The sequence below is a fragment of the Molothrus aeneus genome, unplaced genomic scaffold (genome assembly GCF_037042795.1).
Source record: "Molothrus aeneus isolate 106 unplaced genomic scaffold, BPBGC_Maene_1.0 scaffold_19a, whole genome shotgun sequence".
Taxonomy (NCBI): Eukaryota; Metazoa; Chordata; class Aves; order Passeriformes; family Icteridae; genus Molothrus; species Molothrus aeneus.
Window position 1 is genome coordinate 1,725,794 of NW_027098863.1, and position 274,206 is coordinate 1,999,999.

At 52.2% G+C, this 274,206-nt stretch overlaps 8 protein-coding genes and 2 pseudogenes across 8 annotated transcripts; 3 read left to right on the forward strand and 7 right to left on the reverse strand.

Annotated features, from left to right (window-relative positions):
* Positions 1 to 5,318: 5,318 nt before the first annotated feature.
* LOC136569716 (zinc finger protein 345-like) lies at positions 5,319 to 188,535 on the forward strand. Its single transcript, XM_066570075.1, has 5 exons — positions 5,319 to 5,847; positions 7,207 to 7,400; positions 12,607 to 12,978; positions 24,508 to 24,865; positions 187,982 to 188,535. Exons 1-5 carry the CDS (start codon positions 5,319 to 5,321, stop codon positions 188,533 to 188,535), a joined length of 2,007 nt encoding a protein of 668 aa, XP_066426172.1.
* Positions 18,875 to 19,900, reverse strand: LOC136569688 (zinc finger protein 3-like; annotated as a pseudogene).
* Positions 35,659 to 36,659, reverse strand: LOC136569739 (olfactory receptor 14J1-like). Its single transcript, XM_066570110.1, has one exon. It carries the CDS (start codon positions 36,586 to 36,588, stop codon positions 35,659 to 35,661), a length of 930 nt encoding a protein of 309 aa, XP_066426207.1. The 5' UTR covers positions 36,589 to 36,659.
* LOC136569725 (olfactory receptor 14J1-like) lies at positions 72,947 to 73,969 on the forward strand. Its single transcript, XM_066570095.1, has one exon. It carries the CDS (start codon positions 72,995 to 72,997, stop codon positions 73,967 to 73,969), a length of 975 nt encoding a protein of 324 aa, XP_066426192.1. The 5' UTR covers positions 72,947 to 72,994.
* Positions 95,447 to 96,388, reverse strand: LOC136569727 (olfactory receptor 14J1-like). The gene is given in 1 exon segment (XM_066570098.1): positions 95,447 to 96,388. A coding segment is annotated over 1 exon segment (942 nt).
* LOC136569689 (olfactory receptor 14A16-like) lies at positions 139,395 to 140,327 on the forward strand. Its single transcript, XM_066570053.1, has one exon. The coding sequence runs from the start codon at positions 139,395 to 139,397 to the stop codon at positions 140,325 to 140,327; it is 933 nt and encodes a 310-aa protein (XP_066426150.1).
* On the reverse strand, positions 155,266 to 182,998 carry LOC136569690 (zinc finger protein 252-like). Its single transcript, XM_066570054.1, has 3 exons — positions 182,697 to 182,998; positions 182,146 to 182,615; positions 155,266 to 156,170 (listed from the first exon to the last, which is right to left on the reverse strand). The coding sequence occupies exons 1-3, from the start codon at positions 182,996 to 182,998 to the stop codon at positions 155,266 to 155,268; spliced, it is 1,677 nt and encodes a 558-aa protein (XP_066426151.1).
* LOC136569731 (olfactory receptor 14C36-like) lies at positions 174,632 to 175,564 on the reverse strand. Its single transcript, XM_066570102.1, has one exon. It carries the CDS (start codon positions 175,562 to 175,564, stop codon positions 174,632 to 174,634), a length of 933 nt encoding a protein of 310 aa, XP_066426199.1.
* A 14,236-nt stretch (positions 188,536 to 202,771) lies between the features above and the next one.
* Positions 202,772 to 203,949, reverse strand: LOC136569719 (olfactory receptor 14A16-like). The gene is made up of 2 exons (XM_066570078.1): positions 203,817 to 203,949; positions 202,772 to 203,724 (listed from the first exon to the last, which is right to left on the reverse strand). The coding sequence occupies exons 1-2, from the start codon at positions 203,932 to 203,934 to the stop codon at positions 202,772 to 202,774; spliced, it is 1,071 nt and encodes a 356-aa protein (XP_066426175.1). The 5' UTR covers positions 203,935 to 203,949.
* A 47,339-nt stretch (positions 203,950 to 251,288) lies between these two features.
* On the reverse strand, positions 251,289 to 252,221 carry LOC136569717 (olfactory receptor 14J1-like; annotated as a pseudogene).
* Between the last annotated feature and the right edge of the window lie 21,985 nt (positions 252,222 to 274,206).

Consider the following 274,206-nt stretch of genomic DNA (forward strand, 5'->3'; position numbering starts at 1 on the left):
CTTCCCTTCCCTTCCCGCACCGGCTGGGAGGGGATCCCTGCCCTGCCAGAGCCCACAGCTCCTCCTGCTGTGACCACAACTCCACCAAAAGGGAAAAACGGGACTTGGCCCCTGGGAAACGTCTGTTCTTGCCTTCTTGTCTGTGCTCTCCTGAGATAGTCTAGGAAAGAACTGTTATTCCTTTTCCCATAGTTTTGCCTGGGAGCCCTGTCATTTCAAAGGGATAATAATTTGGAGGGAATGGCTCATCTTTCCATTGCAGGAAGATTCCCACCTTCCTTGGCAGACATCTGTCTTTTCAAGCAGCACAGAGACACCAGAAAATACCGACTTTCTATTCCTTGCTCCTATTGGATCTCACAATGGCAAAATGCCCCCTGAGGCAGCAGCAGCAGCAGCCCTGCAGTTGACAGCCTGAAGAGGCTGCTGGGGCAGACCAGGAGTGAGGGATGCTTTTCTGTTGGAAGGCACAGATCCCTGACGCTGTGTCCCAGCCCAGGCAACACTCACCAAGGGAGATGTCCCCGAAGTCGAGCTCAGGGAGGTCGAAGTGTAAACTCGGTGCAGTGACGCTGCCCCTGGAGGCCGAGGACAGAGCAGGAAAGGGCTCGGTTAAAGGGATTGCAAAGGTCCGGCTGTCGTGGCTCGGGGGCACAAAACCTGGGCTCAGGGCACCCTGGGTTTCCAACCAACACAGCACCGTGTGCTCAGCACAGGGCCCTGTGCACAGGGGGCAGCTCAAGCCAAGTGGCAGCAGCCAACAGCCCCTGATGGGCTCTGGGCACAGGGCAGGCAGGAGAAGCCCCTGGCTTGCTGGGGGTCCCATGAAGGACCCTGAACACACACCCAGACAGGGCTCCATGCCTCAGTTTCCCCATCAAGGTGTCCCCACAAACTTCTGTAAGCAGCCCTGCCAGCCACAGGTGCCCTGCTTTGCTCCTTCTTAGCTGCAACTGCTGTTCCCATGGAGAAGCTTTCCCAGGAGAGTTTGACCCACCCAATCATTACAGACACAGTTCTGAGACACAAATCCAGGGCATTCCCAAACATCCTCTGGAAAGAGCAGCAACAGTTCTACCCAGGGGACAGATGAATCCTAGAGGAAAGGACCAGCTTGTCAGCAGTGCCCCAGCTGGCACAGCCAAGAGCAAGAGCTTCAACAAGCAAACAAGGCTGTCCTGAATCTAGCACAGCACCTCACCTGGCCTTGAACTCAGCAGACACACTCCAAAAGTCACCAACATCCACTGGAATCAGCACTTGAAGCTGCACAACACTCACCAGTTGATTTCATGGCTGATGCCAATCAGTGCCCACTCTGCCTTTTGGTTCCAAATCAAGGAGCAGTGACCTGGGCCTTGTGTTGTATTCACAGGACTGCCCTGGCTCTGCTCTGCACATCTCAACAAGAGACACCTGCCCTTGCTCCAGGAGAAAGCTGCTTATGCACAAACACCCCATGACCACTTTGGGGGAGGGACAGAGGAGAATCAGTTCTTTGATGGTGAAAGGTTCCCTCTTGATTTCCAAAAGAAAAAAGCAGCACTTTTCCTCCAAAAACAAAGCCAGCATCATTGTTTCTCCACTATGGGCACACCTACTCACCACTTTTCTCTTGCTAAGGAATAACTTCCTTGTTCTTCTTTATCCATCTCCCTTATCTTATTGCTATCATCCAGTGCAGATTGCTTTCATTCCTTCACTGCCTTGAGCCAGTGCCTGCCAAGAGCAGCAGCCCAGCTCCAAAGCTGCAGAGCAGCCAGCATCAGCTCTCCTGCTCACACTGCATTATCCTCCCAGCACATGGCTCAGGCTGGCAGGGACAAGGCCTCACGCTGCTGTGGTGCTGAGGACTGAGCTCTGCCTCCCCTATGACCACCCCTTCTCCCTTTGGCTGGGCCAGGATTGTCTCTTGCCATGTGTTCCAGATTGCAATGCAAGATCTTTTCCATTACCATCTGTATGGCAGACTACCTTTGTCAAGTGGGCAGTTTGCTTTATCTCTCTCTCTGAGTGACCACAATCACTCCTTCCGGGGGAGGGGACATCTGCTGATAACAGGCTATTGAATGTCACTGCACGACTGATAAGAACTATAACATCCCATTGGGAGATGCTCCGCCCAGAGGGAGGAGCCAAGCATTGCTACCCAGATAGAATCCAGAGGTTTTTGAGACACCAGCACGGCTTTCTCCACTTGATTCCCCAGAGAAACAGCAGCTGCCTCTTCTTCCTCCACTGGATCTTCAGAGGAAGAATACATCCTTCTCTACAGGTGCCCCTTGCTCCAACAGAACCACCCCTGACACTGCAGGAGGGCTGCAGCCACATTTCCAATTGGACTGCCACCAACACCCCACAGGGTGTCAGGTTGGGTTCTGACTCTGTCAGTGTTGTTCTAGTGTACTGCATTGTTGATTTTATCCTTTTTTTTTCTTTTCCCTATTAAGGGGCTGTTATTTCCTGCTCCCGTATTTTTGCCTGAGAGCCCCCTTAATTTAAAATTTATAGCAATTCGGAGGGGTGGGGAGGGTTTACATTCTCCATTTCAGGAGAGGCTCCTGCCTTCCTTAGCAGACTCCTGTCTTTCCAAACCAAGATATGCACAAGGACAGATCCTCACCTCTCGGTGCTCAGCTGGTACCGAGCTGCCTGGTTACCAACATTGCGCACCAGCGTAGTCTTCTGGGTTCTGTACCTGACCGGACACTTGGAGAAGTCCAGCTGGGCAGGGAAGTCCAGGGTAGCTCGGGCACCAATGGCCCGAATTGGCACAACTATCCTTTCATTTTCAGTGACACAGACCAGCTCGTGGGAATAATCCTGCAGGAAAAGAAACTGGCTCAGCACAGGACATTTAGTGCCATCCCCATGGCAGAAGAAAAACCATTTCCTAGAACCCTTCAAGGGCATCAATTTACCTTTTCCACCCTAAAATGAACACCAACTTCTACTAATGTGTCACATTTTAAAGGCACCAGTGCACTTTGCAAAACCTATCTCAGTGGCATTAAGACCTTTTGTCACTTGGGTCATCCAGAGAAATGCCCTAGGCCACCACAATTTTTACTCTAAATTTCAATGATGTTAAATAATTCCTAAGTCCCTTCTAAGGAACATGGAGCTGTCACAGACATCTTTTATGAAAACTCCTTTCCTTGGGATTTTTCCTCCTGAGAAGCTGAGAGACCTCAGGAACTAAATGTAAACAATGGTTATCTGCTGCTGTGGAATGCAAAAGGTGGATCTGTGATTGGCCCATGCTGGATGTTTGTAACTAATGGCCAATCACAGCCCAACTGGCTCAGACAGAGAGTCCAGGCCAGAAGCCTTTGTTATCACTCCTTCCTATTCTATTCTTAGCTAGCCTTCTGATGAAATCCCTTCTTCTATTCTTTTAGTATAGTTTTAATATAATATATATCATAAAATAATAAATCAAGCCTTCTGAAACATGGAGTCAGACCCTTGTCTCTTCCCTCATCCTAAGACCCCTGGGAACACGGTCACATGGAGCTGGGGAACACAGGACATTCCTCTTTAGGTTTCTATATTCCCACTGTCTGAGAATGTGGGATCTCAGCACATCGTTCCCGATGTCCAGAGATGCCAGGAGAACCCTTGGGGGTCTCGGAAATCCTGGAATGTTGCCAGAAGTGTCTGGTGGCTTGATTTTGATCCATCCACAGAAATAACAAGAGTTTGAGGACAAGAGAATCACTTTAGAGTAAAAGGTGTAAAAGAGACACATTTAGAGGGTGAAATATAGACTTTAAGGTTTTTGGTACAGGGGGGTTATGGAGACAAGATGGAGGGATCAGGGCATGTCTCGTCCTTCTTCTTTCTTCTTCTTGTCCTCCATCTCCTGTGGTGATGTTGGCACTTGGGGATTGGTTTATGGTGAAGGTGCACTTGCTAACATGGGTGAAAAGCATTGGGAAATAAAGGTAAATATTATGTACGTAGATATTAGTATAAAAGGACATGACTGCCCCGTGGGTGGTCAGAGAGTGCCTGTGACTGCTTGCAGATCAGACCTCTGTTGGGCAGACAGAAAATTTTGTAGATAAGAAACAATAAACAATCTGAAGATCGAAAAGCTGAAGAGTCCAGACTCGTCCTTTGAAACGCGTGCCACCCAAGAACCACACTACCTGTGTCGGGGCAGAGACAGACAGCCGAACCCGACATTTGGCGTCCCTGGGTGGGCACCCAGTGGACACCCAGTGGACACCCGGTGGGCACCCGGCGGACGACCCGGGGAGCTACTCGGCAGCAACCGGCGATCCAGCAGCATCCGGCAGCACTTGCTGAGCCACGGTGAGCTCTGGTGTGTACCTCTTGCACAGGACAGCCTTGAAGAACCGAGTGGGCAGCTCCCGAGCTGGACTCATTCCCAGGAGAGCACTGATAACTCCTTGGGAAAACAGCCAGAAAGCAGCCAGGAGAATCTGCAGACGCGGCAGCCACAGAGAACATCGCACTCCACTTCCACCGAAGAAAGTTCGGAGCAGGACAGCCCGGATCGGAATCGGAAAGGCGCCTCCGAATCCATCTCCTGTGACCTGCAGGCCAGAGACCAGGAGCCTTCGGACTGCTCTGACGACAGGAATTCGGTGAGAAGGTCAAGAATTAAGAACATGGGGGGTACACTTTCCCAGGAACAAATAGAGATTCTGTCCGACCTACAGGGTGTGGCAGACACACACACAAGGGGGATCCCAAAGAAAAAGCTTAGAGAATTACTGCTGTGGGTGCGGTGTAATTACCCGTACTCAGAAACAAGGTTGTTATTTGAAGTAGGCTTTTGGCAAGAAGTTAACAGACACCTATATTTTCTAGCCACCAATGATGATAAGACAGCCTTGAAATTGCTGTCTTCAGCAAGAATTATGTTAGAGGCGACCTCGACTCAGTTGAGAGGGTCAGCCAGGCAACAACTTGTTGCGGGTCCCAAAGGGGCGGAGGGACCAGAGCAAGGCTCAAAGCAGAGATTGGCTCTGATCTCAATTGGCCCGGGGGAAAAGGTGCCCGAGAAAAAGGGACCAGGAGAAATGTCATTGCCTTCAGTCCCACCATCCCGAAAACCCAAGGGAACCCTAAAGCGCCCTGAGACTCCAGAGAGTGCAGGGGTTTCAGACTCTGACTCAGACACAGATGATACCATTCCGCTCCCTGATGAAATAAAGTTTTCTCCTAGTGATATCGAGGAGGCAGGTCACTCTCTAAGAGCGTACCATCCCGATTCGCAGGAATCAGAGGGAGAGGAGGTGGAAAAAGTGGCGGAGTCGGGGAGGGGGGATGCGCTCTCTCGCGGCATGCGCGGCAGCGCGGAAGCGGCGGCGGCCGGCGGGGGGGGCGTGGAGGCGATGGGAGACACGGGTTCTGGTGCGGCTTTTGCGAGCGCAACGCCGAAAGCAGCGGCGGCCCCGTTTAGCGCGGTGCCAAAAGCGCGCGGGTCGAGCAAGGCTCAAAGGACAGCCGGGGAGGGCTCTCAAACCAGCGCAGCAGCGTCAGACACGGGCAGCAAGGGCGGAGCAGCTGCAGAGCTCCAGCGAGCTGCCATGGAGGGACTCAGGAAACGCGTGGTGGTGACGTCAGACCCGGAAATCTGGACCCGGAGATCGGCTCGAATCGCAGCGAGAAAGGGGGCACCCGCAGAGGGGGGGCTGCGCGCTTCGGCGGGGGGTGTGGATACAGCGTCAGAGGAGGAGGAGAGAGGGACAGGAACAGACAATAGGGAGGAGACTTCGGAGGTGGAGCGGGACGGAGACAGTGACGTCAGTACAGGGGAGGCAGGGGGCGTCCCCGAAGGCATGCATGCGCGGGAAGTGCCGGCGGAGCGAGGTCGGGGGTGGGTCCGATCCTCTGTGACGTCTGGGGCGAAGAGGAGGGGCCACGCTCGGGGTTCGACATCCCGGGGCTCCACCCCCTCTCCGAGACCGATGCCTTTAGTCTCAAACCCTATGGTTCAAACCCCTTCCACTCAAAAGAAACGTTTAAGTATTCAACCCTCAATGCCAGCTCAGTTAACAGCCATGCAAACTCGGTCTCAAACACGGTTGCAAGCGTCGCAGTCTGCCGAGCAGGAAGCGATGGAGTTCGTGTTGTCATCAAGGTTCTCCAGGCAGGCGACAGCGCCACCTCGTGGAGGGACGACCACATTGCAGGACGTGTCGGAACTGCTCGACAGCGCCACCACATCACCTGCTGGCCAAACTGCGACAATGCAGCAATTTTTTCCAACAATTTATAAAAAGAAAGCTACATTAAAGAAAACAAGAACAACAACAACAACACAGCAAAAGGATAATATTCCATCAACTTCAGGATCATATGAAGTTGAAGACAGCTCAGATGAAGCACAGCCTCAAGAAGAAGAAATGATACACATTACAGCAAGAGAGGGAATTCCAGCATGGATGCTTTCAGCAGCGGAAGCAGCAAGGAATCTTCTGCAGTCTTTTGATGCAGCAAAAAGAACACGTTCAAGAGAGCCTCAAGTTTCTTTTCCAGATTTAGGAGCAAGACTGAAGACCTCAAGTCGAAGCACATGGAGTGAAAGATCACCAAGAACCTCCACGATTCCATTGTGCAGGCAATGGCCAATGGAGTTTCCAGAGGAGGAAGAAGAACAGCCAATAGAACCAATAGACTGGAGGGAAATTAGAAATGAATTATCAAAAGAAAAGGGTTTGATCAAAGGATCAGGAGACATAATAATGCCAGTGACATATGATGCACAAGGCCAAAATCCAAGGTGGGAAAGGTTGGGTCACGAAGTGATCAAAGACTTATCAAAGGCCATTCAGAACAATGGTCTGAATTCGCAGTTCTTCAAACAGCTCCTGAAGGGGACATTCAATGCGTATGATTTCACGCCATTCGACATTCGATGTCTTGTGTCGATGATTCTCACTGACACACAAAGTCTTATCTGGGACAGAAGATGGAGAAGATATCTCACAGAGTTGAGAGCCAGCTATCAAGGTGGGCCAAACACAAACCTCACAGAAGCACAGTTAGCAGGAGATCCTCCAGATGACAATCCAGTGGAGCAAGCAGCATGGCTTCCACGACGGGTGTTGAATGACATCAAAGAAGCAGCACGCAAAGCAATCTTGCAGATTGCTCCGGCGGGAGTTCCGGATGTCCCATTCTCATGCGTCAGGCAAGGTCCCACAGAACCATTCTCATCTTTCATAGATCGACTCTCGCAAGCTGTGGATCGACAGGTGACGATTGACGAGGCGAAGCAACCTCTCATGGAAAGTCTAGCTTTCGGCAATGCCAACCCGGATTGTCAATGGGTCATCAGCGCAATGCCAGGACGGCCATCCTTGGCAGAGATGGTGGAGGCATGCAGCAGAGTGGGAACACCTCAGCACGTCGCGTCGATCGTGAGGGATGAGCTGAGAGGAGAATGGGGAGAACAGATAAGAAGAAACCCGGAGAGGCAGTCAGAAGATCAGGACAAGGTTGAAAAGATGCTGGAAAAGGTACTCCAACAACAGAGTGAAAACATAAATAAAGTTCTTGCAACTATCCAGAAGAAGAGCAATCCATCAGGAGGACAATGCTACAAATGTGGGGTGTTTGGACACTTGAAAAAGAATTGTCCACATGCACACACACAAGTGCAGACACAAAAACCTGCAAAGCCACTTTGTGCGCGGTGTGGAAGAGGAAGACACTCTGTGAAAGAATGTTTTTCCCAGACAGACGTGGAAGGGTAATCCTTTACCACTTCCGGGAAACGGGAGAAGGAGCGCGCCCACAAACCGTCAGCGCGTGTCGACACAAGTGATGGCGGTGACACAACAACCAACAGGACAGTCATCGGGGAACGTCAAGCAGACGCCCTCAGCAAACTCCTCAGCCGATTCTCAAGCGACCCAGAACTCCTTCCACCAGGGGCACAGTGCACACTGGCAACTTCCAAATTAATTTGCTTTCTGGATGAAAGTCATGCGGAGGTTCCAACAGGAATCCGCGGAGATTCATACAAAAAACAAGATTTCTTAATAATAGGACAGGACAGGAGCAGTCAATCCACGAGGACTGCAAAGTCTTCAGCTGTGGCAAACAGATGTCACAAAATATCCATCATTTGGGAGACTCAAAAATGTTCATGTGTCAGTAGATACATTCTCAGGGGCAGTCTTTGCTTCAGCACATGCAGGGGAAACAGCAGAACATGCTTGTCGACATTTTTTGCAAGCATTTGCATCATTAGGTGTGCCTCAAGAAATAAAAACAGATAATGGTCCAACATATACAGGCAGGGTGCTTGACAGATTCCTGAAGAAATGGGGTGTCAGACACACATTTGGCATTCCACATTCACCCACAGGTCAGGCAATCATTGAAAGAACACATCACACCCTGAAATCCCTTTTGGACAGGCAGAAAAGGGGGGAGCCAGAGGCGACACCACACATGAAGTTAAACAAAGCATTGTATGTGTTGAATTTTCTTAACAGCTCGTCTTCTGAACCCAATCCACCAATCGTGAGGCATTTTTCAAACAGTTCTCAGGCAAAACTAAGGGAGAATCCTTTGGTTTTGATCAGAAACCCAGAGACAGGACAAATAGAGGGTCCTTTCAAACTAATCACTTGGGGCAAGGGTTTCGCTTGTGTTTCCACAGGGCGAGGGCTGAAGTGGGTGTCAGCGCGGCACGTGAAGCCATTTCGGACAAGAGAGCAGGAGAGCACAGATCCCAGAGGCAGAGAAACGAGCACGCAGACGGAGGAAGAAACTCAAGTTGTGCGCAATGACTCAGAAGAGGGACAAAAAGAATAAAAACTTTGGGGGTTTTTCCTTTGTGGCTTTGAGTGGAAGCATGACAATGATTTTTTATAAGGGTGAAGTCATGAGCTTCATGATGCTCATGCTTTCATCTGTTGCCTTAGGCAATGGAACAAATCTACCCATCAGTCAACCAAAACAAAATGTTTGGGAAACGTTAGCCCAGGCAGCAAATTTAGAAAGTATCTGCCTGACACATTCGAAACCAGGGAAACCATTCACAGCATGCATGGTTGGGTTGCCAGTGGGCGAATGGCCAATTCCAGGGCATTCTCCAATGGAGATTTCGCAGGTCATCAAAGATCCTGTGAATGAATGGTGTGCTTGGACACATCTTTTACCTGTGGCTTCTACCGAACCGCAGGAATTGGAAATTTTTGGGTCCACAACAATGGAACTATGCATGAAATTCGAAATTTCGAATGTGTCAAGGACAAACAAAAGCGTTGATGTTACACCAAATCACAAATATTATAGAAACGCATCAGCTTGGTGCAATCACACTGTGACGACAGCCAAAGGATCAATCCAGGTCCCAGTGCAATTGCCACGTGGGTTGTTTTTAATTTGTGGGGACAGAATTTGGCACGGCATTCCTGCAAATGCCAAGGGAGGTCCATGCAGCATTGGGAGGATTTCAGTGTTGTCACCAGATTTGAAAGTATTGAGAGAGCAAAAACATAAAGAAAAAAGGTCCTTGCAACATTACAGTGCAGACTGTGATGATGAAGTGTACACCTGGGACAAGGCAAGGAGAATTGCGGCAGCAATTTTCTCACCTCAGACAGTGTCGGGGGTGGCCTTGACTCAACTGGACCACATGGGTTGTTGGTTGAGCAAGCATGCTCAATCAGTCTCTCTCGCTTTGAGTGATATGTTAAAAAACATAAGCAGTGTGAGAGAGGCAACTCTGCCAAATAGGGCAGCAATCAATTATCTATTGCTTGCTCATGGACATGGATGTGAAGAGTTTGAGGGAATGTGCTGCATGAATCTCTCGGATCATTCGAGATCAATTCATGAAAGTATTCAAAATATAAAAGACAGTATAAAGAAACTAGGCAAAATCACTGGGTCATGGATTGATGGTGTGGCGGGATTTTTTGATCTTTCTCCCTTATGGAGAGGGTTTTTAAAAATGGGATTTTATATTTTAATAATTCTCTTAGTCCTCATGCTCATCGTCCCATGCATCTTTTTGTGTGTGCGACGTGTCATGAGTCAAGTTGCCAAAGAAGTCTTCTTGGTGCAAACAGAAGGGGGAGATGTGGGATCTCAGCACATCACTCCCGATGTCCAGAGATGCCAGGAGAACCCTTGGGGGTCTCGGAAATCCTGGAATGTTGCCAAGAGTGTTTGGTGGCTTGGTTTTGATCCATCCACAGAAGTGACAAGAATTTGAGGACATGAGAATCACTTTAGAGTGAAGGGGGTAAAAGGGACACATTTAGAGGGTGAAATATAAACTTTAAAGTTTTTGGTACAGGGGGGTTATGGAGACAAGATGGAGGGATCAGGGTGTGTCTCGTCCTTCTTCTTTCTTCTTCTTGTCTTCCATCTCCTGTGGTGATGTTGGCACTTGGGGATTGGTTTATGGTGAAGGTGCACTTGCTAACACAGGTGAAAAGTATTGGAAAATAAAGGTAAATATTATGTACGTAGATTTTAGTATAAAAAGACATGACCGCCCCGTGGGTGGTCAGAGTGTCCTTGGCTGCTTTGCAGATCAGACCTCTGTTGGGCAGACAGAAAATTTTGTAGATAAGAAACAATAAACAATCTGAAGATCGAAAAGCTGAAGAGTCTAGACTCGTCCTTTGAAACGCGTGCCACCCAAGAACCACTCTACCTGTGTCGGGGCAGAGACAGACAGCCGGACCCGACAAATTCCCAAATAACTCCTGAATTCCCAGGCTTGGGTTCTTTGCCAAATGTGAGAATCATTATTCTCTTTATCTCTGTCACCTTTGTGACAGCTACTAAACGCTTCCCCTTCCTTTTAATAATATCTGTATTGGGCCGAATTTGCACTTTTCTTTAATTGGAACCTGCCAGCAGCTGAGCTGGAGCTGTGCAGGAACCAATGAAACTTGGAATTGCCACAGAATTGCTTCAATTGTCAGCCGGTGCTGCGGCGGCCGTGGGGCAGAGGGGTGGGAAAGGGGGGTCCGGGGTGGGAGTGGAGGAAATGCCGGGGCCGGGGGCTGAGCACAGGGCTGAGCACGCAGAGATGGTTTCGTTCTTGCTGAGCTCACACTGAACCAAGGCCTGTCCTGCCCCTCGTTCAGCCACGCTGGGGTGGGGCTGAGGGTGTGGGCGAGGTTGGGAGGGGACACAGCCAGGACAGGAGATCCCAGCTGACCCCAGGGATACCCCAGACCATAGGACATCATGATCAGTGTATGAAGTGTGGGGAACAAGGAGGAAGGGGGGACATTTAGAGTGAGGGTTTTTGTCTTTCCAGGCAACACTTAGGCAGGATGGGGCCCTGTTTCACCAGTGGGCAGGGCCAGCACCAAAGATACAGACACCAACTTAACTTAAGGAACAGTGTAATTTAGATTAGTATTAGATTGGCAAAGCAAATAATCATTAGTCAATAATTCCAAAAGAGAAGATGTTGAAATGAGTATCACACAACTGTCCATTTCTGTCTGCAAGCTCTGGAGATTCTATCTCTGCCTTCAATCAGAGTTGCATTCCATAACAAGTCCTGGTACCAAATCCTGCTTTCCAAGGCTGGAACAGTGTCTCAGGTTTAGCTGGGTGTGTATTCAATTACCCTCTGTTAAAGGTGGGGCAATTATCATCTGTTAATTGAGCAGTTTACTTTATCTCTTCCACAAGGAATCCTCCCTCCAGGGAGATAACTTCTGTTAATGGGCCATTGAGTGTCACTGATAAAAATTCCATCATCCTATTGTGAGAAGCTCCGCCCAGAGGGAGGAGCCAAGCATTCCTACCTGGATATAATCTGAGGATGTGAACAAGAGTCTGCCTTCTCCCACAGGATTCCCAGAAGAGCAGCTGTCAGCTCCACGGGGTCCCATTGGAAGACCAGGCCGATCGGCACCAAAACTGGACCTTCAGAGGAAAACTCCACCCTTCTACAGGATCACTGCTCCAACAGAACCACACCTGTCACTGCAGGAGCACTGCAGCCACCATTTAACAGGAGTGCTAACAACACGCTGACCCACAGGGTGTCAGGCCATATTCTGACTCTGTAAGTAATTTTTTAGTACTACTGCATTTGTATTTTTAATTTTTCCACTGAAGAACTGTTATTCCTATTCCCATAGATTTTGCTTGACAGCCTCTTATTTTGAAAATTATAATTCCAAGTGAAGGGATTAACATTTTCCAATTTAAGGGAGTCTCCTGCCTTCCTTAGCAGACACCTGTCTTTTCAAACTGACACAATGCCCCAGGACAGCCAGGCAGGTGAAGAGGAAATCAGTGCCCCTTTCCCCCTCTCTTCTGCTCCATCTCCCAGCCCAGCACAGCCCCCGGCTGCAGGACAACCCTGCTGCCAACCCCGTCCTGCCAGGGATGCTCTGGGGGGATCTCCTTCCCCTTCCCTCTGGCACGGAGGCAAATCCCATCCTCTCCTTGTTGTTCCTCCCCCAGAGAAGGAGCTGAGGATGGAAACCAGGGAGGACAAATCCCCACAGCAGAACCTCATGGAAGAGGCCATTTTTAGTGACTCCAGGGCACAGGAATCCAATGGGGAGGACAAGTCCCAGAGATTCTACAGGCTTCAGCCACAGCTCAGAGTCGGTGGTCCATGGGCAGCTTCACGATGGGGAGAAGCCCCACAAGTGCTTGGAGTGTGGGAAGAGCTTCAGGCAGAGCAGCACCCTGATCTGCCACCAGATGATCCACACTGGGGAATGGCCCTACGAGTGTGGGGAGTGTGGGAAGGGCTTCAGCTGCAGCTCTGCCCTCATCATCCACCAACGCATCCACACTGGGGAGAGGCCCTACGAGTGTCCCCAGTGTGGGAAGAGGTTTCGGACCAGCTCCCATCTCCTCCTGCATGAGCGGATTCACACGGATGAGAGGCCCTTCCGCTGCCCCAACTGTGGGAAGGGCTTCAAGTACAACTCCCACCTCATCAGGCACCGGCGCATCCACACTGGGGAAAGGCCCTACGAGTGCCCACCTGTGGGAAGAGCTTCACCCAGAGCTCTAACTTGACCAGACACCAATGGAATCACCAGTAAGGGAAGCCTTGCAAATGCCCCAAGTGCAGGAAGAGCTTCGTGCACCACTCCAGTTTCATCCCCTATGGGAGGACCCACGTTGGTCAGAGCCCTGGTGACCCACATTCCTGGTGATCCATGTTGGAAAGACACTGGGCTGGTTGTTCCTTTCTTTTGGCCTTAATTTTCTTTGGATTAATCTTCATCCCTCAAAAACAGAGAAAATTGGGGTAAAAATCAATAAATTCATCAAAGGCATCTAAAGCCTCACTTTTTACTTGTGTTTCAGAGGAATCTGGGATTCAGGGAAATAATTGGGAGAATTTGGGGGTATTTGATTTAGTTGTCTCCCTTTCTGGGCACTCAAAGAGACAATAGGGTCAAAAGGGTTTGATCTGTCATCTCAATGCCACTGAAACTACTCACTCCCACCCCAAAATTCCTCGATTCCACAGCCCCTTGGGGTGAAATGGGGTTGGAAGGAGATTGGGCAAAGTGGAATGCAAATCAGGGGGGTGAGATGTGCATTGAGTGGGGCAGGATGGTAGGGATGGGTTTTGAGAGGTGTGGAATGGGGGAAGTACAGCTTGGAAGGGGGTCTTGATGTTCAGGAGGGGTGGGAAGGGTTGGGATTGGGACTAGGGAAGTGGGCTGGGGTCGGGAATAAGACAGCTGAAGTTTGGGGATAATGAAGGGAAGGGAAGGCCGTTATTGACTGAGTTTTTGGATATTTGGTGTTCATGAAGAGATGCTGGGGTATCTCACATTTCTGAGGGGGTTTTGGGGCACTTCCCAGCTCTTGGGGGTTTCCTGAGAGCAGCTCCATGGAGCCCTATTGCCAGGGGTGGTTGCCATGGGCACGAGCTCAGGGATGTAGCCAGAGTCCATTGCCTCGGTGCTGGAGTGCAGAGAAATGATGAACGGCCCCAGACAACTCCAGTGTGTGTTTGGAGACCTGTGAGATGACTGGGGAGAGGCCAACAGCAATGCCCTGGAGAGATGCACCTTAGACTCCGGGCATTCCCCACAGCTCAGGGTCAGGAAAGAAGCTTCCCCCATGGTGCCTCGCAGCACTATGTTAATTTCTCCCAGTTCTGTTCTCCCTATTGGCCCTTTGGCTTTTCTACCTCTTTTACCCTTATATGTTCATGTTCTAGAGGGTTCTCCCTTCCCTGTCTTCCCATTGGTTTATGTCTCCACCTATCCTTTCTTGCACTCCCTATTGGTCCCTTCCCTGTGTACCACCCCTGAGCCCTCAGACTACTGGATCCTTGATGCTCTCCTACACCCCCTCTTTTCCTGAGTTATACCCTAGACCCTCCTTTGTCTTTGATTTTTGCCCCTGGACCTCTTCATCATTGCCTGAAATAAAACACATTAAAACTCTATGCCTGGACCCTCCTGTGTATTCACTGCTGAGCTGCTGAGCTGCTCTGTGTGTGTGTGTCTGTGTGTCTGTGTGTCTGTGTGTCTGTGTGTGTCTTTGTGTGTCTGTGTGTGTGTGTCTGTGTGTCTGTGTGTGTGTGTCTGTGTGTGTCTGTGTCTGTGTGTGTGTGTGTGTGTATGTGTGTGTGTGTCTGTGTCTGTGTGTCTGTGTCTGTGTGTCTGTCTGTGTGTCTGTGTCTGTGTGTCTGTGTCTGTGTGTGTCTGTGTGTGTGTCTGTGTGTGTGTGTCTGTGTGTGTGTGCATGTCTGTGTGTGTGTGTGTCTGTGTGTCTGTGCGTGTGTCAGTGTGTGTCTGTGTCTGTGTGTGTGTGTGTGTCTGTGTGTGTGTGTGTGTCTGTGTCTGTGTGTCTGTGTCTGTGTGTCTGTCTGTGTGTCTGTGTCTGTGTGTCTGTGTCTGTGTGTGTCTGTGTGTCTGTGTGTGTGTCTGTGTGTGTGTGTCTGTGTGTGTGTGCATGTCTGTGTGTGTGTGTGTCTGTGTGTCTGTGCGTGTGTCAGTGTGTGTCTGTGTCTGTGTGTGTGTGTGTGTCTGTGTCTGTGTGTGCTGGTGCTCCTGTGGCTCCTGCCTGTTGGTGCAAGATGCTCTCAGGGAAGGTTGCATTCACCACCACCGCAGACCACAACAAGCGGAGCCCAAACAGGGACCTTTGTCTGGTACCCCTGGAGAGCATCTCCAGCATGGCTGCAATCTAAGTCGCCTTTGGGTCAGCCATTACCCTAAGGCAACCTCTGAGTTTTATCTGGGCACACTGAGGGGAGAGACCTGCAACCCTCCCAGAGTCACGGACTGGAGGATCGCTCTCCTTGACAGACCCACCACAAGATCCTTTGTTGAGGCACTGCTGGATGAGTATGTTTCAGTCAGTGTCCCCCTTTTCTTTTGTTTTCTCACTTTAAATCCTGTGGGTGGGAAGACTGCAGAATAGGCACAAAACTCATTGTTCCACAACGGGAGATTTATATCCAAGTTACATTAGCCCTTGTTGCTTGGGGAATCATTTTTCAAAGGAGAATTTGAAAGCTTTTGTTCATTTTCTTTTCAAATATTTTATGTTACAAGGAAATCAGTTTCACCACTTGAGATTTGGGGTATGGTTGGGATCAAGTTATTTGTTTTAAAAATGCAGGGAAATTTTAAAGTGGGGAAGTTTTATTATCTTTTTCATTCCATTTATGTTAAAAAGCTTTATCTTCTTTTTTTGCTATTTATGATTCAGTTAAAAAAATCAGGGGAAAATTCAGGAAAAGTTTTGGGTCCCCAGTTCAAAACCCCTTCCACTTCATCCTCTCCCCATGCCCCCAAACCCTCTTCCCCACCTGAGGAGCAATCAGCAGGCAGATGTCACTATCCAGCACAGGGTTGCTGCTGTCTCCCTGATGCCTCCCAATCTCCTCTCTCCCCTCACCAGGATGGCACTGGCCGTGCTGCTCTGGACCTTCCCCTCAACCTTCCTCCTGTGCCTGCATACCCTCTTTCATCTCCCCCAGTGGCCATTACCCCACAAAATGGCGCCGGCAACATGGCCAGCCCTGCCATTTTGTCCCCTCCTGATCCAAGTTTTCCCACCCTCGCACCCCAAAATGGCCACTTTCCTGTTCCTGCTCCTCCATTGTTGGGCTCCTCCCCTGCAACACATTCCCCTCCACCCATTGTGTCGATGATTGTGCCTGTGTTGGGATCCCAACCACCCTTCCCGACGCAGGCTCTGCCTTTCCCCTTGTGGTCTCCACCTTCTCCACCCCGGGCTCCACCCCTGGGGCCATGACACTTGTGGCTCCCACATCCCCGGAGCCGGAAGTGGCCATGATGGTGACCGGAAGGCAGCCATCTTGGCTGCCAGCAGCCCATGGCACGGGGCCGCACCGGTTACCCAGGAGCACGGCTCCTCTACCAGCAGGCCCTCCTCCTAAGCAGAAGACAGTGATTCCCCAGACCCTAACACCGAGCCTGAGGATCACTGGGCAGGGGAATGGGAACAAGCTGCTAGGGAAGGTGATTGGGAGATGGCAGGGAGATTGCAGACCCTGGAGGCCCCTGTCCAATCCAAAAGAGGGAGGAACCCAAAGCAGGAATCCGTGCCTGATAAGAAGCGCTGCAAGGCATGAAAGGACTGAGAGAGGGGGTCCCTGTCCTACAAGAATAACGAGCCTTGCCAAAAGCCACGATGACAAGCACAAGCAGCGTGGAAAAGAAGAACAAAAGATGCGGCGTACAGATACAAACCAATAACCTGAAAAAGGAAACAGCTCTGTACTGCCTGAACAATACAACTTCCTATCGATCTTGCATTCCATAAAAAAGATGTTTAATTAGTTCCTACCCGTTCAATTATTTCAGTTGTATCCTAATCTTATGTACTATTTCCTCTTTGAGTTATTACTTTCGTACTATTATGACTTATAGCTATTGTTATGTAAGTAATGTTCCCTTATTTTGTTAGGTGCTTGCAGAAATCCATAGGGGAAGACTTTTAACGAAACAAATAGGGGGAGTTGTGAGAGCCTGTGAGCCTACTGGGGAGAGGGCAAGAGCAATGCCCTGGAGAAATGCACCTTAAGCTCCGGGCATTCCTCACAGCTCAGGGTGAGGAAAGAAACTTCCCCCATGGTGCTCTGAAGCACTATGGTAATTTGTCCCAGTTCTGTCCTCCCCATTGGCCCATTGGCCTTTCCTACCCCTATTACCTTCATATGTTCATGTTCTAGAGAGTTCTCCCTTCCCTGTCTTCCCATCAGTCTATGTCTCCACCTTTCCACTCTGGCATTCCCTATTGGTCCCTTTCCCTGTATACCACCCCTAAACCCTTAGATCCCTGATGCTCTCCTCTACCCCCTCTTTTCCTGTATTTCTACCCTAAACCCTCCCTTGCTGTTCTCTTTAACCCCTAGACCCCTGCAGTGTTAGACCCTAATAAACAGTCTTGGTTTGGAAAGACATGAGTTTGCTAAGGAAGGTAGAAGCCTCCGCTGAAATGGAGAATGTAAACCCTCCCCACCCCTCCAAATTGCTATAAATTTTAAATTAAGGGGCTCTCAGGCACAAAAATCTGGGAGCAGGAAATAACAGCTCTTTAATAGGGAAGAAAAATAAAGGATAAAATAAACAGTGCAGTACACTAGAACAACACTGACAGAGTCAGAACCCAACCTGACACCCTGTGGGTCAGGGTGTTGGTGGCAGTCCAATTGGAAATGTGGCTGAAGCCCTCCTGCAGTGTCAGGTGTGGTTCTGTTGGAGGAAGGGGGGCCTGTAGAGAGGGATGTATTCTTCCTCTGAAGATCCAGTGGAAGAAGAGGCAGCTGCTGTTTCTCTGGGGAATCCAGTGGAGAAAGCCGTGCTGGTGTCTCAAAGCTTCTGGATTCTATCTGGGTAGCAATGCTTGGCTCCTCCCTCTGGGCGGAGCATCTCCCAATGGGATGTTATAGTTCTTATCAGTCGTGCAGTGACATTCAATAGTCTGATATCAGCAGATGTCCCCTCCCCAGGGAGGTGTGAATGTGGTCACTCAAAGAGACGGATAAGGCAAACTGCCCACTTGACAAAAGATAATCTGCCATAAAGATGGTAATGGAATACATCTTGCATTGCAATCTTCAACACATAGAATTGGCTGAGCTGGGAGGGACCCATCAGGATCCTCCAGTCCAACTGCTGGCCCTGCACAGGACACCCCAAGAATACCAGCCTGAGCCTGGCAGCGCTGGCCAAACGCTGCTGCAGCTCAGAGAGCCCTGGAGCTGGGACCCTTCCCTGGGGAGCCTGGCCAGGGCCCCAGCAGCCTCGGGGAAGAAACCTTTTCCTGACATCCAACCTGAGCCTGCCCTGACTCAGCTGCAGCCGTTCCCTCCACTCCTGTCCCTGGGCACCAGAGGGAAGAGGTTCCCACAGCCCCAGCCAGGAACCCGCTCCCAAGGCTGCTGCCATGGCCACCAGGGCTGGCACCAGCTGGGATGCTCGGTTTCCACGGGCCGGGCTTCAGGAATGGGATTCCCCAATTTCCTGCTCCCGCTAAAACCGCGCTGCCCTTGCTGCCCTCCCACCTCCCATGGAAAGCACAAAAGGCAAAGATCCCAGGCTGGGATAAGAACAATTTATTGGGAACAGCAACAAGATAAGGAACAAACAGAACAAAAACAATATTGAAAACAGAAGGGATAAATAAAACTGTTTACAGGGAAAACTAAAACACAACTCACTGGGTCTGCCTGGCCAAAATTTCCCATGACTGGAAAGGACACCCTTCTCCTCAGGGAGATAGAGAGAGAGAAAGAGACAGTCCCTTTCCTGCCCCTGGCAATGTTCTGAGGTGGGAGTGAATGTAATGACAGGGCCATGGCCAGACCCTCATGTTCCTCCATCCCACATCATATCACTGGGAGGGGCAGGAAAAGGGACAGGTGTCTTCCTCACATGGATCACAGGGAACATGGATCACCGGGGCTCTTCCCAATGTGTGACCTCCAACGGAGGATGAATTTGGAGCAGTGAATGCAGCTCCTCCTGAAACTGGGGGATTTGCAGGGCTTCTCTTACCGGTGACTCTGTTTGTCTCTGGTCAAGTTACAGCTGAAAGTGAAGCTCTTCCCACACTGGGGACACTCGTAGGGCCTCTCCCCAGTGTGGATGCGCCGCTGGTGCCTGATGAGGTGGTATTTCCGCTTGAAGCCCTTCCCACAATCAGGGCAAAGGAAGGGCCTCTCCTCCGAGTGAATTTGCTGGTGCTTGAGGAGAGTGGAGCTGGTCAGAAACCTCTTCTGACACTGGGGACACTCGAAGGGCCTCTCCCCAGTGTGGATGCGTTGGTGGATGATGAGGGCAGAGCTGCAGCTGAAGCCCTTCCCACACTCCCCACACTCGTAGGGCCATTCCCCAGTGTGGATCATCTGGTGGCGGATCAGGTGGTACCTCTTGCTGAAGCTCTTCCCACACTCCAAGCACTTGTGGGGCTTCTCCCCATTGTGAAGCTGCCCATGGGCCACCAGCTCTGAGCTCTGGCTGAAGCTCTGCCCACCTTCCTGGCTCAGGGTGGGTCTTTCCTCCTCACAGCACCCTGGGCTGGGTTTTGAGCCCCTCCTCCAGTGGGATCTCTGGGGCTTTTCCTCCCCGTTGGAATTCTGCAGTGTGGAGCCACTCAAAACTGCCTCTTCCAGGAGGATTTGCTGTGGGGATTTGTCCTCCCTGGTCTCCATCCTCAGCTTCTTCCCTGGGGGAGGAAGGACAAGGAGAGGATGGGATTTGCCTCCGTGCCAGAGGGAAGGGGAAGGAGATCCCCCCAGTGCATCCCCGGCAGGACGGGGTTGGCAGCAGGGTTGTCCTGCAGCCAGGGGCTGTGCTGGGCTGGGAGATGGAGCAGGAGAGAGGGGGAAAGGGGTTCTGACTTCCTCCTCACCTGCCTGCGTGTCCCAGGGCTCCTTCCTGTTTCTCACAGCCTCCTCGTCCATCCAATCGAGATTTGGGAATGGGAAATCCTGTTTCGGGGACCAAACAAAGGTTTCGCACATTGTCTTTTGAACTCTTTTGAAGGCAAACCTGGGGGAGAGTCTAAATCAGAATTACAATTTAATAAGAAAATGAAGATCAAGGCAATGCTACAGAAACACTGCCTTAAACTGACAGAGTCAAGATATAACCTGACACCCTGTTGCTGGTCAGGGTGGTGGCTGCAGTCCCATTAAATTGTTGCTGCAGTCCTGTTGAGTGATGAACGTGATTCTGTCGAAGCAGTGATCCTGTCGAAGCGTCTGGTCTTCCTCTGGAGGTCCAGTGGTGGTTCTGGAGCTCTTGTCCTCTGAGAATCCAGTAGGCAAGCTGCTCCTGGTGCTGCAAGGCTCAGCTTATATCCAGGTAGGAATGCTTGGATCCTCCCCGTGGGCGGAGCATCCCACAATGGGATGATGGAATTTTATCAGTCCTGCAGTGACACTCAATGGCCCATTTACAGCAGATATCTCCCCTGGAGAGTGTTATCAGGGCTGAGTCATGGAAGAGATCAAGAACACTGCCCCACCTGTTTATAGCAGTTGATGAAGATGGGGATCGAAAACATGCATTGGGTTCCATCTTACATTGCAGCCTGAAACAGTGGGGTAATCCCTGCTCAGGGGGTGAACACCACCCCCCTTACCCAAACTGGCTCAGGTGTAAAACCCCCACCCCGGGAAGGCCACACACACAGGGGACAATGTCACACTTGCCCTGCCCAGGGGAGGTCTCTGTCCCTGTCACTCCCTTGCTGTGCCCCCTTTTCTCTTTCACAGGTCAGGGTCTTTGCCAAATCTAAGAATAATTTTTTTCTTTGTTCCTGTAACCTTTGTGACATCTACACAGACCTTTCCCTTCCTTTTCATAATCTTTTCATAAAACAGGTATCACAATGTATTGGGCTGAATTTCCACTTTTCTTTTATCAGAATGTGCCAGCAGCTGAGCTAGGGCTGTGCAGGACGAATGGATTTTGGAATTGCCACAGAATTGCTTCTACTGTCAGTTTATTAAATTTTGGGATTTGTTTGTGTTTTCACCACAAGTGACTTGTGGGAAGAGTAAATTCAAGGAATTTTCTGTAGGATTAAGATTGACTTTTGTAAAGAAACAACTTTACTTTATCCCGTGCCCAGTGGATGCTCAAGGGGTCTCTGAGCCTCTCACACTGGGGGATATTTGGGAGTTTGGGAGGGGTTTGTGGGGGGGGGGGGGGTTGTCCCTGTCTCTGTCCCTGTCACCCCAGGCCATTCCCCAGGGGTGTCCCTGTCCCTGTCACCCCAGGCCATTCCACAGCGGTGTCCCTGTCCCTGTCACCCCAGGCCATTCCCCAGGGGTCTCCATCATTCTCACCCAGGGAATGCCTGGGGGGTCTCCCTCGCTCTCACCCCTGTGCCAGGGGATGCTCGGGGCTCTCTGTCCCCTCCACCTGGGGGATGCTCGGGGGGTCTCCATCTCTCTGGCCTCAGGCAATGCCTGTGCAGGGCTGGGCACCAGGGGCTCTGTGTCCCTCTCACCGCTGAGGCTGCTCGGGGCTGGGGGGGCTCTGCCACCTTCTCACCCCTGGGGAGGCCGGGGGGGTCTCTGTCCCTCTCACCCCTGCTGGGACCCCACCCAAACATCATCGGGGCCACAGGGACAGAGACACCCCCAAAGCCCCAGAAGGGCTGAACCTGGGATTTGGTTTGGGGCTGCGGATTTAGGAAGGGGCTGGAATTGGGGCTGGGCTTGGAGTTGGGTCTGAGATTTGGATTAGAGCTGGGAGTGGGGTTAAGGCTAGAGATGGGATTGGCTTTAGGGCTGGGGTTGGGATTGGGTCTGGGGCTAGATGAGTTTGGGATTGGGATGGGATTAAATACAGAACTGTGAATGTGGAGTGAGATTGAGACCAGGATCAGGGTCAGGTTTGGGACTGAGCTCACCCAGAGCAGGACAGGGGGGGATGTCACTGTGTGAAGGTTTGGGGAAAATACTGATTTGGGGAAAAACAAGGTGTGAATGCCTTGGGTTGGGGATTCCTCCCACACAAGTCCATCTCTAGAAGTCACCTGATGTCCATAAAAACCTCCAAAAATCAAGAGTGAATTAAAAAAAGCCACCACGATTGTCCCATTTCCAGTCTCATCCCTCTGGTGTTCTCGTGGTCTCCTGTGTCCGGGCTGTTGGGGATCCCATGGGTCCTGGGGATCCCCCCTCTCCAGTGTCCTTCTTAGGTATTCAGGCAGATTTTGGAGTCTCAAGGTCCCCCTCTCCAGCCTCCCCTCAATCCAGCCACTTGGGGTTCCCCCTTCTTTCCACTGCCCTGTCCTGGTTTAGGGCAAATTTGGTTGAAAACCCCCAAAAGGGGTTTCCTCTAGAATGCAGATTCAGCAGCCCCACCCTCAGCCAGTTCGGGAAAATATTTCCTTGGAGAAAAGTGGAAAAAAAACTTTATTTACCAGGCAAGGCATTCACCAGTACAAAAATTGAACAATATTAAGCAATAAAACCTCCTGCTGCTTCAAAATAGATGACAAACTCCACAAGTCCCTCCTTAGGCTGTAGCTCAGTGCACTCAGTCTCTTATCAGTCTTTTATCAGTCTCTTATCAGTCCCTCCAGCGCTGGAAATGCCATGGCCCGAGGGGCGATTGCGGCTCCTCTGCCCCCGAAAAAGCTCCTCTTAGGGAGCCCGGAGATATCCGGGGCTCGAGTCCAGGATCTGCCGGCTCCGAACACTCTCCAAAAAAATCCTCCCGGAGACCCCTGGCTGGAGTTATTTGGGAATTTAGCTACTTGAGCTGGGCTTCTTGTGGGACTTTCAGCAGCCTTGTGTTCCTCACCTTGGAGTAAATGAACTTTATCAGTCACTCTGATATCATTTGCTCCCTCTCCTCCAGTGATTTTAACAAACTTTTCAAGGAAGGACAACAAAATATTTTCTTTACGCTCCAGACCCACAGCAGCCATTTTCCTCATAATTTCTCCCATAAGTTCCACAGGAGGAAGGAGGGACTGTGTACAAGTTTCTGAGAGTTCTTCCAGAAAGAGCCACAACCTCCTAAGTGGAGGGAACCATGCTGTTGTCAAAGGCACTTGGGGTCAGACAAGAGTGCCCTGAACTCACTGTGCAAAAATAATGTCACAGTCTGGATAAGAAAATTTTCAGAGAGATGCCTCCACCTCAATTGAGGTGCTAGCAAGACCAAATACAAGGTGGATTTTATTAAACAGTAAATGTGAGGTAGAGAGAGAGATGGAAAGAAAGAGAAAAGGGGGCACAGCAAGGGAGTGACAGGGACAGAGACCTCCCCTGGGGCAGGGCAAGTGTGACATTGTCCCCTGTGTGTGTGGCCTTCCCGGGGAGGGGGTTTTTTCACCTGAGCCAGTTTGGGTAAGGGGGGTGGTGTTCACCCCCTGAGCAGGGATTACCCCACTGTTTCAGGCTGCAATGTAAGATGGAACCCAATGCATGTTTTCGATCCCCATCTTCATCAACTGCTATAAACAGGTGGGGCAGTGTTCTTGATCTCTTCCATGACTCAGCCCTGATAACACTCTCCAGGGGAGATATCTGCTGTGAATGGGCCATTGAGTGTCACTGCAGGACTGATAAAATTCCATCATCCCATTGTGGGATGCTCCGCCCACGGGGAGGATCCAAGCATTCCTACCTGGATATAAGCTGAGCCTTGCAACACCAGGAGCAGCTTGCCTACTGGATTCCCAGAGGACAAGAGCTCCAGAACCACCACTGGACCTCCAGAGGAAGACCAGACGCTTCTACAGGATCACTGCTTCGACAGAATCACGTTCATCACTCAACAGGACTGCAGCCACCATTTAATGGGACTGCTGCCACCACCCTGACCAGCAACAGGGTGTCAGGTTATATCCTGACTCTGTCAGTTTAAGGCAGTGTTTCTGTAGCATTGCCTTGATCTTCATTTTCTTATTAAATTGTAATTCTGATTTAGACTCTCCCCCAGGTTTGCCTTCAAAAGAGTTCAAAAGACAATGTGCGAAACCTTTGTTTGGTCCCCGAAACAGGATTTCCCATTCCCAAATAGTGATTGGATGGACGAGGAGGCTGTGAGAAACAGGAAGGAGCCCTGGGACACGCAGGCAGGTGAGGAGGAAGTCAGAGCCCCTTTCCCCCTCTCTCCTGCTCCATCTCCCAGCCCAGCACAGCCCCTGGCTGCAGGACAACCCTGCTGCCAACCCCGTCCTGCCGGGGATGCACTGGGGGGATCTCCTTCCCCTTCCCTCTGGCACGGAGGCAAATCCCATCCTCTCCTTGTCCTTCCTCCCCCAGGGAAGAAGCTGAGGATGGAGACCAGGGAGGACAAATCCCCACAGCAAATCCTCCTGGAAGAGGCAGTTTTGAGTGGCTCCACACTGCAGAATTCCAACGTGGAGGAAAAGCCCCAGAGATCCCACTGGAGGAGGGGCTCAAAACCCAGCCCATGGTGCTGTGAGGAGGAAAGACCCACCCTGAGCCAGGAAGGTGGGCAGAGCTTCAGCCAGAGCTCAGAGCTGGTGGCCCATGGGCAGCTTCACAATGGGGAGAAGCCCCACAAGTGCTTGGAGTGTGGGAAGAGCTTCAGCAAGAGGTACCACCTGATCCGCCACCAGATGATCCACACTGGGGAATGGCCCTACGAGTGTGGGGAGTGTGGGAAGGGCTTCAGCTGCAGCTCTGCCCTCATCATCCACCAACGCATCCACACTGGGGAGAGGCCCTTCGAGTGTCCCCAGTGTCAGAAGAGGTTTCATAGAAGCTCCCATCTCCTCCAACTCCAGCGGATTCACACCCAGGAGAGGCCCTTCCTTTGCCCTGACTGTGGGAAGGGCTTCAAGCACAACTGCAATCTCGTCACCCACCGGCGCATCCACACTGGGGAGAGGCCCTACAAATGTCCCCAGTGTGGGAAGAGCTTCACCACAAGTTCTCATATGAAAAGACACCGACAGAGGCACCAGTAAGGGAAGCCCTGCAAATGTCTCGATTGCAGGAACAGCTTCATGCACCACTCCAGCTTCATCCCCCATGGGAGAACCCACATTGGGAAGAGCCTTGGTGATCCATGTTATCTGTGATCCATGCTAGGAAGACACCTGCACCTTTTCCTGCCCCTGCCAATGACCTGATGTGGGATGGAAGAACGTGAGGGTCTGGCCATGGCTGTGTCATTACATTCACTCCCACCTCAGGGCATTGCCAGGGGCAGGAAAGGGACTCTCTCTCCCTGAGGAGAAGGGTGTCCTTTCCAGACAGGATGAAATACGTGGCCAGGCAGACAGTTGTTAATGTTGTATTTTTCCCTGTAAATAGTTTTTCTTATCCTTTCTGTTGACAACATTGTTTTTATTCCTGTTTGTTCCTTATCTCGTTGCTGTTCCAAATCAATTGTTCTTATCCTAGCCCGGGATCTTTGCCTTTTGTGCTTTCCATGGGAGGCGGGAGGGCAGCGAGGGCAGCGTGGTTTTAGCGGGAGCAGGAAATTGGGGAATCCCATTCCTGAAGCCTGGCCCGTGGAAACCGAGCATCCCAGCTGGTGCCAGCCCTGGTGGCCATGGCAGCAGCCTTGGGAGCGGGTCTCTGGCTGGGGCTGTGAGAACCTCTTCCCTCTGGTGCCCAGGGACAGGAGTGGAGGGAGCGGCTGCAGCTGAGTCGGGGCAGGCTCAGGTTGGATGTCAGGAAAAGGTTTCTTCCCCGAGGCTGCTGGGGCCCTGGCCAGGCTCCCCAGGGAAGGGTCCCAGCTCCAGGGCTCTCTGAGCTGCAGCAGCGTTTGGCCAGCGCTGCCAGGCCCAGGCTGGCATTGTTGGGGTGTCCTGTGCAGGGCCAGCAGTTGGACTGGAGGATCCTGATGGGTCCCTCCCAGCTCAGCCAATTCTGTGCTTCTGGGATCCCATCAGCCTGGGGATGGGGCTGCCAATGGTTGCCATGGCAATGGGCTCTGGCTGCAGGCCTGAGCTGGTGTCCATGGCAGACACCCCTGGCATGGGGTCTCCATGGAGCTGCCAAGGGAGCTCTGTGACATGAGGGAGTGGGTTGTGACATCACTGGGTGGCTGTGTAACATCATAGAGCAGCCTGTGACATCAGAGAACAAACTGTGACATTGCAGCGTGACTCTTTGACATCAGAGTCTTCTGTGATATCACAGAGCAGCTGTGTAACATCACAGGTGAATGTGTGACATCATAGGAGGCAATGTGGCATCACAGGAGACTGTGTGACATCACAGAGATGGCTGTGTGACATCACAGGGGCTGTGTGAGGTCACTGGGGAGGTCACTCTGCCCCGGCCCCCTCACAGTTCCCCCCAGAGCACTCCAACCCTGCCCGTGCACAGCGGGTCCCCTGTCCCCCCGGGTCCCCCCGCCCCCGGCGCCGCAGCCTCCCCCAGAGGATGTTCCACGAGATCGACCCCAGAGCCTGACATGGGGACGGGGGGCCGGGGCCCTGGGGGTGGCACAGGGGGACAGGGACCCCCCAGCAGTGTCCCCATGTCCCCCAGTATAGTAGAGGAAATGTATTTAAATATCTGTATAGAGGCCTTCCCCGGAGGTCTCGGTTGCCTTTGATAAGCTGCAGCTGCGATGTCCTTAATTAGGCTGCAGCTGTGACTAATGAAGATAACAGATAAAAGGGGGTGGGTTAACCAGTCAGGGAGAGCCTGGGAGGAGCCCTGACCTAAGAGAGAACAGCATGCCGAAGAAAGAGTCTGTGCAGTGAAGTTCTGCAGCCATGAGAATACACCAAAGAAGTATGGACTTTGGAAGTCAGATAATATCATTATGAGACTCTAGAGAAATAGAACAACAACACCCCAGGGCCAGAGCCTGGGCCAGGGCTCCTTCACCCTGGTACCAACGAGGCCTTGAGAGCGCTGAATAAATCCCCAGCAAGGGATCAGCAATAACCAGATTGAATATTATGGGACAGCAGCACAAAGTTCCTTGGCAAGAGTCACTCTGCTCCTGACTGAACACTTCAGGCACACCAACGAAACAAAGCAACAACAAAACCAATCCAAATCCAGGCAATCAACCCAGAAATGAACCAAGAGCTGTCCCTGTGTGTCTGTGTGATACAAGGACAGTGAGGGGAAGGATAAAAGGAATATGGCCTAAAAGCTTAACAGGTCTCAAACTTAACAGGACTTAACTGTAACTGATAGCTTAAATGTCACAATTTAGGAAAAAAGAGCAGTTAACAGTATTTAACTTAACTTATAACCTATGACTTTGCACTTTAACCGAGGAATAACATTTAACTGTATTTAACTCTGCTTATAACTTATGTTAAATAACTTAGAAAAAGAACAACTCTTAGAAGCATTTAACTTAGCTTAGACCTCGTGACTTAGCGTTAGTTACTGCTATCTGGATATCTGACCGACTCAGCTATCCAAGGCACTCAAACCCCTCAGAGAGCAGCATTTCTGCCACATTTCCCCAGCACGGGCACTCCTGTGTGCACACAGACACAAAGAGTCAGCACAAGGCACCTGGGAGAAATTCCCCTGAGGGCAGGAAATGCTCCCTGTGCATCCTTTGGCATCTCCCCAGTGGGTGAAGGGTTGAGCCTGGAGGAGTGGGGGGATCGGCCCAGGCTCCGTCGTTGTTGGGGATCCCCGAGTGCAGCAAACGGGAGAGTTCCCGGCTGGGAGAGGCCCCACTCAGAGGGAGTCGCTGGCCCAGGAGAGCTCCAAGGGCTCCTTTTGGAGCGCTGTTTGCAGGGCCCCAAGAGAGGGGCTTCAGTCCCAGCAATGGTTCATCCTGGCCACACTTGGCACCAACAGCTTTCTTTGGCAGTGTGAGAACAGGGATGTTGTGCCACTGAGGGAACAAAAGCAGTTCCCAGGGCTGCTGCTACAGAAAGCAGGAGCTGGTTGAGCAGCAGCAGTGCCTGGAGCAGACAGTGTTTGTGATGAGCTGCAGAGGAGCTGAGCCCAGGGGCTGTTGGGCAAGGCCAAGCCCCAAGGAGCATTTCTCAGCTGGCAGGGCGGCCTGGGAAGGGGAGGGGGGAATGCAGCAACACAGGGCCCATGGAACCAAGGGAGCATTGTGACACTGTGGGGCCCTGTGAGACCATGGGACCATTGTGACACTGTGGGGCCTTGTGAGACCAAGGGACCATTGTGACACTGTGGGGCCCTGTGACACCAAGGGACCATTGTGACACTGTAGGGCCCTGTGAGACCAAGGGCCCATGGTGACACTGTGGGGCCTCATGGAATCATGGAGAGCACTGTGACATTGCTGGGCCTCATGGAACCAAGGGGACCGTACTGATGCTGTGAGGCTCCATGGAATGCAGGGATCATTGTGACACTGAGAGGCCCCATCAAACCAAGAGTCCATTGTGACACCGTGGGGACTCATGGAACTGTAATGCCATTGTGACACTTTGGGGTGTCATGAGACTAAGGGGCCATTATGACACTGTGAAACCCCATGGAGCCAAAGGTCCATTGTGACATTGCAAGACCTCATAGAACCTAATGGAGAGACCATTTGGACACTTCACAGCCTCATGGAACCAAGGTCCATTGTGACACTGAGGGGATTCATAGAATCATGGAGACTCATAGAATCATTGGGACACTGTGGGGCCCTATGGAATAAGTAAAGCATTGTGACACTGTCAGGCCTCATGGAACCAGTGAGACCATTGTGACCCTGGGGGTCCCCACAGATCCAAGAGGACCATTGTGATACTGTGGGGCCTTGTGAAACCAAGAGGCCTTAGTGACACTGCAGGGCTGAAAGGAACCAAAGGTCCAGGGTGACATTGCAGGGCCTCCAGTCATCAATGGTCCATTGTGACACTGTGGAGCCAAAGGAGACCATTGTGACACTGCAAACCCCCAGGGTCCAAAGGTCCATTGTGACATTGCAGGGCTTGTGGAACAGAGGAGTCACATGACATTCTGTGGCCTGGGGAGCCATGGAGACCATTGTGACACTGCAAGGCCTCGTGGAATCACTGGGACCATTGTGACACTGCAGGGCCGTGTGGCATCGTTGGCACCATTGTGACACTCTGGGACCCCACTGAACCAAGGGTCCATTGTGACACTGCTGGACCCCATGGAATCAAAGCACCATTGGGACACTGTGGGGCCCCATGGAACCAAGGGGACCATGGTGATAGTGCAGGACCTCACAAAACCAAGGGAACACAGAAAAGGTCTGGTTGGTTTGGCCTCCCATGGACTACCTAATTGGTCCAGCTGGTCTTGGCATGTTGAGGCTCTCTTCTCTTCTGCTGCTGGAACACTGGGTCTCCGTGCTTTTCTTGCCATGGGAAAGAAATCTCCTTCTCCTCCAGGCACCCATGGCCACAATTAGGATTTCACCTCCAAATTTCCTTATTTCCACAGATTTTTCCCATAGGAATATGGCCAGGACAAGTCTGGCTGGCAATGGTTTCATAAGGGTCACCTCTCATTGGTCCCTGAAACACTGGGGAAGGCTCTGTGCTTTCCTTCCTATGGGAAAGAACTGTGCTGCTTCTGCATGTGCCCATGGCCGAAATTGGGTTTCCAACTCCAAAATTCCTTAAATGCAAGGACTGCTCCCAGACAAAATCTGCCATTCCTGACAAGTCTGGATGGCCTTGGCCCTACTGAGGCTCTCACGTGCCTTTCAAACACTGGGGCTCTGTGCTGTGGAAAAGAATTATCTTTCTCACCCAGGTGCCCATGGGCAGAATTGGGATTTCACCTTCAACATTCCATATTGTGACAGACTGGAGGAGATTTTTTGCTCAAAACATTTTGTTTTGGGAGAGGAAGGGGCAGGTCCAGCCCTGCCCTGCCCTGGAAGCCCAATCCCCCCAGAGCCTCTATCCCAGCCCAGCAGTGGCTGCCAGTCCCTGGCACAGCACAGGCAATGCTCCACAGCCACCTCTGCATCCCCCAGCCCAGCTCCTGAGGGACCAAATGAGCCCAAGCCCCACCTGGGGGAAGGGCCCAGGGAGACCAAGGGGTATTGAAGGCTGACCACAAGGCAAGCACACAGCTTGACCCTGGATCCTCTTGGAATTTCCATCTGAACAGTGCTGGAATCCAGGAGTTGGTAGCTGTGTGTGTGATCCTCTGTATCTATTTTGTCTTTTTCTCATTCTGTGTCTTCATCTTCTAATTCCCTCTTCTTGCAAATTTTGATTCAATTTAAATAGAACAGTCTTAGAATTGGCAAAGCTGAATAGGCCAAGTAAATGCTTTTAAAAGTGGGTTTTTTTGAATTAATGTCATATTAAACGTTTTTCCAAAGTTTCTCTAATGTTTTGAAGCTCCCAGTAAAGACTGTTTGGTTGTTTTGGGCACCCGAGAAACTCTTGTTGTTATTTCTCCAGCACATAAAACTCAGAGAACACAAACAACTGTAATTCCTTTTAAATGTCTCCTTGAGAGAATTGTTTGTGGGATGGGGGTCAGGAATTGTCTGTCCTGCTTGGCCCAGCCCAGGCAGGGCTTTCCCAGCCACATTCCACACTCCATTGCCCAGCTGGAGCCGCTGGTGCCTCTGAGTTGTGCTGCCCCAGCCCCAGGGACGCTCTCCTTGTCTGCCCATTCCCCCACGGTCTCTGGGCAGGGATGGCCTCAGTGGGGGCTGCTGACATCCTCAGCAACTTGGAGGCTGCTGCTGAATTTCCCTGCTCCGGAGGCTTGTTCAGCCTTCAGCTCTTCAGTGCAGGAATTCAGTGTCCCAGGGCTCATTAACATTCAGAACACCTTAACAAGCCAAGCCTCTGGGAATCATTTGAATTTAATTTTCAAATCCTTTGTGGTTAATTAGACAGATCTCAGTAGTATATCCAAAGTGAATGCAATATATTTAAAAAGACATGAGAAAAAGATTTTTCAGGTCCTGTTTAGTTTTTTTCCCCTGTTCATTAAATGATGTGTGCAATCTCCAATGGACACTGAATCCAAGTACCTCCTCATGCAGTTTGAATGGATATGAAAATCAAGTCTCTTCATGGCTGACAATCAATCAGACTCTGTCCCTACCCCCACCCCACCATTTCCCCCATCCAAGCCCAGGCACTCAGAGCAGCCTTGTGCAAATCTGAGCTGCCTCCAGCCCAGGCTGCACCTGCAGCTTTCAGCTCCTTGGCTCCAACTCCCACCTACTTTCCTTGCAGAAGGAGCTGCCCGAGACACAGAGGGATGTTCATTTCTTGTCAGCCAGCAAAGCCAAGGGAAGGCACAGCTCCATCAAATGCAAAATTCATTCTTTTCCCTGTCCATGCCCTGCCCCTGATCACCACAGCCTGTCCTGTTTCCTTCATCCCTGCATTGCCAGGGACTCTCTGGGACAAGGGAACTTTCTCTGGGTATGGAGAGAGGTCCAAGTGCCACCACTGGAGTAGGAACCACAACTCATCAGGTTTGTGTCCTTTGGGGATCAGGAACTGGTGAGACTCAGAGGCACAGAAAGTTTCTCTTCATGGCCAACAGACCACAGTTAAACAGGGCACAATTTAATAACACTCACGCTCTTCCCTGAGCTATGTGCAATGTCCCAGCAGTGCCTGATGAGTCCACCATCCAGAAGGGATTTCCATACTAGAATTAATTTTAGACAAGCATGGTTCTGTGACAGATATAAACACAATTAAGTTCTTGTATCAGGATGCTCATCCTGGAGTGGGGGCAAAACAGCTCCAACAATTCCTGATTTGCAAAGCTGTCAGTGGTGGATGGAGAAGGGAGGTCAGGCTGCTCTTGGTGCTGAGGAAATGCTGAAAGCAGCCTGACTCATTTCATCTCCTCCTGTCCTGGCTGATCTCCCCTCTTTCCCCTTCCACCCATTGGCTTTTGTCTCCCACCAGGCCCCCGGTGAAGAGCCTGGCTCTGTGTTCTCCATCCCCTCCTCGCTGGCACTGCCAGACTGGGATGAGGAGCCCCTCAGCCTTCCCTGCTCTGGGCTGGACAAGCCCAGCTCCCTCAGCCTCTGCTCACAGCCCAGGGGCTCCAGCCTCACCTTGGAGGCCCTTCCCAGACCCTGCTCCAGCTGCCAGACATCTTTCCTGCCCTGGGCAACCCAACCCAGGCCACAGTGACCTGGAGAATCCCCGTCCTTGATGTCCTGGTCACACAGCCCTGGCCCCTTGTCCCCATGTCAGGCTCTGGGGTGGATCCTGTGGAACATCCTTTGCTGGAGGCTGTGGCTCCAGGTGGGCCGGGGGGATCCCGGGGGACAGGGACCCCACTGGGCATGAACAGCATTGGACTTGTTGGGAGAAACTGTGAGAGGGAGCTGGGGCAGAGTGACCAACCCAGTGACCTGACACAGCCCTGCTAGGATGTCACACAGCCCCTCTGGGATGTCACAGCCTGCTCTGGGATGTCACAGCCAACTCTGTGATGTCATAGTCTGCTCTGTGATGTCAGATATCTGCCCTGTGATGTCACAGATGGCTCTGTCATGTCACAGAGGCAGTCTGTGATGTCATAGCTGATCAATGACCTCACATGCCCCACTCTATGATGTCATAGCCCACTCTGTGACCTCATGTTACCAGATGATCAATTGCCTACACCAGGTGAGCTCACACTTGGAGCTTGTTCTCTACATCCTCAGGCCTGTGGAAACCACACAAGGCCCATTGTGTGAGAATGGGAACTGGAAGTTCAGCAGCCTCAGGGTCCTGCCAGCTCAGCCAGGCCCACTGGAACATTGGGGTCCACGACCACCAGGGACCACCAGAGAGACCCCCAGGACAGAGGAACACATGGGTAAAGGGGAGGGGAAATATGTTAATGATTTTAGGGAAATGATTATCATATGTATGTTTAGTCCATGACAATCAATGAATGTGTGTGCAAAATACAGAAAATAAACAGAAACTTTCCTGTACTCAGCATGCACGGCTTTGGGAGGAGCTCTCCCCCATGCATCCAGCTGAATAAAGAATGCTGCTTCTTAATGCTACACTGGGGTTAAGGAGTTTTCATTTTACCGAATTTTTGGTAGCACTCCCACTGCCAAGGAAAGCTCTGTCTGCTGCTGTTCACAAACAGAGAAGGGCTGGGGGCAGATGTGGGGCTCGGAGGCTGCCTGGGGCACAGTGACCATGAAATAATCAAGTTTTCAGTGTTCTGCGAAAGAAGGAGGGACAGCAACAGAACTTCTGCACTGGAATTAGGAAGGGCAGACTTTGGCCTGTTTAGGATGCTTATTTGGGGAGAATCAAATCAGGTACTGATTTATTTTAAGGGAAACACTCCTTAAAAACAAAGGGATCCAGGAAGGACACACATTTCAAGAAGGTAATTTAAGGGGAAAGGAGCAGCCTGTCCCAGTGTAGGAAAAGATGAGCTGGTGAGGAAAATGACTGGCCTGGCTGCCCATGGAGATTTTGTGGGAACTTGGGCGATAAAAGGACTGACAACTCAGGAAGCATTTAAGGATTTCGATGGGTTATTCAGAAAGGAAAGTTGAGAGGTGAAAGCTCAATTAGAACTTAACCTGGTGCCTTCTGTAAGAAAAAGGTTTTTATAAAAAAAAATATAGCAAAAGGAGGGAGAAGAAGAACCTCTAGTATTTATTGGATGCAGTAGAGAATAGAGTAACTAAAGATAAGGAAAAGGCTGAGCTATTTAACACCTTGCTTGTCTCAAGTATATTTTTTCAGTATTAGGACAGGTTTTCCTCAGGACAAGTGTTCTCCTGAGCTGGTAGATGGGCACAGGGAGCAGAACAGCCCCCTGGAATCCAGGAGGAAGCAGCTGCTGACCTGCTGAGCCACTCAGATACTCACAGGTGTCTCTGAGATCAGATGGGATCCATCCTAAGGGGATGAGGGAGCTGTGGATGAGCTCCCCAAGCTGCTCTCCATCATTTACCATCAGTCCTGGCTCAGCAGGGAGGGCCCAGAGCACTGGAGGTGCCAGGGTGAGCCCATCCCCAGGAAGGGCTGGAAGGAGGCGCTGGGGAACTCCAGGCCTATCAGCCTGACCTGGGTGCCCGGCAAGGTTATGGAACAGATCACCTTGAGTGCCATCACAGGGCACCCACAGGATGGCCCAGGGATCAGAGCCAGCCAGCGTGGATTTCAATATCTGCATTGATGATCTATATGAGGGGATTGAGTCCATCATCAGCAAATTTGCAGATGACACCAAGCTAGGTGTGAGTGTGGATCTGCTGGAGGGTAGGAGGGCTCTGCACAGGGCCCTGGACAGGCTGGATCCAGGGCCCAAATCCAACAAGGTGAGGTTTAACAAGTCCCAGTGCCAGGCCCTGCACTTTGGCCACCACAACCCCTGCAGCACTACAAGCTGGGGACAGAGTGGCTGGAGAGCAGCCAGGCAGAACAGGACCTGCAGGGACTGATGGACAGCAGGCTGGACATGAGGCAGCAGTGTGCCCAGGTGGCCAAGAAGGCCAATGGCTCCTGGCCTGGATCAGGAATGGTGTGGCCAGCAGGAGCAGGGCAGGGATCCTTGCCCTGTGCTCGGGGGCACTGGGTGGGTAGCACCTCGAGTGTTGTGTCCAGTTCTGGGCCCCCTGGGATAGGCAAGAGGAAGAAATTTGTAGCAGGAGGAGTAAAGAAAGCAAAGGTGAATGAAAGGAAATGCTGAGGGAAGTTTGGGGGTGGCTGCCAGGCAGCCCTGGCTCTGAGCAGCAGCGTCTGCAGTGGCACAGGAAACTCCCAGCTGATGGGAACAAACTTTCTGGCTGACTGCAGAGGCCAGGACAAAGCTGAGTGGTTTCCCTGCTGTCCCGCAGCCCTTGCTGGCCCCAGGGGCTGATGGCATTTGTGCTCCCTCAGGTTCATGTCCCCGCAGCAACAGCATGGGGGTGCTCCCCCTGCTGTGGGCAATGCAAACAGGGGCTGCTGAGCCAGTGCTGCCGTGTCTGTGCCTGCAAGGATGGGGCACCTGTGTGAGCTGGGGGAGAGGCCAGGGCTGCAGAGGGGGGATGTTGTTGGCAGCTGCATGAGGACGCTCTGGGACGCTGCCCTGGGCTGTGCAGCGCACTGGGCAGGGATCAGCCCCTGCTCTGCTGCTCCTTCCCGTCTGCCCCAGGGCCCTTGCAGAGCCCCAGCCATGCTGTTTGCCCCCAGCCTGCCCACAGCCAGCCTGGGGCTGCTCACGGGGGTTTCTGTGCTGAGCATTGGCCTGGCCGTGTTCTTGAGAGAGCCTGGGCAAGGAGCCTGGAGCCCCCAGGGCCTGGCCTGAGGCGTCAGCGCTGCCCCAGCAGTGCCCATGGCCTGTCCCTGCTGCAGCCCCGGCACTGCCACCCCCAGGGCTGTGCCCGGCCCCGAGAGCACTCAGGCCCTGCAGCAACACCAGGGCCACCAGGGCAGTGGGGCAGGGCCACGGCAGCAGCACTGGCAACACCAAGTGCTGCTGCTGCTGCTGCTGGGCACAGCTGCTGGGCCAGCACTGATCTGCCCCAGCTCTGCACACAGACATTGCTGCTGCAGCTCCAGAGAAGGCAACAAAAGGACATCTCTGCAGAAAACTCTGCTGGGACATCCTTTAGTTCCTTTACAACCATCAAGAGTGCATAGCCCCTCATTGACACAGTCTGTGGCCACAGGGAAGGTGAAGAGAAACAAAATGAAAAATGGTACAATAAATGAGATTTATTTGTGGAAAAGATTAAAAACCTAAAATAAAAAGAGAAAGAACTTCCAAAATTAAACCAACATGTACAATCTAAGATGACTTTTATTACAAGTGATTTGCAGAAATTGGCCAGGAGTTTATTATTTCTGAAAGCATCCAGAAATCAGTCTCCTCACAGCAGCCTTGAGCTCCTGGTTCCTCAGGCTGTAGATGAGGGGGTTCAGGGCTGGAGGCACCACCGAGTACAGAACTGACAGTGACAGATCCAAGGATGGGGAGGACAGGGACGGGGGCTTCAGGTAGGCAAATGTGCCAGTGCGGAGGAACAGGGAGAGCACGGCCAGGTGAGGGAGGCCGGTGGAAAAGGCTTTGTGCCGTCCCTGCTCAGAGGGGATCCTCAGCATAGCCCTGAAAATTTGCACATAAGAGAAAACAATTAACACAAGACAACCAAATACCAAAGACACACTAACAGCAAGAAGTCCCAGTTCCCTGAGGTAGGATTTGGAGCAGGACAGTTTGAGGATCTGTGGGATTTCACAGAAGAACTGGCCCAGGGCATTGCCATGGCACAGGGGCAGGGAAAATGTATTGGCCGTGTGCGTGAGAGCATTGAGAAAGGCACTGGCCCAGGCAGCTGCTGCCATGTGGGCACAAGCTCTGCTGCCCAGGAGGGTCCCGTAGTGCAGGGGTTTGCAGATGGACACGTAGCGGTCGTAGCACATGATGGTCAGCAGATAAAACTCTGTGGAAATGAAGAAGAGAAAGAAAAAGAGCTGTGCAGCACATCCAGTGTAGGAGATGTTGCTGGTGTCCCAGAGGGAATTGTGCATGGCTTTGGGGACAGTGGTGCAGATGGAGCCCAGGTCGCTGAGGGCCAGGTTGAGCAGGAAGAAGAACATGGGCGTGTGCAGGTGGTGGCCGCAGGCTACGGCGCTGATGATGAGGCCGTTGCCCAGGAGGGCAGCCAGGGAGATGCCCAGCAAGAGGCAGAAGTGCAGGAGCTGCAGCTGCCGCGTGTCTGCCAATGCCAGCAGGAGGAAGTGCCTGATGCAGCTGCTGTTGGACATTTGCTGGGGCTGCACATGGGCACCTGTTCATGGAGAAAGGACAGTGACAAGTCAGGAGAGGCTGCTTGGAGCCAAACCTGGGCCATTCCCTGTAGACAATGCCTACAGCTGGGACACACTTACCCTTCTACCTGCTGTGGGAAAACCTTTGGCTGCAATCAGAGCACAGTCACACTCCTGGGTCACCCTGGGATAAACCAGACCCTGCCCAGAGCAGAGGGATCCCTGAATGTCTCACCCTCTCTCAAGGTCTCTGGGCAAGGTCTCAGCACCCCCTTGTGCCAAGGACACTCACGGCTCCCTGGGCAAACCCAGCAGCATTTCCTCAGCTGTGGCAGCTCTGCCCTTCCCCGTGGGACATTCAGGGAACTCCCAGAGGCTCTGGCACAGATTGCACCCAGGAGGGCAGCTCCGAGCCTGGCAGGGCACAGCAAGGAGATTCCTGGCTGTGCCCATGATGGGATCTCAGGGAGGGGGCTCAGCTCATTCCCCTTTCCCATGGACTGCTTTGCCCACAGCCCCACAGGTGCCAGGGGAGCTTGGACACCCCATTCCCATGGACAGCCCTGCCTGGCAGGAATGCCAAGGGCAGTGCCTGACTCAGCTGCTGCAGATGCCAGAGCCTCCCTGAGAGCAGCAGATAACAGTGCCAATGTCAGGGCAGTGCAGAACCCAGAGCAGATGTTGTGGTGCTGTGCCTGAGAGGGCAGGGCAGAGACAGCCGGGCACTCAGGACAGTGTTCCCGTGCCCAGCTGTGCCCGGCACCTCCCACACACCAACAGTGCCCTCCTGCCCCAGCCCTGCTCTCTCCAGCCCCCTCTGCTTCCCTGAGCATCTCCCTGGGCCTGGACATTCCCTGCTGAGAGGAGCCTTGTCCCTGCCAGCGCTCACAGAGCCCATCCCAGCCTGCGTGCCCTGGCTGGGGCCCTACAGAAACCTGCCTGTGTGCAGGGCCCTGGCTGGGGCAGGCTCTGTATGCAGCTGGGCAAGGGCAGCTCAGGAGAGCCCTGCTGGGCCCTGCAAAGGTGATGCTGCTGCTGTGCAGGGCTGAGGAGTGGCTGAGGGCCCTTTGGGAGGCTCCCAGCAGAGAGACTGATCAACTTAATTTACAGTTCTGCAGTCCCTGTAAAAGATCAAACATTCCTTTGATGATCCTGTGTGTCCCTTTCAACTCAGAATGTCCTGGGATTCTTGGATTATAATTCCTGTTCTGCTTCTCTCATCCCCTTGTTTTTTATAATCAAAAGAGAAAAAAAATTCCCTCGCAACAGTGTTAGAACAGTAAAGTAAAAACCAGACATAAATTGGAAGCTTCCAGGTGTCCCAGTGGGGATGGGGCACACCTGGGACCTGATTTCAAAAATTTATTAAGGTTGATTAATTAGGATATTTAACAGGAACATCCAATAGGAGATTCACTTACCCCAGTTACACGCCCCTGGCTCAATCCATTGGATTAGGTCCAAGGGCTTCTTTGCCTTCACTTTTTGTTATGACTGCTCACATTCTGGTCAAAAATAAAATGTTCTTCTTGTAGGTCCTCTTCCTGATAATAAGACTATACAGGATACTATATGTATTGTATACTATATGTATTTCAGGAATGCATTTAGACAATCAGCTTATTTTTCTAAAATCAAAGAAAAAGGTTAGGGAAAATAATAAAGTTAATAAAGGATTATAGTTATTGATGTATATAATAGTAATAGAGTTCATTAAGAGTTTAATAGACCTAAAAAAGGAATATAGATTTATAACTATGTAATAGTAATTTGTAGAGCTACAAATATATGAAAATTGTATAAAATAAAAAAAATCTTTTTGCCCAATGTTCCCATCCTTCTCCAAGCAGGAAATTGAAAACACTCTCAGGAAAGCTCCTGATCTTTACAGCAATCCCAGGCTTACCTTCTTTGGGAAGTGCCCTGCGGAGCTGTGCCCAGGCTGGTCTGGAGCTGGGAGCAGCCCTGCCCCACCCAGCCCCTCTCAGCAGCAGCCCCTGCCCTGCTCAGGGCGGCTCCTTCCCCCCAGAGATTCTCCCCAGCGCTGGGAGCAGCTGCCAGGGCTGGCTGAGAGCTGTCCCTGGCAGGCAGCAGAGTCCCTGCCCCAGCACAGTGCCCTGGGCTGCAGGACCCTGCTCTGCAGGACAGCCCTGGGCACCCCTGGCTGCTCTGCACAAGAGACAAGCAGAGAATGTACTCACAGGCTCTGCAGGCATTGGCATGTTCCAGCTGCAGGAGATGGCTCCAGGAGCTGCAGCTGCACTGTCCTGCAGCCAGAGGTTCCTGTGCCAAGGGCTGGCAGTGATTGTGCCCCAGGCACTTCTCAGCCCCTTCCCAGCCCTGACTGATTGAAGCTCTCTGTGCCTCTGTGCTGTGCCCGGGCTGGCTGCAGGCAGTGCCCCAGCCCTGCTGGGCTGGCAGAAGAGCTGCTCATCAAGAGAAATGTGCTTTTGAAGCTCTTCTTGGTGACCAGGAGCTGCCTCTGGGCCAGGAGCCCAGCCCAGCTCAGCAGCACAGACACAGCACAAGGACTTTAATCAGCCTCTGGGGCTTTGTGCTCAGGCCCTGAACATCAGTCCCTGAGAGGGAGCTGAAGAAACCTCTCCAGAACTCCAAGGCAGAATCCAACTCCAAACTTTCTTGGACTTTTAATGGGTCCCAGAGAGGGAAACGACAGAGCAAGTGTCCCCAGGCCCCAGTCAGAGCAGAGAACTGCAGGCAGTGATGACAGATGGGGACACAGAGAAGCCAAGTCTTGGTGCCCTGGGGCAGAGCAGGGTCTGTGCCACCAAGGGCTGGGAGGAGACACCTTGTCCTGAGGCCCTGGGGCCTCCTGGCACAGCCCCAGCCAGGCTGGGCACTGTCAGCCCCTTGTGCTGCCCTCAGCATCCCCCCCTAGCCCACATCCCAGTGGCCTCAAGGATCTGCTGCAAGGAGTCCCTGGGGAGCCTTGCTCAGCAATGGCCCTGGGGGCTCCTTCATGCTCCCTGCAGGGACTGCAGCTTTTTCAAAGGACTTTGGGTTTGGCTTTAGCCTTGGAGTCTCTGAGAGGTTTGTGCAATCATGGCCTCCAATTATCTGCTGCAATTAGTCCCTGGAGAGGCTTTGTCAGTAACAACACTCAGTGGGGCTCATTAATACTTCAGGGTACTTCAGTTATTTGAAGGTACTTGGTGTTTCCCTTTTGATACAGACTCTGTGAGAGGTTTGTGCAATCATGGCCCCAATTATCTGCTTTAACGAGTCCCTGGAGAGCTTTGTACTGACACTCAGTGGGGCTCATTAATACTTTGAGATACTCAAGGTTTTTGAGGTAGTTTGGATTTTCCTTTCTACACTGAGTCTCTGAGAGGATTTCATGCCATCCTGGCCTCCAATTCTCTCCTCCAAGGAGTCCATGAGGAGCCCCTTTAGGGATGGACCTCAGTGGGACCCATTCATGCCTTGAGACACTTTGAGTTTTTCCTCTGCCTTTGACTCCTGCAAAGGTTTGTGCAATCCCCTCTCAGGCCCTGAGGTTCCAGACTCAGCTCCAAATGCACCACGGGGCTCATTAGGATCAAGCAAGTCCTGACAAACCATGGCTCTGCATTGATTTCCCTCTGCTCTCGTGCAGTTCATCAGGATGATTTCCTTTAACAGTTATGGAGAAATATTTCAAAGAGCTTCTAAGAACTATGTATTCCTATTTGAAAGGGTGTCTTTATTGCTGTTCTTATTACACAGGATGTGATTGCAGCATTCTGTGATTGATATTGATCCAGGGACTCTCCTAAGGAGGTCTGGCCTGGTCAGAGAAGCTTTGCCTTGAGGTCTGACCCAGTGTGGACAACCTTGCTCCACATTCCTCAACCCCATCCTGTCTCTCCTCACTCACCTGGGACCTGCTGTGCTCAGAGAACTGGATTCACAAAGCCAAAGAGCGGCTTTGCTTCTTTTAGTTTTTCAAGCAATCTAAAACTCTTTGAGTTTCCCCATTGCAAACCGACACCCTCCTCAAGTGTGTGCCAAGCCCAAGGTGCCACCGAGACCACTCCAGACCTGCCCTGGGCCAGCTGTGAGGGTGGATCATCATCCCAGCCTGCACTGGGCCATTGCAAGGGACTGTTGCCATGGACACTGCACTCACCCCACTGCTGGCTTTGGCTGCCATGGGAACCCCCATCAGTTCAGGTTTCCTTGGAAACCAGCCCAAGGAGCCATTTCTGCAGCCAGGTTCCATGGCCCCTTGCCTGCAGAGCTGTTGCTGCCCTGGGCTGCCATGGCAACCCTGAGGACAAAGCGGTGCCAGGGCTGTTCCAGGTACAATTGCAGTGACACTCGTTGGTGCCACCAGGTGCCATGGCAACGGCCACGGGGACCCGTTCCTTAGATTGGTGCCAAGGCAACCAATGCCCGGAGCCGGACCTTGCTCACGGCTGGTGTCAGTGCCCAGGGCCAGAGGGGATCCCTTGCTGGGGGCTGTGCCATGGCCACCTGCCCTGTGCCGCGCTGGCCGCTCGGGCACCAGGAACCAGCAGCCAAGGGCACTGCCAGGGCCAAAGGCCAGGTCAGCCAGACAGAAAGGGGCAGTGCTGGGCACTGTTTCCATGGCAACCGGCACTGGGGGGGACTCCTGGGTCACCTGGCCTGGCAGCTGCCATGGAAAGCCCTGGCAGGCACTGAGGGCACAGCCCCTGGCCCTGAGACACTGCTGGGCCGGGTGCTGAGCACAGGGCTGAGCACGCAGAGATGGTTTTGTTCTTGCTGAGCTGCAGCACAGCCAAGGCCTGTCCTGCCCCTCGTCCAGCCACGCTGGGGAGGGGCTGGGGCTGCGGGGGAGCTTGGCAGGGGACACAGCCCAACTGACCCCGGGCATAGCCCAGACCAGAGCACATCATGCTCAGGGTATGAAGGGGGGGAACAAGGAGGAAGGGGGAATTTTGGAGGGAGGGTTTCTGCCTTGCCAGGTAACACTTAGGCAAGAGGGGGCCCTGTTTCTCCAGTGGGCAGGGTCACTACCAAAGACACAGACACCAACTGAAGGAATTGTGTCATTTATATCATGCACAGCTGCAAAGAATTACAAAAGGATAAGCTCAGCAAAGCACATCATCATTAGCAAAGAATTACAAAAGAAGCTCAGCAATCCATCAGAACTCATCATTACATTTTGATGACTAACCCCTTGGTGAAACACTAGAGGTGTTTGTGGCAGACAAAGATTCTGGCTGACTATCAAGGTACAACTTACAGACACCTGTAGTACTTTAGTGACACCATTCTTCATCCATTTTTCTCAATCTCATTGGAGTTAGGAACAAGAATTCTGTTGTCCATGGAGCTGGCACCATGGTAATTCCAGAATAATGCCCCCAGGCCCTTTGCTGTTCAGCTTTACCATGCTGTCTGTGGCTAACAAGGCCTGGGGGGACCCTTTCCCCTCTGGCTGGAAGGGGCCGGGTCCCAGTCCCTGAGGGGCACCCGGGCTCCTGGATGCAATTCCTGTGCAAGTCCCTCAGTGTCACAGCAGCCTTCACATGGAGCCCCGTGGATCAGAGCATTTCCCAAAGGGGCCCTTGGGGCAAACAGGGAGATTTGGTCTGGCAGGATGTGGAAAACAATATCCTGTCAGATCTACTTGTTCTCACACAGAACACTTGGCTGCAGGGACACATTCCCATTGTTCCTGCCCAGGTTTCAGGACTCAGAGTTGTCTTTCCCAGGAGCTGCTCCTTCAGCTGCCTCGGGAGGGCCTTTTGGCCTCCGGACCCACACTCTGGCTCCATTATTAGGGCTGCTGGATCCAAACCCTTTATCTCCACAAACGGTGGTGATTGCAGGTGGATCTCCTTTCTTCACAATCCTTCTTAAAATTGCAAGATTGATAATTGTGCTACCCTGTCATGGGTTTGGATAATCCCATCTTGTTCACCGTTGTTTAACACAATTCCTTTAATTTCTCCTTGATATCTGCAACAATAATTCCTCCTCTCATGACATGACCACTTTGCATGGCCAAGCTCGAGTGAGCAGTTATCAAACCAAAGTGTCCTGGAGGAATCTGAATTCCTGTTTCAGTATTGATAGATCTCATTTGCTTTGAATTTATCCAAACTAATTCCAATGCATGAAGGCCCAGCCCTGCAGCCTCTGGGCTGGCCCTGCCAGGGGCCATCACAGCCAGAACAATTTTCCAGGCAGTTCAAGTCTCACTGCCCATGGTTGGATCTGCAAACTGGGGGCAGCCATGCACAGCCAGGGGGTTTCCATTTCCCCAGTGGGCCATTGTTAAGGGCATGGGGCATATCTGGGAGATGGGTTCTCCATGGGCAAAGGTTCCCATCTCCTCATTTTTTCAACTGCTCTTTTAACAACCCCTTCACCCTTTCAACCAATCCTGCAGCTTGTGCATAGTCTGGCACATGAAAATCCCTGCAGGCTTAATCACTGAATTTTTCACAGGAACAGACAAAGCACTCTGCATCACAGTATCAGCAAACCCTGTAAAATAGCCAATTTCCTCCCTTCCTCCGTTTTTCACTGTATACAATCTCACAAAGTTGACCACTGACATTAGGGTCCTGGCCAATCCTGTTCTGTAGGGTATTTAGTGTTACATCCCTGAGCAGCCAAAGCTACCAAATTAGTATTGTCAGCACTACTTCACATTATTATAATTTTATATGTAGATATACATTTGATATAGATAGACAGACCTAGACATACATATAGAAATATATAACAAATATATATGAAGGTCTTATTGTATTATAAATACATATTTAGTTATTTATAATATTGATATTTCCCTTGCACTAATGCATCTGAGCTCAAGATTAAAACCTTCTTCTCTTGCTCCTTGTGCGGGCATTCCAACAATAATTGTTCCTTCTGAAGGTGCTGTTTCCAATGTACTCTTAACAAATTCATCTTTGTCTGCCCAAACCCACAAGTTCTTTTCCTTTTCCATGTGCAATTTTTGGATGCATTTGAAGCCATCCAGGGGTTCAGCCTCTTTTTCCCGACTGCCCCACTGCTCCCACGGGGCTCCAACCTCAGCCCACTCCAGAGCCAGGGAACTGCAGGGAAGGGCTTCCCATCTGGGAATTTCTGATGGCACTGATTCCTCACATTGACACTGAACAAGAGACATTTTGTTGGGATCTGGCCAGACTGGGCCAGTTTTGTTTTGCCAGTGGGCAGGGTCAGCACCAAGGACACAGACACCAACTGAAGGAATCAGTGTCATTTCTTGCAGCTCAAAGCAGCAAAGAATCTCAACAGGAGCAGCTCAGCAATGCACCCAACCATCCCCACCAAAGATTGCCTGCAGTGATTGAGAAAGATCCAGCCCCAGTTACCCTCAGCCTTTACCATCGCCCAGATCCACACAGCAGCTGGGGAAGCTGTCACAGCCAAGGGCTGCAGAGCCACTCCTGGGCACTGGCAATTCCTGCAGGTGCCTCCAGCCACAGGTGAGGCTCCAACCCCGCTGGGAGAGGGCCCAGCTCTGACAGTGCTGAATGTACAAACTGACAGCACTTCTAGTGTGGCAACATCTGGTTTCATCCTCTCTTGGCTCCCTCCCAAAGGCTGGCCAGGGCCCCAGGAGGAACCAAGGGAGGTGACTTTGACCATTCAGCCCCAAACAAGGCCAGATGTCAGATTTCATGGCCTTGTCCAGCTTCTAAATACACAAAGGCCAACGCATGTTTCACTAATGAGTGGCTACATCTATCACAGTGCTAATGACCATGCATATTTCATTAGGGAGCAGATACAAAGATAACCTTTGCTTGGAAGGTTCATCCAGAGGCCACCTTTGGCTCAGGGCCTGCTGTTCAGGCCTCACTCAGGGCTGGTGTCCAGGCCTTGGCACTTCAGGGACGTGGTTTAGTGCTGGGCTTGGCACTGCTGGGTGAGCAGCTGCACTGGGTGAGCTCAGAGGGCTTTTCCAACAGAAAGGATTCTGTGATTCCATGATTCTATCCACTGCATTCAGCTGGGGCTATTTTAGCAGCATTACTTTACTCCAAAAGTCTCCTCTTGCCCAGCTCCTGTGGCCTGAGGCTTCAGCTCCTTCAGCTCCTGGTGCTGCGCTGCTCATGCTGAACGATACGACTCGGAGAGAAGAACACAGTCCATGCAATTCCTTCTGGGACACGGAGAGGGGAGGCTGTGCAAACAGGAGCATTGTTTGCTGTGGCCTCCTCTCTGCCCTTCACGCCTTTCAGCACTTTGAACCAGCCCAGAGCTTTCTCCAAGAGTGCAATGGAGCAGCTGTTCCTGCTCCTGGCTCTGGCTCTCTCCAGTCTCTGCCCTTGCCTGCTTCTGTCCCTCGTGCTGTGCCCTCTGTTCCCCCAGGGCTGGCTGGCTGCTGCCCAGGACTGTGGCACTGGCACAGATCCAGTGCTCCAGAGCCTCCTTTCTGTGCCCTTGGAGCTGCCTGGGCACAGCAGCCTTTTCCATCTGCAAGCTCCCCATGGACAGGGAGTGCCCAGCTCCGTTCCTTGCACAGCCTCCAGGAGCCCAGGGCTGCCATCTCAAGTCCCTGCTGGCACTGGGGGCTCCCAGGTGCCTCAGACTGCTGTGACACCGCTGCACACGGGAGGGAACAGGGGCAGGGGCTGTGCTGAAAGTCAGCTCCATCTGCTGCTGCTGCTGCTGCTGCTGCTGCTGCTGCTGTGGGGTCATTTGTGCAGCCCTGGCCCAGAGTCAGGGATCAGATCCTGCCAGTCTCTTCCAGCCCTGGCTGCTCAGAGTTTGGGCCTTGGAGCCTCAGGTGGCCAAAGGCAGCTGCTCCTGGTCCCTCTGTGTGCCCGTGTTCAGCAGTGCTGCTCCATCAGTCTGTGCCCAGCAACGGGGAAAAGCCTCAGCCCTGCAGGGCCAGGAGCTGCCGGGCTCTGCCTGAGCAGCTCAGCCAGCAGGAAGGGAGCTGCTCCACATGGGAACCAGGAGCAAAGGACATTCCTTTTATAGGACATGTTTTCTATTTAAAGGAAAAAAAAGGAAAAAGGAAAAAATAGGTAAATTGTAAAAGATAAGAATAAAATACAAGTGCTAGAGAAAAAATATAACATAATGTGAGTGAAAAAAACAAAACATAAATGCAAAGTTACATACTTTGCATTAAGAGGTAAATGACCTTTTGAAAAAGAGAACTCAATTATTTACATTGTAAATCTGCTGATGGCATGGATCCATCTTACTGGCCTCAGCAGCCTTTTAAAAGGTTTTGGGCTTTGTTTCCAACATTGCTATTTTAAATTGTGCTCGCAGCAAGAGGAAATTGCTTTGTGCCCTTCCAGCTCCAAGCAGGACTGGGAATAGAAACTCTGTCAAACCCCAAATCCTTTAGAAGATGCCCTTCCTTCTCAGCCTGGAAATGAGCTGCACAGATCATTTGAAACTGTCAGGGATTTCTTAAAGACACAAAGTCCCACTGACAGCTTTTTGCTCTGGTTTGGCAGTGCAGAAGGGCAATTCTCCATCCATCACCTCCAGACTGCACTGCCTCAGGAGCACGGCCCACTCGCCAGCTTTGGCCCATTCCTGGCACTTCTAGAAGAGGAAGAAAGTGCAACTGCACAATTCCAGCCAATCAAGAAGGAAGAATGGGAAAGACAAACATCCTGTACAGATCCAGGCGTTCAGCTGGGACTGTGGAGAGTTTGGGTCCTTGCCAATTGGATGTGTGTCCCCAGCTGCAATCTCTGGGCCTGCAGCAGAGTCTCACTCACTGCCAAAGCAGAAAGCTCAGGCGCTGTGCTCGCAACAGGCTCGTCTGATGCAGAGCTGTCAGAGCAATGTGAGGGCAGAGCCAGCCCAGCTGGGCCCAGGGCTGAGCCCAGCAGAGCCCTGGCAGAGCCCAGAGCACACTCAGCAGCCACAGAGCCCGGCTGCAAGGAGAGAAAGCAGAAAGTGCCCGTCAGCTGAGGGCTCCTGTGCCCTTGTGCCAAGGCCTGCGGTGCCCAGGCCGTGCTGGCTGTGCCCAGAGCTGTGCCCAGAGCTGCCCATCCCTGCTGCCTTTGGCAGCAGAGCAGGAGGGCAGGACATGTGCCCAGCCTGCAGCCAGCCACGGCACATCCAGCCCTCAGCAGCTGCCCAGAGCAGGATGCTCCTGTGCTCGCTGCCATCTCCCAAAAGCTCTGATCCCACCCTGCCAAGCACACAGGGACCCACCTCACACCAGCCACGGCTGCAAGAAAAGCTGCTCCCAAACCATGTCCTCAGCCTTCTCCAAGGGCAGGGCCCATCCACACCACAGCTGCTCCCAAGCACTTCCCCATCCACACTGGACCACCTAGAACGCTTCCTCTGGAAAAACAAACAACACATTTTTGAAAAGAGATTAGATGCAAAAAGGGAAAGCAAGAAAAACGGTAAAAACTCTTATCTCTGTCAGGGCCTTGAGGAAGGCCCAACTCCTACATGGTAGGGAAAAACCCAGCCATGGCTGAGGGAGGCCCACACTTTCTCTCTTCCCCCCTGCCCTGCCCCCAAAATCACGGTGATCCCAAAGCAAACAAGGGCAGCTGAGCAGCCCAAGCCCTTCCTTGCCTGCACAGCAAAGCAGCCCCTGCACAGGTTATTGAGTCCCACCTCTGCTCCCACCATGATACTTTGTTTGTGTCGGGCTGGCTGCCCCAGCCCCAGCCCCAGCCCGGGGCACGGTGGGTGCTGGGGGCTGTTGGCAGGGCCAGGAGCCCACTCCCATTTCGTACCCACCCCAGCACATCCCCACAGTCCTGCCAAAAAGCAGCTGGGCAGCGACTGAAGGAAGAGTTGCATCTGCCCCAGCAAAGGGGGAACCTTTGCTTCCCAGCCAGGCTGGGCCATGCCCAAATCTGGCAGCATTTCCCCGGGTGGGGACTCATCTGCAAATTCCCTGTGGAATTTGGCTTTGAAGATAGTGCCAGAATCAAAGTCCATCACCTTCAGCCTCCAGTGGCCAGGCTGAGGAAGAGCTTGTCATCCTTGATGTCATCCTGGCTGTCTCCAGCAGCAGCAGCAGAAGCAGCAGCAGCAGCAGCAGCAGCAGCAGCAGCATCCCCACCCGGGACAGTTTCTCCAGGGTCTCCTGCTCCTCCCCTGGGGGGAGACCAGGCTCTCAGGGCTCTGCCCAGGGCCCCAGCTGTCAGGGAACCAGGACAAGCAAAACCAGCTTGGATGGCGGCCACCAGTGCTGGGCAGAGCAGCTCAGCTCCAGCACAAGGGCTGCATGTGCCCATCCGATGACCCCGGTGCAGTGACACAGGCAGCAAAAAAAGGTCTGGGTTCCTCTGCTTCTCATTGCCAAGGCATGTGTGGAGCTGGAACTTACCAGGGCCCTGGATACTCCAGGGACCTGGAGAACCATTCCCAGCAACTGGGAAAATCCTAGGTGCTCCAACCACACATAGATGAGGTCTCCAAATTTGCTCCGAGAGTGGGTCCAGCTTTTAGAGGCCAAAATGAGCAAGTCCAAGTGACTTGATGATATTTTTAGCCCAGAAAGCCCTGCAGCTGATGGCACACTTCACATTCAGCAGGGGACACAGCTAGGCCAAAGCCCAGACCTCTGCTGGGAGCCTTTCCCCTCAAACACCCTTCAAACAAACCTCCATGCAAGTCAGTTGGGAAAGTTTCTTCAAAGGAGACCTTGCTGGCACACAACTACACAGGGTTATGGGAAAGATACTAAAGCAGCTGCTCTGGAGTCAAAGAGGCAGCACTAAGAGTCCCTGTCATCTATTTGTAGCTAAATCCCACTTTGGGCGAGTTGAAGGAGTTTGGAATGAGCTAGAGAGCGGACCTCTGAATTTTTTAGATGATGCCATTGCTTTTTCTTCTCTTCTACATAGACAGGAAGGGTGAGTTTGGCTCCCATCTCCACTTCATGGCTCACAGGGCCGCAAGACTTGTAGTTCCAAGAGCTTTGAAGGATTTCTTGGCCAAGAAGACACGGCCAACAAGGATATTTATGTTTTGGAGCCAATCCTTCAATATTTCCTCTTAGGGACTCATGCTCTCGGGGTCTCTAGCTGGTCAGAGTGAGCCCGAGATAAGTTAGAAAGTCTCTTTTCCCAGCCCGGTGGTCGAAGAAGGAGTAAGAGCTCTTCATTTCTCGGTCTCAAGGTTGTTTGTTGTATCTTATCTATAAAATTCTTTCTCCTGTCTTGCCGAGGTCTGCTCAGCAAGACAGTCTAAGGCACTCTGCCTCCCCCGGGGCAGTGTTATCTTTTTATACTAAAAACAACTACCTGTACAATATTTACAATTACTTTCCCATACCTATCATCTACGTTAGACAGTGAGCTTCTACTCGTAACCAATCGAAAAGTGCCAACATCACAGCAGAAGATGGAGGCCAAGAAGAAGAAGGAGAAAGGCTGGACATGCCCAGATTCCTCCATCTTGCCCCCTGAAGCCCCATTCTAAAAAGCCCCAAAATCTATTTTTCCACTCTGTGATAAATCCCCTTTCATTTTGTGGCTTGTCATTCTTCATACAAGATTGGGAATTGTTTTTTCCAAGGGCTAAATCAAAGGCACAGGGGTCTTGGGCTCTGTGCCAAGGTCTCTGAGCCCTCTGACAGGGTCTCGAGTCCTGCAGGGCAGCCCGAGGAATTTCCTGGCTTCCCACATCATGCTACAGTGGAAGCTTCCTTAGCCAATCATGCCATGACACAACAAACCTACAGCACTGCATCCTAAACTTCTTGTTTACTGTTGTAACTGCTTTGATTTTTTCTAGATCTTGAACTCTAAAACTCTAAGCATTCCTCCACTTCAACTTTCCTCCCCGTGTCTCTGCTAGAAACTAGAAATCCGCATTCTGGCTTCTAGCACCTGAGTTCGGAAGCCCTTTCCAAGGTCTCAGATCAAATGCTGTGTTTAATTCTAAGCTTTGCTGACAAGACCAAAGGTCTGACATTTCCCTGCATTTGGCTTTCCAACAACACTGATGCTGTTAGTTGCAGAGTGCCCGGGATGTGTCTTGCAAGTCAACTCTGGCAGGAAGAAGGCGGCTGCCAGGGGGCTGCTTGTGGCCTCTGACAGCCCCATTGCTCAGGGCTTGCCAGCGCCCCAGCCCCTCAGGCCCTGCCCCAGCCCGGCCAAGCTGCCTGGCAGCAGCGCCGCAGCCCCACAGCAGATCCAGAGCAGCCCCATCCAGAGGCACCTGGGAGCCCTCAGCAAGGCAGGCAGCAGCAGACGGGCAGGAGGGCATGGATGGCGCTTCCTGCCTGGCACAGGGCTTGTGGCCATCTCCAGGCACCGCTCTGGCAGGGATCCCCGCAGCTCCGGCCCCTGCCCAGCCGCTCTGTGGGCAGCACAAAGGCTTCAGCAGAACCACCACAGGCCAAGGGGCTTCTGGCCATTTTCCCTGCAGCACTGCATGCATGGGCAGCTTGCTGAGCCCAAGCACCCGTTTCCCCCTCTTCCCCTATGCCCTGCAGACCCTGGGTAGCAAAAGAAAGCTCCTGGGAGTCTGTGTATTATAACACACTCTGTATTCATATGCTAAAGAAAAAACAAAAAGAAGAAAACAAGCTTAAAGAAATGGAAAATTCCTGCTGGCTCGGGTGGCCTCAGCAGACAGAGCCTCTGGGATCAGCTCTCTGCAGAGCTCCAGCAGCGCAGCCAGCCGAGCCGTGACAGACGAGGCCGTGTCCTCCATGCCCTGCGGAGCTGATCTTGCACCCTCTGGAAGACGGAATATCGCTCACTTTGTAGTGCCTGGAGGACATACAATGTTTCAAGCGCCACATCTGACACGGCACTGCTGGTGTCCTCTGTCAGGTGTTCAAGGGCTGAAAGAGAGAGGGACAGAGCCATGGTCAGTTCCCGGATCTGAGGGGACCCAGGGAGAGCTTCCTGCAAGGGCCATCCAAGCTGGCTCTTGCCATGGCCAGGAGGGAGCAGGGAGCAAGGGGATCAGCCCGAAGCTGCTGGCCAGCAATGGCCCACGTGGCCCTGAAACCTCAGTGTGCTCTACCCCCAGGAGCAGAGCCCTCTGCAGCCGGGACAGGGCTTTCAGCTCCCCCCCTGGCAGCCCCTGCTGCCAGCCCGCTGGCCTCACTCACCAGTGCAGATCAGCTGCAGCTCTTGCTGCTGCCCCCTCAGGTGCCGCCTGGCCATGCCTGTGAACACAGAGCCTGTCACGGCGCCAGCGGCACAGCTCCCTGCTGGCGGCGCTGCCGGTGCTGTGGCCACACGGGCTGCTGGCCCGGCAGGGATCAGCCCCGGCCTTGGGGCACGCTGCCGCCCCAGGGCACGGCTGCCAGAGGGCGGCAGCAGCAATGCCCAGCCCAGGCGGGGCTCCACAGCGCCGGGCCCGGCTGGTGATGCCAGCGCAGCAGGCGGGGCCGTGGCCGAGCTGCAGCGAGCCGGGGAGGGAGCGCGGGCTCGTGGCTCACCCATGAACCTGATGGCCGCCTCTGCAGGGGCTCCTGTGGGCTCTGCAGGTAGTGCAGGGCCTGGCGCAGGTGCTCGGCTGCTCGGCTCCTGTCCTCTGCCAGCTGCAGAGAGCGGCAGGAGGGAAGGGTTGGCGCGGGCTCAGCCCCTGGGCCGGGCGCTGCCTGGGCCCAGGCCCGGCCTCACCTGGCCGCAGAGGCCTGAGGCGCGGCCAGCAGCCGCTGGCCAAGGGCTCCCGAGGGCATGGGGCAGAGGGCCAGCTGCTGCCCGGGGAGCCGCGGTGCTGGCCCGCAACCGCTGCCGGGCCGGGGCTCCATGGGCACCCGGCTTGGGCCCACGGGAGCCTGGAGAAGAGCCCCCACGGCCTCTGGCTGCAGCAGCGGGCAGGGGCACAGCTGCCCGGCCCCGCACACTGAGCACCGCCCTCAGGGGCCTTCTCCAGGCTGAGCCTGGGCGTTCTCGGCTTCTCTTACCAAGCACTCGCCAAACCTCCATGTCTGATCCACCTGGAGCATTTGTTCGAGATTCCTCCTCTTCAGGAATCTGGCTGCAGAATGCAGCATTTCCCGGGAGGCCTGGAGAGCAGCAGAGACGCAGTCTTGGCCCCACAGGCCAGGGCACAGGAGCATCCCAGTGCCACAGCCTGGAGGAGGCTGCAGCCCGCAAGGTGCCAGGGCAGGAGGCAGCCCAGTCCCCTGCCAGGGGGACAGCAGGCGGCCACAGGTCCTCACCTCAGCAACAATCTGATTCTCATCATGGCAGTGGAAGTAGAGTGGGACCAGGCTCTGGCGCACGTGGCACTTCAGGGCCTTTCTTCCATCTTCTCTTAATAAGTCCAGCATCTCTTGAAAGACACACATGGAGCTCAGCTGCACCCGGATATCATCCTGTAGGAGAGGAAGGGCAAAAGACCTCAGCATTAGCTGCTTCAGGCCCCCCAGGGCACAGGCCTGCATCTGCACAGGGCACCAAGTGTCCGGGCAGCAGCCGGTGGCCGTGGCTGTGGGCACAGAGCCTTACGTGGTCAAAGAGTGGCAGGAGCGCCTCAGCCAGCTGCAGGGCAATGGGGGTGGCTATTGGGGCACCCCCAATATCCAGGAGCAAATATCGGAGTAGAAGAATGGTCATCCTGATCATGTGGCTATCATTTTCCTGCAGGAGCTCCACAAGACTTTCGCTTAGGCTCCCCATTTTTTCAGCCTGTGCAGAACACAAGTTTGTGAAAGGCCAGTCTGCTGCCGCAGGGCCCAGAGGCCAAAGGCCTGTCCCAAAGCACTGGGGCAGCTGAAGCGGGAGTCAGGAGAGCTGGGAGCAGCTGCCCCAGGGCCCCAAGCCCAGGAAAGGCCAAGCGACTGCCTTGCCCGGCCCCACGCTGCCTGCACGGCTTCAGCCACTGCCCCCTTCTCACCATCAAGGGATTCTTGCCCAGCACTACCAGGCCTCTGAGTGCCAAGTAACGCCTGGCCCTGTGCTCGCTCTGCAGGTTCTGTGCCATGATCTGCAGAACACTGTCACTGCATTCCCTCAAGTCCAGGCACTCGAGGACCTGAAAGGCACAGGGCAGTGACAGGGAGCCGGCCGGCAGGAGCCCGGAACCCCACAGGGCTGGGCCCAGGCAGCAGCACAGGGCACGGGCACCGTTCTGGCAGCTGTGCCTACGAGAGGGCAGAGAGCTGGGAGGCAGCGCTGGCCTTGAGGCTCACCTCCACAAGGAATGCCAGGGCAGGGAAATCCCAGGATGGCATCTCTTGGCCCAGCATGGCGAGCAGGTAGAATGCAATCCCGGAACAAAAGTGTAGGGCTGAATGGGAAATTTCTCTAAAAAGAGGAAAACGGAAACAAGACCCTGAGCCAGTGGGGCAAATCTCTCCCAGGAGTGACTCACAGAGTTCTCATCTTTCCCCACCACCCTTCCAGCAAGGGGACCTGGGCCACTTGGGAGTTGCTTTCTCATGGGCACCCTCCTCTCCCAGCCTTTTCCAGTCTGCTTGGCTGTCCCGCAGTGACAAGGCCCTCTGGCCCATGACCACGGAAACTTTGCAGGGCACCCCGGGCACAGAGCACAAATGTCAGAGGCCGTGGGGAGAAGGGGCTCTCACCTGGCCAGCAGAGCCACCGCAAAGTGGTGGGTGTCAAGAGAGAGCAGCGTGTCCCAGCCACACCTGCGTTCCATTGCTACCACCACATCCTCACAGCAGAGAAGGCAGAGCAGGGACTTCAGGGTGCGCACTGCAAACCTGTGTGCACAGCAAAGGCCAGGTCACACTGGCAGCACTGGCTCCTTGGCAGGCCACGTGGCAGGGACAGGAGGAGTGGGATGGAGCACCTGTTTGGGCTGGTGGCAAGGCCGTGCTCTTGCTGGCATCCCTTCCAGAAGGCATCGACCTCCTCTGGCATCTCTTCTGTGCTGGAGAACACTTGGAAGAGCAGATGCACAAATAGGCGGGGGAAATACACCTTCAATATCCGTGGCAGACAGGGCACCTGCAGGATCTTCCACATCACCACGGTTGCCTGCAAGGGACAAAGGCCCCCCCCGAGACAGCGCTCAGTGCCCAGGCGTCCGTGTGGCAGGGCCCGAGCGTGGCAGGGAGAGGCCCGCAGACACCTTGGCAGGGGGAGCACGGGGCCTGCTGGGCCTGAAGCTGCCCCTGGGCCAGGTTTCAGGCCAGCGCCTGAGGCAGGCAGATGCAGTGGGGGAAGGAGGATGGAGAGCTGCTGGAGAGGCGGCCTTGGGGCCAGCAAAGGCCACTTGCAGAAACTCACAGCCAGGTTAAAGACACCCGTTTGGTCCCCATCGGAGGTGCACGTGCTGTGCTCTGGCCAGCTCCCCAGCACATCCAGGAGGATCAGCTGTGCCAGCTCGGCAGTCCTGGCTGAGCCCATGATGGTCTTCCACATGGCCATGGCAGCTCTGCGGGGTCAGAGCTCTGTCTCAGGGGGGTCTCAGCCACAGCACCGTGGGGAGCTGAGCTGGCTGCCAGCTCTGCCTCTGCCCACTGGCCCTGGCCAGCAGCAGCCAGGCAGCCCAGGCCTGTGGGGACAGAGCCCTGAGGGGCAGGGAGGGAGCATGGCAGCAGGCTCAGGGGCTGACGTGCCAGGGCTGGGAAAGGCAGCAGCCAGAGGCCCCTGGAAGTCTCTGTTGCTCAGACACCTGCGGCAGGCTGTACAGGCTGATGGGCTGGGGAGGCCTGAGCCCTCTGGGCAGGTGGGCCCCATACCTGTCACAGGACGGGGCCACACGCAGCAGCGTCAGGACTGCGTCATCTGGCTGTGCTTCCGTCAGATCCAGCAGGGCCTCATCCAGCCTGGGTTCAGCACAATCATTGGCCACGAGCCACTGGTGGATGAACCTCACCATGGCAGGCACCTGGAGAAGGCACAGGGAGACTTGGAAAGCTGCCAGGGGGAGCAATGTTCCCAGCTTGCCCAGAGAAGTGATTCCCTTCCCCGCGCACTGCCATGTGGCCTCAAAGGCTCACAGCAACCAGCATGTGTGGCTTGGGAGGCCAAGAAATTCCTGGGAGGATCAAACCCTGCCCACAGGCTGCTTATTTGGTTTGGATAGTAAAACCCTTCCTCTACAAGCATACACAGGAGGGCAGCGCTGGGCTTGGTTTTGAAGATGGGCGAGTATGGTCTGAGCCCAGTGCCCATGGCCATGGTCTCTTCCTCCTGCATTCTCCTCATGAATTTGCAGATGAACTGTAGGAGAAGGGCAGGAAGCCGGGGATGTTGCATGGAGTGCTGCACACACGGTGCTGGGCTGAGCAGGGACAGCAGGCCCAGCCCAGGTGGGGGTGGCTGCAGGTACCTGTGCTGTGCTGCGGAAGCGGCCACGGGTGGGCTCCTGCTCTTGTGTGCACTCCAGGGCTGCATGTGGCAAAGAGCGAGTGCAGCCAGAGCTGAGGGGCTGCGGGAGAGGCCGGGAAACACAGGCCAGCCCTGCGCTGCCCAGGCAGGGAGAGCCCCGGGATGGCCCAGGGGATGGAGCGCGGCCACTGCAGGGTGTCTGCCCAGGCCCTCTTCCGTCCTGTCCATGGGCATTTCCCCAGGGGATAGGATGGCATGGCATGGCATGGCATGGCATGGCATGGCATGGCATGGCATGGCATGGGGTCAAGCTGGCTGCAGACGCCAACCCTGTGGCCCAGCTCTGCCACTCACCCTCCTGCGGTGGCTGGAACAGCACCACCTCCTCGGTCTCCTGTGCTGGGGCAGCTGCAGGGCCTTCTTCCTCCTCTTCCACCCAGGCCAGCTTGGGCACTCTCGGGGGTCTCTGCTCCATATCTCTGACTGGATTTGTGGCTATTTTCAGGTGAGATGCCTTGCAAAAGCTCCAAGTCACCAAGTGCTGCCTGGAAGGCACCTCCAAGACAGAAGCCTCAGGAAGGCTGCAGGACGGCAAGTCCTGCGCTCGGTCTCAAGGGCTCCTGCCACAAGGACAGGAGACTCCTGTCAAGGATTGGGGTCTGGCCTCGAAGGCTCCGGCAGAAGTGAAGCCTCAGGGAAACCACGGGTCAGCAAGTCCTGTGGTCTGGCCTCGAGGTCACCTGCAGGAATAACGCCTGGGAAAGGCTCCGTGTCGGACAGGAACAAAGGCGCTGTGTGGGGGCTCCTCATGGCACCGCTCTGTCCCGTTCTGCCCCGTTGCCTGTTCCCAGCAGCCGGGCAAGCTTCTATTTCCCACGTGTCACAAAGGGCCCTTGGACACCGGGTTCCGTTTTATGCCACAGTGACCGTGCTGCACCGTGTCACAAAGGGCCCCTGCACACACTGCCCCCTGCCCTGGGGCTTCCCCCAGCCCAGCCAAAGTGGCCCAGGCTGGAAGGAATGCCTGGCCCCAGGTGTCTAAGGCAGCCCCACAGGATCTTTAGGAAGGGCTCAGAGCATCAGCAAACGCTGCCCTGCTCTGCGGGCTCAGGGCAGCAGAAGGAGCCCCAGGGCTGCCGACGCAGCCGCGCTGGGAAGGGCACGGGGCCTTCCAGGGAAGCTGGCGAGGCCTCCTTGGGACACCTCCCGGCCGGTGGCCATCCTAAACCCACGGGTGTGACACAGACAAGGAATGTGTGGGCCAGGGCACGAATGCTGCTCTGAGCCCTGGGGCCCGGGCAGCGCTGACAGCAGCAGCTGTGGCAGAGTCCCTGCCCAAGCAGAGCTGCCACCCCCGAGCCCTGGCAGCGCTGGTGCCCGTCTCCTGCCCCAGAGACCTGTGCCTCCGGGGGCTTCTGTGCCACAGGGAGCCAAAGTCCACGTGCATTGGGGGCTGATGGCAGCAGCACCTGCAGCAACTGCTGGCAACACTTGGCCTCTGTCAGAAGCTCTTACTCCATGCTGGAATTATTTTCTCATTGAAGTCATTTCCTACACCACAAAAACATCTTTGCCATGAAGACACAGAAGAATCTGGCATTAAGGAATCCTCACTTCAGGAGGATTAAGGAATCCTTACTTCTCACCGCTCAGCTCAAGTAGTTCCAAAATTTGCAAACTTCCCAAATTTATTGGGATGGCCTGAGAATCTGACTGGTCTACAATTTTGTGTCCCATCCTGAAGCAGCAACTCATTTGCCTTATCATCCATTGAATGTCACTTTACAAAACATAACACTACACAGAACCAAAAAGAAGCCCATTCTTTGATTTGCAAATGGATTTTGATGAAGGGATGATAATATCCTAATTTTCTTAAGGAATAAAAACTCTCAAGGAATGAAAGACCACTCAGTGTTACAAGAGTAAGCCAAACAAATGAGTAGATGGCAAAAGGGCTGATCCTCCCGCAGTACAGATATCTAAGTGGCCAATAAAGTACAGCTCTCCCCTCTTGTTCCCTGCAGGGGAAACAGGACCATGAATAGAAATAGTCACAGATATTCTTTCTGCCCTCCATAACCAAAGCTGTGCCAAAGCATAGATGCTGCCTTCAAACTGACTCAAATTCCAGCCCAGACCTCTCACTTTCCAGACAACTCCTTCCCCAACACCCCACCAACACCAACTACCCAAATTCCAACACAGAAGCCCTCAACACCCCAGCAGGAGCCCCAGCTGTGCCCGTCCCTCTGCAGAGCTTTCCCAGCCTCCAGCAGACGCCCTGGTTCCCTGCACGTGCCGTGGGATGGCACTCAGGAGGATCTGCTCCAAGGCCTTCCCCAGTGGCAGCTCAGGCTGCCAGGCCTGTGGTTCCTGGATCACCCTTCCCAGCGAGCCTTCCTGGGCACGGCTGTTCCATGGGCACCTCTGCGCTCAGCTCGGACTGCTCCACTCAGCCAGGGCTGCTGGGAAAGGATCCAGAGCAGCCTGGCCAGCTCTTTCTCCAGCTCCCTCTTCACTCTTGGGGGAGGTAGAACATCCCACAGGAAAGCAACTGGTGCCACAAGGAGTGGGCAGCATCAGGCAGCTCTGGGGAGACGCCTCAGCACTGCTGTATCCTGAGGGAACACTGCTGGCCATGCCCTGTGTGTATCTGCAAAAGCTTCCAATCAGCTGCCTCAGCTTCCAGGGCCTCTCGTGGCCAGCATCCTGACGTGGATGCAGGGCTGCTGCCAGGCACTGCTGGGACCCAGCGGGAGAGGAGCGGCTGTCTCGTGTCCATGGAGCAGCCCTGACACAGCCAGGGCTATCCCGAAAGCAGACAAACGCTCACGGGTCAGCAGAGAGGAGCAAGGAGCACTGGGCTCCTCTCAGGGGATCTCAGCTGGGCTCACTCCACCACACGCCCCCATTTTGAGGCTGCTGATGCCCAGCTGCCAGAAATGCCCACCTTGTTCTCTCTAAGATGCACAGGGAGAGCCAATGAGCAGGACACCTTGGGAGGCCTTTTCTGAGTGCAGGGACACACCAAGATCCGCCAAGGCTCTCCTCGCTGCCTGGCACACACAGCCCAGCTCTGTGCTGGCCCTGGGCCACAGCAGCTCCCACCAAGCAGGAGGCAAAGGCATTTTGCCATGAGTTGAAATACAGCAGTCAGGAAAGATGTGAAAAGTGTGTGTGCAAAGGCCTTTTAATTGACAGCTCTCACAGAGAGCTTTGGGGCTCATGGCTGGACAGAGATGCTCCTGCTCACCCTCTGTCCAAAGGGAGGGAACACACCCTGCTGCAGGTGCTTGGGTTGGTTTCCACAGGTCCAGGTGGATGCCAAACCTGCTCTTCACAGCCTTCTCCCTTGCCCTGCCCCTCTGCCAAGTGCAACGGGCCTCAAGGACTGAAAGGAGCACAGAGAGACAAAGGGGGACACTCACACCTGCCTCAACTGGGAGCTCCCTGGGAAGCACTTTCCTTGAGAAGCAAGCCCCTTTCCTCCAAAGGTGTTTCTCCAAATGTGTGGCTTTCCTGGGGAACACCAACACACCCTTAAGAAAAGCTGGCAAGGCTGAATGACTCCAGGTCCTTTCAGGACGGGCGCTCCAGCTCCAGCTCGTATTCCCCCAAGTGTGTGTCCAGGTGCAGGTTCAGAGGTGCAGCCCCAGGCCCTCTACAAACACAAGCTGCCCGCTGCATCTTCCCCTGCCTCAGCTCCTGCCTGTGCTCACAGCACCAAAACCAGGCTGTTCCCAGCCAGAGCCCAGAGCCCTGTCCCCACAGGATGCTCTTGCCAGCACCTTCCAGGACTCTCTGCTGTGCACACAGCGCTTTTCATGCCCGCTCCCAACAGGCTTTGGAACACAGAGCACAACCTGGCTGGCTCTGCCACCAGCACAGCCCAAACACAGGCGGAGGAAGAAGCAGCAGGGGTTGATTTGCGGCCATGCCCAAGAGAAACTGGAAGGGTGCCCTCCCTCTGCTCTCCCATGGTTGGCTTTCTGACTGGCTCTGAGCCTGGGGCTGCCATTCCTCACTTGTGGGGACCAGAACCACAGCCAGGATCCCGGCACTGCCTGACAGCGCTCCGGGCACCAGCACGGCCGTGTGTCCGAGTCTCGGGCACCGTGCTGCTGCTTCATTTGCCCTTAGGCACACCCAGAGCTCCCTGCTAAGCCCGGATGGTCTCTGGTTCTGCCCTCTTCCTCATCCTGTGCAGGGATGGAGCACTGCTGTGCTTTCAGGAAGCTATTCTTGAAAACTTCCAGCATTCCAAGCTCATTTGCCCTCCGTGGATGCTTGCCATAGAATCCCTCTCAGCTGGGTTCAGAGCATCCTCAGGTTGGCTCTTCCAAAGTCCAGGGGCTCCAGGGTGCTCAGCAAGATCTGGAACTGCACAGTGTTTTGGAACTGGATCTTCAGCACAGGAACCTTTCCATCCTGATCTGCCCTCGTTCCTCTGTGTCTGTGCACAAAACACGGAGTGGGAGAGAACGGCAGGAGGGGCCTGTGTGTCCCAGGGCCCCTGATTTGCATCGCTCCAGCTCCACAGAGATACAGGTAAGGTGAGGAAGCCAAACTGTTTATTAATGGAAGGCAAAGCAAAGGGATGAGCTGGGAGGGAAGAAAGGGGATGGGCAGGGTCTGAGGGCTGGAGGGAGGGAGCTGTCAACAGGGAGGGAGAAGGCAGGAGTCATGGGAGCTTCCCACAGGCTCAGTTGTGCCAGTCATCAGCTGTGCCTGGAACTCCAGCTGATCCCCTCTGGTCTCCAGGTGGTCTCACCTTCCAAGGGATCTGAAGGTCTTAAAGAGTCACTGGTTCTTCTGAGCCAGCAGATGAAAGTTCTGCAGCTCTTCCCTCAAACATCACCTGAACAAATGTGCTTATGCAGGAGGGGCTGTTGTCTTCACTCAGGGCTCGAAGGGCTGGAAGAGAGAGGAACAGAGCCACGGTCAGAACCTGGATGTGCAGGAATCCAAGGAGACCTTCCTGCCAGGGCCATCCCACCCAGCTCTTGCCATGGCCGCAAAGAGGAGAGGCCAAGGGAATCAGCTGCAAAGTGCTGGCCATGAATCCCCCTGCCTCCATCCCTGAAATCTCTGTGTGCTCTACCCACACCACCCCTGGTCCACACAAGGAGCAAAGCCCACCGCAGCCGGGGCAGGGATTGCAGCTCCCTGCCCAGGCATTGCAGCTCCCCCAGCCAGCCCCCGCTGACAGCCCACTGCCCTCATCACCCTCACGGAGGGCCTGGAGCTCTTCCTTCTGCCCCATCAGAAGCACCCAGACAATCCCTGGGAACACAGGCTAACCAAACTAAGGCTGCTGCGGCTATTATCCAGCTTAATGAGGTGAGGAATTCATGGATTTTTAACTTCCTCTGGAAGGCAGGCGCATGGATTCAGAGCTATCACACACTAAGTGTATGTTTTTGGGGGTTACTTTAATAATGGTTCTTACTGTGAGGAAATGACACGGGGGCAAATTTTTTCCCAGCCCTTCACCCAGCTCTTTGGGTCTGCCCCACCAGTTTTCAAAGGGTTCAGATCCACTCTAAATGCTAATGATATCATACAGTGGCTGGTGTTGCTGATAGGCCTGTTACATTTAGCATTCAGAGATAAGGGAAGATTAACCTGGATAACCACACTGACACCTACCCCAGAGACAAGGGATGCTGCTGCCCCAGAGCCTGACCCTGCCCTACAGCCCACCTCAGAAATGAACCACCCAGGTTGGATGAGGGTTCTAATGAAAGAGATGGGCCAGATGATGAAGGAGTACATTTCCACAGCTGGTGAAAAGCCATCCCCCTGCCTCAAAGAGGGAGAGTCTGATGGTGCAGCAGTGGACCCCACAGATGTTACAACTCTCCAGGTTCCAGCTGAACTGCAAAGGCAGCCACAGCCAGCAGCAGTCGCCCTGGTGGAAACAAGGAGATCTAAGATGAAATCAGAGCACCCAGATGAGGATATGAAAGGAGGGCCTTCACAACGCCCAGGAGAGGCAACAGTTGAGGTCATCACCGAGTCCCTGACGAACGAAAGTCTCCGTAATCTGCACAAAGACATTGTACGACAGGGACGTGAGGCTTACACAACCTGGCTGCTTTGGGTCTGGGACCTTATGGGTACAGGTGTCCAGCTGGATGGTGGTGAGGCAAGGAGTTTGGGACCCTTGACCCAAGACTCAGGTAGGAATCTGATTTTTGTAAGGGAGTCAAGGTCCCTTTCCCTCTGGGAGCAGCTTTTACTGAATGTCAGAGAGAGGTTTGTCCACAGGGAGAGAATGCAGGACCAGCACCATAGAATGCACTGGAAGATTCTTGAGGAAGGGATCCAACAGCTGAGAGAAGTGGCAGTATTGGAGGTACTCTTTGGAAGGGATGGACAGCATGATAATGACCCCAACAAGGTCAGGTGCACAGGGCAAATGTTGTGGAGTCTGGCAAATCTGGGGCCAGCTCAATACACCACCTTCATTGCAATGATTAATGCCAATAACAAACGAGAGACAGTGGGTTCTGTTGCCAACAAGCTTAGAAATTATGAGAGTGTGATCAATGGCCCAATGCAGGCTCATGTCTCTGCTGTGGTCCAAGAACTCAGAGAGGAGATGAGGGAGATGAGGGAGGAGGTGAGGAAGAACAGTTCCCACATTGCACCAGTGTGAGTCACAGGCCCCAGAGTCAGAGCCCAACGTTCCCCAGCTAGAGAGAGGGTACAGCCCACGGGCTGACCTGTGGTTCTTTCTGTGTGACCATGGTGCAGACATGGGAAGGTGGGATGGAAAACCCACTTCTGTCCTGGCAGCATGGATGCATCAGCTCAAGGAGGGAAACACTAATCGAGGGAACTCAGTAAAGTGAAGGTAGCCCCAACGTTCCATGACTGAGCTGCTGGGTATGATCCGTCAGATCCCCTGGAAGTTACCTCGACCATGTATGCCCAGGGTTAGAGGGGCCCTGCCTCTAGCCAGGGAGAGGCACGGAAAAACCAGATTTTCTGGACGGTGTGGATCCGATGGCCTGGGGCATCAGAGCCACAAAAGTACGATGCCTTAGTTGATACTGGTGCGCAGTGTATCCTGATACCATCGGGACATGTGAGGGCAGAACCTGTTTCCATTGCTGGGGTGACGGGGGGATCACAGCAATTGACCCTGTTGGGAGCCCAGGTGAGCCTGACTGGGAAGGAGTGGCAGAAACATCCTATTGTGACTGGCCCAGAGGCCCCGTGTATTCTGGGCATAGATTTCCTCCAGAATGGCTGTTACAAAGGCCCAAAGGGACTCAGATGGGCTTTTGGCAAAGCTGCTGTAGAGGCTGAGAACATCAAGCAGTTAAACACTTTGCCTGGACTATCAGAAAACCCATCTGCAGTAGGACTGCTGATGGGAGAAGAGCAACGAGTGCCAATTGCCACCTCGACAGTGCACCGCCGGCAATATTGAACAAATTGAGATGCTGTGATCCTCATCCACAAAATGATCCGTGAGCTGGAGAGCCAAGGGGTGGTCAGCAAAACCCACTCACCCTTCAACAGCCCCATCTGGCCTGTGCACAAGTCTGACAGAGAATGGAGATTGACTGTGGACTATCGTGGCTTGAATGAAGCGACTCCACTGCTGAGCGCTGCTGGGCTGGACATGCTGGAACTCCAGTACGAGCTGGAGTCCAAGGCAGCAAAGTGGTACCCACTATAGATATTACCAATGCATTTTTCTACATTCCTTTGGCAGCAGAATGCAAGCCTCAGTTTGTTTTCACCTGGTGGGACGTGCAGTACATCTAGAACTGACTGCCCCAGAGGTGGAAGCACAGCCCCACCATCTGCCATGGACTGATCCAGACTGCACTGGAAAAGGGTGAGGCTCCAAAACATCTGCAATATATTGATGACATCATTGTGTGGGGGAAGACAGCAGCAGAAGTGTTCGAGAAAGGGGAAAAAATCATCCAGAATCTCATAAAAGCTGGCTTCGCTATCAAGAAGAGCAAAGTCAAGAGATCTGCCCAAGAGATCCAGTTCCTTGGAGTGAAGTGGCAAGATGGACGGTGTCAGATTCCCCCAATGTCATCAACAAGATCACAGCAATGTCTCTACCAACCAGCAAGAAGGAAACACAAGCTTTCCTGGGTGCCATAGGTTTTTGGAGGATGCACATTCCTGAGTACAGCCAGATCGTGAGCCCTCTCTACCTGGTCACCCGCAAGAAGAACACTTTCCACTGGGGCCCTGAGCAGCAACAAGCCTTTGCCCAGATCAAGCAGGAGATCGCTCATGCAGTTGCCCTTGGCCTAGTCAGGACAGGACCAGATGTGAAGAACGTGCTCTATTCTGCAGCCAGGAACCATGGCTTGTCCTGGAGCCTTTGGCAGAAGGTGCCTGGGGAGACTCGAGGCTGACCACTGGGATTTTGGAGTCGAAGCTACAGAGGGTTTGAAGCCAACTACACTCCCACAGAGAAGGAAATCTTGGCTGCCTATGAAGGAGTCTAGGCTGCCTCAGAGGTGATTGGTACAGAAGCACAGCTCCTCCTGGCACCCCGACTACAGGTGCTGTGGTGGATGTTTAAAGGAAAGGTTCCCACCACCCACCATGCCACCGGTGCCACATGGAGCAAATGGATTGCTCTTATCACACAGCGCGCCTGTATAGGTAAACTGAACGCTCTGGGATTTTGGAGGTAATTACAAATTGGCCCAAAGATGAACATTTTGGTGTCACAGATGAAGAACAAGAACCAGTGACATGGGCTGAAGAGGCTCCTCCATATAACCAACTGCCCCCAGAGGAAACACGCTACGCTCTTTTCACTGACGGTTCCTGTCGCATCTTAGGGAAGAACCAGAAGTGGAAAGCAGCCATATGGAGCCCCATATGACAGGTCGCAGAGGCCACTGAAGGAGAAGGTGGATCGAGTCAACTTGCAGAACTCAAAGCTCTTCAGCTGGCCCTGAACATCTCAGAAAGAGAGAAGTGGCCAAAGATCTACCTTTATACTGACTCATGGATGGTAGCCAATGCTCTGTGGGGATGGCTGGAGAGGTGGAAAGAGGCCAACTGGCAGCGTAGAGGAAAACCAATTTGGGCTGCTGATGAGTGGAAAGACATTGCTACCAGGGTAGAGAAGCTGCCTGTGAAAGTCCGCCATGTGGATGCTTATGTTCCCAGGAGTAGAGCCAATGAGGAGCACCAAAACAGTGAGCAGGTAGACCAGGCTGCAAAGATAGAGGTGTCAAAGATAGACTTAGATTGGCAACATAAGTTCCGAGCTCGATGGGCCCATGATGCCTCAGGTCATCAGGGTTGAGATGCCACCTATAAGTGGGCACGAGCCCCAGGGGTGGATTTACCATGGACAGAATTTCTCAGGTTATCCATGACTGTGAGATGTGTGCTGCCATCAAGCAGGCCAAGCGAGTGAAGCCCCTATGGTATGGTGGGCAGCGGTCCAAGTACAAGTATGGGGAGGCCTGGCAGATTGACTCCATCTCACTGCCCCAGACACGCCAGGGCAAGCGCTGCGTGCTGACCATGGTGGAAGCCACGACAGGATGTTTGGAGACCTACCCTGTGTCTCACACCACTGCCCAGAACACATCCTGGGCCTGGAAATGCAAATCCTGTGGAGACATGGAACCCTGGAGAGAACTGAATCACACAATGGGACCCATTTCAAGAACGGCCTTATCAACACCTGGGCCAGAGAACATGGCATTGAATGGATCTATTGTATCCCCTATCATGCACCAGCTGCTGGGAAAGTTGAATGGTTCAATGGATTACTTAAGACTACCCTGAAGGCACTTGGCAAGGGAACTTTTAGAAATTGGGAAATGACCTTAGCAAAAGCCATCTGGATGGGCAACACCAGAGGGTCCATCAGTTGAGCTGGTCCTGCCCAGTCTGAACCCCTGCACACAGTGGATGGAGAAAAGTCCCTGTTGTACACATGAAAGGTATTTTAGGAAGACTTTTTAGGTTACTCCCACCTTGGGCAAAGACAAACCCATCTGTGGGATTGTTTTTGTTCAAGGACCTGGTTACACTTGGTGGGTAATGCAGAAAGATGGGGAAAGCCATTGTGTACCACAGGGAAACCCAGTCATAAGTGAGAGCTGTGTGTAAGGTTTCATTGTGATGCAGATGGAAATAGAATAAGGCATGGATAATGTCCTAGACTGCAAGGTAATGTGTGTGTTCCATTCCCATCTGTTAGAGGTGGGCCAGTTATCATCTGTTAATTGGGCAGTTTTTCTTTATCTCTTCCACAAACCAATCCTCCCTCTGGGCAGACATCTGCTGTTAATGGGCCATTGAGTGTCACTGCATGACTGATAAAATTACATCTTCCCATTGTGAGATGCTCTCCCCAGAGGGAGGAGCCAAGCGTTCCTGCCTGGATACAATCTGAGATTTTGGGACACCAGAACAGTCTTTCCACTGGATTCCCAGAGGAGCACCTGCCCCTTCCACTGGATTCCCAGAGGAAGACCAGGCCCATCTACACCACCACTGGATCTTCAGAGGAAGACTGCAACCTTCTACAGCATCGCTGCTCCAAAAGAACCACATCTGTCTGCAGGAAGACTGCAGGAGGACTGCAGCCACTATTTTCATTGCACTGCTAGCAACACCCTGACCCACAGTGTGTCAGGTCATATTCTGATTCTATCAGTGTTGTTTTGTATTACTGCATTGTTTATTTTATTTTGATTTCTTTGCTAATAAAGAACTGTTATTCCTGCTCCCATATCTGTGCCTGAGAACCCCCTTAATTTCAAAACTTTAACAATTTGGAGGGAGGGGTTTTACATTTTCCATTTCAGAGGCAGCTCCTACCTTCATTAGCAGACACTTGTCTTTTCAAACCTAGACAAGGCAAAGGTTTCAAAGCCTCACTTATAAAGCAAATAAAGTTTGAAGGAACAAATAAAATAGGAATTGGGGATGTTCTATTAGATCCAGAAGCAGTGTGAAATTTCTTAGGACAGGATTTACAGGTGCAGTTTGACATTGGGGTGCTCCCAGTGAAAGGGAAAATGGTAGTTAAGCTTCTCCAATAAGGGAAGAAAATGAGGAGAAAATTCATGACATGATGTGAGCAAAACCAAAAAACTGAGGGAAATTAAACATGAAACCTATAGTAATAAAAGTAGTTAATGAAAACCATCCAGTTTGGGTATGACAATACCCACTTTCCCTGGAGGGGAGACAAGGACTACGGCCGCTGATCCAGGACCTACTTGAGGACAGGACCTTAGAACCATAAATTTCCCCCCATAATACACCCATATTACCAGCAAAGAAGTCAGATGGGACTTACAGGCTTGTTCAAGATGTGAGAGAAGTGAACAAAAGAACTGTGAAGCCATATCCGGTAATGCCAAATCCCTATACGCTCCTAAGTAACATCCCAGTGGTTTAGCCTGATAGACCTAAACGATGCTTCTTGGGCATACCTACTGGCAGAGGAAAGTGGGATATATTTGCTTTTGAATGGGAGGACCTTGATTCTGGGAGGAAGCAACAGCTTCAATGGACTGGGTTACCCCAAGGGTTTTCCGAATCCCCAAACCTCTTCGGTCAACGCCTAGGAGAAGTACTACAGCTCTTCTCCATTAAACCTGAGATGTAGCTCATCCAATATGTAAATGATTTGCTTTTCTCAGGACAGGAAGAAAAAGAAGTTTGGGAATCCACCATAGTGTTGTTAAGTTTTCTGAGGGACCAAGGACTTTGGGTATCAAAAGGGATTCTCCAATTTGTAGACAGGGAAGTAAAATACCAAGGACATGTGATTTGTCAAGGGAGCTGCCGGCTGAAACCTGAGAGAATTGCGGGGATAGTCTCACTCCCGTGGCCAAAAACTAAGAGAGAAGTCAGAAGGTTTTTAGGCCTGTTGTGATATTGTAGGCTATGGATTGAAGGATACAGGCAGGCCATCCAGTTCTTGTATGAAAAGTTAGCAGAAGAAGAGATTAGGTGGGAAAAAGACAATGAACAAAAGTTTGAAGCTTTAAAGCAAAAATTAGTCAGTGCACTGGCACAGAGTCTTCCTGCCTTAGACAAACCCTTCTATCTGTTTGTGGATATAGAAAAAGGGGTAGCACATGGAGTGTTAGCCCAGGACTGGGGAGGATCCAGGAAACCAGTGGCCTATTTATCAAAACTGCTAGACCCTGTCAGCCAGGGGTGGCCAACCTGCATTCAGGCTGTGGCAGCGACTGCCCTACTCATAGCAGAAAGCAAGAAATTAACCTTTGGGGGAAAATTGAAGATATATATCCCAAACTCAGTAAGCAGTATCCTGAGCCAAAAGGCTGAGAAATGGCTCACTGATTCCCAAGTGCTAAAGTATGAAGCCATCTTAATAGATAATGGTTTAGAGCTGATCGTGAGTAACCAACTCAACCCTGCCCAGTTCTTGTATGGAGAACCAAGTCAGGAACAATACATAATTGCCTAGAGGTTATAAACTATCAAACTAAAGGAAGAGAGGACCTAACAGATCAACCACTCCAAGGTGGAAAATGCTTGTACATCAATGGATCTTCACGGGTAATAAAGGGGCACAGGGTATCGGGGTACGCTAAAGTGCATGAAGGGTTGGTGGCCATAGAAAAGGGAAAGTTACTTTCCAATTGGTCAGCCCAAAATATGAGTTGTGTGCCCTAAAACAAGCTCTGGAAATATTAGCACAGAAAAGGGGAACAAAATATACAGACTAAAAATATGCTTTTGGAACAGTGCATATCTTTGGAAAAATTTGGGAAGAGAGGGGACTATTAAATTCAAAGGGAAAGTGACCGATTCATGAAAAATTTTTCTTAGAAGAGTTAGAAACCTTACAATTACCAGAGGAAGTAGTGGTGGTATATGTTGAAGGACATCAAAAAGGGGCACAAGGGAACAATTTAGACAATTTAGAAGCTAAAAATGCAACTGAATCAGGGACAGAAAAACTAATAATAGTATTAACTCCCATGAGAGAAATGCAAAAAGTCCCTGGATTCAGTGGGACAGAAGAGGAAGAACTCCTTAAAACAGGAGCCAAGAAAGATAATGAAGGGAAGTGGAGATTAGCAGATGGGAGGCAAATGTTGAATAAAACAGTAGGCAAGAAAATGCTAGAAGGCATACATGGGACAACACATTGGGGTAGACAAGTGCTCAGTTCTTCATTGGGGTAGACAAGTGATCAATTTCTAAGGGATTGGGGATGCACAGGAATTTTCAGAATAGCTAAGCAGGTAACTGAACAGGGTGTGATATGTCAACAAGTGAATAAGAAAATGATGAGGAAAACACCCAGGGGAGGGCGAGAACTGGCCTTAGGGCCCTTCCAAAACATCCAAGTAGAATTTACTGAGCTTCCCCAGGTACAACAGTGGAAGTTTTGCCAGTGATAGTAGATCACTTGACTCATTGGGTAGAGGTGGTACCCACTGTGAAAGCCAATGCCAGTGTTGTGAGTAAAACACTTCTAGAATCAATCATTCCCCAATATGGGATGGCAAACAGGATTGATTCAGACTGGGGAACTCACTTCACATTAAAGATATTGCAGAAAGTTGTTCAGGCCCTGGGAGTAAAATTGGAATTAGACACTCCATGGCATCCAAAGAGTTCTGGTCATGTAGAGAGAATGAATCAAACTCTTAAAAGAGCTCTAGTGAAGGTAATGATTGAAACCCAAATGTCATGGATAAAATGTCTCCCTTTGGCCTTATTAAGAATTAGAACCCAACCCCAGTCAGATCTGGGGGTCCCACCCTATGAAATGATGTTTGGGTTTCCCTTCCTGACCTCACCCCAGAAGGTTGCCACCCATGAGGAAGGGGAAGCCAATGCCAAGAAATAAGTGATGTCTATAGCACAAACCTTAGAAGGGCTAAGACATAAAGAGGCAATTCCTCAAACTACCACCCTGGATTTCAGAATCCATAATATTAATCCTGGCAATTGGGTGATGATTAAGCCATGGAGAGATCAGCCTCTAACTCCCCAGTGGGAAGGTTCCTTTCAGGCACTGCTCACCACCGAATCGGCCGTGCGAGCAGCAGAGCAGGGATGGACTCATGGCAACAGAGTCAAAGGCCCAGGAGAAGAACCCAAAGAGTGGACTATAACATCCAGGCTGGGTGAAACAAGATTGACTCTCAAGCAGAGACTGAGAGAAAACCAGAAAAACACCAAGATGCCCAAAAAGCAGAGTCAAGCTTCCACCAGCCAGCTCAAGAACTGTCTTCCTGTTTTCATGGGTGAGAATTACCAGCAGCTGTTGAGGGGAAGTACACAAGGGACTGTAAAAGGCAGTGGGACAGCTTCTTTAAGAAACTAAGATGAAGGAAGGAGGGCAAGGCCGGGTTGGCCCCTTTGTTTGCTACCAAGAAGGCTCCATAGCCCTACTGTGGGCAACAACCCCATAGGCATGGTAAGGTAGGGACAAAAGGCCATTCCAGACCTCTCTCATTCCTCATTTGTCTTTTAATTCAACAGGGACTGGAGGGCAGGACCGAGTTGGCCTCTGTGCTCACCCCTAAGATGCACCAACTACGGGCAGCAGCCCCATAGGCACGGTCGATGGGAGTCAAAGCCACACTGGACCTCTGGGATGCCCTTTTGTCCATTCCAAATGAGTGTGTCTAAGGAAAACCTGAGATTTTTTCTCCTGTTCCCACTGTCCTTGCCCACATCAACAGATGCTGGTATGACTCATTCAAGAGAGAGAGAAAGTTTTGACTTAATTGTTTGAGCAAAATGACTTCTAGAAAAAGAAAAGGGGGGCTTGTTATAGATGAGTAATCCTATGGTTGACTCTCACAACTAAGGGATGAATATTAAATATATGTTAAGAGAAGTTTTGTAGATGTACAGTTATCCTTCCCCTCCCCCTTGCATTGCTATCACAGGATGGCCTCAGTAGTTGGGGCATTTGGGAGGGTTGGCTTGTTCCTATGGCAGCACCTGACCTCCAATCAAGGTGTGAGACAGTGATCTCCAGCACTGGACAATGAAGAAGGAAACGAGTGACAAGACTTTGGGAGGGGCTGGAGGTGTAAAAGACAGAGCATCCATTTTGTAGATGAGCACACAGTGACTGAATTCGTTGCTCCTGGCACTGTATCCTTTTCTTGATTCAGTCTTCTGCTGTATTTTGATAAGGCCTTAATAAGGCATTTAAATTTTTGAAAGTGAAAATCTTTTCTCACACGGGGTTGGGGAATGTGGGGCAAGTTGTCCTCACTGAGTCAGACCTCAAGGTACAACTTCACTGACCTGGCCAGACCTCCTTAGGAGAGACTCTGGATAAATATCAATCACAGAATGCTGCCATCACCTTTTGTATAATAGGAAGAACAATAAAAGACACCCTTTGAGATAGGAATACATATTAATTAGAAGCTCTTTGAAATATTTTTCTATAACAGTAAAAGGAAATCTTCCTAATGAACTGCTCCAGACCAGAGGAAATCAAGGCAGAGCCATGGTTTGTCAGGACTTGCTTGATCCTAATGAGCCCTGTGGTGCATTTGGAGCTGAGTCTGGAACCTCAGGGCCTGAGAGGAGATTGCAAAATAACTTTCCAGGAGTCAAAGTCAAAAGAAAACCCAAAAGTGTCTCAAAGCATGACTGGGCCCCACTGAGGTCCATCTCCAACACAGGCTCCTAATGGACTCCTTGGAGGAGAGAATTGGAGGCCAGAATTGGACAAAACACCTCTCAGAGATTCAGAGTGGAAAGGAACATCCAAAGTACCTTAAAAACCTTGAGTATCTCAAGGCATTAATGAGCCCCACTGAGTGTCAGTACAAAGCTCTCCAGGGACTCATTAAGCAAATGATTGGGGCCATGATTGCACAAACCTCTCACAGAGTCTGGATCAAAATGGAAACACCAAGTACCATAAAATAATTGAGTACCTTGAATCATTAATGACCCCACTGAGTCTCCTTACTGACAAAGCCTCCTCAGGGACTAATTACAGCAGATAATTGGAGGCTGTGACTGCACAATCTTTCTCATGGCATCTGTATCAAAGGGAAACACCAAGTAGCTTAAAAAACTGAAGTACCCTGAAGTATTAATGAGCCCCACTGAGTGTTGTTACTGACAAAGCCTCTCCAGGGACTAATTACAGCAGATAATTGGAGGTCATGATTGCACAAACCTCTCAGAGACTCCAAGGCTAAAGCCAAACCCAAAGTCCTTTGAAAAAGCTGCAGTCCCTGCAGGGAGCATGAAGGAGCCCCCAGGGCCATTGCTGGGCAAGGGTCCCCAGGGACTCCTTGCAGCAGATCCTTGAGGCCACGGGGATGTGGGCTAGGGGGGGATGCTGAGGGCAGCACAAGGGGCTGACAGTGCCCAGCCTGGCTGGGGCTGTGCCAGGAGGCCCCAGGGCCTCAGGGCAAGGTGTCTCCTCCCAGCCCTTGGTGGCACAGACCCTGCTGTGGCCCAGGGCACCAAGACTTGGCTTCTCTTTGTCCCCACCTGTCATCACTGCCTGCAGTTCTCTGCTCTGCTCTGGGGCCTGGGGACACTTGCTCAGTCGTGTCCCTCTCTGGGACCCATTAAAAGTCCAAGAAAGTTTGGAGTTGGATTCTGCCTTGGAGTTCTGGAGAGGTTTCTTCTGCTCCCTCTCAGGGACTGATGTTCAGGGCTGAGCACAAAGCCCCAGAGGCTGATTAAAGTCCTTGTGCTGTGTCTGTGCTGCTGAGCTGGGCTGGGCTCCTGGCCCAGAGGCAGCTCCTGGTCACCAAGAAGAGCTTCAAAAGCACATTTCTCTTGATGAACAGCTCTTCTGCCAGCCCAGCAGGGCTGGGCACTGCCTGCAGCCAGCCCGGGCACAGCACAGAGGCACAGAGAGCTTCAATCAGTCAGGGCTGGGAAGGGGCTGAGAAGTGCCTGGGGCACAATCACTGCCAGCCCTTGGCACAGGAACCTCTGGCTGCAGGACAGTGCAGCTGCAGCTCCTGGAGCCATCTCCTGCAGCTGGAACATGCCAATGCCTGCAGAGCCTGTGAGTACATTCTCTGCTTGTCTCTTGTGCAGAGCAGCCAGGGGTGCCCAGGGCTGTCCTGCAGAGCAGGGTCCTGCAGCCCAGGGCGCTGTGCTGGGGCAGGGACTCTGCTGCCTGCCACGGACAGCTCTCAGCCAGCCCTGGCAGCTGCTCCCAGCACTGGGGGACAAGATCTGGGTGGCAGGAGACAGCTGGTGAGGCTTGGGAGTGTTCTCCTTGTGTGGGGAGGATGCTGCATTGTTCAGGACTGCTCCCAGCATGGCATTTACCTGCAGAACATTTCCAAGTAAGTTATACAGGGACCACAGCGATGCAGGGACTGGATGAAAGGGGAAATCATGGTTTTTAAATCTATTTTTCAGGGTTGTCTTGATAGGAAATTGCACATAGATATTTATCTCTCAGTTCCGGTTTAAAAAAAACAATCCTCTCAGATGTTTATAAACCAGGCAGTTACAGAAATCAGCACAGAACCCCTTAGAGGCAGCATCAGTGCTGCTTTTCCAGCCTCCTCAGGGTTGCTCTTGTTAGCGTTCCAAAACACATAATCACATAAGCGATTATATGTGGTGCTTTTTATTCAAGAGCTCTGGGAATCGGGGTACTTTCCACCCAAATCTGATTCTGACCATACATTCGAGGTGAAGGTGTTTTATACACTATCATTACTTAACTTTCATGTTAATTATTAAACTTATATTCATCTATTGTATACACAGATTTCAGCTAAACATAGCTCCCTTTAAATTTCCAACATAGTTTCCCATAATTCTTCCTTTGGTTATATAATAAATATATTTAATTACTAAAAATCATCACATCTAACAATTATATCTTTTATCATACTGCTTACGCAGGTGCAGTGATCTGAGAAAACACAAAGCCCAATATTTTCAAAGACTATTTTTAACATTTTCCAGGGCTCCACTATCACTCTGACGTTGCCCTCAGAGCCTGCAGAGCCAGAGCTGCCCCTGGGCAGTGCCTGAGCTGGGAGGGCTCTGCAGGGCAGAGCTGAGCCCCCAGGGCTGGGCTGGGCTCTGGCAGCACTGGCAGGGCCCAGCCCTGGGCACAGGGAAGCAGCTGCTGGCAGGGACAGCTCCAGGCAGCAGAGCCCTGGGCAGGCAGTGGGGGGAAAGTGCCCCCAGGCTGTGCTGGGATATTTCAAGTCCTCTCCAAACCCAACTATTCCATGATTACTTTTCTTACAGATCCCCATGCCAAGGCACATCAAATGTCCAACAGCAGCTGCATCAGGCACTTCCTCCTGCTGGCATTGGCAGACACGCGGCAGCTGCAGCTCCTGCACTTCTGCCTCTTGCTGGGCATCTCCCTGGCTGCCCTCCTGGGCAACGGCCTCATCATCAGCGCCGTAGCCTGCGGCCACCACCTGCACACGCCCATGTTCTTCTTCCTGCTCAACCTGGCCCTCGCTGACCTGGGCTCCATCTGCACCACTGTCCCCAAAGCCATGCACAATTCCCTCTGGGACACCAGCAACATCTCCTACACTGGATGTGCTGCACAGCTCTTTTTCTTTGTGTTCTTCATCTCAGCAGAATATTTCCTCCTGACCATCATGTGCTACGACCGCTACGTGTCCATCTGCAAACCCCTGCACTACGGGACCCTCCTGGGCAGCAGAGCTTGTGCCCACATGGCAGCAGCTGCCTGGGCCAGTGCCTTTCTCAATGCTCTCGTGCACACGGTAAATACATTTTCCCTGCCCCTGTGCCATGGCAATGCCCTGGGCCAGTTCTTCTGTGAAATCCCACAGATCCTCAAGCTGTCATGTTCCAAATCCCACCTCAGGGAACTGGGACTTCTTGCTGTTAGTGTGTCGTTGGTATTTGTTTGTTTTGTGTTCATTGTTTTCTCCTCTGTGCAGGTCTTCAGGGCTGTGCTGAGGATCCCCTCTGAGCAGGGACGGCACAAAGCCTTTTCCACCTGCCTCCCTCACCTGGCTGTGGTCTCCCTGTTTGTCAGCACTGTCATGTTTGCCTACCTGAAGCCTCCCTCCATCTCCTCCCCATCTCTGGATCTGGCCCTGTCAGTTCTGTACTCAGTTGTGCCTCCAGCCCTGAACCCCCTCATCTACAGCCTGAGGAACCAGGAGCTCAAGGCTGCAATGTGGCGACAGATGACTGGATGCTTTCAGGATCATTAAACTGTTGGCAAATTTCTGCAAATCACTTGCAATAAAAGTCATATTTGATACTTCTTCTTGGTTTCATTTTGAGGTTCTTTGTCTTTTTTATTTTAGGTTTTTAATCTTGTCCACAAATAAATGTCATTCCTTGTGCCATTTCTCATTTTGTTTCTCTCCACCTTCCCTGTGCCCACAGACTGTCTATGAGGGGCTGCGCTCTCGGTGGCTTTAAAGGAACTAAAGGATGTCCCAGCAGAGTTTTCTGAAGAGATGCCCTTTTGTTGCCTTCTCTGGAGCTGCAGCAGCAATGTCTGTGTGCAGAGCTGGGGCAGATCAGTGCTGGCCCAGCAGCTGTGCCCAGCAGCAGCAGCAGCAGCACTTGGTGTTGCCAGTGCTGCTGCCGTGGCCCTGCCCCGCTGCCCTGGTAGCCCTGGTGTTTCTGCAGGGCCTGAGTGCTCTCGGGGCCGGGCACAGCCCTGGGGGTGGCAGTGCCAGGGCTGCAGCAGGGACAGGCCATGGGCACTGCTGGGGCAGTGCTGACGCCTCAGGCCAGGCCCTGGGGGCTCCAGGCTCCTTGCCCAGGCTCTCTCAAGAACACGGCCAGGCCAATGCTCAGCACAGAAACCCCCATGAGCAGCCCCAGGCTGGCCGTGCGCAGGCTGGGGGCAAACAGCATGGCTGGGGCTCTGCAAGGGCCCTGGGGCAGACGGGAAGGAGCAGCAGAGCAGGGGCTGATCCATGCCCAGTGCGCTGCACAGCCCAGGGCAGCGTCCCAGAGCGTCCTCATGCAGCTGCCAACAACATCCCCCCTCTGCAGCTCTGGCCTCTCCCCCTGCTCACACAGGTGCCCCATCCTTGCAGGCGCAGACACGGCAGCACTGCCTCAGCAGCCCCTGTTTGCATTGCACACAGCAGGGGCAGCACCCCCATGCTGTTGCTGTGGGGACATGAACCTGAGGGAGCACAAATGCCATCAGCCCCTGGGGCCAGCAAGGGCTGCGGGACAGCAGGGAAACCACTCAGCTTTGTCCTGGCCTCTGCAGTCAGCCAGAAAGTTTGTTCCCATCAGCTGGGAGTTTCCTGTGCCACTGCAGACGCTGTTGCTCAGAGCCAGGGCTGCCTGGCAGCCACCCCCAAACTGCCCTGAGCATTTCCTTTGCTTCACCTTTGCTTTCTTTACCCTTCCTGGTACAAATTTCTCCCTAATGCCCGCCCCAAAGGGTCTAGAATGGGACACAGCGTTTGAGGCGCTGCCAAACCAGTGCCGAACAGAGGGGAAGAATCACTGCCCTGTTCCTGGTGCCAACTTGGTGTCACCATGGTTCCATGAGGCCCCAGCGTGTCCCAATGGTCTCCATGATTCCATGAGGCCTCCCAGTGTCACAATGTCCCTTTGGTTCCATGGGACCCCTTGGTGTCACAACGTCCATTGGATCCTTTGGTCCTGCAGTGTCACAATGGCACCGTGGTCCCCCAAGGCCCTGCAGTGTCACAATGGATCCTTGCTTCCATGAGATCTGGCAGTGCAGCAATGCTCTCCTTGGTTCCACAGTGTCCCAATGACCTCTTGGTCCCAAGGGCCACCACGGTGTCAAACATGTTTCCTTCATTCCAGGAGTCCCTGAGGAGCAGCACTGGCCCCTTGGTTCCATGGGGCCCTGCAGTGTCACAATGGTCCCATCGTGACACCAGGTCCTGCTCTGTCACAATGCTCTGCATGGTTCCACAGGGCCCTGCAGGGTCACAGTGGCCTCTGTGGTTCCAGGAGGCCGCAGAGTGCCACAATGAATTCCTTGGTGCTGCAGTGTCACAATGGAGCCCTGGTGACACAAGATCCTGCAGTGTCACCAGGGACCCTTGGTTCCACAAGGGTCACAATTGTTCCCTCAGTTCCCAGAGTCCTTGCAATGGAACCATGGCCCCTTGATTCCATTGTCCCCAGGCTCTCCCAAGGCTCTCCTTGGTTCTGCAGTGGCACAATGGATCCTTGGTTCCACAAGGTCCTGCAGTGTCACAATCATCAGAGAATCAACCAGGCTGGAAATGAACTTGGAGAGCATCAAGTCCAACCTGGCACCCAACACCACCTTGTCACCCAGACCATGGCACTGAGTGCCACATGCAGTCTTTCCTTAAACACCACCACAGCTGATGACTCACCCACCTCCCTGGGCAGCCCATTCCAATGCCCAATCACCCTTTGTGTGGATAATATTTCCTAATGTCCAGCCTAAACTTTACCTGGTGCAGCAAAAGGCTGTGTCCTCTTGTCCTGTCACTGTTCCCTGGGAGAAGAGCCTGACCCCCACCTGGCTGCACCCTTCTGTCAGGGAGTTGTAGAGAGTGATGAGGTCTCCCCTGTGCCTCCTCTTCTCCAGGATAAACAACCCCAGCTCCCTCAGACACTGCTCCTCATAAGACTTTCTTCCAGTCCTCTGACCAGCCTTGTTGCCCATCTCTGGACACGCTCCAGCTCCTCTATGTCCTTCCTAAATTGGGGGCCCAGAACTGGACACAGCACTCTAGGTGCTGCCCAACCAGTTCCCAGCACAGGGGAAGAATCACTGCCCTGCTCCTGCTGGCCACAGCATTCCTGATCCTTAGGAGTGCCAGGGGCTGGATGAGAGAAATGGTGGGGAGGGGATGGGGAAAAATTCTGATTGATTGTCAGCCATGAAGGGTCTTGATTATCATATCTGTTCAAACTGTTTTAAAAGCTGCTGGGGATCAATATCAATTGGACATTGCAGAGATCAATCTATAAACAGGAAAATAAAAATAAAAAGAACAAAACTGTACTCTTTGCATTGTTTTATACTATTGTATATTCACTTTGAGTACACTTCTGTCATCTGTCTAATTAACCACATTAAGAACTGAAAACGTGAAATATTCCCCAGGGCCTTTTCTTGTTCAGGTATTCTGAACAAATGTTTATGAGCTCTTCTCACTGAATTCCTAAACTGAAGAGCTCAAGAAAGAAGAAGTCTCCAGGGCACTAAAATCCATCAGCAGCCTGCAAGTGGTTGAGGATCCGTCCCCATCAGAGCAGCAGTGAACAGAAATGGGCACAGCTTTGTGGCTGCTGTCCCAGCTTTGGCATGGGCCCTGGGCCTGGAGCAGGAGCAGCTCTTGAGGGTCCCAAGGCCGGGGCTCTGGTGCTGCCCTGGGCAGATGGGATGGTAGCAGGGGCTGCAGAGCTCTCAGCACCTCAGGACGAGGGGAGCAGGGCAGCCAGGAAGCCTCCTTTGGCCTTGGCCAAGCACCTTCCCCCATGGCTGGGGCTGAGTCCTGTGGCAGCTGCAGCTGCTGCTGTGCCCTTGGCAGGGGCTGAGGCCGTGGGGCCAGTGCCCAGAGCAGCCTGGCCTGAGCAGAGCTGTGGGGCCAGAGCCGGCTGGGCTGGGCTGGGCTCAGAGAGGCCCTTGGTGCTGCCCAGAGCTCAGGGCAGCTGGCAGAGCTTGCAGGGAGCTGGGCTGGGCTCTGAGAGCCTGGCCCAGAAACCATCAGTGTCCATCTCAGCCTGGCTGAGCGTGCAGGGGCAGGACTCAGGCCAGGCCTTGTGGGGCAGGGCCAGCGCCTGTGCAAGGCATTGCAAACAGGCAAGTGGCCCAGAGAGGAGGCTGCTCTGGGCCCTTGGTGGAATGGACAGAGCAGGGAGGGGGACCAGGACATTTGTCAGCGCCAGCCTCTGTGCCCATGCGTTGGCAGCCCTGGCTGCTGAGCCCAGCTTTGGCGTGGGCTGAGTTTGGCTGTGGCCCAGCTCCATCCTCCTGCAGGGCTCAGTGCCTGTTCCCGGCCATGGCCAGCCCTGGCTACCTCTCTGCTGGCCCAGAGGCACGCAGAGCCCGGGGCAGGGCTGTCTGTGCAGCCCCACAGGTGCCAGGGGCTCTGCAGGAGCTGGCAGAGGCTGCCCAGCAGGGAGGCCATGGGGCACAGAGCCCCAAGGCTGCTGTGGGCACCACGGCACAGGGGCCGTTCCCAGCCGCAATGCTCCTGGCCTGGGCTGGGCCTGCACAGGGGCTGGGCCACCATGGCTGGGCCAGCACAGGGCCACAAAGGGGCCACGCAGCCGCTGCCGGGGCTGACAGCAAGGCCAGGCACACACAAGCAATTGCTGAGCATGGCCTGTGCTGGCCAGGCCTGACTGTGCCAAAGGCAGAGCTCAGCTGCCCTTGGGGGCTGCAGCAACACTCCAGAGCCCAAAGAGCCTCCATGGCTGGGCTGGAGACCAAGGCTGCAGGAGGGAAATGCAGGGCTGCTGCGGGATGGGGAGGCCATTGAATTCCAGCACACACCTCAGCTCTCTGATGATCCCGGCACCATGCTGGGCCCTGTTTCTGATTGGAGCAGAGCAGATCTTGATGGCACAGGAGCCCTGCAGGGCTGTCAGGGACCTGCAGCTTGCAAGGTGCTCTGCTCTCCCTCAGGTGCTCTGGGAGAGATCCAATCCCAGCTGGGCACCTCAGAGCACAAGTGGCACTGCGTCTTCATGGGCACAGAACTGACGTTTGCCTGGAAAGGGGCAGAGGTTTTATTACCTGTTAGTTTCATAATACTCAGGCAAATCTTTATTATCTGGGTCCCTTGATTCCTTTTAAGAAATGGCAAAGTTTTCCCACCAGGAATGGGAATTTCCTGGAAGTTTGCTGATGGTAGGAGAAGAAATATTGATCTGCCCCCCTACTCCTGTCACCAATGATCAGTCTATTATTTCCTCTCCCTCTTCCGTCAGGTGTTTCCATCTCTCCTGTTGAAATGGCCATGTCTGACTACATCTCTTCACTAGACCAGCTGGATCCACGTCCTTCCTTCTGCTCTCCGATTTCCCCCTCCGGATGCCCCCTGGTCATTCAAGTGCCTCTCAACTGACTGGTTTCATGCTTTGAACTTCAGCTAGTGGCCAAGTCTTTCAAGTTCAAATAAATATGAATTAAATATCTCATTATGGTTATATCTATCACTAAATTACCTTTTATATGTCTCTGTCTAAAACTGTTCAGAAATCCCTTGGGGATGGGGGACATGTCAGATGCTGCTGGGACATCCCAGAGAGCTGAGGGAAGAGCTGTGATGGTTATTAAACTGTTCAAATGTTCAACTTGTGTTTGTTGGCAAGAAACCTTTCTGTGCCTCTGAGTGTCACCAGGCCCTGAGCCCAAAGGACACAAACCTGATGAGTTGTGGTTCCCACTGCAGGGGCTGCACTTGGACCTTGGCTCTGCACAGGAGAGCTCTTCATCCCCTTTCTCTCTTTTCCTCCCTCTGGGCATGGAGGGAGCTCCTGACTTCAGCCTGTGACTCGTGTGTGCAAAGAGCAAATCTGGGCAGAATTGGGGCAGGGAGGGTTTGGGGGGACCTTGGGATCTGTGCTGGGCACAGAAGGTGTTTTCCATTGCTCTGAGACTGTCTGCTGTGCAAAGAGGATTTAATATGCAGCAGACGAATGACTTTTGCATTTGATGGAGCTGTGCCTTCCCCTGGCTTTGTTGGCTGACAAGAAATGAACATCCCTCTGTGTCTCGGGCAGCTCCTTCTGCAAGGAAAGCAGGTGGGAGTTGGAGCCAAGGAGCTGAAAGCTGCAGGTGCAGCCTGGGCTGGAGGGAGCTCAGATTTGCACAAGGCTGCTCTGAGTGCCAGGGCTTGGATGGGGGAAATGGTGGGGTGGGGGTAGGGACAGAGTCTGATTGATTGTCAGCCATGAAGGGTCTTGATTTTCATATCCATTCAAACTGCATGAGAAGGTTCTTGGACTCAGTGTCAATTGGAGATTGTACATATCAATGAATTAACAGGAAAGCAAAACTAAACAGGACTTAAAAAATCTTTTCTCACTGTCTTTTTGAATATCAGGTATTTAGTTTGAATACACTACTGAGATCTACTTAACCACAAAGGATTTGAAAATTAAAATCAAATTATTCCCAGAGGCTTGGCTTGTTAAGGTGTTCTGAACGGTAATGAGCCCTAGGACACTGAATTCCTGCACTGAAGAGCTGAAGGCTGAACAAGCCTCTGGAGCAGGGAAATTCAGCAGCAGCCTCCAAGTTGCTGAGGATGTCAGCAGCCCCCACTGAGGCCATCCCTGCCCAGAGACCGTGGGGGAATGGGCAGACAAGGAGAGCGTCCCTGGGGCTGGGGCAGCACAACTCAGAGGCACCAGCGGCTCCAGCTGGGCAATGGAGTGTGGAATGTGGCTGGGAAAGCCCTGCCTGGGCTGGGACAAGCAGGACACACAAGCCCTGACTCCATCTCCCAAACATCTCTCTCAACAAGACATTTAAATGGAATTACAATTGTTTGTGCCCTCTGAGTTAGGTGCACTGGAGAAATACCAGTACAAGAGATTCTAGAAGCTCAAAACAACCAAACAGCCTTCCCTGGGAAGTTCAGAAAATTGGAGAAACTTTGGCAAAAGGTTTATTATGACATTGTAGTGGTTTTGGTTTGTTAATTTCAGATTTTTCTATTCTTGACATTTCTTAATTAATGGATTGATGAGTATGGGGTCTTTTAGTGTCAGTTTAATTATTTATCTATTTATTTTATTGTGAGATTGTATTATGAGAATAGTAAAGTAGGCCTAAAATTTTAAAAGGGTATATAGAAAATTTTATTTAAAATAAATTTATAGAGAAAAAAGGTCGTAAGAATTAAAATAAATTATTTAGAACCCTTTTTTTTCTTTACAACTTTTTCTTTTTACTGACAATGTAAAGAAAGTAAACTTAAAATTTCTACTTAGTTTACTATTTATAGAATTGTCTTTATTTAGTTTACTTAGGTAGAGAAGTTTTTCTTCTTAAGGTTGTGGAGATTTTTTTACAAGAGGAAAAATTTTTTTTTTTTGGCTCATATTTTTGTCATGGATAACACCTGTCTGGGGAACTTTGTTCTTGTGAAGTTGTTTTTATTCTTACAACCTTTTTCAGAGCTTGTTGATGGGCCATGTTGACTTAGGAGGTATTGTTTTAAAGATGAGTTATTTAAAGGTATAAGTTTTTATTATTTACTTTAAAATTATTTTTACTCTGGGAATAGAGATCTTCTCTTGGAGATACTGGATTACTTTTTTTCCCCCTGTTTAAGCATTTTATGAAATTAAAGTTATTTTAACATTTGCTTATTTTAGTATGGAGGTTTTTCTTTGATAACAATTTGAATTTTTAAAAATATTTTTTGTGTTATAAAGAAAAAGGGTTTTTTCTTTATAGTTTATAAGAGGATTTTAGTTTCAGGAGTAACATATTTTTTATTGTTTTTTTTTTATTTAGGATTTAATTTCTTCTTTACTTACTTTGATGGTTTTATATTGGTTTTTTATAGGCTTGTATTTTTTTTTCTTTTACTCATGGGAGGATTGAAGTATTGAAAGGGTTAACACCTCACCTGCTGGCATCGTGTGGTGGAAGTTGTGGTTGGGTTGTGTAAAATTGGTTTTATGGCTGGTTTTAGGTTTTTTTGTGTTTAAGTTGTAGGGTTATTTTGTATGGTTGTAGGTTGTAGGGGTTTTGTTTTGAGTTGTGTTGCGGGGCAGGGACTTGATGTTAAGATTTTAATGGCTGTGTCTGGCTTTGATCTGGTTGGGGTTTTGTAGCCTCTTTTGTTTTCCTGTTTGGGAGTTGATGGGGTTTGGTTTGGTCAGAATGGGGCTGATGGGGGTGGGGGGGGCATGGCCCGGGGAGCGGGGAAGCGTCTCAGCCCATGGCAGGGTTGGTTTGGTTTGGTTTGGTTTGGTTTGGTTTGGTTTGGTTTGGTTTGGTTCAGATGGGGGCCAGGGCCAGGGCCCGCTGCTTCTTTGTTGACTTGGAAAGAAAGAGGAGGTTGCTGGGTTTTTTCGTCTTTAACATTTGTGTTTCACAGAGGCGTGCTCGCTACCTTAGTGGTTTAACAGATTGTCAGTGACACAAAGAGTTTGTATTACATTTTAAAATTCTTCTCATATCAAACTATGACAAACATTCAACCAGCAAAAACACTTTTCAAAACATTGACTTGGCCCATTCAACTTCACAAACTCTAAGCCTGTTCAATTTAATGTTAATCAAAATTTACAGGAGCACAGAAATAGAAGAAGACACAGAAAGAGAGAAAGACAAGAAAGATTTAGAAAAGCACACACACAGCTACCAACTCCTGGATTCCAGCATTGTTCAGATGGAAATTCCAAGAGGATCCAGGGTCAAGATGTGTGCTTGCCTTGTGGTCAGCCTTCAATACCCCTTGGTCTTCCTGGGCCCTTCCCCCAGGTGGGGCTTGGGCTCATTTGGTCCCTCAGGAGCTGGGCTGGGGCTGCAGAGGTGGCTGTGGAGCATTGCCTGTGCTGTGCCAGGGACTGGCAGCCACTGCTGGGCTGGGATAGAGGCTCTGGGGGGATTGGGGTTCCAGGGCAGGGCAAGGCTGGACCTGCCCCTTCCTCCCCCGCACACAAAATGTTTTGAGCCAACAATCTCCTCCAGTCTGTCACAACAGGGAATGTTGGAGGTGAAATCCCAAATTTGGCCATGGGTGCCTGGATGAGAAGGACAGTTCCTTTCCATAGGAAGGAAAGCACAGAGCCCCAGTGTTTGGAAGGCAGGTGAGAGCCTCTCTAGGCCAAGGTCTGGCAGACTTGTCAGGAATGGCAGATTTTGTCTGGGAGCAGTCTTTGCATATAGGGAATTTGGAGGTGACTCTTTGTGTCTGTGTGCACACAGGATTGCCTGTGCTGGGGAAATGTGGCAGAAATGCTGCTCTCTGAGGGGTTTGAGTGCCTTGCATAGCTGAGTCAGTCAGGCCTGTAAGTAAGGTTATATCATAAGGAATAAGTTAAATGCTGTTAAGAGTTTTTTTTGTTAGTAAAGTTTAATATGTTATAAGCTAAGTTGAATATTGTTTAATATTATTCTACCATTAAATCATTAAGTCATAGGTTGTAAGTTAGGTTAAATACTGTTTGTGGGAATCCATAAAATTAGAGGGTTCTAGGAAAGCTGCAAAAGGCAGGCCTCAGATACAGCAGAATTGTGAACAGTGCTAAAGCAACAGTCATGACATTAGTCAGCAGAAAAATTATTTAAATTGTAGAAAAGGCAAGGGCAAATAGAACAATAGCCTCTGTATTAATGCTTGTCTGAATAGCTCTATAAGTTGCAGAAAGTTTATCTAGCAAGCTATTAGGAAGGTTAAAGCTTAATAATGGTGCTCTGTGCGTTGTCTCTTACAAACAGGTATTGTATTCTAAATAAGCAAGCATTGTTTTAACCAAAGGCATGTGTGCTTATGGTGATTGGATAGAACTACTGTCAATATGCTTTTGCATTGTGTGATTGGTCAAGAAGCTTATAAACTATGTTGTAACATTAAGTTTTCTGGCCTGCTGCCTGGATTGTGAGCTGCTAGCATCTTGCCATTATCATAATCATGTAATGAGACTGATGCTGAAAAAATAAACAGCTCGAGACAATTTTCATATAGCAGCCCCGTCTCGTTCGTGTCTGTAAATAAACCCCTGGCTAGCATCAAAGTTAAGTGCTGTTCTTTTGCTAAATTGTCAAGTTGAAGGTATCAGTTAAGGTTAAAGTGTAAGTTAAGTCCTGTTAAGTTTGAGCTCTGTTCAGCTTTTGGGCCATATTCCTTTTATCCTTGCCCTCACTGTCCTTTTGTCACACACACGCACAGGGACAGTTCTCGGTTTCTCGTTTGGTTGCCAGGATTTTGTTTGGTTTTGTTGTTGCTTTGTTTCCTTGGTGTGCCTGAAGTGTCCAGTCAGGAGCAGAGTGACTCTTGCCAAGGAACTTTGTGCTGCTGTCCCTTAATATTCAATCGGGTTTTTGCTGATCCCTTGCTGGGGATTTTTTCAGCGCTCTCAAGGCCTTGGTACCAGGGTGAAGGAGCCCTGGCCCAGGCTCTGGCCCTGGGGGACACGGGGACGCTGCCGGGGGGTCCCTGTCCCCCTGTGCCACCCCCAGGGCCCCGGCCCCCTGTCCCCGTGTCAGGCTCTGGGGTCGATCTCGTGGAACATCCTCTGGGGGAGGCTGCAGCGCCGGGGGCGTGGGGACCCGGGGGGACAGGGGACCCCGCTGTGCACGAGCAGGGTTGGACTGCTCTGGGGGTAGCTGTGAGGGGGGCCGGGGCAGAGTGACCTCCCCAGTGACCTCGCACAGCCCCTGGGATGTCACACAGCCATCTCTGTGATGTCACACAGCCCCTGTGATGTCACACAGCCACCTGTGATGTCACAGAGCCAGCTCTGGGATGTCACCCTGGAATGTCATGCAGCTGCACTGTGATGTCACAGAAGACTCTGTGATGTGAGAAAGTCACCCTGTGATTCCATAATCTGTACTGTGATGTCACAGGCTGCTCTATGATGTTACACAGCCACCCAGTGATGTCACAACCCTCTCTCTGATGTCACAGAGACACCCTCTATGAACACAGGATCTCCTCTATGACCTCACACCCTACTCTACAATGTCACAGACAGATGTGTGATGTCACAACCCCCTCAGTGGTATCACAAAACCCTCTCTGTGATGTCATATTGCCACTTTGTAAGGTCACAGTACACACTTTGACCTCACAGCCAGCTCTATGATGTCATACAGCCATGCCATGATGTCATAGCCTGCTCTGTGATGTCACACAATCCCCTCTATGATGCCATAGCTGCTAAATGACCACACACAACAAACTCTGTGATGTCATAGCCCAATCTGTGACCTCACACAGCCCACTCTGTGCTGTCACACAGCCCCTTGCTGACATCACAGCTGCTCTGCGCCTCCATGACACAGCCACAGAGGAGCTGCTGTGACACAGCCCCCTCTGGGACATGCCACAGCCCCTGGCAGTGCTGAGCTCCTGTGAGCTCTGTCTGTGCCCTGCTGGTGTCCCTGAGGGGCCCTGGCAGTGCCCCAGCCCTGCTGGGCTGTGCACAGGAGCTGCTCCTGGCCAGAGCTGTCTCTCTGCAGCTCTGCTGCCCTTGCCAGGAGCCGCCTCTGGGCCAGGAGCCCAGCCCAGCTCAGCAGCACAGACATAGGAATGCAAAGGGCCAAGGTCTGAGCCCCAGCCCCTGGCCAGGCAGATCCTGTCCCTCCCTCATTGCTCAGGGCTCTTCCCGGGAGGGCACTGGTATGTGGGGATGGGCAATGCCAAGGGTAGGAGCATGGGGCGGCCCCTGCCAGGCTGGTGAGCAGGGACAAGGAGGCAATGAGGCCCCAGGCCTGCAAGGGTCACTTGTCCCCTGATGGCCTCAGGCCCAGGGCCAGCAGCCATGGCCAAAGCGCTTCCCAAGTTGGCTCTGTCAGGGCTGTCCTGCAGCTGCTGCCCATCCCTGTGTCCTGTGCAGCCCAGTCTGTCCTACGGTGTCCCTGCCCTGCACCTCTGTCCCTGCAGGCTGTGGGCATCCCCCGGCTGCCCCACCTGGCTGGGCCCTTGAGGGTAACTGAATTCCTGAGGGTTTTGTGACATCACTGAGGGAGTTGTGACATCACAGAGCTGGCTGTGACATCACAGAGTAGGATGTGAGGCCATAGAGCAGACTCTGCCACCATAGAGTGTGGATCTGTGGCATCAGAGAGTGGGTTGTGACATAACAAGGTGGCTGTGTAACATCCTAGGGCTGGCTGTGACATCACAGAATAGAATGTGAAAACATAGGGTGACTTTGTGACATCACAGAGGCTTCTGTGACATCACAGAGCAGCTGTATCACATCATAGGGTGACATCTCAGAGATGGCTGTGTGACATCACAGGGGCAGTGTGGCATCACAGGGGCTGTGTGACATCACAGGGGCTGTGTGAGGTCACTGGGGAGGTCACTCTGCCCCGGCCCCCCTCACAGTTCCCCTCAGAGCAGTCCAACCCTGCTCGTGCACAGCGGGGTCCCCTGTCCCCCTGGGTCCCCCCGCCCCCGGCGCCGCAGCCTCCCCCAGAGGATGTTCCACGAGATCGACCCCAGAGCCTGACACGGGGACGGGGGGCCGGGGCCCTGGGGGTGGCACAGGGGGACAGGGACCCCCCAGCAGCATCCCCGTGTCCCCCAGGGCCAGAGCCTGGGCCAGGGCTCCTTCACCCTGGTACCAACGAGGCCTTGAGAGCGCTGAAAAAATCTCCAGCACGGGATCAGCAAAAACCAGATTTAATATTAAGCAACAGCAGCACAAAGTTCCTTGGCAAGAGTCACTCTGCTCCTGACTGGACACTTCAGGCATACCAAGGAAACAAAGCAACAACAAAACCAAACAAAATGCAGGCAGTCAAACCAGAAATTAACCAAGAACTGTCTTTGTGTGTGTGTGTATGACACAAGGACAGTGAGGGGAAGGATAAAAGGAATACAGCCCAAAGGTTTAACAGAGCTCAAACTTAACCGGACTTTACCGTAACTGATAGCTTAAATGTCACAATTTAGGCAAAAAGAGCAGCTAACAGTATTTAACCTAACTTATAACCTCTGACTTTGCAATTTAACAGAGGAATAACACTTAACAGTATTTAACTTAGCCTAATAACTTACATTAAAATAAGAACTTAGCAAAAGAAAAACTCTCAGGAGCATTTAACTTAGGTCATACCTCATGACTGAACATTTCGTACAGTCCTGACTGACTCAGCTATGCAAGGCACTCAAACCCCTCAGAGAGCCGCATTTCTGCCACATTTCCCCAGCACAGGCACTCCTGTGTGCACACAGACACAAAGAGTCAGCACAAGGCACCTGGGAGAAATTCCCCTGAGGGCAGGAAATGCTTCCTGAGGATGCTTTGGCATCTCCCCAGCAGGTGAAGGGTTGGGCCTGGAGGAGTGGGGGGATCGGCCCAGGCTCCGTCGTTGTTAGGGATCCCCGAGTGCAGCAAACGGGAGAGTTCCCGGCTGGGAGAGGCCCCACTCAGAGGGAGTCGCTGGCCCAGGAGAGCTCCAAGGGCTCCTTTTGGAGCGCTGTTTGTAGGGCCCCAAGAGAGGGGCTTCAGTCCCAGCAATGGTTCATCCTGGCCACACTTGGCATCCACAGCTTTCTTTGGCAGGGTGAGAAAAGGGATGCTGTGCCACTGAGGGAACAAAACCAGTTCCCAGGGCTGCGCCTACAGAAAGCAGGAGCTGGTTGGGCAGCAGCAGTGCCTGGAGCAGACAGTGTTTGTGATGAGCTGCAGAGGAACTGAGCCCAGGGGCTGTTGGCCAAGGCCAAGCCCCAAGGAGCATTTCTCAGCTGGCAGGGCGGCCTGAGAAGGGGAGGGGGGAATGCAGCAGCACAGGGCCCATGGAACCAAGGGACTATTGTGACACTGTAGGGCCCTGTGAGACCAAGGGACATTGTGACACTGTGAGGCCTCCTGAAACCAAGAGGCCTTTGTGACACTGCAGGGCTGTATGGAACCAAAGGTCCATTGTGACATTGCAGGGCTCATGGAATTGAGGAGTCATGTGACACTGTGGGGCCTGGGGAACTACTGAGACCATTGTGACACTGCAAGGCCCCATGGAATTGTTGGGACCATTGTGACACTGCAGGGCCTTCTGGAACCTAGGGGCCATTGTGACACTGTGGGACCCCATAGAAACAAGTCACCATTAGGGCACTGTGGGGCCTCATGGATCCAAGGCATCATTGTGACACTATGGGATCCCACAAAACCAATGGAACACAGAACAGGTTTGGCATGTTTGGCCCCCCAGGGGCCACCTGACTGGTCCAGCTGACCTTGGCATGTTGAAGGTCTCATCTGCTGCTGAAGCACTGGGGCTCTGTGCTTTCCTTCCCAATAGAAAAGACCTGTCCTTCTGCTCCAGGCACCCATGGCCAGAATTGGGAATTCCACCTCCAAATTTCCTTATATCCAGTGATTGTTCTCATAGGAGTATTGCCAGGACAAGTCTGGCTGGCAGTTGTTTCACAAGGGTCACCTCCTATCTGGTCCTTAAACCCTGGGGAAGGCTGTATGCTTTCCTTCCTATATAAAAGAACTGTCTTGCTTTTCCAGGCATCCATGGCCAAGACTGGGTTCCACCTTCCCTAAATCCAACAACTGCTCCCAGACAAAATCTGCCATTACTGACAAGTCTGCCAGACCTTGGCCTAGTGAGGCTCTCACCGGCCTTCCAAACACTGGGACTCTCTGCTTTCCTTCCTATAGGAAAGAACTGTTCTCCTCCAGGCACCCATAAGTAGAATTTGGATGGCACCTCCAACATTCCCTATTGTGACAGACTGGCGGAGATTGTCGGCTCAAAACATTTTGTGTGTGGGGGAGGAAGGGTCAGGTCCAGCCTTGCCCTGCCCTGGAACCCCAGCCTTGCCCAGCCCGGGAACCCCAATCCCCCCAGAGCCTCTATCCCAGCCCAGCAGTGGCTGCCAGTCCCTGGAACAGCACAGGCAATGCTCCACAGCCACCTCTGCAGGCCCCAGCCCAGCTCCTGAGGGACCAAATGAGCCCAAGCCCCACCTGGGGGAAGGGCCCAGGGAGACCAAGGGGTATTGAAGGCTGACCACAAGGCAAGCACACATCTTGACCCTGGATCCTCTTGGAATTTCCATCTGAACAATGCTGGAATCCAGGAGTTGGTAGCTGTGTGTGTGCTTCTCTGTATCTTTTATGTCTTTCTCTCTCTATGTGTCTTCTTCTATTTCTGTGCTCCTGTAAATTTTGATTAACATGAAATTTAACAGGCTTAGAGTTTGTGAAGTTGAATGGGCCAAGTCAATGCTTTAAAAAGTGTTTTTGTTGGTTGAATGTTTGTCATAATTTGATATGAAAAGAATTTTAAAACGTAATATGAAACTTTTTGTGTCACTGACAATCTGTTAAACCACTGAGATACTGAACACGCCTCTGTGAAACACAAATGTTAAAGACGAAAAAACCCAGCAACCTCCTCTTTCTTTCCCAGTCAACAAAGAAGCAGCGGGCCCAGGCCCTGGTCCCCATCTCAACCAAACCAAACCAAACCAAACCAAACCAAACCAAACCAAACCAAACCAAACCAACCCTGCCATGGGCTGAGCCCCTTCTCTCCTCCCCAGGCCACCCCCATCGGCCCCATTCTGACCAAACCAAACCCCAACAACTCCCAAACAGGAAAACAAAAGAGGCTACAAAACCCCAGCCAGAACAAACCCAGCCACAGCTATTAAAAATCTCACCATTAACTCCCCTCCCCCCAACACAACTCAAACCAAAACCCCTACAACCTACAACCATACAAAATAACCCTACAACTAAAACACAAAAAAACCTAAAACCAACCAGAAAACCAATCTTAATACAACCCAACCAAAACTTCCACCACACGATGCCAGCAGGTCAGGTGTTAACTCTTTCAATACTTCAATCCTCCCATGAGTAAAAGAAAAAAAAAATACAAGCCTATAAAAAACCAATATAAAACCATCAAAGTAAGTAAAGAAGAAATTAAATCCTAAATAAAAAAAAAACAATAAAAAATATGTTACTCCTGAAACTAAAATCCTCTTATAAATTATAAAGAAAAAACCCTTTTTCTTTATAACACAAAAAAATATTTTTAAAAATTCAAATTTTTATCAAAGAAAAACCTCCATACTAAAATAAGCAAATGTTAAAATAACTTTAATTTCATAAAATGCTTAAACACGGGGAAAAAAAGTAATCCAGTATCTCCAAGAGATCTCTATTCCCAGAGTAAAAATAATTTTAAAAGTAAATAATAAAAACTTATACCTTTAAATAACTCATCTTTAAAACAATACCTCATAAGTCAACATGGCCCATCAACAAGCTCTGAAAAAGTTTGTAGGAATAAAAACAACTTCACAAGAACAAAGTTCCCCAGACTGGTGTTATCCATGACAAATATATGAGCCAAAAAAAAAAATTTTCCTCTTGTAAAAAAATCTTCACAACCTTAACAAGAAAAACTTCTCTCCCTAAGTAAACTAAATAAAGACAATTCTATAAATAGTAAACTAACTGGAAATTTTAAGTTTACTTTCTTTACATTGTCAGTAAAAAGAAAAAGTTGTAAAGAAAAAAAAGGGTTCTAAATAATTTATTTTAATTCTTACGACCTTTTTTCTCTATATTTTAAATAAAATTTTCTATATACCCTTTTAAAATTTTAGGCCTACTTTACTATTCTCATAATACAATCTCACAATAAAATAAATAGATAAATAATTAAACTGACACTAAAACCCCCCATACTCATCAATCCATTAATTAAGAAATGTCAAGAATAGAAAAATCTGAAATTAACAAACCAAAACCACTACAATGTCATAATAAACCTTTTGCCAAAGTTTCTCCAATTTTCTGAACTTCCCAGGGAAGGCTGTTTGGTTGTTTTGAGCTCCTAGAATCTCTTGTATTGGTATTTCTCCAGTGCACCTAACTCAGAGGGCACAAACAATTGTAATTCCATTTAAATGTCTTGTTGAGAGAGATGTTTGGGAGATGGAGTCAGGGCTTGTGTGTCCTGCTTGTCCCAGCCCAGGCAGGGCTTTCCCAGCCACATTCCACACTCCATTGCCCAGCTGGAGCCGCTGGTGCCTCTGAGTTGTGCTGCCCCAGCCCCAGGGACGCTCTCCTTGTCTGCCCATTCCCCCACGGTCTCTGGGCAGGGATGGCCTCAGTGGGGGCTGCTGACATCCTCAGCAACTTGGAGGCTGCTGCTGAATTTCACTGCTCCAGAGGCTTGTTCAGCCTTCAGCTCTTCAGTGCAGGAATTCAGTGTCCCAGGGCTCATTAACATTCAGAACACCTTAACAAGCCAAGCCTCTGGGAATCATTTGATTTTAATTTTCAAATCCTTTGTGGTTAAGTAGATCTCAGTAGTGTATTCAAACTAAATACCTGATATTCAAAAACACAGTGAGAAAAGATTTTTTAAGTCCTGTTTAGTTTTGCTTTCCTGTTAATTCATTGATATGTGCAATCTCCAATTGACACTGAATCCAAGTACCTCCTCATGAATTTTAAATAGATATGCAAATCAAGACCCTTCATGGCTGACAATCAATCAGACTCTGTCCCTACCCCCACCCCACCGTTTCCCCCATCCAAGCCCAGGCACTCAGAGCAGCCTTGTGCAAATCTGAGCTCCCTCCAGCCCAGGCTGCACCTGCAGCTTTCAGCTCCTTGGCTCCAACTCCCACCTGCTTTCCTTAGAGAAGGAGCTGCTCGAGACACAGAGGGATGTTCAGTTCTTATCAGCCAGCAAAGCCAAGGGAAGGCACAGCTCCATCAAATGCAAAAGTCTTTTTTCTCCCTGGCTCTGCCCCAGATCCCCACAGCCTGTCCTGTTTCCTTCATCCCTGCATTTCCAGGGACTCTCTGGGACAAGGGTGCTCTGCTCTGGCTATGGAGAGAGGTCCAAGTGCCACCACTGGAGTGGGAACCACAACTCATCAGGTTTGTGTCCTTTGGGGATCAGCAACTGCTGAGACTCAGAGGAACACAAAGTTTCTCTTCATGGCCAACAGAGCACAGTTGAACAGGACACAATTCAGTAACACTCATGCTCTTCCCTGAGCTATGTGCAATGTCCCAGCAGTGCCTGTTGAGTCCACCATCCACAAGTGATTTCCATCCTAAAAGTAATTTTAGACAAAATGTGCTCCTGTTACAGATATAAACACAATTAAGTTCTTGTATCAGAATGCTCATCCTGGAGTGGGGGCAAAACAGCTCCAACAATTCCTGATTTGCAAAGCTGTCAGTGGTGGATGGAGAAGGGAGGTCAGGCTGCTCTTGGTGCTGAGGAAATGCTGAAAGCAGCCTGACTCATTTCATCTCCTCCTGTCCTGGCTGATCTCCCCTCTTTCCCCTTCCACCCATTGGCTTTTGTCTCCCACCAGGCCCCCGGTGAAGAGCCTGGCTCTGTGTTCTCCATCCCCTCCTCGCTGGCACTGCCAGGCTGGGATGAGGAGCCCCTCAGCCTTCCCTGCTCTGGGCTGGACAAGCCCAGCTCCCTCAGCCTCTGCTCACAGCCCAAGGGCTCCAGCCCCACCTTGGAGGCCCTTCCCAGGCCCTGCTGCAGCTGCCAGACATCTTTCCTGCCCTGGGCAACCCAACCCAGGCCACAGTGACCTGGAGAATCCCCGTCCTTGATGTCCTGGTCACACAGCCCTGGCCCCTTGTCCCCATGTCAGGCTCTGGGGTGGATCCTGTGGAACATCCTTTGCTGGAGGCTGTGGCTCCAGGTGGGCCGGGGGGATCCCGGGGGACAGGGACCCCGCTGGGCATGGACAGCATTGGACTTGTTGGGAGAAACTGTGAGGGGGAGCTGGGGCAGAGTGACCAACCCAGTGACCTGACACAGCCCTGCTGGGATGTCACAGAGCCCCTCTGGGATGTCACAGCCTGCTCTGTGAGCTCACAGCTCCTTCTCTAATGTCACACAGCCGGTCTCTGATGTCACAGCCAACTCAGTGATGTCAGTCTGCTCTGTGATGTCCTAGTCTGCTCTGGGATGTTAGACCTCTGCCTATTGATGTCACAGAGGCAGTCTATGATGTCATAGCTGATCAATGACCTCACATGACCCACTCTGTGATGTCATAGCCCACTCTGTGACCTCATGTTACCAGATGATCAATTGTCTCCACCAGCTGAGCTCACACCTGGAGCTTGTTCTCCACATCCCCAGGCCTATGGAAACCACACAAGGCCCATTGTGTGAGAAGGGGAACTGGAAGTTCAGCAGCCTCAGTGTCCTGCCAGCTCAGCCAGACCCACTCGAACATTGGGGTTTTCAAGTTTTCAATATTCTGGGTAAGAAAGAGAGGCAGTAACAAAACTTGTACACAGGAATTAGGAAGGGCAGACTTTGGCCTGTTCAGGATGCAGATTTGGGGAGTACCAAATCAGGTACTGATTCTTTTAAGGGAAACAGCCCTTAAAAACAAATGGGGTCCAGGAAGGATGAACACATTTCAAGAAAGTAAACTTAAGGGGGAAGGAGCAGCCTGTCCCAGTGTGGCAAAAGATGAGCTGGTGAGGAAAAGGACTGGCCTGGCTGCCAATGGAGCTTCTGTGGGAAAAGGGGAAAAAGGGCCAGCAACTCAGGAAGCATTTAAGGATGTTGTTAGGTTATGCAGAAAAAAAAGTTGAGAGGTGAAAGCTCAATTAGAACTTAACCTGGCGGTTTCTGTATAAAGAATAAAAAAAGTTTTTAAAAAAAATTTATAGCAAAAGGAGGGAGAAGGAGAACCTCTATTCTTTTTTATTGATTGCAGTTCAGAATAGAGAAACTGAAGATAAGTAAAAGACTAAGCTACTTAATATCTTGTCAATTTTCAATATTAGGACAGGCTGTCCTCAGGAAGTGTTCTCTTGAGCTGGTAGATGGGCACAGGGAGCAGAACAGCCCCCTGGAATCCAGGAGGAAGCAGTTGGTGACCTGCTGAGCCACTCAGATGCTCACAGGTGTATGGGAGCAGATGGGATCCATCCTAGGGGGATGAGGGAGCTGTGGATGAGCTCCAAATGGAACCAGGGAGTGCTCCGTGACACTCTGGGCCCTTGTGGAACCACAGAGGCCATTGTGACACTGCAGGGCCTCGTGTAACCCAGGGGTTTCACCATTCTGACACTGCAAAACCAAGGAGACCATTGGGAGACTGCAGGGCCCAGTGGAACCAAGGGGCTGTTCTGACACTGCAGGGCCTCATGGCACCAAGGGGACATTGTGACACTGCAGGATCCTGTGTAAACAAGGGGCCACTCTGGCACGATGGGGCCTCAAGGAATCTGGAAGAACGTTGTGACACTGTGTGGCCTCGTGGAAACAAGGAGTTCATTGTGACACTGAGGGGACTTGTGGAACCACAGAGACCATGGTGACAGTGTGGGACCTCATGTGACCATGGGGCCATTGTGACACCCTGGGGCCCCATGGAACCAAGGGGACCATTGTCACATTTTGAGGCCCCATGGAACCAAGGAGACCAGTGTGACAGTGTAGGGCCTGGTGTAACCAAGAGGCCATTGTGACACTGAGGGGCCCCATGGAACCAAGGACATCGTCGCAAATGTCACCAAGCTGGGTGTGAGTGTTGATCTGCTGGAGGGTCGGAGGGCTCTGCACAGTGACTTGGACAAGCTGGATCCAGGGGATGAATCCAACAAGGTGAGGTTTAACAAATCCAAGGGCCAGGCCCTGATATTTGGCCCCAGTGCTACAGGCTGGGGACAGAGTTCCAGGACAGCAGCCAGGCAGAAAGGGACCTGCAGGGACTGATGGACAGCAGGCTGGACATGAGGCAGCAGTGTGCCCAGGTGGGCAAGAAGGCCAATGGCTCCTGGCCTGGATCAGGAATGGTGTGGCCAGCAGGAGCACAGCTGCTGTGCCAGCACTGATCTGCCCTCAGCTCTGCACACAGACGTTGCTGCTGCAGCTCCAGAGAAGGGAACACAAGGGCATCTCTGGAAAAAACTCTGCTGGGAGATTCTTTAGTTCCTTTAAAGCCACATGTAGTGCAGCCCCTCATTGACACAATCTGTGGCTACAGGGAAGATGGAGAGAAACAAAATGAGAAATGGCAAACCCAATGGCTTTTCTTTGTAGACAATATTAAAAAACTGAAACATGGGGAAAAAAAGAACAAACCCACAAACAAACCCAAAAGAATTGTCAAAGGTGATTTATATTACATGGCCTGTCCCTGCTGCAGCCCCGGCACTGCCACCCCCAGGGCTGTGCCCGGCCCCGAGAGCACTCAGGCCCTGCAGCAACACCAGGGCCACCAGGGCAGCGGGGCAGGGCCACGGCAGCAGCACCGGCAACACCAAGTGCTGCTGCTGCTGCTGCTGGGCACAGCTGCTGGGCCAGCACTGATCTGCCCCAGCTCTGCACACAGACATTGCTGCTGCAGCTCCAGAGAAGGCAACAAAAGGCCATCTCTGCAGAAAACTCTGCTGGGAGATCCTTTAGCTCATTTAAAGCCACCAAGAGCACAGCCCCTCATTGACACAGTCTGTGGCCACCAGGAAGGTGGAGAGAAACAAAAGGGGAAATGGCAGAAACAATAACATTTCTCTGTGGACCATATAGTCAGGCTTGACAGCTAGCTTACAAGCAAAGCTGAGTTAATAGATGAAATAACAATTGATGATTTTACAGTGTATCCATAGCAAGAAAGAAGAAAAGGATTAGCATGGGAATAGATTAGAAAAGATACATGTACATTTTTGTTAGGTAGACTAGATGCATATGTAGATGTGTATGCATAGCTTATTAACTTTCTGTAAAACTTTTGCCAATTATATTGATACTAATAGCTTTGTTCTAATTAATATAAGTTATTTTGATGTAATCAATGACTTAAAATGATGTTTTCTTAAAAGTATATAAACTAGAGAACATGAAATATAAAAACATTTTCTTCTTTGACCCTAATCACGTGTGTGTAGGTCACATCCAATCTAACAGTATCAGACAAGATTAATAAAGTAAAACAAAGAAAAAGAACGTCCAAAATGAAACCAACAAGAAGTATCAAAAACAACTTTTATTACAAGTGATTTGCAGAAATTGGTCAGCAGTTTAATGTTTCCAAAAACCATCCAGTCATCAGTCTCCACACTGCAGCCTTGAGCTCCTGGTTCCTCAGGCTGTAGATGAGGGGGTTCAGGGCTGGAGGCACCACCGAGTACAGAACTGACAGGGCCAGATCCAGGGATGGAGAGGAGATGGAGGGGGGCTTCAGGTCAGAAAATATGCCAGTGCTGAGGAACAGGGAGACCACAGCCAGGTGAGGGAGGCAGGTGGAAAAGGCTTTGTGCCGTCCCTACTCAGAGGGGATCCTCAGCACAGCCCTGAAGATCTGCACATAGGAGAAAACAATGAACACAAAACAGCCACATGTTAAAGAGATGGAAAAGACAAGTAGCCCAAATTTCCTGATGTAGGATTTGGAGCAGGAGAGCTTGAGGATCTGAGGGATTTCACAGAAGAACTGGCCCAGGGCATTGCCATGGCACAGGGGCAGGGAAAATGTATTGGCTGTGTGCATGAGAGCATTGAGAAAGGCACTGGCCCAGGCAGCTGCTGCCATGTGGGCACAAGCTCTGCTGCCCAGGAGGGTCCCGTAGTGCAGGGGTTTGCAGATGGACACGTAGCGGTCGTAGCACATGATGGTCAGGAGGGAAAGCTCTGCTGACAGGAAGAACACAAAGAAAAAGACTTGAGCAGCACATCCAGTGTAGGAGATGTTGCTGGTGTCCCAGAGGGAATTGTGCATGGCTTTGGGGACAGTGGTGCAGATGGAGCCCAGGTCAGCGAGGGCCAGGTTGAGCAGGAAGAAGAACATGGGCGTGTGCAGGTGGTGGCCGCAGGCTACGGCGCTGATGATGAGGCCGTTGCCCAGGAGGGCAGCCAGGGAGATGCCCAGCAAGAGGCAGAAGTGCAGGAGCTGCAGCTGCCGCGTGTCTGCCAATGCCAGCAGGAGGAAGTGCCTGATGGAGCTGCTGTTGGACATTTGCTGTGCTTTGGCATGGGGATCTGTAAGAAAAGTAATCATGGAATAGTTGGGTTTGGAGAGGACTTGAAATCTCCCAGCACAGGCTGGGGGCACTTTCCCCCCACTGCCTGCCCAGGGCTCTGCTGCCTGGAGCTGTCCCTGCCAGCAGCTGCTTCCCTGTGCCCAGGGCTGGGCCCTGCCAGTGCTGCCAGAGCCCAGCCCAGCCCTGGGGGCTCAGCTCTGCCCTGCAGAGCCCTCCCAGCTCAGGCACTGCCCAGGGGCAGCTCTGGCTCTGCAGGCTCTGATAGAAACATGATAAAAACCTTGAGGTATTGGAAAAGCGACACTGATGCTGCCCCTAAGGGCTGATTTCTTTCACTGACTGGTTTTGTAAGATCTGAGAAAAAAAATTTCTCTACCTGAACTGAGGGATGAATATCTGTTTGCAATTTCCCATCCATGCAACCTAGAGCAGTAGATTCATAAAGCAGGATTTTCCCTTTTATTCAGGTCCTCCCTTGCTGTGCTCCCTGTATAATCTACTTGGAAATGTTCTGCAGTTCAATGCCATGCTGGGAGCAGTCCTGAACAATGCTGCATCCTCCCCACACAAGGAGAACACTCCCAAGCCTCACCAGCTGTCTCCTGCCACCCAGATCTTGTCCCCCAGTGCGGGGAGCAGCTGCCAGGGCTGGCTGAGAGCTGTCCCTGGCAGGCAGCAGAGTCCCTGCCCCAGCACAGAGCCCTGGGCTGCAGGACCCTGCTCTGCAGGACAGCCCTGGGCACCCCTGGCTGCTCTGCACAAGAGACAATCAGAGAATGTACTCACAGGCTCTGCAGGCATTGGCATGTTCCAGCTGCAGGAGATGGCTCCAGGAGCTGCAGCTGCACTGTCCTGCAGCCAGAGGTTCCTGTGCCAAGGGCTGGCAGTGATTGTGCCCCAGGCACTTCTCAGCCCCTTCCCAGCCCTGACTGATTGAAGCTCTCTGTGCCCCGGGGCTGTGCCCGGACTGGCTGCAGGCAGTGCCCCAGCCCTGCTGGGCTGGCAGAAGAGCTGTTCATCAAGAGAAATGTGCTTTTGAAGCTCTTCTTGGTGAGCAGGAGCTGCCTCTGGGCCAGGAGCCCAGCCCAGCTCAGCAGCGCAGACACAGCACAAGGACTTTAATCAGCCTCTGGGGCTTTGTGCTCAGGCCCTGAACATCATTCCCTGAGAGGGAGCTGAAGAAACCTCTCCAGAACTCCAAGGCAGAATCCAACTCCAAAGTTTCTTGGACTTTTAATGGGTCCCAGAGAGGGACACGACTGAGCAAGTGTCCCCAGGCCCCAGGCAGAGCAGAGAACTGCAGGCAGTGATGACAGGTGGGGACAAAGAGAAGCCAAGTCTTGGTGCCCTGGGCCACAGCAGGGTCTGTGCCACCAAGGGCTGGGAGGAGACACCTTGTCCTGAGGCCCTGGGGCCTCCTGGCACAGCCCCAGCCAGGCTGGGCACTGTCAGCCCCTTGTCCTGCCCTCAGCATCCCCCCCTAGCCCACATCCCAGTGGCCTCAAGGATCTGCTGCAAGGAGTCCCTGGGGAGCCTTGCTCAGCAATGGCCCTGGAGGCTCCTTCATGCTCCCTGCAGGGACTGCAGGTTTTTCAAAGGACTTTGGGCTTGGCTTTTGCCTTGGAGTCTCTGAGAGGTTTGTGCAATCATGGCCTCCAATTATCTGCTGTAATTAGTCCCTGGAGAGGCTTTGTCAGTAACAACACTCAGTGGGGCTCATTAATGCTTCAGGGTACTTCAGTTATTTCAAGCTACTTGGTGCTTGCATTTTGTCCACAGACTCTGTGAGAAAGATTGTGCAGTTGCAGCATCCAATTATCTGCTTTAATTAGTCTCTTGAGAGCCTTAATCAGTAATGATAATCATTGAGGTAATTAATGCTTCAAGATACTTCAGTTATTTTAAGGTATTTTGTTTTTTCCTTTTGATACAGACTCTGTGAGAGGTTTGTGCAGTCATGGTCCTAATTATCTGCTTTAACAAGTCCCTGGAGAGCTTTGTACTGACACTCAGTGGGGCTCATTAATACTTTGAGATACTCAAGGTTTTTAAGGTACTCCGGATGTTCCTTTTCACTCTGAGTCTTTGAGAGGTTTTTGTGCCATCCTGGCTTCCAATTCTCTCCTCCAAGGAGTCCATGAGGAGCCTGTGTTGACCTCAGTGGGACCCATTCATGCTTTGAGACACTTTGGGGTTTTTCCTCTGACTTTGACTCCTGGAAAGGTTTGTGCAATCTCCTCTCAGGCCCTGAGGTTCCAGGGCTCAGCTTCAAATGCACCACGGGGCTCCTTAGGACCAAGATAGTCCTGAAAAACCATGGCTCTGCCTTGATTTCCCTCTGCTCTGGGGCAGTTCTTTAGGAAGATTTCCTGCTGCAGGTATGGAAAAATATTTCCCCATTGCAAACAGACATCCTCCTCAAGTGTGTGCCAAGCCCAAGCTGCCACCAAGAGCGCTCCAGACCTGCCTGGGCCAGCTGTGAGGGTGGATCATCATCCCAACCTGCACTGAGCCATTGCAAGGGACTGTTGCCATGGACACTGCACTCACCCCACTGCTGGCTTTGGGTGCCATGGCAACCCCCATCAGTTCAGGTTTCCTTGGAAACCAGCCCAAGGAGCCATTTCTGCAGCCAGGTTCCATGGCCCCTTGCCTGCAGAGCTGTTGCTGCCCTGGGCTGCCATGGCAACCCTGAGGACAAAGCGGTGCCGGGGCTGTTCCAGGTACAATTGCAGTGACACTCGTTGGTGACACCAGGTGCCATGGCAACGGCCACAGGGACCCGTTCCTTAGATTGGTGCCAAGGCAACCAATGCCCGGAGCCAGACCATGCTCAGGGCTGGTGTCAGTGCCCAGGGCCAGAGGGGATCCCTTGCTGGGGGCTGTGCCATGGCCACCTGCCCTGTGCCGCGCTGGCCGCTCAGGCACCAGGAACCAGCAGCCAAGGGCACTGCCAGGGCCAAAGGCCAGGTCAGCCAGACAGAAAGGGGCAGCGCTGGGCACTGTTTCCATGGCAACCGGCACTGGGGGGACACCTGGGTCACCTGGCCTGGCAGTTGCCATGGAAAGCCCTGGCAGGCACTGAGGGCACAGCCCCTGGCACTGAGACACTGCTGGGCCGGGTGCTGAGCACAGGGCTGAGCACGCAGAGATGGTTTTGTTCTTGCTGAGCTGCAGCACAGCCAAGGCCTGTCCTGCCCCTCGTCCAGCCACGCTGGGGAGGGGCTGGGGCTGCGGGGGAGCTTGGCAGGGGACACAGCCCAACTGACCCCGGGCATAGCCCAGACCAGAGCACATCATGCTCAGGGTATGAAGGGGGGGAACAAGGAGGAAGGGGCAATTTTGGAGGGAGGGTTTCTGCCTTGCCAGGTAACAATTAGGCAAGAGGGGGCCCTGTTTCTCCAGTGGGCAGGGTCACTACCAAAGACACAGACACCAACTGAAGGAATTGTGTCATTTATATCATGCACAGCTGCAAAGAATTACAAAAGGATAAGCTCAGCAAAGCACATCATCATTAGCAAAGAATTACAAAAGAAGCTCAGCAATCCATCAGAACTCATCATTACATTTTGATGACTAACCCCTTGGTGAAACACTAGAGGTGTTTGTGGCAGACAAAGATTCTGGCTGACTATCAAGGTACAACTTACAGACACCAGTAGTACTTTAGTGACACCGTTCTTCATCCATTTTTCTCAATCTCATTCAACTTAGGAACAAGAATTCTGTTGTCCATGGAGCTGGCACCATGGTAATTCCAGAATAATGCCCCCAGGCCCTTTGCTGTTCAGCTTTACCATGCTGTCTGTGGCCAACAAGGCCTGGGGGGGCCCTTTCCCCTCTGGCTGGAAGGGGCCGGGTCCCAGTCCCTGAGGGGCACCCGGGCTCCTGGATGCAATTCCTGTGCAAGTCCCTCAGTGTCACAGCAGCCTTCACATGGAGCCCCGTGGATCAGAGCATTTCCCAAAGGGGCCCTTGGGGCAAACAGGGAGATTTGGTCTGGCAGGATGTGGAAAACAATATCCTGTCAGATCTACTTGTTCTCACACAGAACGCTTGGCTGCAGGGACACATTCCCATTGTTCCTGCCCAGGTTTCAGGACTCAGAGTTGTCTTTCCCAGGAGCTGCTCCTTCAGCTGCCTCGGGAGGGCCTTTTGGCCTCTGGACCCACACTCTGGCTCCATTATTAGGGCTGCTGGATCCAAACCCTTTATCTCCACAAACGGTGGTGATTGCAGGTGGATCTCTTTTTTTCACAATCCTTCTTAAAATTGCAATATTGATAACTGTGCTACCCTGTCATGGGGTTGACTAATCCAATCCTGGTCACTATTGTTTAACACAATTCCTTTAATTTCTCCTGGATATCTGCAACAATAATTCCTCCTCTCATGACATGACCACTTTGCAAGGCCAAGCTCGAGTGAGCAGTTATCAAACCAAGGTGTCCTGGAGGAATCTGAATTCCTGTTTCAGTATTGATGGCTCTCATTTGCTTTGAATTTCTCCTAATTAATTCCAATGCATGAAGGCCCAGCCCTGCAGCCTGTGGGCTGGCCCTGCCAGGGGCCATCACAGCCAGAACAATTTCCCAGGCCGCCCAAGTCTCACTGCCCATGGTTGGATTTGCAAACTGGGGGCAGCCGTGCACAGCCAGGGGGTTTCCATTTCCCCAGTGGGCCATTGTTAAGGGCATGGAGCACATCTGGGAGATGGGTTCTCCATGGGCAAAGGTTCCCATCTCCTCATTTTTTCAACTGCTTTTTAAACAACCCCTTCACCCTTTCAACCAATCCTGCAGCTTGTGCATAGTCTGGTACATTAAAAACCCTGCAGGCTTAATCACTGAATTTTTCACAGGAACAGACAAAGCACTCTGCATCACAGTATCAGCACACCCTGTAAAAACAGCCAATTTCCTCGCTTCCTCCATTTTTCACTGTATACAATCTCACAAAGTTGACCAGTGATATTGGGGTCCTGGCCAATCCTGTTCTGTAGGGTATTTAGTGTTACATCCCTGAGCAGCCAAAGCTACCGAATTAGTATTGTCAGCACTACTTCACATTATTATAACTTTATATGTAAATAGTTATATAGAAATATTGATATAGATATAGATTTGGATAGATATAGACATATATATATAAAAATCCATAAATAGATATTAAGATCCAATTATCCTACAAATATGTATATAGTTATTTATTATATTGGTATTTCCCTTGCACGAATGCATCTGAGCTCAGGATTAAATCCTTCTCTTGCTCCGTGTGGGAGCATTCCAACAATAATTGTTCCTTCTGAAGGTGCTGTTTCCAATGGACTCTTAACAAATTCATCTTTGTCTGCCCAAACCCACAAGTTCTTTTCCTTTTCCATGTGCAATTTTTGGATGCATTTGAAGCCATCCAGGGGTTCAGCCTCTTTTACCCGACTGCCTCACTGCTCCCACGGGGCTCCAAACTCAGCCCACTCCAGAGCCAGGGAACTCCAGGGAAGGGCTTCCCATCTGGGAATTTCTGATGGCACTGATTCCTCACATTGACACTGAACAAGTGACATTTTTTTGGGATCTGACCAGACTGTGCCAGTTTTGTTTTGCCAGTGGGCAGGGTCAGCACCAAAGACACAGACACCAACTGAAGGAATCAGTGTCATTTCCTGCAGCTCAAAGCAGCAAAGAATCACAACAGGAGCAGCTCAGCAATGAACCCAACCATCCCCACCAAAGATTGCAGCAGTGATTGAGAAAGATCCACCCCAGTTACCCTCAGCCTTTACCATCACCCAGATCCACACAGCAGCTGGGGAAGCTGTCACAGCCAAGGGCTGCAGAGCCACTCCTGGGCACTGGCAATTCCTGCAGGAGCCTCCAGCCACAGGTGAGGCTCCAACCCCGCTGGGAGAGGGCCCAGCTCTGACAGTGCTGAATGGACAAACTGACAGAACTTCTAGTGTGGCAACATCTGGTTTCATCCTCTCTTGGGTTCCTCCCAAAGGCTGGCCAGGGCCCCAGGAGGAACCAAGGGAGGTGACTTTGACCATTCAGCCCCAAACAAGGCCAGATGTCAGATTTCATGGCCTTGTCTGGCTTCTAAATACACAAAGGTCAATACATGTTTCACTAATGAGTGGCTACATCTATCACAGTGCTAATGACCATGCATATTTCATTAGGGAGCAGATACAAAGATAACCTTTGGCTGGAAGGTTCATCCAGAGGCCACCTTTGGCTCAGGGCCTGCTGTTCAGGCCTCACTCAGGGCTGGTGTCCAGGCCTTGGCACTCCAGGGACGTGGTTTAGTGCTGGGCTTGGCACTGCTGGGTGAGCGGCTGCACTGGGTGAGCTCAGAGGGCTTTTCCAACAGAAAGGATTCTGTGATTCCATTATTCTATCCACTGCATTCAGCTGGGGCTATTTTAGCAGCATTACTTTGCTCAGAAAGTCTCCTCTTGCCCAGCTCCTGTGGCCTGAGGCTTCAGCTCCTTCAGCTGCTGGTGCTGAGCTGCTCATGCTGAACGAGACGACTCGGAGAGAAGAACACAGTCCATCCAACTCCTTCTGGGACACGGAGAGGGGAGGCTGTGCAAACAGGAGCATTGTTTGCTGTGGCCTCCTCTCTGCCCTTCACGCCTTTCAGTGCTTTGAACCAGCCCAGAGCTTTCTCCAAGAGCGCAATGGAGCAGCTGTTCCTGCTCCTGGCTCTGGCTCTCTCCAGTCTCTGCCCTTGCCTGCTTCTGTCCCTCATGTTTATCTACATATAAAATTATAATAATGTGAAATAGTACTGACATTACTAATTTGGTATCTTTGGCTGCTCAGGGATGTAACACTAAATACCCTACAGAACAGGACTGGCCAGGACCCTAATGTCAGTGGTCAACTTTGTGAGATTGTATACAATGAAAAAAGGAGGAAAGGAGGAAATTGGCTGTTTCTGTTGAACAAGCATGGTTTGATTAAATGCGGTAGTTATCATCTTTTGCACCATATTCTGCAAGCATATACAAAAAGAAGGCAAAACTAATACTAACAACAAAGCTACAATCGCTACTACAATGCTAACCTTTACAATAGAACGTAACCATGATCCTAAGTTTAAAGATTTGAGCCATCCATCAATACCAAGGCCTGATTCTACCTGTAAATTCCCAGTTAACCTTCGTAACTCAGAGAGCTGTGAGTGTACAGACTGTGCATGATCAGAAAGATTCATGCAACACATGCCCTCAAATTCATCACAGCCATGGGCTTGTGTAAGTAAGAGAAAATCAATTGCAGCTCTATTTTGAAGTGTCGCATGGCGAATAGAATCTACATCAAGCAAAAGACTAGAAATCGCTAAAGAAGTTGCATTTGTTTGTTTAGCAAGCCAACACCCTAGCCTATTTAAAATAGCATGAGCACGTGCTGCTGATACCCCTGGAGCTAAGAAAGATGCTGCGATTATGGTCGCTGGGGACCAAAACTTTACATCGTCCCGGCAGTCTGCTGCAAATGCATGAGCCATTCGTTTGCCTCTACGATGGCGGCGGCTCATGTTTAGTATCATGGACATGTTAGGTGTAAGTAGAGACAGCCGTCCAAGTGTACATGGTCCCCCGTGCAGCATTGATGGGATACCGGCCCAAGCACGGTCTCCACATATCAGGAAATATCCTGCTGGCAATTGAATAGGGTCATTGGATGAGACTGACACTCTCTTGGTTGTATAATTGCACCAGGCCGATGCATTTCGGTAGACAGCCATGCTAGAAGTTACAACATTAGAATGGTTCTTGACTGACAGCAGGCTTCTATGGTTAAAATGAGTACATGCATCTGCCATCACTGACTCTAACAACTCTGACTCTTGGGGTTCCTGTGGTGCTATAGGAAAGTGGGAAATCCACTGATCCCAATTATCCACACTCGTCCTGGCATTGCTGACCTTACAAGTTGGTACATGTGAAGGGCACGGCCAGGGATCTGCTGGTAATCCAACCAAACAGGTTGTGAAAGGATTGCCAGGAGACGATACTGACAGGCAAATAGTCTCCTGTTTAGTTAGGTTTGCCAGGGTGACCCATATGTTAGTCTTGGGCTGAGGTGGAGCCCATGCCTGATGGTCTACACTGTCCACAAAAGAAGCAAAAATTAATAAAGCAATAACATAAAGTTTCCATCAAACACAGCTGCTCGGGTCCATTTAGCAGGTACCCACAGAGATCCTGTAGGGGTAGAAACACAAAGATATCCGTGGCCTCAATATAACACCTTAGCAGGACCTTGCCATTGTCCTGTTTTAGGATCTCTGTATCTCACCCATACATCTTTCTTTACACCATCTGTTTCATGTACATAGTGACGAATCACAGCAGGAGCCTTATTTTCCCCAAAAACACACAGGTGGTTCAAAACAAACAAACACTTTAACAATCTCTCTTGTGGCTCTCTGGTATCCATATATTTACTCAGATATCTTTTCAAGGTACCATTTGCTCTCTCCACAATCGCTTGCCCTGTAGGGGAATTGGGGATGCCTGTTATGTGTTCTATCCCCCACATCTGTAAAAATTGCTTTATTCTTTTGCTACAGTAAGCAGGCCCATTATCTGTCTTGATGCGCTGTGGCACTCCCATTACTGCAAAACAACTGCTGAGATGTCTCTCTACCTGCCCTGCTTTCTCACCAGTCTGTGCTGTGGCCCATATGAAATGACTGTAAGTGTCTATGGTAACATGTAAATACTTCAACCTCCCAAACTCTGCCACATGTGTGACATCCATCTGCCAGGTCTCATTTGTGCTCAGCCCTCTCGGGTTAACTCCCAGACCTAAACCACAGCCTCCATTATGATGACTACATATAGGACAGGCTTTGACTATTGCCCGTGCCTCCTCCATAGGTATTTGAAATTCTCTATGAAGGCCTTTTGCATTTTGGTGGAACATGGAGTGTGCCTCTCTGGCTATGGTTTGTTTGGGAATCGGAGTTGCTTGTGTGATTGAGACTAATTTATCTGCTCGCATGTTACCCTCTCCCAGACCAATATCCCATTTGTGACTTCTGATATGGATAACACAAAAGGAATGCTTTCTTAGCTTAATTGCTCTCTGCAGTTGCATAAACAGCTCATGTAACCTCCTGTTCTGAACCTCTTTTATAGAGGCATCCTCTATTCGCTCACACACGCCTGCAACATACAAAGAATCTGTTACAATGTTAAGAGGTCCAGAGAAATGCATCATGGCCCATACAACAGCCAATAGCTCCATCGTTTGCAAAGTGTCCAACTCAGTAGCTTGGAGTATATGATGATGCCATTGTCCCTCTTCTTGCCAGGTCACTGCTGCGGTTTTGGATTTTCCTTCCTGCATCTGTGTAAGCAGTTATAGCATCCGATAAGGGCTTTAGTGATCTTTTTGGGCATTGAATCCAACCCCATTGTCCTACCCAATTCAATGGTACTGTTCGTTCACGACCCTTTTTGAGCAAATCAGCTAAAATTTCAATTTTCTGAAGAAGGGTTTTATGTTGTTGAAGTGGAGGAGATATCCATTCCAAGGCCCATATCTCCCCCGTTTTTCTGTTATGCTGAGTAAGTGCACCCAGTAAAAATTTTGGTCCACACCAAACTGTCAGCTGTATAGGGAGATCAAGATCACGTCTCCGAACACTGCCTTGTGTGACACAGTCCAATATCTGCTGCAGTGTCTCGAGGATGAAGAGCAATAGTAAAGAAGCAGTCCTTCAGATCAATAATCAAAAGTGGCCAGTCCCTTGGTAGCATAGCCAGATTAGGTAATCCCGGCTGCAAGGCTCCCATAGGTAATCCATCAATACTGAGTGGTCCTTTTACCCCAGTTGGAACCTTTTCTGGGTGAGTAGACAGCAGGGTCACTGTGGCTGCTGCTGCTGCCAGGTCCCATCCGAGGCTCCCGGCGGCAGCGGGCTGGAGGCAGGTTGAGCTGAAGCGGTGACAGCTGCTATTTGTGTCCGGGCGCAGGGAGCTGGTGGCCGGGAAGCAGAACTGCGCTGGGCAGCCGCGGGGCGGGCGGACACACAGGAGCCCGCTGCCCCACGGGGGGTGGGAGGCCCGTCCTGCCGCCCCCCCCCTCAGCTCGGGGGTCGGGGCGGCTGCGGAGCGGAGCGGGACGGGAGGCGGCCACGCTGCAGCTGTTAAGTCGCCCAGGGCTGGGGCCGGCACGAGCTCCCCCGGCGGGGTGGCCGCGGGCCGCGCTGCGGCGGGGAGGCTGAAGGCGCGGACGGCACGGCTGGAGTATGCGCGGGGGGGGGGGCTGCTGCCCGAAGCAGGAGCTGATAGCTGGAGGGAGCTGCTGTTTAGAGCAGGAACTAGTGTCGGCGGGGAGCCAAACCAGTCTCCGTAACTTCTGTTTCTTTCACGGGCTGCACTAGCCTGCTGGGCAGCTCTTTCCTCTGCCTGGTATTTCAACAATTCATCATGCACGACTCGCCATAACTTTCCCAACTTTCTCGCGGTTTTATCATCATCTATGACTGCCTGCCACAACTTATTCTTAAATATACGCCAGTCTGATAACCTATGCACTGTGTGAGGGTTTTAAAACAGTCTTTGTGCATACTCATGAGCTAACAACCCATGAAGCTCTTTCTGCAAATCTATACCCTTAATCTTATGCTTTTATAAAAAGTCAGTAAATAAATCATATGCTGCTTGCCTTTCTTTATCCATGTTAAAGATAACAGCGCGCTTCTTGCAGCCCTTGCAGGCTCCGGCAGCACGTCTCGGCCGGGCTCTCTGCTGAGGTCACCCGGGGCACGGCACTTTCCCTTTTTCAGCGGTGCTTTCGCCATCCTCGGCTGTGATAGGACCCGACTCCGTACACCGATCGACCGTGGCTACTGACGAAAAACGTCCGGGGTCACCATTAGTCGTGAACGGCGGAAGAAATGCCTCACACAATATGCGTGAATGGCAAATCCCAAAGTTTATTGAAAGCTCACACATATTTATATTGGTGTTAATGAAGCTTATATTGCAAAAGCTAAGCTCATTATTGGTTAAAGCACACTTAGATCAACCACTCCTACTTCTATGCTCTAATGATTATTTTGTTTCTATGTTTGCATTCTTCTAGCTTCTCTGCCTAGGATATCTACATTTTCCGGCAAGCGATTTTCTCCCCCATCTTCCCGTTTCAGCGAAGGTCACTATGACCTTTGTCAGTGATTGGACACTGGTTACATATTCCCCAGCTTGTTTCCCCTATCCTTATCCATCGGTATCACATCGAAATGGCCTTTCTCAGCTAAGCAATTATCCAAAAAGCTCTCTACACCTTGAGACACTTTGAGTTTTTCCTCTGACTTTGACTCCTGGCAAGGTTTGTGCAATCCCCTCTCAGGCCCTGAGGTTCCAGACTCAGCTCCAAATGCACCACAGGGCTCATTAGGATCAAGCAAGTCCTGAGAAACCATGGCTCTGCCTTGATTTCCCTCTGCTCTCGTGCAGTTCATCAGGATGATTTCCTTTTACAGTTATGGAGAAATATTTCAAAGAGCTTCTAAGAACTATGTATTCCTATTTGAAAGGGTGTCTTTATTGCTGTTCTTATTACACAGGATGTGATTGCAGCATTCTGTGATTGATATTGATCCAGGGACTCTCCTAAGGAGGTCTGGCTAGGTCAGAGAAGCTGTGCCTTGAGGTCTGACCCAGTGTGGACAACCTTGCTCCACATTCCTCAACCCCATCCTGTCTCTCCTCACTCACCTGGGACCTGCTTTGCTCAGAGAACTGGATTCACAAAGCCAAAGAGCGGCTTTACTTCTTTTAGTTTTTCGAGCAATCTAAAACTCCTGAGTTTCCCCATTGCAAACAGACATCCTCCTCAAGTGTGTGCCAAGCCCAAGGTGCCACCGAGACCACTCCAGACCTGCCCTGGGCCAGCTGTGAGGGTGGATCATCATCCCAACCGGCACTGGGCCATTGCAAGGGACTGTTGCAATGGTCACTGCACTGACCCCACTGCTGGCTTTGGGTGCCATGGGAACCCCCATCAGTTCAGGTTTCCTTGGAAACCAGCCCGAGGAGCCATTTCTGCAGCCAGGTTCCATGGCCCCTTGCCTGCAGAGCTGTTGCTGCCCTGGGCTGCCATGGCAACCCTGAGGACAAAGCGGTGCCGGGGCTGTTCCAGGTACAATTGCAGTGACACTCCTTGGTGCCACCAGGTGCCATGGCAACGGCCACAGGGACCCGTTCCTTAGATTGGTGCCAAGGCAACCAATGCCCGGAGCCGGACCATGCTCAGGGCTGGTGTCAGTGCCCAGAGCCAGAGGGGATCCCTTGCTGGGGGCTGTGCCATGGCCACCTGCCCTGTGCCGCGCTGGCCGCTCGGGCACCAGGAACCAGCAGCCAAGGGCACTGCCAGGGCCAAAGGCCAGGTCAGCCAGACAGAAAGGGGCAGCGCTGGGCACTGTTTCCATGGCAACCGGCACTGGGGGGGACACCTGGGTCACCTGGCCTGGCAGTTGCCATGGAAAGCCCTGGCAGGCACTGAGGGCACAGCCCCTGGCACTGAGACACTGCTGGGCCGGGTGCTGAGTACAGGGCTGAGCACGCAGAGATGGTTTTGTTCTTGCTGAGCTGCAGCACAGCCAAGGCCTGTCCTGCCCCTCGTCCAGCCACGCTGGGGAGGGGCTGGGGCTGCGGGGGAGCTTGGCAGGGGACACAGCCAGGACAGGTGACCCCAACTGACCCCGGGCACAGCCCAGACCAGAGCACATCATGCTCAGGGTATGAAGGGGGGGAACAAGGAGGAAGGGGCAATTTTGGAGGGAGGGTTTCTGCCTTGCCAGGTAACAATTAGGCAAGAGGGGGCCCTGTTTCTCCAGTGGGCAGGGTCACTACCAAAGACACAGACACCAACTGAAGGAATTGTGTCATTTATATCATGCACAGCTGCAAAGAATTACAAAAGGATAAGCTCAGCAAAGCACATCATCATTAGCAAAGAATTACAAAAGAAGCTCAGCAATCCATCAGAACTCATCATTACATTTTGATGACTAACCCCTTGGTGAAACACTAGAGGTGTTTGTGGCAGACAAAGATTCTGGCTGACTATCAAGGTACAACTTACAGACACCTGTAGTACTTTAGTGACACCGTTCTTCATCCATTTTTCTCAATCTCATTGGAGTTAGGAACAAGAATTCTGTTGTCCATGGAGCTGGCACCATGGTAATTCCAGAATAATGCCCCCAGGCCCTTTGCTGTTCAGCTTTACCATGCTGTCTGTGGCTAACAAGGCCTGGGGGGGCCCTTTCCCCTCGGGCTGGAAGGGGCCGGGTCCCAGTCCCTGAGGGGCACCCGGGCTCCTGGATGCAATTCCTGTGCAAGTCCCTCAGTGTCACAGCAGCCTTCACATGGAGCCCCGTGGATCAGAGCATTTCCCAAAGGGGCCCTTGGGGCAAACAGGGAGATTTGGTCTGGCAGGATGTGGAAAACAATATCCTGTCAGATCTACTTGTTCTCACACAGAACGCTTGGCTGCAGGGACACATTCCCATTGTTCCTGCCCAGGTTTCAGGACTCAGAGTTGTCTTTCCCAGGAGCTGCTCCTTCAGCTGCCTCGGGAGGGCCTTTTGGCCTCTGGACCCACACTCTGGCTCCATTATTAGGGCTGCTGGATCCAAACCCTTTATCTCCACAAACGGTGGTGATTGCAGGTGGATCTCTTTTTTTCACAATCCTTCTTAAAATTGCAATATTGATAACTGTGCTACCCTGTCATGGGGTTGACTAATCCAATCCTGGTCACTATTGTTTAACACAATTCCTTTAATTTCTCCTGGATATCTGCAACAATAATTCCTCCTCTCATGACATGACCACTTTGCAAGGCCAAGCTCGAGTGAGCAGTTATCAAACCAAGGTGTCCTGGAGGAATCTGAATTCCTGTTTCAGTATTGATGGCTCTCATTTGCTTTGAATTTCTCCTAATTAATTCCAATGCATGAAGGCCCAGCCCTGCAGCCTGTGGGCTGGCCCTGCCAGGGGCCATCACAGCCAGAACAATTTCCCAGGCCGCCCAAGTCTCACTGCCCATGGTTGGATTTGCAAACTGGGGACAGCCGTGCACAGCCAGGGGGTTTCCATTTCCCCAGTGGGCCATTGTTAAGGGCATGGAGCACATCTGGGAGATGGGTTCTCCATGGGCAAAGGTTCCCATCTCCTCATTTTTTCAACTGCTTTTTAAACAACCCCTTCACCCTTTCAACCAATCCTGCAGCTTGTGCATAGTCTGGTACATTAAAAACCCTGCAGGCTTAATCACTGAATTTTTCACAGGAACAGACAAAGCACTCTGCATCACAGTTTCAGCACACCCTGTAAAAACAGCCAATTTCCTTGCTTCCTCCTTTTTTCACTGTATACAATCTCACAAAGTTGACCACTGATATTAGGGTCCTGGCCAATCCTGTTCTGTAGGGTATTTAGTGTTACATCCCTGAGCAGCCAAAGCTACCAAATTAGTATTGTCAGCACTACTTCACATTATTATAAATTTATATGTAGATAAACATATTGATATAGGTAGACAGACCTAGACATACATATAAAAATATATATATGAAGGTCTTATTATACTATAAATACATATATAGTAATTTATTATATTGATATTTCACTTGCACAAATGCATCTGAGCTCAGGATTAAAACCTTCTTCTCTTGCTCCGTGTGGGGGCATTCCAACAATAATTGTTCCTTCTGAAGGTGCTGTTTCCAATGGACTCTTAACAAATTCATCTTTGTCTGCCCAAACCCACAAGTTCTTTTCCTTTTCCATGTGCAATTTTTGGATGCATCTGAAGCCATCCAGGGGTTCAGCCTCTTTTACCCGACTGCCTCACTGCTCCCACGGGGCTCCAAACTCAGCCCACTCCAGAGCCAGGGAACTCCAGGGAAGGGCTTCCCATCTGGGAATTTCTGATGGCACTGATTCCTCACATTGACACTGAACAAGTGACATTTTTTTGGGATCTGACCAGACTGGGCCAGTTTTGTTTTACCAGTGGGCAGGGTCAGCACCAAAGACACAGACACCAACTGAAGGAATCAGTGTCATTTCCTGCAGCTCAAAGCAGCAAAGAATCTCAACAGGAGCAGCTCAGCAATGCACCCAACCATCCCCACCAAAGATTGCCTGCAGTGATTGAGAAAGATCCAGCCCCAGTTACCCTCAGCCTTTACCATCGCCCAGACCCACACAGCAGCTGGGGAAGCTGTCACAGCCAAGGGCTGCAGAGCCACTCCTGGGCACTGGCAATTCCTGCAGGAGCCTCCAGCCACAGGTGAGGCTCCAACCCCGCTGGGAGAGGGCCCAGCTCTGACAGTACTGAATGGACAAACTGACAGCACTTCTAGTGTGGCAACATCTGGTTTCATCCTCCTCTTGGCTCCCTCCCAAAGGCTGGCCAGGGCCCCAGGAGGAACCAAGGGAGGTGACTTTGGCCATTCAGCCCCAAACAAGGCCAGATGTCAGATTTCATGGCCTTGTCTGGCTTCTAAATACACAAAGGTCAATACATGTTTCACTAATGAGTGGCTACATCTATCACAGTGCTAATGACCATGCATATTTCATTAGGGAGCAGATACAAAGATAACCTTTGGCTGGAAGGTTCATCCAGAGGCCACCTTTGGATCAGGGCCTGCTGTTCAGGCCTCACTCAGGGCTGGTGTCCAGGCCTTGGCACTCCAGGGACGTGGTTTAGTGCTGGGCTTGGCACTGCTGGGTGAGCGGCTGCACTGGGTGAGCTCAGAGGGCTTTTCCAACAGAAAGGATTCTGTGATTCCATGATTCTATCCACTGCATTCAGCTGGGGCTATTTTAGCAGCATTACTTTGCTCAGAAAGTCTCCTCTTGCCCAGCTCCTGTGGCCTGAGGCTTCAGCTCCTTCAGCTGCTGGTGCTGAGCTGCTCATGCTGAACGAGACGCCTCGGAGAGAAGAACACAGTCCATGCAATTCCTTCTGGGACACGGAGAGGGGAGGCTGTGCAAACAGGAGCATTGTTTGCTGTGGCCTCCTCTCTGCCCTTCACGCCTTTCAGTGCTTTGAACCAGCCCAGAGCTTTCTCCAAGAGTGCAATGGAGCAGCTGTTCCAGTTCCTGGCTCTGGCTCTCTCCACTATCTGCCCTTGCCTGCTTCTGTCCCTCATGCTGTGCCCTCTGTTCCCCAGGGCTGGCTGGCTGCTGCCCAGGACTGTGGCACTGGCACAGATCCAGTGCTCCAGAGCCTCCTTTCTGTGCCCTTGGAGCTGCCTGGGCACAGCAGCCTTTTCCATCTGCAAGCTCCCCATGGACAGGGAGTGCCCAGCTCCGTTCCTTGCACAGCCTCCAGGAGCCCAGGGCTGCCATCTCAAGTCCCTGCTGGCACTGGGGGCTCCCAGGTGCCTCAGACTGCTGTGACACCACTGCACACGGGAGGGAACAGGGGCAGGGGCTGTGCTGAAAGTCAGCTCCATCTGCTGCTGTGCTGCTGCTGCTGCTGCTGCTGCTGCTATGGGGTCATTTGTGCAGCCCTGGCCCAGAGTCAGGGATCAGATCCGGCCAGTCTCTTCCAGCCCTGGCTGCTCAGAGTTTGGGCCTGGGAGCCTCAGGTGGGCAGAGGCAGCTGCTCCTGGTCCCTCTGTGTGCCCGTGTTCAGCAGTGCTGCTCCATCAGTCTGTGCCCAGCAACGGGGAAAAGCCTCAGCCCTGCAGGGCCAGGAGCTGCTGGGCTCTGCCTGAGCAGCTCAGCCAGCAGGAAGGGAGCTGCTCCACACGGGAACCAGGAGCAAAGGACATTCCTTTTATAGGACATGTTTTCTATTTAAAGGAAAAAAAAGGAAAAAGGAAAAAATAGGTAAATTGTAAAAGATAAGAATAAAATACAAGTGTTAGAGAAAAAATATAACATAATGTGAGTGAAAAAAACAAAACATAAATGCAAAGTTACATTCTTTGCATTAGGAGGTAAATGATCTTTTTAAAAAGAGAACTCAGTTATTTACATTGTAAATGTGCTGATGCCATGGATCCATCTTGATGACTTCATCACCCTTTTTTAAAAGTTTCTGAGGTTGTTTCCAACATTGTTAAATTGTGGGTGAAGCAATGGGAAATTGCTTTGTGCCCTGCCAGCTCCAAGCAGGACTGGGAATGGAAACTCTGTCAAAGCCCAAATCCTTTAGAAGATGCCCTTCCTTCTCACCCTGTGAATGAGTTGCACATTCCCTTTGAAACTGTCAGGGATTTCTTAGAGATACAAAGTCCCACTTGCAGCTTTTTGCTCTGGTTTGGCAGTGCAGAAGGGCAATTCTCCATCCATCACCTCCAGACTGCACTGCCTCAGGAGCACGGCCCACTCGCCAGCTTTGGCCCACTCGTGGCACTTCTAGAGGAGGAAGAAAGTGCAACTGCACCATTCCAGCCAATCAAGAAGGAAGAATGGGACAGACAAAAATCCTGTGCAGATCCAGGCGTTCAGCTGGGACTGTGGAGAGTTTGGGTCCTTGCCCATTGGATGTGTGTCCCCAGCTGCAATCTCTGGGCCTGCAGCAGAGTCTCACTCACCTGCCAAAGCAGAAAGCTCAGGCGCTGTGCTCGCAACGGGCTCGTCTGATGCAGAGCTGTCAGAGAAATGTGAGGGCAGAGCCAGCCCAGCTGGGCCCAGGGCTGAGCCCAGCAGAGCCCTGGCAGAGCCCAGAGCAGCCTCAGCACCCGCAGAGCCCGGCTGCAAGGAGAGAAAGCAGAAACTGCTCGTCAGCTGAGGGCTCCGGTGCCCTTGTGCCAAGGCCTGCGGTGCCCAGGCCGTGCTGGCTGTGCCCAGAGCTGTGCCCAGAGCTGCCCATCCCTGCTGCCTTTGGCAGCAGAGCAGGAGGGCAGGACATGTGCCCAGCCTGCAGCCAGCCACGGCACATCCAGCCCTCAGCAGCTGCCCAGAGCAGGATGCTCCTGTGCTCGCTGTCATCTCCCAAAAGCTCTGATCCCACCCTGCCAAGCACACAGGGACCCACCTCACGCCAGCCACGGCTGCAAGAAAAGCTGCTCCCAAACCATGTCCTCAGCCTTCTCCAAGGGCACGGCCCATCCACGCCACAGCTGCTCCCAAGCACTTCCCCATCCGCGCTGGACCACCTAGAACGCTTCCTCTGGAAAAACAAACAACACATTTTTGAAAAGAGATTAGATGCAAAAAGGGAAAGCAAGAAAAATGTGAAAAACTCTTATCTCTGTCAGGGCCTTGAGGAAGGCCCAACTCCTACATGGTAGGGAAAAACCCAGCCATGGCTGAGGGCAGCCTCTAGAGAGCTTTTTGGATGATTGGTTAGCTGAGAAAGGACATTTCGATGTGATACTGATAGATAAGGATAGGAGAAACAAGCTGGGAACTAAGCAACTAGTGTCTAATCACTGACAAAAGTCACAGTGACTTTCTCTGAAACGAGAAGACGGGAGAGAAAATCGCTTGCTAGAAAATGCAGATATCTTAGGTAGAGAAGCTAGAAGAATGCAAACATAGAAGTAAAATAATTGTTAGAAGATAGAAGTAGGTGTGGTTGATCCAAGTGTGCTTTAACCAATAATGAGCTCAGCTTTTGCAATATGTATAAGCTTCATTAACACCAATATAAATATGTGTGAGTTTTCAATAAACTTTGGGATTTGCTATTCACGCATATAGTGTGTTGCATTTCTCTCGCCGTTCACGACAGAAGCCCACACTTTCTCTCTTCCCCCCTGCACTGCCCCCAAAATCACGGTGATCCCAAAGCAAACAAGGGCAGCTGAGCAGCCCAAGCCCTTCCTTGCCTGCACAGCAAAGCAGCCCCTGCACAGGTTCTGGAGTCCCACCTCTGCTCCCACCATGGGGCTTTGTTTGTGTCGGGCTGGCTGCCCCAGCCCCAGCCCCAGCCCGGGGCACGGTGGGTGCTGGGGGCTGTTGGCAGGAGCCCACTCCCATTTCGTACCCAGCCCAGCCCATCCCCACAGCCCTGCCAAAAAGCAGCTGGGCAGCGACTGAAGGATGAGTTGCATCTGCCCCAGCAAAGGGGGAACCTTTGCTTCCCAGCCAGGCTGGGCCATGCCCAAATCTGGCAGAATTCCCCCAGGTGGGGACACATCCGCAAATTCCCTGTGGAGTTTGCCTTTGAAGAAGGTGCCAGAATCAAAGTCCATCACCTTCAGCCTCCAGTGGCCAGGCTGAGGAAGAGCCTGTCATCCTTGATGTCATCCTGGCTGTCTCCAGCAGCAGAAGCAGCAGCAGCAGCAGCAGCAGCAGCAGCAGCAGCAGTAGCAGCAGCAGCAGCAGCAGCATCCCCACCCGGTACAGCTTCTCCAGGGGCTCCTGCTCCTTTCCTGGGGGGAGACCAGGCTCTCAGGGCTCTGCCCAGGGCCCCAGCTGTCAGGGAACCAGGACAAGCAAAACCAGCTTGGATGGCGGCCACCAGTGCTGGGCAGAGCAGCTCAGCTCCACCACAAGGGCTATGTGCGCCCATCCCATGGCCCTGGTGCAGTGACACAGGCAGCAAAAAAAGGTCTGGGTTCCTCTGCTTCTCATTGCCAAGGCATGTGTGGAGCTGGAACTTACCAGGGCCCTGGATACTCCAGGGACCTGGAGAACCATTCCCAGCAACTGGGAAAATCCTAGCTGCTCCATCCACCCATAGATGAGGTCTCCAAAATTGGGTCCAGCTTTTAGAGGCCAAAATGAGCAAGTCCAAGTGACTTGATGATATTTTTAGCCCAGAAAGCCCTGCAGCTGATGGCACACTTCACATTCAGCAGGGGACACAGCTAGGCCAAAGCCCAGACCTCTGCTGGGAGCCTTTCCCCTCAAACACCCTTCAAACAAACCTCCATGCAAGTCAGTTGGGAAAGTTTCTTCAAACGATACATTTCTGGCACACAACTACACAGGGTTATGGGAAAGATTCTAAAGCAGCCACTCTCGAGTCAAAGAGGCAGCACTAAGAGTCCCTGTCATGTGTTTGTAGCTAAATCCCACTTTGAGCAAGTTGAAGGAGTTTGGAATGAGCAAGAGAGTAGACCTCTGAATTTTTTAGATGATGCCATTGCTTTTTCTTCTCTTCTACATAGACAGGAAGGGTGAGTTTGGCTCCCATCTCCACCGCATGGCTCACAGGGCCGCAAGACATTTAGTTCCAAGAGCTTTGAAGGATTTCTTGGCCAAGAAGACACGGCCAACAAGGATATTTATGTTTTGGAGCCAATCCTTCAATATTTCCTCTTAGGGACTCATGCTCTCGGGGTCTCTAGCTGGTCAGAGTGACCCTGAGATAAGTTAGAAAGTCTCTTTTCCCAGCCCAGTGGTCGAAGAAGGAGTAAGAGCTCTTCATTTCTCGGTCTCAAGGTTGTTTATTGTATCTTATCTATAAAATTCTTTCTCCTGTCTTGCCGAGGTCTGCTCAGCAAGACAGTCTAAGGCACTCTGCCTCCCCCGGGGCGGTGTTATCTTTTTATACTAAAAACAACTACCTGTACAATATTTACAATTACTTTCCCATACCTATCATCTACGTTAGACAATGAGCTTCTACTCATAACCAATCTAAAAGTGCCAACATCACAGCAGAAGATGGAGGCCAAGAAGAAGAAGGAGAAAGGCTGGACATGCCCAGATTCCTCCATCTTGCCCCCTGAAGCCCCATTCTAAAAAGCCCCAAAATCTATTTTTCCACTCTGTGATAAATCCCCTTTCATTTTGTGGCTTGTCATTCTTCATACAAGGTTGGGAATTGTTTTTTCCAAGGGCTAAATCAAAGGCACAGGGGTCTTGGGATCTGTGCCAAGGTCTCTGAGCCCTCTGACAGGGTCTCGAGTCCTGCAGGGCAGCCCGAGGAATTTCCTGGGTTCCCACATCATGCTACAGTGGAAGCTTCCTTAGACAATCATGCCATGACACAACAAACCTACAGCACTGCATCCTAAACTTCTTGTTTACTGTTGTAACTACTTTGATTTTTTCTAGATCTTGAACTCTAAAACTCTAAGCATTCCTCCACTTCAACTTTCCTCCCCGTGTCTCTGCTAGAAACTAGAAATCCGCATTCTGGCTTCTAGCACCTGAGTTCGGAAGCCCTTTCCAAGGTCTCAGATCAAATGCTGTGTTTAATTCTAAGCTTTGCTGACAAGACCAAAGGTCTGACATTTCCCTGCATTTGGCTTTCCAACAACACTGATGCTGTTAGTTGCAGAGTGCCCGGCATCTGTCTTGCAAGTCAACTCTGGCAGGAAGAAGGCAGCTGCCAGGGGGCTGCTTGTGGCCTCTGACAGCCCCATTGCTCAGGGCTTGCCAGCGCCCCAGCCCCTCAGGCCCTGCCCCAGCCCGGCCAAGCTGCCCGGCAGCAGCGCCGCAGCCCCGCAGCAGCTCCAGAGCAGCCCCATGCAGAGGCACCTGGGAGCCCTCAGCAAGGCAGGCAGCAGCAGACGGGCAGGAGGGCACGGATGGCGCTTCCTGCCTGGCACAGGGCTTGTGGCCATCTCCAGGCACCGCTCTGGCAGGGATCCCCGCAGCTCCGGCCCCTGCCCAGCCGCTCTGTGGGCAGCACAAAGGCTTCAGCAGAACCACCACAGGCCAAGGGGCTTCTGGCCATTTTCCCTACAGCACTGCATGCATGGGCAGCTTGCTGAGCCCAAGCACCCTTTTCCCCCTCTTCCCGTATGCCCTGCAGAGCCTGGGTAGCAAAAGAAAGCTCCTGGGAGTCTGTGTATTATAACACACTCTGTATTCATATGCTAAAGAAAAAACAAAAAGAAGAAAACAAGCTTAAAGAAATGGAAAATTCCTGCTGGCTCGGGTGGCCTCAGCACACAGAGCCTCTGGGATCAGCTCTCTGCAGAGCTCCAGCAGCGCAGCCAGCCGAGCCCTGACAGACGAGGCCGTGTCCTCCATACCCTGCGGAGCTTATCTTGCACCCTCTGGAAGACGGAATATCGCTCACTTTGTAGTGCCTGGAGGACATACAATGTTTCAAGCGCCACATCTGACACGTCACTCCTGGTGTCCTCTGTCAGGTGTTCAAGGGCTGAAAGAGAGAGGGACAGAGCCATGGTCAGTTCCCGGATCTGAGGGGACCCAGGGAGAGCCTCCTGCAAGGGCCATCCCAGCCGGCTCTAGCCATGGCCAGGAGGGAGCAGGGACCAATAGGACCAGCCTGAAGCTGCTGGCCACGAATCCCCCAGGTGGCTCTGAAATCTCTGTGTGCTCTGCCCACACCGCCCCTCATCGGCACAGGGAGCAGAGCCCTCTGCAGCCGGGACAGGGCTTGCAGCTCTCCCCCTGGCAGCCCCCGCTGCCAGCCCGCTGGCCTCACTCACCAGTGCAGATCAGCTGCAGCTCTTGCTGCTGCCCCCTCAGGTGCCGCCCAGCCATGCCTGTGAACACAGAGCCTGTCACGGCGCCAGCGGCACAGCTCCCTGCCAGCGGCGCTGCCGGCGCTGTGGCCACACGGGCTGCTGGCCCGGCAGGGCTCAGCCCGGCCCTTGGGGCATGCTGCCGCCCCAGGGCACGGCTGCCAGAGGGCGGCAGCAGCAATGCCCAGCCCAGGCGGGGCTCCACGGCGCCGAGCTGCAGCGAGCTGGGGAGGGAGCGCGGGCTCGTGGCTCACCCATGAACCTGATGGCCGCCTCTCGCAGGAGCTCCTGTGGGCTCTGCAGGTAGCGCAGGGCCCGGCGCAGGTGCTCGGCCGCTCGGCTCCTGTCCTCTGCCAGCTGCAGAGAGCGGCAGGAGGGAAGGGTTGGTGCGGGCTCAGCCCCTGGGCCGGGCGCTGCCTGCGCCCAGCCCCGGCCTCCCCTGGCCGCAGAGGCCTGAGGCGCGGCCAGCAGCCGCTGGCCAAGGGCTCCCGAGGGCATGGGGCAGAGGGCCGGCTGCTGCCCGGGGAGCCGCGGTGCCGGCCCGCAACCCCTGCCGGGCCGGGGCTCCATGGGCACCCGGCTCGGGCCCATGGGAGCCTGGAGAAGAGCCCCCGCGGCCTCTGGCTCAGCAGCGGGCAGGGGCACAGCTGCCCGGCCCCGCACACTGAGCACCACTCTCAGGGGCCTTCTCCAGGCTGAGCCTGGGCGTTCTCGGCTTCTCTTACCAAGCACTCGCCAAATCTCCATGTCTGATCCACCTGGAGCATTTGTTCGAGATTCCTCCTCTTCAGGAATCTGGCTGCAGAATGCAGCATTTCCCGGGAGGCCTGGGGAGCAGCAGAGACGCGGTCTTGGCCCCACAGGCCAGGCCACAGGAGCATCCCAGTGCCACAGCCTGGAGGAGGCTGCAACCTGCAAGGTGCCAGGGCAGGAGGCAGCCCAGTCCCCTGCCAGGGGGACAGCAGGTGGCCACAGGTCCTCACCTCAGCCACAATCTGATTCTCATCATGGCAGTGGAAGTAGAGTGGGACCAGGCTCTGGCGCACGTGGCACTTCAGGGCCTTTCTTCCATCTTCTCTTAATAAGTCCAGCATCTCTTGAAAGACACACATGGAGCTCAGCTGCACCCGGATATCATCCTGTAGGAGAGGAAGGGCAAAAGACCTCAGCATCAGCTGCTTCAGGCCCCCCAGGGCACAGGCCTGCATCTGCACAGGGCACCAAGTGTCCGGGCAGCAGCCGGGGGCCGTGGCTGTGGGCACAGAGCCTTACGTGGTCAAAGAGTGTCAGGAGTGCCTCAGCCAGCTGCAGGGCAATGGGGGTGGATATTGGGGCACCCCCTATATCCAGGAGCAAATATCGGAGTAGAAGAATGGTCATCCTGATCATGTGGCTATCATTTTCCTGCAGGAGCTCCACAAGACTTTCGCTCAGGCTCCCCATTTTTTCAGCCTGTGCAGAACACAAGTTTGTGAAAGGCCAGTCTGCTGCCGCAGGGCCCAGAGGCCAAAGGCCTGTCCCAAAGCACTGGGGCAGCTGAAGCGGGAGTCAGGAGAGCTGGGAGCAGCTGCCCCAGGGCCCCAAGCCCAGGCAAGGCCAAGCGACTGCCTTGCCCGGCCCCACAATGCCTTCACGGCTTCAGCCACTGCCCCCTTCTCACCATCAAGGGATTCTTGCCCAGCACTACCAGGCCTCTGAGTGCCAAGTAACTCCTGGCCCTGTGCTCGCTCTGCAGGTTCTGTGCCATGATCTGCAGAACACTGTCACTGCATTCCCTCATGTCCAGGCACTCGAGGACCTAAAAGGCACAGGGCAGTGAAAGGGAGCCAGCCGGCAGGAGCCCGGAACCCCACAGGGCTGGGCCCAGGCAGCAGCACAGGGCACGGGCACCGTTCTGGCAGCTGTGCCTACGAGAGTGCAGAGAGCTGGGAGGCAGCACTGGCCTTGAGGCTCACCTCCACAAGGAATGCCAGGGCAGGGAAATCCCAGTATGGCATCTCTTGGCTGAGCATGGCGAGCAGGTAGAATGCAATCCCGGAACAAAAGTGTAGGGCGGAATGGGAAATTTCTCTAAAAAGAGGAAAACGGAAACAAGACCCTGAGCCAGTGGGGCAAATCTCTCCCAGGAGTGACTCACAGAGTTCTCATCTTGCCCCACCACCCTTCCAGCAAAGGGACCTGGGCCACTCGGGAGTTGATTTCCATGGGCACCCTCCTCTCCCATCCTTTTCCAGTCTGCTTGGCTGTCCTGCAGTGACAAGGCCCATGACCACGGAAACTTTGCAGGACACCTCGGGCACAGAGCACAAATGTCAGAGGCAGTGGGGAGAAGGGGCTCTCACCTGGCCAGCAGAGCCACGGCACAGTGGTGGGTGTCTAGGGAGAGCAGCGTGTCCCAGCCACACCTGCGTTCCATTGCCACCACCACATCCTCACAGCGGAGAAGGCAGAGCAGGGACTTCAGGGTGCGCACTGCAAACCTGTGTGCACAGCAAAGGCCAGGTCACGCTGGCAGCACTGGCTCCTTGGCAGGCCACGTGGCAGGGACAGGAGGAGTGGGATGGAGCACCTGTTGGGGCTGGTGGCAAGGCCGTGCTCTTGCTGGCATCGCTTCCAGAAGGCATCCACCTCCTCTGGCATCTCTTCTGTGCTGGAGAACACTTGGAAGAGCAGATGCACAAATAGGCAGGGGAAATACACCTTCAATATCCGTGGCAGACAGGGCACCTGGAGGATCTTCCACATCACCACGGTTGCCTGCAAGGGACAAAGGCCCCTGAGACAGCACTCAGTGCCCAGGCGTCCGTGTGGCAGGGCCCGAGCGTGGCAGGGAGAGACCCGGAGAGACCTTGGCAAGGGGAGCACGGGGCCTGCTGGGCCTGAAGCTGCCCCTGGGTCAGGTTTCAGGACAGCGCCTGAGGCAGGCAGATGCAGTGGGGGAAGGAGGATGGAGAGCTGCTGGAGAGGCAGCCTTGGGGCCAGCAAAGGCCACTTGCAGAAACTCACAGCCAGGTTAAAGACACCCGTTTGGTCCCCATCGGAGGTGCACGTGCTGTGCTCTGGCCAGCTCCCCAGCACATCCAGGAGGATCAGCTGTGCCAGCTCGGCAGTCCTGGCTGAGCCCATGATGGTCTTCCACATGGCCATGGCAGCTCTGCGGGGTCAGAGCTCTGTCTCAGGGGGGTCTCAGCCACAGCACCGTGGGGAGCTGAGCTGGCTGCCAGCTCTGCCTCTGCCCACTGGCCCTGGCCAGCAGCAGCCAGGCAGCCCAGGCCTGTGGGGACAGAGCCCTGAGGGGCAGGGAGGGAGCATGGCAGCAGGCTCAGGGGCTGACGTGCCAGGGCTGGGAAAGGCAGCAGCCAGAGGCCCCTGGAAGTCTCTGTTGCTCAGACACCTGCGGCAGGCTGTACAGGCTGATGGGCTGGGGAGGCCTGAGCCCTCTGGGCAGGTGGGCCCCATACCTGTCACAGGACGGGGCCACACGCAGCAGCGTCAGGACTGCGTCATCTGGCTGTGCTTCCGTCAGATCCAGCAGGGCCTCGTCCAGCCTGGGTTCAGCACAATCATTGGCCATGAGCCACTGGTGGATGAACCTCACCATGGCGGGCACCTGGAGAAGGCACAGGGAGACTTGGAAAGCTGCCAGGGGGAGCAATGTTCCCAGCTTGCCCAGAGAAGTGCTTCCCTTCCCAGCGCACTGCCATGTGGCCTCAAAGGCTCCCAGCAACCAGCATTCATGGCTTGGGAGGCCAAGCAATTCCTGGGAGGATCAAACCCTGCCCACAGGCTGCTTACTTGGTTTGGATAGTAAAAACCTTCCTCTACAAGCATACAGAGGAGGGCAGCGCTGGGCTTGGTTTTGAAGATGGGCGAGTATGGTCTGAGCCCAGTGCCCATGGCCATGGTCTCTTCCTCCTGCATTCTCTTGATGAATTTGCAGATGAACTGTAGGAGAAGGGCAGGAAGCCGGGGATGTTGCATGGAGTGCTGCACACACGGTGCTGGGCTGAGCAGTGACAGCAGGCCCAGCCCAGGCGGGGGTGGCTGCAGGTACCTGGGCTGTGCTGCGGAAGCGGCCACGGCTGGATTCCTGCTCTTGTGTGTGCTCCAGGGCTGCATCTGGCAAAGAGCAAGCACAGCCAGAGCTGAGGGGCTGCAGGAGAGGCCGGGAAACACAGGTCAGCCCTGCGCTGCCCAGGCAGGGAGAGCCCCGGGATGGCCCAGGGGATGGAGCGTGGCCACTGCAGGGTGTCTGCCCAGGCCCTCTTCCGTCCTGTCCATGGGCATTTCCTCAGGGGATAGGATGGCATGGCATGGCATGGCATGGCATGGCATGGGGTCAAGCTGGCTGCAGACGCCAACCCTGTGGACCAGCTCTGCCACTCACCCTCCTGCGGTGGCTGGAACGGCACCACCTCCTCGGTTTCCTGTGCTGGGGCAGCTGCAGGGCCTTCTTCCTCCTCCTCCACCCAGGCCAGCTTGGGCACTCTCGGGGGTCTCTGCTCCATATCTCTGACTGGATTTGTGGCTATTTGCAGGTGAGATGCCTTGCAAAAGCTCCAAGTCACGAAGTCCTGCCTGGAAGGCACCTCCAAGACAGAAGCCACAGGAAGGCTGCAGGACGGCAAGTCCTGTGCTCGGTCTCAAGGGCTCCTGACACAAGGACAGGAGACTCCTGTCAAGGATTGGGGTCTGGCCTCGAAGGCTCCTGCAGAAGTGAAGCCTCAGGGAAACCACGGGTCAGCAAGTCCTGTGGTCTGGCCTCGAGGTCACCTGCAGGAATAATGCCTGGGAAAGGCTCCGGGTGGGACAGGAATAAGGGCGCTGTGCGGGGGCTCCTCACGGCACCGCTCTGTCCCGTTCTGCCCCGTTGCCTGTTCCCAGCAGCCGGGCAAGCTTCTATTTCCCACGTGTCACAAAGGGGCCTTGGACACCGGGTTCCGTTCTATGCCACAGTGACCGTGCTGCAGCGTGTCACAAAGGGCCCCTGCACACACTGCCCCCTGCTCTGGGGCCGCCCCCAGCCCAGCCAAAGTGGCCCAGGCTGGAAGGAATGCCTGGCCCCAGGTGTCTAAGGCAGCCCCAGAGGATCTTTAGGAAGGGCTCAGAGCATCAGCAAACGCTGCCCTGCTCTGCGGGCTCAGGGCAGCAGAAGGAGCCCCAGGGCTGCCGACGCAGCCGCGCTGGGAAGAGCACGGGGCCTTCCAGGGAAGCTGGCACGGCCTCCTTGGGATACCTCCCGACCGGTGGCCATCCTAAACCCACGGGTGTGACACAGACAAGGAATGTGTGGGCCAGGGCACGAATGCTGCTCTGAGCCCTGGGGCCCGGGCAGCGCTGACAGCAGCAGCTGTGGCAGAGTCCCTGCCCAAGCAGAGCTGCCACCCCCGAGCCCTGGCAGTGCTGGTGCCCGTCTCCTGCCCCAGAGACCTGTGCCCCTGGGGGGCTTCTGTGCCACAGGGAGCCAAAGCCCACATGCATTGGGGGCTGATGGCAGCAGCACCTGCAGCAACTGCTGGCAACACTTGGTCTCTGTCAGAAGCTCTTACTCCATGCTGGAATTATTTTCTCATTGAAGTCATTTCCTGCACCACAAAAACATCTTTGCCATGAAGACACAGAAGAATCTGGCATTAAGGAATCCTCACTTCAGGAAAGTTTTACTTCCCACTGCTCAGCTCAAGTAGTTCCAAAATTTGCAAACTTCCCAAATTTATTGGGATCGCCTGACAATGTGACTGGTCTACAAGTTTGTGTCCCATGCTGAAGCAGCAACTCATTTGCCTTATCATCCATTGAATGTCACTTTACAAAACATAACATTACACAGAACCAAAAAGAAGCCCATTCTTTGATTTGCAAATGGATTTTGATGAATGATGATAATCTCCTAATTTTCTTAAGGAATAAAAACTCTCAAGGAATGAAAGACCACTCAGTGTTACAAGAGTAAGCCAAACAAATGAGTAGATGGCAAAAGGGCTGATCCTCCCGCAGTACAGATATCTAAGTGGCCAATAAAGTACAGCTCTCCCCTCTTGTTCCCTGCAGGGGAAACAGGACCATGAATAGAAATAGTCACAGATATTCTTTCTGCCCTCCATAACCAAAGCTGTGCCAAAGCACAGATGCTGCCTTCAAACTGACTCAAATTCCAGCCCAGACCTCTCACCTTCCAGACAACTCCTTCCCCAACACCCCACCAACACCAACCCCCCCCAAAATCCCCCACAGAAGCCCTCAACACCCCAGCAGGAGCCCCAGCTGTGCCCGTCCCTCTGCAGAGCTTTCCCAGCCTCCAGCAGACGCCCTGGTTCCCTGCACCTGCTGTGGGATGGCACTCAGGAGGATCTGCTCCAAGGCCTTCCCCGGTGGCAGCTCAGGCTGCCAGGCCTGTGGTTCCTGGATCACCCTTCCCAGCGAGCCTTCCTGGGCACGGCTGTTCCATGGGCACCTCTGCGCTCAGCTCGGACTGCTCCACTCAGCCAGGGCTGCTGGGAAAGGATCCAGAGCAGCCTGGCCAGCTCTTTCTCCAGCTCCCTCTTCACTCTTGGGGGAGGTAGAACATCCCACAGGAAAGCAACTGGTGCCAGAAGGAGTGGGCAGCATCAGGCAGCTCTGGGGAGGCACCTCAGGACTGCTGTACCCTGAGGGAACACTGCTGGCCATGCCCTGTGGGTATCTGCAAAAGTTTCAAATCAGCTGCCTCAGCTCCCAGGGCCTCTCTTGGCCAGCATCCTGACGTGGATGCAGGGCTGCTGCCAGGCACTGCTGGGACCCAGCGGGACAGGAGCGGCTGTCTCGTGTCCACGGAGCAGCCCTGACACAGCCAGGGCCATCCCGAAAGCAGACAAACGCTCACGGGTCAGCAGAGAGGAGCAAGGAGCACTGGGCTCCTCTCAGGGGATCTCAGCTGGGCTCACTCCACCACACACCCCCATTTTGAGGCTGCTGATGCCCAGCTGCCAGAAATGCCCACCTTGTTCTCTCCAAGATGCACAGGGAGAGCCAATGAGCAGGATACCTTGGGAGGCCTTTTCTGAGTGCAGGGACACACCAAGATCAGCCAAGGCTCGCCACGCTGCCTGGCCCACACAGCCCAGCTCTGTGCTGGCCCTGGGCCACAGCAGCTCCCACCAAGCAGGAGGCAAAGGCATTTTGCCAAGAGTTGAAACACAGCAGTCAGGAAAGACGTGAAAAGTGTGTGTGTAAAGGCCTTTTAATTCACAGCTCTCACAGAGAGCTTTGGGGCTTGTGGCTGGACAGAGATGCTCCTGCTCACCGTCTGTCCAAAGGGGGTAGCACATCCTGCTGCAGGTGCTTGGCTTGGTCTCTGCAGGTCCAGGCAGATGCCAAACCTGCTCTTCACAGCCTTCTCCCTGCCCCTCTGCCAAGTGCAAGGGGCCTCAAGGACTGAAAGGAGCACAGAGAGACAAAGGGGGACACTCACACCTGCCTCACTGGGAGCTCCCTGGGAAGCACTTTCTTTGAGAAGCAAGCCCCTTTCCTCCAAAGGCATTTCCCCAAATGTGTGGCTTTCCTGGGGAACACCAACACACCCTTAAGAAAAGCTGGCAAGGCTGAATGACTCCAGGTCCTTTCAGGACAGGCACTCCAGCTCCAGCTCGTATTCCCCCAAGTGTGTATCCAGGTGCAGGTTCAGAGATGCAGCCCCAGGCCCTCTACAAACACAAGCTGCCCGCTGCCTCTTCCCCTGCCTCAGCTCCTGCCTGTGCTCACAGCACCAAAACCAGGCTGTTCCCAGCCAGAGCCCAGGGTCCTGTCCCCACAGGACGCTCTTGCCAGCACCTTCCGGGACTCTCTGCTGTGCACACAGCGCTTTTCATGCCCACTCCCAACAGGCTTTGGAACACAGAGCACAACCTGGCTGGCTCTGCCACCAGCACAGCCCAAACACAGACGGAGGAAGAAGCAGCAGGGGTTGATTTGCGGCCATGCCCAAGAGAGACTGGAAGGGTGCCCTCCCTCTGCTCTCCCTTGGTTGGCTTTCTGACTGGCTCTGAGCCTGGGGCTGCCATTCCTCACTTGTGGGGACCAGAACCACAGCCAGGATCCCGGCACTGCCTGACAGCGCTCTGGGCACCGGCACGGCCACGTGTCCGAGTCTCGGGCACCGTGCTGCTGCTTCACTTGCCCTTAGGCACACCCAGAGCTCCCTGCTAAGCCCGGATGGTCTCTGGTTCTGCCCTCTTCCTCATCCTGTGCAGGGATGGAGCACTGCTGTGCTTTCAGGAAGCTATTCTTGAAAACTTCCAGCATTCCAAGCTCCTTTGCCCTCCTTGGATGCTTGCCATAGAATCCCTCTCAGCTGGGTTCAGAGCATCCTCAGGTTTGCTCTTCCAAAATCCAGGGGCTCCGAGGTGCTCAGCAAGATCTGGAACTGCACAGTGTTGTGGAACTGCACCTTGAGCACAGGAACCTTTCCAGCCTGACCTGCCCTCGTTCCTCTGTGTCTGTGCACAAAACACGGCGCGGAGAGGATGGCAGCAGGGGCCTGTGTGTCTCAGGGCTCTGGATTTGCATCGCTCTAGCTCCACAGAGATGCAGGTAAAGCAAAGAAGCCAAACTGTTTATTAATGGAAGGCGAAGCAGAGGGATGAGCTGGGAGGGAAGAAAGGGGATGGGCAGGGTCTGAGGGCTGGAGGGAGGGAGCTGTCAACAGGGAGGGAGAAGGCAGGAGCCATGGGAGCTTCCCACAGGCTCAGTTTTGCCAGTCATCAGCTGTGCCTGGAACTCCAGCTGATCCCCTCTGGTCTCCAGGTGGTCTCACCTTCCAAGGGATCTGAAGGTCTTAAAGAGTCACTGGTTCTTCTGAGCCAGCAGATGAAAGTTCTGCAGCTCTTCCCTCAAACATCACCTGAACAAATGTGCTTATGCAGGAGGGGCTGTTGTCTTCACTCAGGGCTCGAAGGGCTGGAAGAGAGAGGAACGGAGCCACGGTCAGAACGTGGATGTGCAGGAATCCAAGGAGACCTTCCTGCCAGAGCCATCCCACTCAGCTCTTGCCATGGCCACAAGAGAGGAGAGGCCAAGGGGATCAGCTGCAAAGTGCTGGCCATGAATCCCCCTGCCTGCATCCCTGAAAACTCTGTGTGCTCTGCCCACGCCACCCCTGGTCCACACAAGGAGCAAAGCCCACCGCAGCCGGGACAGGGATTGCAGCTCCCTGCTCTGGCATTGCAGCTCCCCCAGCCAGCCCCTGCTGACAGCCCACTGCCCTCATCACCCTCATGGAGGGCCTGGAGCTCTTCCTTCTGCCCCATCAGGAGCACCCAGGCAATCCCTGGGAACACAGGCTAACCAAACTAAGGCTGCCCTGGCTGTTATCCAGTTTGCTTTATGGCTTAATGAGGTGAGGAATTCATGGATTTTTAACTTCCTCTGGAAGGCAGGCACATGGATTCAGAGCTATCACACACTAAGTGTATGGTTTTGGGGTTACTTTAATAATGGTCCTTACTGTGAGGAAATGACACGGGGGCAAATTTTTTCCCAGCCCTTCACCCAGCTCTTTGGGTCTGCCCCACCAGTTTTCAAAGGGTTCAGATCCACTCTAAATGCTAATGATATCATACAGTGGCTGGTGTTGCTGATAGGCCTGTTACATTTAGCATTCAGAGATAAGGGAAGATTAACCTGGATAACCACACTGACACCTACCCCAGAGACCAGGGATGCTGCTGCCCCAGAGCCTGACCCTGCCCCACAGCCCACCTCAGAAATGAACCACCCAGGCTGGATGAGGGTTCTAATGAAAGAGATGGGCCAGATGATGAAGGAGTACATTTCCACAGCTGGTGAAAAGCCATCCCCCTGCCTCAAAGAGGGAGAGTCTGATGGTGCAGCAGTGGAACCCACAGATGTTACAACTGTCCAGGTTCCAGCTGAACTGCAAAGGCAGTCACAGCCAGCAGCAGTCGCCCTGGTGGAAACAAGGAGATCTAAGATGAAATCAGAGCACTCAGATGAGGATATGAAAGGAGGGCCTTCACAACGCCCAGGAGAGGCAACAGTTGAGGTCATCACCGAGTCCCTGACGAACGAAAGTCTCCGTAATCTGCACAAAGACATTGTATGACAAGGACGTGAGGCTTATACAACCTGGCTGCTTTGGGTCTGGGACCTTATGGGTACAGGTGTCCAGCTGGATGGTGGTGAGGCAAGGAATTTGGGACCCTTGACCCAGGACTCAGGTAGGAATCTGATTTTTGTAAGGGAGCCAAGGTCCCTTTCCCTCTGGGAGTGGCTTTTAATGAGTGTCAGAGAGAGGTTTGTCCACAGGGAGAGAATGCAGGACCAGGACCATAGAATGCGCTGGAAGACTCTTGAGGAAGGGATCCAACAGCTGAGAGAAGTGGCAGTATTGGAGGTACTCTTTGGGAGGGATGGACAGCATGATAATGACCCCAACAAGGTCAGGTGCACAGGGCAAATGTTGTGGAGTCTGGCAAATCTGGGGCCAGCTCAATACACCACCTTCATTGCAATGATTAATGCCAATAACAAACGAGAGACAGTGGGTTCTGTGGCCAACAAGCTTAGAAATTTTGAGAGTGTGATCAATGGCCCAATGCAGGCTCATGTCTCTGCCGTAGTCCAAGAACTCAGAGAGGAGATGAGGGAGATGAGGGAGGAGGTGAGGAGGAACAGTTCCCACATTGCACCAGTGTGAGTCACAGGCCCCAGAGTCAGAGCCCAATGTTCCTCAGCTAGAGAGAGAGGGTACAGCCCACGGGCTGACCTGTGATTCTTTCTGCGTGACCATGGGGCAGACATGGGAAGGTGGGATGGAAAATCCACTTCTGTCCTGGCAGCATGGATGCATCAGCTCAAGGAGGGAAACACTAATCGAGGGAACTCCAGTAAAGTGAAGGTAGCCCCAACCTCCCATGACTGAGCTGCTGAGTATGATCCGTCAGATCCCCTGGAAGGTACCTTGACCATGTATGCCCAGGGTTAGAGGGGCCCTGCCTCTAGCCAGGGAGAGGCACGGGAAAACCAGATTTTCTGGACAGTGTGGAGCTGATGGCCTGGCACATCAGAGCCACAAAAATACGATGCCTTAGTTGATACTGGTGCGCAGTGTACCCTGATACCATCGGGACATGTGGGGGCAGAACCTGTTTCCATTGCCGGGGTGCCGGGGGGATCCCAGCAATTGACCCTGTTGGGAGCCCAGGTGAGCCTGACTGGGAAGGAGTGGTAGAAACATCCTATTGTGACTGTCCCAGAGGCCCCGTGTATTCTGGGCATAGATTTCCTCCAGAATGGCTGTTACAAAGGCCCAAAGGGACTCAGATGGGCTTTTGGCATAGCTGCTGTAGAGGCTGAGAGCATCAAGCAGTTGAACACTTTGCCTGGACTATCAGTAAACCCATCTGCAGTAGGACTCCTGAAGGTGGAAGAGCAACGAGTGCCAATTGCCACCTCGACAGTGCACCGCCGGCAATATTGAACAAATTGAGATGCTGTGATGCCCATCCATAAGATGATCCGTGAGCTGGAGAGCCAAGGGGTGGTCAGCAAAACCCACTCACCCTTCAACAGCCCCATCTGGCCTGTGTGCAAGTCTGACAGAGAATGGAGATTGACTGTGGACTATCATGGCTTGAATGAAGTGACTCCACTGCTGAGCGCTGCTGTGCCAGACATGCTGGAACTCCAGTACGAGCTGGAGTCCAAGGCAGCAAAGTGGTACCCACTGTTGACATTGCTAACGTGTTTGTCTCCATTCCTCTGGCAGCAGAATGCAGGCTCAGTTTGCTTTCACCTGGAGGGATGTGCAGTACACCTGGAACTGACTGCCCCAGGGGTGGAAGCACAGCCCCACCATCTGCCATGGACTGATCCAGGCTGCACTGGAAAAGGGTGAGGCTCCAGGACACCTGTAATATATTGATGACATCAGTGTGTGGGGGAAGACAGCAGCAGAAGTGTTCGAGAAAGGGGAGAAAATCATTCAGATTCTCATAAAAGCTGGTTTTGCCATCAAGAAGAGCAAAGTAAAGGGACCTGCTCAAGAGATCCAGTTCCTGGGTGTGAAGTGGCAAGATGGACGGTGTCAGATTCCCACCAATGTCATCAACAAGATCACTGCAATGTCTCCACCAACTAGCAAGAAGGAAACACAAGTTTTCCTGGGTGCCATCGGTTTTTGGAGGATGCACATTCCTGAGTACAGTCAGATTGTGAGCCCTCTCTACCTGGTCACCCTCAAGAAGAACGAGCTCCACTGGGGACCAGAGCAGCAACAAGCCTTTGCCCAGATCAAGCAGGAGATCGCTCATGCAGTAGCTCTTGGCCCAGTCAGGACAGGACCAGAGGTGAAGAACATGCTCTATTCTGCAACCAGGAACCATGGCTTGTCCTGGAGCCTTTGGCAGAAGTTGCCTGGGGAGACTCGGGGCCAACCACTGGGATTTTGGAGTCGAAGCTACAGAGGGTCTGAAGCCAACTACACTCCCACAGAGGAGGAAATCTTGGCTGCCTATGAAGGAGTCCAGGCTGCCTCAGAGGTGATTGGTACAGAAGCACAACTCCTCCTGGCACCCCGACTACCAGTACTGGGGTGGATATTTAAAGCAAAAGTTCCCTCTAGGCACCATGCCACCAGTGCTACATGGAGCAAATGGATTGCTGTTATCACACAGCGCGCCCGTATTGGAAACCTGAATTGCCCTGGGATTTTGGAAATAATTACAAACTGGCCAGAAGGTGAAAACTTCTGTCTCACTGATAAAGTGACAAGAAGTGACACATGCTGAAGAAGCTCCACCATACAACCAACTGCCCCCAGAGGAAACACACTACGCTCTTTTTACTGATGGTTCTTGCCGCATTGTGGGAATGAAACAGAAGTGGAAAGCAGCCGTATGGAGCCCCACAGGACAGGTCACAGAGGCCACTGAAGGAGAAGGTGGATCAAGTCAATTTGCAGAACTCAAAGCTGTTCAACTGGCCCTGGACATTGCTGAGAGACAGAATTGGCCAAAGCTCTACCTTTACACTGATTCATGGATGGTAGCCAATGTTCTGTGGGGATATCTGGAGAGGTGGAAAGAGGTTAACTGGCAGCATGGAGTAAAACAAATTTGGGCTGTTGATGAATGGAAAGACATTCTCATTTGGGTGGAGAAGCTGCCTGTGAATGTCCGCCATGTAGATGCCCATGTCCCCAAGAGCAGAGCTAATGAGGAGCACCAAAACAATGAGCAGGTAGACCAGGCTGCAAAGATAGAGGTGTCCAAGATAGACCTAGGTTGGGAACACAAGGGAGAGTTATTCCCAGCTCGATGGGCCCATGATGCCTCAGGCCATCAGGGCAGAGATGCCACCTATAAGTGGGCACGAGACTGAGAGGTGGATCTAACCATGGACAGAATTTCTCAGGTTATCCATGACTGTGAGACATGTGCTGCCATCAAGCAGGCCAAGCGAGTGAAGCCCCTATGGTATGGTGGGCAGTGGTCCAAGTACAAGTATGGGGAGGCCTGGCAGATTGACTCCATCATACTGCCCCAGACACGCCAGGGCAAGCGCTACGTGCTGACCATGGTGGAAGCCACCACTGGATGGTTGGAAACCTACCCTGTGCCTCATGCTGTGGCCCGGAACACCATCCTGGGCCTGGAAAAGCAAATCCTGTGGAGACATGGCACCTCTGAGAGGATTGAGTCAGACAATGGGACTCATTTCAAGAACAGCCTCATCAACACCTGGGCTAAGGAACATGGCATTGAGTGGGTGTACCATATCCCCTACCATGCACCAGCTGCAGGCAAAGTGGAGAGGTACAATGGACTACTAAAAAGCCAGTAGAAAGCCTTGAGTGGGAGAATCTTTCAAAAATTGGAAGCAGCATTTAGCAAAGGTCATCTGGTTAGTTAACAGCCAAGGTTCCAGCAACCGAGCAGGTCCTGCCCAGTCTGAGTCCCTGAATATAATAGATGGAGGTAAAATTCCAGTGGTACATGTCAGAGGTATGTTAGGGAAGACAGTTTGGATCAATTCTGCCTCGAGTACAGACAAACTCATTTGTGGGGTTGTTTTTGCTCAGGGACCAGGTTGCACATGGTGGATAATGCAAAGAGATGGAAGAACACGATGTGTACCTCAGGGAGATCTGATTGTGGGGTGAGACCTATGTGTAAATATCACTGTTTGCTGAATGTTACTGCCATTGTCTGTGTATAGCTGTATATTGGATGTATAATGTATGTGTTTGTAGAGTTAGAATATATATTATTTTTAGTAGTAAGCAGATGATATGTGGATAAGGGGTGTCCTGGGTTGACTATATGATGCTTTTATCCCCTATCATCTTGCTCTGTTTATGCCGAATAATAAGTTTTGCACCTTTAAGACTTGTTCCAGAGAGTGAAGGGGGGAGAGAAGAAGCGTGCAGTTTGTTTTCAGGCACTGCACTCACTCCTCCACATTCCTGCTCCTGGACTGTGTTGTCTGCAGATGGACAGACAGCAGGACAGAGCTCTCCTTTGCTTCAGTTAGTTTTAGCTCACTGAGCCAAAGAAGTTCCCTGGACTGTGTTTTTTTCCCCTTTTCTTTGGACCTGTTTAAGCCTGCTCTGGAATAAACACCCAGAACACCACTGGCACTCCCCACCTGTGGCCACCGGGTCGGGCCTGGGCCATGGCATCTCCAGGGCTGGAGGGACTGATAAGAGACTGAGTCAGCCAAGCTGCAGCCCAGGGAGGGGACTTTTCTGAGTTTGTCAGAAAAATTTGTCTCCTCTCTTTTGGAGCAGCAAGAAGTTCTATTGTTTAATAAACAGTTTTTTCCACTTTTCTCCAAGGAGGTAGTTTCTCCCGGACCGGTTGGGGGGAGGGACCGATTGAATCTGCTTTCCTAGAGGAGCCCCTTTGGGGGTTCTCTCCCAAATTTGCCCTGAACCAGGACAAAGGGGTAGCACATGGAGTGTTAGCCCATGACTGGGGAGGATCCAGGAAACCAGTGGCCTATTTATCAAAACTACTAGACCCTGTCAGCCGGGGGTGGCCAACCTGTGTTCAGGCTGTGGCAGCGACTGCCCTACTCCTAGCAGAAAGCAAAAAATTAATGTTTGGGAGAAATCTGAAAGTATACACCCCTCACTCAGTTAGAAGTATCCTAAGCCAAAAGGCTGAGAAATTACTCAGTGATTCCTAAGTGCTAAAGTACAAAACCATCTTAATAAATAGTGATTTAGAGCTGATTGTGAGTAACCAACTCAACCCTGCCCAGTTCTTGTATGGAGAACCAAGTAAGGAACTAATACATAATTGCCTAGAGGTTATAAACTATCAAACTAAAGGAAGAGAGGACCTAACAGATCAACCACTCCAAGGTGGAAAATGACTGAACATCGATGGATCTTCACGGGTAATAAAGGGGCACAGGGTATCGGGGTACGCTATAGTGCATGAAGGGATGGTGGCCACAGAAAAGAGGAAGTTACCTTCCAACTGGTCAGCCCAAAGTGTGAGTTGTATGCCATAAAGCGAGCTCTGGAAATATTAGCATGGAAAAGGAGAACAAAATATACAGACTGAAAATATGCTTTTGGAACAGTGCATATCTTTGGAAAAATTTGGGAAGAGAAAGGGCTATTAAATTCAAAGGGAAAGTGACTGATTCATGAAAAATTTTTCTTAGAAGAGTTAGAAACCTTACAATTACCAGAGGGAGCACAGGAATTTTCAGAATAGCTAAGCAGGTAACTGAACAGGGTGTGATATGTCAACAAGTGAATAAGAAAATCATGAGGAAAACACCCAGAGGAGGGTGAAAACTGGCTTTATGACCCTTCCAAAACATCCAAGTAGAATTTACTGAGCTTCCCCAGGTACAACAGTGGAAGTTTTGCCAGTGATAGCAGATCACGTGACTCATTGGGTAGAGGTGGTACCCACTGTGAAAGCCAATGCCAGTGTTGTGAGTAAAACACTTCTAGAATCAATCATTCCCCTATATGGGATGGCAAACAGGATTCATTCAGACTGGGGAACACATTTCACATCAGAGATATTTCAGAGAGTCTTTCAGGCCCTGGGAGTAAAATGGGAATTACACACTCCATGGCATCCACAGAGTTCCAGTCGGGTTGAGAAAATGAATCAAACTCCTAAAAGAGCTCTAGTGAAGGTAATGATTGAAACCCAAATGTCATGGATAAAATGTCTCCCTTTGGCCTTATTAAGAACTAGAACCCAACCCCAGTCAGATCTGGGGGTCCCACCCTATGAAATGATGTTTGGGTTTCCCTTCCTGACCTCACCCCAGAAGGTTGCCACCCATGAGGAAGGGGAAGCCAATGCCAAGAAATAAGTGATGTCTATAGCACAAACCTTAGAAGGGCTAAGACATAAAGAGGCAATTCCTCAAACTACCACCCTGGACTTCAGAATCCATAATATTAATCCCGGGGATTGGGTGATGATTAAGCCATGGAGAGATCAGCCTCTAACTCCTCAGTGGAAAGGTCTCTTTCAGGTACTGCTCACCACCGAATCGGGCGTGCGAGCTGCAGAGCGGGGATGGACTCATGGCAACAGAGTCAAAGGCCCAGGAGAAGAACCAAAGAGTGGACTGTAACATCCAGGCTGGGTGAAAAAAGATTGACTCTCAAGCAGAGACTGAAAGACAACCAGGAAAACACCAAGATGCCCAAAAAGCAGAGTCAAGCTTCCACCAGCCAGCTCAAGAACTGTCTTCCTGTTTTCATGGGTGAGAATTACCAGCATCTGTTGAGGGGAAGTACACAAGGGACTGTAAAAGGTAATGGGACAGCTTCTTCAAGAAAATAAGACAAAGGAAGGAGGACAAGGCCAGGTTGGCCCCTTTGTTTGCTACCAAGAAGGCTCCATAGCCCTGCTGTGGGTAGCAACCCCATGGGCATGGTAAGGTAGGGACAAAAGGCCACACCAGACCTCTGTAATTCCTCAGGTGTCTTTTAATTCAACAGGGACTGGAGGGCAGGACCGAGTTGGCCTCTGTGCTCACCCCTAAGATGCACCAACTACGGGCAGCAGCCACATAGGCACGGTCGATGGGAGTCAAAGCCACACTGGACCTCTGGGATGCCCTTTTGTCCATTCCAAATGAGTGTGTCTAAGGAAAACCTGAGATTTTTTCTCCTGTTCCCACTGTCCTTGCCCACATCAACAGATGCTGGTATGACTCATTCAAGAGAGAGAGAAAGTTTTGACTTAATTGTTTGAGCAAAATGACTTCTAGAAAAAGAAAAGGGGGGCTTGTTATAGATGAGTAATCCTATGGTTGACTCTCACAACTAAGGGGTGAATATTAAATATCTGTTAAGAGAAGTTTTGTAGATGTACAGTTATCCTTCCCCTCCCCCTTGCATTGCTATCACAGGATGGCCTCAGTAGTTGGGGCATTTGGGAGGGTTGGCTTGTTCCTATGGCAGCACCTGACCTCCAATCAAGGTGTGAGACAGTGATCTCTACCACTGGACAGAGAAGGAGTCGATTGACAAGACTTTGGGAGGGGCTGGAGGTATAAAAGACAGAATATCCATTTTGTAGATGAGCACACAGTGACTGAATTCTTTGCTTCTGGCACTGTATCCTTTTCTTTATTCAGTCTTCTGCTGTATTTTGATAAGGCCTTAATAAGGCATTTAAATTTTTGAAAGTGAAAATCTTTTCTCACATGGGGTTGGGGAATGTGGGGCAAGGTTGTCCACACTGGGTCACCTCCCAAGGTACAACTTCACTGACCTGGACAGACCTCCTTAGGAGAGACTCTGGATCAATATCAATCACAGAATGCTGCAATCACCTTTTGTATAATAGGAAGAGCAATAAAAGACACCCTTTGAGATAGGAATACATATTACTTAGAAGCACTTTGAAATATTTCTCTATACAGTAAAAGGAAATCTTCCTAATGAACTGCTCCAGACCAGAGGAAATCAAGGCAGAGCCATGGTTTGTCAGGACTTGCTTGATCCTAATGAGCCCTGTGGTGCATTTGGAGCTGAGTCTGGAACCTCAGGGCCTGAGAGGAGATTGCAAAAAAACTTTCCAGGAGTCAAAGTCAAAAGAAAACCCCAAAGTGTCTCAAGGCATGAATGGGCCCCACTGAGTTTCATCTCCAACAAAGGCTCCTCATGGGCTCCTTGGAGGAGAGAATTGCTGGCCAGGATGGCACAAAAACCTCTTGGACACTCAGTGTGGAAAGGAAAATCCAAAGTACCTTAAAAACCTTGAATATCTCAAGGCATTAATGAGCCCCACTGAGTGTCAGTACAAAGCTCTCCAGGGACTCATTAAGCAAATGATTGGGGCCATGATTGCACAAACTTCTCACAGAGTCTGTATCAAAAATGAAACACCAAGTACCTTAAAATAATTTATTACCTTGAAGCATTAATGATCCCACTGAGTCTCCTTACTGACAAAGCCTCTCCAGGGACTAATTACAGCAGATAATTGGAGGCCATGATTGCACAAACCTCTCAGAGACTCCAAGGCAAAAGCCAAACCCAAAGTGCTTTGAAAAAGCTGCAGTCCCTGCAGGGAGCATGAAGGAGCCCCCAGGGCCATTGCTGAGCAAGGCTCCCCAGGGACTCCTTCCAGCAGATCCTTGAGGCCACTGGGATGTGGGCTAGGGGGGGATGCTGAGGGCAGGACAAGCGGCTGACAGTGCCCAGCCTGGCTGGGGCTGTGCCAGGAGGCCCCAGGGCCTCAAGACAAGGTGTCTCCTCCCAGCCCTTGGTGGCACAGACCCTGCTGTGGCCCAGGGCACCAAGACTTGGCTTCTCTTTGTCCCCACCTGTCATCACTGCCTGCAGTTCTCTGCTCTGCCTGGGGCCTGGGGACACTTGCTCAGTCGTGTCCCCCTCTGGGACCCATTAAAAGTCCAAGAAAGTTTGGAGTTGGATTCTGCCTTGGAGTTCTGGAGAGGTTTCTTCAGCTCCCTCTCAGGGACTGATGTTCAGGGCCTGAGCACAAAGCCCCAGAGGCTGATTAAAGTCCTTGTGCTGTGTCTGTGCTGCTGAGCTGGGCTGGGCTCCTGGCCCAGAGGCAGCTCCTGGTCACCAAGAAGAGCTTCAAAAGCACATTTCTCTTGATGAGCAGCTCTTGTGCCAGCCCAGCAGGGCTGGGGCACTGCCTGCAGCCAGCCCGGGCACAGCACAGAGGCACAGAGAGCTTCAATCACTCAGGGCTGGGAAGGGGCTGAGAAGTGCCTGGGGCACAATCACTGCCAGCCCTTGGCACAGGAACCTCTGGCTGCAGGACAGTGCAGCTGCAGCTCCTGGAGCCATCTCCTGCAGCTGGAACATGCCAATGCCTGCAGAGCCTGTGAGTACATTCTCTGCTTGTCTCTTGTGCAGAGCAGCCAGGGGTGCCCAGGGCTGTCCTGCAGAGCAGGGTCCTGCAGCCCAGGGCACTGTGCTGGGGCAGGGACTCTGCTGCCTGCCAGGGACAGCTCTCAGCCAGCCCTGGCAGCTGCTCCCAGTACTGGGGAACAAGATCTGGGTGGCAGGAGACAGCTGGTGAGGCTTGGGAGTGTTCTCCTTGTGTGGGGAGGATGCTGCATTGTTCAGGGCTGCTCCCAGCATGGCATTTACCTGCAGAACATTTCCAAGTAAGTTATAAAGGGACCACAGAGATGCAGGGACTGGATGAAAGAGGAAATCATGCTTTTTAAATCTATTTTTCTGGGTTGTCTTGATGGGAAATTGCACATAGATATTTATCTCTCAGTTCAGGTTTAAAAAAAAAAAACAATCCTCTCAGATGTTTATAAACCAGGCAGTTACAGAAATCAGCACAGAGCCTATTAGAGGCAGCATCAGGGCTGCTTTTCCAGCCTCCTCAGGGTTGCTCTTGTTAGCATTCAAAAACACATAATCACAGAAGCGATTATATGTGGTGCTTTTTATTCAAGAGCTCTGGGAATCAGGGTAGTTTCCACCAAACTTATTCTGACCATACATTCGAGGTGAACGTGTTTTATACTCTATCATTACTTAAATTTCATGTTAATTATGAAACTTAGATTCATCTATTGTATACACAGATTTCAGCTAAACATAGCTCCCTTTAAATTTCCAACATAGTTTCTCACAATCCTTCCTTTGGTCATATAATAATTATATTTAATTATTAAACAATCATCACATCTAACAATTATATCTTTTATCATACTGCTTATGCAGGTGCAGTCATCTGAGAAAACACAAAGCCCAATATTTTCAAAGACTATTTTTAACATTTTCCAGGGCTCCACTATCACTCTGACGTTGCCCTCAGAGCCTGCAGAGCCAGAGCTGCCGCTGGGCAGTGCCTGAGCTGGGAGGGCTCTGCAGGGCAGAGCTGAGCCCCCAGGGCTGGGCTGGGCTCTGGCAGCACTGGCAGGACCCAGCCCTGGGCACAGGGAAGCAGCTGCTGGCAGGGACAGCTCCAGGCAGCAGAGCCCTGGGCAGGCAGTGGGGGGAAAGTGTCCCCAGGCTGTGCTGGGATATTTCAAGTCCTCTCCAAACCCAACTATTCCATGATTACTTTTCTTACAGATCCCCACGCCACGGCACTGCAAATGTCCAACAGCAGCTGCATCAGGCACTTCCTCCTGCTGGCATTGGCAGACACGCGGCAGCTGCAGCTCCTGCACTTCTGCCTCTTGCTGGGCATCTCCCTGGCTGCCCTCCTGGGCAACGGCCTCATCATCAGCGCCGTAGCCTGCGGCCACCACCTGCACACGCCCATGTTCTTCTTCCTGCTCAACCTGGCCCTCGCTGACCTGGGCTCCATCTGCACCACTGTCCCCAAAGCCATGCACAATTCCCTCTGGGACACCAGCAACATCTCCTACACTGGATGTGCTACTCAGGTTTTTTTTCTGATCTTCTTCATGGGAGCAGAGTATTTTCTCCTCACCACTATGTGCTACGACCGCTACATGTCCATCTGCAAACCCCTGCACTACGGGACCCTCCTGGGCAGCAGAGCTTGTGCCCACATGGCAGCAGCTGCCTGGGCCAGTGCCTTTCTCAATGCTCTCATGCTCACAGCCAATACATTTTCCCTGCCCCTGTGCCATGGCAATGCCCTGGGCCAGTTCTTCTGTGAAATCCCACAGATTGTGAAACTCTCCTGCTCACACTCCAACCTCAGGGAACTTGGGCTCATTGCTGTTAGTGTGTGTTTAGCATTTGGCTGTTTTGTGTTCATTGTTTTCTCCTATGTGCAGATCTTCAGGGCTGTGCTGAGGATCCCCTCTGAGCTGGGACGGCACAAAGCCTTTTCCACCTGTCTCCCTCACCTGGCTGTGGTCACCCTATTTATTAGCACTGCCTCATTTGCCTATCTTAAGCCCCCCTCCATGTCCTTCCCATCCCTGGATCTGGCCCTGTCAGTTCTATACTCGGTGGTGCCTCCAGCCCTTAACCCCCTCATCTACAGCCTGAGGAACCAGGAGCTCAAGGCTTCACTGTGGAGACTGATAACTGGATGGTTTCAGAAACATTAAACTGCTGGCCAATTTCTGCAAATCACTTGTAATAAAAGTCACCTTTGATAGTACATGTTGGCTTCATTTTGGAGGTTCTTTATCTTTTATTTTAGGTTTTTAATCTTTTCTACAAATAAATGTCATTGGGCCATTGGTCATTTTGTTTCTCTCCACCTTCCCTGTGGCCACACACTGTGTCAATGAGGGGCTGTGCTCTTGGTGGTTTTAAAAGAACTAAAGGATGTCCCAGCAGAGTTTTCTGCAGAGATGCCCTTTTGTTGCCTTCTCTGGAGCTGCAGCAGCAATGTCTGTGTGCAGAGCTGGGGCAGATCAGTGCTGCCCCAGCAGCTGTGCCCAGCAGCAGCAGCAGCAGCACTTGGTGTTGCCAGTGCTGCTGCCGTGGCCCTGCCCCGCTGCCCTGGTGGCCCTGGTGTTGCTGCAGGGCCTGAGTGCTCTCGGGGCCGGGCACAGCCCTGGGGGTGGCAGTGCCGGGGCTGCAGCAGGGACAGGCCATGGGCACTGCTGGGGCAGCGCTGACGCCTCAGGCCAGGCCCTGGGGGCTCCAGGCTCCTTGCCCAGGCTCTCTCAAGAACATGGCCAGGCCAATGCTCAGCACAGAAACCCCCGTGAGCAGCCCCAGGCTGGCCGTGGGCAGGCTGGGGGCAAACAGCACGGCTGGGGCTCTGCAAGGGCCCTGGGGCAGATGGGAAGGAGCAGCAGAGCAGGGGCTGATCCATCCCCAGTGCGCTGCACATCCCAGGGCAGCGTCCCAGAGTGTCCTCATGCAGCTGCCAACAACATCCCCCCTCTGCAGCCCTGGCCTCTCCCCCAGCTCACAGAGGTGCCCCATCCTTGCAGGCACAGACACGGCAGCACTGCCTCAGCAGCTCCTGTTTGCATTGCACACAGCAGGGGCAGCACCCCCATGCTGTTGCTGTGGGGACATGAACCTGAGGGAGCACAAATGCCATCAGCCCCTGGGGCCAGCAAGGCCTGGGGGACCGCAGGGAAACCACTCAGCTTTGTCCTGGCCTCTGCACTCAGCCAGAAAGTTTGTTCCCATCAGCTGGGAGTTTCCTGTGCCACTGCAGACGCTGTTGCTCAGAGCCAGGGCTGCCTGGCAGCCACCCCCAAACTTCCCTGAGCATTTCCTTGGCTTCTCCTTTGCTTTCTTTACTCTTCCCTTGGACAAATTTCTTCCTCTTGCCCCCCCCCCCCCCCGCCCTGTTCCCTCCCCTGCAAACAGCCCATCCCTGTTTGCCCTTTCCTCTCTGGCCCCACTCCCCATTGCAGTTCCTGACTCGGCCCCATGGGAACGTCCCTTGGGCAGCAGGATCATTCTACAAGTGCTGCAGGAATTGTCTTCAGGCTCCTGCAGTGCCTGGTGCTGCCCCCTTGCCAGAGGCACCCCAGGCCAGGGGGGCACATCTGGGCTGCTGTGTCTGCCTCTGGGGCTCCCTGTTCTGGGCAATGAGGAGGAGCTGCAGAGGCTCTGCAGGACTGACAGGATGGGCTTTGGGGCTGCCAGGAGAAGCTGAGGGACCTGGGCTGCTGGAGCTGCTGAAGAGGAGGCCCAGGGCTCATCCTTCAACTGCTCCAAGGGTGGTTTCAGAGAATCCCAGAATCAGCAAGGCTGGAAAAGACCTTGGAGATCATCAAGTCCAACCTGTGCCCTTACACTGCCTTGTCTCCCCTGAGCCTCCTCTTCTCCAGGATAAACAACCCCAGCTCCCTCAGCTGCTCCTCACAGCTCTTGTGCTCCAAACCCCTCCCCAGCCTTGTTGCCCTTCTCTGGACACGCTCCAGCCCCTCCATGTCCTTCCTAAATTGGGGGGCCCAAAACTGGACACAGCACTCAAGGTGCTGCCCAACCAGTGCTGAGCACAGGGGAAGAATCGCTGCCCTGCTCCTGCTGGCCACACCATTCCTTATCCATAGGAGTGCCAGGGGTTTGATGACGGAAATGGTGGGGAGGGGGTTGGGGACAAAGTTTCATGTATTATCAGCCATGAAGGGTTTTGATCTTTATATCTCTTTAGAGTGCATTAGAAGGTGCTGGGGGTCAATATCAATTGGACATTGCTGATACCAAGCTATAAACAGGAAAAGAATACAGGACAAAACTGTTCTCTCTGCTTTGTTTTCAATACAATGTATTCACATTAAATAAACTACTGAAATCCCTTTAATTAACCAGAGAGGAATTGAACATTTAAATGATTCCCAGGGGCTTTTCTTGTTCAGGTGTTTTGAACACATGTGTATGAGACTTTTTCAGTGAATTCCTGAACTGAAGAGCTCAAGAAAGAAGAGGCCTCTGGAGCAATAAAATTCATCAGCAACCTCCAAGTGGCAGAGGATCCATCCCCATCAGATCAGCAATGAACAGAAATGGGCACAGCTTTGTGGCTGCTGTCCCAGCTTTGGCATGGGCCCTGGGCCTGGAGCAGGAGCAGCTCTTGAGGGCCCCAAGGCCGGGGCTCTTGTGCTGCCCTGGGCAGATGGGATGGCAGCAGGGGCTGCAGAGCTCTCAGCACCTCAGCCCCAGGGGAGCAGGGCAGCCAGGGAGCCTCCTTTGGCCTTGGCCCAGCACCTTCCCCCATGGCTGGGGCTGAGTCCTGTGGCAGCTGCAGCTGCTGCTGTGCCCTTGGCAGGGGCTGAGGCCGTGGGGCCAGTGCCCAGAGCAGCGTGGCCTGAGCAGAGCTGTGGGGCCAGAGCCGGCTGGGCTGGGCTGGGCTCAGAGAGGCCCTTGGTGCTGCCCAGAGCTCAGGGCAGCTGGCAGAGCTTGCAGGGAGCTGGGCTGGGCTCTGAGAGCCTGGCCCAGAAACCATCAGTGTCCATCTCAGCCTGGCTGAGCGTGCAGGGGCAGGACTCAGGCCAGGCCTTGTAGGGCAGGGCCAGCGCCTGTGCAAGGCATTGCAAACAGGCAAGTGGCCCAGAGAGGAGGCTGCTCTGTGCCCTTGGTGGCATGGACAGAGCAGGGAGGGGGCCCAGGACATTTGTCAGCGCCAAACTCTGTGCCCACGCGTTGTCAGCCCTGGCTGCTGAGCCCAGCTTTGGCCTGGGCTGAGTTTGGCTGTGGCCCAGCTCCATCCTCCTGTGGGTCTCAGGGCCTGTTCCCGGTCATGGCCAGCCCTGGCTGCCTCTCTGCTGGCCCAGAGGCGGGCAGAGCCCGGGGCAGGGCTGTCTGTGCAGCCCCACAGGTGCCACGGGCTCTGCAGGAGCTGGCAGAGGCTGCCCAGCAGGGAGGCCATGGGGCACAGAGCCCCAAGGCTGCTGTGGGCACCACAGCACAGGGGCCGTTCCCAGCCGCAATGCTCCTGGCCTGGGCTGGGCCTGCACAGGGGCTGGGCCACCATGGCTGGGCCAGCACAGGGCCACAAAGGGGCCACGCAGCCGCTGCCGGGGCTGACAGCAAGGCCAGGCACACACAAGCAATTGCTGAGCATGGCCTGCGCTGGCCAGGCCTGACTGTGCCAAAGGCAGAGCTCAGCTGCCCTTGGGGGCTGCAGCAACACTCCAGAGCCCAAAGAGCCTCCATGGCTGGGCTGGAGACCAAGGCTGCAGGAGGGAAATGCAGGGCTGCTGCGGGATGGGGAGGCCATTGAATTCCAGCACACACCTCAGCTCTCTGATGATCCCAGCACCATGCTGGGCCCTGTTTCAGACTGGAGCAGAGCAGATGTTGATGGCACAGGAGCCCTGCAGGGCTGTCAGGGACCTGCAGCTTGCAAGGTGCTCTGCTCTCCCTCAGGTGCTCTGGGAGAGGTCCATTCCCAGCTGGGCACCTCAGGGCACAAGTGGCACTGCGTCTTCATGGGCACAGAACTGATGTCTGCCTGGAAAGAGGCAGAGGTTTTATTACCTGTTAGTTTCATAATACTCAGGCAAATCTTTATTATCTGGGTCCCTTGATTCCTTTTCAGAAATGGCAAAGTTTTCCCACCAGGAATGGGAATTTCCTGGAAGTTTGCTGATGGCAGGAGAAGAAATATTGATCTGCCCCCCTACTCCTGTCACCAATGATCAGTCTATTATTTCCTCTCCCTCTTCCGTCAGGTGTTTCCATCTCTCCTGTTGAAATGGCCATGTCTGACTACATCTCTTCACTAGACCAGCTGGATCCACGTCCTTCCTGCTGCTCTCCGATTTCCCCCTCCAGATGCCCCCTGGTCATTCAAGTGCCTCTCAACTGACTGGTTTCATGCTTTGAACTTCAGCTAGTGGCCAAGTCTTTCAAGTTCAAATAAATATGAATTAAACATCTCATTATGGTTATATCTATCACTAAATTACCTTTTATATGTCTCTGTCTAAAACTGTTCAGAAATCCCTTGGGGATAGGGGACATGTCAGATGCTGCTGGGACATCCCAGAGAGCTGAGGGAAGAGCTGTGATGGTTCTTAAACTGTTCAAATATTCAACTTGTGTTTGTTGGCAAGAAACCTTTCTGTGCCTCTGAGTGTCACCAGGCCCTGAACCCAAAGGACACAAACCTGATGAGTTGTGGTTCCCACTGCAGGGGCTGCACTTGGACCTTGGCTCTGCACAGGAGAGCTCTTCATGCCCTTTCTCTCTTTTGCTCCCTCTGGGCAAGGAGGGAGCTCCTGACTTCAGCCTGTGACTCGTGTGTGCAAAGAGCAAATCTGGGCAGAATCGGGGCAGGGAGGGACTGGGGGGACCTTGGGATCTGTGCTGGGCACAGAAGGTGTTTTCCATTGCTCTGAGACTGTCTGCTGTGCAAAGAGGATTTAATATCCAGCAGAGGAATGACTATGGCATTTGATGGAGCTGTGCCTTCCCTTGACTTTGCTGGCTGACAAGAAATGTACATCCCTCTGTGTCTTGGGCAGCTCCTTCTGCAAGGAAAGCAGGTGGGAGTTGGAGCCAAGGAGCTGAAAGCTGCAGGTGCAGCCTGGGCTGGAGGGAGCTCAGATTTGCCCAAGGCTGCTCTGAGTGCCTGGGCTTGGATGGGGGAAATGGTGGGGGGGGGTAGGGACAGAGTCTGATTGATTGTCAGCCATGAAGGGTCTTGATTTTCATATCTATTCAAACTGCATGAGGAGGTACTTGGACTCAGTGTCAATTGGAGATTGTACATATCAATGAATTAACAGGAAAGCAAAACTAAACAGGACCTAAAAAATCTTTTCTCACTGTCTTTTTGAATATCAGGTATTTAGTTTGAATACACTACTGAGATCTACTTAACCACAAAGGATTTGAAAATTAAAATCAAATTATTCCCAGAGGCTTGGCTTGTTCAGGCGTTCTGAACGTTAATGAGCCCTGGGACACTGAATTCCTGCACCGAAGAGCTGAAGGCTGAACAAGCCTCTGGAGCAGGGAAATTCAGCAGCAGCCTCCAAGTTGCTGAGGATGTCAGCAGCCCCCACTGAGGCCATCCCTGCCCAGAGACCGTGGGGGAATGGGCAGACAAGGAGAGCGTCCCTGGGGCTGGGGCAGCACAACTCAGAGGCACCAGCGGCTCCAGCTGGGCAATGGAGTGTGGAATGTGGCTGGGAAAGCCCTTCCTGGGCTGGGCCAAGCAGGACACACAAGCCCTGACCCCCATCCCCCATACATCTCTCTCAAGGAGACATTTAAAAGGAATTACAATTGTTTGTGCCCTCTGAGTTAGGTGCACTGGAGAAATACCAGTACAAGAGATTCTAGGAGCTCAAAACAACCAAACTGCCTTCCCTGGGAAGTTCAGAAAATTGGAGACACTTTGGCAAAAGGTTTATTATGACATTGTAGTGGTTTTGGTTTGTTAATTTCAGATTTTTCTATTCTTGACATTTCTTAATTAATGGATTGATGAGTATGGGGTCTTTTAGTGTCAGTTTAATTATTTATCTATTTATTTTATTGTGAGATTGTATTATGAGAATAGTAAAGTAGGCCTAAAATTTTAAAAGGGTATATAGAAAATTTTATTTAAAATAAATTTATAGAGAAAAAAGGTCGTAAGAATTAAAATAAATTATTTAGAACCCTTTTTTTTCTTTACAACTTTTTCTTTTTACTGACAATGTAAAGAAAGTAAACTTAAAATTTCTACTTAGTTTACTATTTATAGAATTGTCTTTATTTAGTTTACTTAGGTAGAGAAGTTTTTCTTCTTAAGGTTGTGGAGATTTTTTTACAAGAGGAAAATTTTTTTTTTTTTTGGCTCTTTTTTTTGTCATGGATAACACCTGTCTGGGGAACTTTGTTCTTGTGAAGTTGTTTTTATTCTTACAACCTTTTTCAGAGCTTGTTGATGGGCCATGTTGACTTAGGAGGTATTGTTTTAAAGATGAGTTATTTAAAGGTATAAGTTTTTATTATTTACTTTTAAAATTATTTTTACTCTGGGAATAGAGATCTTCTCTTGGAGATACTGGATTACTTTTTTTCCCCCTGTTTAAGCATTTTATGAAATTAAAGTTATTTTAACATTTGCTTATTTTAGTATGGAGGTTTTTCTTTGATAATAATTTGAATTTTAATTTTTTTTTTTGTTATAAAGAAAAAGAGTTTTTTCTTTATAGTTTATAAGAGGACTTTAGTTTTAAGAGTAACATATTTTTTATTCTTTTTTATTTAGGATTTCATTTTTTTCTTTACTTACTTTGATGGTTTCATATTGGCTTTTTATCAGCTTGTATTTTGTTTTTTTTTCTTTTACTCATGGGAGGATTGAAGTATTGAAAGAGTTAACACCTGACCTGCTGGCATCGTGTGGTGGAGGTTGTGGTTGGGTTGTGCTAGGATTGGTTTTATGGTTGGTTTCAGGGTTTTTTGTGTTTTAGTTGTAGGGTTATTTTGCATGGTTGTAGGTTGTAGGAGATTTAGTTTTAGTTGTGTTGGATGGAGGGGACTTGGTAAGATTTTAATAGCTGTGGCTGGCTTTGTTCTGGTTGGGGTTTTGTAGCCTCTTTTGTTTTCCTGTTTGGGAGTTGTTGGGGTTTGGTTTGGTCAGAATGGGGCTGATGGGGGTGGGGCAGCCTGGGGAGGGGGGAAGGGGCTCAGCCCATGGCAGGGTTGCTTGGTTTGGTTTGGGTTCGTTTGGTTTGGTTTGGTTTGGTTTGGTTGAGATGGGGGCCAGGGCCAGGGCCCACTGTTTCTTTGTTGACTGGGAAAGAAAGAGGAGGTTCCTGGGTTTTTTCATCTTTAACATTTGTGTTTCACAGAGGTGTGTTCAGTATCTCAGTGGTTTAACAGATTGTCAGTGACACAAAAAATTTCATATTACGTTTTAAAATTCTTCTCATATCAAACTAAGACAAACATTCAACCAACAAAAACACTTTTTAAAGCATTGACTTGGCCCATTCAACTTCACAAACTCTAAGCCTGTTCAATTTAATGTTAATCAAAATTTACAGGAGCACAGAAATAGAAGAAGACACAGAAAGAGAGAAAGACAAAAAAGATACAGAGAAGCACACACACAGCTACCAACTCCTGGATTTCAGCATTGTTCAGATGGAAATTCCAAGAGGATCCAGGGTCAAGATGTGTGCTTGCCTTGTGGTCAGCCTTCAATACCCCTTGGTCTTCCTGGGCCCTTCCCCCAGGAGGGGCTTGGGCTCATTTGGTCCCTCAGGAGCTGGGCTGGGGCTGCAGAGGTGGCTGTGGAGCATTGCCTGTGCTGTGCCAGGGACTGGCAGCCACTGCTGGGCTGGGATAGAGGCTCTGGGGGGATTGGAGTTCCAGGGCAGGGCAGGGCTGGGCTTCCAGGGCAGGGCAAGGCTGGACCTGCCCCTTCCTCCCCCCCACATAAAATGTTTTGAGCCAACAATCTCCTCCAGTCTGTCACAATAGGGAAAGTTGGAGGTGGACCCGAAATTTGGCCATGAACACCTGGACAAGAAGGACAGTTCTTTTCCATAGGAAGGAAAGCACAGAGCCCCAGTGTTTGGAAGGCAGGTGAGAGCCGAAGTAGGCCATGGCCAGGCAGACTTCTCAAAAATTGCAGATTTTGTCTGCGATCAGTCTTTCAATTACGGGAATTTTGAAGGTGGAAACCCAGTCTCAGCCATGGGCACCTGGAGAAGTAGGACAATTCTTTCCCATGGGAAGGAAAGCACGGAGCCTTCCCCAGTGTTTTGGGGACAAATGAGAGGTGACCATTGTGAAACCGTTGCCAGCCAGACCTGCCCTGACAATATTCCTATTGGAATAATCCCTGGATATAAGGAAATTTGGAAATGAAATCCCAAATCTGGCCAGGGTGCCTGGAGAAGAAGGACAGTTCTTTTCCATAGGAAGGAAAGCACAGAGCCCCAGTGCTTCAACAGCAGATGAGAAGAGACCCTCAACATGCCAAGGTCAGCTGGACCAGTTAGGCAGCCCATGGGAGGCCAAAACAGCCACACCTGTTCTGTGCTCCCTTGGTTTTGTGTCACAATGGTGCCTTGGATCCGTGAGGCCCCACAGTGCCATAATGGTGCCTTGTTTCTATGGGGTCCAGCAGTGTCACAATGGCAAAGTCCTGCAGTATCACAATGGACCCTTGGTTTGATGGGGTCCCACAATGTCACAATGGCCCCTAGGTTCCATAAGGCCCTGCAGTGTCACAATGGTCCCAACCATTCCATGTGAGGCCTTGCAGTGTCACAATGATCTCCGTGGTTCCACAGGCCCCACAATGTCACGGGACTCCTCTGTTCCATGAGCCCTGCAATGTCACAATGGACCTATGGACCCTGGGGGTTTGCAGAGTCACAATGGTCTCCTTTGGCTCCCCAGTGTCACAATGAACCACTGATGACAGGAGGCCCTGCAATGCCACAATGGCCCTTTGGTTCCATGCAGCCCTGCAGTGTCACAAAGGCATTTTGGTTTCATGAGGCCCCACAGCATCACAATGGTCCTCTTGGTTGTGTGGGGACCCCCAGGGTCACCATGGTCTCACTGGTTCCATGAAGCCTCAGAGTGTCACAATGCTTTGCTTATTCCATGGGCCCTCATAGCATCACAATGGTCTCCATGATCCCATGGGTCCCCTCAGTGTCACAACGGTCTCCATGATTCCCTGGTGCCCCATAGTATAAAAAGGCCTCTTGGTTCCATGAGGCCTCAGAGTGTCACAGTGCTTTGCTTATTTCATGGGGCCTCATAGTGTCACAATGGTCTCCTTGGTTCCATGGTGTCCCACAGTGTCACAATGGCCCTGTGGCTCCATGAGGCTGTGAAGTGTCTTAATGGTGTCTCCATGATTCCATGAGGCCTTGCAATGTCACAATGAACCTTTGGCTCCATGGGGTCTCGCAGTGTCACAATGGCCCCTTGGTCCCATGACACCTCAAAGTGTCACAATGGTTTCCACAGTTCCATGAGACCCCGTGGTGTCACAATGGACCCTTGGTTTGATGGGGCCTCTCAGTGTCACAATGATCCCTAAATTCAATGGAGCCACAGAGCGTCAGTACTGTCCCCTTGATCCATGAGGCCCAGCAATGTCACAGTGCTCTCCATGATTCCATGAGGCCCCACAGTGTCACCATGGCCCCATGGCCTCACAGGGGCCCACAGTGTCACAATGGTCCCTTGGTTCCATGGGCCCTGTGCCGCTGCATTCCCCCCTCCCCTTCTCAGGCCACCCTGCCAGCTGAGAAATGCTCCTTGGGGCTCGGCCTTGGCCAACAGCCCCTGGGCTCAGCTCCTCTGCAGCTCATCACAAACACTGTCTGCTCCAGGCACTGCTGCTGCCCAACCAGCTCCTGCTTTCTGTAGGAGCAGCCCTGGGAACTGGTTTTGTTCCCTCCGTGGCACAACATCCCTGTTCTCACCCTGCCAAAGAAAGCTGTTGGTGCCAAGTATGGCCAGGATGACTTAACCTTACCTACATTGCCTGTAGGTAAGGTTAAGTCACGAGGTCTAAGTGAAGCTCAACACCGCTAAGAGTTGTTGTTTCCCTAAGTTGCTATGTTTAATATAAGTTATAAGCTGAGTCAAATACTGTTAAATGTTAATCCTCTGTTAAATTGCAAAGTCAGAGGTTAAAAGTTAGATTAAATCCTGCTAAATGCTATTTTTTGCTTAATTGTGAAATTGAAGGTATCAGTTAAGATTAAGATATAAGTTAAGTCCTGTTAAGTTTGAGCTCTGTTAAGCTTGTGGCCTGTATTCCTTTCATCCTTGCCCTCACTGTCCTTGTGTCACACACACACAGGGACAGTTCTTGGCTCATTGCTGGTTTGATTACCTGGATTTAGTTTGGTTTCTTTGTTGCTTTGTTTCCTTGGTGTGCCTGATGTGTCCAGTCAGGAGCAGAGTGACTCTTGCCAAGGAACTTTGTGCTGCTGTTGCTTAATATTCAATCTGGTTTTTGCTGATCCCTTGCTGGGGATTTTTTCAGTGCTCTCAAGGCCTCGTTGGTAGCAGGGTGAAGGAGCCCTGGCCCAGGCTCTGGCCCTGGGGGACACGGGGACGCTGCCGGGGGGTCCCTGTCCCCCTGTGCCACCCCCAGGGCCCCGGCCCCCCGTCCCCGTGTCAGGCTCTGGGGTCGATCTCCTGGAACATCCTCTGGGGGAGGCTGCGGCGCCGGGGGCGGGGGGACCCGGGGGGACAGGGGACCCCGCTGTGCACGAGCCGGGTTGGACTGCTCTGGGGGGAACTGTGAGGGGGGCCGGGGAAGAGTGACCTCCCCAGTGACCTCACACAGCCCCTGCGATGTCACAAAGCCCCTGGGATGTCACCCATGTCCCTGTGATGTCATGGAGTCCCTGTGTGATGTCACACAGGCCCCTGTGATGTCATGGAGCCCCTGTGTGATGTCACACAGCCCCCTGTGATGTCACACAGTCCCCTGTGATGTCACATTTCCTCCTATGATGTCACACAATCTCCTGTGATGTCCCATAAGCTCCTGTGATGTTACAGAGCTGCTCTGTGATGTCACAGAAGACTCTGATGTCAAAGAGTCACACTGCGATGTCACAGTTTGTTCTGTGATGTCACAGCCTGCTCTATGATGTTACACAGCCACCCGGTGATGTCACAACCCACTCCCTCATGTCACAGAGCCACCATCTATGACAGCACGATCTGCTCTATGAGCTCACACTATGATGTCACAGACAGCTGTGTGATGTAACAACCCCCTCAGTGATGCCACAAAACCCTCTCTGTGATGTCATACTGACACTCTGTACTGTCACAGCAAATACTTTGACCTCACAGCCAGCTCTGTGATGTCATACAACCATGCCATGATCTCACAGCCTGCTCTGTGATGTCACACATTTCCCTCTATGATGCTGTAGCTGCTCAGTGACCTCACACAACAAACTATGTGATGTCAGACCCCAATCTGTGACCTCACACAGCCTACTCTGTGCTGTCACATAGCCCCTTGCTGACATCCCAGCTGCTCTGTGTCTCCATGACACAGCCACAGAGGAGCTGCTGTGACACAGCCCCCTCTGGGACATGCCACAGCCCCTGCCAGTGCTGAGCCCCTGGGAGCTCTGTCTGTGCCCTGCTGGTGTCCCAGAGGGGCCCTGGCAGTGCCCCAGCCCTCCTGGGCTGTGCCCAGGAGCTGCTCCTGGCCAGAGCTGTCTCTCTGCAGCTCTGCTGCCCTTGCCAGGAGCTGCCTCTGGGCCAGGAGCCTGGCCCAGCTCAGCAGCACGGACACAGCACAAGGACTGTAATGACCCTCTGGGGCTTAGGTGCTCTATGCATCAGCCACAGTCCCTTACAGCATGCTCAAAGAACTTCTCAAGAACTCAAAGTGTGGTTTCTCGTGCATAAAATTGATCCTTCTGAGGGACAGGACTGAGAAAGTGTCCCCAGGTTCCAGGTAGAGCAGAACACTGGTGTCAGTGATGACAGGTGGGGACAAGCAAGGCAAAGGTGTCTCTGGTGCTGAGCAAACCTGCGCCTCTGTCCCTGCAGGCTGTCGGCATCCCCCAGCTGCCCCACCTGGCTGGCCCCTTCCTTTGCTGACAGCTCTGCCTCCTGCCTGCCTCTGCCTGCCCACACAAAGCCTTGGGCTGCTCCAGGCTCCTGCTGGGTGACGTGCTGCACCACAGCCCTGCCCTTGCAGGGAAATTCCTTTCTCCTGGTGTCCACTCTGGACCATCCAAGCTGCCCTTGGTGCTATTATGGTTTTTTCAGACTCATTCCCACTAGGAAGAAAAGCTCCAGCCTCTCTGAAACCACCCTTCCATCCCTCCCAGGCTACCCCTGTTCTGTCCTCAGTCTCCACCCCACTGACCCCAGAGCCTGCAGACTCTCCCTGCAGGTTTTATGATGAGGCCTCCAGACCCCATCTTGGGAGATTTTTTACTCCTCTCCAAGGTCTGTGAAAATGGGAAAATACAGATCAAAGTTTTTTTCTCCCAAATCTTGCAGTGACAAAACAAGGGTCAATATCTCTAAGCTAAATGAGGGAAGATTTACATTTGTTAGAACAGGAAATATTTTGCAATTATGAAAGTGGCATGAAACTGCAACTGTTTTTCTAGAGAATTGGATTCCCCATCCCAGGAATTATCCAAGATCAGGAGCTTGGTCCAACCTGACCCAGTGAAACCCCCTGCCCTCCCCAGTGGCAGAATTCCTGTCGTGTGGGTTCTCTGCTGTGCTGGGTGCCCTCACAACGCTTCTGGCCAGAATGTCTGCTGAGGGCAGCCAGGCTGCTGTAGGGGCAGTGACCTCACAGCCATCACCATGGCAGCCCTGTCCCCTGGGCCTGGCTCTGCCCTTTCCTCTGCCCCTGCCTTGGCTCTGCTGGCATGAAGAGTTTTGTCATTAATATCTTGTCCCCAAGGTGCTGGGGCCAATGGCTTCCCAGTCAGGTTCCTGGAGCAGAAGTGGCTTTTCAGAGGCCAGCCAGGAATGAGCCCTGAGGCAGCAGCTCTGCAGTGGTGGCCACCAGGCCGGGCTGCCAAGGGAGGCTTCTGGCCATGGCCTGCAAGCAGCTGCTGCTGCCAAGGTGCCTTTGGTGCCTCAGGCTCTCCCTGGCACAGCTGCCAGCACGGCACTCTGCCCTTGTGCCCGAGGCCTTCCCTGTGCTGGGGCTGGCCTGGGGCTTTTCCTGCAGCGGGACCTGCCCTGCTGATGGCACAGGAAAGGCAGTTCCTGCTGGAGCAGGAGGCTCTGCCTGCAATGGGCTCCAATGACTACAGCAAGGCGCCCTGTTGCTTCCTAGAGCACAATATTCTAATAATTGTTATAGCTCCTGAACTGTGAAGTAAATAACTCTGCTTAAGATCTTTCTGTCCGATCATGATCAGACGCAATCAGAGCTGTATTTATACTAATTTATCTGGTATTCCATCGTTAATCTTGTGGGACAAATTGTGCTAAATTTGAATTCCACCTGTCCAATCTTTTTCACCTTTGCAAAATTCTAGGACTGGGATTGGATCCAGCCGCTCCCAGTCTCCACTCTTAGAAGGAATTTTAAGAGTCTAGGGGCCCTGCAGGAGTTTGAGGATCCATGGTGGCTGTTGAGTGTCATTTCTCCATCTCATGACTCAGAAGGAGTTTCTCCAATAAAGAAAAAAAGCTTTTGCCTGAAGCTCCCACTGTGCCCATGACAGGAACCCCTGTGAGTGTCTGGGCCATCCCAGCTCTGGCAGCCTGGGGACTCCTGGGATGTCACCATGGAATGGCTGTGACTGCCTCTGACCACATGGCTCTTTACCATCCCCAGAAAGCCCTGGGAGGTCTCCATGGAGCCCCTGTCTCTGCATGTGACATTCCAGCTCTGGAACAGCCTGGAGACTCTTGAAAAGATCCCATGGACCCCCTCTGAGGGCCTGTTATAAATCTGATCCTTTGCAGGCAACCATCACCAGGAGCCTGTTGTTATGGTCTGTTTCCATGGCAACCACCACCAGGCCTTGTTGCTGTGGTCTGTTTCCATGGCAACCATCACCAACCCCCTGTTGCTATGCTCAGTACCTTGGCAGCTCCATGGAGACCCCATGCCAGGGGTGGTTGCCATGGACACCAGCTCAGGCCTGCAGCCAGAGCCCGTTGCCATGGCAGCCATTGGCAGCCCCATCCCCAGGCTGATGGGATCCCAGAAGCACAGAATTGGCTGAGCTGGGAGGGACCCATCAGGATCCTCCAGTCCAACTGCTGGCCCTGCACAGGACACCCCAACAATGCCAGCCTGGGCCTGGCAGCGCTGGCCAAACTCTGCTGCAGCTCAGAGAGCCCTGGAGCTGGGAGCCTTCCCTGGGGAGCCTGGCCAGGGCCCCAGCAGCCTCTGGGCAAAAACCTTTTCCTGACATCCAACCTGAGCCTGCCCCGACTCAGCTGCAGCCGCTCCCTCCACTCCTGTCCCTGGGCACCAGAGGGAAGAGGTTCCCACAGCCCCAGCCAGGGACCCGCTCCCAAGGCTGCTGCCATGGCCACCAGGGCTGCCACCAGCTGGGATGCTCAGTTTCCACGGGCCGGGCTTCAGGAATGGCATTCTCCAATTTCCCGCTCCCGCTAAAACCGCGCTGCCCTCGCTGCCCTCCCGCCTCCCATGGAAAGCACAAAAGGCAAAGATCCCGGGCTGGGATAAGAACAATTTATTTGGAACAGCAACAAGATAAGGAACAAATGGAACAGAAACAATATTGATAACAGAAGGGATCAATAAAACTATTTACAGGGAAAATAAAACCACAACTCACTGGGTCTGCCTGGCCACAATTTCCCATGTCTGGAAAGGACACGCTTCTCCTCAGGGGTGAGAGAGAAAGAGTCCCTTTCCTGCTCCTGGCAATGACCTGAGGTGGGAGTGAATGTAATGACAGGACCATGGCCAGACCCTCATGTTTTTCAATGCCACATCATGTCACTGGGAGGGGCAGGAAAAGGGACAGGTGTCTTCCTCACATGGATCACAGGGAACATGGACCACTGGGGCTCTTCCCAATGTGGGACCTCCAATGGAGGACCGAATTTGGAGCAGTGAACGAAGCTCCTCCTGAAACTGGGGCATTTGCAGGGCTTCACTTACCCAAGACTCTCTTTGTGTCTGGTCAAGTTACAGCTGAAAGTGAAGCTCTTCCCACACTGGGGACACTCGTAGGGCCTCTCCCCAGTGTGGATGCACCGCTGGTGCCTGATGAGGTGGTATTTCCGCTTGAAGCCCTTCCCACAATCAGGGCAGCAGAATGGCCTCTCATCTGAGTGAATTCGCTGGTGCTGTAGGAGATCGGAGCGGGTCTGAAACCTCTTCTGACACTGGGGACACTCGTAGGGCCTCTCCCCATTGTGGATGCACCGCTGGTGCCTGATGAGGTGGTATTTCCGCTTGAAGCCCTTCCCACAATCAGGGCAGCAGAATGGCCTCTCATCTGAGTGAATTCGCTGGTGCTGGAGGAGATCGGAGCGGGTCTGAAACCTCTTCTGACACTGGGGACACTCGTAGGGCCTCTCCCCAGTGTGGATGCTTAGGTGTTTCACAAAGGTGGATCTGCAGCTGAAGCCCTTCCCACATTCCCCGTACTCGTAGGGCCTCTCCTCAGTGTGGATGCGCTGGTGCCTGATGACGAGGGATTTCTGCATGAAGCCCTTCCCACAGTCAGGGCAGCAGAAGGCCCTCTCCTCTGAGTGAATGCGCTGGTGCTTGAGGAGATGGGAACTTCTCCGAAACCTCTTCTGACACTGGGGACACTCGTAGGGCCGCTCCCCACTGTGGATGCGTTGGTGGATGATGAGGGCAGAGCTGCAGCTGAAGCCCTTCCCACACTCCCCACACTCGTAGGGCCATTCCCCAGTGTGGATCATCTGGTGGCGGATCAGGGTGCTGCTCTGCCTGAAGCTCTTCCCACACTCCAAGCACTTGTGGGGCTTCTCCCCATTGTGAAGCTGCTCATGGGCCACCAGCTCTGAGCTCTGGCTGAAGCTCTGTCCACCTTCCTTGCTCAGGGTGGGTCTTTCCTCCTCAGAGCACCCTGGGCTGGGTTTGGAGCCCCTCCTCCTGTGGGATCTCTGGGGCTTTTCCTCTATGTTGGAAGTCAGCAGTGTGGAGCCACTCAAAATGTCTTCTTCCACGAGGTTTTGCTGTGGGGATTTTTCCTCCCCGGTCTCCATCCTCAGCTTCTTCCCTGGGGGAGGAAGGACAAGGAGAGGATGGGATTTGCCTCCGTGCCACAGGGAAGGGGAAGGAGATCCCCCCAGTGCATCCCCGGCAGGACGGGGTTGGCAGCAGGGTTGTCCTGCAGCCGGGGGGTGTGCTGGGCTGGGAGATGGAGCAGGAGAGAGGGGGAAAGGGGCACTGACTTCCTCCTCACCTGCCTGCGTGTCCCAGGGCTCCTTCGTCTTCCTCACAGCCTCCTCCTCCATCCAATCAAGACTTGGGAATGGGAAATCCCGTTTCAGGGACCAAACAAAGGGGGCACTCATTGTCTTTTGTACTGGTTTGAAGGCAAACCTGGGGAGAGTCTAAGCCAGAATTACAATTGAAAAAGAAAATGAAGATCAAGGCAATGATACAGAAACACTGCCTTAAACTGACAGAGTCAGGATATAACCTGACACCCTGTCGCTGCTCAGGGTGGTGGCAGCAGTCCCATCAAAGGGTGGCTGCAGTCCTGTGGGAGTGATGAACGTGATTCTGTCCAAGCAGTGATCCTGTAGAAGGGTCTGGTCTTCCTCTGGAGGTCCAGTGGTGGTTCTGGAGCTCTTGTCCTCTGGGAATCCAGTAGGCAAGCTGCTCCTGGTGTTGCAAGGCTCAGCTTATATCCAGGTAGGAATGCTTGGATCCTCCCCCTGGGCGGAGCATCCCACAATGGGATGATGGAATTTTATCAGTCCTGCAGTGACACTCAATGGCCCATTCACAGCAGATATCTCCCCTGGAGGGCATGGGCATTATGAGGGCTGAGTCATGGAAGAGATCAAGAACACTGCCCCACCTGTTTATAGCAGTTGATGAAGATGGGGATTGAAAACATGCATTGGGTTCCATCTTACACTGCAACCTGAAACAGTGGGGGAATCCTTGCTCAGGGGGTGAACACCACCCCCCTTACCCAAACTGGCTCAGGTGTAAAACCCCCACCCCGGGAAGGCCACACACACAGGGGACAATGTCACACTTGCCCTGCCCCAGGGGAGGTCTCTGTCCCTGTCACTCCATGGCTGTCCCCCCTTTTCTCTTTCACAGGCCGGGGGCTTTGCCAAATCTAAGAATAATTTTTTTCTTTGTTCCTGTAACCTTTGTGAAATCTACACAGAGCTTTCCCTTCCTTTTCATAATCTTTTCATAAAACAGGTATCACAATGTATTGGGCCAAATTTCCACTTTTCTTTTATCAGAATGTGCCAGCAGCTGAGCTAGGGCTGTGCAGGACCAATGGATTTTGGAATTGCCACAGAATTGCTTCTACTGTCAGTTTATTAAATTTTGGGATTTGTTTGCCTTTTCACCACAAGTGACTTGTGGGAAGAGCAAATTCATGGCATTTTCTGTAGGATTAAGTTTGATTTTTGTAAAGAAACAACTTTACTTTGTCCGGTGCCCAGGGGATGCTCAAGGGGTCTCTGTGCCTCTCACACTGGGGGATGCTTGGGAATGGCTTGGGAGGGTTCTCCCTGTCCCTGTGACCCCAGGCCATTCCCCAGGGGTGTCCCTGTCCCTGTGTCCCCAGGCCATTCCCCAGGGGTGTCCCTGTCCCTGTCACCCCAGGCCATTCCCCAGGGGTGTCCCTGTCTCTGTCACCCCAGGCCATTCCCCAGGGGTCTCCATCATTCTCACCCAGGGAATGCCTGGGGGTCTCCCTCCCTCTCACCCCTGTGCCAGGGGGTGCTTGGGGCAGTCTCTGTCCCTCTCAGCCCAGGGGATGCTCGGGGCTCTCTGTCCCCTCGCCCTGGGGGATGCTCGGGGGGTCTCCATCCCTCTGGCCTCAGGCAATGCCTGTGCAGGGCTGGGCACCAGGGGCTCTGTGTCCCTCTCACTGCTAAGGCTGCTTGGGGCTGGGGGGGCTCTGCCACCTTCTCACCCCTGGGGAGGCCGGGGGGGTCTGTGTCCCTCTCAGCCCTGCTGTGACCCCACCCAAACATCATCGGGGCCACAGGGACAGAGACACCCCCAAAGCCCCAGAAGGGCTGAACCTGGGATTTGGTTTGGGGCCGAGGATTTAGGAAGGGTCTGGAATTGGGTCTGGGCTTGGAGTTGGGGCTGAGATTTGGATTAGAGCTGGGATTGGGGTTAAGGCTAGACATGGGATTGGCTTTAGGGCTGGGGTTGGTATTGGGTCTGGGGCTAGATGAGTGTGGCACTGGGATGGGATTAAATACAGAACTGTGAATGTGGAGAGAGATTGAGACCAGGATCAGGGTCAGGTTTGGGACTGAGCTCACCCATAGCAGGACAGGGGGGATGTCACTGTGAGAAGGTTTGGGGAAAATACTGATTTGGGGAAAAACAAGGTGTGAATGCCTTGGGTTGGGGATTCCTCCCACACAAGTCCATCACTAGAAGTCATCTGATGTCCATAAAAACCTTCAAAAATCAAGAGTGAATAAAAAAAAGCCACCACGAGTGTCCCATTTCCAGTCTCATCCCTCTGGTGTTCTCGTGGTCTCCTGTGTCCAGGCTGTTGGGGATCCCATGGGTCCTGGGGATCCCCCTTCTCCAGGGTCCTTCTTAGGGATGCAGGCCGATTTTGGAGTCTCAGGGTCACCCTCTCCAGCCTCCCCTCAATCCAGCCACTTGGGGTTCCCCCTTCTTTCCACCGCCCTGTCCTGGTTTAGGGCAAATTTGGTTGAAAACCCCCAAAAGGAGTTTCCTCTAGAATGCAGATTCAGCAGCCCCACCCTCAGCCAGTTCGGGAAAATATTTCCTTGGAGAAAAGTGGAAAAAAAGCGCTTTATTTACCAGGCAAAGCATTCAACAGCACAAAAATTGAACAATATTAAGCAATAAAACCTCCTGCTGCTTCAAAATAGATGACAAACTCCACAAGTCCCTCCTTGGGCTGTAGCTCAGTGCACTCAGTCTCTTATCAGTCTTTTATCAGTCTCTTATCAGTCCCTCCAGTGCTGGAAATGCCATGGCCCGCGCCCAGCCAAGTGGGCCCGGCCAAGTGGGCCACAGGTGGGAGCTGCCAGTGGTGTTCTGGGTGTTCAGTCCAGAGCAGGTTTTAAACAGCTCCAAAGAAAAAGAACAACCACAGCCCAGGGAACTTCTCTGCCTCAGAGAGCTAAAAACTAACTAAAAGCAAAGGAGAGTTCTGTCCCGCCTTCTGTCCATCCAGGAGCCGAAATGTGGAGGAGTGAGTGCAGTGTCTGAAAACAAACTGCAACTTCTTCCTCCTCCCCTTGGCTCTCAGAACCAGCCTTAAAGGTGCAGAACTCATTTCTGGGCTAAAGAGACCAATGGGGTACGAGCATCATGAAGTCACCCCAGGACACGCCCCTGTGAGGGTCAGGGGGTCCCGTCCCCACCTCATCTCCGGGCTGCTGGGGGTGCCCCAGCTCCGGTATCGCCCCTTCCCCTCTCCCCACCCCGGGGGTCCCCCGTTCCACAGCCCCGGCTCTCACGGGGATCCCCAAAACCAATGTCCCGCCCCGTCGGTACCGGGCCATCCCCACGTGGACCCCCCGGGACCCTCCTGAGGGGCGATCGCGGCTCCTCTGGCCCCAAAAAAGCTCCTCTTAGGGAGCCCGGAGATATCCGGGGCTCGAGTCCAGGATCTGCCGGCTCCGAACACTCTCTAAAAAAATCCTCCCGGACGCCCCTGGCTGGAGTTATTTGGGATTTTAGCTACTTGAGCTGGGCTTTTTGTAGGACTTGCAGCAGCCTTGTGTTCCTCACCTTTGAGTAAATGAACTTTATCAGTCACGCGGATATCATTTGCTCCCTCTCCTCCTGTGATTTTAAGAAACTTTTGAAAGAAGGACAACAAAATATTTTCTTTTTCACTGGCCACCCACAACAGCCATTTTCCTCATCATTTCTCCCGTAAGTTCCCCAGGAGGAAGGAGGGACTGTGTCCAAGTTTCCAAGAGTTCTTCCAGAGAGAGCCACAACCTCCTCAGAGGAGGGAACCATGCTGTTGTCAAAGGCACTTGGGGTCAGACAACAGTGCCCTGAACTCACTGTGCAAAAATAATGTCGCAGTCTCGTTACGCGAATTGTAAGAGAGATGCATCTGCCCCAATTAAGGTGCTAACGAGACCAAATGCCAGGTGGATTTTATTGAACAGTAAATGTGAGCGAGAGAGAGAGATGGAAAGAAAGAGAAAAGGGGGGACAGCAAAGGAGTGACAGGGACAGAGAGCTCCCCTGGAGTGGGCCAAGTGTGACATTGTCCCCTGTGGGTGTGGCCTTCCCGGGGTGGGGGTTTTACACGTGAGCCAGTTTGGGTAAGGGGGGTGGTGTTCACCCCCTGAGCAGGGATTCCCCCACTGTTTCAGGCTGCAATGTAAGATGGAACCCAATGCATGTTTTCAATCCCCATCTTCATCAACTGCTAGAAACAGGTGGGACAGTGTTCTTGATGTCTTCCATGACTCAGACCTGATAACGCCCTCCAGGGGAGATATCTGCTGTGAATGGGCCATTGAGTGTCACTGCAGGACTGATAAAATTCCATCATCCCATTGTGGGATGCTCCGCCCAGGGGGAGGATCCAAGCATTCCTACCTGGATATAAGCTCAGGCTTTCAACACCAGGAGCAGCTTGCCTACTGGATTCCCAGAGGACAAGAGCTCCAGAACCACCCCTGGACCTTCAGAGGAAGACCAGACCCTTCTACAGGATCACTGCTTGGACAGAACCACGTTCATCACTCCCACAGGACTGCAGCCACCATTTAATGGGACTGCTGCCACCACCCTGAGCAACAGGGTGTCAGGTTATATCCTGACTCTGTCAGTTTAAGGCAGTGTTTTTGTATCATTACCTTGATCTAAATTTTCTTATTAAATTGTAATTCTGATTTAGACTCTCCCCCCTGCTTTGCCTTCAAACCACTTCAAAAGACAATGTGTGAAACCTTTGTTTGGTCCCTGAAACAGAATGGGAGAATGCCATTCCTGAAGCCTGGCCTGTGGAAACCGAGCATCCCAGCTGGTGGCAGCCCTGGTGGCCATGGCAGCAGCCTTGGGAGCGGGTCCCTGGCTGGGGCTGTGGGAACCTCTTCCCTCTGGTGCCCAGGGACAGGAGTGGAGGGAGCGGCTGCAGCTGAGTCGGGGCAGGCTCAGGTTGGATGTCAGGAAAAGGTTTTTGCCCAGAGGCTGCTGGGGCCCTGGCCAGGCTCCCCAGGGAAGGCTCCCAGCTCCAGGGCTCTCTGAGCTGCAGCAGAGTTTGGCCAGTGCTGCCAGGCCCAGGCTGGCATTGTTGGGGTGTCCTGTGCAGGGCCAGCAGTTGGACTGGAGGATCCTGATGGGTCCCTCCCAGCTCAGCCAATTCTGTGCTTCTGGGATCCCATCAGCCTGGGGATGAGGCTGCCAATGGTTGCCACGGCAACGGGCTCTGGCTGCAGGCCTGAGCTGGTGTCCATGGCAACCACCCCTGGGATGGGGTCTCCATGGAGCTGCCAAGGGACTGACCATAGCAACAGGGGGCTGGGGATGGTCGCCATGGAAAAAGACCACAGCAACAGGGGGCTGGGTGGTGGTTGCCATGGAAACAGACCATAACAACAGGCTCCTGGTGATGGTTGCCTGCAAAGGATCAGATTTATAACAGGCCCTCAGAGGGGCTCCATGGGATCTTTTCAAGAGTCTCCAGGCTGTTCCAGAGCTGGAATGTCACATACAGAGACAGGGGCTCCATGGAGACCTCCCAGGGCTTTCTGGGGATGGTAAAGAGCCATGTGGTCAGAGGCAGTCACAACCATTCCATAGTGACATCCCAGGAGTCCCCAGGCTACCAAAGAGCTGGGATGGCCCAGACACTCACAGGGGTTCCTGTCATGGGCACAGTGGGAGCTTCAGGCAAAAGCTTTTTTTCTTTATTGGAGAAACTCCTTCTGAGTCATGAGGTGGAGAAATGACACCCAACAGCCACCATGGATCCTCAAACTCCTGCAGGGCCCCTAGACTCTTAAAAACCTTCTAAGAGTGGAGACTGGGAGCGGCTGGATCCAATCCCAGTCCTAGAATTTTGCAAAGGTGTAAAAGATTGAACAGGTGGAATTCAAATTTAGCACAATTTGTCTCACAAGATTAACGATGGAATACCAGATAAATTAGTATAAATACAGCTCTGATTGCGTCTGATCATGATCGGACAGAAAGATCTTAAGCAGAGTTATTTACTCCACAGTTCAGGAGCTATAACAATTATTAGAATATTGTGCTCTAGGAAGCAACAGGGCGCCTTGCTGTAGTCATTGGAGCCCATTGCAGGCAGAGCCTCCTGCTCCAGCAGGAACTGCCTTTCCTGTGCCATCAGCAGGGCAGGTCCCGCTGCAGGAAAAGCCCCAGGCCAGCCCCAGCACAGGGAAGGCCTCAGGCACAAGGGCAGAGTGCCGTGCTGGGAGCTGTGCCAGGGAGAGCCTGAGGCACCAAAGGCACCTTGGCAGCAGCAGCTGCTTGCAGGCCATGGCCAGAAGCCTCCCTTGGCAGCCCGGCCTGGTGGCCACCACTGCAGAGCTGCTGCCTCAGGGCTCATTCCTGGCTGGCCTCTGAAAAGCCACTTCTGCTCCAGGAGCCTGACTGGGAAGCCACTGGCCCCAGCACCTTGGGGACAAGATATTAATGACAAAACTCTTCATGCCAGCAGAGCCAAGGCAGGGGCAGAGGAAAGGGCAGAGCCAGGCCCAGGGGAGAGGGCAGCCATGGTGATGGCTGTCAGGTCACTGCCCCTACAGCAGCCTGGCTGCCCTCAGCAGACATTCTGGCCAGAAGCATTGTGAGGGCACCCAGCACAGCAGAGAACCCACACGACAGGAATTCTGCCACTGGGGAGGGCAGGGGGTTTCACTGGGTCAGGTTGGACCAAGCTCCTGATCCTGGATAATTCCTGGGATGGGGAATCCAATTCTCTAGAAAAACAGTTGCAGTTTCATGCCACTTTCATAATTGCAAAATATTTCCTGTTCTAACAAATGTAAATCTTCCCTCATTTAGCTTAGAGATATTGACCCTTGTTTTGTCACTGCAAGATTTGGGAGAAAATTACTTTGATCTCTGTTTTTCCATTTTCACAGACCTTGGAGAGGAGAAAAAATCTCCCAAGATGGGGTTTTGAGGCCTCATCATAAAACCGGCAGGGAGAGTCTGCAGGCTCTGGGGTCAGTGGGGTGGAGACTGAGGACAGAACAGGGGTAGCCTGGGAGGGATGGAAGGGTGGTTTCAGAGAGGCTGGAGCTTTTCTACCTAGTGGGAATGAGCCTGAAAAAGACATATTAGCACCAAGGGCAGCTGGGGAGGCCCAGAGTGGACACCAGGAGAAAGGAATTTCACTCCAGGGCAGGGCTGTGGTGCAGCATGTCCCCCAGCAGGAGCCTGGAGCAGCCCAAGGCTTTGTGTGGGCAGGCAGAGGCAGGCAGGAGGCAGAGCTGTCAGCAAAGGAAGGGGCCAGCCAGGTGGGGCAGCCTGCAGAGACAGAGGCGCAGGTTTGCTTAGCACCAGAGACACCTTTGCCTTGCTTGTCCCCACCTGCCATCACTGCCACCAGTGTTCTGCTCTACCTGGAACCTGGGGACACTTTCTCAGTCCTGTCCCTCAGAAGGATCTATTTAAAGTATGAGAAACTTCAGTGTTTCACCCTCTTTTTGAGTCCCTGAGAAGTTCTTTGAGCCCACTCTGAGGGACTGAGTCTGATGCAAAAGCACCAAAGCCCCAGAAGGTCATTACAGTCCTTGTGCTGTGTCTGTGCTGCTGAGCTGGGCCAGGCTCCTGGCCCAGAGGCAGCTCCTGGCAAGGGCAGCAGAGCTGCAGAGAGACAGCTCTGGCCAGGAGCAGCTCCTGGGCACAGCCCAGGAGGGCTGGGGCACTGCCAGGGCCCCTCTGGGACACCAGCAGGGCACAGACAGAGCTCCCAGGGGCTCAGCACTGCCAGGGGCTGTGGCATGTCCCAGAGGGGGCTGTGTCACAGCAGCTCCTCTGTGGCTGTGTCATGGAGACACAGAGCAACTGGGATGTCAGCAAGGGGCTGTGTGACAGCACAGAGTGGGCTGTGTGAGGTCACAGATTGGGCTGTGACATCACAGAGTTTGTTGTGTAAGGTCATTAAATAGCTACAGCATCACAGAGGGTATTCTGTGACATCACAGAGAAGGCTGTGAGGTCAAAGTGATTGCTGTGACATTACAGAGTGTCAGTATGACATCACAAAGAGGGTTTTGTGGCATCACTGAGGGCGTTGCGACATCACACAGCTGTCTGTGACATCATAGTGTGAGGCCATAGAGCAGATCTTGCCATCATAGAGGGTGGCTCTGGGACATCATAGAGCTGGCTGTGACATCACAGAACAAACTGTGACATCGCAGTGTGACTCTTTGACATCAGAGTCTTCTGTGACATCACAGAGCAGCTGTGTAACATCACAGCTGACTGTGTGATGTAATAGGAGGCAATGTGTCATCACAGAGATGGCTGTGTGACATCACAGGGGCTGTGTGAGGTCATTGAGGAGGTCACTCTGCCCCAGCCCCCCTCACAGTTCCCCCCAGAGCAGTCCAACCCTGCTCGTGCACAGCGGGGTCCCCTCTCCCCCTGGGTCCCCCCGCCCCCGGCCCCGCAGCCTCCCCCAGAGGATGTTCCACGAGATCGACCCCAGAGCCTGACACGGGGACGGGGGGCCAGGGCCCTGGGGGTGGCACAGGGGGACAGGGACCCCCCGGCAGCGTCCCCGTGTCCCCCAGGGCCAGAGCCTGGGCCAGGGCTCCTTCACCCTGGTACCAATGAGGCCTTGAGAGCGCTGAAAAAATCCTCAGCAAGGGAGCAGCAAAAACCAGATTGAATATTAAGGGACAGAAGCACAAAGTTCCTTGGCAAGAGTCACTCTGCTCCTGACTGGACACTTCAGGCACACCAGGGAAACAAAGGAACAACAAAACCAAACCAAATCCAGGCAACCAAACCAGAAATGAACTGAGGACTGTCCCTGTGTGTGTGTGTGTGTGTGTGTGTGACACAAGGACAGTGAGAGCAAGGATGAAAGGAATACAGCCCAAAAGCTGAACAGAGCTCAGACTTAAAAGGACTTAACTTATACCTTAAACGTAACTGATACCTTCAATTTCAAAATTTAGCAAAGGACAGCATTTAGCAGGATTTAATCTAACTTATAACCTATGACTTTGCAATTTAACAGATGATTAACATTTAACAGTATTTAACTCATCTTATAACTTATATTAAACATAACAACTAAGGAAAACAACAAGCCTTAGCAGTGTTTAGACTTCACTGAAATCTTGTGATTTTACCTTACCTACAGGCAATGTAGGTAAGGTTAAGTCATCCTGGCCACACTTGGCACCAACAGCTTTCTTTGGCAGTGTGAGAACAGGGATGTTGTGCCACTGAGGGAACAAAAGCAGTTCCCAGGGCTGCTCCTACAGAAAGCAGGAGCTGGTTGGGCAGCAGCAGTGCCTGGAGCAGACAGTGTTTGTGATGAGCTGCAGAGGAGCTGAGCCCAGGGGCTGTTGGCCAAGGCCGAGCCCCAAGGAGCATTTCTCAGCTGGCAGGGCGGCCTGAGAAGGGGAGGGGGGAATGCAGCAGCACAGGGCCCATGGAACCAAGGGAGCATTGTGACACTGTGGGGCCCTGTGAGACCAAGGGACCACTGTGACACTGTGAGGCCTCATGGTCACAGTGAGGCCACTGTGACCCTGGGAGTCCCCACAGAACCAAGAGGACCATTGTGATACTGTGGGGCCTTGTGAAACCAAGAGGCCTTTATGACCCTGCAGGGCTGCATGGAACCAAAGGTCCAGGGTGACACAGAGGGGCCTCCTGTCGTCAATGGTCCATTGTGACACTGTGGAGCCAAAGGAGACCATTGTGACACAGCAAAACCCCAGGGTCCAAAGGTCCATTGTGACATTGCAGGGCTCATGGAACAGAGGAGTCCCGTGTCATTGTGGGACCTGGGGAACCATGGAGATCATTGTGACACTACAAGGTCTCATGGAATAAGTGGGACCATTGTGGCGCTGCAGGGCCTTCTGGAACTTGGGGCCCTTTGCAACACTGTAGAACTCAATCGAACCAAAGGTCTGTTGTGACACTGCTGGACCCCATGGAATTAAGGTACCACTGTGACATTATGGGGCACCATAAATCCAATGGAATATGGTCTGGCTGGTTTGGCCTCCCCGGGACCACCTGACTGGTCCAGCTTACCATGGCATGTTGAGGTTCTCTTCTCATCTGCTGCATAAACACTGGGGCTCTGCGCTTTCCTTCATATGGAAAAGAACTGTCCTTCTTGGCCAGGTGCCCATGGCCAAATTTGGGTTCCGCCTCCAAAATTGCCTGTTGTGACAGACTGAAGGAGATTGTTGGCTCAAACCAATAATTTCATGGCTGGGGGAGGAAGGGGCAGGTCCAGCCCTGCCCGCCCTGGAACCCCAGCCCTGCCCTGCCCTGGAACCCCAATCCCCTCAGAGCCTCTATCCCAGCCCAGCAGTGGCTGCCAGTCCCTGGCACAGCACAGGCAATGCTCCACAGCCACCTCTGCAGCCCCAGCCCAGCTCCTGAGGGACCAAATGAGCCCAAGCCCCACCTGGGGGAAGGGCCCAGGAAGACCAAGGGGTATTGAAGGCTGACCACAAGGCAAGCACACATCTTGACCCTGGATCCTCTTGGAATTTCCATCTGAACAGTGCTGGAATCCAGGAGTTGGTAGCTGTGTGTGTGCTTCTCTGTACCTTCTCTGTCTTTAGCTCTCTCTGTGTCTTCTTCTATTTGTGTCCTCGTGCAAATTTTGAGTAAATTAAAATTGAACAGGCTTAGAGTTCATGTAGTTGAAAGGGCCAAGGTAATGCTTTGAGAAGAGTTTTCTGCTGATTGAATGTGACATTAAAGCATTTAACAAAGTTTTTCTAATTTTCTAAATTTGCCAGTAATGGCTGTTTTGTTGTTTTGAGCTCTTGAGGATTTCCTCTCAGTATTTCTCCAGTGTGTACAGCTCAGGGTACAGAAACCAAGTAATTCCATTTAAATGTCTCCTTTAGAGTGTTGTTTGGGGAATGGGAGTCAGGGCTTGTGTGTCCTGCTTGGCCCAGCCCAGGCAGGGCTTTCCCAGCCACATTCCACACTCCATTGCCCAGCTGGAGCCGCTGGTGCCTCTGAGTTGTGCTGCCCCAGCCCCAGGGACGCTCTCCTTGTCTGCCCATTCCCCCACGGTCTCTGGGCAGGGATGGCCTCAGTGGGGGCTGCTGACATCCTCAGCAACTTGGAGGCTGCTGCTGAATTTCCCTGCTCCAGAGGCTTGTTCAGCCTTCAGCTCTTCGGTGCAGGAATTCAGTGTCCCAGGGCTCATTAACATTCAGAACATCTTAACAAGCCAAGCCTCTGGGAATCGTTTGAATTTAATTTTCAAATCATTTGTGGTTAATTCGACAGATTTCAGTAGTGTATTCAAACTGAATATGTTCTTTTTAAAAAGACAATAAGAAAACATTTTTAAGTCCTGTTTAACTTTTTTTTTCCTATGAATTCATTGATATGTGCAGTCTCCAATTGACATTGAACCCAAGTACCTCTTCATGCAGTTTGAATAGATATGAAAATCAAGACCCCTCATGGCTGACAATCAATCAGACTCTGTCCCTACCCCCACCCCACCATTTCCCCCATCCAAGCCCTGGCACTCAGAGCGGCCTTGTGCAAATCTGAGCTCCCTCCAGCCCAGGCTGCACCTGCAGCTTTCAGCTCCTTGGCTCCAACTCCCACCTGCTTTCCTTGCAGAAGGAGCTGCCCGAGACACAGAGGGATGTTCATTTCTTGTCAGCCAACAAAGCCAAGGGAAGGCACAGCTCCATCAATTGCCAAAGTCATCCTTCTCCCTGGCTCTGCCCTGCACCTGATCCCCACAGCCTGTCCTGTTTCCTTCATCCCTGCATTTCCAGGGACTTTCTGGCTATGGAGGGAGGTCCAAGTGCAGCCACTGGAGTGGGAACCACAACTCATCAGGTTTGTGTCCTTTGAGGGAGCAGGAACTGGTAAGAGTCAGAGGCAAAGAAAGTTTTCTCTTCATGGCCAGTATAAAAAATGTGAACATGATAAAATTTAAGAAACCTCAAAACTCTTCCCTCAGATCCTTTTAATATCATAGCAACATCTGACATGTTCACCACCCTCAAGGGATTTCCATACAGGAAAGATTTTAGACAGAGACATAAGAAGAGGTGATATAAGAGATAAAAATACAACTAAGATGCTGACTAAGGTGTTATTTTAACTTCTGAAAGATTGGGCAACTCCCTGAAGCTCAAAGCATGAAGCCAGTCAAGGGAGATGCATTGGAATCACCTGAGAAGAGCTGCAGGAGGAAGTCTGGGAGCAAAGGAAAGGACAAAGATCCAGCGGCTCTAAATGAAGAGATGTCCGTAGACACGGCCATTTAAACAGGACAGCTGAAAACACATGAAGGAAGAGGGTCATGAAATATTAGACTGAATGTTGGTGGCAAAGGTAGAGGAGAAGATCAGTTTTTCTTCTCCTGCCATCAGTAGAAGAATCCAGTAGATCCAGGAAATTCCTGTTCCTGGTGGGAAAATATTGCCATATCTCAAAGGTACTCAAGTGACCCACATAAAAAAGATTTGCTTGTATATTATGAAGCTAACAGGTATTAAAACCTGTGCCTTTTTCCAGGCAGACATCAGCTGTGTGCAAACGAACAGGCAGTGCCGCTTGTGCCCTGAGGTGCCCAGCTGGGAAAGGACCTCTCCCAGAGCACCTGAGGGAGAGCAGAGCACCTTGCAAGCTGCAGGTCCCTGACAGCCCTGCAGGGCTCCTGTGCCATCAAGATCTGCTCTGCTCCAGTCTGAAACAGGGCCCAGCATGGTGCCGGGATCATCAGAGAGCTGAGGTGTGTGCTGGAATTCAATGGCCTCCCCATCCCGCAGCAGCCCTGCATTTCCCTCCTGCAGCCTTGGTCTCCAGCCCAGCCATGGAGGCTCTTTGGGCTCTGGAGTGTTGCTGCAGCCCCCAAGGGCAGCTGAGCTCTGCCTTTGGCACAGTCAGGCCTGGCCAGCGCAGGCCATGCTCAGCAATTGCTTGTGTGTGCCTGGCCTTGCTGTCAGCCCCGGCAGCGGCTGCGTGGCCCCTTTGTGGCCCTGTGCTGGCCCAGCCATGGTGGCCCAGCCCCTGTGCAGGCCCAGCCCAGGCCAGGAGCATTGCGGCTGGGAACGGCCCCTGTGCTGTGGTGCCCACAGCAGCCTTGGGGCTCTGTGCCCCATGGCCTCCCTGCTGGGCAGCCTCTGCCAGCTCCTGCAGAGCCCGTGGCACCTGTGGGGCTGCACAGACAGCCCTGCCCCGGGCTCTGCCCGCCTCTGGGCCAGCAGAGAGGCAGCCAGGGCTGGCCATGACCGGGAACAGGCCCTGAGCCCTGCAGGAGGATGGAGCTGGGCCACAGCCAAACTCAGGCCAGGCCAAAGCTGGGCTCAGCAGCCAGGGCTGCCAACACATGGGCACAGAGCCTGGCGCTGACAAATGTCCTGGGCCCCCTCCCTGCTCTGTCCCTGCCACCAAGGGCACAGAGCAGCCTCCTCTCTAGGCCACTTGCCTGTTTGCAATGCCTTGCACAGGCGCTGGCCCTGCCCCACAAGGCCTGGCCTGAGTCCTGCCCCTGCACGCTCAGCCAGGCTCAGATGGACACTGATGGTTTCTGGGCCAGGCTCTCAGAGCCCGGCCCAGCTCCCTGCAAGCTCTGCCAGCTGCCCTGAGCTCTGGGCAGCACCAAGGGCCTCTCTGAGCCCAGCCCAGCCCAGCCGGCTCTGGCCCCACAGCTCTGCTCAGGCCAGGCTGCTCTGGGCACTGGCCCCACGGCCTCAGCCCCTGCCAAGGGCACAGCAGCAGCTGCAGCTGCCACAGGACTCAGCCCCAGCCATGGGGGAAGGTGCTTGGCCAAGGCCAAAGGAGGCTCCCTGGCTGCCCTGCTCCCCTCGGCCTGAGGTGCTGAGAGCTCTGCAACCCCTGCTGCCATTCCATCTGCCCAGGGTAGCACAAGAGCCCCGGCCTTGGGGCCCTCAAGAGCTGCTCCTGCTCCAGGCCCAGGGCCCATGCCAAAGCTGGGACAGCAGCCACAAAGCTGTGCCCATTTCTGTTCATTTCTGCTCCCATGGGGATGGATCCTCTGCCACTTGGAGGTTGCTGATGAATTTTATTGCTCCAGAGGCCTCTTCTTTCATGAGCTCTTCACTTCAGGAATTCAGTTACAAAGGCTCCTAAACATTTGTTCAAAATACCTGAGCCAGAAAAACCTCAGGGAATAATCTATGTTTTCAATTCTGCTGTGATTAATTAGACAGATTTCAGAGGAGTATTTTTAGTGAATCTGCTATATTAAAAAAAAAAGCCAGGAGAATTGTTATTTCCTCTTTGGTTTTCTTTTCCTATTAATAGAGTGATATCAGCAATGTCCAACGGATACTGACCCTCAGCACCTTCTAATGTAGTCTGAATAGATATGAAAATCAAGACTCTTCATGGCTGACAATTAAAAACACTTTTTTCCCAACACCTCCCCACCATGTCCCTCATCCAACCCCTGGCACTCCTATGGATCAGGAATGGTGTGGCCAGCAGGACCAGGGCAGTGATTCTTCCCCTGTGCTCAGCACTGCTTGGGCAGCACCTCAAGTGCTCTGTCCAGTTCAGGGAACCCAGTTTAGGAAGGACATGGAGGGGCTGGGGCGTGTCCAGAGAAGGGCAACAAGGCTGGGGAGGGCTCTGGAGCACAAGTCCTGTGAGGAGTGCCTGAGGGAGCTGGGGTTATTTATCCTGGAGAAGAGGAGGCACAGAGGAGACCTCATCTCTCTCTACAACTCCCTGACAGGAGGGTGCAGCCAGGTGGGGGTCGGGCTCTTTTCCCAGGGAACAGTGACAGGACAAGAGGACACAGACTTCAGCTGAACCAGGGGACATTTAGCCTGGACATTAGGAAATATTCGTCACACAGAGGATGATGGGGCAATGGCATGGGCTGCCCAGGGAGGTGGGTGAGTCGCCATCCCTGGAGGTGTTTAAGGAAAGACTGGATGTGGCACTCAGTGCCATGGTCTGGGGGACAAGGTGGTGTTGGGATCCAGGTTGGACTTGATGCTCTCCAAGTCCATTTGCAGCCTGGTTGATTCTCTGATGATTGTGACCCTGCAGGGCTCTGGGGAAGCAAGGGGCCATTGTGACACTGCAGGGCCTGGTGGCACTAAGAGGACCATGGTGACACTGTGTACGACATGGCAGCACAGAGCCAAGGGGCCATGGTGACACTGTGGGGCTGAATGGAAGCAAGGAGTCCATGGTGACAGTCTGGGTCCTGGTGGCACCACAGAGGCCACTGTGACCCTGCAGGGCCTTGTGGAACCAAGGGGCCATTGTGCCACTGTGGAACCAAGGAGACCCTGGGAGAGCCTGGGGACAATGGAATCAAGGGGCCATTGCTCCATTGCAAGGACTCTGGGAACTGAGAGAACAATTGTGACACTGTGGTGTCCAATGGAACCAAGGGTCCCTGGTGACACTGCAGGATCTTGTGTCACCAGGGCTCCATTGTGACACTGCAGCACTAAGGAATTCATTGTCGCACTCTGAGGCCTCATGGAGCCAAGAGGCCACTGTGACCCTGCAGGGCCTTGTGGAACCATGCAGAGCATTGTGACAGAGCAGGACCTGGTGTCATGATGGGGCCATTGTGACACTGCAGGGCCCCATGGAACCAAGGGGCCAGGGCTGCTCCTCAGGGACTCCTGGAATGAAGGAAACATGTTTGACACTGTGGTGGCCCTTGGGACCAAGAGGCCATTGTGACACTGTGGAACCAAGGAGAGCATGGCTGCACTGCCAGACCTCATGGAAGCAAGGATCCATTGTGACACTGCAGGGCCTTGGTGGACCATGGCACCATTGTGACACTGCAGGGCCCAAGGATCCAAGGGACTTTGTGACACCAGGGGGTCCCATGGAACCAAAGGGACATTGTGGCACTAGGAGGCCTCATGGAATCATGGAGACCATTGTGACACTCAGGGCCCTCAAGGAATCACGGTCACACAAAGTTGCTGGAAGTGTTGATCTGCTGGAGGGTAGGAGGTCTCTGCACAGGGCCCTGGACAGGCTGGATCCAGGGCCCAAATCCAACAAGGTGAGGTTTAACAAGTCCCACTGCCGGGTCGGGCACTTTGGCCACAACAACCCCTGCAGCACTACAGGCTGGGGACAGAGTGGTTGGAGAGCAGCCAGGCAGAAAGGGCCATGCAGGGACTGATGGACAGCAGGCTGGACATGAGGCAGCAGTGTGCCCAGGTGGCCAAGAAGACCAACGGCTCCTGGCCTGGATCAGGAATGGTGTGGCCAGCAGGAGCAGGGCAGCGATTCTTCCCCTGAGCTCAGCACTGGTTGGGCAGCACCTCGAGTACTTTGTCCAGTTCTTGGCCCCAAATTTAGGAAGGACATGGAGGGGCTGGAGCGTGTCCAGAGAAGGGCAATAAGGGTGGGGAGGGGTCTGGAGCACAAGTCCTGTGAGGAGTGGCTGAGGGAGCTGGGGTTGTTTATCCTGGAGAAGAGGAGGCTCAGGGGACACAAGGCAGTGTAAGGGCACAGGTTGGACTTGATGATCTCCAAGGTCTTTTCCAGCCTTGCTGATTCTGGGATTCTCTGAAACCACCCTTGGAGCAGTTGAAGGATGAGCCCTGGGCCTCCTCTTCAGCAGCTCCAGCAGCCCAGGTCCCTCAGCTTCTCCTGGCAGCCCCAAAGCCCATCCTGTCAGTCCTGCAGAGCCTCTGCAGCTCCTCCTCATTGCCCAGAACAGGGAGCCCCAGAGGCAGACACAGCAGCCCAGATGTGCCCCCCTGGCCTGGGGTGCCTCTGGCAAGGGGGCAGCACCAGGCACTGCAGGAGCCTGAAGACAATTCCTGCAGCACTTGTAGAATGATCCTGCTGCCCAAGGGACGTTCCCATGGGGCCAAGTCAGGAACTGCAATGGGGAGTGGGGCCAGAGAGGAAAGGGCAAACAGGGATGGGCTGTTTGCAGGGGAGGGAACAGGGCTGGGCAATAGGAAGAAATTTGTACCAGAAGAGTAAAGAAAGCAAAGGTGAAGCAAAGGAAATGCTTGAGGCAGTTTGGGGGTGGCTTCCAGGCAGCCCTGGCTCTGAGCAACAGCGTCTGCAGTGGCACAGGAAACTCCCAGCTGATGGGAACAAACTTTCTGGCTGACTGCAGAGGCCAGGACAAAGCTGAGTGGTTTCCCTGGTGTCCCCCAGCCCTTGCTGGCCCCAGGGGCTGATGGCATTTGTGCTCCCTCAGGTTCATGTCCCCACAGCAACAGCATGGGGGTGCTGCCCCTGCTGTGTGCAATGCAAACAGGGGCTGCTGAGGCAGTGCTGCCGTGTCTGTGCCTGCAAGGATGGAGCACCTCTGTGAGCTGGGGGAGAGGCCAGGGCTGCAGAGGGGGGATGTTGTTGGCAGCTGCATGAGGATGCTCTGGGACGCTGCCCTGGGCTGTGCAGCGCACTGGGCATGGATCAGCCCCTGCTCTGCTGCTCCTTCCCGTCTGCCCCAGGGCCCTTGCAGAGCCCCAGCCATGCTGTTTGCCCCCAGCCTGCCCACGGCCAGCCTGGGGCTGCTCAAGGGGGTTTCTGTGCTGAGCATTGGCCTGGCCGTGTTCTTGAGAGAGCCTGGGCAAAGAGCCTGGAGCCCCCAGGGCCTGGCCTGAGGCGTCAGCGCTGCCCCAGCAGTGCCCATGGCCTGTCCCTGCTGCAGCCCCGGCACTGCCACCCCCAGGGCTGTGCCCGGCCCCGAGAGCACTCAGGCCCTGCAGCAACACCAGGGCCACCAGGACAGCGGGGCAGGGCCACGGCAGCAGCACTGGCAACACCAAGTGCTGCTGCTGCTGCTGCTGGGCACAGCTGCTGGGCCAGCACTGATCTGCCCCAGCTCTGCACACAGACATTGCTGCTGCAGCTCCAGAGAAGGCAACAAAAGGGCATCTCTGCAGAAAACACTGCTGGGATTTGCTTTAGTTCCTTTAAACCCACCAAGGGAATAGCTCATCATTGACACAGTCTGTGGCCATAGGGAAGGTGGAGAGAAAAAAAATACTAAGTAGCACAAAAAGTGACATATCTCTGTGGACAATATGAAAAAAATAAAACAAAGGAAAAGAACCTCCAAAATCAAACCAACGAGGAGTATCAAAGATGGCTTTTATTACAAGTGAGTTGCAGAAATTGGCCAGCAGTTTAATGTTTCTGAAACCAACCAGTCATCAGTCTCCACACTGCAGCCTTGAGCTCCTGGTTCCTCAGGCTGTAGATGAGGGGGTTCAGGACTGGAGGCACCACTGAGTACAGAACTGACAGGGCCAGATCCAGGGATGGGGAAGACAGGGAGGGGGGCTTCAGGTAGATAAATGTGCCAGTGCTGAGGAACAGGGAGAGCACGGCCAGGTGAGGGAGGCAGGTGGAAAAGGCTTTGTGCCGTCCCTGCTCAGAGGGGATCCTCAGCACAACCCTGAAGATCTGCACATATGAGAAAACAATAAACACAAAACATCCAGAAGACAAACACACACTAAGAGCAATGAGCCCAAGTTCCTTGAGGTTGGACTGTGAGCAGGAGAGCTTGAGGATCTGTGGGATTTCACAGAAGAACTGGCCCAGGGCATTGCCATGGCACAGGGGCAGAGAAAATGTATTGCCTGTATGCATGAGAGCATTGAGAAAGGCACTGGCCCAGGCAGCTGCTGCCATGTGGGCACAAGCTCTGCTGCCCAGGAGGGTCCCATAGTGCAGGGGTTTGCAGATGGACACGTAGCGGTCGTAGCACATGATAGTCAAGAGGGAAAACTCTGTTCCAAGGAAGAAGAAAACCAGAAAGACCTGTGCAACACATCCAGTGTAGGAGATGTCCCTGGTGTCCCAGAGGGAATTGTGCATGGCTTTGGGCACAGTGGTGCAGATGGAGCCCAGGTCAGCGAGGGCCAGGTTGAGCAGGAAGAAGAACCTGGGCGTGTGCAGTTGGTGGCTGCAGGCTACAGCGCTGATGATGAGGCCGTTGCCCAGGAGGGCAGCCAGGGAGATGCCCAGCAAGAGGCAGAAGTGCAGGAGCTGCAGCTGCCGCGTGTCTGCCAATGCCAGCAGGAGGAAGTGCCTGATGGAGCTGCTGTTGGACATTTGCTGGGGCTGCACATGGGGATCTGTAAGAAAAGTAATCATGGAATAGTTGGGTGTGGAGAGGACTTGAAATCTCCCAGCACAGCCGGGGGGCACTTTCCCCCCACTGCCTGCCCAGGCCTGTGCTGCCTGGAGCTGTCCCTGCCAGCAGCTGCTTCCCTGTGCCCAGGGCTGGGCCCTGCCAGTGCTGCCAGAGCCCAGCCCAGCCCTGGGGGCTCAGCTCTGCCCTGCAGAGCCCTCCCAGCTCAGGCACTGCCCAGGGGCAGCTCTGGCTCTAGAGGTTTTTATGGCAACATCAGAGCAACCCTGAGGAGGCTGGAAAAGCAACACTGATGCTGTCTCTAAGGGCTGATTTCTGTCACTGCTGAATTTATTCAGATCTAAGAGATTTTTTTTTTATTTTTCTCAGCCTGAACTGAGAGATGAATATCTATTGTCCATTTCCCATCCCAGCAACCCAGAGCAGTAGATTAAAAAAGAAGATTTTCCCTTTCATGCAGTCCCTGCCTTGCTGTGCTCCCTTTATAATCTACTTGGAAATGTTCTGCGGGTAAATGCCATGCTGGGAGCAGCCCTGAACAATGCTGCATCCTCCCCACACAAGGAGAACACTCCCAAGCCTCACCAGCTGTCTCCTGCCACCCAGATCTTGTCCCCCGGCGCTGGGAGAAGCTGCCAGGGCTGGCTGAGAGCTCTCCCTGGCAGGCAGCAGAGTCCCTGCCCCAGCACAGCGCCATGGGCTGCAGGACCCTGCTCTGCAGGACAGCCCTGGGCACCCCTGGCTGCTCTGCACACGAGACAATCAGAGAATGTACTCACAGGCTCTGCAGGCATTGGCATGTTCCAGCTGCAGGAGATGGCTCCAGGAGCTGCAGCTGCATTGTCCTGCAGCCAGAGGTTCCTGTGCCAAGGGCTGGCAGTGATTGTGCCCCAGGCATTTAGCCCCTTCCCAGCCCTGAGTGATTGAAGCTCTCTGTGCCTCTGTGCTGTGCCCGGGCTGGCTGCAGGCAGTGCCCCAGCCCTGCTGGGCTGGCAGAAGAGCTGCTCATCAGGAGAAATGTGCTTTTGAAGCTCTTCTTGGTGACCAGGAGCTGCCTCTGAGCCAGGAGCCCAGCCCAGCTCAGCAGCACAGACACAGCACAAGGACTTTAATCAGCCTCTGGGGCTTTGTGCTCAGGTCCTGAACATCAGTCCCTGAGAGGCAGCTGAAGGAACCTCTCCAGAACTCCAAGGCAGAATCCAACTCCAAAGTTTCTTGGACTTTTAATGCGTCCCAGAGAGGGACACGACTGAGCAAGTGTCCCCAGGCCCCAGGCAGAGCAGAGAACTGCAGGCAGTGATGACAGGCGGGGACAGAGAGAAGCCAAGTCTTGGTGCCCTGGGGCACAGCAGGGTCTGTGCCACCATGGCCTGGGAGGAGACACCTTGTCCTGAGGCCCTGGGGCCTCCTGGCACAGCCCCAGCCAGGCTGGGCACTGTCAGCCCCTTGTGCTGCCCTCAGCATCCCCCCCCTAGCCCACATCCCAGTGGCCTCAAGGATCTGCTGGAAGGAGTCCCTGGGGAGCCTTGCTCAGCAATGGCCCTGGGGGCTCCTTCATGCTCCCTGCAGGGACTGCAGCTTTTTCAAAGCACTTTGGGCTTGGCTTTTGCCTTGGAGTCTCTGAGAGGTTTGTGCAATCATGGCCTCCAATTATCTGCTGTAATTAGTCCCTGGAGAGGCTTTGTCAGTAAGGAGACTCAGTGGGATCATTAATGCTTCAAGGTAATAAATTATTTTAAGGTACTTGGTGTTTCATTTTTGATACAGACTCTGTGAGAAGTTTGTGCAATCATGGCCCCAATCATTTGCTTAATGAGTCCCTGGAGAGCTTTGTACTGACACTCAGTGGGGCTCATTAATGCCTTGAGATACTCAAGGTTTTCTAGGTACTTTGGATTTTCCTTTCCACACTGAGTGTCCAAGAGGTTTTTGTGCCATCCTGGCCACCAATTCTCTCCTCCAAGGAGTCCATGAGGAGCCTGTTGTGGGGGATGGACCTCAGCGTGTTGGAGATGGACCTCAGTGAGACCTATTATTGCTCTGAGACACTTTGGAGTGTTCTTCTGACTTTGACTCCTGGAAAGGTTTGTGCAATCTCCTCTCAGGCCCTGAGGTTCCAGGCTCAGCTCCAAATGCACCACAGGGCTCATTAGGATCAAGCAAGTCCTGACAAACCATGGCTCTGCCTTGATTTCCCTCTGCTCTAGTCCAGATCATCAGGAAGGTTTCTAGTAGTTTTGGTGCACCAATATGAGATTTCTCAGCCATTGCATCAGTGTTGTGGGTTCACTGTTGGCTAATTACCAGTGCAGTCATTAGAATACACTTACTCATTTCCTGCTGTGTGGTAGGATTAGGAGAAAGGCAAAGTAGGCTCAAAACTTTAGAAGGTTATAAAGAAAAGTTTATTAATAGTAACTAAAAGAAACAGTAGTAAGAACCTGAACAAAACTTACCTCTACAAACAACCTTTTCTTACTTAGTGAAAATTTAAAGGGGCCACACTTAAATTTGCAGTCAGTTTGCCACGTCTAGAATGGTCTTTCTTCAGTTCCCTTAGGGAGAGGAGTCTCTCTTTCATGCTATGGAGACTTCTCCATAAGAAAACAGTTCTCTCATGGCTCTCAATTTCCACGAACAGCAGCCACTTAGAAAATCTGCAATAGTGAAGTCACTCCAATTTTTTCACAGCTTTTCCCACAGCTTTGTTTATGGGCAATGTCAACTTATGTAGTATTAGTTTAAAGATGAGCTGTTGAAGAGCAGAGGTTCTCTTCTGAAATCTGTTTCTGAAATCATCTTCATCTCTGGGAACAGAGGTCTTCTCTCCCTGAGGGCACAGGGTCTCATCACTCTGCTTTCTTTCAATGTTCAAACTTCTCATGGGATCACAGCTACCTCAACATTTGCTTACTTTAGCACTGAGACCTTTGCTGAACAAGTCATCTCCCATACTTTTCAATGGATTATAGGGAAAAAGAGAGTCTGATGTATCAATTCCATCCTTCTCCATAGCTTTACAAGAGGATTTCTGCCCCAAGATCAAGGCATCTCCTCATCCCTTCCATCTGGGACTCAACTTCCTCTTCACTGACCTTGGTGTCTTCATGTTGCTCCTCTGTGTGCCTGCTCTTTGTCCTTTTCTCTCACTGGAGGGAGGCTGGAAGCACTGAAAGAGTTCATATCTCACCGGGCCTGCAGATGGTTCCGTGCCCCCGGCCGGGCTCGGTTCTTGTGGCCGGAGCTGTTTTACGATGGAGGTTTCTGCAGCAGCTGCGCTGGGGCTGTGTCAGGATGGGCCGCGCTGGGGCAGGGCCAAGATCTCAGCAGCCAGGCCAGAGCACAGCAGCAGCGCGGCCGGGGGCCGATGGCTTCTCCTACCCCTGCCCGGGGCTTGCGGCTGAAGCCCAAGGGTGGCAGAATCTTGGCCGAGCCGGCGCGGCCCGGGGCTGCTCCTGGGGCCCGGCGGATCCTGGCTGGGCCCGGGCTGGCGGCGGGGCAGGGCTCAGCAGGGCCCAGATGTTCCCAACTGCAGCCATGGCCCGGCCCGGCCTCGGCCCTGCGGCCTCCCCTGCCCTGCCCGGCAGCCGATGGGGCCTGGCGGGGTCCCTGGGAAGGGGCCCGGCCCCATGGCAGGAGCCGCCCGGCCCGGCCTGGCTGAGACGGGGCCGGGTCAGCCTTGTTACCTCTGTGCCAGCCAGAAGGGAAAGAGACCCTCCCAGGCTTTCCCATCTTTAACATGTGTCTTCACAGAGGCGTGTTCAGTTTCCTTAGTGGTTTAACAGATTGTCAATTCTCAAAGCTAATTACTGATTGTTTTTTTGTCAAACACAGATGAAACTGCTAGAAGCTTCTCTTAGAACATCACTTCCGTGATGCAAAACCACCACAACAGCACAGAGCACAGAGCTCCTTTGTCCATATGTAGTGCTCATGTGCCCGAGGTTTCAAAATACCTCCCTGGGAGATCTCTGGGCCCTCTCCAAGGTGTTTTCAAATGAAAACATTCAGCTCAGTGTCTAAGAAAATCACCAGAGGACAGGCCCCATCTGACCTGTCTGTCCTGGCTACTTTTGCCTGGGATCAGTCCTTGGATAAACAGAATTGAGAGGCCAAATTCTAATTTTGGCCATGGTCCCTGGACATGAAAGCCAGTTCTTTTCCATAGGAAGGAAGGAACAGAGCCCCAGTGTTTCAGGGGCAGATGAGAAATGGCCACCAGAGGCCAAGGCCAGCCAGAGCAAGCAGGATTTTGTTCTGAGTGATATCCTTGCATATAGGAATTATTTTAGGGAGAGTTCCAATTTTGGCAATGGGCATCTGAAAAGGGGGATGGTTCCTTTCCATAGCAAGAAAAGCACAGAGCCCCAGTTTTCCAGGAGCTGATGAGAGGCAGCCCTTGACATCACAACATCAGCCAGACCTCTCAGGTGGCCCCAGGGAGGCCAAGCCAGCCAGGCCTGTTCCATGTTCCCTCGGTTCCATGGGGCCCCAGAGTGTTCCAATGGTCCCTTCCTTCCCTGAGCCCCTGAGGTGCCATAATGCCCCCTTGGTGACACTAGGCCCTGAAGGGTCCCAATGGTCTCCATGGTTCCATCAGGCCCCACAGAGCCATAATGGTCTCTGGGTTCCATGAAGCCCCGCTGTGTCACCATGGCCCCTTGGTTCCATGGGCTCCAGTGGTGCCACAATGATCCCCTTGGTTCCATGAGGTCCCCACAGTGTCCCAGTGATCTCCATGGGAAGGGAAGAACCCAGCCCCAGTGTTGCAGGGGCAGCCACCAGAGGCCAAGGCCAGCCAGACTTGATGGTACTGGCAGATTGTGCCTGGGAGCAACCCTTGGATATACAGAATTTTAGAGGTGGAATCCCAATTTCAGACATCGACACCTGGAGGATGAGGATGGTTGTTTTCCATTGGAAAGAAACCAAGGAACACAGATTCAACAGTGACATTTGGGGATCTATGGGGAGTATTGGGGATCGTTTCTGCACCTCGTGACCAAACAGGAGCTTCTCTAATAAACTTAGCCTGAATCTCCCACTGTGCCCATGACAGGAGCCCCTGTGAGTGTCTGGGACACTCGGCTCTTTGGCAGCCTGGGGACTCCTGGGATGTCACCATGGAATGGCTGTGACTGCCTCTGACCACAGGGTTCTTTACCATCCCAGAAACGCCTGGGAGGTGTCCATGGAGCCCCTGTCTCTGCCTGCGACATTCCAGCTCTGGAAGAGCCTGGAGACTCTTGGAAAATCCCCATGGAACCCTTCTGAGGGCTTGTGACAAATCTGATCCTTAGCAGGCAACCATCCCCAGCCCCCTGTTGCTATGGTCAGTTTCCATGGCAACCATCACCAGGCCCTGTTGCTGTGGTAAGTTTCCATGGCAACCAGCACCAGCCCCTTTTGCTATGCTCAGTCCCTTGGCAGCTCCATGGAGACCCCATGCCAGGGGTGGTTGCCACGGACACCAGCTCAGGCCTGCAGCCAGAGCCCATTGCCATGGCAACCATTGGCAGCCCCATCCCCAGGCTGATGGGATCCCAGAAGCACAGAATTGGCTGAGCTGGGAGGGACCCATCAGGATCCTCCAGTCCAACTGCTGGCCCTGCTCAGGACACCCCAACAATGCCAGCCTGGGCCTGGCAGCGCTGGCCAAACTCTGCTGCAGCTCAGAGAGCCCTGGAGCTGGGACCCTTCCCTGGGGAGCCTGGCCAGGGCCCCAGCAGCCTCTGGGCAAAAACCTTTTCCTGACATCCAACCTGAGCCTGCCCTGACTCAGCTGCAGCCGCTCCCTCCACTCCTGTCCCTGGGCACCAGAGGGAAGAGGTTCCCACAGCCCCAGCCAGGGACCCGCTCCCAAGGCTGCTGCCATGGCCACCAGGGCTGCCACCAGCTGGGATGCTCGGTTTCCACGGGCCAGGCTTCAGGAATGGGATTCCCCAATTTCCTGCTCCCGCTAAAACCGCGCTGCCCTCGCTGCCCTCCCGCCTCCATGGAAAGCACAAAAGGTAAAGATCCCGGGCTGGGATAAGAACAATTTATTTGGAACAGCAACGGGATAAGGAACAAACAGAACAAAAACAATATGGAAAACAGAATGGATAAATAAAACTGTTTACAGGGAAAATTAAAACACAACTCACTGGGTCTGCCTGGCCACAATTTCTCCTGTCTGGAAAGGACACGCTTCTCCTCAGGGAGAGAGAGAGAGAAAGAAAGACACAGTCCCTTTCCTGCCCCTGGCAATGTTCTGAGGTGGGAGTGAATGTAATGACAGGGCCATGGCCAGACCCTCATGTTCCTCCATCCCACATCATATCACTGGGAGGGGCAGGAAAAGGGACAGGTGTCTTCCTCACATGGATCACAGGGAACATGGACCACTGGGGCTCTTCCCAATGTGGGACCTCCAATGGAAGACCGAATTTGGAGCAGTGAATGCAGCTCCTCCTGAAACTGGGGCATTTGCAGGGCTTCACTTACCCAAGACTCTGTTTGTGTCTGGTCAAGTTACAGCTGAAAGTGAAGCTCTTCCCACACTGGGGACACTCGTAGGGCCTCTCCCCAGTGTGGATGCACCGCTGGTGCCTGATGAGGTGGTATTTCCGCTTGAAGCCCTTCCCACAATCAGGGCAGCAGAATGGCCTCTCATCTGAGTGAATTCGCTGGTGCTGGAGGAGATCGGAGCTGGTCTGAAACCTCTTCTGACACTGGGGACACTCATAGGGCCTCTCCCCAGTGTGGATGCTTAGGTGTTTCACAAAGGTGGATCTGCAGCTGAAGCCCTTCCCACATTCCCCGTACTCGTAGGGCCTCTCCCCAGTGTGGATGCGCCGCTGGTGCCTGATGAGGTGGGATTTCCGCTTGAAGTCCTTCCCACAGTCAGGGCAGCAGAATGGCCTCTCATCTGAGTGAATTCGCTGGTGCTTGAGGAGATGGGAGCTTCTCCGAAACCTCTTCTGACACTGAGGACACTCGTAGGGCCTCTCCCCACTGTGGATGCGTTGGATGATGAGGGCAGAGCTGAGGCTGAAGCCCTTCCCACACTCCCCACATTCGTAGGCCCATTCCCCAGTGAGGATCATCTGGTGGCGGATCAGGGTGCTGCTCTGCCTGAAGCTCTTCCCACACTCCAAGCACTTGTGGGGCTTCTCCCCATCATGAAGCTGCTCATGGACCACCAGCTCTGAGCTCTGGCTGAATCTCTGCCCACCTTCCTGGCTCAGGGTGGGTCTTTCCTCTTCAGAGCCCAGTGGGCTGGGTTTGGAGCCCCTCCTTCTGCAGGATCTCTGTGGTTTTTCTTCCCCATTGGATTTCTTTGCCATGGAGATGCTCAAAACTGCTTCTTCTATGAGGTTCTGCTGTGGGGATTTGTCCTCCCTGGTCTCCATCCTAAGCTCCTTCTCTGGAGGAGGAAGGACAAGCAGAGGATGGGATTTGCCTCTGTGCCACAGGGAAGGGGAAGGAGATCCCCCCAGTGCATCCCCAGCAGGACGGGGTTGGCAGCAGGGTTGTCCTGCAGCCGGGGGGTGTGCTGGGCTGGGAGATGGAGCAGGAGAGAGGGGGAAAGGGGCACTGACTTCCTCCTCACCTGCCTGCATGTCCCAGGGCTCCTTCCTCTTCCTCACAGCCCCCTCCTCCATTGACTCAGGGTTTGGGAATGGGAAATCCTGTTCTGGGAACCAAACAAAGGGTGCACACATTGTCTTTTGTACAGGATTTAAGGGAAACCTGGGGGAGAGTCTAAGTCAGAATTACAATTGAATAAGAAAATGAAGATCAAGGCAATGATACAGAAACACTGCCTTAAACTGACAGGATATAACCTGACACCCTGTTGGTCAGGGTGGTGGCAGCAGTCCCATTAAATGGTGGCTGCAGTCCTGTGGGAGTGATGAACGTGATTCTGCCGAAGCAGTGATCCTGTAGAAGGGTCTGGTCTTCCTCTGGAGGTCCAGGGGTGGTTCTGGAGCTCTTGTCCTCCGGGAATCCAGTAGGCAAGATGCTCCTGGTGTTGCAAGGCTCAGCTTATATCCAGGTAGGAATGCTTGGATCCTCCCCCTGGGCGGAGCATCCCACAATGGGATGATGGAATTTTATCAGTCCTGCAGTGACACACAATGGCCCATTCACAGAAGATATCTCCCCTGGAGGGCGTTATCAGGGCTGAGTCATGGATGGGATAAAGAACACTGCCCCACCTGTTTCTAGCAGTTGATGAAGATGGGGATTGAAAACATGCATTGGGTTCCATCTTACATTGCAGCCTGAAACAGTGGGGTAATCCCTGCTCAGGGGGTGAACACCACCCCCTTACCCAAACTGGCTCAGGTGTAAAACCCCCACCCCGGGAAGGCCACACACACAGAGGGGACCATGTCACACTTGCCCTGCCCCACGGGAGGTCTCTGTCCCTGTCACTCCGTGGCTGTCCCCCCTTTTCTCTTTCACAGGCCGGGGCCTTTGCCAAATCTAAGAATAATTTTTTTTCTTTGTCCCTGTAACCTTTGTGACATCTACACAGAGCTTTCCCTTCCTTTTCATAATCTTTTCATAAAACAGGTATCACAATGCCCAGGGGTGTCCCTGTCCCTGTCACCCCAGGCCATTCTCCAGGGGTCTCCATCATTCTCAGCCCAGGGAATGCCTGGGGGGTCTCCCTCCCTCTCTCCCCTGTGCCAGGGGGTGCTCGGGGCAGTCTCTGTCCCTCTCAGCCCAGGGGATGCTCGGGGCTCTCTGTGCCCTCACCCTGGGGCATGCTCGGGGGATCTCCATCCCTCTGGCCTCAGGCAATGCCTGTGCAGGGCTGGGCACCAGGGGCTCTGTGTCCCTCTCACCGCTGAGGCTGCTCGGGGCTGGGGGGGCTCTGCCACCTTCTCACCCCTGGGGAGGCCGGGGGGTCTCTGTCCCTCTCAGCCCTGCTGTGACCCCACCCAAACATCATCGGGGCCACAGGGACAGAGACACCCCCAAAGCCCCAGAAGGGCTGAACCTGGGATTTGGTTTGGGGCTGAGGATTTAGGAGGCGGCAGGAATTGGGGCTGGGCTTGGAGTTGGGTCTGAGATTTGGATTAGAGCTGGGATTGGGGTTAAGGCTAGTGATGGGATTGGCTTTAGGGCTGGGGTTGGGATTGGGTCTGCGGCTAGATGAGTTTGGGACTGGGATGGGATTAAATACAGAACTGTGAGTGTGTCTAAACGTGGAGAGAGATTGAGACCAGGATCAGGCTCAAGTTTGGGACTGAGCTCACCCAGAGCGGGACAGGGGGGATGTCACTGTTGGAAGGTTTGGGGAAAATCCGGTTTTGGGGAAAAACAAGCTGTGAATGCCTTCAGTTCGGGATTCCTCTTGCCCAAGTCCATCTCTGGATGTCACCTGATGTCCAAAAATCAAGAGTGAATAAAAAAATCCACCAGGAGTTTCCCATTTCCAGTCTCATCCCTCTGGGGTTCTGCTGGTCCCCCATCTCAGGGCTGCTGGGGATCCCATGGGTCCTGGGGATCCCCCCTCTCCAGGGTCCCCCTCTCCAGCCTCCCCTCAATCCAGCCACTTGGGGTTCCCCCTTCTTTCCACCGCCCTGTCCTGGTTTAGGGCAAATTTGGTTGAAAACCCCCAAAAGGAGTTTCCTCTAGAATGCAGATTCAGCAGCCCCACCCTCAGCCAGTTCGGGAAAATATTTCCTTGGAGAAAAGTGGAAAAAAAGCGCTTTATTTACCAGGCAAAGCATTCAACAGCACAAAAATTGAACAATATTAAGCAATAAAACCTCCTGCTGCTTCAAAAAAGATGACAAACTCCACAAGTCCCTCCTTGGGCTGTAGCTCAGTGCACTCTGTCTCTTATCAGTCACTTATCAGTCTCTTATCAGTCCCTCCAGCGCTGGAAATGCCTTGGTCCACGCCCAGCCAAGTGGGCCACAGGTGGGAGCTGCCAGTGGTGTTCTGGGTGTTCAGTCCAGAGCAGGTTTTAAACAGCTCCAAAGAAAAAGAACAACCACAGCCCAGGGAACTTCTCTGCCTCAGAGAGCTAAAAACTAACTAAAAGCAAAGGAGAGCTCTGTCCCACCTTCTGTCCATCCAGGAGCCGGAATGTGGAGGAGTGAGTGCAGTGTCTGAAAACAAACTGCAACTTCTTCCTCCTCCCCTTGGCTCTCAGAACCAGCCTTGAAGGTGCAGAACTCATTTCTGGGCTAAAGGGACCGATGGGGCACGAGCATCATGAAGTCACCCCAGGACACGCCCCTGTCAGGGTCAGGGGGTCCCATCCCCGCCTCATCTCCGGGCTGCTGGGGGTGCCCCAGCTCCGGTATTGCCCCTTCCCCTCTCCCCACCCCGGGGGTCCCCCGTTCCACAGCCCCGGCTCTCACGGGGATCCCCAAAACCAATGTCCCGCCCCGTCGGTATCGGGCCATCCCCACGTGGACCCCCCAGGACCCTCCTGAGGGGCGATCGCGGCTCCTCTGGCCCCAAAAAAGCTCCTCTTAGGGAGCCCGGAGATATCCGGGGCTCGAGTCCGGGATCTGCCGACTCTGAACACTCTCCAAAAAAATCCTCCTGGAGACCCCTGGCTGGAGTTATTGGGGAATTTAGCTACTTGAGCTGGGCTTCTTGTGGGACTCTTAGTAGCCTTGTGTTCTTCACCTTTGAGTAAATGAACTTTATCAGTCATGCGGATATCATTTGCTCCCTCTTCCCCTGTGATTTTAAGAAACTTTTCAAGGAAGGAAAAGAAAATATTTTACTTTTCCTGGCCACCAACAGCAGCCATTTTCCTCATAATTTCTCCCATAAGTTCCACAGGAGGAAGGAGGGACTGTTTCCAAGTTTCCAAGAGTTCCTCCAGAGAGAACCACAACTTCCTCAGAGGAGGGAACCATGCTGTTGTTAAAGGCACCTGGGGTCAGGCAACAGTGCCTAAACTCACAATGCCAGAATTATGTAACAGTCTGGTTAAGAAGATTGTTAGAGAGATGCATCTGCCCCAATTAAGGTGCTAACGAGACCAAATCCAAAGCAGGTTCTGTTGAACAGTAAATGTGAGGTAGAGAGAGAGATGGAAAAAAATAGAAAAGGGGGCACAGCCAGGGACTGAGAGGGACAGAGACCTCCCCTGGGGCAGGGCAAGTGTGACATTGTCCCTTGTGTGTGTGGCCTTCCCGGGGTGGGGGTTTTACACCTGAGCCAGTTTGGGTAAGGGGGGTGGTGTTCACCCCCTGAGCAGGGATTACCCCACTGTTTCAGGCTGCAATGTAAGATGGAACCCAATGCATGTTTTCAATCCCCATCTTCATCAACTGCTAGAAACAGGTGGGACAGTGTTCTTGATCTCTTCCATGACTCAGCCCTGATAACGCCCTCCAGGGGAGATATCTGCTGTGAATGGGCCATTGTGTGTCACTGCAGGACTGATAAAATTCCATCATCCCATTGTGGGATGCTCCGCCCAGGGGGAGGATCCAAGCATTCCTACCTGGATATAAGCTGAGCCTTGCAACACCAGGAGCATCTTGCCTACTGGATTCCCAGAGGACAAGAGCTCCAGAACCACCCCTGGACCTTCAGAGGAAGACCAGACCCTTCTACAGGATCACTGCTTGGACAGAATCACGTTCATCACTCCCACAGGACTGCAGCCACCACCCTGAGCAGCAACAGGGTGTCAGGTTATATCCTGACTCTGTCAGTTTTAAGGCAGTGTTTCTGTATCATTGCCTTGATCTTCATTTTCTTATTCAATTGTAATTCTGATTAGGCTGTCCCCCAGGTTTCCCTTAAATCCTGTACAAAAGACAATGTGTGCACCCTTTGTTTGGTTCCCAGAACAGGATTTCCCATTCCCAAACCTTGAGTCAATGGAGGAGGGGGCTGTGAGGAAGAGGAAGGAGCCCTGGGACACGCAGGCAGGTGAGGAGGAAGTCAGTGCCCCTTTCCCTCTCTCTCCGGCTCCATCTCCCAGCCCAGCACAGCCCCCGGCTGCAGGACAACCCTGCTGCCAACCCCGTCCTGCTGGGGATGCACTGGGGGGATCTCCTTCCCCTTCCCTGTGGCACAGAGGCAAATCCCATCCTCTGCTTGTCCTTCCTCCCCCAGGGAAGAAACTGAGGATGGAGACCGGGGAGGAAAAATCCCCACAGCAAAACCTCGTGGAAGAGGCAGTTTTGAGTGGCTCCACACTGCAGAATTCCAACATAGAGGAAAAGCCCCAGAGATTCTACAGCAAGAGGGGCCCAAAACCCAGCCCAGGGGGCTCTGAAGAGGAAAGACCCACCCTGAGCCAGGAAGGTGGGCAGAGCTTCAGCCAGAGCTCAAAGCTGGTGGCCCAGGAGCAGCTTCAGGATGGGGAGAAGCCCCACAAGTGCTTGGAGTGTGGGAAGAGCTTAAGTGGAGCAGCACCCTGATCAGCCACCAGATGATCCACACTGGGGAATGGCCCTACGAGTGTGGGGAGTGTGGGAAGGGCTTCAGCTGCAGCTCTGCCCTCATCATCCACCAATGCATCCACAACGGGGAGAGGCCCTACGAGTGTCCCCAGTGTCAGAAGAGGTTTCGGAGAAGTTCCCATCTCCTCCAGCACCAGCGAATTCACTCAGAGGAGAGGCCCTTCCTCTGCCCTGACTGTGGGAAGGGCTTCAAGCAGAATTCCCACCTCATCAGGCACCAGCGCATCCACACTGGCGAGAGGCCCTATGAGTGTCCCCAGTGTAAGAAGCGGTTTCAGACCAGCTCCCATCTCCTCCAACACCAGCGGATTCACACCCAGGAGAGGCCCTTCCTTTGCCCTGACTGTGGGAAGGGCTTCAAGCACAACTGCAATCTCGTCACCCACCGGCGCATCCACACTGGGGAGAGGCCCTACGAGTGTCCCCAGTGTGGGAAGAGCTTCCCCAGAAGTTCTCATATGAAAAGACACCAACAGAGGCACCAGTAAGGGAAGCCCTGCAAATGCCTCGATTGCAGGAACAGCTTCATGCACCACTCCAGCTTCATCCCCCATGGGAGAACCCACATTGGGAAGAGCCCTGGTGATCCATGTTCCCTGTGATCCATGCTAGGAAGACACCTGCACCTTTTCCTGCCCCTGACAATGACATGATGTGGGATGGAAGAACGTAAGGGTCTGGCCATTGCCCTGTCATTACATTTGCTCCCACCTCAGGGCATTGCCAGGGGCAGGAAAGGGACTCTCTCTCCCTGAGGAGAAGGGTGTCCTTTCCAGACAGGATGAAATACGTGGCCAGGCAGACCGTTGTTGATGTTGTAGTTTTCCCTGTAAATAGTTTTTCTTATCCTTTCTGTTGACAATATTGTTTTTATTCCTGTTTGTTCCTTATCTCGTTGCTGTTCCCAGTTAATTGTTCTTATCCCAGCCCGGGATCTTTGCCTTTTGTGCTTTCCATGGGAGGCAGGAGGGCAGCGAGGGCAGCGCCGTTTTAGCGGGAGCAGGAAGTTGGGGAATCCCATTCCTGAAGCCTGGCCCATGGAAACCTAGCATCCCAGCTGGTGGCAGCCCTGGTGGCCATGGCAGCAGCCTTGGGAGCGGGTCCCTGGCTGGGGCTGTGGGAACCTCTTCCCTCTGGTGCCCAGGGACAGGAGTGGAGGGAGCGGCTGCAGCTGAGTCAGGGCAGGCTCAGGTTGGATGTCAGGAAAAGGTTTTTGCCCAGAGGCTGCTGGGGCCCTGGCCAGGCTCCCCAGGGAAGGCTCCCAGCTCCAGGGCTCTCTGAGCTGCAGCAGCGTTTGGCCAGCGCTGCCAGGCCCAGGCTGGCATTGTTGGGGTGTCCTGTGCAGGGCCAGCAGTTGGACTGGAGGATCCTGATGGGTCCCTCCCAGCTCAGCCAATTCTGTGCTTCTGGGATCCCATCAGCCTGGGGATGGGGCTGCCAATGGTTGCCATGGCAACGGGCTCTGGCTGCAGGCCTGAGCTGGTGTCCATGGCAACCACCTCTGGCATGGGGTCTCCATGGAGCTGCCAAGGGACTGAGCATAGCAACAGGGGGCTGGTGATGGTTGCCATGGAAACTGACCATAGCAACAGGGGGCTGGTGATGGTTGCCTCCTAAGGATCAGATTTGTCACAGGCCCTCAGAGGGGTTCCATGGGGACTTTCCAAGAGTCTCCAGGATGTTCCAGAGCTGGAATGTCGCAGGCAGAGACAGGGGCTCCATGGAGACCTCCCAGGGCTTTCTGGGATGGTAAAGAACCCTGTGGTCAGAGGCAGTCACAGCCATTCCATGGTGACATCCCAGAGCACCTTGGGCTGCAAAGGCACCCATCTGTCACAGGCACTCACGGGGGCTCCACGGTGACATCCCAGGAGTCCCCAGGCTGCCAAAGAGCCGGGATATCCCAGACACTCACAGGGGTTCCTGTCATGGACACAGTGGGAGCTTCAGGCAAAGTTTTTTACAAAAGTTCCTGTTGGGTCACAAGGGACAGAAAGAAGCCCCAATAGTCTCCACCGATCCCCAAATACGCCCTAGGACCTCCAGGCTTTCTAAACTCCTTCTAAGAGAGGAGCATTGGAGCAGCTGGTTCCAATCCCAGCCTCAGACTTTTCAAGTGTTAGTGTGTAAAAAATTATCAAGGTGAAATTAAAACTTTATAGTGTTTGTCCCTCAGGATTAAGGATGGCAAACCAGAGATATTAATCTAATTATCTACTATGGTAATGATTAGATAAAATTATCTTTATCAGAAATATTTATGCCAAGGTATAGGAGTTGTCACATTTATATAACAATATATTATATTATATTATATTATATTATATTATATTATATTATATTATATTATATTAATAACTGTGAAGTGATTTCAAAGCAATTTTATTAAAGCAAAACCAGTAATTAAGCAGAGATTGGTGTCAGTCCCCCAGACCAACGACCATGAGCAAATCCCTTTGGCTCAGCCTGGAGCAGTGACCTTGAGGGGTGTCCTCCTTACAGGGAGGAAACTCTACACCCCCCAAGAAGGGAAATGTCAGGAGATGCTGCGGTTAAGATTTGGGATGGGGCTTTTCTAGACTTAGGTGCTGCCCTGTCAGTCAGATGTGCCCAGGATGGGCCAGCTCAGCAGCTCTGCAGAAGCTCTCACTGGTGTCACTTGGTTGTTCCTTTCTCCGGGGATTTTTCCAGCTCTGCCTCAGCTTCAGCTCCCTCTGAGGATGTTGAACTTTGGGATGGGGGAGTAAGGCTGGTTTCAGCATTATTCACCCCAAAAGCAGCGTGACCCCCCCCTCTTCATTTCCCACTGGAGGCTTGGCAAATAGGGCCTTGCTGGAGTTGTTGGAGCCCATTGCAGGCAGAGCCTCCTGCTCCAGCAGGAACTGCCTTTCCTGTGCCATCAGCAGGGCAGGTCCCGCTGCAGGAAAAGCCCCAGGCCAGCCCCAGCACAGGGAAGGCCTCGGGCACAAGGGCAGAGTGCCGTGCTGGCAGCTGTGCCAGGGAGAGCCTGAGGCACCAAAGGCACCTTGGCAGCAGCAGCTGCTTGCAGGCCATGGCCAGAAGCCTCCCTTGGCAGCCCGGCCTGGTGGCCACCACTGCAGAGCTGCTGCCTCAGGGCTCATTCCTGGCTGGCCTCTGAAAAACCACTGCTGCTCCAGGAGCCTGACTGGGAAGCCATTGGCCCCAGCACCTTAGGGACAAGATATCAATGACAAAACTCTTCATGCCAGCAGAGCCAAGGCAGGGGCAGAGGAAAGGGGAGAGCCAGGCCCAGGGGACAGGGCTGCCATGGTGATGGCTGTGAGGGCACTGCCCCTGCAGCAGCCTGGCTGCCCTCAGCAGACATTCTGGCCAGAAGCGTTGTGAGGGCACCCAGCACATCAGAGAATCCACAGTAGAAGGAATTCTGTACTTGGGGATGAGAGGGTTTCACTGGGTCAGGCTGCACAAAGCTCCTGATCTTGGATAATTCCTGTAAAGGAGAATCCACTACTCTGGAAGTACACTCGCAGTTTTGAGCCACTCTTATAATTGTAAAATATTTCCTCCTTCTAAAAACTGTAAAGCCACCCTCATTCCGTTTAATGATTTTGACCCTTTTTCTGTCAAGGCAAGATTTGGGACAAAAAAACCTTAATCACTGTTTTTCCATTTTCACAGACCTTATTTTTTTCCAAAATTCTCCCAAGATGGGGTTTGGAGGCCTCATCATAAAACCGGCAGGGAGACTCTGCAGGCTCTGCGCTCTGTGGTGTGGAGACTGAGGACAGAACAGGAATAGCCTGGGAGGGATTGAGGGGTGGTTTCAGAGAGGCTGGAGCTTTTCTTCCTAGTGGGAATGAGCCTGAAAAAGCCATATTAGCACCAAGGGCCGCTGGGGAGGCCCAGAGTGGACACCAGGAGAAAGGAATTTCCCTGCCAGGGCATGGCTGTGGTGCAGCACGTCCCCCAGCAGGAGCCTGGAGCAGCCCAAGGCTTTGTGTGGGCAGGCAGAGGCAGGCAGGAGGCAGAGCTGTCAGCAAAGGAAGGGGCCAGCCAGGTGGGGCAGCCGGGGGATGCCCACAGCCTGCAGGGACAGAGGCACAGGTTTGCTCAGCACCAGAGACACCTTTGCCTTGCTTGTCCCCACCTGTCATCACTGCCACCAGTGTTCTGCTCTACCTGGAACCTGGGGACACTTTCTCAGTCCTGTCCCTCAGAAGGAACAATTTTATGCACGAGAAACCACACTTTGAGTTCTTGAGAAGTTCTTTGAGCATGCTGTAAGGGACTGAGTCTGATGCAAAGAGCACCAAAGCCCCAGAGGGTCATTACAGCCCTTGTGCTGTGTCTGTGCTGCTGAGCTGGGCCGGGCTCCTGGCCCAGAGGCAGCTCCTGGCAAGGGCAGCAGAGCTGCAGAGAGACAGCTCTGGCCAGGAGCAGCTCCTGTGCACAGCCCAGCAGGGCTGGGGCACTGCCAGGGCCCCTCAGGGACACCAGCAGGGCACAGACAGAGCTCCCAGGGGCTCAGCACTGCCAGGGGCTTTGGCATGTCCCAGAGGGGGCTGTGTCACAGCAGGTCCTCTGTGGCTGTGTCATGGAGGCACAGAGCAGCTGTGATGTCAGCAAGGGGCTGTGTGACAGCACAGAGTGGGCTGTGTGAGGTCACAGATTGGGCTATGACATCACAGAGTTTGTTGTGTGAGGTCACTGAGCAGCTATGGCATCATAGAGGGAAATGTGTGACATCACAGAGCAGGCTGTGACATCATGGCATGGCTGTATGACATCATAGAGCTGGCTGTAAGGTCAAAGTGTGTGCTGTGACATCACAGAGTGTCAGTATGACATCACAGAGCGGGTTTTGTGGCATCACTGAGGGGGTTGTGACATCACACAGCTGTCTGTGACATCGTAGTGTGAGGCCATAGAGCAGATCTTGCCATCATAGAGGATTGCTCTGTGACATCAGAGCGTGGGTTGTGACATCATCGAGTGGCTGTGTAACATCATAGAGCAGGCTGTGACACCACAGAACAAACTGTGACATCCCAGTGTGACTCTTTGACATCAGAGTGTTCTGTGACATCACAGAGCAGCTGTGTGACATCACAGCTGACTGTGTGACGTCATAGGAGGCAATGTGAAATCACCGGGGCTGTGTGTCATCACAGATGGCTGTGTGACATCCCAGGGGCTTTGTGAGGTCACTGGGGAGGTCACTCTGCCCCGGCCCCCCTCATTGTTCCCCCCAGAGCAGTCCAACCCTGCTCACGCACACTGGGGTCCCCTATCCCCCCGGGTCCCCCCGCCCCCGGCGCCACAGCCTCCTCCAGAGGATGTTCCACGAGATTGACCCCAGAGCCTGACACGGGGACGGGGGCCGGGGCCCTGGGGGTGGCACAGGGGGACAGGGACCCCCCAGCAGCATCCCCGTGTCCCCCAGGGCCAGAGCCTGGGCCAGGGCTCCTTCACCCTGTTACCAACGAGCCCTTGAGAGCGCTGAAAAAATCCCCAGCAAGGGAGCAGCAAAAACCAGATTGAATATTAAGGGACAGCAGCACAAAGTTCCTTGGCAAGAGTCACTCTGCTCCTGACTGGACACTTCAGGCACACCAAGGAAACAAAACAACAAAAAAACCAAACAAAGTCCAGGCAATCAAACTAGAAATGAACCGAGAACTGTCCCTGTGCATGTGTGTGACACAAGGACAGTGAGGGCAAGGATGAAAGGAATACGGCCCAAAGGCTTAACAGAGCTCAAACTTAACAGGACTTAATTTATACCTTAATCTTAACTGATACCTTCAATTTCACAATTAAGCAAAAAACAGCATTTAGCAGGATTTAATCTAACTTTTAACCTATGACTTTGCAATTTAACAGAGGATTAACATTTAACAGTATTTAACTCAGCTTATAACTTATATTAAACATAGCAACTTAGGGAAACAACAGCTCTTAGCAGTGTTTAGCTTCACTTAGACCTCGTGACTTAACCTTACCTACAGGCAATGTAGGTAAGGTTAAGTCATCCTGGCCACACTTGGCACCAACAGCTTTCTTTGGCAGTGTGAGAACAGGGATGTTGTGCCACTGAGGGAACAAAACCAGTTCCCAGGGCTGCTCCTCCAGAAAGCAGGAGCTGGTTGGGCAGCAGCAGTGCCTGGAGCAGACAGTGTTTGTGATGAGCTGCAGAGGAGCTGAGCCCAGAGACTGTTGGCCAAGGCCGAGCCCCAAGGAGCATTTCTCAGCTGGCAGGGCGGCCTGAGAAGGGGAGGGGGGAATGCAGCAGCACAGGGCCCATGGAACCAAGGGAGCATTGTGACACTGTGGGGCCCTGTGAAACCAAGGGACCACTGTGACACTGTGGGGCCTCATGGACTCATGGAGAGCACTGTGACATTGCTGGGCCTCATGGAACCATGGGGACCATACTGACACTCTGTGGCTCCATGGAATGTAGGGATCATTGTGACACTGAGAGGCCCCATCAAACCAAGGGTTCATTGTGACACCGTGGGCCTCATGGAACTGTAATGCCATTGTGACACTTTGAGGTGTCATGAGACTAAGGGACCGTTGTGACACTGCAAGACCCCAGGGAGCCAAAGGTCCATTGTGACATTGCAAGACCTCATAGAACCTAATGGAGAGACCATTTGGACACTTCAGAGCCTCATGGAACCAAGGTCCATTGTGAGACTGAGGGGATTCATAGAATCATGGAGACTCATAGAATCATTGGGACACTATGAGGCCAAATGGAATAAGCAAAGCATTGTGACACTGTGAGGCCTCATGGAAACTGTGAGACCACTGTGATCCTGGGGGTCCCCACAGAACCAAGAGGACCATTGTGATACTGTGGGGCCTAGTGAAACCAAGAGGCCTTTGTGAGACTGCAGGGCTGCATGGAACCAAAGGTCCATTGTGACATTGCAGGGCCTGATGTCATCAGTGGACCACTGTGACACTGTGGAGCCAAAGGAGACCATTGTGACACTGCAGGGCTGCATAGAACCGAGGGGCTATGGTGACATTGTGGAACCCCATTCAACCAAGGGTTCATTGTGACACTGCAGGACTGCGTGGAACCAAACTTCCAGGATGACACAGAGGGGCCTCCAGTCATCAATGGTCCATTGTGACACTGTGGAGCCAAAGGAGACCATTGTGACACTGCAAACCCCCAGGGTCCAAAGGTCCATTGTGACATTGCAGGGCTCATGGAACAGAGGAGTCGCGTGACATTCTGTGGCCTGGGGAGCCATTGTGACACTGCAAGGCCTCGTGGAATCACTGGGACCATTGTGACACTGCAGGGCCTTGTGGCATCGTTGGCACCATTGTGACACTCTGGGACCCCATTGAACCAAGGGTCTATTGTGACACTGCTGGACCCCATGGAATCAAAGCACCACTGGGACACTGTGGGGCCCCATGGAACCAAGGGGACCATGGTGATAGTGCAGGACCTCATAAACCCAAGGGAACATGGAACAGGTCTGGTTGGTTTGGCCTCCCATGGACTGCCTAATTGGTCCAGCTGGTCTTGGCATGTTGAGGCTCTCTTCTCATCTGCTGCTGGAACACTGGGGCTCCATGCTTTTCTTGCCAGGGGAAAGAAATCTCCTTCTCCTCCAGGCACCCATGGCCACAATTAGGATTTCACCTCCAAATTTCCTTATTTCCACAGACTTTTCCCATAGGAATACGGCCAGGACAAGTCTGGCTGGCAATGGTTTCAGAAGGGTCACCTCTCATTGGTCCATGAAACACTGGGGAAGGCTCTGTGCTTTCCTTCCTATGGGAAACAACTGTGCTGCTTCTGCATGTGCCCATGGCCGAAATTGGGTTTCCAACTCCAAAATTCCTTAAATGCAAGGACTGCTCCCAGACAAAATCTGCCATTCCTGACAAGTCTGGATGGCCTTGGACTACTGAGGCTCTCACCTGCCTTCCAAACACTGGGGCTCTGTGTTATGGAAAAGAACTATCTTTCTCACCCAGGTGCCCATGGCCAGAATTGGGATTCCACCTCCAACCTTCCCTATTGTGACAAATTGGAGGAGATTGTTGGCTGGAAACATTCTGTGTGTGGGGGAGGAAGGGGCAGGTCCAGCCTTGCCCTGCCCTGGAACCCCAGCCCTGCCCTGCCCTGGAAACCCAATCCCCCCAGAGCCTCTATCCCAGCCCAGCAGTGGCTGCCAGTCCCTGGCACAGCACAGGCAATGCTCCACAGCCACCTCTGCAGCCCCCAGCCCAGCTCCTCAGGGACCAAATGAGCCCAAGCCCCACCTGGGGGAAGGGCCCAGGGAGACCAAGGGGTATTGAAGGCTGACCACAAGGCAAGCACACATCTTGACCCTGGATCCTCTTGGAATTTCCATCTGAACACTGCTGGAATCCAGGAGTTGGTAGCTGTGTGTGTGCTCCTCTGTATCTATTTTGTCTTTTTCTCTTTCTGTGTCTTCATCTTCTAATTCCCTCTTCTTGCAAATTTTGATTCAATTTAAATAGAACAGTCTTAGAATTGGCAAAGCTGAATAGGCCAAGTCAATGCTTTTAAAAGTGGGTTTTTTTGAATGAATCTCATATTAAACGTTTTTCCAAAGTTTCTCTAAATTTTTAAAGCTCCCAGTAAAAACTGTTTGGTTGTTTTGGGCACCTGAGAAACTCTTGTTGTTATTTCTCCAGCACATAAAACTCAGAGGACACAAACAATTGTAATTCCTTTTAAATGTCTCATTGAGAGAGTTGTTTATTGGATGGGGGTCAGGGCTTGTGTGTCCTGCTTGGCCCAGCTCAGGCAGGGCTTTCCCAGCCACATTCCACACTCCATTGCCCAGCTGGAGCCGCTGGTGCCTCTGAGTTGTGCTGCCCCAGCCCCAGGGACGCTCTCCTTGTCTGCCCATTCCCCCACGGTCTCTGGGCAGGGATGGCCTCAGTGGGGGCTGCTGACATCCTCAGCAACTTGGAGGCTGCTGCTGAATTTCCCTGCTCCAGAGGCTTGTTCAGCCTTCAGCTCTTCAGTGCAGGAATTCAGTGTCCCAGGGCTCATTAACATTCAGAACACCTGAACAAGCCAATCCTCTGGGAATCATTTGAATTTAATTTTCAAATCATTTGTGGTTAATTAGACAGATTTCAGTAGTGTATTCAAACTGAATAGATTCTTTTTAAAAAGACAGTGAGAAAACATTTTTTAGGTCCCGTTTAGGTTTTTTTTTCCCTGTTAATACAATGATGTGTGCAATCTCCAATTGACACTGAGTCCAAGTACCTCCTCATGCAGTTTGAATAGATATGCAAATCAAGACCCTTCATGGCTGACAATCAATCAAACTCTGTCCCTACCCCCAGCCCACCATTTCCCCCATCCAAGCCCTGGCACTCAGAGCAGCCTTGTGCAAATCTGAGCTCCCTCCAGCCCAGGCTGCACCTGCAGCTTTCAGCTCCTTGGCTCCAACTCCCACCTGCTTTCCTTGCAGAAGAAGCTGCCCGAGACACAGAGGGATGTTCATTTCTTGTCAGCCAGCAAAGCCAAGGGAAGGCACAGCTCCACCAAATGCAAAAGTCTTTTTTCTCCCTGGGCCTGCCCCTGATCCCCACAGCCTGTCCTGTTTCCTTCATCCCTGCATTGCCAGGACTCTCTGGGACAAGGGAGCTCTGCTCTGGCTACGGAGGGAGGTCCAAGTGCCACCACTGGAGTGGGAACCACAACTCATCAGGTTTGTGTCCTTTGGGGGTCAGGAGCTGGTGAGACTCAGAGGCACAGAAAGTTTCTCCTCATGGCCAACAGACCATGGTTGAACAGAATGCTATTTAATAACAATCTCGCTCTTCCCTGAGCCATGTGCAACGTCTCAGCAGTGCCTGATGAGTCCACCATCCACAAGAGATTTCCATACTAGAATTAATTTTAGACAAGCATGGTTCTGTGACAGATATAAACACAATTAAGTTCTTGTATCAGGATGCTCATCCTGGAGTGGGGGCAAAACAGCTCCAACAATTCCTGATTTGCAAAGAGTTCAGCGGTGGATGGAGAAGGGAAGTCAGGCTGCTCTTGGTGCTGAGGAAATGCTGAAAGCAGCCTGACTCATTTCATCTCCTCCTGTCCTGGCTGATCTCCCCTCTTTCCCCTTCCACCCATTGGCTTTTGTCTCCCACCAGGCCCCCGGTGAAGAGCCTGGCTCTGTGTTCTCCATCCCCTCCTCGCTGGCACTGCCAGGCTGGGATGAGGAGCCCCTCAGCCTTCCCTGCTCTGGGCTGGACAAGCCCAGCTCCCTCAGCCTCTGCTCACAGCCCAAGGGCTCCAGCTCCACCTTGGAGGCCCTTCCCAGACCCTGCTCCAGCTGCCAGACATCTTTCCTGCCCTGGGCAACCCAAGCCAGGCCACAGTGACCTGGATAATCCCCGTCCTTGATGTCCTGGTCACACAGCCCTGGCCCCTTGTCCCCATGTCAGGCTCTGGGGTGGATCCTGTGGAACATCCTTTGGTGGAGGCTGTGGCTCCAGGTGGGCCGGGGGGATCCCAGGGGACAGGGACCCCGCTGGGCATGGACAGCATTGGACTTGTTGGGAGAAACTGTGAGGGGGAGCTGGGGCAGAGTGACCAACCCAGTGACCTGACACAGCCCTGCTGGGATGTCACACAGCCCCTCTGGGATGTCACAGCCTGCTCTGTGAGCTCACAGCCCATTCTCTAATGTCACACAGCCGGTCTCTGATGTCACAGCCATCTCTGTGATGTCATAGTCTGCTCTGTGATGTCATAGTCTGCTGCTCTGTGATGTCACAGCTGGCTCTGTAATGTCATATAGGCAGTCTGTGATGTCAAAGCTGCTTGATGACTTCACATAATCCACTCTATGATGTCATAGCCCACTCTGTGACCTCATGTTACCAGATGATCAATTGCCTACACCAGGTGAGCTGACACCTGGAGCTTGTTCTCCACATCCCCAGGCCTATGGAAACCACACAAGGCCCATTGTGTGAGAAGGGGAACTGGAAGTTCAGCAGCCTCAGTGTCCTGCCAGCTCAGCCAGGCCCACTGGAACATTGGGGTCGACGACCACCAGGGACCACCAGAGAGACCCCCAGGACAGAAGAGAGCATGGGTAAAGGGAAGGGGAAATAGACAAATGATTTTGGGGAAATGATTATCATATGCGTGTTAAGTGCAGGAGAATCGATGAATATGTGTGCAAAATACAGAAAATAAACAGAAACTTTCCTGTACTCAGCCTGCACGGCTTTGGGGGGAGCTCTCCCCTGTGCATCAGGCTGAATAAAGAATGCTGCTTCTGAATGCTACACTGGGGTTAAGGAGTTTTCTGTTTTACTGAATTTTTGGTAACACTCCCACTGCCAAGGAAAGCTCTGTCTGCTGCTGTTCACAAACAGAGAAGGGCTGGGGGCAGATGTGGGGCTCAGAGGCTGCCTGGGGCACAGTGACCATGAAATCATCAAGTTTTCAATGTTCCGTGAAAGAAGGAGGGGGGCAGCAACAGAACTTCTGGACTGCAATTAGGAAGGGCAGACTTTGGCCTATTCAGGATGCAGATTTGAGGAGTACCGAATCAGGTACTGATGTTTTAAAGGGAAACAGACCTTAAGAACAAAGAGGTCCAGGAAGAATGGACAAGCTTCAATATAGTAATCTTAAGGAGGAAGGAGCAGCCTGTCCCAGGATGGCAAAAGATGAGCTAGAGAGGAAAATGACTGTCCTGGCTCCACATGGAGATTTTGTGAGAACTCGGAGGGAAAAAGGACCAGAAACTCAGGAAGTGTTTAAAGATGTCCTTAGGTTATACAGAAAGGAAATTATAGAAGTCAAAGTTCAATTAGAACGTAATCTGGTGGTTTCTGTAAGGAAAAAAAAAGAGTTTTTATAAAAATTTATAGCAAAAGGTAGGAGAAGAACATCTACTCGTTGTTGGATGCAGTGGAGAATACAGTAAGAAAAGATAAAGAAAAGTCTGAGCTACGTAACACCTTGTTTGTCTCAAGTATATTTTTTCAGTATTAGGACAGGTTTTCCTTAGGACAAGTGTTCTCCTGAGCTGAGAGATGGACACAGGGAGAAGAACAGCCCCCTGGAATCCAGGAGGAAGCAGCTGGGGACCTGCTGAGCCACTCAGATGCTCACAGGTGTATGGGATCAGATGGGATCCATGCTAGGGGGATGAGGGAGCTGTGGATGAGCTCCCTAAGCTGCTCTCCATCATTTACCATCAGTCCTGGCTCAGCAGGGAGGGCCCAGAGCACTGGAGGTGCCAGGGTGAGCCCATCCCCAGGAAGGGCTGGAAGGAGGATCTGGGGAACTCCAGGCCTGTCAGCCTGACCTGGGTGCCTGGCGAGGTTATGGAACAGATCACCTTGAGTGCCATCACAGGGCACCCACAGGATGGCCCAGGGATCAGAGCCAGCCTGCGTGGATTTAGGGGTGGCAGGTCCTGCCTGGCCAACCTGGTCTCCTTTTATGCCCAGGTGACCCAGCTGTGGATGTGGGAAAGGCTGTAGATGTTGCGTGCCTGGACTCCAGCAGAGCCTTTGACTCTGTCTCTGACAGCATTCCCTGGAAAAGCTGCAGCCCACGGCTTGGGCAGGTTCCCTCCTGGCTGGGAGATTTAAGAGCTGGCTGGAGGCTGGGCCCAGAGAGTGGTGGGGATGGTGTTGCACCCAGCTGCTGTCCAGGCACTGGTGCTGTCCCCAGGGATCTGTGCTGGGCCCAGTCCTGTTTAATATCTTCACTGATGATCTGGGTGAGGGGATCGAGTCCAGCATTCACAAACTGCAGACGGCACCAAGCTGGGTGTGAGTGTGGATCTGCTGGAGGGCAGGACAAGAAGACACAGCCTTGAGCTGCACCAGGGGAGGCTCAGGCTGGACAATAGGAAGGAGTTCTTCACAGAAAGGGTGAGTGGGAACTGGAATGGGCTGGCCAGGGGGGAGGTGGCAGAGTCACTGTCCCTCTCCAGTGGCACTTAGTGGCATGGTCTGGGTGACAAGGCAGTATTAGGGCATTGGTTGGACTTGATGATCCCAAAGGTCTTTTCCAGCCTATTTGATTGTGTCATTCTCTGATGATTGGGACACTCTGGGGCCATTGTGACACTGCAGGGCCTCGTGGAACTCAGAGGACCATGGTGACACCGTGCAGCCCCACAGAACCAGGGCTCCATTGCTGTGCTGTGGGGCCAAATGGACCCAGGGAGTGCCCCGTGACACTCTGGGCCCTCGTGGAACCACAGAGGCCATTGTGACACTGCAGGGCCTCGTGTAACCAAGGGGTTTCACCATTTTGACACTGCAAAACCAAGGAGACCATTGGGAGACTGCAGGGCCCAGTGGAACCAAGGGGCCATTCTGACACTGCGGGGCCTCATGGCACCAAGGGGACATTGTGACACTCTGGGCCCCATCGAACCAAGGGGCCACTGTGGAACTGCAGCACCGAGAACATGGTGACACTGTGAAGCCCCATGGAACCAATGGGTCCATTGTCACATTTTGAGGCCCCATGAAACCAAGGAGACCAGTGTGACAGTGCAGGGCCTGGTGTAACCAAGAGGCCATTGTGACACTGAGGGGCCCCATGGAACCAAGGACATCTTTGCAGATGTCACCAAGCTGGATGTGAGCTTTGATCTGAGGGAACATAGGAGTGGTCTGCACAGGGACCTTGATAGGCTGGATCCAGGGGATGAATCCAACAAGGTGAGGTTTAACAAATCCAACTGCCAGGCCCTGATATTTGGCCCCAGTGCTACAGGCTGGGGACAGAGTGGCTGGAGAGCAGCCAGGCAGAAAGGGACCTGCAGGGCCTGAGGCTGGACATGAGGCAGCAGTGTGCCCAGGTGGGCAAGAAGGCCAATGGCTCCTGGCCTGGATCAGGAATGGTGTGGCCAGCAGGATCAGGGCTGCTGTGCCAGCACTGATCTGCCCCCAGCTCTGTACACAGACATTGCTGCTGCAGCTCCAGAGAAGGGAACACAAGGGCATCTCTGGAAAAAACTTTGCTGGGAGATTCTTTAGTTCCTTTAAAGCCACAAGGAGTGCAGCCCCTCATTGACACAATCTGTGGCTACAGGGAAGATGGAGAGAAACAAAATGAGAAATGGCAAACCCAATGGCTTTTCTTTGTAGACAATATTAAAAAACTGAAACATGGGGAAAAAAAGAACAAACCCACAACCAGACCCAAAAGAATTATCAAAGGTGATTTATATTACATGGCCTGCCCCTGCTGCAGCCCCAGCACTGCCACCCCCAGGGCTGTGCCCGGCCCGGAGAGCACTCAGGGCCTGCAGCAACACCAGGGCCACCAGGGCAGCAGGGCAGGGCCACGGCAGCAGCACTGGCAACACCAAGTGCTGCTGCTGCTGCTGGGCACAGCTGCTGGGCCAGCACTGATCTGCCCCAGCTCTGCACACAGACATTGCTGCTGCAGCTCCAGAGAAGGCAACAAAAGGGCACCTCTGCAGAAAACTCTGCTGGGAGATCTCTTAGTTCCTTTAAATACACCAAGAGCACAACCCCTCATTGACACAGTCTGTGGCCACAGGGAAGGTGAAGAGAAACAAAATGAAAAATGGTACAATAAATGAGATTTATTTGTGGAAAAGATTAAAAACCTAAAATAAAAAGAGAAAGAACTTCCAAAATTAAACCAACATGTACAATCTAAGATGACTTATTACAAGTGATTTGCAGAAATTGGCCAGGAGTTTATTATTTCTGAAAGCATCCAGTCATCAGTCTCCACACTACAGCCTTGAGCTCCTGGTTCCTCAGGCTGTAGATGAGGGGGTTCAGGGCTGGAGGCACCACCGAGTACAGAACTGACAGGGTCACATCCAGGGATGGGGAGGACATGGAAGGGGGTTTCAAGTACAAAAATATACTAGTGCTGAGGAACAGGGAGAGCACAGCCAGGTGAGGGAGGCAGGTGGAAAAGGCTTTGTGCCGTCCCTGCTCAGAGGGGATCCTCAGCACAGCCCTGAAGACCTGCACATAGGAGAAAACAATGAACACAAAACAACCGAGTCCTAAACAGCCACTAACAGCAAGAAGCCCCAGTTCCCTGAGATAGGACTTGGAGCAGGACAGTTTGAGGATCTGTGGGATTTCACAGAAGAACTGGCCCAGGGCATTGCCATGGCACAGGGGCAGGGAAAATGTATTGGCCGTGTGCATGAGAGCATTGAGAAAGGCACTGGCCCAGGCAGCTGCTGCCATGTGGGCACAAGCTCTGCTGCCCAGGATGGTCCCATAGTGCAGGGGTTTGCAGATGGACACGTAGCAGTCGTAGCACATGATGGCCAGGAGGAAATACTCTGCTCCAAGGAAGAAGAAAGTCAGAAAGACCTGTGCAGCACATCCAGTGTAGGAGATGTTGCTGGTGTCCCAGAGGGAATTGTGCATGGCTTTGGGGACAGTGGTGCAGATGGAGCCCAGGTCAGCGAGGGCCAGGTTGAGCAGGAAGAAGAACATGGGCGTGTGCAGGTGGTGGCCGCAGGCTACGGCGCTGATGATGAGGCCGTTGCCCAGGAGGGCAGCCAGGGAGATGCCCAGCAAGAGGCAGAAGTGCAGGAGCCGCAGCTGCCGCGTGTCTGCCAATGCCAGCAGGAGGAAGTGCCTGATGCAGCTGCTGTTGGACATTTGCTGCGGCTGCACATGGGCACCTGTTCATGGGGAAAGGACAGTGACAAGTCAGCAGAGGCTGCTTGGAGCCAAACCTGGGCCATTCCCTGCAGACTGCCCCGCTTGGACTCACCCAGCCTTGTTCCTGCTCTGGGAAAACCTTCACCCAGGTCCCTGCCTGAGCTCCAGTTGTGCTGGCTGAGGGTGCCAGGAGCAGCCAGGCCTGTGCATGGGGGCTCTTGAGGAGCCATCCCTGCCCCACTGCCCTGGGTTTGTGGCCATGTGGCAGAGGAACAAGGCTGGATATTCAGGATTTGTCAGGGGAATCACTCCTAATGCAGACAGGCTTGGTAGCATCTGCACTCCTAGTTCTAAAGGAAATGGATGGCACAAGTTGGTTTTAGAAATTGTTTTCCTACCCACACACCATTCCTGGCTCTCTGAGGTCACAAATCCCCAGCATTTCTGCTGCACTCAGAGTTTGCCACTGAGAGATGGGAGAGGCAAAGGATTCCCTGTGGCTCAGGGAAGGTGAGGGGCTGGATGGGCTTGTTCCCAGCTGCCCTGGCTTTGCACCTTTGACTGAAATCAGAGCACAGTCACACTCCTGGGTCACCCTGGGATAAACCAGACCCTGCCCAGAGCAGAGGGATCCCTGAATGTCTCACCCTCTCTCAAGGTCTCTGGGCAAGGTCTCAGCACCCCCTTGTGCCAAGGACACTCACGGCTCCCTGGGCAAACCCAGCAGCATTTCCTCAGCTGTGGCAGCTCTGCCCTTCCCCGTGGGACATTCAGGGAACTCCCAGAGGCTCTGGCACAGATCTGCACCCAGGAGGGCAGCTCAGAGCCTGGCAGGGCACAGCAAGGAGATCCCTGGCTGTGCCCATGATGGGATCTCAGGGACGGGGCTCAGCTCATTCCCCTTTGCCATGGACTGCTTTGCCCACAGCCCCACAGGTGCCAGGGAAGCTTGGACACCCCATTCCCATGGACAGCCCTGCCTGGCAGGAATGCCAAGGGCAGCGCCTGACTCAGCTGCTGCAGATGCCAGAGCCTCCCTGAGAGCAGCAGATAACAGTGCCAATGTCAGGGCAGTGCAGAACCAAGAGCAGATGTTGTGGTGCTGTGCCTGAGAGGGCAGGGCAGAGACAGCCGGGCACTCAGGACAGTGTTCCCGTGCCCAGCTGTGCCCGGCACCTCCCACACATCAACAGTGCCCTCCTGCCCCAGCCCTGCTCTCTTCAGCCCCCTCTCCTTCCCTGAGCATCTCCCTGGGCCTGGACATTCCCTCCTGAGAGGAGCCTTGTCCCTGCCAGCGCTCACAGAGCCCATCCCAGCCTGCGTGCCCTGGCTGGGGCCCTACAGAAACCTGCCTGTGTGCAGGGCCCTGGCTGGGGCAGGCTCTGTGTGCAGCAGGGCAAGGGCAGCTCAGGAGAGCCCTGCTGGGCCCTGCAAAGGTGATGCTGCTGCTGTGCAGGGCTGAGGAGTGGCTGAGGGCCCTTTGGGAGGCTCCCAGCAGAGACACTGATCAACTTAATTTACAGTTCTGCAGTCCCTGTAAAAGATCAAACATTCCTTTGATGATCCTGTGTGTCCCTTTCAACTCAGAATGTCCTGGGATTCTTGGATTATAATTCCTGTTCTGCTTCTCTCATCCCCTTGTTGTCTATAATCCAAAGAGAAAAAACCCTTGCAACAGTGTTAGAACAGTAAAGGAAAAACCAGATAATAATTGGAAGCTTCCAGGTGTCCCAGTGGGGATGGGGCACACCCAGGGCCTGATTTCAACAATTTATTAAGGTTGATTAATTAGGATATTTAACAGGAACATCCAATAGGAGATTAACTTACCCCAGTTACATGCCTCTGGCTCAATCCATTGGAGTAGGTCCAAGGGCTTCTTTACCTTCACTTTTTGTTATGACTGCTCACATTCTGGTCAAAAACCAAAATGTTCTTCTTGTAGGTCCTCTTCCTGATAATAAGACTATACAGGATACTATATGTATTGTATACTATATATATTTCAGGAATGCATTTAGACAGTCACCTTATTTTTCTAAAATCAAAGAAAAAGGTTAGGGAAAATAATAAAGTTAATAAAGGATTATAGTTATAGATATATATAATAGTAATAGAGTTCATTAAGAGTTTAATAGACTTAAAAAAGGAAAATAGATTTATAACTATATAACAGTAATTTGTAGAGCTACAAATATATGAAAATTGTATAAAATAAAAAAAATCTTTTTGTCATCACCCCAATGTTCCCATCCTGAGCAGCTGCCAGGGCTGGCTGAGAGCTGTCCCTGGCAGGCAGCAGAGTCCCTGCCCCAGCACAGTGCCCTGGGCTGCAGGACCCTGCTCTGCAGGACAGCCCTGGGCACCCCTGGCTGCTCTGCACAAGAGACAATCAGAGAATGTACTCACAGCCTCTGCAGGCATTGGCATGTTCCAGCTGCAGGAGATGGCTCCAGGAGCTGCAGCTGCACTGTCCTGCAGCCAGAGGTTCCTGTGCCAAGGGCTGGCAGTGATTGTGCCTCAGGCACTTCTCAGCCCCTTCCCAGCCCTGACTGATTGAAGCTCTCTGTGCCTCTGTGCTGTGCCCGGGCTGGCTGCAGGCAGTGCCCCAGCCCTGCTGGGCTGGCAGAAGAGCTGCTCATCAGGAGAAATGTGCTTTTGAAGCTCTTCTTGGTGACCAGGAGCTGCCTCTGGGCCAGGAACTCAGCCCAGCTCAGCAGCACAGACACAGCACAAGGACTTTAATCAGCCTCTGGGGCTTTGTGCTCAGGCCCTGGACATCAGTCCCTGAGAGGGAGCTGAAGAAACCTCTCCAGAACTCCAAGGCAGAATCCAACTCCAAACTTTCTTGGACTTTTAATGGGTCCCAGAGAGGGACACGACTGAGCAAGTGTCCCCAGGCCCCAGGCAGAGCAGAGAACTGCAGGCAGTGATGACAGGTGGGGACAAAGAGAAGCCAAGTCTTGGTGCCCTGGGCCACAGCAGGGTCTGTGCCACCAAGGGCTGGGAGGAGACACCTTGTCCTGAGGCCCTGGGGCCTCCTGGCACAGCCCCAGCCAGGCTGGGCACTGTCAGCCCCTTGTGCTGCCCTCAGCATCCCCCCCTAGCCCACATCCCAGTGGCCTCAAGGATCTGCTGGAAGGAGTCCCTGGGGAGCCTTGCTCAGCAATGGCCCTGGGGGCTCCTTCATGCTCCCTGCAGGGACTGCAGGTTTTTCAAAGCACTTTGGGTTTGGCTTTTGCCTTGGAGTCTCTGAGAGGTTTGTGCAATCATGGCCTCCAATTATCTGCTGTAATTAGTCCCTGGAGAGGCTTTGTCAGTAACAACACTCAGTGGGGCTCATTAATGCTTTCAAGTACTTCAGTTATTTGAAGGTACTTGGTGTTTCATTTTTGATACAGACTCTGTGAGAGGTTTGTGCAATCATGGCCCCAATCATTTGCTTAATGAGTCCCTGGAGAGCTTTGTACTGACACTCAGTGGGGCTCATTAATACTTTGAGATACTCAAGGTTTTTGAGCTACTTTGGATTTTCCTTTCTACACTGAGTCTCTGAGAGGCTTTCATGCCATCCTGGACTCCAGTTCTCTCCTCCAAGGAGTCCATGAGGAGCCTCTGTTAGGGATGAACCTCAGTGGGACCCATTCACGCCTTGAGACACTTTGAGTTTTTCGTCTGACTTTGACTCCTGGCAAGGTTTGTGCAATCTCCTCTCAGGCCCTGAGGTTCCAGACTCAGCTCCAAATGCGCCACGGGGCTCATTAGGATCAAGCAAGTCCTGACAAACCATGGCTCTGCATTGATTTCCCTCTGCTCTCATGCAGTTCATCAGGATGATTTCCTTTTACAGTTATGGAGAAATATTTCAAAGAGCTTCTAAGAAATATGCATTCCTATTTGAAAGGGTGTCTTTATTGCTGTTCTTATTACACAGGATGTGATTGCAGTATTCTGTGATTGATATTGATCCAGGGACTCTCCTAAGGAGGTCTGGCCTGGTCAGAGAAGCTGTGCCTTGAGGTCTGACCCAGTGTGCACAACCTTGCTCCACATTCCCCAACCCCATCCTGTCTCTCCTCACTCACCTGGGACCTGCTTTGCTCAGAGAACTGGATTCACAAAGCCAAAGAGCGGCTTTGCTTCTTTTAGTTTTTCAAGCAATCTAAAACTCTTTGAGGTTCCCCATTGCAAACAGACACCCTCCTCAAGTGTGTGCCAAGCCCAAGGTGCCACCAAGACCACTCCAGACCTACCCTAGGCCAGCTGTGAGGGTGGATCATCATCCCAACCTGCACTGGGCCATTGCAAGGGACTGTTGCCATAGACACTGCACTGACCCCACTGCTGGCTTTGGGTGCCATGGGAACCCCCATCAGTTCAGGTTTCCTTGGAAACCAGCCCAAGGAGCCATTTCTGCAGCCAGGTTCCATGGCCCCTTGCCTGCAGAGCTGTTGCTGCCCTGGGCTGCCATGGCAACCCTGAGGACAAAGCGGTGCCAGGGCTGTTCCAGGTACAATTGCAGTGACACTTGTTGGTGCCACCAGGTGCCATGGCAATGGACACAGGGACCCGTTCCTTAGATTGCTGCCAAGGCAACCAATGCCCGGAGCTGGACCTTGCTCAGGGCTGGTGTCAGTGCCCAGAGCCAGAGGGGATCCCTTGCTGGGGGCTGTGCCATGGCCACCTGCCCTGTGCCGCGCTGGCCGCTCGGGCACCAGGAACCAGCAGCCAAGGGCACTGCCAGGGCCAAAGGCCAGGTCAGCCAGATAGAAAGGGGCAGTGCTGGGCACTGTTTCCATGGCAACCGGCACTGGGAGGGACACCTGGGTCACCTGTCCTGGCAGTTGCCATGGAAAGCCCTGGCAGGCACTGAGGGCACAGCCCCTGGCACTGAGACATTGCTGGGCCGGGTGCTGAGCACAGGGCTGAGCACGCAGAGATGGTTTTGTTCTTGCTGAGCTGCAGCACAGGCAAGGCCTGTCCTGCCCCTCGTCCAGCCACACTGGGGAGGGGCTGGGGCTGCGGGGGAGCTTGGCAGGGGACACAGCCAGGACAGGTGACCCCAACTGACCCCGGGCACAGCCCAGACCAGAGCACATCATGCTCAGGGTATGAAGGGGGGGAACAAGGAGGAAGGGGGAATTTTGGAGGGAGGGTTTCTGCCTTGCCAGGTAACACTTAGGCAAGAGGGGGCCCTGTTTCTCCAGTGGGCAGGGTCACTACCAAAGACACAGACACCAACTGAAGGAATTGTGTCATTTATATCATGCACAGCTGCAAAGAATTACAAAAGGATAAGCTCAGCAAAGCACATCATCATTAGCAAAGAATTACAAAAGAAGCTCAGCAATCCATCAGAACTCATCATTACATTTTGATGACTAACCCCTTGGTGAAACACTAGAGGTGTTTGTGGCAGACAAAGATTCTGGCTGACTATCAAGGTACAACTTACAGACACCTGTAGTACTTTAGTGACACCGTTCTTCATCCATTTTTCTCAATCTCATTTGAGTTAGGAACAAGAATTCTGTTGTCCATGGAGCTGGCACCATGGTAATTCCAGAATAATGCCCCCAGGCCCTTTGTTGTTCAGCTTTACCATGCTGTCTGTGGCTAACAAGGCCTGGGGGGGCCCTTTCCCCTCGGGCTGGAAGGGGCCGGGTCCCAGTCCCTGAGGGGCACCCGGGCTCCTGGATGCAATTCCTGTGCAAGTCCCTCAGTGTCACAGCAGCCTTCACATGGAGCCCCGTGGATCAGAGCATTTCCAAAAGGGGCCCTTGGGGCAAACAGGGAGATTTGGTCTGGCAGGATGTGTAAAACAATGTCCTGTCAGATCTACTTGTTCTCACACAGAACACTTGGCTGCAGGGACACATTCCCATTGCTCCTGCCCAGGTTTCAGGACTCAGAGTTGTCTTTCCCAGGAGCTGCTCCTTCAGCTGCCTCGGGAGGGCCTTTTGGCCTCCGGACCCACACTCTGGCTCCACTATTAGGGCTGCTGGATCCAAACCCTTTATCTCCACAAACGGTGGTGATTGCAGGTGGATCTCCTTTCTTCACAATCCTTCTTAATATTGCAATATTGATAATTGTGCTACCCTGTCATGGGGTTGACTAATCCAATCCTGGTCACTATTGTTTAACACAATTCCTTTAATTTCTCCTTGATATCTGCAACAATAATTCCTCCTCTCATGACATGACCACTTTGCAAGGCCAAGCTCGAGTGAACAGTTATCAAACCAAAGTGTCCTGGAGGAATCTGAATTCCTGTTTCAGTATTGATAGCTCTCATTTGCTTTGAATTTCTCCTCATTAATTCCAATGCATGAAGGCCCAGCCCAGCAGCCTCTGGGCTGGCCCTGCCAGGGGCCATCACAGCCAGAACAATTTCCCAGGCAGCCCAAGTCTCACTGCCCATGGTTGGATTTGCAAATTGGGGGCAGCCACGCACAGCCAGGGGGTTTCCATTTCCCCCGTGGGCCATTGTTAAGGGCATGGGACACATCTGGGAAATGGGTTCTCCATGGGCAAAGGTTTGAAGCCATTCATTATATTGAACAATAAGTTTTTGAGAAATAAAAGAATTAAAAGAGATTTAAAAGTATATCAAGGGAATCGCAGAAGTTAATAAATAACCTAAAATACACTATTAGGAAGAACTTTGATCAGATATTTGGATAAGTTAATAAATAGCCTAAAATACACTATTAGGAAGAGCTCTGATCAGATATTTGGATAAGTTAATAAATAACCTAAAATACACTGTTAGGGAGCCCTAACTTTGATCATATATCTAGATAAGTTAACCAAAAAACACACACAGAAGAAACTTTGGAATTAGAATATTTGAAGAGGAAACATTGGAATTAGAATATTTGAAGAGAAAGCAGAAATGGAAGCCAATAAGTTAAAGTGACCTGCCAAGCCGTCAGAATCAAGCCAACTACAACAATAACTTCTGCCAAGCCATGGAAAGACATGCCAAGAATAACAGGAAACTGCCCAAATTAGGAAAAGCTTAAAATTTAACTAAGGAAGACCAAGAATTCCTGGAAGACTCCGACTGTACTCCTGCCTACCTATGAATATGCATGTAATAATGATGTAATCCTTCTTCAAAATTGTATAAAAACCTGCTTTTGCTGTATACAATTTGGAAATCCATTTAGTGATTTCTCCAACGCGTTGCCAATAAATACCTCCTGCCTATAGACCTCAAATCCAGTCTCTGGGCAGCTTATTCTCGCCTTCTGGGGCAAAATTCGGCATCAGGTTCCCATCTCCTCATTTTTTCAACTGCTCTTTTAACAACCCCTTCACCCGTGCAAAACCTGCAGCTTGTGCATAGTCTGGCACATGAAAAACCCTGCAGGCTTAATCACTGAATTTTTCACAGGAACAGACACTCTGCATCACAGTATCAGCAAACCCTGTAAAAACAGCCAATTTCCTCCCTTCCTCCTTTTTTCACTGTATACAATCTCACAAAGTTGACCACTGACATTAGGGTCCTGGCCAATCCTGTTCTGTAGGGTATTTAGTGTTACATCCCTGAGCAGCCAAAGCTACCAAATTAGTATTGTCAGCACTACTTCACATTATTATAATTTTATATGTAAATAGTGATATAGAAATATTGATATAGATATAGATTTGGATAGATATAGACATATATATATATAAATCTATAAATATATATTAAGATCCTATTATCCTACAAATATGTATATAGTTATTTATTATATTGATATTTCACTTGCACAAATGCATCTGAGCTCAAGATTAAAACCTTCTTCTCTTGCTCCGTGTGGGGGCATTCCAACAATAATTGTTCCTTCTGAAGGTGCTGTTTCCAATGGACTCTTAACAAATTCATCTTTGTCTGCCCAAACCCACAAGTTCTTTTCCTTTTCCATGTGCAATTTTTGGATGCATTTGAAGCCATCCAGGGGTGCAGCCTCTTTTACCCGACTGCCCCACTGCTCCCACGGGGCTCCAACCTCAGCCCACTCCAGAGCCAGGGAACTCCAGGGAAGGGCTTCCCATCTGGGAATTTCTGATGGCACTGATTCCTCACATTGACACTGAACAAGTGACATTTTGTTGGGATCTGGCCAGACTGGGCCAGTTTTGTTTTACCAGTGGGCAGGGTCAGCACCAAAGACACAGATACCAACTGAAGGAATCAGTGTCATTTCCTGCAGTTCAAAGCAGCAAAGAATCTCAAAAAGAGCAGCTCAGCAATGCACCCAACCATCCCCACCAAAGATTGCCTGCAGTGATTGAGAAAGATCCAGCCCCAGTTATCCTCAGCCTTTACCATCGCCCAGATCCACACAGCAGCTGGGGAAGCTGTCACAGCCAAGGGCTGCAGAGCCACTCCTGGGCACTGGCAATTCCTGCAGGTGCCTCCAGCCACAGGTGAGGCTCCAACCCCGCTGGGAGAGGGCCCAGCTCTGACAGTGCTGAATGGACAAACTGACAGCACTTCTAGTGTGGCAACATCTGGTTTCATCCTCTCTTGTCTCCCTCCCAAAGGCTGGCCAGGGCCCCAGGAGGAACCAAGGGAGATGACTTTGACCATTCAGCCCCAAACAAGGCCAGATGTCAGATTTCATGGCCTTGTCCGGCTTCTAAATACACAAAGGTCAATACATGTTTCACTAATGAGTGGCTACATCTATCACAGTGCTAATGACCATGCATATTTCATTAGGGAGCAGATACAAAGATAACCTTTGGCTGGAAGGTTCATCCAGAGGCCACCTTTGGCTCAGGGCCTGCTGTTCAGGCCTCACTCAGGGCTGGTGTCCAGGCCTTGGCACTTCAGGGACGTGCTTTAGTGCTGGGCTTGGCACTGCTGGGTGAGCGGCTGCACTGGGTGAGCTCAGAGGGCTTTTCCAACAGAAAGGATTCTGTGATTCCATGATTCTATCCACTGCATTCAGCTGGGGCTATTTTAGCAGCATTACTTTGCTCCAAAAGTCTCCTCTTGCCCAGCTCCTGTGGCCTGAGGCTTCAGCTCCTTCAGCTGCTGGTGCTGAGCTGCTCATGCTGAACGAGACGACTCGGAGAGAAGAACACAGTCCATGCAATTCCTTCTGGGACACGGAGAGGGGAGGCTGTGCAAACAGGAGCATTGTTTGCTGTGGCCTCCTCTCTGCCCTTCACGCCTTTCAGCACTTTGAACCAGCCCAGAGCTTTCTCCAAGAGTGCAATGGAGCAGCTGTTCCTGCTCCTGTCTCTGGCTCTCTCCAGTCTCTGCCCTTACCTGCTTCTGTCCCTCGTGCTGTGCCCTCTGTTCCCCAGGGCTGGCTGGCTGCTGCCCAGGACTGTGGCACTGGCACAGATCCAGTGCTCCAGACCCTCCTTTCTGTGCCCTTGGAGCTGCCTGGGCACAGCAGCCTTTTCCATCTGCAAGCTCCCCATGGACAGGGAGTGCCCAGCTCCGTTCCTTGCATAGCCTCCAGGAGCCCAGGGCTGCCATCTCAAGTCCCTGCTGGCACTGGGGGCTCCCAGGTGCCTCAGGCTGCTGTGACACCGCTGCACACGGGAGGGAACAGGGGCAGGGGCTGTGCTGAAAGTCAGCTCCATCTGCTGCTGGTGCTGCTGCTGCTGTGGGGTCATTTGTGCCGCCCTGGCCCAGAGTCAGGGATCAGATCCTGCCAGTCTCTTCCAGCCCCGGCTGCTCAGAGTTTGGGCCTTGGAGCCTCAGGTGGGCAGAGGCAGCTGCTCCTGGTCCCTCTGTGTGCCCGTGTTCAGCAGTGCTGCTCCATCAGTCTGTGCCCAGCAACGGGGAAAAGCCTCAGCCCTGCAGGGCCAGGAGCTTCCACGCTCTGCCTGAGCAGCTCAGCCAGCAGGAAGGGAGCTGCTCCACACGGGAACCAGGAGCAAAGGACATTCCTTTTATAGGACATGTTTTCTATTTAAAGGAAAAAAAAGGAAAAGGAAAAAAAATAGGTAAATTTTAAAAGATAAGAATAAAATCCAAGTGTTAGTGAAAAAACATAACATAATGTTAGTGAAAAAAACAAAACATAAATGCAAAGTTACATTCTTTGCATTAAGAGGTACATGATCTTTTGAAAAAGAGAACTCAGTTATTTACATTGGAAATCTGCTGATGGCATGGATCCATCTTACTGACCTCAGCAGCCTTTTAAAATGTTTTGGGCTTTGTTTCCAACATTGGTATTTGAAATTGTGGTCGAAGCAAGAGGAAATTGCTTTGTGCCCTGCCAGCTCCAAGCAGGACTGGGAATGGAAACTCTGTCAAACCCCAAATCCTTTAGAAGATGCCCTTCCTTCTCAGCCTGGAAATGAGCTGCACATTCCCTTTGAAACTGTCAGGGATTTCTTAAAGACACAAAGTCCCACTGACAGCTTTTTGCTCTGGTTTGGCAGTGCAGAAGGGCAATTCTCCATCCACCAGCCCCAGACTGCACTGCCTCAGGAGCACGGCCCACTTGCCAGCTTTGGCCCACTCATGGCACTTCTAGAGGAGGAAGAAAGTGCAACTGCACCATTCCAGCCAATCAAGAAGGAAGAATGGGACAGACAAAACAGCCTGTGCAGATCCAGGCATTCAGCTGGGACTGTGGAGAGTTTGGGTCCTTGCCAATTGGATGTGTGTCCCCAGCTGCAATCTCTGGGCCTGCAGCAGAGTCTCACTCAGCTGCCAAAGCAGAAAGCTCAGGTGCTGTGCTCGCAACGGGCTCGTCTGATGCAGAGCTGTCAGAGAAATGTGAGGGCAGAGCCAGCCCAGATGGGCCCAGGGCTGAGCCCAGCAGAGCCCTGGCAGAGCCCAGAGCAGCCTCAGCAGCCGCAGAGCCCGGCTGCAAGGAGAGAAAGCAGAAACCACCCGTCAGCTGAGGGCTCCTGTGCCCTTGTGCCAAGGCCTGCGGTGCCCAGGCCGTGCTGGCTGTGCCCAGAGCTGCGCCCAGAGCTGCCCATCCCTGCTGCCTTTGGCAGCAGAGCAGGAGGGCAGGACATGTGCCCAGCCTGCAGCCAGCCACGGCACATCCAGCCCTCAGCAGCTGCCCAGAGCAGGATGCTCCTGTGCTCGCTGCCATCTCCCAAAAGCTCTGATCCCACCCTGCCAAGCACACAGGGACCCACCTCACGCCAGCCACGGCTGCAAGAAAAGCTGCTCCCAAACCATGTCCTCAGCCTTCTCCAAGGGCACCGCCCATCCACGCCACAGCTGCTCCCAAGCACTTCCCCATCCACACTGGACCACCTAGAACACTTCCTCTGGAAAAACAAACAACACATTATTGAAAAGAGATTAGATGCAAAAAGGGAAAGCAAGAAAAACAGGAAAAACTCTTATCTCTGTCAGGGCCTTGAGGAAGGCCCAACTCCTACATGGTAGGGAAAAACCCAGCCATGGCTGAGGGAAGTCCACACTTTCTCTCTTCCCCCCTGCACTGCCCCCAAAATCACTATGATCCCAAAGCAAACAAGGGCAGCTGAGCAGCCCAAGCCCTTCCTTGCCTGCACAGCAAAGCAGCCCCTGCACAGGTTCTGGAGTCCCACCTCTGCTCCCACCATGGGGCTTTGTTTGTGTCAGGCTGGTTGCCCCAGCCCCAGCCCCAGCCCCAGCCCGGGGCACGGTGGGTGCTGGGGGCTGTTGGCAGGGCCAGGAGCCCACTCCCATTTCGTACCCAGCCCAGCCCATCCCCACAGCCCTGCCAAAAAGCAGCTGGGCAGCGACTGAAGGATGAGTTGCATCTGCCCCAGCAAAGGGGGAACCTTTGCTTCCCAGCCAGGCTGGGCCATGCCCAAATCTGGCAGAATTTCCCCACTGGGGACTCATCTGCAAATTCCCTGTGGAGCCTGGCTTTGAAGAAGGTGCCAGGATCAAAGTCCGTCACCTTCAGCCTCCAGTGGCCAGGCTGAGGAAGAGCCTGTCATCCTTGATGTCATCCTGGCTGTCTCCAGCAGCAGAAGCAGCAGCAGCAGCAGCAGCAGCAGCAGCAGCATCCCCACCCGGTACAGCTTCTCCAGGGGCTCCTGCTCCTTCCCTCGGGGGAGACCAGGCTCTCAGGGCTCTGCCCAGGGCCCCAGCTGCCAGGGAACCAGGACAAGCAAAACCAGCTTGGATGGCGGCCACCAGTGCTGGGCAGAGCAGCTCAGCTCCAGCACAAGGGCTGCATGTGCCCATCCGATGACCCCGGTGCAGTGACACAGGCAGCAAAAAAAGGTCTGGGTTCCTCTGCTTCTCATTGCCAAGGCATGTGTGGAGCTGGAACTTACCAGGGCCCTGGATACTCCAGGGACCTGGAGAACCATTCCCAGCAACTGGGAAAATCCTAGGTGCTCCAACCACACATAGATGAGGTCTCCAAATTTGCTCCGAGAGTGGGTCCAGCTTTTAGAGGCCAAAATGAGCAAGTCCAAGTGACTTGATGATATTTTTAGCCCAGAAAGCCCTGCAGCTGATGGCACACTTCACAATCAGCAGGAGACACAGATAGGCCAAAGCCCAGACCTCTGCTGGGAGCCTTTCCCCTCAAACACCCTTCAAACAAACCTCCATGCAAGTCAGTTGGGAAAGTTTCTTCAAAGGAGACCTTGCTGGCACACAACTACACAGGGTTATGGGAAAGATTCTGAAGCAGCCACTCTCGAGTCAAAGAGGCAGCACTAAGAGTCCTTGTCATGTGTTTGTAGCTAAATCCCACTTTGGGCGAGTTGAAGGAGTTTGGAATGAGCTAGAGAGCGGACCTCTGAATTTTTTAGATGATGCTATTGCTTTTTCTTCTCTTCTACATAGACAGGAAGGGTGAGTTTGGCTCCCATCTCCACCGCATGGCTCACAGGGCCGCAAGACATTTAGTTCCAAGAGCTTTGAAGGATTTCTTGGCCAAGAAGACACGGCCAACAAGGATATTTATGTTTTGGAGCCAATCCTTCAATATTTCCTCTTAGGGACTCATGCTCTCGGGGTCTCTAGCTGGTCAGAGTGAGCCCGAGATAAGTTAGAAAGTCTCTTTTCCCAGCCCGGTGGTCGAAGAAGGAGTAAGAGCTCTTCATTTCTCGGTCTCAAGGTTGTTTATTGTATCTTATCTATAAAATTATTTCTCCTGTCCTGCCGAGGTCTGCTCAGCAAGACAGGCTAAGGCACTCTGCCTCCCCCGGGGCGGTGTTATCTTTTTATACTAAAAACAACTACCTGTACAATATTTACAATTACTTTCCCATACCTATCATCTACGTTAGACAGTGAACTTCTACTCTAAACCAGTCTAGAAGTGCCAACATCACAGCAGAAGATGGAGGCCAAGAAGAAGAAGGAGAAAGGCTGGACACGCCCAGATTCCTCCATCTTGCCCCCTGAAGCCCCATTCTAAAAAGCCCCAAAATCTATTTTTCCACTCTGTGATAAATTCCCTTTCATTTTGTGGTTTGCATTCTTCATACAAGGTTGGGAATTGTTTTTTCCAAGGGCTAAATCAAAGGCACAGGGGTCTTGGGCTCTGTGCCAAGGTCTCTGAGCCCTCTGACAGGGTCTCGAGTCCTGCAGGGCAGCCCGAGGAATTTCCTGGGTTCCCACATCATGCTACAGTGGAAGCTTCCTTAGCCAATCATGCCATGACGCAACAAACCTACAGCACTGCATCCTAAATTTCCTTTTTACTGTTGTAACTACTTTGATTTTTTCTAGATCTGGAACTCTAAAACTCTAAAATTTCCTCCACTTCAACTTTCCTCCCCGTGTCTCTGCTAGAAACTAGAAATCCGCATTCTGGCTTCTAGCACCTGAGTTCGGAAGCCCTTTCCAAGGTCTCAGATCAAATGCTGTGTTTAATTCTAAGCTTTGCTGACAAGACCAAAGGTCTGACATTTCCCTGCATTTGGGTTTCCAACAACACTGATGCTGTTAGTTGCAGAGTGCCCGGCATCTGTCTTGCAAGTCAACTCTGGCAGGAAGAAGGCGGCTGCCAGGGGGCTGCTTGTGGCCTCTGACAGCCCCATTGCTCAGGGCTTGCCAGCGCCCCAGCCCCTCAGGCCCTGCCCCAGCCCGGCCAAGCTGCCCGGCAGCAGCGCCGCAGCCCCGCAGCAGCTCCAGAGCAGCCCCAGCAAGAGGCACCTGGGAGCCCTCAGCAAGGCAGGCAGCAGCAGACGGGCAGGAGGGCACGGATGGCGCTTCCTGCCTGGCACAGGGCTTGTGGCCATCTCCAGGCACCGCTCTGGCAGGGATCCCCGCAGCTCCGGCCCCTGCCCAGCCGCTCTGTGGGCAGCACAAAGGCTTCAGCAGAACCACCACAGGCCAAGGGGCTTCTGGCCATTTTCCCTGCAGCACTGCATGCATGGGCAGCCTGCTAAGTAGAAGCAGGCTTTTCTCCACTTTCCCTATGCCCTACAGAGCCTGGGCAGCAAAGAAAATCTCCTGAGAGTGTGTATATTATAACATGGTATATATTTACATAGGGTAAAAAATAGAATGGAAAAAAAGAAAAATCTTAAAGAAAAGTAAAAATCCCCACTGGCTCAGGCTGCCCCAGCAAAGAGAGCCTCCCGGATCAGCTCTCCTCAGAGCTCCAGCAGTGCAGCCAGCCGAGCCGTGAGAGACGAGGCCGAGTGATCCATGCCCTGTGCAGCTGGTCGTGCAGCCTCTGGAAGATGGCATATCGCCCACTGGCGGTTGCTCGGAGGACATGCAGTGTTTCAAGTGCCAGCTCTGACACGGCACTGCTCATGTCCTCCGTCAGGCGTTCCAGGGCTGCAAGTGAAAGAAACAGAATCACGGTCAGATGCCGGATCTGCGGGGAGCCAAGGAGAGCCCCCTGCCAGGGCTATCCCAGCCGGCTCTTGCCATGGCCAGGAGGGAGCAGGGAGCAAGGGGATCAGCCCGAAGCTGCTGGCCACCAATGGCCCACGTGGCCCTGAAACCTCAGTGTGCTCTACCCCCAGGAGCAAAGCCCTCCGCAGCTGGGGCAGGGCTTGCAGCTCTACCCCCGGCAGCCCCTGCTGCCAGCCCGCTGGCCTCACTCACCAGTGCAGATCAGCTGCAGCTCTTGCTGCTGCCCCCTCAGGTGCCGCCCGGCCATGCCTGTGAACACAGAGCCTGTCACGGCGCCAGCGGCACAGCTCCCTGCCAGCGGCGCTGCCGGCGCTGTGGCCACACGGGCTGCTGGCCCGGCAGGGCTCAGCCCGGCCCTTGGCGCACGCTGCCGCCCCAGGGCACGGCTGCCAGAGGGCGGCAGCAGCAATGCCCAGCCCAGGCGGGGCTCCATGGCGCCGGGTCCGGCTGGTGATGCCGGGGCAGCAGGCGGGGCCGGGGCCGAGCTGCGGCGGGCCGGGCTGGGGAGGGAGCCCGGGCTCGTGACTCACCCATGAACCTGATGGCTGCCTCTCGCAGGGGCTCCTGTGGGCTCTGCAGGTAATGCAGGGCCCGGCGCAGGTGCTCGGCCGCTCGGCTCCTGTCCTCTGCCAGCTGCAGAGAGCGGCAGGAGGGAAGGGTTGGCGCGGGCTCCGCCCCTGGGCCGGGCGCTGCCCGCCCCCAGCCCCGGCCTCCCCTGCCCGCACAGCCCTGAGGCGCGGCCAGCAGCCGCTGGCCAAGGGCTCCCGAGGGCAGGGGCAGAGGGCCGGCTGCTGCCCGGGGAGCCGCTGTGCCGGCCCGCAGGCCCGCCGGGCTGGGGCTCCATGGGCACCCGGCTCGGGCCCACGGGAGCCTGGAGAAGAGCCCCCACGGCCTCTGGCTGCAGCAGCGGGCAGGGGCACAGCTGCCCGGCCCCATACACTGAGCACCGCCCTCAGGGGCCTTCTCCAGGCTGAGCCTGGGCGTTCTCGGCTTCTCTTACCATGCACTCGCCAAACCTCCATGTCTGATCCACCTGGAGCATTTGTTCGAGATTCCTCCTCTTCAGGAATCTGGCTGCAGAATGCAGCATTTCCCGGGAGGCCTGGAGAGCAGCAGAGACGCGCTGTTGGCCCCACAGGTCAGGGCACAGGAGCATCCCAGTGCCACAGCCTGGAGGAGGCTGCAGCCCACAAGGTGCCAGGGCAGGAGGCAGCCCAGTCCCCTGCCAGGGGGACAGCAGGTGGCCACAGGTCCTCACCTCAGCAACAATCTGATTCTCATCATGGCAGTGGAAGTAGAGTGGGACCAGGCTCTGGCGCACGTGGCACTTCAGGGCCTTTCTTCCATCTTCTCTTAATAAGTCCAGCATCTCTTGAAAGACACACATGGAGCTGAGCTGCACCCGGATATCATCCTGTAGGAGAGGAAGGGCAAAAGACCTCAGCATCAGCTGCTTCAGGCCCCCCAGGGCACAGGCCTGCATCTGCACAGGGCACCAAGTGTCCGGGCAGCAGCCGGTGGCTGTGGCTGTGGGCACAGAGCCTTACGTGGTCAAAGAGTGGCAGGAGCGCCTCAGCCAGCTGCAGGGCAATGGGGGTGGCTATTGGGGCACCCCCAATATCCAGGAGCAAATATCGGAGTAGAAGAATGGTCATCCTGATCATGTGGCTATCATTTTCCTGCAGGAGCTCCACAACACTTTGGGTCAGGCTCCCCATTTTTTCAGCCTGTGCAGAACACAAGTTTGTGAAAGGCCAGTCTGCTGCCGCAGGGCCCAGAGGCCAAAGGCCTGTCCCAAAGCACTGGGGCAGCTGAAGCGGGAGGCAGGAGAGCTGGGAGCAGCTGCCCCAGCGCCCCGAGCCCAGGCAAGGCCAAGCGACGGCGTTGCCCGGCCCCACGCTGCCTGCACGGCTTCAGCCACTGCCCCCTTCTCACCATCAAGGGATTCTTGCCCAGCACTACCAGGCCTCTGAGTGCCAAGTAACGCCTGGCCCTGTGCTCGCTCTGCAGGTTCTGTGCCATGATCTGCAGAACACTGTCACTGCATTCCCTCAAGTCCAGGCACTCGAGGACCTGAAAGGCACAGGGCAGTGACAGGGAGCCGGCCGGCAGGAGCCCGGAACCGCACAGGGCTGAGCCCAGGCAGCAGCACAGGGCACGGGCACCGTTCTGGCAGCTGTGCCTACGAGAGTGCAGAGAGCTGGGAGGCAGCGCTGGCCTTGAGGCTCACCTCCACAAGGAATGCCAGGGCAGGGAAATCCCAGTATGGCATCTCTTGGCCGAGCATGGCGAGCAGGTAGAATGCAATCCCGGAACAAAAGTGTAGGGCTGAATGGGAAATTTCTCTAAAAAGAGGAAAACGGAAACAAGACGCTGAGCCAGTGGGGCAAATCTCTCCCAGGAGTGACTCTCAGAGTTCTCATCTTGCCCCACCAGCCTTCCAGCAAGGGGACCTGGGCCACTTGGAAGTTGGTTTCTCATGGGCACCCTCCTCTCCCAGCCTTTTCCAGTCTGCTTGGCTGTCCCGCAGTGACAAGGCCCATGACCATGGAAACTTTGTAGGACATCCCGGGCACAGAGCACAAATGTCAGAGGCAGTGGGGAGAAGGGGCTCTCACCTGGCCAGCAGAGCCACGGCAAAGTGGTGGGTGTCAAGGGAGAGCAGCGTGTCCCAGCCACACCTGCATTCCATTGCCACCACCACATCCTCACAGCGGACAAGGCAGAGCAGGGACTTCAGGGTGCGCACTGCAAACCTGTGTGCACAGCAAAGGCCAGGTCACGCTGGCAGCACTGGCTCCTTGGCAGGCCACGTGGCAGGGACAGGAGGAGTGGGATGGAGCACCTGTTGGGGCTGGTGGCAAGGCCGTGCTCTTGCTGGCATCCCTTCCAGAAGGCATCAACCTCCTCTGGCATATCCAGAGTGCTAAAGAACACTTGGGAGAGCAGATGCACAAATAGGCGGGGGAAATACACCTTCAATATACGTGGCAGACAGGGCACCTGCAGGATCTTCCACATCACCACGGTTGCCTGCAAGGGACAAAGGCCCCCGAGACAGGGCTCAGTGCCCAGGCGTCCGTGTGGCAGGGCCCGAGCGTGGCAGGGAGAGGCCCGCAGAGACCTTGGCAGGGGGAGCACGGGGCCTGCTGGGCCTGAAGCTGCCCCTGGGCCAGGTTTCAGGCCAGCGCCTGAAGCAGGCAGATGCAGTGGGGGAAGGAGGATGGAGAGCTCTGGAGAGGCGGCCTTGGGGCCAGCAAAGGCCACTTGCAGAAACTCACAGCCAGGTTAAAGACACCCGTTTGGTCCCCATCGGAGGTGCACGTGCTGTGCTCTGGCCAGCTCCCCAGCACATCCAGGAGGATCAGCTGTGCCAGCTCGGCAGTCCTGGCTGAGCCCATGATGGTCTTCCACATGGCCATGGCAGCTCTGCGGGGTCAGAGCTCTGTCTCAGGGGGGTCTCAGCCACAGCACCGTGGGGAGCTGAGCTGGCTGCCAGCTCTGCCTCTGCCCACTGGCCCTGGCCAGCAGCAGCCAGGCAGCCCAGGCCTTTGGGGACAGAGCCCTGAGGGGCAGGGAGGGAGCATGGCAGCAGGCTCAGGGGCTAACGTGCCAGGGCTGGCAAAGGCAGCATCCAGAGGGCCCTGGAAGTCTCTGTTGCTCAGACACCTGCGGCAGGCTGTACAGGCTGATGGGCTGGGGAGGCCTGAGCCCTCTGGGCAGGTGGGCCCCATACCTGTCACAGGACGGGGCCACACGCAGCAGCGTCAGGACTGCGTCATCTGGCTGTGCTTCCGTCAGATCCAGCAGGGCCTCGTCCAGCCTGGGTTCAGCACAATCATTGACCAGGAGCCACTGGTGGATGAACCTCACCATGGCAGGCACCTGGAGAAGGCACAGGGAGACTTGGAAAGCTGCCAGGGGGAGCAATGTTCCCAGCTTGCCCAGAGAAGTGCTTCCCTTCCCAGCGCACTGCCATGTGGCCTCAAAGGCTCACAGCAACCAGCATGTGTGGCTTGGGAGGCCAAGCAATTCCTGGGAGGATCAAACCCTGCCCACAGGCTGCTTACTTGGTTTGGATAGTAAAAACCTTCCTCTACAAGCATACACAGGAGGGCAGCGCTGGGCTTGGTTTTGAAGATGGGCGAGTATGGTCTGAGCCCAGCGCCCATGGCGATGGTCTCTTCCTCCTGCATACTCTTGATGAATTTGCAGATGAACTGTAGGAGAAGGGCAGGAAGCCGGGGATGTTGCATGGAGTGCTGCACACACGGTGCTGGGCTGAGCAGGGACAGCAGGCCCAGCCCAGGTGGGGGTGGCTGCAGGTACCTGCGCTGTGCTGCGGAAGAGGCCACGGCTGGATTCCTTCTCTTGTGTGTGCTCCAGGGCTGCATCTGGCAAAGAGCAAGCGCAGCCAGAGCTGAGGGGCTGCGGGAGAGGCTGGAGAACACAGGCCAGCCCTGCGCTGCCCAGGCAGGGAGAGCCCCGGGATGGCCCAGGGGATGGAGCGCGGCCACTGCAGGGTGTCTGCCTAGGCCCTCTTCTGTGCATGGGCATTTCCCCAGGGGATAGGATGTCATGGCATGGCATGGCATGGCATGGCATGGCATGGCATGGCGTGGCATGGCATGGGGTCAAGCTGGCTGCAGATGCCAACCCTGTGGACCAGCTCTGCCACTCACCCTCCTGCGGTGGCTGGAACGGCACCACCTCCTCGGTCTCCTGTGCTGGGGCAGCTGCAGGGCCTTCTTCCTCCTCCTCCACCCAGGCCAGCTTGGGCACTCTCGGGGGTCTCTGCTCCATATCTCTGACTGGATTTGTGGCTATTTGCAGGTGAGATGCCTTGCAAAAGCTCCAAGTCACCAAGTGCTGCCTGGAAGGCACCTCCAAGACAGAAGCCTCAGGAAGGCTGCAGGACGGCAAGTCCTGCGCTCGGTCTCAAGGGCTCCTGCCACAAGGACAGGAGACTCCTGTCAAGGATTGGGGTCTGGCCTCGAAGGCTCCTGCAGAAGAGAAGCCTCAGGGAGACCACAGGTCAGCAAGTCCTGTGGTCTGGCCTCGAGGTCACCTGCAGGAATAACGCCTGGGAAAGGCTCCGGGTCAGACAGGAACGAGGGCGCTGTGCGGGGGCTCCTCACGGCACCGCTCTGTCCCGTTCTGCCCCGTTGCCTGTTCCCAGCAGCCGGGCAAGCTTCTATTTCCCACGTGTCACAAAGGGCCCTTGGACACCCGTTCTATGCCACAGTGACCGTGCTGCACCGTGTCACAAAGGGCCCCTGCACACACTGCCCCCTGCCCTGGGGCCGCCCCCAGGCCAGCCAAAGTGGCCCAGGCTGGAAGGAATGCCTGGCTCCAGGTGTCTAAGGCAGCCCCAGAGGATCTTTAGGAAGGGCTCAGAGCATCAGCAAACACTGCCCTGCTCTGCGGGCTCAGGGCAGCAGAAGGAGCCCCAGGGCTGCCGACGCAGCCGCGCTGGGAAGGGCACGGGGCCTTCCAGGGAAGCTGGCACGGCCTCCTTGGGACACCACCTGGCCGGTGGCCATCCTAAATCTACGGGTGTGACACAGACAAGGAATGTGTGGGCCAGGGCACGAATGCTGCTCTGAGCCCTGGGGCCCGGGCAGCGCTGACAGCAGCAGCTGTGGCAGAGTCCCTGCCCAAGCAGAGCTGCCACCCCCGAGCCCTGGCAGCGCTGGTGCCCGTCTCCTGCCCCAGAGACCTGTGCTCCCGGGGGGCTTCTGTGCCACAGGGAGCCAAAGCCCACATGCATTGGGGGCTGATGGCAGCAGCACCTGCAGCAACTGCTGGCAACACTTGGTCTCTGTCAGAAGCTCTTACTCCATGCTGGAATTATTTTCTCATTGAAGTCATTTCCTGCACCACAAAAACATCTTGGCCATGAAGACACAGAAGAATCTGGCATTAAGGAATCCTCACTTCAGGAAAGTTGTACTTCCCATTGCTCAACTCAAGTAGTTCCAAAATTTGCAAACTTCCCAAATTTATTGGGATGGCCTGAGAATGTGACTGGTCTACAAGTTTGTGTCCCATCCTGAAGCAGCAACTCATTTGCCTTATCATCCATTGAATGTCACTTTAGAAAACATAACACTACAGAGAGCCAAAAAGAAGATCATTCTTTGATTTGCAAATGGATTTTGATGAAGGGATTATAATCTCCTAATTTTCTTAAGGAATAAAAGCTCTCAAGGAATGAAAGACCACTCAGTGTTACAAGAGTAACCCAAGCAAATGAGTAGATGGCAAAAGGGCTGATCCTCCCCCAGTACAGATATCTAAGTGACCAATAAAGTACAGCTCTCCCCTCTTGTTCCCTGCAGGGGAAACAGGACCATGAATAGAAATAGTCACAGATATTCTTTCTGCCCTCCATAACCAAAGCTGTGCCAAAGCATAGATGCTGCCTTCAAACTGACTCAAATTGCAGCCCAGACCTCTCACCTTCCAGACAAATCCTTCCCCAACACCCCACCAACACCTATCCCCCAAATTCCAACACATAAGCCCTCAACACCCCGCCAGGAGCCCCAGCTGTGCCCGTCCCTCTGCAGAGCTTTCCCACCCTCCAGCAGACACCCTGGTTCCCTGCACGTGCCGTGGGATGGCACTCAGGAGGATCTGCTCCAAGGCCTTCCCCGGTGGCAGCTCAGGCTGCCAGGCCTGTGGTTCCTGGATCACCCTTCCCAGCGAGCCTTCCTGGGCACGGCTGTTCCATGGGCACCTCTGCGCTCAGCTCGGACTGCTCCACTCAGCCAGGGCTGCTGGGAAAGGATCCAGAGCAGCCTGGCCAGCTCTTTCTCCAGCTCCCTCTTCACTCTTGGGGGAGGTAGAACATCCCACAGGAAAGCAACTGGTGCCAGAAGGAGTGGGCAGCATCAGGCAGCTCTGGGGAGGCGCCTCAGCACTGCTGTATCCTGAGGGAACACTGCTGGCCATGCCCTGTGTGAATCTGCAAAAGCTTCAAATCAGCTGCCTCAGCTCCCAGGGCCTCTCTTGGCCAGCATCCTGACGTGGATGCAGGGCTGCTGCCAGGCACTGCTGGGACCCAGCGGGACAGGAGCGGCTGTCTCGTGTCCACGGAGCAGCCCTGACACAGCCAGGGCCATCCCGAAAGCAGACAAACGCTCCCGGGTCAGCAGAGAGGAGCAAGGAGCACTGGGCTCGTCTCAGGGGATCTCAGCTGGGCTCACTCCACCACACGCCCCCATTTTGAGGCCTGCTGATGCCCAGCTGCCAGAAATGCCCACCTTGTTCTCTCCAAGATGCACAGAGAGAGCCAATGAGCAGGACACCTTGGGAGGCCTTTTCTGAGGCCAGGGACACACCAAGATCAGCCAAGGCTCTCCACGCTGCCTGGCCCACACATCCCAGCTCTGTGCTGGCCCTGGGCCACAGCAGCTCCCACCAAGCAGGAGGCAAATGCATTTTGCCAAGAGTTGAAACACAGCAGACTGGAAAGATGTGAAAAGTGTGTGTGCAAAGGCCTTTTAATTGACAGCTCTCACAGAGAGCTTTGGGGCTCATGGCTGGACAGAGATGCTCCTGCTCACCCTCTGTCCAAAGCAGGGGAACACACCCTGCTGCAGGTGCTTGGGTTGGTTTCCGCAGGTCCAGGCGGATGCCAAACCTGCTCTTCACAGCCTTCTCCCTTGCCCTGCTCCTCTGCCAAGTGCAACGGGCCTCAAGGATTGAAAGGAGCACAGAGAGCCAAAGGGGGACACTCACACCTGCCTCACTGGGAGCTCCCTGGGAAGCACTTTCCTTGAGAAGCAAGCCCCTTTCCTCCAAAGGCATTTCCCCAAATGTGTGGCTTTCCTGGGGAACACCAACACACCCTTAAGAAAAGCTGGCAAGGCTGAATGACTCCAGGTCCTTTCAGGACAGGCACTCCAGCTCTAGCTCGTATTCCCCCAAGTGTGTGTCCAGGTGCAGGTTCAGAGGTGCAGCCCCAGGCCCTCTACAAACACAAGCTGCCCGCTGCCTCTTCCCCTGCCTCAGCTCCTGCCTGTGCTCACAGCACCAAAACCAGGCAGTTCCCAGCCAGAGCCCAGGGTCCTGTCCCCACAGGACGCTCTTGCCAGCACCTTCCAGGACTCTCTGCTGTGCACACAGCGCTTTTCATGCCCACTCCCAACAGGCTTTGGAACACAGAGCACAACCTGGCTGGCTCTGCCACCAGCACAGCCCAAACACAGGCGGAGGAAGAAGCAGCAGGGGTTGATTTGCGGCCATGCCCAAGAGAAACTGGAAGGGTGCCCTCCCTCTGCTCTCCCTTGGTTGGCTTTCTGACTGGCTCTGAGCCTGGGGCTGCCATTCCTCACTTGTGGGGACCAGAACCACAGCCAGGATCCCGGCACTGCCTGACAGCGCTCTGGGCACCAGCACGGCCACGTGTCCGAATCTCGGGCACCGTGCTGCTGCTTCATTTGCCCTTAGGCACACCCAGAGCTCCCTGCTAAGCCCGGATGGTCTCTGGTTCTGCCCTCTTCCTCATCCTGTGCAGGGATGGAGCACTGCTGTGCTTTCAGGAAGCTATTCTTGAAAACTTCCAGCATTCCAAGCTCCTTTGCCCTCCTTGGATGCTTGCCATAGAATCCCTCTCAGCTGGGTTCAGAGCATCCTCAGGTTTGCTCTTCCAAAATCCAGGGGCTCCGAGGTGCTCAGCAAGATCTGTAACTCCACAGTGTTGTGGAACTGCACCTTGAGCACAGGAACCTTTCCAGCCTGACATGCCCTCGTTCCTCTGTGTCTGTGCACAAAACACGGCGTGGAGAGGATGGCATTAGGGGCCTGTGTGTCTCAGAGCTCTGGATTTGCATTGCTCCAGCTCCACAGAGATGCAGGTAAAGCAAAGAAGCCAAACTGTTTATTAATGGAAGGCGAAGCAGAGGGATGAGCTGGGAGGGAAGAAAGGGGATGGGCAGGGTCTGAGGGCTGGAGGGAGGGAGCTGTCAACAGGGAGGGAGAAGGCAGGAGCCATGGGAGCTTCCCACAGGCTCAGTTTTGCCAGTCATCAGCTGTGCCTGGAACTCCAGCTGATCCCCTCTGGTCTCCAGGTGGTCTCACCTTCTAAGGGATCTGGAGGTCTTAAAGAGACACTGGTTCTTCTGAGCCAGCAGATGAAAGTTCTGCAGCTCTTCCCTCAAACATCACCTGAACAAATGTGCTTATGCAGGAGGGGCTGTTGTCTTCACTCAGGGCTCGAAGGGCTGGAAGAGAGAGGAACAGAGCCACGGTCAGAACCTGGATGTGCAGGAATCCAAGGATACCTTCCTGCCAGGGCCATCCCACCCAGCTCTTGCCATGGCCACAAGAGAGGAGAGGCCAAGGGGATCAGCTGCAAAGTGCTGGCCATGAATCCCCCTGCCCACATGCCTGAAATCTCTGTGTGCTCTGCCCACGCCACCCCTGGTCCACACAGGGAGCAAAGCCCACCGCAGCCGGGGCAGGGATTGCAGCTCCCTGCCCAGGCATTGCAGCTCCCCCAGCCAGCCCCCGCTGACAGCCCACTGCCCTCATCACCCTCATGGAGGGCCTGGAGCTCCTCCTTCTGCCCCATCAGGAGCACCCAGGCAATCCCTGGGAACACAGGCTAACCAAACTAAGGCTGCCCTGGCTGTTATCCAGTTTGCTTTATGGCTTAATGAGGTGAGGAATTCATGGATTTTTAACTTCCTCTGGAAGGCAGGCACATGGATTCAGAGCTATCACACACTAAGTGTATTGTTTTGGGGTTACTTTAATAATGGTCCTTACTGTGAGGAAATGACACGGGGGCAAATTTTTTCCCAGCCCTTCACCCAGCTCTTTGGGTCTGCCCCACCAGTTTTCAAAGGGTTCAGATCCACTCTAAATGCTAATGATATCATACAGTGCTCAGCGTTGCTGATAGGCCTGCTACATTTAGCATTCAGAGATAAGGGAAGATTAACCTGGATAACCACACTGACACCTACCCCAGAGACAAGGAATGCTGCTGCTGCCCCAGAGCCTGACCCTGCCCCACAGCCCACCTCAGAAATTAACCACCCAGGCTGGATGAGGGTTCTAATGAAAGAGATGGGCCAGATGATGAAGGAGTACATTTCCACAGCTGGTGAAAAGCCATCTCCCTGCCTCAAAGAGGGAGAGTCTGATGGTGCAGCAGTGGAACCCACAGATGTTACAACTGTCCAGGTTCCAGCTGAACTGCAAAGGCAGTCACAGCCAGCAGCAGTCGCCCTGGTGGAAACAAGGAGATCTAAGATGAAATCAGAGCACCCAGATGAGGATATGAAAGGAGAGCCTTCACAACGCCCAGAAGAGGCAACAGTTGAGGTCATCACCGAGTCCCTGACGTACGAAAGTCTCCGTAATCTGCACAAAGACATTGTGTGACAGGGACGTGAGGCTTATACAACCTGGCTACTTTGGGTCTGGGACTTTATGGGTACAGGTGTCCAGCTGGATGGTGGTGAGGCAAGGAATTTGGGACCCTTGACCCAGGACTCAGGTATGAATCTGATTTTTGTAAGGGAGCCAAGGTCCCTTTCCCTCTGGGAACAGCTTTTAATGAATGTCAGAGAGAGGTTTGTCCACAGGGAGAGAATGCAGGACCAGCACCATAGAATGCACTGGAAGATTCTTGAGGAAGGGATCCAACAGCTGAGAGAAGTGGCAGTATTGGAGGTACTCTTTGGGAGGGATGGACAGCATGATAATGACCCCAACAAGGTCAGGTGCACAGGGCAAATGTTGTGGAGTCTGGCAAATCTGGGGCCAGCTCAATACACCACCTTCATTGCAACGATTAATGCCAATAACAAACGAGAGACAGTGGGTTCTGTTGGCAACAAGCTTAGAAATTATGAGAGTGTGATCAATGGCCCAATGCAGGCTCATGTCTCTGCCGTGGTCCAAGAACTCAGAGAGGAGATGAGGGAGATGAGGAGGAACAGTTCCCACATTGCACCAGTGTGAGTCACAGGCCCAAGAGTCAGAGCCCAACGTTCCCCAGCTAGAGAGAGAGGGTACAGCCCACGGGCTGACCTGTGGTTCTTTCTGCGTGACCATGGGGAAGACATGGGAAGGTGGGATGGGAAACCCACTTCTGTCCTGGCAGCACGGGTGCATCAGCTCAAGGAGGGAAACACTAATCGAGGGAATTCCAGTAAAGTGAAGGTAGCCTCAACCTCCCATGACTGAGCTGCTGAGTATGATCCATCAGATCCCCTGGAAGGTACCTCTACCATGTATGCCCAGGAAAGAAATAATAACCAGGGCTAGGGGGCGTCCTGCCTCTAACCAGGAAGAGATACGGGAAAACCGGATTTTCTGGACAGTGTGGATCCGATGGCCTGGCACATCAGAGCCACAAAAATACGATGCCTTAGTTGATACTGGTGCGCAGTGTACCCTGATACCATCGGGACATGTGAGGACAGAACCTGTTTCCATTGCCGGGGTGACGGGGGGATCACAGCAATTGACCCTGTTGGGAGCCCAGGTGAGCCTGACTGGGGAGGAGTGGCAGAAACATCCTATTGTGACTGGCCCAGAGGCCCCGTGTATTCTGGGCATAGATTTCCTCCAGAATGGCTGTTACAAAGATCCAAAGGGACTCAGATGGGCTTTTGGCATAGCTGCTGTAGAGGCTGGGAACATCAAGCAGTTGAACACTTTGCCTGGACTATCAGAAAACCCATCTGCAGTAGCTCTCCTGAAGGTGGAAGAGCAACGAGTGCCAATTGCCACCTCGACAGTGCACCGCCGGCAGTATTGGGTGAATCGAGATACCGTGATCCCCATCCACAAAATGATCCGTGAGCTGGAGAGCCAAGGGGTGGTCAGCAAAACCCACTCACCCTTCAACAGCCCCATCTGGCCTGTGTACAAGTCTGACAGAGAATGGAGATTGACTGTGGACTATCATGCCTTGAATGAAGTGACTCCACCGCTGAGCGCTGCTGGGCTGGACATGCTGGAACTCCAGTACGAGCTGGAGTTCAAGGCAGCAAAGTGCTTTGCCACTGTTGGCATTGCTAACATGTTTGTCTCCATTCCTCTGGCAGCAGAATGCAGGCCTCAGTTCGCTTTCACCTGGAGGGCTGTGCAGTACACCTGGAACTGACTGCCCCAGGGGTGGAAGCACAGCCCCACCATCTGCCATGGACTGATCCAGGCTGCACTGGAAAAGGGTGAGGCTCCAGAGCACTTGCAGTACATTGATGACATCATTGTGTGGGGGAACACGGCAATGGAAGTATTTGAGAAAGGGGAGTGTCATGGTTTGACACTGGCACAATGCTAGTGCTTCTATGAAGATATTTTCTCTCTGGTTTCTGCTGTGAGATGTGACCAGGAATAAGCAAAGCAGGCTCCTACTTAGGAAAGAAAAGAAAACAGAACTTTATTAACTACTCTACAACTATAGATAAAAGGAACACACACAGGGAAAATGAAAACCTCACAAATGCATTTCCTCCTCCCCCCACCAAATTCCCAACACAATACATCTATTCCTCAAATCACTAACTCTCGGTTTAGCACTGCCTTTTAGACAATCAATCCTCAGTTCGCCAAGAGGAGAGGAGTCCTTCTTGTACCATGGGCTTCCCCTGGAAACACAGCTGAAGCCTCGTGTGTTTCTGTGTCACTTGTGGCACCGCCCGGAGTACATCTGCCGTCGTGACCTCTTCCTTTTCATGTCCAGTGCTCTAAGTACTGAACACAGACCAGAGCTGCTTCTAGGGTTGTCTTTTTAAGGATGCTCTGTCCCAATCCAAAAAAGGCACAGTCTCTCCTTTGGGACACCTGTCCCCCCCATATTTTTTCACCCCCTGGGGCCGAGGGGCACCAACACTGAACCCTCTTGGTTCTGTGGCCATTGCCTCCCCCTAGAATGCAGTCTCTGTGTCACAAGGAACATGGTTCTGTCCATGGCTATACAAAAAGAGTCCAGCAAAAGCTACTCCATCATCTCTTCCCACTAGGATCCTTCTCTATTCTTCCACTATCTCTCACTCACCCAGACCTCTCTCACACTTGCACATTTCCTTCCTCATCTTCCACTCTATCTTCTAGGAGAGGTCAATGATCTGTAAAGTTCTCATTCTCCAAAAAGGGGTTAAAAGCTCCTACAAGTGGCTGGCTGCACCCCCCCCCCCCTTTTCCCCTTCCCAGCCGTGCTGCCAGCACAGGCCCATGTTTATCCAGTCTCAAGGTTACAGTCCCAGGCACCGTCTCTCTCTTTTTCTCTCTTTCTCTCTTCCACCCTTCCACCCCCGGGGTCAGGCCCACCTCTCCCGGCCTCATGGCTTTTCCCCGAACTCTTTCCCGCCGGAAACCCAAAAGGACCCTCCCAAGGGAGAGCTCTGCTTTTAACCCCGTGTTCTCAGAGGCGTGTCTAATGTCCCAATGGCCAGGTTAAATGCCAATATTAAAGCCTGAACATCCATTGGCCCAAAACACAGCATCCCAGAAAACACATTTCCTGTCAAACCACCACAGCATGGTAGCTCAAAAATCAATTTACCAGTGACCTCTGGGAGTGTTTCCTCTTTTAGTGATATCTGAAGGTGGCCTTTACAAGTTCAAAGGATTATTTTAAAGACATATCAGGCATTTTTCTGTAACAGACTTGACAATTTTTGTCATAAGAGCACTGGGTGTCTGAGCCCGCAGACTACTCACCATAGCATTGAAATCCCAGTGGGTTTGCTGGTGTTTCTCTTGAGAATTTGCAACACCAGTTGTGGTGGGACTCTGACAGGATTGTTGGGAGTTACCAGCCATTCTGCTCTTTATTCTGGGCTTTTAGAGAAGTAGCTAATTTTAAATCTGCTTGACAATATCCAGGGCTAACTTCTGGAAGAGAAATGGCTTTCTCAGGTATTAACACCAGGTTGTGCAACCTCTTGTGCAGCTTTATCTGCACATCTGTTCCCTGTAGGAATTTGGGAATCCCCTTGTTGGTGTTGTGCTTTGTGGTGTAGTGCAGCCACTTCTCTGGGCAGTTGAATAGCATCAAGGAGGAACAATATTTCTTTTTTATATTTAATTGTAAATCCAACTATGCACCCATAATCCCAGTGCTATTAATCAATTTTGGAAGCTTTCTCCACAGCCCCAGGTCAAATGCAGTGTTCTCTTGCGAGTCTGTGCCTTTCAGCACAGAAAGTTTAAAATTCTCAGCATGCAGGATTCCAACAGCCAGGTGTTGTCATGCCACCCCTCCTGGTAACAGCTTTGCCTCCTCCCAAATGCCCCATGCCAGGGGTACAGGTACTCACCCTCCCTCCATCTGTCCTGGCTAGCAAGACCCTCCCTGGGCAACAATTTGGGAGGGAAGGGGACTGCGGAGAGAAGAGAAGACATCTAAACAACAAATCACAAGAACATAACCAGAAATCAATAAAACTTCTCTTAACATTCACATAATATCCATCCTTTAATTGCAAGAGCCAGCCGTGGCATTACCCATCCATAACAGCAATTCATTCCATTTCCCTCCTCTTCTACAAAACAACGTCAGCTGTAAAAAGTTGTTATAAACTAAGGTACCATTCTCTGGCCACTTAGCCTGGGAGTTTAGCTTGTATGCTGACCAGCACTGATTACAATATTGGATTAGGTTTAGCTAGTGGGTCTGTTTCCAGTAGCTCAACAAACATTGCAATGGAGAATTTGGAATATCATCTCCCACTTTAGCTTGAGAAGAAACTGGTCCCATATTCAATAATTACAGATATACAAGCTATTACTTCTGAAAGTCATAATGGTATTTCCAGCTTTGTCATGGAGGGGGGAGAGGGGAAGAGGAAGGGGACTGCCAAACCTGCAATCACTCAAACTGACAAAAGAGGGGGCTTCAAGCCCACAAATGCCATCTCAGCCAGGCACACAAAAACAAAGCAACTCCAAACCACCTGCAAACACTCAGTCACGCTCCAACACTCTCAACACTCCCTCTGCAAATGAATTTTTGTATCAAGGACATCCCCATGTTGATATGCTGGCAAACTCACATCAAGGTACCACTCTCACATGAACATGCTCTCAGAGTTCAAGAAGAATGCAGAGAATGTGAGGAATGCAAAGGAATTAACCAATCTTCACCACAAAAGTGGCTCCAGATGAAGCTGTGGCCAGGCTTCAGTTGTAAATGAAGAATGTGGTTTTCTTTTTTCTTCTTTCCTCCATCCAAGTTAAGATGACTGCAGCCTATGCTACAAGAGAGCAGAACAATGATTTTTCTTGAAATTATGATCTTGGTCTGATACAACAATTCCTGATACTGTTAGTGTTCAGGAACACATAATCACAGAATGATTATATGCAGGTGCTTTTATTAAGAGCTCTGGGTGTCAGGGGACACAAACCCAAATCTGACTCTGGCATGCTTTGGGACCGAACATGTTTTATATTCTATTGTTATATAATTTACATATTAATTATTAAACGTACATTGTTCTATTGTATACATTGATATCATCCAAGCGTGGATTCCTCGTGATTCCCTCAAACCTCTAACATAGTTTCTCATGATTCTTTAAACAATAATTATATCTAATCACATCTAACAATTGTATCATTTATCATATACTGACTACACGGCTGCAGTTTCACATGATCTAGCAAATACAAGGTCTAACATTTCCCAGGGCCTACCTTTAACATTTTCCCAGGGCCTACTAAGCCTAACTTTATTTCTTGCTCCCCGAATTTTGTGATTTTAAAATCTTTTACTGTCAATACCTGCCGAAGACAACCTCTAATATTTCCTAGGGAACTCGAACCCCTGATAGTTCTTGGGGACTTGAACTCCAGAGAGGGGAAACTCTGACTCCCTGAGGTCAGGAACTCAAACTTCTCCCTGATAAGCTTACCCAGGGGCTCAAACCCCCCTTAGCTCTCGGAGTCTCTGCTGGTCAGAGTGACCCCGAGATAGGTTAGAAAGTCTCTTTTCCCAGCCTGGTGGTCGAAGAAGGAGTCAGAACTCTTCAGTTTTTGTTCTCAAGGTTGTTTATTGGTTCTTATCTATAAAATTCTTTCTTCTGGCCTGCCGATGTCTGCTCAGCAGGACAGACAGAGGCACACTGACACCCTCAGGGTGGTGTTATCTTTTATACTAAAAACTACATGTACAATATTTATCATAACTTCCCAATACCTATCACCTATGTTAGACAGTGAGCTTCTACTCTAAACCAATCTAAAAGTGCCACCATCACAGCAGAAGTTGGAGACCAAGAAGAAGAAGGAGAAAGACTGGACAACACCCAGATTCCTCCATCTTGCCTCCTGAACCCCCATTCTAAAAACTCCCAAAAATCTATTTTTCACCCCATGACTGACTATTATTCTACTTAGAATTTCGTGGCTTGCAGATCCTCATATAAGGTTGGTAATTTTTTTTTTCCATGGGTCAAAATCAAAGTCACAGGGGATTTGGGCTCTGTGCCAGGGTCTCTGAGCCCCCCGGGCAGGGGCTGGAGCCCTCCAGGGCAGCCAGAGGAATTTCCTGGGTTCTGACACTTACCAGTAACTCTGTGTGGGGATTTGCATCCCTTGTCAATAACCCAAAGGAAAACAATTTAAATGATGCCTTCACTTAGGCCAGGGATCTTGCCTCGAGTCCCTGAAGGTCTAAAGTTGATTTTCTCCCTGAAAATTCCTCAGTGCTGGCTGGAGATCTGTGTATTCATTGAAGCTCTAGGCTGATCTTCTGGCTGGCTCTCCAATTTACTGCCACAAAATCTCCAAAATATTGGAACAAGACTCCTTAACACTAATTTGGTTTAAAAAGGCATAATTTATTCAGGCCTGAGGTCACACAAAGGATACTCCTAACCATTCGGGCACACATGATTTACAAGTAAGCAATTTACATATTACAATTTACCCATTACCACCAAGCCCAGATTCAGTCCTTGTTTTGTCTATTCCTACATTCTTGAGCCGGATGTCTTCTTCTTCTCTTCCAACTGATCTTGCTGGGAAAAGCAGTTTTTGTGTGCCTTGTTTCTCTGTTCACAAGCCCAGTAAAAACTAAATTAATCCCTTTGCTATCACATAGCACGGAAGCCTCTCTCCAGCTTCCTTCCTGAGCACTCCTGCTCCTGCAGAACCACCCTGATAATGGATCTCCGTGTGTTGGACATGGTGGCTGTCACCTCGACGTGGCCAACACTCACCTGGACGAGCTCCTGGCAGGTGTCCAGGGTGACGTGGCAGCACGCAGTGGTCCCGTTGGTGGTGAAGGACATCCTCATCTGGGACATGTGGTGGTAGGTGTCCTCCAACCTGCCCAGGTGAGCTTTGAGCAGGGACAGCTCCAGGCCCAGCTCCATGGCAAAGCGGTTGTAGTCCAGGGGGTTGGAGAAGAAGATGGCCACGGTGAAGGTGGGGGCCTCATAGACCAGGACTCCACAAGAGCCGCGGAACAGGGGGCTGGAGAACTGGCAGGTGTCACAGGAGCCTGGGGGCACGGAGGGGCTGGGGGGACGGAGCTGTGCCCGCTGTAGAAGTAGGTCCTGGGGAGGAGAAACGGGGCTGTGCCATCAGGGGAGGATGGTGAGACCACCGGGAGATGGTCGTGGAGCAAGTGGTAGGTGGTGGAACCAGCAGGAGACAGTCTCAGCACCACTGGGAGGTGCTGGGAGCACTGGGAGACAAGTAGGAGATTGACCAAGCCCTAGGAGATGCTCCCATCGTGGGTTGATGACTCCACCCTGTGGTGGTGTTCACAGGGGTCTCAGGATGAGGGAAGAGATGAGAATCTTGACTTTATGTTTCAGAAGGTTGATTTACTATTTTATGATATATATTATGTTAAAAGAAAATGATATATTAAAACTTACTAAAAGAATAGAAGGAAAGATTTCATCAGAAAGCTCACAAAGAATAGAAAAGAATAGAATGATAATAAAATCTTGTGACTGACTAGAGAGTCTGAGACAGCTGGACTGTGATTAGCTATTAATTAAAAACAATTACATGAGACCAATCAAAGATGCACTTGTTGCATTCTAGAGCAGCAAATAATCATTGTTTACATTTCATTTTTGAAGTCTCTCAACTTCTCAAGAGAAAAAATCTTAACAAAAAGATTTTTCATAAAATATGTCTGCAACACCACCCTGTCCTGGTTTGGAATGGGAGGAAAATTGAGGGAAGTGATGCAAAACTTTTTGTGTAACTGATGGGCTGCTGAACCACTGAGAAGCTGGGCACAACTCTGTGAAACACACACGTTCAAAACCAAAAACCCCAAAAACTCTCTCTTTCCTTTCCAATCAACAAAAAAGCAGCAAACCCCAACCACAACCCCCATCTCAACCAAACCAAGGCAAACAGTGTCACCGTGATATTTTGTGGAAAATTCCTTCACCAGGATTTCTTCTCCTGGGAAGCTGGGAAGCTTCAGCTTCTCCCTGTTTTGCTGCTTTGGAATGTGATTTGGAGGATTGCTTACCCAGCATGGGCATTGTTTTAATTTAATCACCAATTCCAGTCCAGCTGTGTCAGGACTCTGGTCAGTCACAGGTTTTTATTATTCATTCTTTTCCAGCCTTCTGATGTACCCTTTCTCTTTCTTTAGTATAGTTTTAGTATATCATTTCTTTTAATATAATATTGAGGGAACCCAGGACATTCCTCTGGCTGCCCTGGAGGGCTCCAGCCCCTGCCCAGGGGGCTCAGAGACCTTGGCACAGAGCCCAAGACCCCTGTGCCTTTGATTTAGCCCTTGGAAAAAACAATTACCAACCTTTATAGGAAGAATTACAAGCCAAGAAAGTTTAAGTAGAATAATAGTTAGTTTGTCACGGGGTGAAAAATAGATTTTTGAGATTTTTAGAATGGAGGCTCAGGGTCCCAAGATAGAAGAATTTAAGTGTGCCTTGTCCTTTTTCCTTCTTCCTTCCTTCCTTCCTTCCTTCCTTCCTTCCTTCCTTCCTTCCTTCCTTCCTTCCTTCCTTCCTTCCTTCCTTCCTTCCTTCCTTCCTTCCTTCCTTCCTTCCCTTCTTCCTCCATCTTTTAAGTGATGTTGGCATTTTTAGATTAGTTTAGAGTAAAAACTCACTAACATAGGTGATAGGTATTGAGAAGTTATTGTAAATAGTGTACATGTAGTTTTTGTATAAAAAGATAACACTGCCCCAAGGATGGGCAGGGTGCTCCAACCCGACCTGCCACACAGAGCTCAGCGAGTAAAAGAAAATTTTATAGATAAAAAAACCAATAAACAACCTTAAGAACAAGAATAGAAGAGTTCTGACTCCTTCTTCAACTGCTGGGCTGGGAAAAGAGACTTTCTAACACATCTCGGGGTCACTGTGACCAGCAGAGATTCTGAGATAATATAATATAATATCATAAAGTCATTAATCAGCTTTCTGAGGACATGGAGTCAAATTCAAGTGTAATGTTAACCCTTCCAGTGCCTCAATCCTCCCTCAAATGAGAAAAAACCCCAAAATGCAAACATGTAAAAGAACAGCATAAAGTCATCAAAGTCAGTATAGAAGAAGTTCCAAATAAGAAAGAAAAAGAAATGCCTTGTTTTTTAGAGCTAAAATCCTCTAATAAGCAATAGAGAAAAGGCTCTTTTTCCTTATAGCACATAGAACTATCAAGAGATAAAAGTGTATCAAATTGATATCAAACAAAAGCCTCCATACTAAAATAAACAAATGTTTATGGAGCTAAAATCCTCTTATAAGCTATAGAGAAAAGACTCTTTTTCCTTGTAGCACATAAAACTATCAAGAGATGAAAGTGTTCTAATTAATATAAAACAAAAGCCTCCATACTAAAATAATGTTAAAATAGCTGTAATCCGATAAGAAAGTTTAAACAGAAAAAAGAGTAGTCCTATGCTTCCAAAAAAAAAAAAAAGAAAATCTCTATTCTCAAAATAAAAATAATTTTAAAAAAAGACAATAAAGAGAATTTTTGCTTTTAAACAACTCATCTTTAAAACAATCATCATAAATCAACATAACCCATCAATAAGGTATGAAAGTGCTCATAACAATAACAAAAACTTCTTCATAGCAAAATTCCACAAAGAACTGTTGTTCGTAACCAATTAAGAACCACAAAAAACCCTGTTTCCTTTCCTCTTATAAAAAAGTCTCCATAACCTTAAAAAAAAGACTTCTCTCCCTCAATAAACTAAAGAAAAACTATTTTAAAAGTCGTAAACTAACTAAAAATCTTAAGTGTAATTTCTTTACATTATCAGTGAGGAAAAAAAGTTGTAGAGAAGAAAAGTGTTCTAAAAGGTTTCATTCTTACTACTTTTTTGCTTCTAATTACTTCTAACAAATTTGCTTTATACCCTCTTAAAGTTTTAAACCTACTTTTCCTTTCTCCTAATCCTATCTCACAACAAAAACTAAATGTATCAGTAATTAGCCAACACCAAACCTACCACATTCTTTAGTACATCAGCCAAAAAAACTTCCAATTAAAAAAATCCTTAATTAGCAAGCCTAAACCACAACACACAATTAGCTTTGCCACCCAATTTCAAACTAAAACCATCACATACCCAGGGGTCCTCCCGCACCTTCCCCTCACCTGGGGTTCTCCAGGGTGACATTCCGGGTGCTGTTGGATATCTGGATCTCCACAGCCCTCTCCAGGAAATTCCACATCTCGGCACGCGATTGGCCGCTCCAGGGGGACAGAATCTACTCCTCCAGTCTGGGGTTTCCTCAGATCTGGGATCGTGACCTTGGAGACAGAATTTTCTCAGCTCTGGGGTCTCCTTGAATCCGTAATCTTCTCACTCCAAGGTCTCCTCCTCAGCTCCAGATTCTCTCTGTTCCAGAATCTTCTTCCTGAATCCAGGATCTTTTCCGCAGCACTGGGGTCTCCTTGGATTCAGAATCTTCTCAGCTCTGGGATCTTGTTCCTGTCTCTGGAAATTCCTTGGATCCAGAATCTCTTTGGATCTGAAATCTTCTCAGATTCAGTGTCTCTTTGGATCCAGGGTCTGCTCAGCATTGAAATCTTCTCCTCAGCTCTGGGGTTTCCTCAGTCCTGGGCTCTCGTCAGCACTCCTTGGATTCAGGGAGATCCTGGATCCAGAATCTCCACCCCAGCCCCTGACCTTCCCTGTGGTCTCCCCCTCTGAGCACCTTCTGGGTCTCCGCTGGTGTTGGGAATGTCCTGGGGCAGGGAAATCCCTCCCCTGGCTGGAAAAATCCTAAATTACAACTTCCTGGTGATAAAATGGAACCAACTTCCTGGTGGTGAGTCCGGGGCAAAGTCCTCCAGGGCCTGGCATCTTCAGCTGGTGTAACTGGTTTGACTGGCTGAATTGTCTAATGTAACTTGTTTAATTGATTTCTCTAATTTAAGTAATTTAATCTAATCTATTTTACCAGATCTAACTCAGCTGGTTTAAATGGTTTAAATTATGTAAATGGTTCCACAATAAGTTTATAACTGGTTCAACCGGTTTAACTGGTTCATCTAATTGAACGAGTTTAATGGGTTTATCTAGTTAAGCTGGTTGAATTCTCTCACTGCCTGAATTGGTCTAAGTGGTGTAGCTGACCAGAGGAGCAGATGATTGGCTCAAAGCAACCCAGTGAGGAGTGGTGGCTGATTTGTGGAAAAAAACTCCTCAACTTGTAAAAGATGTAAAGCTGGTATGATTTATTTCATTGCTGGACATGCTCCCCAAGGACATGAGCACCCCTGAAAATTCCCGAGTCTACTTTATCCCCTAATCTGTGCATTTGCATTAAAAATATGCATACCTATTCAACTTATCAATTTTATGAGCCTGTGCAGTTCTTCAATCATGTAGTTGTAATGTGGTGTTTATAACCCAGATTCAGTTTTTCTGTTTGCTTCAGTCTCAAGGTCAGCAGGGAGCCTCTTCTTATCTCCAGCATTACTTTCTTGCCACATTCACATTTTCTGAAAAATCCCTTGGCCCAGGATTTTTCTCCCAGGAAGCTGAGAAGCCTCATAGGAAAAGGAAAACCATTATTATCTGATTTGCTTCTCCTGTGTTTTGCTGCTTTGGAATGTGTTTGGAGATTGTTTATCCAACAGGTGACTGTTCCATTGGTTTCATGTGATTTGTTTTGACTTATTGACCAATCAGGGTCAAGCTGTGTTGGGGCTCTGGAAAGAGTCACGAGTTTCCATTATTATCTTTTTAGCCTTCTGTAAGTATCCTTTCTGTATTCTTTAGTATAGTTCACTATACTATTCTTGAATATAATATGGTATCTTAAAATAATAAATTAGCCTTCTGAGGACATGGAGGCAGATTCATCATTCCTTTCTTCATCTGGGCAGCCTGCAAATCAGATACAATATTTTCTGAGTTGCCTTGAGTCTCCTTTGTTCTCTCTCTGCAGGCCTTTTGGCGAGCATGCAAGTTAAAAGACTAAACAAAAAAGTAAAAAATTGGTTTCTACCCTGAGTTAAATTTCCAATCCCCTGTTTCATTCCTCCCTTTTCTAGAAACAAGTAAATTATTTTACTTAGTACAAATTTCTACGATAATAGGTGTCCCTTAATGCTTTGCCATGTACATTTGATAAGGAGGTCAACACTGCTATTTGCTGTAGTATTCTCCATTTCCAAATTAGCACTATAAAAGATAACCCTAAACTCACCCTAACTAATACCAATAAATTTGTAAGGCTGCCAACAACAGTCTCCTTGGTTCCACAGTGTCACAACGGACCCTTTGCTCCATGAGGTTCATTGGTGCAACATGGACGCCCTGATTCCATGAGGTTGTGTAGTGTCACAATGATCTCCTTGGTTCTGCAGCCCTGCTGTGGCTGCCGTGTAACAATGGACCTGTGGTACCATGAGGTTCCATAGTGTCACCATGGTCCCTTTGGTTCCACAAGGCCTTGCTGCGCCACAGTGGCCCCTTGGTTCCATGAGGTTCCCTACTGTCAACAATGATCTCCTTGGTTCCACAGTGTGACAATGGCCCCTTGGTTCCATGGGGTGCCTGGCCTCCCACAGCCCCTCACAGAGCCTTATGGCCCCTCATGGCCCCTCACAGCCCCTCATGGCTCCCTCACAGTTCCCCATTGCCCTTCATGGCCCCTCACAGCCTCTCACAGCTCATGGCCCCTCACGGCTCCCTCACAGTTACCCATGGCTCCCTCACAGTTCCCCATGGCCCCTCATGGCCCCTCACAGCTCATGGCCCCTCATGGCTCCTCACAGCCCCTCATGGCTCCCTCACAGTTCCCCATTGCCCTTCATGGCCCCTCACAGCCTCTCACAGCTCATGGCCCCTCACGGCGCCGCACGGTTCCCTCACAGTTACCCATGGTCCCTCACAGGCTCCCCATAGCCCCTCACAGTTCCCCAAGACCCCTCACAGCCCCTCACAGCACTTCATGGATCCTCACAGACCCTTATGGCCCCTCATGGCCCCTCACAGCCCCTCATGGCTCCCTCACAGTTGCCCAAGACCCCTCACAGCCCCTCACTGTGGATGCCATGGGACAGAGAGAGAGAAACAGCAAGTGTTTCTCACAGCAGCTTGTGAGAATTATTAGCTAGTTGTAAGAATGTGAGAACTTAAGTATAAACAATCTGCAGGTGGTGTTCTTCTACTTCGTCTTTCTCTTCTTCTCAAGGACGGTGTATAAAGAATGTTTTTTGTCAACTAGCCAATCAAATAGAATATATCGTATCACTCTATAAAAACCGCACAGTTCTCTTGAATAAAACCTTCTTTTAGTCTTTCTGCAATACTGCCTCCTGCCTGTTCCTGTATCATTCTCGGCGCAAGAGTGACACCTCACGGCCCTTCATGGCCCCTCACAGCCCCTCACAGCTCAAGGCTCTTCACGGCCCCTGAGCCGCCTCCGGCCCCGCCATTGGCAGCGCTCTTTGCTGCTCGCCAATGGCGGCCCGAGTCTGCAGTGACGTCACCGGTCGCCGGGCAAAGGAAGGCCTGGGGCTGAGGTGCCCCGGGCTGGCCGGGAATGGGGTCCAGGGGACCCCGGGCTCATGGAAACGGGGGATCCAGGGGCTGAGAGAGGAGGATACCTGGGAAAGGGGGTGCAGGGGGTGTCGGGGCAGGATAAGGGGGTGCAGCGGGTCCTGCAGCTGGGGAAGGAGATGCGAAGGGTCCCAGTGCCCAGGAATGGGCATTCAAGGGGGTCCCCGGGGGGCTCCCCAAAGCCCCTCCCAGGGGGCAGCAGGAGCTGGCTCAGGAGCTCTGGGCAGAGAAAAGGGGGTGACCCCAGCTTGGGGGGGACATGGGGGACTCACACATGCTCCCGGGGGGACATGACCCCCGGGGACCCCCCCTCGCCTTGTCCCGCAGCGGAGGCCGAGCCCCAGCCCAGGCAGACGAAGCCCCCGAGCCCCAGCAGCATCTTGGGGGGCGTGCGGGGCCGGAGGGGCAGGATCCGGGAAAGGGCGGCGGCTGCCGGGTTCCGCGGGTGCCTGGAAACCACGAACGCGGCGGCAGCGTCTGTGACAGCGGCGCGGCCTCAGTCGCCTGAGAACGCGTCCCTGGCTGGTTGTGTGCAGCCTGGGCTCCTGCAGGTGGCTTCACTGGACGATTCGCCAGGGGAATTGTTCGCGGAGCATTGGCCTCTGCAAAGTTCCTGAGCGTGCAGAGCATTGGCCTTGGCAAAGAGTTCATCAACGTTCAGAAAGTTCCTGAATTTCCTTTGAAGGTAAAGATTGACTCAAGTTGAACTTTTTGGTTTTGTCTCATCTGCACTCTGAGAGAGAATGCCAAAGGGAAATACAGGATGGGATAATGCCCGTCTTCTGGTGCAGCAGTTCGGTGGTCTGCACTGTCACTGACATGTTTTATGAAAAATCCTTTCCTTGGGTTTTTTCTCCTGAGAAACTGAGAGAGCTCAGGAACAAAATGTAAACAATGGTTATCTGCTGCTGTGGAATGCAACAGGTGCATCTGTGATTGGTCTCCTAGAGTTGTTTCTAATTAATGGCCACTCACAGTCAGCTGGCTTGGACTCTCTGTCTGAGAAACAATCTTTTCTTATTCATTCTTTCTTTTTCTATTCTTAGCTAGCCTTCTGATGAAATCCTTTCTTCTATTCTTTTAGTATAATTTTAATAGAATATATATCATAAAATAATAAATCTAGAGTCAGATCCTCATCTCTTCCCTCATCCTAAGACCCCTGTGAACACCACCACAATGCACAGCTGAGTGGATGAACAATATATGCTCTACTGATTGTGCTTTTTTTTTGCACTGAAGAAATGCAACATTTTCTAAATGTACTGGTCTATACTTTTTTTCCCCGTATAGTGGTTGCTTAAACTGCTTAAAGGTGAACAAGGTCTGTTCAAGTTTCAGTGGGTTGTTATCATCTGGTTATTACAATTATTATGGAGAGGCCTGTGAATTGAGGTGCAAACGAGACCATATGCCAAAATCAATAGTCTGGATTTTATGTAACAGTAAATGTGAGGAAGAGAGAGAGAAAGGAAAAGAAAAAGAAGCGGGGGGGTGGCAGGGGGGGATAGGGGGTTGGGAAGAAGGGGAAGAAGGAGAGTGACAGAGACAGATGAAGTGAAAAACATCACCATTCCATGGATCCCATTGGCATACCATAAAATCCTCTTCTGGTCTTCTCTGTGGTGAGGTCTGGCAAAACGTAAGACTCCAATGGATTCATGCGGATTTGGGCAAGGTGGGACCTCCCAGGTGCCTCCCTGGGGTGGGGCAAGGTGGACTCTGTCTATTGCTACTTTCAAATAATATAAAATCTTTAGCATCTGTCTGTCCTTTGAGTCTGCCATCAATTGGCTTCTGGATTTTCAGATCTGTTGTGTTCCTTTGCGTGCCCTGCAGTCGTCTGGTGCAAGGCCTCAGGAATGGGTCTGGGGGCACTGTGGAGGTCTTTGATGGGAGGTTTGTGTGCAAACCTGGCCTCAGCAGACGAGTCTGTGGCTATGACTTGCCCACCTTGAAGCCAGACAGCGCTGATTTTCAGGACAGCTGCTAGGTTTGGCTTTGTTGTGGATAGGTTTTTCTCCTCAGCCTTGTTTACTTCTGCCCAGCCCTGAGCTAATGGGACAATAGTGTCACCTTTGTCTTGTCTCAAGTTCCCTTAGGCAGCTTAACTCACAGTGCCAAGTTCAGTCCAGAGGCATTTTCAGGGAAGGGTGGGCTTGGGTGGTCGCAGCCTCTTTATACAGTTTTGTCCCAATGGGCAGAAAGTCCTTTATAACAATTTTTAAGCCATTAGCCATAACATTCCAGTCTCTCCCAAGTCCTGTGAGGAGCAGCTGAGAGAGCAGGGGTGCTTTAGCCAAAAGAAGAGGATGTCCACTCTAGCTATTTTAAAGTAATATTTAGGCTGCAGCTTTGTCTGTTCTAAGTATTCCTAATGTTCAGATTTTTAGCTCCAGGTTTCAGTATGATTCATCTTTGGATTGCTCAAGGCAGCCCTATAGTTCAAAAAAAGTCCAACTAGAGGCCTAACTATACTAGCTACTTACACCAAACAAGCACTTAGCTACTTTCAAATCATAGAAAATTTTAGCACCCGTATATGCCTTGAATCTGCCATGAACTGGGTTCTGGATTTTCAGAGTTCCACTGTTCCTTCTTCCAGTTTTGTTGAGGCATTGTCACTCATCTGGAAGATCCTGCCTTCAAAATGGCTTCTGGATTCCCAAAGAAGACCTCGGCCCTACTGAGGCTCTCACCTGCCTTCCAAACACTGGGGCTCTGTGCTATGGAAAAGAACTATCTTTCTCACCCAGGTGCCCATGGGCAGAATTGGGATTTCACCTCCAACCTTCCCTATTGTGACAGACTGGAGGAGATTGTTGACTGGAAACATTTTGTGTATGGGAGAGGAAGGGGCAGGTCCAGCCTTGCCCTGCCCTGGAAGCCCAGCCCTGCCCTGCCCTGGAACCCCAATCCCCCCAGAGCCTCTATCCCAGCCCAGCAGTGGCTGCCAGTCCCTGGCACAGCACAGGCAATGCTCCACAGCCACCTCTGCAGCCCCAGCCCAGCTCCTGAGGGACCAAATGAGCCCAAGCCCCACCTGGGGGAAGGGCCCAGGAAGACCAAGGGGTATTGAAGGCTGACCACAAGGCAAGCACACATCTTGACCCTGAAATTCCTCTTGGAATTTCCATCTGAACACTGCTGGAATCCAGGAGTTGGTACCTGTGTGTGTGCTTCTCTATATCTTATTTTTCTTTCTCTCTCTCTGAGAAAGAGAAAGAAAAATACTTCTTCTATTTTTGTCCTCTTGCAAATTTTGATTAACCTGAAATTGAACAGGCTTAGAGTTTGTGAAGTTGAATGGGCCAAATTAATGTTTTGAGAAGTGTTTTTTGTTGATTGAATGTCCTATTAAACCTTTTGTGAAAATTTCTTTGATTTTCTAAAGTTGCCAATAAAGGCTGTTTGGTTGTTTTGAGCTCCTGAGGATTTCTTGTCAGTATTTCTCCAGGGAGTCCAACTCAGAGGACACAAACAATTGTAATTCCTTTAAATGTCTCCTTGAGAGAGTTGTTTGGGGGATGGGGGTCAGGGCTTGTGTGTGCTGCTTGGCCCAGCCCAGGCAGGGCTTTCCCAGCCACATTCCACACTCCATTGCCCAGCTGGAGCCGCTGGTGCCTCTGAGTTGTGCTGCCCCAGCTCCAGGGACGCTCTCCTTGTCTGCCCATTCCCCCACGGTCTCTGGGCAGGGATGGCCTCAGTGGGGGCTGCTGACATCCTCAGCAACTTGGAGGCTGCTGCTGAATTTCCCTGCTCCAGAGGCTTGTTCAGCCTTCAGCTCTTCAGTGCAGGAATTCAGTGTCCCAGGGCTCATTGACATTCAGAACACCTGAACAAGCCAAGCCTGTGGGAATAATTTGATTTTAATTTTCAGATATTTTGTGGTTAATTCAACAGATTTCAGTAGTGTATTCAAAGTGAATGTATTATATTCACAGAGACAGCGAGAAAAGTTTTTTTAGGTCATGTTTAGGTTTTTTTTCCTGTTAATACCTTGATATGAGCAATCTCCAATTGACACTGAATCCAAGTACCTCCTCATGAATTTTAAATAGATATGCAAATCAAGACCCTTCATGGCTGACAATCAATCAGACTCTGTCCCTACCCCCAGCCCACCATTTCCCCCATCCAAGCCCTGGCACTCAGAGCAGCCTTGTGCAAATCTGAGCTCCCTCCAGCCCAGGCTGCACCTGCAGCTTTCAGCTCCTTGGCTCCAACTCCCACCTGCTTTCCTTGCAGAAGGAGCTGCCCGAGACACAGAGGGATGTTCATTTCTTGTCAGCCAACAAAGCCAAGGGAAGGCACAGCTCCATCAAATGCAAAAGTCTTTTTTCTCCCTGGCTCTGCCCCAGATCCCCACAGCCTGTCCTGTTTCCTTCATCCCTGCATTGCCAGGGACTCTCTGGGACAAGGGAGCTCTGCTCTGGCTATGGAGGGAGGTGCAAGTGCCAGCACTGGAGTGGGAACCACAACTCATCAGGTTTGTGTCCTTTGGGGATCAGGAACTGCTGAGACTCAGAGGAACACAAAGTTTCTCTTCATGGCCAACAGTTGAACAGGACACAATTCAGTAACACTCATGCTCTTCCCTGAGCTATGTGCAATGTCCCAGCAGTGCCTGATGAGTCCACCATCCACAAGTGATTTCCATCCTAAAGTAATTTTAGACAAAATCCTAAAAGTAATTTTAGACAAAACGTGCTCCTGTTACAGATATAAACACAATCAAGTTCTTGTATCAGAATGCTCATCCTGGAGTGGGGGCAAAACAGCTCCAACAATTCCTGATTTGCAAAGCTGCCAGTGGTGGATGGAGAAGGGAGCTCAGGCTGCTCTTGGTGCTGAGGAAATGCTGAAACCAGCCTGACTCATTTCATCTCCTCCTGTCCTGGCTGATCTCCCCTCTTTCCCCTTCCACCCATTGGCTTTTGTCTCCCACCAGGCCCCCGGTGAAGAGCCTGGCTCTGTGTTCTCCATCCCCTCCTCACTGGCACTGCCAGGCTGGGATGAGGAGCCCCTCAGCCTTCCCTGCTCTGGGCTGGACCAGCCCAGCTCCCTCAGCCTCTGCTCACAGCCCAAGGGCTCCAGCCCCACCTTGGAGGCCCTTCCCAGGCCCTGCTCCAGCTGCCAGACATCTCTCCTGCCCTGGGCAACCCAAGCCAGGCCACAGTGACCTGGAGAATCCCCGTCCTTGATGTCCTGGTCACACAGCCCTGGCCCCTTGTCCCCATGTCAGGCTCTGGGGTGGATCCTGTGGAACATCCTTTGGTGGAGGCTGTGGCTCCAGGTGGGCCGGGGGGATCCCAGGGGACAGGGACCCCGCTGGGCATGGACAGCATTGGACTTGTTGGGAGAAACTGTGAGGGGGAGCTGGGGCCGAGTGACCAACCCAGTGACCTGACACAGCCCTGCTGGGATGTCACAGAGCCCCTCTGGGATGTCACAGCCTGCTCTGTGAGCTCACAGCCCCTTCCCTAATGTCACACAGCCGGTCTCTGATGTCACAGCCATCTCTGTGATGTCATAGTCTGCTCTGTGATGTCATAGTCTGCTCTGGGATGTTAGACCTCTGCCTATTGATGTCACAGAGGCAGTCTATGATGTCATAGCTTCTCAATGACCTCACATGACCCACTCTGTGATGTCATAGCCCACTCTGTGACCTCATGTTACCAGATGATCAATTGTCTCCACCAGCTGAGCTCACACCTGGAGCTTGTTCTCCACATCCCCAGGCCTATGGAAACCACACAAGGCCCATTGTGTGAGAAGGGGAACTGGAAGTTCAGCAGCCTCAGTGTCCTGCCAGCTCAGCCAGACCCACTCGAACATTGGGGTTTTCAAGTTTTCAATATTCTGGGTAAGAAAGAGAGGCAGTAACAAAACTTGTACACAGGAATTAGGAAGGGCAGACTTTGGCCTGTTCAGGATGCAGATTTGGGGAGTACCAAATCAGGTACTGATTCTTTTAAGGGAAACAGCCCTTAAAAACAAATGGGGTCCAGGAAGGATGAACACATTTCAAGGAAGTAAACTTAAGGGGGAAGGAGCAGCCTGTCCCAGTGTGGCAAAAGATGAGCTGGTGAGGAAAAGGACTGGCCTGGCTGCCCATGGAGCTTTTGTGGGAACTCAGGGAAAAAGGGCCAGCAACTCAGGAAGCATTTAAGGATGTTGTTAGGTTATGCAGAAAAAAAAGTTGAGAGGTGAAAGCTCAATTAGAACTTAACCTGGCGGTTTCTGTATAAAGAATAAAAAAAGTTTTTAAAAAAAAATTATAGCAAAAGGAGGGAGAAGGAGAACCTCTATTCTTTTTTATTGATTGCAGTTCAGAATAGAGAAACTGAAGATAAGTAAAAGACTAAGCTACTTAATATCTTGTCAATTTTCAATATTAGGACAGGCTGTCCTCAGGAAGTGTTCTCTTGAGCTGGTAGATGGGCACAGGGAGCAGAACAGCCCCCTGGAATCCAGGAGGAAGCAGTTGGTGACCTGCTGAGCCACTCAGATGCTCACAGGTGTATGGGAGCAGATGGGATCCATCCTAGGGGGATGAGGGAGCTGTGGATGAGCTCCCCAAGCTGCTCTCCATCATTTACCATCAGTCCTGGCTCAGCAGGGAGGGCCCAGAGCACTGGAGGTGCCAGGGTGAGCCCATCCCCAGGAAGGGCTGGAAGGAGGAGCTGGGGAGCTCCAGGCCTGTCAGCCTGACCTGGGTGCCCGGCAAGGTTATGGAACAGATCACCTTGAGTGCCACCACAGGGCACCCACAGGATGGCCCGGGGATCAGAGCCAGCCAGCGTGGATTTAGGGGTGGCAGGTCCTGCCTGACCAACCTGGTCTCCTTTTACGCCCAGGTGATCCACCTGTGGATGTGGGAAAGGCTGTGGATGTTGTGTGCCTGGACTCCAGCAGAGACTTTGACTCTGTCTCTGACAGCATTCCCTGGAAAAGCTGCAGCCCACGGCTTGGGCAGGTTCCCTCCTGGCTGGGAGATTTAAGAGCTGGCTGGAGGCTGGGCCCAGAGAGTGGTGGGGATGGTGCTGCACCCAGCTGGTGTCCAGGCACTGGTGCTGTCCCCAGGGATCTGTGCTGGGCCCAGTCCTGTTTAATATCTTCACTGATGATCTGGGTGAGGGGATCAAGTCCAGCATTCACAAAGTGCAGATGGCACCAAGCTGGGTGTGAGTGTGGATCTGCTGGAGGGCAGGACAAGAAGACACAGCCTTGAGCTGCACCAGGGGAGGCTCAGGCTGGACAATAGGAAGGAGTTCTTCACAGAAAGGGTGAGTGGGAACTGGAATGGGCTGGCCGGGGGGAGGTGGCAGAGTCACTGTCCCTCTCCAGTGGCACTTAGTGGCATGGACTGGGTGACAAGGCAGTATTAGGGCATTGGTTGGACTTGATGATCCCAAAGGTCTTTTCCAGCCTATTTGATTCTGTCATTCTCTGATGATTGGGACACTCTGGGGCCATTGTGACACTGCAGGGCCTTGTGGAACTCAGAGGACCATGGTGACACCGTGCAGCCCCACAGAACCAGGGCTCCATTGCTGTGCTGTGGGGCCAAATGGACCCAGGGAGTGCCCCGTGACACTCTGGGCCCTCGTGGAACCACAGAGGCCATTGTGACACTGCAGGGCCTCGTGTAACCAAGGGGTTTCACCATTCTGACACTGCAAAACCAAGGAGACCATTGGGGGACTGCAGGGCCCAGTGGAACCAAGGGGCCGTTCTGACACTGCAGGGCCTCATGGCACCAAGGGGACATTGTGACACTGCAGGATCCTGTGTAACCAAGGGGCCACTGTGACACGATGGGGCCTCAAGGGATCTGGAAGAACGTTGTGACACTGTGTGGCCTTGTGGAAACAAGGACATTGTGACACTGAGGGGACTTGTGGAACCACAGAGACCATGGTGACAGTGTGGGACCTCATGTGGCCATGGGGCCATTGTGACATCCTTGGGCCCCATGGAGTCAAGGGGACCATTGTCACATTTTGAGGCCCCATGGAACCAAGGAGACCAGTGTGACAGTGCAGGGCCTGGTGTAACCAAGAGGCCATTGTGACACTGAGGGGCCCCATGGAACCAAGGACATCTTCACAAATGTCACCAAGCTTGATGTGAGTGTTGATCTGCTGGAGGGTCGGAGGGCTCTGCACAGTGACTTGGACAGGCTGGATCCAGGGGATGAATCCAACAAGGTGAGTTTTAACAAATCCAACTGCCAGGCCCTGATATTTGGCCCCAGTGCTACAGGCTGGGGACAGAGTGGCTGGAGAGCAGCCAGGCAGAAAGGGACGTGCAGGGCCTGATGGACAGCAGGCTGGACATAAGGCAGCAGTGTGCCCAGGTGGGCAAGAAGGCCAATGGCTCCTGGCCTGGATCAGGAATGGTGTGGCCAGCAGGAGCAGGGCTGCCGTGCCAGCACTGATCTGCCCTCAGCTCTGCACACAGACATTGCTGCTGCAGCTCCAGAGAAGGGAACACAAGGGGATCTCTGCAGAAAACTCTGCTGGGACATCCTTTAGTTCCTTTAAAGCCACACGGAGTGCAGCCCCTCATTGACACAGTCTGTGGGCACAGGGAAGGTGGAGAGAAACAAAATGAGAAATGGCACAAACAATGACATTTCTTTGTGGACAATAAGAAAAAATTAAAACAAAGGTAAAGAAACTCTAAAATGAAACCAAGAAGAAGTATCAAATATGACTTTTATTACAAGTGATTTGGAAACACTCTCCAGCAGTTTAATGCTTCTGATATTTTCCAGTGATCAGGCTCCTCACTGCAGCCTTGAGCTCCTGGTTCCTCAGGCTGTAGATGAGGGGGTTCAGGGCTGGGGGCACCACTGAGTACAGAACTGACACTGACAGATCCAGGGATGGAGAGGTGATGAAGGGGGGCTTCAGGTAGGCAAACATGACAGTGCTGACAAACAGGGAGACCACAGCCAGGTGAGGGAGGCAGGTGGAAAAGGCTTTGTGCCGTCCCTGCTCAGAGGGGATCCTCAGCACAGCCCTGAAGATCTGCACATAGGAGAAAACAATGAACACAAAGCAGCCAAATACAAAAGACACACTAACAGCAACAAGTCCCAGTTCCCTGATGTAGGATTTGGAGCAGGAGAGCTTGAGGATCTGTGGCATTTCACAGAAGAACTGGCCCAGGGCATTGCCATGGCACAGGGGCAGGGAAAATGTATTGGCCGTGTGCATGAGAGCATTGAGAAAGGCACTGGCCCAGGCAGCTGCTGCCATGTGGGCTCAAGCTCTGCTGCCCAGGAGGGTCCTGTAGTGCAGGGATTTGCAGATGGACACGTAGCGGTCGTAGCACATGATGGTCAGGAGATAAAACTCTGATCCAAGGAAGAAGATTAGAAGAAATAGCTGTGTAGCACATCCTGCGTAGGAGATGTTGCTGGTGTCCCAGAGGGAATTGTGCATGGCTTTGGGGACAGTGGTGCAGATGGAGCCCAGGTCGCTGAGGGCCAGGTTGAGCAGGAAGAAGAACATGGGCGTGTGCAGGTGGTGGCCGCAGGCTACGGCGCTGATGATGAGGCCGTTGCCCAGGAGGGCAGCCAGGGAGATGCCCAGCAAAAGGCAGAAGTGCAGGAGCTGCAGCTGCCGCGTGTCTGCCAATGCCAGCAGGAGGAAGTGCCTGATGCAGCTGCTGTTGGACATTTCCAATGTATTGGCATAGGGATCTATAAAAGAAGTAATCATGGAATAGTTGGGTTTGGAGAGGACTTGAAATATCCCAGCACAGCCTGGGGACACTTTCCCCCCACTGCCTGCCCAGGGCTCTGCTGCCTGGAGCTGTCCCTGCCAGCAGCTGCTTCCCTGTGCCCAAGGCTGGGCCCTGCCAGGGCTGCCAGAGCCCAGCCCAGCCCTGGGGGCTCAGCTCTGCCCTGCAGAGCCCTCCCAGCTCAGGCACTGCCCAAGGGCAGCTCTGGCTCTGCAGGCTCTGATGGCAACTTCAGATTGATAGTGGAGCCCTGGAAAATGTTAAAAATAGTCTTTGAAAATATTGGGCTTTGTGTTTTCTCAGATCACTGCACCTGTGTAAGCAGTATGATAAAAGATATAATTGTTAGATGTGATGATTGTTTAGTAATTAAATATAATTATTATATAACCAAAGGAAGAATTGTGAGAAACTATGTTGGAAATTTAAAGGGAGCTATGTTTAGCTGAAATCTGTGTATACAATCGATGAATATAAGTTTAATAATTAACATGAAAGTTAAGTAATGATAGAGTATAAAACACGTTCACCTCGAATGTATGGTCAGAATCAGATTTGGGTGGAAACTACCCTGATTCCCTGAGCTCTTGAATAAAAAGCACCACATACAATCGCTTATGTGATTGTGTGTTTTTGAACGCTAACAAGAGCAACCCTGAGGAGGCTGGAAAAGCAGAACTGATGCTGCCTCTAAAGGGCTCTGTGCCGATTTCTGTAACTGCCTGGTTTATAAACATCTGAGAGGATTGTCTTTTTTTTAAACCTGAACTGAGAGATAAATAACTATGTGCAATTTCCTATCAAGACAACCCAGAAAAATAGATTTGAAAAGCATGATTTCCCCTTTCATCCAGTCCCTGCATCGCTGTGCTGCTTGTATAACTTACTTGGAAATGTTCTGCAGTTCAATGCCATGCTGGGAGCAGTCCTGAACAATGCAGCATCCTCCCCACACAAGGAGAACACTCCCAAGCCTCACCACCTGTCTCCTGCCACCCAGATCTTGTCCCCCAGTGCTGGGAGCAGCTGCCAGGGCTGGCTGAGAGCTCTCCCTGGCAGGCAGCAGTCCCTGCCCCAGCACAGCGCCCTGGGCTGCAGGACCCTGCTCTGCAGGACAGCCCTGGGCACCCCTGGCTGCTCTGCACAAGAGACAATCAGAGAATGTACTCACAGGCTCTGCAGGCATTGGCATGTTCCAGCTGCAGGAGATGGCTCCAGGAGCTGCAGCTGCACTGTCCTGCAGCCAGAGGTTCCTGTGCCAAGGGCTGGCAGTGATTGTGCCCCAGGCACTTCTCAGCCCCTTCCCAGACCTGACTGATTGAAGCTCTCTGTGCCTCTGTGCTGTGCCCGGGCTGGCTGCAGGCAGTGCCCCAGCCCTGCTGGGCTGGCACAAGAGCTGCTCATCAAGAGAAATGTGCTTTTGAAGCTCTTCTTGGTGACCAGGAGCTGCCTCTGGGCCAGGAGCCCAGCCCAGCTCAGCAGCACAGACACAGCACAAGGACTTTAATCAGCCTCTGGGGCTTTGTGCTCAGGCCCTGAGCATCAGTCCCTGAGAGGGAGCTGAAGAAACCTCTCCAGAACTCCAAGGCAGAATCCAACTCCAAACTTTCTTGGACTTTTAATGGGTCCCAGAGAGGGACACGACTGAGCAAGTGTCCCCAGGCCCCTGCAGAGAACTGCAGGCAGTGATGACAGGTGGGGACAAAGAGAAGCCAAGTCTTGGTGCCCTGGGGCACAGCAGGGTCTGTGTCACCAAGGGCTGGGAGGAGACACCTTGTCCTGAGGCCCTGGGGCCTCCTGGCACAGCCCCAGCCAGGCTGGGCACTGTCAGCCCCTTGTGCTGCCCTCAGCATCCCCCCCTAGCTCACATCCCAGTGGCCTCAAGATTCTGCTGGAAGGAGTCCCTGGGGAGCCTTGCTCAGCAATGGCCCTGGGGGCTCCTTCATGCTCCCTGCAGGGACTGCAGCTTTTTCAAAGGACTTTGGGTTTGGCTTTGGCCTTGGAGTCTCTGAGAGGTTTGTGCAATCATGGCCTCCAATTATCTGCTGTAATTAGTCCCTGGAGAGGCTTTGTCAGTAACAACACTCAGTGGGGCTCATTAATACTTCAAGGTGCTTCAGTTTTTTAAGCTACTTGGTGTTTCCCTTTGATACAGATGCCATGAGAAAGATTGTGCAGTCACAGCCTCCAATTATCTGCTGTAATTAGTCCCTGGGGAGGCTTTGTCAGTAAGGAGACTCAGTGCGGTCATTAATGCTTCAAGGTACTCAATTATTTTAAGGTACTTGGTGTTTCATTTTTGATACAGACTCTGTGAGAAGTTTGTGCAATCATGGCCCCAATTATCTGCTTTAATGAGTCCCTTGAGAGCTTTGTACTGACACTCAGTGGGGCTCATTAATGCCTTGAGATACTCAAGGTTTTTAAGGTACTTTGGATTTCCGTTCCACACTGAGTCTCTGAGAGGATTTTGTGCCATCATGGCCTCCAATTCTCTCCTCCAAGGAGTCCATGAGGAGCCTGTGTTGGGGATGGACCTCAGGGAGACCCATCCATGCTTTGAGATACTTTGGGGTTTTCTTCTGACTTTGATTCCTGGAAAGGTTTGTGCAATCTCCTCTCAGACCCTGAGGCTCATGGGCTCAGCTCCAAATGCACCACGGGGCTCATTAATCAAGCAAGTCCTGACAAACCATGGCTCTGCCTTGATTTCCTTCTGCGCTAATGCAGTTCATCAGGAAATTTTCCTTTTACAGTTATATAGAATTATTTCAAAGTGCTTCTAAGAAATATGTATTCCTGTCTTAAAGGGTGTCTTTTGTTGCCATTCTTGTTATAGAAGAGCTGATTGCAGCATTCTGTGATTGATATTTATCCAGGGTCTCTCCTAAGGAGGTCTGACCAGGTCAGTGAAGTTGTACCTTGAGGGCTGACCCAGTGTGGACAGCCTTGCCTCACATTCCCCAACCCCATATGAGAAACCATTTTTACTTTCAAAAGTTTAAATGCTTTATTAAGACCTTATCAAAATACAACCAAAGACTGAATAAAGAAAAGAATACAGCACTGGGAGCAAAGGATTCAGTCACTGTGTGCTCATCTACAGAATGGATGCTCTGTCTTTTACACCTCTAGCCCCTCCCAAAATCTTGTCAATCGACTCCTTCTTCTCTGTCCAGTGGTGGAGATCACTGTCTCACACCTTGATTGGAGGTCAGGTGCTGCCATAGGAACAAGCCAACCCTCCCAAATGCCCCAACTACTGAGGCCATCCTGTGATAGCAATGCAAGGGGGAGGGGAAGGATAACTGTATATCCACCAAACTTCTCATAACATATATTTAACATTCATCCCTTAATTGTGAGAGTCAACCATAGAATTACTCATCTATAACAAACCCCCTTTTTGTTTTCTATAAGTCATTTTGCTTGAACAATTAAGTGAAAAAATTTCTCTCTCTTGAATGAGTCATACCAGCATCTGTTGATGTGGGCAAGGACAGTGGGAACAGGAGAAAAAATCTCAGGTTTTCCTTAGACACACTTATTTGGAATGGACAAAAGGGCATCCCAGAGGTCCAGTATGGCTTTGACTCCCATCTACCGTGCCTCTGTGGCTGCTACCCAGAGTTGGTGCATCTTAGGGGTGAGCACAGAGGCCAACTCGGTCCTGCCCTACAGTCCCTGTTGAATTAAAAGACACCTGAGGAATTACAGAGGTCTGGTGTGGCCTTTTGTCCCTACCTTACCATGCCCATGGGGTTGCTACCCACAGCAGGGCTATGGAGCCTTCTTGGTAGCAAACAAAGGGGCCAACCTGGCCTTGCCCTCCTTCCTTTGTCTTATTTTCTTAAAGAAGCTGTCCCATTGCCTTTTACAGTCCCTTGTGTACTTCTCCTCAACAGCTGCTGGTAATTCTCACCCATGAAAACAGGAAGACAGTTCTTGAGCTGGCTGGTGGAAGCTTGACTCTGCTTTTTGGGCATCTTGGTGTTTTCCTGGTTGTCTTTCAGTCTCTGCTTGAGAGTCAATCTTGTTTCCCCCAGCCTGGATGTTACAGTCCACTCTTTGGGTTCTTCTCCTGGGCCTTTGACTCTGTTGCCATGAGTCCATCCCCGCTCTGCAGTTCGCACGGCCGATTCGATGGTGAGCAGTGCCTGAAAGGGACCTTCCCACTGAGGAGTTAGAGGCTGATCTCTCCACGGCTTAATCATCACCCAATCCCCGGGATTAATATTATGGATTCTGAAGTCCAGGGTGGTAGTTTGAGGAATTGCCCCTTTATGTCTTAGCCCTCCTAAGGTTTGTGCTATAGACATCACTTGTTTCTTGGCATTGGCTTCCCCTTCCTCATAGGTGGCAGCCTTCTGGGGTGAGGTCAGGAAGGGAAACCCAAACATCATTTCATAGGGTGACACCCCCAGATCTGACTGGGGTTGGGTTCTAGTTCTTAATAAAGGCAAAGGAGACATTTTATCCATGATATTGGGGTTTCAGTCATTAGCTTAACTAGAGGTCTTTTAAGAGTTTTATTCATTTTCTCAACCTGACCGGAACTCTGTGAATGCCATGGAGTGTGTAATTCTCATTTTACTCCCAGGGCCTGAACAACTTTCTGCAATATCTTCAATGTGAAATGAGTTCCCCAGTCTGAATCAATCCTGTTTGCCATCCCATATCAGGGAATGATTGATTCTAGAAGTGTTTTACTCACAACACTGGCATTGGCTTTCACAGTGGGTACCACCTCTAACCAATGAGTGAAGTGATCTACTATCACTGGCAAAACTTCCACCATTGTACCTGGGGAAGCTCAATAAAGTCTACTTGGATGTTTTGGAAGGGCCATAAGGCCAGTTCTCGCCCTCCTCTGGGTGTTTTCCTCATCATTTTCTTATTCACTTGTTGACATATCACACCCTGTTCAGTTACTTGCTTAGCTATTCTGAAAATTCCTGTGCATCCCCAGCCCCTTAGATATTGATCACTTAGCACTTGTGTACCCCAATGTGTTGTTCCATGTATGCCTTCTAGCATTTTCCTGGCAAGGGGTTTATTATTATTTCCTTCCATCTGCTCATTTCCCTTTGTTGTCTTTCTTGGCTCCTATTTTAAGGAGTTGTTCCTCTTCTGTCCCACTGAATACAGGGACTTTTTGCATTTCTCTCATGGGGGTTGATACTATTATTAGTTTTTCTGTCTCTGATTCAGTTGCATTTTTAGCTTCTAAATCAGCGAAATTGTTCCCTTGCTCCCTTTTTGATGTCCTTCAACATGTACCACCACTACTTCCTCTGGTAATTGTAAGGTTTCTAACTCTTCTAAGACAAATTTTTCATGAATCGGTCACTTTCCCTTTGAATTTAATAGCCCTCTCTCTTCCCAAATTTTTCCAAAGATATGCACTGTTCCAAAAGCATATTTTCAGTCTGTATATTTTGTTCTCCTTTTCTGTGCTAATATTTCCAGAGCTCGCTTTATGGCATAAAACTCACACCCTGGGCTGCCCAATTGGAAGGTAACATTCTCTTTTCTGTGGCCACCATCCCTTCATGCACTATAGCGTACCCCGATACCCTGTGCCCCTTTATTACCCGTGAAGATCCATCGATGCACAATCATTTTCCACCTTAGAATGGTTGATCTCTTAGGTCTTCTCTTCCTTCAGTTTGATGGTTTATAACCTCTAGGCAATTATGTATTAGTTCCTCACCTGGTTCTCCATACAAAAACTGGGCAGGGTTGAGTTGGTTACTCACGATCAGCTCTAAACCATTATCTATTAAGATGGCTTCATACTTTAGCACTTGGGAATCAGTGAGCCATTTCTCAGCCTTTTGGCTCAGGATACTGCTTACTGAGTTTGGATATATATCTTCAATTTTCCCCCAAATGGTTAATTTTTTGCTTTCTGCTATGAGTAGGGCAGTCACTGCCACAGCCTGAATGCAGGTTGGCCACCCCCGGCTGACAGGGTCTAGCAGTTTTGATAAATAGGCCACTGGGTTCCTGGATCCTCCCCAGTCCTGGGCTGACACTCCATGTGCTACCCCTTTTTCTATATCCACAAACAGATAGAAGGGTTTGTCTAAGGCAGGAAGACTCTGTGCCAGTGCACTGACTATTTTTTGCTTTAAAGCTTCAAACTTTTGTTCATCGCCTTTTTCCCACCTCATCTCTTCTTCTGCTAACTTTTCATACAAGAACTGGATGGCCTGCGTGTATCCTTCAATTCATAGCCTACAATATCCCAACAGGCCTAAAAACCTTCTGACTTCTCTCTTAGTTTTTGGCCATGGGAGTGAGACTATCCCCGTAATTCTCTCAGGGTTCAGCTGGCAGCTCCCTTGACAAATCACATGTCCTTGGTATTTTACTTCTTGCTCTACAAATTGGAGAATCCCTTTTGATACCCAAAGTCCTTGGTCCCCCAGGAAATTTAACAATGCTATGGTAGATCCCTGAACTTCTTTTTCTTCCCATCCTGAAAGAATGAAATAATTTATATATTGGATGAGCTTTATCTCAGGATTAATGGAGAAGAGCTGTAGCACTTCTCCTAGGCGTTGACCGAAGAGGTTTGGGGATTCGGAAAACCCTTGGGGTAACCCAGTCCATTGAAGCTGTTGCTTCCTCCCAGAATCAAGGTCCTCCCATTCAAAAGCAAATATATCCCACTTTCCTCTGCCAGTGGGTATGCCCAAGAAGCATCGTTTAGGTCTATCAGGCTAAACCACTGGGATGTTACTTAGGAGCGTATAGGGATTTGGCATTACCGGATATGGCTTCACAGTTCTTTTGTTCACTTCTCTCAAATCTTGGACAAGCCTGTAAGTCCCATCTGACTTCTTTGCTGGTAATATGGGTGTATTATGGGGGGACATACATGGTTCTAAGGTCCTGTCCTCAAGTAGGTCCTGGATCAGCGGCCGTAGTCCTTGTCTCCCCTCCAGGGAAAGTGGGTATTGTCATACCCAAACTGGATGGTTTTCATTAACTACTTTTATTACTATAGGTTTCATGTTTAATTTACCTCAGTTTTTTGGTTTTGCTCACATCATGTCATGAATTTTCTCCTCATTTTCTTCCCTTATTGGAGAAGCTTAACTACCATTTTCCCTTTCACTGGGAGCACCCCAATGTCAAACTGCACCTGTAAATCCTGTCCTAAGAAATTTCACACTGCTTCTGGATCTAATAGAACATCCCCAATTCCTATTTTATTTGTTCCTTCAAACTTTATTTGCTTTATAAGTGAGGCTTTGAAACCTTTGCCTTGTCTAGGTTTGAAAAGACAAGTGTCTGCTAATGAAGGTAGGAGCTGCCCCTGAAATGGAAAATGTAAAACCCCTCCCTCTAAATTGTTAAAGTTTTGAAATTAAGGGGGCTCTCAGGCACAGATATGGGAGCAGGAATAACAGTTCTTTATTAGCAAAGAAAATCAAAATAAAATAAACAATGCAGTAATACAAAACAACACTGATAGAATCAGAATATGACCTGACACACTGTGGGTCAGGGTGTTGCTAGCAGTGCAATGAAAATGGTGGCTGCAGTCCTCCTACAGTCTTCCTGCAGACAGATGTGGTTCTTTTGGAGCAGCGATGCTGTAGAAGGTTGCAGTCTTCCTCTGAAGATCCAGTGGTGGTGTAGATGGGCCTGGTCTTCCTCTGGGAATCCAGTGGAAGGGGCAGGTGCTCCTCTGGGAATCCAGTGGAAAGACTGTTCTGGTGTCCCAAAATCTCAGATTGTATCCAGGCAGGAATGCTTGGCTCCTCCCTCTGGGGAGACCATCTCACAATGGGAAGATGTAAGTTTATCAGTCATGCAGTGACACTCAATGGCCCATTAACAGCAGATGTCTTCCCAGAGGGAGGATTGGTTTGTGGAAGAGATAAAGAAAAACTGCCCAATTAACAGATGATAACTGGCCCACCTCTAACAGATGGGAATGGAACACACACATTACCTTGCAGTCTAGGACATTATCCATGCCTTATTCTATTTCCATCTGCATCACAATGAAACCTTACACACAGCTCTCACTTATGACTGGGTTTCCCTGTGGTACACAATGGCTTTCCCCATCTTTCTGCATTACCCACCAAGTAAAACCAGGTCCTTGAACAAAAACAATTCCACGGATGGGTTTGTCTTTGACTGAGGTGGGAGTAATCCAAAAAGTCTTTCTTAAGATACCTTTCATGTGTACAACAGGGACTTTTCTCCATCCACTGTGTGCAAGGGTTCCCTCTGGGCAGGACCAGCTCAACTGATGGACCCTCTGGTGTTGACCATCCAGGTGGCTTTTGCTAAGGTCATTTCCCAATTTCTAAAGTTCCGTCGCCAAGTGCCTTCAGGGTAGTCTTAAGTAATCCATTGAACCTCTCTACTTTCCCAGCAGCTGGTGCATGAAAGGGGATATGATAGATCCATTCAATGCCATGTTCTCTGGACCAGGTATTGATAAGGCTGTTCCTGAAATGGGTCCCATTGTGTGATTCAGTTCTCTCAGGGGTGCCATGACTCCACAGGATTTGCTTTTCCAGGCCTAGGATGTGTTCCGGGCAGTGGTGTGAGACACAGGGTAGGTCTCCAGCCATCCCGTGGTGGCTTCCACCATGGTCAGCACATAGCGCTTGCCCTGGCGTGTCTGGGGCAGTGTGATGGAGTCAATCTGCCAGGCCTCCCCATACTTGTACTTGGACCATCGCCCACCATACCATAGGGGCTTCACTCCCTTGGCCTGCTTGATGGCAGCACACGTCTCACAGTCATGGATAACCTGAGAAATACTGTCCATGGTTAGATCCACCCCTGGGGCTCGTGCGTATAGGTGGCATCTCTGCCCTGATGGCCTGAGGCATCATGGGCCCATCGAGCTCGGAACTTATGTTGCCAATCTAAGTCTATCTTTGACACCTCTATCTTTGCAGCCTGGTCTACCTGCTCACTGTTTTGGTGATGCTCATTAGCTCTACTCCTGGGAACATGAGCATCCACATGGCGGACTTTCACAGGCAGCTTCTCTACCCTGGTAGCAATGTCTTTCCACTCTTCAGCAGCCCAGATTGGTTTTCCTCTATGGTGCCAGTTTGCCTCTTTCCACCTCTCCAGCCATCCCCACAGAGCATTGGCTACCATCCATGAGTCAGTATAAAGGTAGATCTTTGGCCACTTCTCTCTTTCTGAGATGTTCAGGGCCAGCTGAAGAGCTTTGAGTTCTGCAAGTTGACTCGATCCACCTTCTCCTTCAGTGGCCTCTGCAACCTGTCATGTGGGGCTCCATACGGCTGCTTTCCACTTCTGGTTCATCCCTGCAATGCGACAGGAATCGTCAGTGAAAAGAGCGTAGCGTGTTTCCTCTGGAGGCAGTTGGTTGTATGGAGGAGCCTCTTCAGCCCATGTCACTGTTCTTGTTCTTCATCTGTGACAGCAAAATGTTCATCTTTGGGCCAATTTGTAATTACCTCCAAAATCCCAGGGCGATTCAGTTTACCTATACGGGCAGGCTGTGTGATAAGAGCAATCCACTTGCTCCATGTGGCACTGGTGGCATGGTGGGTGGTGGGAACCTTTCCTTTAAACATCCACCACAGCACCGGTAGTCGGGGTGCCAGGAAGAGTTGCGCTTCTGTACCAATCACCTCTGAGGCGGCTTGGACTCCTTCATAGGCAGCCAAGATTTCCTTCTCTGTGGGAGTGTAGTTGGCTTCAAACCCTCTGTAGCTTCGACTCCAAAATCCCAGTGGTCGGCCTCGAGTCTCCCCAGGCACCTTCTGCCAAAGGCTCCAGGACAAGCCATGGTTCCTGGCTGCAGAATAGAGCATGTCCTTCACCTCTGGTCCTGTCCTGACTGGGCCAAGGGCTACTGCATGAGCGATCTCCTGCTTGATCTGGGCAAAGGCTTGTTGCTGCTCAGGGCCCCAGTGGAAAGTGTTCTTCTTGCGGGTGACCAGGTAGAGAGGGCTCACGATCTGACTCTACTCAGGAATGTGCATCCTCCAAAAGCCTATGGCACCTAGGACAGCTTGTGTTTCCTTCTTGTTAGTTGGTGGAGATTTTGTTGATAACCTCAGTAGGAATCTGACGCCGTCCATCTTGCCACTTCACACCCAGGAACTGGATCTCTCAGGCAGGTCCCTTGACTTTACTCTTCTTGATAGCAGAATCCTGATGATCGTCTCTCCTTTCTCAAATACTTCCATTGCCGTGTTCCCCCACACAATGATGTCATCAATATATTGCAGATGTTCTGGAGCCTCACCCTTTTCCAGTGCAGCCTGGATCAGTCCATGGCAGATGGTGGGGGTGTGCTTCCACCCCTGGGGCAGTCGGTTCCAGGTGTACTGCACAGCCCTCCAGGTGAAAGCAAACTGAGGCCTGCATTCTGCAGCCGGAAGAATGGAGACAAACACGTTAGCAATGTCAATAGTGGCAAAGCACTTTGCTGCCTTGGACTCCAGCTCGTACTGGAGTTCCAGCATGTCTGGCACAGCAGCGCTCAGCGGTGGAGTCACTTCATTCAAGCCACGATAGTCCACAGTCAATCTCCATTCTCTGTCAGACTTGCACACAGGCCAGATGGGGCTGTTGAAGGGTGAGTGGGTTTTGCTGACCACCCCTTGGCTCTCCAGCTCACGGATCATTTTGTGGATGGGGATCACGGCATCTCAATTTGTTCAATATTGCCGGCGGTGCACTGTCGAGGTGGCAATCAGCACTCGTTGCTCTTCCACCTTCAGGAGAGCTACTGCAGATGGACTTTCTGATAGTCCAGGCAAGGTGTTTAACTGCTTGATGTTTTCTGCCTCTACAGCAGCTATGCCAAAAGCCCATCTGAGTCCCTTTGGGTCTTTGTAACAGCCATTCTGGAGGAAATTTATGCCCAGAATACACGGGCCCTCTGGGCCAGTCACAATAGGATGTTTCTGCTACTCCTTCCCAGTCAGGCTCACCTGGGCTCCCAACAGGGTCAATTGCTGTGATCCCCCCATCACCCTGGCAATGGAAACAGGTTCTGCCCTCACATGTCCCGATGGTATCAGGGTACACTGCGCACCAGTATCAACTAAGGCATCGTATTTTTGTGGCTCTGATGTGCCAGGCCATTGGATCCACACTGTCCAGAAAATCTGGTTTTCCCGTGCCTCTCCCTGGCTAGAGGCAGGGCCCCTCTAACCCTGGGCATACATGGTAGAGGCTCCTTCCAGGGGATCTGATGGATCATACCCAGCAGCTCAGTCATGGAACGTTGGGGCTACCTTCACTTTACTGGAATTCCCTTGATTAGTGTTTCCCTCCTTGAGCTGATGTACCCGTGCTGCCAGGACAGAAGTGGGTTTCCCATCCCACCTTCCCATGTCTGCCCCATGGTCACGCAGAAAGAACCACAGGTCAGCCCGTGGGCTGTACCCTCTCTCTCTAGCTGGGGAACGTTGGGCTCTGACTCTGGGGCCTGTGACTCACACTGGTGCAATGTGGGAACTGTTCCTCCTCACCTCCTCCCTCATCTCCCTCATCTCCTCTCTGAGTTCTTGGACCACGGCAGAGACATGAGCCTGCATTGGGCCATTGATCACACTCTCATAATTTCTAAGCTTGTTGGCAAAAGAACCTACTGTCTCTCGTTTGTTATTGGCATTAATCGTTGCAATGAAGGTGGTGTATTGAGCTGGCCCCAGATTTGCCAGACTTCACAACATTTGCCCTGTGCACCTGACCTTGTCTGGGTAAATATCATGCTGTCCATCCCTCCCAAAGAGTACCTCCAATACTGCCACTTCTCTCAGCTGTTGGATCCCTTCCTCAAGAATCTTCCACTGCATTCTATGGTGCTGGTCCTGCATTCTCTCCCTGTGGACAAACCTCTCTCTGACATTCATTAAAAGCTGTTCCCAGAGGGAAAGGGACCTTGGCTCCCTTACAAAAATCAGATTCATACCTGAGTCCTGGGTCAAGGGTCCCAAATTCCTTGCCTCACCACCATCCAGCTGGACACCTGTACCCATAAGGTCCCAGACCCAAAGTAGCCAGGTTGTATAAGCCTCACGTCCCTGTCCTACAATGTCTTTGTGCAGATTACGGAGACTTTCGTACGTCAGGGACTCGGTGATGACCTCAACTGTTGCCTCTCCTGGGTGTTCTGAAGGCCCTTATTTCATATCCTCATCTGGTGCTCTGATTTCATCTTAGATCTCCTTGTTTCCACAGGGGCGACTGCTGCTGGCTGTGACTGCCTTTGCAGTTCAGCTGGAACCTGGACAGTTGTAACATCTGTGGGTTCCACTGCTGCACCATCAGACTCTCCCTCTTTGAGGCAGGGGGATGGCTTTTCACCAGCTGTGGAAATGTACTCCTTCAGCACCTGGCCCATCTCTTTCATTAGAACCCTCATCCAGCCTGGGTGGTTCATTTCTGAGGTGGGCTGTGGGGCAGGGTCAGGCTCTGGGGCAGCAGCAGCATTCCTTGTCTCTGGGGTAGGTGTCAGTGTGGTTATCCAGGTTAATCTTCCCTTATCTCTGAATGCTAAATGTAGCAGGCCTATCAGCAACGCTGAGCACTGTATGATATCATTAGCATTTAGAGTGGATCTGAACCCTTTGAAAACTGGTGGGGCAGACCCAAAGAGCTGGGTGAAGGGCTGGGAAAAAATTTGCCCCCGTGTCATTTCCTCACAGTAAGGACCATTATTAAAGTAACCCCAAACCATACACTTAGTGTGTGATAGCTCTGAATCCATGTGACTGCCTTCCAGAGGAAGTTAAAGATCCATGAATTCCTCACCTCATTAAGCCATAAAGCAAACTGGATAATAGCCACAGCAGCCTTAGTTTGGTTAGCCTGTTTTCCCAGGGATTGCCTGGGTGCTCCGTGTAATAAGTAGCAATACATTTGTTCATTAATTGAATCAATAGCTAAATAATTATACAATATCAAAGCAATAACTAAATAGCTAAAACCGCCTGATTTTAAATGTATAGCCACATATGGTTCACATATGGTTGCTTGGCTTGCAGGAATCATATAGTGCTTTGGGAATTCCATGGTAAAGAAAAGTTCACCTAAGAGGTCACAGAGGAGAGCTGTAATAACAATCCCTAAACTCACAAGAATTGCTTAGGCTTGCAGGAATCGTATAGTGTTCTGAAAATTCCACTCTATAGGTATGCCTTATAAGGAAAAGTTCACTCAGCGGTTAAAAGAGGAAGACGTAGAGCCTTCATCCCACGACCACCAGAAGGCAGAAAAAGACCCCCTAACAACTGAACGAGCAAGCGCAAAAGACAGACTACGTCATCCCTGGACCCGGGAGAAAAAGGCAATAAAAGGTGGACTTTGGGGATAGGAACGGTGCGAGCCTAGAGGAGCGGAGACTCCCGGCCGCGCAGCACTGAACTTTGCTTATTCTTGCTTGCATAATAATAATAATAAATTTATAATTGTATGATCCTTGAATCCAGTGAATTCATTTATCACACTCCAAATGGGGCAGAAGAGCTCCAGACCCTCCGTGAGGGTGATGAGGGCAGTGGGCTGTCAGTGGGGGCTGGCTGGGGGAGCTGCAATGCCTGGGCAGGGAGCTGCAATCCCTGCCCCGGCTGTGGTGGGCTTTGCTCCCTGTGTGGACCAGGGGTGGCGTGGGCAGAGCACACAGAGATTTCAGGGATGCAGGCAGGGGGATTCATGGCCAGAACCTTGCAGCTGATCCCCTTGGCCTCTCCTCTCTTGCGGCCATGGCAAGAGCTGGGTGGGATGGCTCTGGCAGGAAGGTCTCCTTGGATTCCTGCACATCCAGGTTCTGACCGTGGCTCTGTTCCTCTCTCTTCCAGCCCTTCGAGCCCTGAGTGAAGACAACAGCCCCTCCTGCATAAGCACATTTGTTCAGGTGATGTTTGAGGGAAGAGCTGCAGAACTTTCATCTGCTGGCTCAGAAGAACCAGTGTCTCTTTAAGACCTCCAATCCCTTGGAAGGTGAGACCACCTGGAGACCAGAGGGGATCAGCTGGAGTTCCAGGCACAGCTGATGACTGGCACAACTGAGCCTGTGGGAAGCTCCCATGGCTCCTGCCTTCTCCCTCCCTGTTGACAGCTCCCTCCCTCCAGCCCTCAGACCCTGCCCATCCCCTTTCTTCCCTCCCAGCTCATCCCTTTGCTTCGCCTTCCATTAATAAACAGTTTGGCTTCTTTGCTTTACCTGCATCTCTGTGGAGCTGGAGCGATGCAAATCCGGGGCTCTGGGACACACAGGCCCCTGCTGCCATTCTCTTCCACGCCGTGTTTTGTGCACAGACACAGAGGAACGAGGGCAGATCAGGATGGAAAGGTTCCTGTGCTGAAGGTCCAGTTCCAAAAAACTGTGGAGTTCCAGATCTTGCTGAGCACCCTGGAGCCCCTGGATGTAGGAAGAGCAAACCTGATGATGCTCTGAACCCAGCTGAGAGGGATTCTACGGCAAGCATCCACGGAGGGCAAAGGAGCTTGGAATGCTGGAAGGTTTCAAGAACAGCTTCCTGAAAGCACAGCAGTGCTCCATCCCTGCACAGGATGAGGAAGAGGGCAGAACCAGAGACCATCCGGGCTTAGCAGGGAGCTCTGGGTGTGCCTAAGGGCAAATGAAGCAGCAGCACGGTGCCCGAGACTCGGACACGCGGCCATGCCGGTGCCCGGAGCGCTGTCAGGCAGTGCCGGGATCCCGGCTGTGGTTCTGGTCCCCACAAGTGAGGAATGGCAGCCCCAGGCTCAGAGCCAGTCAGAAAGCCAACCAAGGGAGAGCAGAGGGAGGGCACCCTTCCAGTCTCTCTTGGGCATGGCTGCAAATCAACCCCTGCTGCTTCTTCCTCCACCTGTGTTTGGGCTGTGCTGGTGGCAGAGCCAGCCAGGTTGTGCTCTGTGTTCCAAAGCCTGTTGGGAGTGGGCATGAAAAGCGCTGTGTGCACAGCAGAGAGTCCTGGAAGGTGCTGGCAAGAGCATCCTATGGGGACAGGGCTCTGGGCTCTGGCTGGGAACAGCCTGGTTTTGGTGCTGTGAGCACAGGCAGGAGCTGAGGCAGGGGAAGAGGCAGCAGGCAGCTTGTGTTTGTAGAGGGCCTGGGGCTGCACCTCTGAACCTTCCCCTGGACACACACTTGGGGGAATACGAGCTAGAGCTGGAGTGCCTGTCCTGAAAGGACCTGGAGTCATTCAGCCTTGCCAGCTTTTCTTAAGGGTGTGTTGGTGTTGCCCAGGAAAGTCACACATTTGGGGAAATGCCTTTGGAGGAAAGGGGCTTGCTTCTCAAGGAAAGTGCTTCCCAGGGAGCTCCCAGTGAGGCAAGTGCGAGTGTCCCCCTTTGTCTCTCTGTGCTCCTTTCAGTCCTTGAGGCCCGTTGCACTTGGCAGAGGAGCAGGGCAAGGGAGAAGGCTGTGAAGAGCAGGTTTGGCATCCACCTGGACCTGCAGAGACCAAGCCAAGATCCTGCAGCAGGGTGTGTTCCCCTCCTTTGGACAGAGGGTGAGCAGGAGCATCTCCGTATGGGCAGTCTTAGGCTAGAAATGGGCAAACTTGGCTGCCTTTCTCCAAAACTACAGCAGCCAGCAACTAGGACCCTGCAAGACCTTAGAGCCCCAAGGCCAGCATATATCTGATACCAGGACCCTGGGGAGAGGACTTCTTTTTCCCATGGAAAATGGCATCCGTTTGCAGCATCTTGTCCTGACCGACAGGGCGGCGCCAGGTTAGAAATTGGCAAACTTTGCTGGATTTCTCCAAAACTAAAGCTGACAGCAACTAGGACCCTGCACGGCCTCAGAGCCCCAAAGGCCACTTTCATCTACTACCCTGATGATTGGAAATGAGTTCTTATTCCCACGGAAGGTGGGCTCCGTTTGCGGCCACACGCCTTGTCAGAGAGGGCGGTGCCAATCTCGAAATCGGCAAACTTGGCTGCATTTTTCCAAAACTAAAGCTGCCCGCAACTCGCATCCTGCTTGTTCATAGAGCCCCAAAATTCACCTTTCAACTGATACCCAGAAGGTGGTTAATGATTTCCTATTCCTAAGGAAAGTGTGACCCATTTACTGCCACAGGCCCTGCCCGACAGGGCAGTGCCAGGTTAGAAATGGAAAAACTTTGCTGGATTTCTCTAAAAGTAAAGCTGCCAGCAACTAGGACCCGGCAAGGCTTTAGAATACCAAACGTCACCTTTCAACTGATACCAAAACCCTGGGGAAATAACTTTTTTCTTCCAGGGAAAACGGGCACTGTTTGCAGCCACTCGCCCTGTCCGACAGGGCGGCGACAGTTTAGGAACTGGGAAACTTTGCTGTATTTCTCCAAAACTAAAGCTGCCAGCAGCTAGGACCCTGCAAGTTCATAGAGCCTCAAAGGCCACCTTTCATCTGATCCCCAGACAGTTGGAAATGACTTCTTATTCCTACGGAAAGTGGGGTCTGTTTAGTGCCACAGGCCCTGCCTGACAGGGCATTGCCAAGCGTGACATTGGCAAACTTTCCTGGATTGCTCTAAAACTAAAGCTGCCAATACCTAGCACTCTGCAAGGCTATAGAGCCCCAAAAGTCACCTTGCAACTGATACCCAGACCTGGAGGAAAGGACTTCTTTTTCCCATGGAAAATGGCCCCAGTTTGTGGCCGCTCGCCCAGAATGACAGGGTGGCGCCAGGTTAGAAACGGGCAAACTTTGCTGGATTTGTCCAAAACTAAAGCTGCCTTTCTCCAAGGCTGCCTTTCATCTGATACCTGGACGGTGGTAAACGACTTCCTATTCCTACAGAAAGTGGGCTCTGTTTGCTGCCACAGGCCCTGCCCATAAGGGCAGTCCTAGGCTAGAAATGGGCAAACTTTGCTGGATTTCTCCAAAACTACAGCAGCCAGCAACTAGGACCCTGCAAGACCTTAGAGAACCAAGGCCACCATATATCTGATAGCAGGACCCTGGGGAGAGGACTTCTTTTTCCCATGGAAAATGGCCTCCGTTTGTGGCCGCTCGCCCAGAACAACAGGGCGGCGCCAGTTTAGAAACGGGCAAACTTTGCTGGATTTCTCCAAAATTAAAGCCGCCTTTCTCCAAGGCTGCCTTTCATCTGATACCTGGACGGTGGTAAACGACTTCCTATTCGTAAAGAAAGTGGGCTCTGTTTGCTGCCACAGGCCCTGCCCGTATGGGCAGTCCTAGGCGAGAAATGGGCAAACTTTGCTGGATTTCTCCAAAACTACAGCAGCCAGCAACTAGGACCCTGCAAGACCTTAGAGCCCCAAGGCCACCATATATCTGATACCAGGACCCTGGGGAGAGGACTTCTTTTTCCCATGGAAAATGGCATCCGTTTGCAGCATCTTGTCCTGACCGACATGGCGGCGCCAGGTTAGAAATTGGCAAACATTGCTGGATTTCTCCAAAAGTAAAGATGACAGCAGCTAGGAGCCTGCAAGTTCATAGAGCCTCAAAGGCCACATTTCATCTGATCCTCAGACGGTGGGAAATGGCTTCTTATTCCTAAGGAAAGTGGGGTCTGTTTAGTGCCACAGGCCCTGCCTGACAGGGCGTTGCCAAGCGTGACATTGGCAAACTTTGCTGGATTTTTCCAAAATTAAAGCTGCCCGCAACTCGCATCCTGCTTGTTCATAGAGCCGCAGAATTCACCTTTCAACTGATGCCCAGAAGGTTGTTAATGATTTCCTATTCCTATGGCACGTGTGACCCATTTACTGCCACAGGCCCTTCCTGACCGGGAAGTGCCAGGTTAGAAATGGAAAAACTTTGCTATATTTCTCCAAAACTAAAGCTGCCAGCAGCTAGGACCCTGCAAATTCATAGAGCCTCAAAGACCACCTTTCATCTGATCCCCAGACGGTGGGAAATGACTTCTTATTCCTAAGGAAAGTGGGGTCTTTTTAGTGCCACTGGCCCTGCCTGAGAGGGCATGGCCACGCGTGACATTGGCAAACTTTCCTGGATTGCTCTAAAACTAAAGCTGCCAGTAACTAGGACCCTGCAAGGCTATAGAGCCCCAAAAGTCACCTTGCAACTGATACCCATACCGGGAGGAAAGGACTTCTTTTTCCCTTGGAAATGGTCTGCGTTTGTGGCCGCTCGCCCAGACCGACAGGGCGGCGCCAGGTTAGAAATTGGAAAACTTTCCTGGCTTTCTCCAAAACTAAAGCTGCCTTTCTCTAAAGGGTACATTTCATGTGATACCTGGACAGATGTAAATGACTTCCTATTCCTACAGAAAGTGGGCTCTGTTTGCTGCCACAGGCCCTGCATGTAAGGGCCGTCCTAGGCAAAAAATGGCAAACTTTGCTGGATTTCTCTAAAACTACAGCTGTCAGCAACTAGGACCCTGCAAGACCTTAGAGCCCCAAGGCCACCATATATCTGATACCAGGACCCTGGGGAGAGGACTTCTTTTTCCCATGGAAAATGGCCTCCGTTTGCGGCCGCTCGCCCAGACCGACAGGGCGGCGCCAGGTTAGAAATAGGAAAACTTTTCTGGATTTCTCCAAAACTAAAGCTGCCAGAAGCAAGGACCCTCCAAGTTCATAGAGCCTCAAAGCCACCTTTCATCTGATCCGCAGACGGTGGGAAATGACTTCTTATTCCTAAGGAAAGTGGGGTCTTTTTAGTGCCACTGGCCCTGCCTGAGAGGGCATGGCCAAGCGTGACATTGGCAAACTTTCCTGGATTGCTCTAAAACTAAAGCTGCCAGTAACTAGGACCCTGCAAGGCTATAGAGCCCCAAAAGTCACCTTGCAACTGATACCCATACCGGGAGGAAAGGACTTCTTTTTCCCTTGGAAATGGTCTGCGTTTGTGGCCGCTCGCCCAGACCGACAGGGCGGCGCCAGGTTAGAAATTGGAAAACTTTCCTGGCTTTCTCCAAAACTAAAGCTGCCTTTCTCTAAAGGGTACATTTCATGTGATACCTGGACAGATGTAAATGACTTCCTATTCCTACAGAAAGTGGGCTCTGTTTGCTGCCACAGGCCCTGCATGTAAGGGCCGTCCTAGGCAAAAAATGGCAAACTTTGCTGGATTTCTCTAAAACTACAGCTGTCAGCAACTAGGACCCTGCAAGACCTTAGAGCCCCAAGGCCACCATATATCTGATACCAGGACCCTGGGGAGAGGACTTCTTTTTCCCATGGAAAATGGCCTCCGTTTGCGGCCGCTCGCCCAGACCGACAGGGCGGCACCAGGTTAGAAATAGGAAAACTTTTCTGGATTTCTCCAAAACTAAAGCTGCCAGAAGCAAGGACCCTCCAAGTTCATAGAGCCTCAAAGCCACCTTTCATCTGATCCGCAGACGGTGTGAAATGACTTCTTATTCCCAACAGAAAGTGGGGTCTGTTTAGTGCCACAGGCCCTGCCTGACAGGGCATTGCCAAGCGTGACATTGGCAAACTTTCCTTCATTGCTCTAAAACTAAAGCTGCCAGCAACTAGGACCCTGCAAGGCTATAGAGCCCCAAAAGTCACCTTGCAACTGATACCCAGACCTGGAGGAAAAAACTGCTTTTTCCCATGGAAAATGGCCTTCGTTTGTGGCCTCTCGCCCAGAGCGACAGGGCGGCGCCAGGTTAGAATTTTTCAGACTTTGATGGATTTCTCCAAAACTAAAGCTACCTTTCTCCAAAGGCTTCCTTTCATCTGATACCTAGACGGTGGTAAAGGACTTCCTATTCCTACAGTAAGTGGGCTCTGTTTGCTGCCACAGGCCCTGCCCGTAAGGGCAGTCCTAGGCTAGAAATGGGCAAACTTTGCTGGATTTCTCCAAAACTACAGCTGCCAGCAACTAGGACCCTGCAAGACCTTAGAGCCCCAAGGCCACCATATATCTGACACCAGGACCCTGGGGAGAGGACTTCTTTTTCCCATGGAAAATGGCATCCGTTTGCAGCATCTTGTCCTGACCGACTGGGCGGCGCCAGGTTAGAAATTGGCAAACTTTGCTGGATTTCTCCAAAAGTAAAGCTGACAGCCGCTAGGACCCTACAAGGCCTCAGAGCCTCAAAGGCCACCTTTAATCTACTACCCAGACAGTAGGAAATGAGTTTTTATTCCCAGGGAAAGTGGGCTCCGTTTGCAGCCACACACCTTGTCAGACAGGGCGGTGCCAATCTCGAAATTGGCAAACTTGGCTGGATTTTTCCAAAACTAAAGCTGCCCGCAACTCGCTTCCTGCTTCTTCATAGAGCCCCAAAATTCAGCTTTCAACAGATACCCAGAAGGTGGTTAATGATTTCCTATTCCTATGGCAAGTGTGACCCATTTACTGCCACAGGCCCTGCCCGACAGGGCAGTGCCAGGTTAGAAATGGAAAAACTTTGCTGGATTTCTCTAAAACTAAAGCTGCCAGCAACGAGGACCCGGAAAGGCTTTAGAATACCAAACGTCACCTTTCAACTGATACCAAAACCCTGGGGAAATGACTTCTTTTTTCCAGGGAAAACGGGCACTGTTTGCGGCCACTCGCCCTGTCTAACAGGGCAGCCACAGTTTAGGATCTGGCAAACTTTGCTGTATTTCTCCAAAACTAAAGCTGCCAGCAGCAAGGACCCTGCAAGTTCATAGAGCCTCAAAGGCCACCTTTCATCTGATCCCCAGACGGTGGGAAATGACTTCTTATCCCCACGGAAAGAGGGGTCTGTTTAGTGCCACAGGCCCTGCCTGACAGGGCATTGCCAAGCGTGACATTGGCAAACTTTCCTGGATTCCTCTAAATCTAAAGCTGCCAGAAACTAAGACCCTGCAAGGTTATAGAGCCCCAAAAGTCACCTTGCAACTGATACCCAGACCTGGAGGAAAGGACCTCTTTTTCCCATGGAAAATGGCCTCCGTTTGTGGCCGCTCGCCCAGACCGACAGGGCGGCGCCAGGTTAGAAATTGGAAAACTTTCCTGGCTTTCTCCAAAACTAAAGCTGCCTTTCTCTAAAGGGTACATTTCATGTGATACCTGGACAGATGTAAATGACTTCCTATTCCTACAGAAAGTGGGCTCTGTTTGCTGCCACAGGCCCTGCCCGTAAGGGCATTCCTAGGCTAGAAATGGGCAAACTTCGCGGGATATCTCCAAAACTACAGCTGCCTGCAACTAGGACCCTGCAAGACCTTAGAGCCCCAATGTCGGGTTCGGCTGTCTGTCTCTGCCCCGACACGGGTAGTGTGGTTCTTGGGTGGCACGCGTTTTAAAGGATGAGTCTGGACTCTTCAGCTTTTCGGTCTTCAGGTTGTTTATTATTTCTTATCTACAAAATTTTCTGTCTGCCCAACAGAGGTCTGATCTGCAAGCAGTCACAGGCACTCTCTGACCACCCACGGGGCGGCCACGTCCCTCCATACTAATATCTACGTACACAATATCCACCCCCATTTCCCAATGCTTCTCACCCACGCCGGCAAGTGCACCTTCACCATAAACCAATCCCCAAATGCCAACATCCCCACAGGAGACGGAGGACAAGAAGAAGGAAGAAGAAGGACAAGACACGCCCTGATCCCTCCATCTTGTCTCCATAACCCCCCTGTACCAAAAAACCTTAAAATCTATATTTCACTTTCTAAATGTGTCTCTTTTACACCTTTTACTCTAAAGTGATTCTCTTGTCCTCAAACTCTTGTTATTTCTGTGGATGGATCAAAATCAAGCCACCAGACACTTCTGGCAACATTCCAGGATTTTCGAGACCCCCAAGGGTTCTCCTGGCATCTCTGGACATCGGGAATGATGTGCTGAGATCCCACACCCCAAGGCCACCATATATCTGATACCAGGACCCTGGGGAGAGGACTTCTTTTTCCCATGGAAAATGGCATCCGTTTGCAGCATCTTGTCCTGACCGACAGGGCGGCGCCAGGTTAGAAATTGGCAAACTTTGCTGGATTTCTCCAAAAGTAAAGCTGACAGCAACTAGGACCCTACAA

Coding starts and splice junctions, on each gene's coding strand:
- LOC136569716 (XM_066570075.1), top strand. CDS start 5,319: ATGCGCGGCAGCGCGGAAGCGGCGGCGGCCGGCGGGGGGGGCGTGGAG. Junction 7,401..12,606: donor CTCAGCACGTCGCGTCGATC/GTGAGGGATGAG, acceptor GTCCATGGGCAG/CTTCACGATGGGGAGAAGCC. Junction 12,979..24,507: donor GGCCCTACGAGTGCCCACCT/GTGGGAAGAGCT, acceptor AAGTGCTTGGAG/TGTGGGAAGAGCTTCAGCAA.
- LOC136569739 (XM_066570110.1), bottom strand. CDS start 36,588: ATGTCCAACAGCAGCTGCATCAGGCACTTCCTCCTGCTGGCATTGGCA.
- LOC136569725 (XM_066570095.1), top strand. CDS start 72,995: ATGATTACTTTTCTTACAGATCCCCATGCCAAGGCACATCAAATGTCC.
- LOC136569689 (XM_066570053.1), top strand. CDS start 139,395: ATGTCCAACAGCAGCTGCATCAGGCACTTCCTCCTGCTGGCATTGGCA.
- LOC136569731 (XM_066570102.1), bottom strand. CDS start 175,564: ATGTCCAACAGCAGCTCCATCAGGCACTTCCTCCTGCTGGCATTGGCA.
- LOC136569690 (XM_066570054.1), bottom strand. CDS start 182,998: ATGGAGACCAGGGAGGACAAATCCCCACAGCAGAACCTCATAGAAGAA. Junction 182,616..182,696: donor AGCAGCACCCTGATCCGCCA/CCAGATGATCCT, acceptor TGCCCTCATCAT/CCAACGCATCCACAGTGGGG. Junction 156,171..182,145: donor GCCCTACGAGTGTCCCCAGT/GTGGGAAGAGCT, acceptor TGAGCAAGGAAG/GTGGACAGAGCTTCAGCCAG.
- LOC136569719 (XM_066570078.1), bottom strand. CDS start 203,934: ATGGCTCCTCAAGAGCCCCCATGCACAGGCCTGGCTGCTCCTGGCACC. Junction 203,725..203,816: donor CAGAGCAGGAACAAGGCTGG/GTGAGTCCAAGC, acceptor CCCCATGAACAG/GTGCCCATGTGCAGCCGCAG.